This window comes from Lygodium microphyllum, chromosome 5, assembly GCF_053477565.2.
Source record: "Lygodium microphyllum isolate KBCC chromosome 5, Lygodium_microphyllum_v1.1.10, whole genome shotgun sequence".
Lineage (NCBI taxonomy): Eukaryota > Viridiplantae > Streptophyta > Polypodiopsida > Schizaeales > Lygodiaceae > Lygodium > Lygodium microphyllum.
In genome coordinates, this window is record NC_141139.1 from 2,234,868 (window position 1) to 2,523,225 (window position 288,358).

The 288,358-nt window shown below is 42.1% G+C and overlaps 2 protein-coding genes and 1 pseudogene across 2 annotated transcripts; all 3 read right to left on the reverse strand.

Moving 5' to 3' along the window:
• Positions 1–49,828: 49,828 nt before the first annotated feature.
• Positions 49,829–204,345, reverse strand: LOC148035443 (uncharacterized). Its single transcript, XM_087677401.1, has 12 exons — positions 203,957–204,345; positions 149,763–149,834; positions 108,676–108,739; positions 105,698–105,819; positions 105,453–105,501; positions 105,298–105,359; positions 76,319–76,442; positions 57,111–57,178; positions 51,336–51,379; positions 51,166–51,229; positions 51,029–51,091; positions 49,829–50,938 (listed from the first exon to the last, which is right to left on the reverse strand). The coding sequence occupies exons 1-12, from the start codon at positions 204,212–204,214 to the stop codon at positions 50,744–50,746; spliced, it is 1,185 nt and encodes a 394-aa protein (XP_087533527.1). The 5' UTR covers positions 204,215–204,345; the 3' UTR covers positions 49,829–50,743.
• On the reverse strand, positions 123,222–125,983 carry LOC148035444 (uncharacterized). The gene is made up of 2 exons (XM_087678960.1): positions 125,720–125,983; positions 123,222–123,701 (listed from the first exon to the last, which is right to left on the reverse strand). The coding sequence occupies exons 1-2, from the start codon at positions 125,981–125,983 to the stop codon at positions 123,246–123,248; spliced, it is 720 nt and encodes a 239-aa protein (XP_087535086.1). The 3' UTR covers positions 123,222–123,245.
• Positions 204,346–232,946: 28,601 nt separating the features above from the next.
• Positions 232,947–234,360, reverse strand: LOC148035445 (uncharacterized; annotated as a pseudogene).
• Between the last annotated feature and the right edge of the window lie 53,998 nt (positions 234,361–288,358).

Sequence of the window (288,358 nt, forward strand, 5' to 3'; positions counted from 1 at the left end):
GGTCTTCTGTAGACCATGTTTTGGCAGTGGGCTCTATCCCACATGTATCACTTTGGCATGCCCGTTTGGGGCATATGTCTTTGAAGGGAATGAAAATGTTATCTGGTTTGCAGTATCTTCCGCCTTTGGACTATGCACGTTTTGACTCGTGTGATCATTGTCTTATGGTAAGCAGAATAGGTCTACGCATAAGAAATCGGGTAGGCCATGCATGAGTGAGCCCTTGGATTTGGTGCATTCAGATGTTTGTGGGCCCATGCCGTGTATGTCTATGGGTGGCACGAAGTACTTTGTTATCTTCATTGATGATTTTTCTAGGAAAGTGTGGGCTTATCCCATAAAGCAAAAGTCCGATGTCTTGGCAGTCTTTCAGCGTTGGCTTGCTCTTGTTGAGAACCAGACTGGGTATAGGCTGAAATGCCTTAGGACTGACAATGGGGGAGAATATGTCTCACGTGCTTTTGAGCAGTTTTGTGATGACATGGGTATTAAGCGTCAGTTGACCGCCCCTTACACCCCCGCCCAGAATGGTTTGGCTGAGTGCATGAACAAGACTATTCAAGAGCGTGTCCGCTCTATGCTTAGCCATGCAGGCCTACCATAGAGCTTTTGGGCTGAGACAGTTAGTACGGTAGTGCATGTCATAAACCTATTGCCTTCTAGTGGATTGGATTTCCAGGTTGCAGAGGAAGTTTGGGCTGGTAAGCCACCCTCTTATATGCATCTCCGTGTCTTTGGATGTGAGGCATTATGCCATGTGCCCAAGGACAAGAGGAGTAAGTTGGATCCAAAGAGCATTAAATGCATCATTCTTGGTTATGGTGATTCAGGAGAGATGGGCTATCGCCTATGGGATCCACAGGCGCGGAAAATAGTATGCAGCCATGATGTAGTCTTCCATGAAGACAAGATGCAGAGGCAGCCTGAGAAGGTGGTTGAGATCCGTAGAGTGATCTTTCAAGAGGAGCCTAGAGCTCCTGCTCACCCAGTTGGACAGCCTACAGCTGCACAGCAGATGCTCATAGTCAGGGTGTTGGAAAGGCAGCTGGGCAGGCAATAGAGCCTACAGTGAGACGATATGCTAGAGACAGACATCCACCTGATAGATTTCAGCCCTCTATGCATTATGTTCTGGTTACAGATGCAGGAGAGCCTTTCACTTATGATGAGGCTATGCGCAGGAGTGACAGTCACTCCTGGGAGAGGGCTATGCAATCTGAGATTGACTCCTTGCATAAAAATGAGACTTGGGATTTGGTTGCCTTGCCTAAGGGTAAGAAGGCTTTGCCATGCAAGTGGGTGTACAAGCTGAAAAGTACCCCTGGACACCCCAAGCCGGCATACAAGGCTAGATTGGTAGCAAAGGGTTTTAAGCAGGAGCACGGTGTAGACTTTGATGAGGTCTTTTCTCCTGTGGTTAAGATGACCACCTTGTGCTTGGTCTTGGCTTTGGTTGCTCAGCTTGACTTAGATCTATATCAGATGGATGTCAAGACGGCTTTCTTACATGGGGACTTGCATGATGAGATCTATATGGAGCAGCCTAAGGGCTTTGCAGAACCTGGCAGGGAGCACCTAATGTGCAAGTTGAAGAAAAGTCTTTATGGCTTGAAGCAGGCACCTAGGGAATGGTATCATAAGTTTGATGCCTTTATGCAATCACAGGGCTACAACAGGCGTGCTATGGATCCGTGTCTTTACACGAAGAAAGCCTGTGATGGTTCATTGCTTATTTTGGTACTCTATGTGGATGATATGCTGATAGTAGGGAAAGCTCATGATGAGCTAGATGCTCTTAAATCTCAGCTGAAGAAGAGATTTGAGATGAAGGATTTGGGACATGCCTCTCACATACTTGGTATGCGCATTAGACGCGACAGGCATCAGGGACTCCTCTACTTGTCACAGAGGGAGTATATTCATAAAGTCCTTGAGCGCTTCCGCATGCAGGACGTAAAGCCTATTGGTTGTCCATTGCCTTCTTATGTGAAGGTATCACATGCCGATTGCCCGTAGACAGATGAGCAGAGGGCCGAGATGGCCCAGATCCCTTATGCTTCAGCCGTGGGCAGTTTGATGTATGCCATGATAGCCACTCCTCCAGATATTGCCTTTGCAGTTGGTGTTGTGGCACGCTATATGGCTACTCCTGGCAGGAAACATTGGGATGCCGTGAAGGGTATCATGAGGTACCTGAAGGGCACAACAGATACGTGTATTTGCTATGGTAGCCAGGATACAGTGGTCGTGGGGTACACTGACTCCGATTATGCAGGACATGCAGATAGTAGGAAGTCCACTTCTGGCTATGTATTCACCTATGCTGGAGATGCTGTCTCTTGGATGTCCCAGGTTCAGAAGTGTATGGCTTTGTCTACCACTGAGGCCGAGTATGTTGCAGCCACTAAGGCTTGCAAGGAGGCCATATGGCTAGGCCATCTAGTTGCTGACCTTGGGATTGATGCTATACCTACACTGCATTCGGATTCTATGAGTGCCATTCAGTTGGCTAAGAATCCGGTCTTCCATGCGAAGATGAAACACATTGAGGTGAGGTATCACTTCATACGTGGTGTCGTGGAGGACAAGTCTGTTGACCTTGTCAAGATCTCCACTGATGAGAATCCTGCAGATCTGCTCACGAAAAGCCTCACTACTGAGCACTTTGCCTTCCTCAAGAGATTGATGGGCGTTGGATGAGATGTTGCCTTTCCTCATCCCTTGTACCTATGTACAGTTGTAATGTATTTTTTCTTTTCTTTTCTCTCTCACTGGGGTAGATTCACCTTTAAGTGGGAGGTTGTTGGGGTAAAGGCGCCTCCACCGTGTTGCCCCGTGTATTACTACACTGACAGTACCCACCACTGCACACTACAGGTGGCGGGCGCCCGTCACGTCACTTTATTCTTTACATTTATTTTAGTGACTAGTAAATAAAGGAAGGCCCGGTCACACATTGTGACTGTTGGAGTTCCCATTTCTTGTCTCTCTCTTTCTTGCTCTTGCTCTCCCGCCATAGCTCGCGTGCAAGCTTCGATCCTTCTCACCTTTCACTCATGCACTTCTTTGCTTTTGATACGATCTAGTCTTCATTTGACAGAGGTGGTTTAATAGGGGGGTTTTGGTACCCAAATCCATCTTTTACCTTCCTAATACCCTTGAGTATGTAGCAATACTTTGAAAATCGCAGCATTGTGCTGGCTCTCCATCGATACCTTCGTCTATAAGGCTTGGGATTCTTTTGTGGTCTTCTACGATATTTGTAAGCCCAAGGCCTATCCTTGGCATTGTCTTCTAACCTTCTTGTTTCAGGCATGACCTCGCTTACTGGTTCTCTGTGTTCAACATACACTTGTATAAACTCTTTGAATAAGTCCTTGCTGTCATTATTAGGCTTGCCTAATATGTCAGAATATCCCTTGTCTTTCCCTTAAGATTTGATGAGGTCACCCTTGTTAAAGGTTGTGATTATCCTCACACCTAGTAGTGTCAAGTGTATCCTCTATGGTACGCAATCGGCCTCATACTTTGTCGCCCTTTTGGGTCTTCCTAGGAGGGTTTCCATTCCACAATTTACACTATTTCGAGGAACATGGAATATGAAAGGCAAGCTTTCAGTTTCAATAGTTACAAGGATCATGCACTTCCCTATAAGTGCTTGTGGGTGTCCCCCGTAAGGATTAAGAGTTGCGTTAGTTAGTGTCAGCTCTAGTTGGCCTAGTCGAATCCATACTTCATAGGCCAAGATATTAAAATCTGCTCCTTCATCGATGAGAGTATCGACACTGTGCTCTCTTTTTGCGATGAGTTTGACCCTGAAATAAGCAGGTGGTACTATGTCTTCGCCTTCCATGTCTTGGCTTATAAGTTCAAGCCTTTTGATACATGCCTTTGAGTCCCCAACTGCACGACCAAATGTGGATTCTCTAGTGATGTCTTGGGCCAACTATGCACTGTCATTCAAGGTGCATCTATTGTCAAGACTATCATGTCTAGTCGTCCTTGCAGTTGTAGCTTGATGTTGTTACATTCTACTTTGACTAGATGCAGTTCGAATGCAACATATATATGTTTTTGTTATGTGGCCTTTTTGCCCTTGTTGGCTAGATTAGCCCATTGAGGTTGTAGGGTCTCTGTTTGTTTGGGTATGGGCTTTTGGTTTTTGTTGTTTTGCAAGTGAGAATCTATGCTTGTGCTTGTAGAGCTATTAATACACTAGGATCTAATTTGGAGGACTTGTCATGACGCACATTTTCTCTCCAGCCTACTTGGGGGAGGTGTAGAGGGGACAAAGCCCCCTCCATAGGGGTCTAGGGGGTAGTCCTCCCCCCCCCTCCCCCTCGACCCATTGGGCCATTATGCTAAATACCATGTACAATTTGAACGACTGTTTGTAGCCAAGTTTTGAACTACTTACTCTAGATTTCAACCTAGTGATAGATCTATGATGTGCTTTTGGCTCTATACAATCTCTAGGTCAGTTTCAAGGGTTAGATGTGTCAAATTTGTATTCTATTCACTTGTCCGATTTTGATAGTTTTCTGTCTAATTCTCAGATGTCCAATTCTCAGGATTTTAATCATCAGAATCAGACGTTCGATTTTGGGTTAGTCTGATCAGACTGCGGTCCAAGTTCGAGTGGTCCGATTATGAGTTGGTCTGATTTTTGTGCATCCGATTTTCATGCATCCAAATCGAACGAGTCTTGTGTGTGTGATTAGATGGGGTTTTAGGGAAATTGAGCATGAAAATTAGACTGTTCAATTTTGAGGAATCATTCTGGGAATTGGACACTAGTAACAATGTCCAATTTCTGCGAACGAGTTTTCAGGGATGACGAAAATCAACTCAATTCTAATGATTTTGGTTATGAGGGGTCACATAAACTTCTAAAATGTAAGAATAGACCCTAATGAATGATTCTATATACTTGGAATAGAAAATAAACTCCAAAATACAAATCGGAAAAAACAAATCAAACCCTCTTGTCCTGTTATGACAATAGAAACCATAATGCATGCTTTCCTTTTCTTCTTTGTTTTTTCCTACTCTAATGCATCCAAATCACAAAGCAAGTACCTATACTACTCCAACCTACTTTTCCAAATCCAAAAAAACAAAAACGTACTTGCTAAGGAGATTGAATACCACTTCAAACTCCCTCACTTCCTACCTATCTAGCTCAAGCACCGGTTCAGGGCAAAACCCTACTTCAATGCTCGATTCAGAGCGCACAAGCACTCAAGGCTTGAATTCGTTGGTCTCGACAATGAAACCAAAATGTAGAGGTGAGCTCACACTCAACCACCAAGGCCCATGGACCGCTTATTCTTTCAAGCATTTTAAGTTGAGCACTAATGGCTATCTCTCACATAGCCGATGCACTATCTATCTCTATGAGTGTAGTGAGCTTACCTCCATGGCCAATCAAGTTGCCTCCTCTCCCGAGCACTTCCGTAGCTCCACAATCCAATTACAAGATTCAAGTGAGCTCGATCCTCAAGCTCCAAGATCCAAGCTCCATTTCCGCGAGCAAGAGAAGAGAAGAGAAGATGGAGAGATTCTCCACCACGGTCCCTCACCCTCACACACTCACTCCCTCACACTCTCACACTCCCTCTCTCAAGCACAAACTCAAGCAAGCAAGCAAGCAAGAAGAAGAAGAAGAAGAAGAAGAAGAAGAAGAAGAAGAAGAAGAAGAAGAAGAAGAAGAAGAGGAGAGCTACTTTTGGCCACACACAAGAATGAGCTTCTTATTCATTTTTCAACTTTATATACAAAACCCTAACGCTAATTCCCTTTGGGTGGTTATCCCCTTTTTGGTCCATTCCTCCAACCCTTCCCCTCCTCTTTCCCTATTGGCATGGCCTCAACCCGTGCCTCTAACCATTTACAATTTGCACAGATGAGAGCCTAGTGCTCTTTTACAAAATAAATCATGGTGTGCCTTGCACTCTTTTACAAAAGTATTAACTTGTGCTTTTTCTTGTGCGCATCTCTCCTTGATTTATGACTTTTTTGCACTTCTTGTGTTTCCACATTTTTCTTGCCGCGCCTTCATCTTCCTTTTCACTTTTGCATTGGCCTTGTCTTTTGCTTTAGATTTTTCGGATTTTCCACCTTGTCTGTCTGAGGGTTAACAAAGGCTAAGGCTTATATCACCTTTACCTCTCCCCCCTCATTCAACAGCACTTTGCTACTTTGCATACAAACTTTTCTCCTCACGTTTGTCAATCAAATTGGTGTCTTTCTTTGTGAAGGTGGCAACCGTGCTTCGTTGCATATGCATGCAAGCTTGCAATGAGATTCGATGATGATGGTGAAGATGTCAATAATGATGATGAATGAGATAGTGGTTGTGATGATGCTTGACAATTAGGGGTGGTAGTAGTTTTTCTTTTAACATTAGAAGGTTATCAACGTCTAGGTGACTAGCATCATGTGTTTCTTCTTTTGCAAGAATCTTGTCAATAAGAGGTTCGTTCATCAATTTTGAAATTTTGGAAATTTTATGTCATGCCAAGCACTCTTAGAGACATGGTTGCTACATACATAGGATCATGTTTGGTGTAGTCTTTAAAGCTATTTGTTTCTTAGCCTCTCATGTGACATTCTATGTGTTTTATGGAGACCCTAGTCGTGTATCACTTTTGTAAAATAATATAATATTAGGTTTATGATTTGATTTGAAGTGTTGAATCTCTTCTTCATGGGCTTTGAATATTCTATTTTGATAGGAGGTGATGAAGCACATCTTGCTAGTTGTGTGTTAAGTGATTCTCTTTGCGCATTCCTCAACTTTTGGCATGTTTCTATTGATGTGTTCTTGATATTGAAATATGAGATTAATTTGTTACCTTAGCTCCATGTTCTCATAAACTTCTCCTATTTCTATAAGCTCATAGGCATATTCAAGAAGTTTCATAATTGTATCTATTTCTTGAAAGTGCTTAACGATGAGTAGTCTTGTCTTTTAGTCTAGATATTTAGCCATGCTAAAAATATATATTTTCTCATAGCAATAGGTTCTAGTTTAGCTATGCTTACTAAGTGCTTATTTTTTTTTCCATTATAAACTTAGATAGGATGGTTTAGCTCTATTTTCATTCTTAGTTTCTTTGGCTTTTGTCATCAACACAAAGTTTATAATAATTAGGGGCTATTGTTGTTTTGGATCTATAGTTCGAGCATGGGTATCTTTCTTCTTTTCAAGTGGAAAAGAAATAATGGTCTATCTTTGTTGCTATTTATGGATCCTCAATCAACATGCTTTTTGTATTGTAGATGAGCAATGATTCAAGAGTCTTTGTCATTATGGAGCTGATGGTCAACTTACCAATTCAAACCATCACTTGTTGTTTTGATTTGGATGGAGGTTGGGCTTTGTATCTTTGGAGCTCCTGATGGACCTATAGGAGGCCATGAAGTCATTTTTATCTTATTTTCAGTAGCCGAAATGTGAGAGTATTGCAACATTGTTTTTGCACATGGAGTAGAACTTTTCGCACTCTCCTTGCAATGATGCTCCACCTTGTGTAGGCATTACGAGACCTTTTGCTTGCTCTCCTTATTAATATTTGACTTGTCTACTTCCTCTTTATGGGATTTTCCAATTTGGCTACCTTGGCCTCCATTTCTTCCTCTATTTGTGTTTGAGGTGCATTCAAGGCCTAATTAAAAAACCCATTATTATCTTATTTTAACATGAATTAGAAAATACAATTTAAAAAAGCCATGATCTATATTTTGGTTAGAGGAAAGGGCATTTAAATTTTACCTTGAATAACCCCACTAATGGATACCATTATGTATGTAGATTAGGTCTCTAAAAATGGATTTTTACAATCCCTTCAATTGAATCCACACAAAAGACTTACACAATGAGTCATTTAATAGAGATTGGGGTCTAATTGATTTGTTTTAAGCTCTTTACTTGAGTATCTTGCAAGTTTACCATTAGTGGTTTTCCTCTGTTGCTAAATGATATTCTTTATTGTGTTGGAGTATCTTCCTTCTTAGCTTCATTGCCTTCACTAAAATCCATGATTATTCTCACACCTAATAAAGATAGGTTGATTCTTTTTGGAGTGTAATCCACATTGTAGCTTGCCTACAACTTAAAATGCCTACCAAGAACAACTTATTTTCCAACATGTTTGTGGTGGTTAAGTAGCACATTAAAAATGTTCAAAAACGTTTTGGTTGACATTGTTTTGCATCTTCCTAATATTAAATATGGCTTTCTTCCACATTTTTTGATGGTTGCATTAGCTGAAAAATATCAAGTTCTTGAATTTTAATCCATGCATCGTATGTAAGGGTATTATTCATTTGCATTTGTGAATGTTACCTCTAGGTGGCTAGCATATGCACTTCTTTTCTGGGAAGGAGATGTACTCTAGGTCCCTAGTTTTCATGTTCCAACAACATCTTTGACATAGCATCAAGGCCTATAGGAGAGATTTCCAATTTTTTAATTTCTATGTGCACCGCCTTAGCCCTACTACCAGAGAATACTAGATCCTTGTCTGAGTCTTCTTTGAGGACTCCCTTCATTACTACAAAGATAATTGAAAACCATATCTCTCCAATCTTAATTGGCCAATTGTTGAGGACTCCTATAGGGTTAAATTTTGAACCATCAACTACAATCATATTAAAGTGTATATTATCTATAGGTAGATTGTGATGTGTCCCATGCTTGAAGTTCGACTTCAACTATTGCTTTGCATACATCACATGCTTAACAGTTAGAATGTTGGAGTTAGAGGCATATGAATAGCTTCAATACAATGCAAAATTCTATCAATAGCTTCTTCAAAACATTCATACAAGTATACATAAATCAACAACCCATTTTTGGCTATACATAAATAGTTTCTAAAATTTCAAAAGTTTATACACAAGTAGGTGTGCATTTAGCGTGATAAGGAGAAGAACCCAAATAAAATAGGTGGTAAGCTTGTTGAGATAGAGCTTGAAGATGCCTAAAGTAAATTGAATGAAAGGGCCTCTTGATTGCTCCATGACATGGCCATAGCTAGTAGAGATAAATATTCTCCTCACTTCTCTCAATCTTTCATTGACCTAATTGTTGTGACATTGCTTTAATGTGCAACTCTAGTAGGAGGGCATCAAGATCCATCAATGAACCTTGTGCACCCTTCAGCTTCAAGTATAAAGTACATTGACAATTCACCTCCTCCAATTTTGATTTATCCAAGAAGATTCACTCTACATCTGTTTAATCAACTCAAAGGTCTCCATCAATCCATTCATATTGAGCTTGTTTCTTCTTCAACAACAATATCATCCAATGTATCCAATCAAAAATCCTTGGCCCTCATGCTATTGAATGCACTAATTTGCATGTCACCAAGTACAAAAACAAAGTACATAGGCTTTATCACATTTAAGCTTCAAAGTCCATATAAACAAGGTTGAAAGCATGACTATATCACATGAAAAAACCAAGAGAAAAGAGAAAACAAAACAAAAAGAGAAAAAGAAATATCCACACATGTCCACTAGATCACATCTATAGGTTCTCTCATTAGAGGTGCCCAATGATTGTGAAACTAGTTCCATATCTAACCCCTTGGCCCCATAATTCAATCTCCTACATACTCAAGGCACATTAAGGGTAGAACATACCTAAGAAGATATTGTTTGCCTAGTATTACACTTAACTCGTTGCTCACTTGCACCCATATTTTCCCCTACACCTTCCTTCGATCACCCTAGTACAAAGAAACAAGCTTGTAAACAAGGAGACTAAAATGTAACGTGTTCCCTTGTCCACTTGTAGGACACGTCCTAGCAGCCCATCGGGAAGAGAGTCTAGAAAGCGTCCCCCGCCACTCACAAGGAATGTCACAGGGTTTGCGATCAAGGACTTGCCAAGTTTGCCACGAAGCGGAAGCATCTGGCGGTTCCCACTTAGGACTGACCTGAATCAGGGTTTCCCTAATAGTTAAGTTTCTAGGAAGTAGCTAGCGTCGAGCCCCAGAGAACCCCAGACGAAACGCTTTGCGGAGAAACATCAGGGTCGAAGCGGATTTATACTGCACTTGGTTCAAGGAGAATGGGAAAGGAGAGGGATGTGAAGCTCGACCTCTCTGCCCGTAAGGCATAGTCCCATTTCGTTCCCCTAAAATAGTATAAATCGGGACTTAACTCTATTGATTCTAGGTCATTGCTACTTTGCTGTCAATTCCTTCGAGAAAAGTTCCTGGCTAACTAGGACCACCCTTCCGTAGGACGAACCCAGAGTCACGTCCATCGCACTTTCCTCGGGTTGCTTAGTTATCTAGTTACCTACCACATTTAGTTTGACAAGCAAAAACAGCTTCCTTAATTAACCAATTAAACATTGATTCCTTCACGTAACTTAGGCATTGACACAGAAAAACAATGTCAAGCAAGTTCCTTTTTCAACATTTGATCTTTATTTATCATAGTCTTTGGAATACATCAAATATCATGCACGAAGGCTATCCCAACAATCCTCAGGGATCGCTATTCCCAATTCTGCCCGTTGACTAGTATACGGGTCTCGAGATCCCATCTCAAGTTACGTCGGCCTCTTGTGCAGGATTCGTGAGGCAATGAATTTATGGCCAGATCCTCCCCTGGCACCCAAGTGTCCTCCTGCTCCACGTAGCACCCACAGAGAGACCTCTCGCGGCGGGTTCGGTCCATATACCTGGCGTGGCTAATAACCCCCTTGGATAGGGTCAGGCAGACAGTCGAAGGTAACTGATACTCCCTCTCCCTCCAGGCTTTTAACTTGAAGCATTAGTTGTTTTTCCTGAACTAGTTCCTTGAGCAAAGAAGTACAAATAGTGCACCAAGTGTACAATCACGAGCATTCCAGTGGTCGTTTGTACGGCCAATTGCTAAGGCGTGATTTCTTCTCCCCGAATACTTCCAGTATTCGATCCTAGATCATTCACAACTTGGCAAGATCCCAAAGGTTTAGCAAACCGGGTTGCTTGTTTACCCTTTTTCCTTGGGTTAGGGTTTAAACCCTATTGACCCCAAATTGTCACTACCTTAGGTTTTCTTATATTATAGTTGAGGACAACCCCGTCGTCCTAACTTGGTTGGTCAAATTGCTTCTTGGCAATTCACCATTGCCCTAAGCTTGACAAATCAACTCCCAAGAGGAGTGTTGTAGTAGGGCAACTACTTAATTCTCAGAGAAAATAATTTGTAATTATAACTCGCCACCCTTGGTCTAAGGTGTAGCAGTACTAACTTGTGATTTAGTCGCAAGAGCATAGGACCTTGCAGGCATGTTGCACAAGATAGGTGTCAGTACCTAACTTGTGGGATTAGATCTCTCATCATATGGTATTTCTTGATCAAGAATACATTTGATCAAGATATAGGGTTTGGGAGTCCTATTGGCCGAATCCAAAACCCTAACCCTACTAGACTGATAAACGTTTTGGCCATGGGGTCCCTAAATTTCTTGCGAAAGTCCATCATTTGGTCATCTAATCCTTAGGGTGAGAACCCTAGATCATTCTTACATGAGGGTTTAAATAATCCTAACATTTCGTGAATGTGGGTAGGACCTTTAAGATCAGAAATATTAAATCGGCATCCTAAGTGCAATACTAAGCAGAATTTTATCATAACTTAACCCAACCTAGCACATTGAGGTGATCATCGTACGCTAACTATTCAAGCCTTTATGAATCTCATGTGAGTTACTCATTTACATGCGATTTACTTAATTGATCTAACTATCTTACGAATAAAGATGATCCTTCCTTTAGAGATGCAAATACTTCCCTCTAAAATTTGCAAGTACCTTCCTTAAAAGATGAAAGTAACTGCAAGATGTATGCGATGTATCATTCCATGTGAATATGCAATTTCAAGACCATAGACCTTTTTCCTTTATGCAAGTATAGGATCTACAATTATCTTTCTTTTCCTTGCCCTATACGGTATTGGTTGATATTCAGAACTATTTCTTATAAACCCTATGTTTATGCATCAAATTCAAAGATTTTGTATTTTAATGAAGGTGCATCCTTTTCCAATTGCGAATTTTGATCAAAGAACTCTATGCATGGATGTACCATTCTTTCATGACCAGATGCCAATGAATACATCATTGATTTAATCATTCCTTTATCACTTAACTCAACCTAAAATGTAACTATCATAGCATGCAAATTCCATACTATATGATTTTTTGTCAAAGTTCATAAATCTTTTCCTTTCATTGCAACTATTTAGTCATTATTTAATTACCGTCTGCAATTATCTTATACATGAGCCACAACCAGGAATTTATTACATAAGTGCATTATGTGTTATTTGTCCTATCCTTTGCATGATGCAACAAGGACGCCTTTGCACAATTTCATCTTTTAACTTATGCATCATACGTTCAAAAATGTGACTACCCTTGACCATGGAAGTGCAAGCAAATGCAAGCAAATGCAAGTACCTCCTCATGCAACTGAACTTGGTAAATCGAACAAGTATATAAATTTTCCAATGCATTTAAGTTTCCCTATGTGAATTAAAACATGCTTTATGCATCCTTTCCATGCGGGGATATTTTTCAGAACCTAGGCATTTAATATCAGGGCGTTGTCCACTCTCATACTTTGGGTGGAAGCTCCCGCCTGCACTCCTCTCGACTTTTTCTTAGGAGCCATTGAGGAAGTAAATTTTGACTCAGCAAACTCTCCCTTGGTCCTCTTTTTCGATTTCTGAAATTGCTTATTGCCCGAGATCTCCCTCACGGCACAGGAAATAGGCATTGGGGAACACGGTCTAAGAAATCCAACACCGCGGGTGAACTTGGTATAGAGGAGCTTCAATAGAAGCTTCTCAAGCTTGTGGATGATCAGAGATGACGTGTGAAGACGTGATGGTGATGATGAATGGAGTGATGATGGTGAGGATGGCAATGAGGATGATGATGATGGCGTTGGCGATGGCAGCAGCCTAACGGCGTGGCGCAGTTTGGCGGCGCGGGCAGTCTGACGGCGGCAGCAATTCGACGGCAGGCAACTCAGACAATGCCCCTTTCCCCTTGAAGTTTGGGAGGGGGGGTCATATAAGGTGGAGGGGGGGGGGGTGGGGATGGCCACACAGATGGCACTCGCATGCTCTCCTCCCCATGCCCCTCCATAACCTCCACACACTCTCTCTCTCCCCGCCATGCAACGGGTGAAGGAGAGGGAGTTGATATAAAAAATTTTGCAGTTATAGATTATCCCTTTTTCCCTTGAAGGGGAGTTCCTACGATGGTTTGTGGTTTTGAGCCACGGTTTCATATGCACAACGCGGGGGCTGGTATTGTTAGTACACGAGGGTGGAGCACTTAGGCCAGAGTTACTTGTCACGGGAGATTACTTCATATTGCTTTTGCATGGGATCTAGGGTCATAATATTTTGTTGTAGAAATATTACATTAAAAAACATTTTACAATACGAAGATCCTACGTACACTAGCTATCATCTCAATATGAAGACATGTGCTTCAACTATCATTTGGACCAAAATCATGGGTTTACTATTGATTTACCTATCCAATGTTCTATCTCCTTTACGATCTTCTTCATGATTTCCTTTTCATTAGTATCAATAATATTTCTATCCTTAAACCAAGGAGATTACCATTGTTACAATAGCAACCTTCAACAAGAAGCAACCAGAGAAGAAGTTTTCTGTACTTATGTATTAGCCTATATAAGCATGTGCACTTAATTTGCTCAGTAATCGTAGAAGAATTGGATCCTCAAGTCTAGGATATACCTAGGGGGTTTTAGCTCAAGTAATGTTAGATCCTTCTTCTCATTAAATAACATATGTCCTATGTGCAAAAAGACTAGTGCTTCCCTTAGGAAGAAGCAATTGCACACGAGGTTTCAATTGTAGGAACTAAAGCTCATGTGAAGAACTCTATCGCATTGTCTCCATTTTCAAAACAAGTTCTCCTCCTTTTGCACCTTGCTATTCCACTATTTTCAAAAACAAGTTCATTATGGAAGGACTCACCGGATAAGGGTGTTGATGTCATCAAGAGATTGTCTTTACCAAACCATTGTCAATTACTACACTTCCCCAATTTCCATCTAGCAAGTGAAAGACAAGCCGTAGTCCCCTCTTTGATATAAAATTCTACTTGATTGTCAACAATAGCCGTTGCTCCTCCATCAAAATCCACCACTCAAGTTCTACTATTCCACATCTATAATACATCCTATGGCACATATCTTTGACAATAAGTGCCAAGGGGGGAAATATGTTAATTGCCAAAAAGGCACTAAGAGTTATTGAAATCACCATTTTTTGAAGTTGTCAAAATAGCACTACAAAAAACAGTAGCTATTAAATATAGTAAGTGAAGGCAATCAATTGAAGAGATTAAGGTAAGTCAAGGCCCCGACCCGACTTATCTTCAAAAGTAGCAAATTAATGTTGGAAGATGTTCAAGGCTCCGTGACTTATCTTAAAAAGTAGCAAATTAATTTTGGATGATGTTAAAGGCCCCAACTTCTCTTAAAACTACATTTCTATTTAGATTTTAGTTTTGTAGTAGTAGCCAACATTTTACATCTAGTTTGTTTATATTAACAACATCATGAGAATGTTTATTCTAAAATTTGACAGGGTAAGCTCGCTTGCATGTAATTTGTAAAAAGTTACAAGGAGAATAAAATGTTTAGCAAGACTATGTCCCACAAACATCCAATGGGCAAGCCACGAAGGCCTATCCTTAATACTAGGCATTTTAAGTGGACAAAAGAGAAACAAAAGGATTGAGGGTGCCCATTCAAAATAACCTTATGTATATAATTTGTAAAATTGAATACATATCTCATTCTTAGGCATGAAAATTTGAGAGCCTGTACTTCTTTATCTTATTTTTCTCCTTCTTCTTGCTCTAGCATAGCTTCTGAGAGGGACTAAGAGAGTGAAAGTGAGTGATAATGAGAGAGAGAGAGAGAGAGAGAGAGAGAGAGAGAGAGAGAGAGAGAGAGAGAGACGTTATCCCTCCAATCCGTTGCTTTTCTTATTCTTGTGGTTACTTCAAAGCTAGAGTATAAGCCATATAGACTACACAAGAGAGGTTTATTGGTCCTACTAAGACTCATGTGGGTCGTTCTTTAGAATATCCCTTTGCTCGGATTCTTGTTTTGTTTATAGTTTCTGTGCATGAGTCCTTTGAAATCACTTTGCTGTCACCTCATTGTGTATCCATATGAGAGTTTTTCTCACTCCCCTGCTTATCTCACTCTCTCCATTCTCCTCGTCGAAGCAAACAATTGAATAGTAGTAGTAAGATAGAGCTACATTATAAGAGTAAATTTAGCGAGGCTTTGAAGCATGGCTCTGGAACAAGGAAGGATCTACACAATAAGGTGAAGAGTATGATGTGGCTAAGCCAAAGGTGCACTAGAATGGGCTTATATAGTAACATTGGGGACTAGGATAAAATAGTTAACAAAAGTTTGTCTCATTGCTAGGTCAAAGTTGTATGGTTTGTGCTTGCAAATGTAGATGGTCGCCTTAAGGTTAAGAGGGGAGCCTTATGACACGTGCCAAGGTCAGCATGGGGGCCTTAAGGGTCGTGAGGAGCGTCATGAATAGCACATTTGGTGACATATAATATTATTATTTTTTTAAAATGTGTCCCTTTTCCAACAATTAGAAAAAGCTGCAAAATTTAAAAAAATAAAGGATCTCGTTTCACGCGAGCAATAGAAACAAAGATGCTGGTGGATACGAACGATCTGGTAGACAAGCCGCATATTATTATTGTTATTATTAAAAATCGCAATAGATAAATATACTCATAACAACAAATTGTGAATAAAAGGGGTTTGCGTGTAAAAGGCACAAAACGGTGCGCCCCGCCCCTTCCCTTCCGAATAACTAAATTTTAAGAAAAATATAAACTTCGCCTTTTCAAAAATAAGAAAATCTATTTTTCAAAAAAACACTCACTCACTCTCTCTCAAAGTCCCTCATTCCACATATTGTTTGACTTCACACGTTATCCCAAGCACTAGAGCAAGAAATGCTCTCTCTCTCTCTCTCTCTCTCTCTCTCTCTCACACACACACACACACATCTCTCTCTCTCTCTCTCTCACATAGCCTTAGAGTTTTTAGAACCCATGTACCATTCAAACTTCCAAGCAATAATGAAAAGCATAAAACAATCCTAAAAAGCAATGATTAAGAGCATACACCAATCATGTGAGAATGGGGTCGTGGTGGCACAGCTGGTTTGAGTGTGGGTGTTATAGAACTCCACCTATGTGAGTTCAAGCCTTGCGCCTTTTAAAACCTAACATACTCGATTTCCTATGTTAACCCAGTCTTTGAAAAGCTCTGCCTGCTATCCCATAGACTCGTTTCTTCTTCCACACGAACGCTCCCTTTTGGAGGTTGTACATTTTCCTTACGGAGAAACACGCATAAAAACTCTGCAAGTCTCCTTCTGGACGAATGCTCCCTTTTGGAGGCTGTACATTTTTCTTATTCAACTTAATATATCCCATTAGTTGCATGCATTTAAAAAAATAACCAAGCACCTCCCTTCCCATGCAACATATTTATTCATATTTAAGCATAAAACAATATTATTAAAAAAATCATCAGGATAGCGCTTTTGCAAGGGACTTGTAAAACACTCTAAATGTCTCACAACTAGGGTAAAGGGGACAATAGGCAAATAGGGACCAATAATGATATATTTTCCGAACCCTACCTGAAGCAAATCGTAACACATGGGCTTCTTACTTTAGAACATGCTAAAGAAGAGGTGCTAGTTAACTCATCATGACATATTGCACCCTTACTTTGCCAAAATCAAGTTCAACCACTATTTTGCCATTGGCCCTCTTGTGATTTTTGAAATGGCACATGAATGTTATGCTATAGGTAGTTCATTTCAACAAAGAATTTGATACCGAGCTAATTTGATGATAGAAATTCGAACCACATCAGCTTATGTTAGTAGTCACACACCAAATTAGAAATGCCCAGCGCTTGCCCAAAGAGTGGGCATGCGACTCTTGAAACTAGGTGTGGATATGGGCATAAAGCCTTTACACACCAAGAGGACAGATTTTGCAAAAAAGTAAAAAATAACTTTTTTGTAAAAAAAAATTATTGGTTGCAAATATTCTAAGATGTTGAAGCATCATATATCCAGTGATAGTTAGCACATTGCCAAATCTAGAAAACCCAATTTCAATCCACATAGCTAAGTTTGATTTTGTAAGTGCAACATACATGAGTTTTACTGGACATTGATATTCTTATTGCATTTTAAATCCTAGTTTGTTGTGAGAGACTCTTTCACATGCCATAATGCTTGCTAAAATAACAAGAGTATCTTGGCATAGCTTCATCAAAGTAGGAAGATTTTATGTCATTCAAAAAAGAAAATTCCCTCCATGCTTCTTTCATTCAAGACCCATAACGATTCAAGTAAAGAGTCTTGCCATTCATAAATAGCTCTCATTCACAAGCCTTTCTATCAAGCAAGGGATTTGATGGTTCTTTCCTTCTCACATGGTTGAAGATGTTGTACCAACTCACTGAGCGATATTTTAGCATTCTTATTCCATCATTTTGAGCATAAAATCATGGGCTAAAATGTTTTGCAACATTAAAGAATGGAAGATTTGGAGACAAGCATTTAAACTATCTATAATGCATTGCTCAAAATCTATTGTTAGAGATCCATAGTACCATCAACATGTGGTCTTGTCATTGGGATACACTACTTTTCAATACCCTTTCCTCTCTAAGAGATGCATGATTCCTCTCTTTGGCTTTAGGAAGTAGCCTAGACATCAATACATGTTCATGGATATGACCATGTAAACCATTCCAAAACTTCTAATAAATCTATTGTATCTTCAACAAAATGCATGGACTAAAAAGGCAATGCTCTAACTTCAATATAACCACGTCAATAGCACTTTCAAATGTTACATTTACTATTTTCTCTTGAAACTTCTCAAGTTATTCAAAATTTTAGAGACATTGACCATCATATGAATGCAAAGCTACAAATACCTAAAAACATTCACTTCATGGCATGTTGTGTGAGAAGCCACTTTTATCTCACTTGACTTGCCATAAAGTAAAAGCAAATTATGTGCAATAGACCTGAAAAACATTTGAAGCTCTTGTTTTAGTAGTTGGACCATGGAAAATCTTTTAAAAGGTTATTGAGGTAGCTTTAAAAATTGATTAACTCCAAGGTCTTCTCATCCAATTTTCATGCTAGTACATTAAAGGAGATGTATACATGACACAAATAACCTAACTTGGAATTTTCTACTCATGCAAAAGTAAAATACCAATAGTTGTGATTTGCAATAAATTTTGAGTGAAAAATGAGGACACTTGCAAAATGATCTACTTAAAAAATTCCTAGTTGCTTGGACAGGCTATCATTGATTGATGCTATATGGGAACCAACTCTTCCATTTATATTAATTAATGAAATAAGCTATAATTTGGGACTATGATTTTAGGAAACAAATGAGAATATATTGTTAATCAATATCAAGTTAGTTTATTAAGACAAAAGGTTTAATGATTAGCCACCATCAAGACATTTGTAGGTTTGTTGTAGGTCTCAAGCACCTAGATAGGTAACATAAAGGCTGCCATTTGATATTGTACATTCTAGTAAGGAAATGATCCTTGACTTTATGAAAACTTGGGTGAGAAGACACTAACCATATGATGAAGTAAACTTGTTAGGTTGTTGAGGCATTTTTAAAATAAATTTTTAAAGACCACCTTTGTTTTTAAACAAGATTTCCAAAATTCCCCTCAATTTTCAAAACCGCCCAAATTTTCCCTCATGTTTGGTTGAAATGCCCAAGATACCCCTCCAATTAACACCAACTTGTTAAAGCACCCCTCAAATTTTCCAAAAATCTCAATATTCCCCTCATAATTTAACTAAAACGATTTAGTACATCATAGTTTACAAGTTTTTATGAGGATAGTTGCACTGGAAAAATACGCCAAGGATAGAATGATGATTATTTATGTATTATACACAAATGAGATAGGAAAGCTTACTACTTTTGAATAAAAATGTCATTATTGTTAGGTTCTACGGTGATTATTGTATAGGACACTCAAAGATAGGTCCTTGATATAAAAATGAAACTATGCAATATTTGTTGGGGTAAAAGGCCTCTGGGCCTACCTGTGTATACTGTGACCGCCCATTCTTTATTCATATATAATATGATAGTGCAATAAGGCTGTCAGTTCAGTTGGACAACACCTACATTCTGTGTGCTCTTCTCTCCCGCATCTTCCTCTTCTCCTTCTCCACTGCCATTGCATCCCCTTCAACTCGTATTAGAGCAGGTCTTCAAGAGCTCATCCCGGCCTTCCACACGAGGTATGAGATCTTCATTCTCACTCAGTTTTCAGCTCAACACGGTTTTCACAAGTTGTGGGCAGCCATAGCTCACACCTCTTGGAGCTTCCTTCACCTGGATCTTGCTTCCAGGTGAGGCTTGGTGGATCTTGCTTCCATCCTATCAAGGCTTACTGAGGCTTGGTGGATCTTGCTTCCATCCTATCAAGGCTTACTGAGGCTTGGTGTAGGCCTTCTTTGGCCCCCATTTGTACCCCCTTTGGGCTCCATTGTTGACACGTGAGATAGCAGACCCCCCCCCCCCCCAGCTAGCTCACGTTTTTTTTGCGATTGTTTCAAAATTTGGCCCAAAAATCACTCTTTTTGTCATATCTCGGGCATTCGGAACATGGTCCAGGCAAAATAAGAGTCTAAGTTGGGGTTTTGGTACACTTCGGACGCGATGGTGATGTTGGATTTGCCAAATTCTAATGACAGAATATTCTACAACAGATTTCAGATCTGAAATAGCATGTATTTGTATGCCTATAGCTTATGTGATGCTTCTATTGATGTCTATTGATACCGGATCACTTGTGGATGTTATGTCTCTTATGTGAGACGTATTTGGAGCTGATTTAGCTCAGCCATTGACTATTTTGAACAATCCCAAATCTGTCCAAAACAGGGCAACCACCTGTTACTTCAATTTTATGCTTACAGGTCTTGGCATTTGATGCCCGATTATGCCCGGTTGGTGCCTATACATACGGGAATGTATGCCTATGGTTTGCCTATGGAATTGAGCTTGGATTGAGCACTGATTTGTTCAATTTACAGAGGTTATATGTTGCTAGAAACTTCAGGGCTGAAGCTATTTATGCTACAGTTGGGTTATGCCTATTGGTTACGGGGTGCTCCCAGCTACTTAGTATGATGTCATGATGTATTTGGACTATATCACATGCCTTGTTTATGCTTCGGAATGCTTTTGAGCTGAGATTAGAGCTCGATTTGGGTTTGACTATCACTTCTTTGCAGCTGGCATTTCATCTATGACATGGTTTATACCTAGGCTACCTAGTACGGGTTATGATGTCTTGGTGAATGCTTTATGCTTTGGCTATGGATGGCAGTTGTTTGAGCTCGTCTCGACATTCATTTGAGTATTCTCTTGAGCAGTTGGACATTGAATTAGCTTTTTCCGTTACGATCTTGGATGTTATATGGAATTTGATGCTCCGATTATGGATCTTGGCTATTACTTGGATGCACTTACAAGTATTGAGCAGTGAACTGCTCCCTTGTTTTGGCAGTTGCCTATTGAGCTGTGATTGCTCGTTTGCATTTGATATGTGGGATACTTACTGATCAGTGGACTTGGATAGTGCTTGGGATTTACAGTTATGGCTTTCTTGCTCCTCTGTTGTCTAGCTTCTAGCTAGTTGGGCTCCTATTGCCCGTCCATGTTAGAGAGCAGATGCTATGTATGCTTACCCATCTATGCACATGGTCTACTGTTGTATACCTTACAAAGGCACTTATTTGGATGTTGTTGTATAGATGTTTGGGCTTCACCTAGAGCTTGACTCTTGCAGGATGCTTTGCCACTTGTCGGTCTTTACTTGACTTGGATGTTCCTTGGTGGCATGATGTACTGCAGAGCTATGCATATGCATATGGTTATGGGCTGATTTCATGGCTGAATATCATATGCTCTTATGATAAATGTCTTATGCTTTACTGTAATGTGGTTGGTTATGTCATGCAGTTGGCTACGACTCTTCTTCATGTGGGAGCTTTTGCATCCTTGATTGATGCCTTTATGTCCTCCCATCCATTGAGGTTTCATGAGCATTTGCAACATGCTTCTACCACTAATGTACTAGCAGATGATTGTCTTTATGAGCAGGTTCCCTATGTTGGGACAACCCTCGACTGCTTGAGCTTTGTGGATGCTATGGATAGCCCTATTCATGATGACTTGGATTCCTTGTCATCTTCTATAGGTTCTTCTACTTCAGATGTTGTTTGCTTTCACTGTGGGAAGCTTGGGCATGTTCAAAGAAAATGCTTTAGATAGAGTAGAGAGCAGTAGAGACAGAGACGAACTCGACATGAGCAAAGAGTCAGCGATGCGCATGTATTACCACTCTTTCTAGTGGTGAGGTACATGCAATTACCCAGGATGATGCAGTTGAGCATGTCCTCCTGTCATCTAGTTTCCCTATAGCTTACTTGCTCAATGATTAGGCCCATGCCTTTGATTGGATTTTTGACTCTATGGCATCTTGTCATGTTACCCCTCATAGAGCATGGTTCTCTTCTTATAGGGAGGTTGATGGATGTATCGATCTGGGCCTTGAGAAGACTTATGCTATTGTTGGTACATGAAACATACACCTAGCTTTGCCTAATGGGACTTCTCTTATGCTCAGGGATGTTTTACATGTTCCCATGCTCAGTAAGAGCCTGATTTTTGTCAGTCAGTTGCATGATGCAGGTTACTCTGTTTCTCTTCAAGATAGGTCATGGAAGATCTGTCATGGTTGCTTGGTTTTGGCCAGAGATTCTCGAGTTGGTTCTCATTACCTAGTGCATGTCTCTCATGTGGGAGATTCTATGGTTGCAGTTATCTGGATACCACATGCATTGTTATGGCATTATCGCCTAGGCCATATGCACCACAGAGAGATGGAGATCTTGTCTCATTCAGACTCATTGCTGCCTCCTATGTCATTTACAGATCTTGATGCTTGCCTTGATTGTACTCTTGGTCCTTGCAGAGCCCCCTTGGCTTATGGCGATCGTATGAGGCATGCTCCTCTAGATCTTGTCGATTGTGCAATATATGGACCTATGCCTTCCCAGTCACTTGGTGGAGCGTCGTACTTTGTGACCTTTGTTGATCATGCTACCCATCGTGTTTGGGCTTTTCCCTTGGTGCAGATTGAGGATGCTACAGTTATGCTTGACAGGTTTATGGATTCTGCTGGTAGCAGGCCTAGGTGCTTGCAGATGGATTATGAGAGTCATGCTCTCTCTCCCAGCTTTCGGACCTCTTGTCAGTAGTATGGCATTGATTTCTTGTGTCCACGGTATTATGGGATTGCTCATGGCATGTGTCTGACCTTACAGACAAAGGTTACTTCTATGCTTATCACAGTTGGGTTGTCTTATGGCTTTTGGGCTGAGGCCCTTATGACAAAAATCTATTTGGTTAACAAAACGTCGTGCTTGACCTTGGATGGTATTACACCCCATGAGGCATGGAGTGGAATGCAACTCTCCTATGATTACTTGAGGATGTTTGGTTTCCAAGCATCTATACATATGCCACATGAGCCTATGTCACGTAGATGTATCCTCCTTGGTTATGGAGATGGTGACTTTAAGGCCTACAGATTATGGGATTTGGATGCCCAGCAGGTCATATGCAGCCGTCATGTTGTCTTCTATGAGATGCAGACACCTCTTAGTCCTCTTGATGAGTGTTCAGTACGCTTTATGGTTGATTTTACAGCAGCTACAGTGCCATTACAACAAGTTGTTTATGCTGAAAATGAGGCACTTATTGGCCCAGATGATGTAGCTATGCATAGCAGTTAGGGTCAGGATGTTGGTGGTCAGTGGCTAGACCCCTTGCAGGCTCATGAGAGCCATTTTCTTGTAGTTTTGTAGGCTAGATAGCCAGCCATATGTCAGTCTTCCGCTTTGCTGAGGCCACATGTAGTCTTGAGACCCCGTTGGGATGTTGGCCCTCTTTCAGTGATTGACTCTGGAGAGTTTGACTGCTCTCCGCTATCTTATATGCGCCACATTGATGCTATGCGCGACTTTGATGCTTTACAACCATGCACTGATGAGTTGTGCTTGCTTCATGAGAAGCATTCTTGGATTGCTCCGTTGTATGGAGCTACGGGATCACTTATCTCCTGGATGTCATGGACTCGGGGATGCTTGACTCTTCTTCTGCAGAGGTTCCTGACACTTCTTGCACAGCTCACTTTCCAATTGGGCGTTGGGTGAGATGTTATGATTTCTCACCTTGTCTTTTTCTTTTCTTTTCCTTGTTTTCACTCCCTAGCCACATTGGCCTTTTAGTGGGAGGTTGTTGGGGTAAAAGGCCTCTGGGCCTACCCGTGTATACTGTGACCGCCCATTCTTTATTCATATATAATATGATAGTGCAATAAGGCTATCAGTTCAGTTGGGCAGCACCTACATTGTGTGTGCTCTTCTCTCCGGCATCTTCCTCTTCTCCTTCTCCACTGCCATTGCATCCCCTTCAATATTCAATGCTATTTTGGAAAAGTTCATGCAATGACATTTTAGTAATTTTTGAAACTTTAAACGCAATATTAGTGAGTTTGGGAATCTTCCAATTCCCATTTTTTGAATACTAAAAAGGTGGCACCCGGATAAGATGCCCATAAGTTTCTCAAAACTATATGATGTGACCTATCATTGGAAAGTGCTTGAAAAATGGAATCTATTGAGCTATAGAGCACTCGATTTGGAGTTATAGTGTTCAAGTTATGACAAATCCAAAGATTTGATCACGTGTCCTAAACTTATGGGAAATTCCCATTTTCCCAATATGGTGTTTTTAGCAGTATTTTGAGAATTTCCACAAATCATAGGGGCTTTGTGGTATTTTTCCCTTTTCAAATTATTTGACCATAGATGTGATTCTTGGTCCAAAACATGCGTGCATGGTGCAAAATGTGCTTGGTAGTTTTACTCCCATATGATTTTCATTGAATAGAGGTGCAAAAGCATGCTTATTTGCCTACCTTAAGTTTACTTATAGCATTCATCGAACAAGAGTTTCTTTCAAATGGGCTAGCTATCTTCACAATGAAGCTATTGATGTAGAGTTTGCAAATTGCATGTAGATTTACCTATTATGCACATCACCTCTTGCCAAACCATTGTGTTGTATTAATGGAACATCTCATTTGAAATTTCAACCATTAAGGAAAGATAGAAGGCTTACAAGTGAATAGCTTCTCTCATCATGCAATCGAAAGAGAAGGGATGTATACACATTGGGATCTATCTCAACAAAGTAGAAAGAAGTGAGATCCAAACTTTCTAGCATCATTCAAGATTACATGGAGTGAGGTATATTATCAATGACTTCATCTAGGATCTTCTTTGGTTGAGACTCTAGGGATGCCTTCTCTTGCCATGGCATCATTCAAGATTACATGGAGTGAAGTATATTATCAATGACTTCATCTAGGATCTTCTTTGGTTGAGACTCTAGGGATGCCTTCTCTTGCCATGGCATCATTCAAGATTACATGGAGTGAGATATAACATCATGAATGACTTCATCTAGGATCTTCTTTGGCAAAGACTCTAGGGATGTAGCCTCTTGCATGGAAACCTTCTTTCAAAGTAGGGATAAAGGAGCTTCTTCATGGCTAGATTAGTGACATTCGATCTATTGGATTAGACTACATCCTAATGAACATCTAATATTGTGTCATATGTTAAAAGGGATCTTATCATGGCTAATTACTACCACTCAAACACTTCAAACATTGGTTGCTTATCATTATACCTATAAAAGTAGGTGATCGAAGAGGAGGGAAAAGTTCACCAACAAGGAGTGGTACTCTCTCGCTAAGAGAAAAGCAAAGACTTGGTACATTTTCCCAAGGACTACATAGATGATTTTGTACATATTTTGGTGATAGATTCATTCAATTGTTATGAGTTTGCAAAGTAGTGCATGTAGGGCCAACCAACAATTTTGGAAGTTTGCTTCATTGTGTAGAACTTTCTACACGATACAAGTTTGTAAACTTTCAATGTTTAGAGGACTTGTGCCATGTCATTTAATGTGACATGGTTAGTAAATGTCAGCTAGGGTTGCGATCTTCCATGTATTATAAAATATCCATACATGTAGAGCGTAAGGTGCATGACTAGTTATAGAAACATGAGGCACATATGCAAATATACACATAAGGCTGAAAAAACTATGGGCTTTGGCCACTTAATGTTTGTGAATAAGCCAAGTAACTGGGTGATGTGGTAGGCATGCAATTAATTTATTAAAGATTAATGAATTACCGAGTAAAGTAGTTGTGCAAAGGTTGGGAGATGAACACAATGAATCTACCCACACACTAAACCCTAATAATCAAATGGAACTAATAAGCTTTGGTGATTGACCTATCATTGGTATTTGATCTTAAAACAATCTAGGATGGAGCTAAATCGTTAAATTGAAGCCATAATTACATAATTTTTTAAGCAACCACAACTCCATTAACAATAGGCACAACAATTAACTCTCTCTAAGTTGCAAAACAACTTGAAATGCAAACTTTATCACCTAATCTGAGGCAGTGCAATAACATGAAGTGGAGACAATAGTATCCTTGACTTTCTATAGTATGCCACATCAACATTTTGGTAGTCACATGACTTCAAGTAACGAGTTTTACTATAATCCAATCCTATATGAGATCTAATCATAATATCTTCAAATACTCAGCATAAGGAAAGAAAACTCAAGGTGCACCATGGATAGGGACACCTATGTTCATATGAATTGTTTGTGTGATTGGGACTCTTGTCCCTTTGAATACTTGAGTGATCCATTCTCCTTGGTGAGAGGCTTGAGGAGGAGGATTTGAATGGGGATCACGCTCCATTGTTTGCTTGGCTCACACATTAACCTTGGTGTCCATAGGAGATGCCTATGTTGTTTCATGGCTAGTATTCAAAGGGAACAATGCTGCCTGCCCCCCCAATGCTCCCCCCATTCGGATATACATCTAATAAAAAAGGGGTAAATGGGACAAAGAGACAATCCATTTCCTAAATATCTAGGAAATCACATTAGTTTAGTGAAGAGAAAGAGGATAGAAGAAAAGATACATTTCAAATCTTCTTACAAACATTGCAAAATATGAATACATTAAAGAACATGCCTTGAAAGTATTAGGTGCTTGAGGTTAGCCTAAATTTAGGGTCAAATACATGTAAGTTATGGAGACTCTTATGGAAAAAAGAAGATTCCAAACATTTAAGGTAAAGTTGAAGTTGTTTTTGAAAGAAAATACTTCCTAAAAGTAAACTTGAAAGTAATTAGAATAATTAGAACAAGCTCATGCAAAGAGGTAGATATTTGATGACATACATCACAAAGTGTTATGAAAGAATCCTTAAACTTCAAGGGACTAATGACTTTAAGAATAGCAAATGACTTATATAAGGGTTAGACAACACATGTACCTAAGACCCTTCAAGAACCCATCAAGTATGCACAAATTTACGAAAATGATACACATTTGTGTGCATTTATGAGACCCACTAATAAATGCCCAAAGAAAAGGAGTTTGGATCCATTAGACCAATGCAGATTTTTAGAAAGCATTCCCTTTCACTATAAAATCCTAGCCATGTTTGCCAAAAGGCAAAGAATGAATACTAATCCAAGATTAAGTTAAGAGGACCTTTGTAAGGCAAAAAATGGTAATTTTTATTTTCCTTGCTTGTCACCAAATCATTCTTCATGTTACATTCTTAAAAAATAAAAGGAAAGGATTTGTAGCTTCTCTCCCAACAAACTTATGAACATCAAATATGTCATCTTGATGTTGGAAGGAGAGAGTAGAAAAACATGGAATACATTTTGATGTTGATAGGAGAGAATATAAAAGTATGTGAAATGATTGTATCCAATTTGGAATTTTAGCTTCAAGGATATAGGATCAATTTCATTTTCAAAGCATGAACATGGATATGATTGACCTTTCTATAAGTAGATATGGCCATGGAGTTTGAAGACATCACTAAAAGGAGCTACCATCACAACTCACTCAAATTTGAGAAAGATAGAATAATTATTGTAATTTAGAGGTGAATACATTATATGTGAAAAGGATGAAGTGACTAAAATTACTAGACAAATTCTAAAAACTATTCTCCAATTCCCTAGATTGAGGTTCTTTTTATTAATTGCAAGGGGTTAAAATCTTTACAAAAATAGGGGTAAGATGTGACCATGATCAGGTTAGGATTAACGCTGAGGATATTTTCATAATCATCATTTAGGACTAGGTATGGGACTATCACCAAGCTCATTCATGAATCTCATGATAGTGTCTTATGACCTTATCTAGGTCATTTGTTGAAGTCTTTCTTGACAAACACTTATATATAGAATATCCAAAGGATGAAGCTTTGGAACATTTAAGAAATGCTTTCTAAATGTGAAGGAAATTTTTCCTTTTACTCTAAAATCCAAATGTTCCAAAATTTGTTGTAGATTAGGATATCATCACAAAAGACTAGAACAAAACACAATTCTATAGTATTATGTTTTCAACTATGCTCTTAAAATATAGAAAATGAAAATATGATGTTCCAATAGAGTACCCTTCATAGAACACCAAAAATAAATTAATTGATTTATCCAACTTGCTGGTCGTCTTCTTGAATGATTAAAATGAAGTTCTCAGGTTGATCCTTCATAATCCAATGCATGGAAGACCATTCAACACATAGTACCAATTGTTAGAAACGTCTAGTGAAGATAAAACATGAAGGGTTCTTAAAGATTTATTCAAGTGAATTTTTTTTCCATAGATGATGGTTATTTACTCCATAAATGTAGAGAGTTTGTCCCAGAAAATGTTAGAATTGCAATGCCAAATACTCTATGAGTCTCATGAGAGTTTTAGTGTGATATCAAGGGGTCAAACAAGATGCATAGCATTGTGTGGAGGTAGTTTTGATTGTAAAGCTAAAATATTAAAGAGTACTTCTCCACACATTAGAAGTTCCTTTGAGAGAATGGAAGAGTATTACTTGTTAAAAAAGAACGGGGAGGCTACATCAAGGGACATGATGGAAGGAGCCAACCATGAATATGTTAGCCAAGATATGACTAGGGTTACGTCAATACCATTTGACATTAAGACTCCAAAATTGGCTACATTGTTCATATAGAAATATATTAACTATGTGGCATTCTATTAAATATAGTTTGACATCCAGATAGAAAGTTTAGTAGCCTTGTTGGGAGATCTATGTATTTAAGAAATTGGATATTAAATGTAGCTTGAGTACAATGGATCAATTGCAAACAGATAGACAAACAACAAGGTTAATCAAATTGTAGAGGATATGCTATGAGCAAATATAAGTAAATGACAAACTAAATGAAAGAGTGCACATCTACAATATAGTTTGCATATGGCACTACCAATAAACACTCTTCTATTGCATATAGTCCCATCTATGCTAGTGGACATGTCTCATCCTAGAGATCCTTATGCAATAGGATTGCAAAAGGAAAAAGTTCAAGAAACTAAGGATTTCTTGGAGAATATGAATGACATGTCAAAAAAATGCACAAAGAAACACTAGCGAGGCAATGGATGGAGCCAAAACCTATGAAAACCCACATAAAATAGGTCTTATTTTTAAGGCATAGCAAGTTTACGTTAGGATGCTCAATGATCTTAAATTAGGGGGATGGGAGGATATCCAAAAATATCCCCTACACATTGTAGTCCTTTTATAATAATTAAGGAAACATGATAATTAACTTATAATGACCATCTGCTACCGCAAGTACGATGCACCTAGTACTTCATGAGGCTTAAAATAACTAAGCAAGATAGATGGACTTGACTTAAGGAATGAGATATTGGAACTCTTGGTAATATACAATTTCTTCCACATGAGCTTAAGAGGATTTTAGATGTTCCTAATAGAAAAACAAAGAATATATATTTTTATTAGTCCTTAAAGAAGTGGAAGGATTATTGAAAAGAGAGTCTAAGATGGAGCCTGCAACCATAGCTCAAAGCAAATTTCTAGTTTACAATTAGATATTTCCAATACCATTTTTGAGGACCAAAATAAGCATCATGCTAAGTAATATGACAAGAGATGGAAACATTGCTAAGGTATGTACGTATAGAGTTTGGGGGACAACTAAATTACACATGTTGATAGGAGCTACATTCAAGTAAGTGGATGATTTGACAAGCATGCATCTAATTAAGGACAACTTTATTTGCAAAAGTCATGAAGTGAATACAATTTGAAAAGTAACAATTCTACCCATGTTTTGAGTTGGAGTTCAAATCTTCGTGAGTGAATTACTAGAGGAAACTTATGGTCTCATCACCAATATCAACAATCTTTCGGAAAAGTATGGCTTTTTATGTGGTAGAACCATGAGAGACCCATAAACTCGAAAGAAAAACAAAATTTTGAGCTAAAGCTATGAGTTGCATATGAGCCTTCACCAAATGATTTTAAGGGGAAGCTGAAAGAGATCACCAAGATAAAGCTGACTTGGAAGGAAGGCGAGAGGGCAACATATCATATCTCATGATGTATCATGCAAGTAAGACTCTCATCTAGGAGGTTTATGGATGCCTTAACAAGAGGACCTCTTTTGTTGGGGTTTGATTTTCTTGATTGTAAAGAGCTTTTAGATTAGTTCCATGCTTTTTGTACCATGAAGTGGATTGTATCTCGAATATTTGATGATGCAATGTGCTAGTCCTATACACATACGAGGCATCTAGGTAAGCATATTTTCAAGAACTTGAATTGACATTACATGAGTAGGATTATACATAGTTCATATGCCAAATTGTGCTTTGTCCTTATACTACAATCTATAAACCATTTTGATCACATTTAATTCTTGCTTAAGAGCTAAGAATGTGATCGAACAAGTGGTAGGTGGATTTACATATGTTTCAAAGGAGGGTCTAGGGAAACATCTTGCACTTCAGTTAAAAAGCCTACCTCATTTTGAGTTGATCACATCATATTGCCATTTAAGCTTCAAATAATTTCAACTCAACTTCTTTTGAGTTGTAAATGTTGAACAACCTTCCCAAAGCTTATGACCTAATGGTAAATAATTTAGCTCATAAGCATGAGCTTGTGGATTGAAGTCCTGCTAGGCACATCACTTGCTTAGACACATGCTCACATGGTGTGTTTGTGTGAGTGATGCACGTCTGTGTCCTACACACCTTTAGAGGAATCTAAAAGGGCATTAATATGATTCTCTCTCTCTCTCTCTCTCTCTCTCTCTCTCTCTCTCTCTCTCTCTCTCTCTCTCTCTCTCTCTCTCTCTCTCTCTCTCTCTCTCTCTCTCTCTCTCTCTCTCTCTCTCTCTCTCTCTCTCTCTCTCTCTCTCAAAGAAACCAAGTCAAAATCCCAAATGTAACATTTCCATTCTAAAGGGTTGAAGATGCAATTTATGGGAGAGTAAAGAATAGAAACAAGTAGAAGGGTGTGAATTAGATTTAAGAGTCACAAGAGTCATCAAGATGGTGATTCTTAATACATCAACTAATTCTTATTACCAACTTTAAAAGACTAAAGTGACCACACTACTCTAGTAGCTTGAGTGTTGGACAAAATTTTGTGAAAGAATAAACTTTTCTTAAGAAATTTTCTCAAAAAGAGATGCTTCCATGAAAAAGGCTCAATGGGCTTTCAAGATCTAGAATGAGTAGAAAGAGATCCCCCAACACAAAGAATAAAAAGAAGGTAACATTAAAGATGCTGCTAGACCTCAAACAAGTCCTTTTTGCTTTCCTCTCTACTAAAGGATATAACTTATAAAAAAGAAAGGAAAAGCCTTGCATTATTCGATGTCATAATGCTAATGCTATATCACATGGAGGTAAAAATGACCAAGTGCCAAAGATGACCTCAATAAGAACTCTCTAGTGCTCAATTGTGTATACATATTGACTTTAACACATGCTACGCTATAATGCTATTGAAAATTTCAACCTTTGACTAATTTTGTTGACCATTTGAAACTTGTAGAAACCTTCAACCTTGTGACTACACTCCAGTATTCTAACTTAAAAAGCTAGGCAATATTCTAACTGAAACGAAAAAATACCACATCCTCTAAATATCTCAAGAGTGCGTAGATTTTATATATAATGTCCCCATTGCTTAGTTCATTTTAATGTGTGTATACATTCCAAAGAAAATTGATTTATGTTGTACATTCAAAAAAAAAAAACTAGCTCTAATTATGAAACTAACTCTCATTATGAAGATAATAGTTATTATTAATGAGGTATTATATGCCAGTTCATGGAAGAAAGACTTGGGAGACCCTCCCAAGACTAGCTTATTAAAAACCATGCTTGTAGTATAGAACAACAAAAAGAATTAGCCTAGTGGATAGTCACTTGGCAGTTAAGTGTACTTGGATGATGACACTACCAGGATGGGTGACCTCCTGAGAAGTTTTTCCTACAAGCTAGCGGGAGCTTCTCGCGTGCAACCAATGGTGCCAACAAAGCCTTTGTAGCCCATTGCAAAGTATGACAAGGCCAAGATGCCAAGGTCTATACCTTGGTCATGAGCCTGAGGGGATGCTTTTACCGTTGTGGAAGCATGGACTGGCTTTGGTGGCGAGAGGTCTTCCACAACAGGGATCGCATTAAGTAGGAGGTGGTTAGGGTGCCAGGGGGGCTCTCACTAGTAAATCCTTTACGTACCTAGGAACTACTTGGTCCCCTGTATGGCCCAAGTTCTACTTGGGATACCTAAAAACCTTAGCTATATGTGGATTTGATCTTAGTGACGTGCAAATGTGCCGGATAAGGCAACACGTGAAATTGTAATTTTTCTCCTATATGGGCGGGAGAACACACATTATGGAACATACTCAATGAATTTGTTTTATTTTGATTGTATGTCCGTGAGTAAATTACGCAAACGAACAACTGTGCATAAAAGGATTCTTTTTAATTAATGAAGCTATTTTTATATGTTTCACGTAATGTGGTAGGTAATTAGATAACTAAGAACTTCCATAGAGAGAAGCGGGTGGATGGATTCCCGACGAATCCAGTCCTATGGCAAGGTGGTCAGTTTTCCCAAAAACAAATGCTAGGAAGAAACTATAGGAAGGGCCGATTCGCTGGCTTACCTAGGGTTTGGTTTTAGAATTCAAACTGTAAATTATCTTAGGGGAAAGGTACGACGGTTGTGTTAGAGCACTGCGAGGGATTTCATAAATTCTTAGTCTGCTACTGGAAAAAAGCGTTGTACTCCATGAATCAAGGGTAATGACAGTCATTCCTTTTGGCCAAAAAGCCTCTCAAAGGACACCTTTGGATGTGAGCTAGTTGTTGATAGCTGACTGTTAGGTAAATTAGGAGCCTTTAGGTAGGTCCTCCATAGGTAACGGCATGACGCTTCCCTTACAGGGTAAACTCTGGGCGACTACTAAAATGTTACTCCTCACGTAATAAATGCGGGTACGTTACAAATGATATAAAAGCCAAAAGAAATCAAAAACTTGGTAATTATAGCCTAAGATATGAGTTGTTTTTTCCTTACCCTCGCTGATATGTGTTTTTTTTAAATCTTACCTAGAGAGACGAAGATTGGGAGAAATTCTTAGTCTTCTGAGCAATGTTTACATCGGCAATGCATTCTAAAATTATGGATGGAGAATGCAAGTAATGCGGATTCTAGATCGCATCTACAATTCTTCTCCACTATACGGGGAAAGACGTTGGATGATAAAGCGGTGGATATTGTTATATCGATGCAAACCGTCTTGCCTTCCTTCAGACTAATTTGAAGAGGATAAGATGGATGGAAAACCTCAAAGTCGTAAAGGTTTAAAGGTTTATTTATTACATGAAGCTAGAGTGAATTCAACTTTATTCACTAGAGGCCAGGAGGTTAAACTAAATCGATATATTTACAAGGAAGCGACAAAGGTCATCCTAGTGGACTGAATTATAGTTGTTGGTCGCTCTAAACGCCACAACTACATCAAAGATAGACTTCCTGATCTTCCTTTAAAGTACCAATTTTTAGATATCCATTCTTCATATCCCGATTATTACCCAATGGATGTATCCAAATGACATGCTTAGGTTGTATTAAGGAAAATTTTCTCTCCCAAATAACCAACCATCCCAAAATAAACCGTATATTTTTTTCCTACAGCAAAAGAAATTATTTTTTCTATCAATTGAATATGAAATTGGTTACCATTCTAGCAATTAAGAATTACGAGTCAGTGGATATATCTGAAATCCATGGTTAGATTCCTTAAGTTAATTTGAAAAACTTTATCATGATGTAACCTTCTTTGAAAATTTAATATAAATTATTTCTATCCTTCTGAAATGATTTCTCTTTTTGAAAATATACGAGCAAATTATATGATAACATTCGTCGAGATGACTAGAGAAAATCTTACAATACACAAGAAGTTGTTCTTACCCTTAATGTTGGTGAGATCCAAGAAAAGAAGTTCCTCCTTAAGTAAATCAAAACGCCTAAGTTTGATGGTGACCAAGGCAAAAACGTCGAGGTTGAAGTAGAAATATGGATTAAGTCCATGGAAGATTATTTCATTGCTATTGGAATTACCCCAACTAATCAAGCAATGATCAGCAAGTTAAAGCTATTTAGAGAAGCTCGAATTTGGTGGAAACAATGGTGTAAGAACCAAGGAATATCTGAAGCATCTGTTGGTTGGGACATATGAAAGGATGTAGTGCAAGGTCGATATCTTCCGCCAGCATACCGCATGCAAAAGATGAATGAACTCTTTGGTCTAAAGCAACTTTGAATGACACTAGAAGCCTATTACTCGAATGTTGTAACACTTCTCAAGTATGCACCGTCTATGGATATTGCACTGCAAGTATCCAATTTTTGCCTTGGATTGGATGATCCCCTGAACACACGTCTTGAAGCAATGTGTCCATCCGACCTCCAAGACGCATTGATAAGAGCGAGACCGGTTGTATAGAAACTCTAGTCCAAACTAAGAAACAATAAGCCTTGGAATAATAAGTTCCAAAACACAAATATAACTAGGGGCTATGCAAAAAGAGCCCAAGGTCAATTTCAATCTACTAATAGCAAGAAGGCTAAGACGTCGGCGATGGAGACCTTTGCTAGTGGTAATAAGGATACTTTCAGGTGCTATTATTGTAACGAACTTGGCCACATCCAAAGGCGATGCCCAAAACTCGAACAAAACGAATGCCAAAGCAAGTTCTGTAATGACTAGAGTCGACGAATAGCCATAGCTAGAGGAAGAGTTATCAGCATAATCCTCAAGGAAGTAGAAGATGATAAAGGTCTCACTTTGAAAATCGACATGGAGAGAGCAAGAATTCACGCCTCAACAAGAAGTGACCAAATCGACAACTCTTAGTGATTCAAACACCATTAACCTATAACGGTAAACCCTTTAAAAGTTTGATTGATTGTGGAAGCACACATTCATTCATATCACCAAGGTGTGCTAGAAAACTAGGCATAGACACAATGCGTGTACATGGGCTGATAGTTGAGTTAGCTTATGGAAAAGAAGTTTCCTCAATACAACAGATTAATCTGGGTGGCAATCAGACCAACATGCAATTCAGAGTGATGAACCTAGGAACCTATGAGTGCCTGTTAGGAATGAACTGGTTAATTTCCAATGACACTCATATTCATTGTGAAAAGGGCCAAGTCACATTCTTGAATCTTGTAGGACAAGTGACCACACAAGGAGAAGCAGGGAAATCAAAGATTCAATTAGCGAAAGCTTCTCCAATCGCTAAAGGTTTAAGAAAAGGCTCACTTGTATACCTAATCAAATTAAATAAGACTGAACAAGATAAAGAAGCCAAATATGAACCATTGTGACTTAGGGAATATGCTGACGTGTTTCCTAAAGAATTAACTAAACTTCCACCATAGAGAGAAATCGACCACGAAATCAAGCTAATACTAGAAGCTGCACCACTTGCAAAGCAACCATATCGAATGTCCATTCCGGAAGCCATAGAACTAAAGGAACAACTCAAACAGCTCTTAGATCAGGGATACATTAGACCCAGTAACTCACCCTAGGGAGCTTCGTGTTATTTCAAAAAAAGGATGGGACTCTCTGTCTCTACATTGATTATCAAGGGGTAAATTAGGTAATAATCAAGAATAAGTATCCAATTCCAAGGATCAACGAATTACTTAATTAACTACAAGGAGAGAAGATTTTCTCCAAGATTGATCTCAGATTAGGGTATTACCACATCAGAATCAAGCGAGAAGATATCCCAAAAAGCGCTTTTAGCACAAGGTACAGTCATTACGAGTTCATCGTAATGTCATTTGGATTAACAAATGTCCCTATTATCGTCAACGGATTAATGCAAGTTATATTCAGACCTTATCTTGATGATTTCATCCTTGTATGCTTTGATGACATCTTAACATATTCCAAGGATGAAGGAAGTCATGAGTCACAACTACGGACAATTCTTGAGACAATACAGACTCACAAGCTGTATGCTAAGAAAAAGAGGTGTGTGTTCTTCAAGAAGCAAATCGAGTATTTAGGCTTTATATTTTTAGCAGAGGGAATTTCAGTAGATCCAGCCAAGGTCAAGGATGTACAAGATTGGCTGCCCCCAACCACTATAAGTGAAGTTCTAGCTTTTTGGGATTAATAGGATGGTGTCGGGTCTTTATCAAGAATTATGCCTTGATTGTTGCACCCCTCACCGACCTACTCAAGAAGCAATTTGCCATTAAATGGACCCAAGTTGAACAGTTTAGCTTTGACCGGCTCAAGCTAAGTAGTCACAGCCCTGATCCTCAAACTACCCGATCTTAGCAAAGAATTAGAAGTGGTGACCAATACGAGCTCTCTTACTTTGGGATGCATACTCATGCAAGGACATCTAGTAACATATTCCTCCATAAAATTGAAGACTCACGAGAGAAATCATGCTACTCATGACCTGGAATTAATTGCAATTATCCATGCTTATAAGTTATGGAAACATTATCTACTCGGGAAGAAATTCTCACTGGTAACCGACCATAAGTCTTAAATGGATATTCACTCAACCAAATCTAAATATGAGGCAATGTCGCTGGATCGAAATCTTGCAAGAGTATGATTTTGAGATCAAATTTAGAAGAGACAAAGAGAATGTAATTGCAGATGCTTTAAGCCGCAAATTATTTCTCAATGCACTTATCTTAGAAGAACCTCTTAGAGCTAAAACACTAGCTACAATGATATCAATACCTAGTAATCCCATCATTGAGCTAGCCAAGGAGAAGGTGAATAATGATCCCAAATATTAGCAAATGCTAAAGGAAATTCAGAATAAAGAAAAAAATTCTAAGCTTAAGACAAAGTATCTCAACTTCTCTGTTGACGAAGGACTTGTATACTTTAGGACCAGATTATGTATTCATTCAAGTCAAGGACTTAAGAAGAAGATACTATGGAAAGCTCATGATTTTCCATTTCCAAGTCATCTTGGCTATATTAAAACTCTCAATGCAGTTAGAAAAAGCTATCATTTGGAGAAGCTCAAAAGTGACGTACTTAAATACGTAACCGAATACTTGAGTTGCCAACGAATAAAAGCCGAACAAGTTAAGCTGCTAGGAAAGCTACCACCACTTGATATTCCTCAGATGAAATGGAAATTCATTAGTATGGATTTTGTAGTTGGATTACCCTCAGTTCAAGGAGGATACAACTAGATCATGGTAATTGTGGACATCTTGATTAAGATTGCCCACCTTATTTCAGTCAAAACCAGCTACAAAGCCTTAGATATTGCTAGGTTATTTGTCAAAGAAATCTTTAGACTTCATGGACTTCCAAAGAGAATTATCAACAAACGTGATTCTCTATTCACTTCACGTTTTTGGAAGGGATTATTTGAAGCTCTCGATACATAGCTTTGTTTTAGTACACCTTATTATCCTCAAACAGATGAGTAGATAGGGCATGTAAATCAAGTCATTGAAGACATACTTAGAACATATTGTCGCAAAGAAACTGCACAGTGGATACAATATCTAACTTTGGTGAAATTTTCTTACAATGCGTCCTATCATCACAGCATTCAGATAACCCCATTTCAAGCTCTATATGGGTAAGAATGTCTAACTCTGCTGAAATTCTTCGACCCTACCTTGAAGGTTGAAGCTTCTAAGAAGATGCTTGAAGAGATGGATGAACAAGTCAACACCATTAAGCAATATATACAAGCTGCCAAGGATCGACAGAAAGCCTATGCTCACCTAGGGAGAAAAGAACGAATCTTCCAAGAAGGAGACAATGTTTTAATCAGTGTATGCCAAAAGAGTTCTTTATCCTTGGGAAAATTCAAGAAGCTAAGCCCAAGATACTGTGGACCTTACAAAGTCATAAAGGCTCTTTGACCTAATGCTTATAAGATGCAACTTCTTGAAACCCTAAAAGTTCATGATGTATTCCATGTCAGTCTCTTGAAGCCCTATGTACTGATGAAGGAAATTCGATATAGCAGCCTCTATACTATGCCAAACTCCCTTCTGCCACAAAGTGAATGAGGTAAGGGCACAACCTAGTCATGGAAGAGCTCTCCTATAAAAAAATATAGAGAATCTTCATAAAATAATATCATATCTAGCAATAATGGAGAGAGAGTAGTGAGAATTCATACATTACTACTACAATTAAGGATTATTTGAGGGTGATTTAGGAGGAGAATTCTAATGGTTTATTAGCTTGAGAAAGAGGAGAAGAGAGGGGAAAGGGTTGGGAGTCTAATGAATGATGTTTTACGGAAGTGTTAAGTGTGGAAAAGAAAGTGTGGGTGTGTATAAAATTGGGACGTGGTCTCCACCACAGTTGGAAAAAGTTGACGTCTACCATTTTGGCCATATCTCCCGACTCGTAGCTTCAAAAAATTATAAAGAAACACCAGCCGAAACTTCAGCTCACGTGCTACAACTTTTATGACGAAAAGTTTTTTTGGATTGGAGTGAAAGCATTTTTTAAAAATCTTACAAAATCATATGCTTGCTTTTTCTTCCACTAATGCTTCCAAGAAGGGTCCCATTTGTTTGAATTATCATAAGGCTCCAAAGCCATGACATTATGAGTCTCACATGTCCTTTGGATGGCTCCAAATCCATTTCATGTCTTTTCTTTTCACATTACACATTTTCCCTTCACCTTCCTCCATTGATCTTTACTCTTCACTCCCCCTTGGTAAACCGGTCCATGAAATATTTCCATCCAGTAATTTCTTGGATTTTCCAAGAGGTTGTTCCCACCCTTTTCTTTATTTCAAACCTCCAAATGTACAAAAAATCAACAAAGTGTTAGACAAATATTTTTTTGTGATTTTCTCGGATCATATAGCCCTCCCCAACCTGGCTAGATGTATTTATGCCTCTAGATACTCTTTGGTATCTTGAGCTGATCCCACCCTAATGTGATAGGATTTTAAGCACCATCCATTTACCCTGGTCTTGTGCACTTTTTCCTCAATGTCTTGAAGTTTATAGGAGCCATTGTTGAATTTTTTTGTGATCCAAAACGGTCCCTCCCACCGATAGAGAAACTTGCCATCCTTTCTTTTATCAAAGCGATTGTCATACGGAAGCACTAAAGATTTCTCCTTGATGTTTTTATCTGTTAGCTTCTTGTTGAACTTTTTTCTACGCTTCTCATCTTCCTGGGAGTAGTGGTTGATGGCTTCTTCACGATCCAATTCTAGCCTCTCTAGGTCCAATAATATTTGATGTAACTTCTCCTTTTGAGAGCCTACTGTGCCCACCTAATACCCGAAGGCTAGCTAATTTTACCTCAATAGGCAAAAGAGCCTCTTGTCCATAAACTAGATGAAAAGGTGTGAATCCTAACATGGTTTTGAAGGAGGTTCTGTAAGCCCATAGAGCTCCACTAAGGTGCTTGTCCCAATCCCGAGGCCTTGAATGTACCTGTTGTTGATGATTTTACAAATCATTCCATTTACCTTTTCCAACAATCCATTGCATCGAGGGTAGTAAGGGGTAGAGTGTCGTCGTCAAATATTTAGCTTTTGCATGAGTTCACCCACCACATTAGCTCTAAACCCTGGTCCTCTATCTGATAGTATTTCAAGAGGGGTACCAAACCTACAACAAATGTGGTCAAAGATGAATTTACTCACTTCCTTAGCAGTGATTCTTCTAGTTGGCATAGCCTCGGCCCATCTAGTCATGTAATCTACCCCCGTGATAATATAGTATTTTCCTGATGGAGTGCATGGTAGAGGCCCTATGGCATCAATTCCCACTTCTCAAAGGGTCCATAGACCTTGATTGGGATTTGGGGTTTTGCTATGAGCCGTCGTGGTCCTGATTTTTGACATTCTTTACATGTTTGATACCAATATTTGACATCTCGGTGTAGACTGGGCCAAGTAAAGCCGGCTTGTAGAACCTTTCTACTTGTGATTTCGTGTGCAAAGTGACCTCCACACATATCATCACGGCAAGCTTTTAAGATTTCTTCAATTTTTCATTTTGAAGGCACTTTCCTAAGTACACCATCCTTACCAAGACAATACAAACTATCATTTACCATGCGATATCTTGTAGCCTTCCGAGCTAGCCATTGTCTTTCTCCCTTAGTCAGGTGTTTGGGAGCTTCTCCTTGCTCTAAGAGGTGTAGAATATCTTCTAAGTCTTCCTTGCCTTGCCGAAGTGGGGGTTTGATAGCCACTACTCCCACCATTGACTCATTCAGCTTTGATGATGCTAGATGGTCGGCATCCTTGTTCTGGTCTCTTGGCACATGATGTACTTGTGCCTCCCTAAATCTTCTCATAAGAGATTTGGCCTCTCTCATTTTACTAGAGAGGTTTGTATTTTTACATGCCCATGTACCTTGCATCTACCTTACCAATAGCATGGAGTCTCCAAAAGCATTCAACCTCTCGATTAAATTACTAAGATACCAACAAAGACCATGAATTAAAGCTTGATATTTTGCCTCATTGTTAGAGTGGACACCTTCCAAGATGATTTCTTCACCATAGACTTTCTCTCCTAAATGAGAGAAAACAACAATGCATGCAGTTGCCTTATCCTTAGTTCTCTTGTATGCACTATCAAAGTAGAGACTATAAGCATCTACAAGAGTCTTTATGGATGGGGGTGGTGGAAAGTCTTTTCTTTTCACCCTGAGATTTTTCTCATAGCACTTGTTTGTCAAAATATCAGCCATATATGCTCAAGTTATTTTTTCAACCTGCAATGTATAATCAAACTCTTGAAGTCGGACCACCCACTTTGCTATTTTGTCGAAGATTTCCATATGTTGTAGTGCATAGGGAAACATATCCTCCACAGTGATGATCACAAATCTCTTTGGAAGCAAATATGGCTGAAATTTGGTTACTGCAAATATGAGGACCAACACTAGTTGTTCCATGGAGGTGTAAGCCTTCTCTAAGGCTTTTATGAGGTGACTAGCAAAATACACAAGCCTCATGAAGGATGTTTTTGGATTTTTTTGTAGGAGAGCAACACCAATGGCCTCTTCTCCCAAGCTAGGGTTTACAAAGAATGTTTCTTCCCAACAAGGCTGGAGGATTATAGGAAGTGACCCCAACATTTTCTTTATCTCCTTAAAATGTCATTCACTTTGTTCACTCCATACAAGTGTTTCTTGGCGTGTCAGTTGCTGCAGAGGATATATGGCGTGAGAGAGTAGGTGTATAAATCTACCCAAATATCTTAGCTTTTGTAAGAATGAGACTAATTGTTTGATGGAGGTTGGGGAAGGTAGAGCTAGCAATGTTTCTACCTTTTTTGGATCTACCTCAATTCCTTCAATTGACACTACATGCCCTAGTAGTGTAACCTTGCTTTCCCTAATGTGACATTTATCCTTATTTAGTTGTCCACCCAACCTAGCTAAGCGAGTAAATCCTTCATCAACCTTGCATAGATGTATGTTCCTTGAGCTGTAAATACAAAAATCATCTATGAAAACCCTTATGGACTTACCAAAGTAAGGTTGGAAGACCATATTCATGAATCGTTGAAAGGTTGTTGGGGCATTTGTGAAACCAAAGGGCATGACCCGAAAAGCAAAACAACCCCATGGGGTGATGAAAGTGGTCTTCTTTTGATCCTCCTCTGCAATGCGAATCTGGAAGTTGCCAAAGTAGTCATCACACACTGTATACTGCTCATGTCTCGCTACTTCATTCAAGATTTCATCATGAAATGGGAGAGGGAAGTGGTCCCTCTTTGTTGCAGCATTTTAGTGGCTTGTAATCTATGCATACTTGCCACTTACCATTTTTCTTTGGTCTCACTACTACTAGGGAGACCCATTCTGAATCTCCCACTGGGTATATGAATCCTGCATTCAAGAGTCTCTTCACCTCCATCAACAGTGTATCCTGTTACACAACTCCCAGTCTTCTCAATCTTTGTACTACAGGTTTGCTTCCTTCTTTGAGTTGGATGTAATGCTTCACTGCAGTGACACCTGTAATGTGAGTATAATCAGAAATAAACAATGATGCATGCTTCTTGAGAACATTCACATAACCCTCCCTTTCTTCATCCTTTATATCCTTGGATATTATCTTCTCTAGGGTAGCATCCCACATATCTTCTCCTTGGATTCTTGGGTTGTCTTTTGATGAGGTAGGTTCCTTTAAGGTGACGCCCATAACTTCGAGAGTGCTATCACTATCTCCACTTGAACTCTCTTTCTCTTCTACTGATGAGGAACATCCACTTGAGCTCCACTCATCGACATATGTTTCTAGTTCAAGGTTCTCTTGACGCCCACTCTTCAAGTTGTAAACCACCTTTTGATCGTAGCCACCCACCTTATGTAGCCTCAACTCCAGATCCCCTGTTGCCCAATCTTGCCTAGCTTCGATGCCCATAAGCCAAGGCCTCCCTAGGATGAGGGGATATCCTTCTCCCTTTACTAGCATCATATAAACATCCACTGTTGCAGTGATTCCAAAAATAGAAACTCTCAAAGCTTTCACTACATCCACACATGTGACCACATTATTGTTGGCCATCTTTGCCCTAAAGGTTGAGGATTCCATTACTTCTAAGCCTAATTGATGCATAAGCTATTCTGTCATAACACAAACCTCTGCTCCACTATTGATGTATGTTTTTCGAATCTGTTGAACTTTGATTTGAGTCTCCACTAAAGGCACTATATCTTTGGGGCCATATGCCTTGATTACACTAACCATTTTACCTTGCCTTGCCCTTGTGCTTACTATTTTTTACCATTGTCATCGTAGCTTTGAAGAGGCATGAAGTAGTTGTGGCCAAGTAATTTTTGGCCCTTGAGAGCTCACATCTGCTATCAGATCATAAGGTTGTGTCCGAGAACCCAAAGGGAAGTCAGAGATATCAATTTTAGACCTAGTTCGAGTCTTTCTCTTCTTCCCTTCATCTCTAGGTGCCCGTGATGTACTTGCCTCATTGATTACTTCCTTCCTTGCCTCAGTTTGGTCACGCATCCGCTTGATAAGCATGGTCTCTACTACATCTACCTTCATCTTATCTCTTGCTATTTCTTCTTGGAGCCTTCTATCCCTGACCACCTCCTCTATTTTTATGACATTAACATTTGGTTGAACAACAGGGGTTTCAGCTTGAACATAAGGTGGTTGTAAAATTGCAGGTCGTGAGACTGCTCTTGCTCTTGAGTCCTAGCACGAGGAGGGCTTACTTGTTGTCGAGGACCTCTGGCAGGTAATCATATCTTCTAGGGTGAGGACAATTGTACATGCCATGTCCATTTTCTTCACAGTTATAACACAACATCTCCCTTGCTTATCGCCGCATTTGTGGTCGATTCCCACCATTCCCCTCGATAGGTCTTCTTGCACCTTGCACAAGATTCATTCTCAAACCCTCTAGTTGATTAGTAAGATCGTTTATTTATTAAATCATGTCTTCTTGACCTCTAACAAGGCCTGGTACATTAGATACATTTGGGGGAACTTGAGAAACCTCTATAATTGTGATGTTATTTCCAAAAACTGCTTGGCTAGCTTAGACTTGTAGAGAATCTTTCGATTTTTTTCCCTAGTGATTCTCAAAGTATCTTCAAAAGTATTTGAAAATTTCACATTTACCTTCTCCCTATGCAAGGGGTACAAATCTGAAATAAATTGATCCTTTTGAAGGCAGTTTGGAGCTCTCTCACTAGGATTCAGTGAGTCTGACCACTAACCCCAAAGCTTCAAAAACCCTTCCTCATAAGTTGCATAACCATAAGGATCACTTTGATGGAGGGCCAAAAGTCGTTGCCATAACTCTTTAGGTGAGTTAGTTTGTTGAAATCTATACAATAAAGCTGCCTTCAATCCCTCCCATTCAGCTCTTTGGGCCGGATTTAGAGTTTGAAACCACATTCTAGCTTCTTCCTTGAGCACCGAAGGAAAAACCCTCAACTCTAATGCTTCATCATTCCTCCCAGAGACAAGGAAGGCCATCTCAAGGTTGTCCAAAAAATCCACTACATTTTTCCCATGGCGCCCAAAGAAGCTTGGAAATGACATATTGCCTTAATAGAGTACAAAGATGAACACATCTAGACTTAAGTTGTATTTTATGAGGGGAAGAATGAATGGGTTCATAGATGCATTGATTTCAGCAAGACGTCTAGGCCCTAGTATGCTTCTAATAATGCCTTGGAATCTAAACTTTGTGCTGGCTACAATATGCACAGTTCGCATAGCAAGAGGTTGGATTGGTCCATACAACTCGCGGTGATTCATGAGAAACCATTATAATAAAATAAAGACATATACATTAAAGAATGCATTGTAGTCTAGCATTGGGAAGATTATAAGTTCTGGTGATATAAGATCTCCCTTAATCTTTCAGTCCCAAAGTACATGACAAGAAGCTGTTGGAAGAAAATCTTCCTACTGATGCATACATTAGCTCAGATGTTTTATACAGAGTGAAAGGTGTAGAAATTCGGGCCATTTTTATTATTCATAAGTGGAGGCTACTTAAGAGAGTAGAGGGAATGCACTTTTTTGAATTATAAAGGATTTTTCCCAGAGTGTTTCTTTCTGGAACCCACCAACTTTGCTATACAGAGAATTTGCTCACTAGTGATTGTTCTAACCTTAGTGTGTCCATCCTCGGCGACATATATTTCATAAGGTGTTATGGCCACCTTTCCAACCACACCCAACCTTCGAGCTAGCAACAGTTAAAGGTAGTCTCCATACTTTGCACCTCTACAAAACTCCACACCGTTCATGCTTAGTTGTCTTCCTTTGATGTGGATTAGACCAGAGAAAGAGAGAGATTTGATGATTTGGAGACGAGGGCCTCCCGAAAGGACCTTCACTTTGTTTGCAAAACACTCACCACAATTATGAGAACCTAGCAATTGATGGCAACATGATTTTTTCGTTGTGAGAGAATGGAATTTCTAAGGTGAATACCTTTTTACCGCATACGTGCCGTCATCCAATCGACATACTTCCTTTCTTGGGCTTCCTTGCGAGACCATTGTGGGAGTCGTGGACTTCGACCAGCTTCAAAAAGAGTTAGTGAAGGCATTGGAGAAGAGCCACTTGGAGCACTCGTTATAGAAGATGCACCACTATATTGTATCATCCCGCATAAGAAGATAGAGAATTGTGGATAAGAATGTCCTTAGTGGGGGCACCAATTTATGACGAAGGAAATTCGATTTGACAGTCTCTATACTATGCCAAACTTCCTTCTGCCACAAAGTGAATGAGGTAAGGGCACCACCTAGTCATGGAAGAGCGGACTAGGACACTATGCAAGAGGGAGAGGAGCTTGTGAGAGAGAAAATAGGAAAACTAAGAGAGGGAGAGATTGTGTGTGTGTGTGTGAGTGAGAGAGAGAGAGAACTACAAAAAATAGATGAATCAATAAAACTTAAGAGAGCACAAGAGATGGAGAACCCTCAAGACATAATCAATATACACAATATGGACACCAATAGCATGGGCTTATTACACTGTAGAGCATGCATAAGCTATAGTAAGAGAATGAACTACATGAGCTGTCATGAGAGAGAATGGGGAAGGCTCAATGGAGCTGAAGAATGCCTCTTGGCTCTCTCTTGCAAATTACAAAGGAGAAGACCTATTCATATAGGCCTTGAGGGTGTTTAGGGAGGAGGTTAAGATAGAATAGAAATTAACACCACCAAAGCTGCATTAAGGCGGTTCCACCAATGTGGAAGCTCCATCTAGATGTTTTATTGACCAATTTTGTACTTAATCAAGTTCCATCATAGGTGAGTTGTCTCCATTCTCCCCCCCATAGCTTAAGTCCAAGAGCTCTTCTATAAAAAAATATAGAGAATCTTCATAAAATAATATCATATCTAGCAATAATGGAGAGAGTAGTGAGAATTCATAAATTACTACTATAATTAAGGATTATTTGAGGGTGATTTAAGAGGAGAATTCTAATGGTTTATTAGCTTGAGAAAGAGGAGAAGAGAGGGGAAAGGGTTGGGAGTCTAATGAATGACGTTTTATGGAAGTGTTAAGTGTGGGAAAGAAAGTGTGGGTGTGTATAAAATTGGGAGGTCGTCTCCATCGCAGTTGGGAAAAATTGGCGTCTACCATTTTGGCTATATATCCCGACTCGTAGCTCTAAAAAATTATAAAAAAATACCAGCCAAAACTTCAGCTCACGCGCTATAACTTTCATGTTGAAAAGTTTTTTTAGATCAGAGTGAGTATTTTTTAAAAATCTTACAAAATCATGTGCCTAATTTTTCTTCCACTAATGTTTCCAAGAAGGGTCCCATTTTTTTGAATTATCATAAGGCTCCAAAGCCATGACATTATGAGCCTCACATGCCCTTTGGATGGCTCCAAATCCATTTCATGTCTTTTCTTTTCACATTACATATTTTCTCTTCACCTTCCTCCATTGATCTTTACTCTTCACCTCCCCCTTGGTAAACCGGTCCATGAAATATTTTCATCCAATGATTTCTTGGATTTTTCAAGAGGTGGTTCCCTCCCTCTTCTTTATTTCAAATCTCCAAATGTACAAAAAATCAACAAAGTGTTAGACAAATATTTTTTTTGTGATTTTCTCGGATCAGTACCTAATCCTAATCGTATTCTTGATGATCAACAAGTTGTAATGCTGAGCCAAGGTTTACTTGAACTTCAACTTGATAGAATCTTGGATGTAAAAGAAAGAATCCTTAGGAATAGAACCCTTAGATAATATCTCATCCAGTGGAAGGATTATCCTGAAAAAGATACCACTTGGGTCGATAAGGTAACTCTTACGAAAGAATACCCCTAGTTTCTCTCGAGACGAGGACATCTCGATTTCTCTAAAGAGGAAAGAATGTAATGTCCCCATTACTTAGTTTATTTTAATGTGCGTATACATTCCAAAGAAAATTGATTTATATTGTAAATTTAAAAAAAAACTAGCTCTAATTATAAAATTGACTCTCATTATACAGATAATTATTATTATTAATGAGGTATTATATGCCAGTTCATGGAAGAAAGACTTGCGAGACCCTCCCAAGACTAATTTATTACAAACTATGTTTGTAGTATAGAACAATAAAAAAAACTAGCCTAATGGATAGTCACTTAGCAGTTAAGTGCACTTGGGTGACGACACTACCGAGATGGGTGACCTCCCAAAAAGCTTTTCCACAAGCTAGTGGGAGCTTCTTGTGCATAGCCAACGAAGCCTTTGTAGCCCGTTGCTAAGTATGCCAAGGCCAAGATGCCAATGTATGCATTGGTTGCCGCCTTGGTCGTAAGCCTTGGAGTGACAACTGCCCGACGACGTACCCCTTGGTGCTCGCCCAAAGATTCATAAATTTTTATCTTTATGCTACAAAAATGAAGCTCTCTGACGTCATCAATGGTGTCATCAGAAGCGCTAAAAGAAAAGTGTTATCTCTTTGTTATCAGTAATGTCATTTAAAAACACTAAAAAAGTAAGTATTCTCTCTTTTATCCCCTGTAAAACTATAAATTGAGAGCTTGGGAATGACCAGGGAAGAGGAACAAGAGTAATCTTGACGAAAACGAGACGTTGATCGAGAAGGAGGATACTCTATTCCGCGACACACAGTCATCATTCCATTCAACCCAAGGAAGGGGATACGTAGAAGGTCTCTCCTCTTCTACTCTAATCCTACAAGGAAAGACACTGAAGAACTTTATCATATTCTATCAATCCGGTTAGAAGTCATACCTCTATTCTCGTTTCTACTCCGTCTACTAGAGAGAGATATTGCTCTCCATGAGATAAGAAGAACCATCCATGAGACCTACATCATTGAATCTTGCAATATCCATCATTATCATCAAGAGTCTTATACCCTTGCTAACCGGTATTACTGTCGTGTTCTTCTTTTACAAATCATGTTTCTCTCATGGCTCCAAAGAAAAAGAAATCAAAAGCAGAAATCGCGAATAACCCTACTAACGTAGAAGCAACAGTTGGAGTTGCGAACACGGGAGTCACTAACGGAGTCACGGGTGCAGATAACGGCCCTTTATCAATCGCAGTGTCATAGGTTTTTCAAAGAAAAAAACCTATTCAAATTCAATAAAAATAAGATAAGTCTCTTAAAAAATACTGTGATCTTAGAGTATTTACTTAGTAACTTATTAAAACATCTTATAGGCTAAAAACTGTTAGGAAAACTACGAAATTCTAGAACTCAAGAGAAATCATGAGAAATTTTTCAAGACAGATTTATTAAGAACGAACCCTAAAGAGATTAGCCAAGGATATAGGTTTAATCTAGAAGCTCTAATAGAAGATTTTTTTAAAAAAAACCAAAAATAACTCTAAGTTAAAAAAATTGACTTAAGACCAAGAAACTTGGTTACAAGAATAAACCTCAAACTAGAAAGTTAGAGACACCCAAATCTAAATACCCTCATGTTAAAATTCCAAGGGGAAGAGTTTATTATGTGAAAATAAAGTATCGATTACTACTATCATCACTAAGTAGAAGGTGGTTAGGGTATAAGGAGCTCTGGCTAGTAAATCCTTTACGTATCTAAGAACTACTTGGTCCCTTGTATGGCCCAAGCTCGACTTGGGATACATAAAAATGCTAGCTATATGTGGATTTGATCTTGATGACATACAGATACGTTGGATGAAAGGACACATGAAATTGTAATTTCTCTTGTATGGACAAAAAAATACACATTATAGAATTTATTTTATTCTAATTATATGTCCGTGAGTAAATTACGCAAACGAAGAACTGTGCACAAAAGAATTCTTTTTAATTGATGAAGCTATTTTTATATATTTCACGTAATGTGGTATGTAATTAGATAACTAAGAACTTCCATAGAGGAAAGCAAGTGGATATATTCCCGACGAACCCAATCCTATGACACGGTGATCTCGATTAGCCGAGAGGTTTCCCAAAAAAAAAACGCTAAGAAAAAACTTTAGAAAGCCTAAGGTTTGGTCCCAAAACCCGAACTATAAATTATGTTAGGAAAAAGATACAACAGCTGTGCTGGAGCAGTGTGAGAGATTTTATAAATCCTTAGTCTACTACTAGAAAAAAATGTTGTACTCCATGAACCAAGGGTAATGACAATCACTCCTTCCGAACAAGAAGCCTCTCGAAGAACCCCTCTAGATATGAGCTACTTATTGATAGGTAATTGTTAGGTCAATTAGGAATCTTCAGGTCGATCCTCCGTGGGTAACAACAAGACGCTTCCCCTACGGAGCAGACTTAGAATTATAGAGCCGAACAAAATTCAATTATTCTAGTTACAGTACGGATGGCGATGACTGGAATATAAACTTTGGGCGACTACTAAAACGTAACTCGTCACGTAATAAAGGCGAGTACGTTACATTATACCAATAAATCAAATTAATCGTTCATTAAATTCATTGTTTGTATAAGGTCACAAACAATCAATAACCATCAAACTATTTAGCAAAACAACAATCATTGTCATCTTTGTAGCTTTGTTACTACAATATGATTTCCAAAAAAAATCAATTATCAATGTTACTCTCATAGAGTGCAAGTAATAAGCCTTTGTAGCTTGGACTACATTAATAATCAACAAAAACTTGATCCTAGCTTTTTGCTCCTCTAGAACTAAAAGTCACTACTGAAGTTTGTCAAACCAATTTTAATGATCCTAAGTGAGTACCCTAAGAACATACACAATCCTACCCATACTACCATACAATTACTAGTTGGGACAACCTTTGCTTTGGTATTGCTGTCCATTGTGATCCTACAAATATATTGAGCCTTTCAAAACTTGTTTCCACTTTAAAGCATGATGGTTTTTCTCCAATTGTGTGGGGCTTGGAAGGTATATAACCACCTAAAAAAATGGGACTTTATAGACGTTCAACTTGAAAATTCAATCAAAATTTATTACTATACGAACTTGGAAGTTTGAAAATGAAGAACGACCATCTAAGAGTTTCAGAGTCCCTTATTTTTTTAAAATTGTAAGAATGCAATCTAAGCTTAACTTGAACACTACTTGATGGCAAGCAAGCCACACAAGGGTACATAGAGCAATTTTGTGACAATCAAAGGGGCCTCATGTATATCTTCTAGAGAGCGAAATAAGAAATCTCTATTCCAAAATACACATCAATTCCATGTTACCATAACATGTTTATTTATCACGATGTAGAAGCTACAGTCCAATTGAAGGGACCAATTGTTTTGTATGCTTCATGTGGTCCCTAGAGAAGTAACTAGCCATAAAGTTAACATATATAATGCATTATTAAGTCAATGCACACATCTCACAAGCTAAGTGTATAAATGAGCTTGGTTGGCGTGAAATTGTGGTTAGACTGGGATACATTGTTTCATGCTAAATGGGGGACTTCCATTTTATTGGAGTCTTTCTGGATATCAAGAACTAATGTGACAAACCCAACCTAGAAAGGTCAAGGGGTGAGTTGAGCTCAGAACTCATAAAACCAATTGCAAGGTTTGCGACATATGCTTTATTGAACCATACATGAATGAGCTAGCTCAACCACTCCACCATCCAATAGCCATAAAAGTAATACTCCAATGGCTGTTGCTTTAGCCAATCTTAACAGCTTTTATGCCTATAAGCTCATAACTAATATGTGCCCAAAAAGTTGCATCGAAGAGCCCCTAGCTATGGAAGATTTCAATGCCAACAAACAGAGTAAGGTTAAGAACCTTTTGTACACACTCCAAGCTATGAAACTTTGATACAATCTTTTCTGCATGTTCTTGCAAAATCATAGCTAGAGCTATGTATTTGCAAGAAGGGACTTTCCCTTCTCACATCATTCTGAGAAGGCTTTTCTAAACCTTGAGCTGGCTGTAGGATGATGCAAATCCGTCTTTCCCTGAACACTGCCCAATTGTATATTTGATGCCATGATAACTGCAGTTATCTCTGAACTGCTGTATTGAGCACCTGCTCTCCTTCCTAAATGTTTATGGGATTGCTTGGTCGAACCCATTGAATCGACCATCTCATGCTCCATAAACAGATCCATCCATCTTTGCCTGCATTACTGATTCCAACCAGCTCCTTTTTTTGGTCGTAATATTTCCAGAACTGGAAATAACTACCCTGGAATTTCTCTTTTCTGGTCTCCCAATAACTTTCATTTTGGATTCTTTTGTAGTGTCTTCTTGCAAAGCATTCCCAGTTTCATCAACCACAATCTGTTCAATCTCAAATCGAAAAACTTTATCACAAAACAGTAACCCAAGTAGACTTCAACATGACACATTCTGGAAACGAGTAAGATCTACCTCAATGTTCTCTTCAGAAGTAACAAAAAGCATAACATCTCCAGAACCTGCATGCACAATGACCTGTACACCAAACACACTCATTAAAATGTGTTCAGCTTCATGAAACTTGAAACTATCAGTAAACCTTTACAAACCTCTTGTGCATTTGACAGTAACTGCAGCTCCACATTGCCTCCATCAGATGCAATTCTGATATTCCTGAATCAGCGAACGCCACGTCCTTAATTGATGAGCAGAAGGCACTGAAGTTATTGTTGAAATTGACAGGGTCAGAACGATCATTGATATGATGAACCATACTCACCCATCTAAACCAGAAATTTTGACAAGCCCTCCATTGCTTGAAATCTGATTCACAAATCAAAGCCTAATGAATGTCAAGTGCCTTATAAGCATACCTGTATTTTTAATTGACTACATGGCAATAACAGCAATCTACAATCTGTATCAGATACACTATATCTGCAACCTGGCAAACACCTCATATCTTACAGATCTGAAATTTGTAGCCACTACACCTGTAAACGGCAAACACAGCGGAATCTACTGGATACCCAGAAACTGCTTTCAACTAACTTCTAGGACCAGAACAGAGGCCAAAACGATCTCAGAGAGCAAAAATCGCTGCAGAAAAGCCCAAAAGGGTGTATTTGCAGAGTATATATACTGCTCTTCAGTGGTATCCGCATGGGGGAGGTTGGGCCCTGCTGTGTGTTTCTCTCTTGCTGTTAGTGAATTTGTTAGCCTTTGATGGCAACATAGGCGAATGGACAAGAGAAACCAAGGGAAGAGGGTGTAATATTGATGGGGATTACTATCCTTAAAAATCTGCCACCCTATGAGATTCCCAATAAACTCCCACACATCTAATTGCAATGCTGAGGGCTCCCATCTACCAGCTAGGCAAGGCATCTAACGCCACTGCACCTGAACCAACCTTGATGAATATCGTGTTTTGCATCTCCGCCTCTTAAGAGTGGATGGAGTTCCTAGCTAAACTGACTATGACCAGAAAGCTCCCCAACCTTATACAACAAAAGCTGGCCTCTACTCGGAGGAGGATCATGCAGGTCCTTCTCCACACCAGCTATGCTGCCTCACAAACCGCTTGCAATGTTTTGGGGCAATGCTGGAAGACCCTGCCCTACTGCATCTGAACCAACCAGCTGCATGGTGCTAGATCCCATGGGCCACCAAGATCGTCCTTGGCTCCCAAGTATCCCATAAGTGCCTTCAGAAATCGTGACTGAACGGCTCTGCTTTGCCTTCATGTTGGCTAAGGGCGGGAGCCCAATCCATATCATCTTGCATCAGTATATGTCTCCCAATCCGTGCCATGTAAGTGAAGAAACTCACTGAAGTCTGTGAAACTAAAGAAGCTGGTCAGCTCCACTCCCTCCTAGATTCCAATCAATCCCATTGGCCCTTCAGCATCCACAGTTTCCACTCATGGAATGTTAGCGAGGTACTGATAGGGCTAAAACATCTTGGACATACATCCAAATTACTCCAATGCAGAGAAATTATACACACCATTTTAAAGGTTATACTTAATGTTGAGACTTTAAACAATAAAATTCGATTAATTAGAGTCTTTACTTCAGCCATTTAGTGCTGGAGGAAGGAGGGAGTTTGTAAATACACAGCTTAAAAAATGAGGGAAGAAGGCTCGAAAGCTTGGAGAGAGAGAGAGAGAGAGAGAGAGAGAGCTAAACTCTTGAGGGCTTGAGGACTAACTACTGCAAAACGAGTATTAAAACATGTGAAAGAGAGAGACCTGGAACTTTGAAATATGAATGAGAAGGGAGGGGAAGAGAATATATTGTAAATGTGTGTGTGTGTGTCCCCTTCTCTTTTTTTCTTTTCTTTCTAGTGGGGGTGGTGGTGTGGTGGTTTGTGTGGCATGCACGCACGAGAGAGAGAGAGAGAGAGAGAGAGAGAGAGAGAGAGAGAGAGAGTGTGTGTGTGTGTGTGTGTGTGTGTGTAAATCCACCCTTCTCTCGTGTACAAAGAATGATCTGCAGGCCTTGGGCTGGAATGGAATTGTGATCCCAAGGGGCAATATAGCCAGACACTTGGGATATCCTATTGGTGTGGAGGTTGCTCCACGTGCCTTGCTGGATTGGATGTCCTCCCGAATTCATGACAGGTTCATGTACTGGAAATCTCAGAGTTGGCCTCTACATGTTAGACTAAAAGTGGCTCAATGCATTATGATCAATATGATTTCGTTCTTTCTGCCATTGCTTCCTTGGAGTAAGAAGTCCCTTTTGGATTTAGTCCAGCCTATCAGATTTATATTGTAGAAAAAGAAAAACAATCAATTGGGGCAAGTATGGATCTCTTGGCAGCATGTAACCACTCCGAAAAGGATGGGGAGTGCAGCTTTGTTGGATGTTAATTTGCATATGGCCTCTTTGAGACTATCCCTTTAGCAGAGTCTATGTATTCAATGTCATCCTTGGTCAGATATTGCCAAATTCTTCATAGAAAAGACTGGCATCTCTCATGGTAGCACGGTTATTTATGCTTCTTGGTGGCATGCGCTTAACTCTACAAGGCATATAAATGTCTCCTAGTCTTTTCTCCTTTCTCATTTGATTGCTTCCTGGCAAGAGATGCTTCATTTCACAGTTTGGTGTCCTCTAGATACTCGTAAGGAGGAAAATTTACTGCAAGGAGAAATACTGACTTCCTCAAGGTTGTTGGATTGGCCACAAAAAGATTTGCGACGAGACAAGTTTAATTCGATGGCTAGGTTGGGGTTGAAACAGTCCGTGATGGTTTTATTCCTTGGCAGCCCCGTCTTTATCCTTTTAGGCGTATTCGTTAGTACTTTAGGGTGCCTTGTGGATATAAGGACATTTGGTCGTCCATGCAGGACAATCTTCAGAGGTTCTCTCCTTTGCCTACGTTACAGCCATTGGATCCATGGAGTAACTGGATGTTTGTACTTTCTGATGATTTTGAGAAAAGATCAGCTAATTAGATATATCATCAGATGGTTAAAGTTAAGAGATGGGTCACAGGGAAAGTTAATAAGTTATGGCATCTTAGCGATAGCAAAAAGAAGTGGCCGGAAAGATTTATCTAGCTTTGGAATCTAAGGTTCCGTATCACGGCAAGTATTCATGTGGAGGTTGCTCATTGAGAGTCTTCCAATGGGAGAAGTGCTCTGTGTCCGAAAGATCTCTCCAGGTCATCGTGTTTTCTATACTACATGTGATGAGACATCGCTTCACCTCTTTGTCTCTTGCCCTGTTGCGCGACAGATTTGGAATTTCATTTCCCATGTGTGGTCCTTGGTAACTCAGCACCGCATATCAGTTCATTCATGGATTATGGGAAATATGTCCTTTATGCCCTCTTTGTGTTCAGATTGTTCCTACCTATTCCATTTCCTTAGATGGAAAGCTCTATGGCATATATGGCGTACTCGCAATACCTTTATTTTTTATTCAGCATTGGACATCCATGGGCATGTGGCCCGTGTGCGTGGATTAGTGTTATGGCAAATCTCTTCTATGATATCAGCTGACTTGGTTCTTCTGGATATTGCTGCTCCCTGGCTAGCAATTGTTCGCTCTACTCCAACTGTTCCTTCTGTGTGCTTTATTAGTATTGTTCATGTAATAGGTTGTTCTGGTTGTTCTGAGAACCTGCAGGACTCATGTAAATATTAGACAGAGAGAGAGTGAGAGAGACAGAATATGCTGACCTGATGGTCTGATGTAACAGAAAGTAAGAGATTCAAAGAGAATATTGACCTGATGGTCTGATGTAAATATTTACTACTTAATTCAATTATCTTCACGAAAAAGAGAGAGAGAGAGAGAGTGTGTGTGTGTGTGTGTGTGTGTGTGCGCGCACATGTGTGAATCTGCTGGTCGAGTGTGAGGAGGATGCTGTCACCAGCACTGGCCCCTGGTGCCACCAACCTGACCTGCACACAGCCTGCCTATAATCATGCTGCTCTGCAGAGCGGAAGCCCTGACCAGCGTACCACAAAATTGTCAGGAACAAAGGTCGCTTGCAGACTGTGACCCTGCACAGGCTACGAAAGGGCAGAGAGAGAGAGAGAGAGAGAGAGAGAGAGAGAGAGAGAGAGATGAACAAGGACAGACCTGTGCCCAGGACAGCAGATTACTGACGAGCAGAGACTGCAGACTGTAAATCCTCTTGCTGCGCGTGCAACCTGCCCTTGCGCACAGACAAAGAGAGCAGACCCGCCTCTGTGCGGAGAGAGAGAGAGAGAGAGAGAGAGAGAGAGAGCATTGCCTATCTGACCTGTGCACCTCCCTCCCTATGCTCGCATGGACTGGGGGCCTGCAGTGCTGCTAGCCTGCTGTCCAGCACACCTGCAGCCTGGTTCCTGCAGCATGCAGGGCAGGCACAGAGAGAGAGAGAGAGAGAGAGAGAGAGAGAGAGAGAGAGAGAGGTGTGCAGCAGCGCCATCTCTGTACTGCTAACCTGCAGCCTGCCTGCACTGAGGACCTGCATGTCTCTTCTGGGTGGGCTCATGTGACATGTGGTCTGTGCACTGCAGACTGGGAGGAGTAGAGACATTGCACAGGCAGTTGATGAGACTGTAATCATGAAGATGCTGGCACTACAGGCTGCAGTAAGATGCACGGATTAAGTGACCGTGCTGCCCCCAACCACTCCACCTGGTGCATTGTACAACCAAATTATAAGCTCAACAACTTTCTTGCACAATGTAGCAAGGGGCAAAGCAGCAAGCTAGGCAACACCTAGACACTGCGAGTGCAATGGCAATGACTGCACAGCTTACTAGCACATAGGTCAACATGTTGGCAGTGTTGTTGACCCCGGCATTGTCTGAGGGCCTAGACAGTGACCTAGTGATAACCACTAAAGCACTACAGAGGCACTGAACACAATTCACATGCCGTACAATCAAGACACATGATTCTCAACACTATGCAATGAGTGGCTGTCATGCAAGCAAGGTTTTCATCCAGAAAATGCTGTTTTGATCCAGAAAATGCAAGTTCATGAAACCGAAAACTCAAATGTTGGCAATCAATAACTTATGCACAACTGTGGTAAAAAATCCAAAAAGCAAAGCATGAGAAAGCATGAGACAATGAAAAAGAAAAACAGAGTCACCTCATCTCCAATCTCACCCAAGCAGGATCAAAAGCCAGGTGCTTTGGTATTGTGTTGAAAGTGTGGTTGGGTCAGCAAAGGTTGGGAGAGAGCGAGAGAGTATGTGTCTCCAACATCACAAGACCATGCACTTAGTAGAAAGACAAAGTGAAGCATAAACAAGAGCAATGATGACCAAGGGAAAGCAACTCAATAACAATGAAGATTCTACAAAAGGTACCCAAAGATAGCCACCAAAGTAAACCCACAAGAAGCTAGAGCTAAGAGTGAAGCACCAACCAAGAGAGAGAGAGCCATTCAGGTAGCATCACATATGTGGGATGCCAAATAGCATTGCCTTTACATGGACTATAAGTGGGATGAGACTCCATACAAACACATGAATGAAAGCCAAGAGGATTCGCTATAAGCACCTGACTAGAGGAACAACAAAAGCAGTCTGTGGAGTAACATATTTCTAACACTTTGGATGAGTCTTTAATCCTTTTCTGGAGGCTCGAATATAATGGATATTGAAATTGTACCAGTGCAATCAAAATATGTGAAATGCAATTGTAACCATGTTAGATTGTCGAGCAGTCAAACTGATAATGGAATGTCTCCATCAATGAATAGCTCCCATTTATCTTCCATGTGAAGAAATGGTCTTCCCCAACAGCATGCAACTTTGAAATTACTAAAAGAACTTGTATATATGCTTGTTACATGTAGTTGGTTGCATGGAAACTATCTAGCTAACTAACAAACTCCACATTCTGAGTTCATTTGATTTTAATCTCACTATTACGAAAGAATGCATGACTTCATATACACCAAAAAGACAATAAATATACACACGCATGTATATACAATATGCATGAACAAGTAACACCATTTCATTTATCTCTGAAGTACAAACTCGTTTGCCAGTAGAAAGACTTAAAATGGAAAGATAGACCGAGTAATTTACATAAGCCATGCCGTGAGCTTGAAGATGTTTCATTTCCACATCACCTCCTCTAGAAATAACTTGTATATCTACACAATACATAGTCAAATACAGCAAGTAACCGTTATGTTAGTTTTACTACTAATTCGAGGATGGTGAAAAATAACACAATTTAGACTAAACAATATTGAAAGTAAAACATGTGACTGTGTGTGCATACACAGAGCAGCAAGCTGCATTTTGTGCAATGCACATAACACCCTTGTCATTCACAGAATGTTCTATGATAGCAATGCAACAAAAACAAAATGAGTTAAAATACCATGTATGGAGTCATCAGTAAAACTACTTTTTCATGTTCTATTAATCTTGAAGAAATCAGAGGTACAATGAAGGAGAGTGAACAGCAAACGAGATAGATGAACACAGAGGCACAATGATGAAGCAAGTACCCCCCGGCTAGAGGTGAAAAATACTCAATGGAATGTGATTATGTAGAACTGTGAGGTTAGGCCCCTGTGTTCAAGCAAGCTTGCTTCGTGCTGGTTAGACTAAACTCATTACCTCTCAAGGAAATCAACTAGCATTCTATCCTGATGGTACCAATGAGTTTAGCTTAACATAGTGTACCTTGGTCCCCAAGTAAACAAGAAATCGCCGTTGCTCCCTCCGTTTGCAGCAACATTCCCCCCGGTATCACAGCAGCTAGCTCGGTAGGTCCTCAGCAGTGACACACATTGGAAACCTTTGGTCAGATGCCGGGGCATTCTGTGAGTGCCCCCCAGTCAAACACCTTGCACGTCGTCCTTTCTGAGGAACAAATCTTATCCGTTCATGCCACAGAGCTGGAACTGAAAGAAACATCAATCTTTGGACAAGTCGTAGGACACTCTCCATCTAGGGCCCAACTTCGGGATTGGCTTCACTCCACGCTACACATTGGCACAGCGCAAATTGCGGAGGTAGCTCTCATGGGTCAAGGGATCTTCATGGTCCGACTCACCTCCATGGATGCAGCCCATGAGCTAGTGGATAGCTCACCTTATGCCTCCACGAAGGGGGTCATCTATATGGTTCCCTAGTATAGTGGCTTCATAGTGGAGGACTTCGTGCTCCACAACAGGTTTCCTAAATACCCGATTACCCTTCTATTCCCCAGACTGGCAATAGAGTATTGCTAGCTAGTGGATAACTTTGAACGGCTTTTCAGCACAATTCTTTCTCCCTCCGCGGATGCAGTGGCAACCCCAGGTATCCCGAAGGTACAGGTGGCTATGGAAGATACAAAGAACATACCTAAGTTTCTTGAGATTGAAGCCCCGCTGCCCACCCCCACCCCATGGATTGCCCCCCCCCCTTCCAGGACCACTCGCCCCCCTCACACTTGCCACATACTTCTAATCACCCCACCATCCCTCACTCTTCCTCTTCCCCACCATCCTCCCCGCCGACCAACCCCCCCGATCCTCACCTAGTATATGTGTCCCCCCTTTCCAGAGGGGGTGACGAGCCTCACACACCCATATCTTCTCCTCACCAATAACCCAACCCCCCCCCCCCCCCCCCACACACACACACACACAGCCACTAGCAGTGGACTGAGGTCCTATTTGAGAGTTGCGGAGTGTGGAGAGTTTCCACTCCCTCTAGAGGTGGGGATCTTCGTGGTCTACAAGTCAAGGAGCAACAAGGTCCATTTACTAGCACCACCGGATGGACCAAACTATGCTTTCTTCTTTCAGACCTCTCATTTAGGAGATTGGACAATGACACAGATAGAGGAGGAAGTGAGGGTCCAGGTTGCAGACCACATCTCCTAGTGGATGGGTGAAGGAGGGTTAGCACTCCTTTCTAGCAGTGGCCAAGGTGCATGATTAACTGGTGGGGTGGAGCCTCTGTGATCAGTATAGGAGAATTCGCTCTAGCCCAAATGAGGCGATGGAGATTGCCATTGACTTCTACAGACAATTTTTTTAGCAGGAGGTAGTCTCAGCCAGAGTACAGCATTGTAGATAGCAGGTCTGGGATTGCATTATGTCCCTTGTCACAGAGGAGATGGGATGCTCCCTCCTAGACTCCTTCATAGAGAAGGAGCTCGTTGAGGCCTTCCATGCACAGGATTGGTAGAAATGCCCGAGAGAGGATGGTCTTTCTAAGGCCTTCTTCACTACCTACTGGGAGGTGGTGAAGGACCTCCGACTACTGGACATTTTCAGCTCAGGACAGATGGCAGGGAGTTTATCGGAAGGTCTTGTCAATCTTCTCCCCAAAGGGGGAGACTGGTTGGAGCTGTCCCAGTGGAGACTGATCACCTTGTTGTCAGTGACCTATAAGGCACTGGCCAAGATGATCAATAGTTGACTCCGCCCCGTGCTTCTAGACATCATTCATGACAACCAGACAAGTTTTGTGCATAATAGGAGCATCCTAGACAATGTCTCCACTTTCTTCGAGGTGACCGAGTCAGCTCAGCACAGTGGTCAGGGATTGGCAGTACTCCTGGATTTTGACAAGGTCTATGACAAGGTTGACTGGGACTTCTTAGAGGGCACCATGGTGATGTTGGGCTTCCCCCGAGCATGGATCAGTGGGGTTTCTACACTTTACAGATCGGCCACTAGTAGGGTTCTCATTGGTGGCAGGAGAGGGGAGGAGTTTCGGCTAGAGAGATCTGTTTGGCAAGGCTCCCTCTTGCTCCGTATCTTTTCTTTACTTTTGCCGAGGTGATGTCCTACTTCCTCCGCTCATGTGTGAGTGGGCTACGTGGCCTTCAACTTCCGATGAGGAAGGAGACTGAACTGCTAGACTCAGAGTATGCAGATGATACCGCTCTTTATGTAGAGGATGATGAGTTGATATTGAAGAGAGTGAGGCTAGCTCTAGAGGTATTTTGCATTGCAGCTGGAGCGAAAATCAACTCGCGAAAGTCAGCTGGTTTTCTTACAGATCCGGACTCTAGCACGAAGTGGGGTGTCCACTTGGGGTTTAGATGGGTGACTGTCCGATATCTAGGGTTCCAAGTGGGGTGTCCACTTGGGATTCAGATGGGTGAGGAAGGGATAGACCATCCGATATCTAGGGTTCCAAGTGGGACTCGACATCACTTCCGGCCAACAATTTCTTCCAATTCTTGACTCTATTAGGTACAATCTAATCTACTAGAGCACAGTCTGCCTTTCCTTAGCGGGTCGAGCCCTAGTGGTCAACCAAGTCCTCCTAGCGACGGCTTGGTAAACCGCCCTTTGTTGGTGCTTCTACTCGTCTTGTGTGGTTAAGCTTCACCGCCTAGTGCAGAATTTTCTCTAGGCTGGCTCAGGCGGTTCCAGGGATTCCTGGGCCAAGGTGGCGTGAGCAAATTTATCAAACATTGGTTTGAGGGAGGGCTTGGGATCACTGACCCAGAATTCTAGAGCCTGGCCCTTTTGGGCAAGCTAGTGGTTCGTAGTCTCACACCTGATGGATAGACCTGGAATGTCCTTTTGCAAAAGAGTCTCCAAGAGTGCAAACCGAGGCTTGGCAATGGATGGAAGCCATCCTTGAGATGGATCTTCTCGACTGCCCAGATCACGCCACCCAGATCTTCCTTCCTCCGCAACTTACTTTGAGTGTGGTAGGGCCTTTGCAAGGCCCTAGTTCAGAGGCCCCCAGGATGTCAGGAGGAGATAGACCACCAGCCAGTGGTCTAGAACCCCCACGTCAAAGATCGGGACGGGATGCAGATTGGTGAGCATCCCCACATCCAGTGGGCTAGCTGGGAGGCTGGCCTTGCTCGTACTATCAGAATGTGGCAGGAGGTGTACAAAATGGTGGATCAGAAGGTGTGGCACCGGGTGTCAGGTTGTCAGCAAGGAGCTAAGGTGAGGAGGAAGATTGACTCAGCAATCCCTCAGGAGTGGCTAGACCCCCTGATCCGAGAGCCAGTGGAGCTTGGTGAGGTGTGGGCTACTAGATTCTCACCGGCAGATATCCCCTTACAGGTGGCAGGTAGAGTGAGTGATGTCCCCTACGAAACTTTCTTCACCATGCAAGATGGGGGGCAGTTGGTTCTTGATAGAGGGTAGCAACATGAGGAGATTGTTTTCCTTCCTAGGAGGAGGATTCGTTCTGTTGGACTCCAAGGGAAGACTTGGCGACTGGACCCTTATGAGCCTTGGGAGGAGTTTCGAGAGTGGTGCCTTTGGATATCAAAGAGCAGGCCACTTAATGAGCTAGAATGGGAGCTTGGAGAGTGGCTATGGTTGGCCACTGCGGTTGCTAAGAAGTCACTGAAGTTCTTGGAGTACACAACCAGGATCGGCAGACATGTACTGATGCAAGAAGACATGGATTGGGTGCCTTCCCGTAGCAAATACTGGATGGAGCACAGCATTACAAATGCCTTCCGTCGAACTTTCTAGCGTTGTCTATGGAGCAGCTAGAGGCGAGGAGGGTGTCGTATTTCCTTTGGCTTTTGGCACATGGGGGTTTGGCTGTTGGGAGTTGGTTGGCTCAAATGCAGTAGGATGGAGGTTGCAAGCGCTGCCCACAACAGCACTTGGAAACTCCAAGGCATTGCCTTTGGTCTTGCGAGGCGGCACAGCTTGTGTGGAGAGGAGCCTGCCGTATGCTCCGCCGTGTGGCACTTAGCCTTGAATGTATCTCGTGGGGGCTTTCTACTGGCAAGCAGTCAACCAAGGCCGTCACCCTTTGTATGAGGCCGGGATGCAGGACACGATTTTTCTCATCGAGGTTGGGGTCTTGTGCAGTGGTCAAGGCTTGGAGGCTTTACCCAGTGGCCAAGTATTGGATCCCACAGCACAGCGCTCAGAAGTATAGGAGATCATAGGGAGTCTTACAGGATGGCACATTTGGAAGGCACGTTGTCAGGTGGTTTTTGGTAGGGAGTGCCTTTCAGTATATGCGACTTTGGCAAATCTTTGGACCTCCATCATCCACTCCCTCTGCGGCCATTGGGACCAAGTGCAGGGCGAGTCTCGATCTCGTTAGGACCTGTGTCTTCACTTTTTGCTCACTTGGGGCGGCCATGACCTGTTCTTCACGATGCAGGCAGGCAGCCCCAGATGGTGATACACCCCCCCTCCATGGCTTCTTGCCCCCATCCCCCCTAGACCACCATGAGAAGCTTGTATACATGATGGATTTGTGATTTGCAGGCTGCTGGACTGCACAGTACAACAATACTTTTCCTATTACAGAATTTTTTGTATAAAATCTGGGAGCACATGCTTATGCTCAGTTTGAAGAGGGCATCCTTGTCTCCGGTTTGAACAAAAAAGTAGGTCAATCGAAGCTTCCTAGCTCAAGTTACAGGCAAAACAGTGACAGGTGGTCTAACGGGACTGCACCTAACCATGGCAGGGAATAAGGGAAAAACTAAGGCAAATGATGACCTTCAGCAACAAATAAGAGATGCACGTGCCCCGGGGGCTGAAACTAACTCTGAGATGGAAGATGAAGATTATTCTCATGGCATGGATAGCCTCAGTGCACATGCTGAGAGGCATAGAGAATTGATGGAAGGCATTGGTCAAATGAAGACCATTATGGACACTCTTGTGCCCAGCTCACTAAGTGGATGGAATTCCAAATAAAAGGGAAGGAACATGAGGATAGATTGGGTATACATGTTGAACGAGTAACGGCCCCACTAGTGAATGCAGCAAATATGAGCTCTCAAGGCATTTTGGGGAGAATGGGCATCCCTAACAGCACTTTTAAACAGGGAGAGCCTTCACATAGACAGGAGGAGCCCATGAACAATGCAATGAGGGGCAAATTTCAGTCATCACAAGGGACCATGCCATCTATGCGAGCTCAACCATCTTTTGGCAGAAATTTCTCTAACAATGGTTCATTTTTGGGTAGCCACATGGATCAGCCTCAGTTTGGATATGTGGGACAGCCACCTAATCATGAAAGAGAGTTGAGAGACAAGATTTTCTTCTCAAAATTCAATGGTATCAACTCCAACTAGTCTGTTGAGCATGTGCACTTCGTTGTAATCAGCCTTCTGAGTAATATAATTAGCCACATTTTACTTGGGAAAAAAAAGTAGAACTGTGATGCCTATAAATAGGCAGCAAGAAAAGAGACTGGCCAATCTGGAACAGTAGAAATCTGGCTGACAAAGATGCCAAAAAAATGGTCAACCTAAAGTGGACCATCTAGGAGCCGGCAAACAACATAGGACAAGACCTAAGATGCCAAAAAAATGGTCAACCTAAAGTGGACCATCTAGGAGCCGGCAAACAACATAGGACAAGACCTAAATATTGTGCGCCCTAACATGGAGCTGGGCACATACTCTCAACAAATCTTGAAATCCCAATCTCATAATGAGAAAGCAAACTGATCTAAATTAACACAGTAGTATTACTCTACCAATGCCTGGGCTGGTCCTTGTCACAAGTGAGTGTTTTATTAATTGAAACCAAAGTTTACATGGCTTGGGTCCTTGCAGCCAAAGTTTGCTTCCTTAGAATCCTTAGCCTTGCACTAATGATTGTGCCAATGAAATCTGGCTTTATATTTCAAAGGAAAGAATCTATTAATATACATCTCACAAAAAAAAAAATCGGAAGGCAAACATAAAAGTAGAAGATAAGCCCTAAATAGGACTGCAAGATACATCAAAATGAAGTCTAATACAAGGCCTAACTAAACAGTCATGTGCATGCTATAATGCCAAAACACGTGTGACTTAAAAGTAGAAGTTGTCAGAATCCCAAGTACACATAAAAGCCTCTCTCCTCCTCTGGATGTGATCAAAGTTACCCTAGTGAGCTGAGCAATAATCCTAGCAATCAACTCCCACCATCCATGGCAATGCCCTACAGACACTTCTCCATGCAAGAAATCTAGTGTAGCAATCATGGTCTTCCAGATGCTAGACTTTGTTTGTATCCAAGCTCCATTGTCCCCAAGCCACTATCATAGTCTAAACACAAAAGCCTCTCCTCCTCTAGATGTGATCAAAGTTACCCTAGTCCAAATGAGCTGAACAATAATGCTAGCAATCAGCTCCCACCATCTATGGCAATGCCCTACAGACAGCTCTTCATGCAAGAAGTCTAGTGTAGCAATCATGGTCATCTACAAGCTTGGACTTTTTTTGTAATCCAAGCTCCATTGTCCCCAAGCCACTATCATAGTCTAAACACTACCATACAAGACCATCCACATGGCCATAGTACCATGGGAAGGGGGATGGGGACTGGGTCCCGGAGAGGGATGGCAGGTGGGGAGAGGGATGGGATGACATACATAAATAACATTTCAAATTTAAGGATGGGGTGGGGGATGGGATGGCAAATTCACAAGTGGGGTGGGGGATGGGACGGCATACATAAATAACATTCAAATCCACTATCACCAAATGTATGCATGTGATGTGGTGGGTGGAGCTCTCACCCGTGCAATTTGTAAATGTAGACAGGCGGTGGAAAGGAAGCTAGGAAGATAGAAGGACAATGGGAAAAAGGGCCTAGGCTATGGCCGGCCATGTGAAAAGGGGATGACCGCCCAAAAGGGATTTAGGGTTTTGTATATAAAGTTGAAAAGTGAATGAGAAGCTCATTCTTGTGTGTGGCCAAAAGTAGCTCTCCTCTTCTTCTTCTTCTTCTTCTTCTTGCTTGCTTGAGCTTGTGCTTGAGAGAGGGAGTGTGAGAGTGTGAGGGAGTGAGTGTGTGAGGGTGAGGGACCGAGGAGGAGAAGCTCTCCATCGTCTCCTCTCTTCTTCTCTTCTTTTCTCTTCTATTGTCTTGCTCGCGGCAATGGAGCTTGGAGCGTGGAGCTTGAGGATGGAGCTTGCTTGAAGCTTGCACTTGGATCATGGAGCTACCAGAGTGTGCGGGAGAGGAGGTAACTCGAACGGCACGGAGGTAAGCTCACTACACCCATAGATGTGGATGGCGCGTCAGCTATGTGAGAGGTAGCCATTAGTGCTCGGCTTGGAACGCTTGAAACAATAAGCGGTCCGTGGGTCTTGGCGGTTGAGTGAAAGCTCCCACATTTTGGTTCCATTGCCGGGACCAGCGGATTCAAGCCTTGAGCGCTTGCGCGCTTCGAATCGAGCGTCAAAGTAAGGGGTTTCCCCCGAACCGGTGCTTGAGGTAGATAGATAGGAAGCAAGGGGGTTGAAGATGGTATTCGATCTCCTTGGCAAGTAGGTTTTTTGCTTTCTTGAGATGTATGTTGTGGAATGAAGTAGTGTAGGTACTTACTTTCTGATTTGGATGCATTTAGGATAGGAAAAAACAAAGAAAAAGAAACAAACAGTAGGGTTCTCTGTTGCTGTATAACAGGCTAAAACAGGGAAATAGGGGCACAGATCCTTGGAGAGTCGTTCGATTCGAGCACCACAGTGGTTCCAGGCATGTCTGGCATTCCCTTGTAGTGTCTTGTACCTATCTGGAAGGTGCTGGACGATTTGGTGTAGTAGACGTCAGTCTAGAGGCATCGCGTGCAACTCGCGGGCCGTCGTCCGCGTAGTCGGACTAGGCCGTCCGATTCCCAGAATCGGACCACCCGAGTTCGGAATTTGGACTGTCCGATTCCCAGAATCGGACCAGCCCGATCGGACCTTCCACGTGGCACTCGGACCACTCGAACTCAGACGCTCGGACTCGGACACTCGGACGAGTCCATAATCGGACCACTCAAAATCGGACCAGCTCAGAATCGGACAGCCAAAATCGGACCACCCTGTCCGATCCAATTCCCAGAATCGGACCAGACAGAATCGGACCACCCTGTCCGATCCAATTCCCAGAATCGGACCACCTTTTTTATCCGATTCCCAGAATCGGACGTGACCAAAATCGGACCACTGGGCCGATTGGACCAAACCCAAAATCGGACGTCCGATTCTGATAATCGGACTCCTGAAAATCGGACATCTGAGAATCGGACAGAAAACGGGGAGGCAAGAGTTTTTTCCGTTTAGTACCATGGTAGTCCCACTTTACAATGGTACCACTAGAAATGCAGCTCTCAGAATTCTTTTACATTTGGTGGCAATGGATAATCCCTCAATGCATCTCGATTCCAAGTATGATTAATGCAAACAATCAAAAATTGTACATCTCTTTTACCGTCTTGACTCCTAATTTGTGCATAGGCCAATCCATCATCTAAAACTTTTCTCTCTATACGTACAGCACTGATGTACAGCTATCCAAGGATAATAGGATAGAAAGAGGAATCCTGCACAAAAAAGTAATATTCATCCTGGACATCTCCAATAGTAATCTTGACATTCGGGCAAGCACTCCCCTGGAGACTTGTTGGCAACTGTTGGGTTTGACTCACGCCTACACTTAAAGAGGAATGTCGTTGTTCCATGGTAGGATACTGGGGCACTTTTTACTCTCCTTATGAGCAGTTTTGCCCCCCAGTTACACTATCTTCTATTTTATGTACTTATGTTACATAGTTCGGGCACTGATTGTTTTACATCTTTCGGGTGTGAACGCATATTAACAACCCTAAGGTTTAAAGGTCGTACTTTGTACATTCATTATACTCTTTGGTAATCGTATTGGGAGTCATGTTGTGTCTTCACTCTCTTCACTGTCAACTGTGCACCCTCAATTGAGCTTCGATCCTCCATACCTCACATCTAGTATCAAAGCTACACGCTCACCTTATCCAGCTCAACCTTTCACCCTGTCCAGTTTTGCACCAGCCAGCAACTCCATCTCAACCTCTCTCCACACTTGTTTGCTCCAGCTTCCGCCACCTCCACTCTATGCCAGCAGCCAGTGCTGCTTCCTAGTCCACCACCGCTTGCTGTAGCTCCCACAGTCTGCAGTTCCCCCGCCTTGGTCTAGTGTGAGCACACCAGCCAGTAGCGCCATCAGCACCACCGCCTTGCAGACGCCAGCGCCTCCAGCACAGTCGCTGTCTGCACCAGCTCCCTGCCGACCAGCAGCTCCATCCACCACCTACAGCGCTTGCTCCACCTGCAGGTCCCTGCCCCTAGCCGCAAACTGCGCCCCATTCACCAGCACCACCTATGCCTGCGCCTGTCCGCCTGCACTCTGCCAGGTCCACCAACTGCCATGTAGCTCTGCCACCTTGGCCGTCAGCACCAGACCTGCCAACACAGAAGGTAAAAGGAGACATTTATCTATTTTCAATTCAAAATGTTGAATTTCAGCAAGGAAGACACGTATAGGAGACAAGGATGTCTCTTTCTAATGCACCTTCTACTACTACAAAGTTTGCGTCTTTTGTTGTAGAACGCGACTACTATTTTTACACTTGGTAGTTATGACTCTTCTTGGGCTGATAGAGCATTTAGCTCTACTAAGAATGCTAGCACTTGGCAGTGGTGCTTCTAAGCACATTACATCCCACAAGGATTTGTTTTCCTCAGTTATTGCAGCTCCTATTGGCAAGTCCGTGTAGTGTGCCAACAATGCATCTTACCCTATTAGAGGTGTTGGGGAGATTGTCTTGAAAGCCATTGATGGCTCTACTCTCTGTTTACAAGATGCATTATGTTTGCCAAGCATAAAGAAGAATTTGTTATTCATTTCTTCTTTAGCAAAGTGTGATATGCAAGTCACATTTGACGATGACAAATGTATAGTCAAGGATAAAGAATTTTTTACTTTGGTTTGGACAGGCATATTATGTCATGGACTCTGTGAGTTAGATGCCTATTCAATTGATCGGCCAATCTATTTAGCATCTACTCTTACTCCTGCTATTTCATAGGCATAGTTATGGCATGCTCGCATGGGGCATGCCAACTACGGCAGTCTGATGCTTATGCAACATACTCAAATGCTAGATGGTTTATCTCTCCTAGAGAGACCTCCTAAGCATATTTGTGAGGAATGCATTTTGGGAAAAATGCATCGACTCTCCTTTTCTCGTAATGTTACTTTTAAGGCAACCGGCAAATTATAGATTGTGCATTCAGATATATATGGACCTACATAGACAAAGTCATTGGGTGGATGTTATTATTTCATCACCTTGATTGATGACTTTACTCATTTTTGTTGGGTCTACTCGTTGGTGAAAAAGTCAGAGGTGTATGATGCATTTTTTGGCTTTTGTTGCATTCCATTCAGACCAAGGGAGGGAATATATGTCTTCCTTATTGAATAATTTTGTGAAGCAAAAAGACATTGTCCATCAATATACTACTGTATATACTCCACAGTAGAATGGGGTTGCAGAAAGGAAGAATCGATCACTCATGGAGATGGTTAGATGTATGCTGAAAGCTAAGAGTTTGCCACATGGCTTTTGGATGGAAATAGTTGTGTGCTTGTCATGTTTTGAACAAGTGCCCTACCAAGGCATTAAAAAATGTTACATCTTTTGATGCTTGGAATAGCCGGAAACCTTTAGTTGACCATTTTCGTACTTTTGGGTGTCTTGCATATGCTCATATTCCCAAAGTACTAAGAAAGAAGTTGGACAACAAGGCTATCAAATGCATTTTTGTAGGGTACAACAGTGAGAGCAAAGGATATAGACTATATGATCCGGTTTTCAAGAAAGTCTCTATCACTAGGGATATGATTTTTTATGAAAAATTAGAACTATCCCTTGCTGGTTTTGATACATATCAGGCTGCAAATTATGTGTTTGAAGGGCTGCTGCCCATTTCTTTTGGTGATACAATTGGAGTTCCAATAAATAAACACAATATTCAACTAGTTGCTCCATTGAGCACTGCCCTGCTGTGTTGAGCCCTCCCATCATCCATCCTCTCCAAACCTGCTATGTGGGACAATCCTCTTTGTCTATGTTGGGAATAAAGGGCCATCGTGCCTTTTATATGTGCACAGGTGTGAACACACCCTGAGCACATTTGTACTTTCATAAATATATCTATCTAAAAACCTAAAGAGGTACACTCGTCATTGTACCGAACATCAAGTCGTGCTCACTCTCTCCTTTTTACTCACTGCTCTCTCTACTCTGTGTGTGTGTGTGTTATCCATCATGTTCACTCTCAAATCCTCGTTAGGCTCCATCAAATTGGTATCAGAGCTCGCATGTCGTGCACACTTTCCAAAGTCAGTAATAGTCGTCAGGCTAAGTGACAGACGAGCAAGAGCTTCACGCACCAATCATCAGTATTTGGCAGGTGCAGGAGAGGCAGCCAGATAGGCGAGCAGGAGTTGTAGGTGTCACAGGGCAACAAGGCACGACAGGCGTGATGGCTGGCAATGGACCAGCGGGACAGCAATCGCACAAGGACACGCTGCACGCGTGGGCAACGTGACAGTTGACAGGCGACAGGACAGCCGATGGGTGCGGGCAGATCAACGGACTCCCCCCCTCCCGGTCACTTTTTTTTTCGAAAAGAAAAAGTTTTTTTTCAAAATCCCTTTTGCCCCCTTTCCTTTACAAACGTTCATGGGTGTAAGGACAGTTCAGAATTTTGGACAAATTTGTGCCAGAAATTTGGGGATTTGTCCAGATTTGATGTGAGCAAGACACAACAGTGATATTTGTCTCACAAATTGCAAGAATTTGTAACATTTTGCCTTCGACATTTGGGGTTTTTCATGTACATGCAAGAATTGGGCTGAAATTTACCCAATTTCTCAACATTGATGCACATTGGATCCCGTGCAATTTGGGGCTTTTGCTGTTTGGGCAAAATTTGTGCACCATTTAGTCATTTTATGTACATGTGGATTTAATTCCATGCAATTTGGACACCTAGCACTTGGAAAAATTTGGGGGTTTTGCTGAAATTGCTCTATTTTGGCAAAATTGGCCTATTCTATACATGTCAGAGATAGTGCAGATGTATGATTGATGCTTTGAGCACAAAAATTTTGGAGCTTTTGACCGTGTGTGTCAAACTTTGTGCACGTGGGTGCATGTACAACAAAAATTGCAGCTAAAATTTGGGACTTCTCATGTAATGTGATGTATTTTTCCTTGGAACAGCTGTAATCAATTGTGGAGTGCTGTAGCACAAGGCTTAGTACTTTTGAAAATTTATTTGCAGGTCTGAAATTTCTGCTTTTACGTGGTCATTTATTGCTGGTTGATACTTGCTTGTACCTTGGTCACTTGTGTGACAGTTTGAGCCTGCATTTGCTGAATTTTCTAGTCACATTAGGGCTGAAAATCATGGCTGGCAGCAGTGACAGCAGTCATCTCATGCACATTAAGAAGCTTGAAGAAGCACATAACTTTGTAGTCTGGCAAAAACAATGCTATAATATCTTGTTGCAGAAGAAGCAGGTAAAGCCGATTAAGACCAAAGGGGCAAAGCCCACAGATATGGAACAAGAAGATTAGGATGAGTTAAATGAGCTTACATGCTCAACCATCAAGCTATCGATTTCTGATGCCTTGCTGTTTAACATTGAAGGTTTGGATTCTGCCTATGCTATTTGGACTCAACTGGAAGAACTGTATGCACAAAAGAGTGCCGGAAGCAAAGTTTATTAGCTGAAAAGGCTTAAGGATTTCCATATGAAAGAGGGTACGGCAATGTCTACTCACTTGAGTGAGTTTAACTCCATTTTCAGCCAGCTCGTTGCCTTATGCAGTTGCAGTTTCAGCATGGTTCTATCTTCGCACTTCAACATGCACGACGTGTACCTCAGCTCAAGAAGAAAAGGATTAGCACAAGGCAGCTAGATGACGATGGATTTCATACCACCTACCTTTGCTGATGGAAAATGGACGATCTATAAGGGACCTAGAGTTATTGCCAGAGGTTGTAAAAGTGATGCCTTGTATCCTTTCCATGTATCTAGTGTGCATGACCATGTTGTTACCGTAACCGAGCAGCCAAGTGTTTCTTTGTGGCATGGCCGATTGGGACACATGAGGCAAACTAGAATAAAAGTGCTTTCTCGTTTGGGTTACTTGCCTTGTCTTCATTATGTTGATTTTGAGCATTGTGATCATTGTGTTTATGGTAAACATGCACAGACATCTCATAAGAAGTCTCTTTCGCTGAAAACTTCTCCTCTAGAAATAGTGCATTCCGATGTATGTCAAATGCCAGGGTTATCTTTAGGGGAAAAGAAATACTTTGTCACCTTTGTCAATGATGCTACACAGAATATATGGGTTTACCTATTCGTAGCAAGGATGAATTACTTGACAAGTTTAAAAAATTCTTAGCATTAGTTAAAAATCAGACTGATAAGACACTTAAGTGTCTTTGCTTTGACAATGATAGGGAATATGTGTCCAAGGCCTTTCAAGCATTTTGTGATAGCAAAGAGATAAACAGGGAGCTCACTGCCCCTCATAATCCAACCCAAAATGGACTTGCAGAGCATATGAATTGGACCATACAGGATAAGGTCCGTACGATGCTATCTCATACTGCATTACCCCATGGTTTTTGGGCAAAGGTTGTTATGACAATTGTACACTTGATTAATCGATCACCAAATAGGTCTTTGGAAAGCGGGGGGGGGGGAAGGGAAAGTTCCCCAAGAAGTGTGGTCAGGCAAGCCACCTTTATATGTATACTTGAAAGTATTTGGCTGCGAAGCATTTATGCACATACGTAAGGAAGAATGCAGCAAACTTGAGCCAAAGTCCTATAAATATATTTTCCTAAGATATGGTGATGAAGATGAAATAGGGTATAGATTATAGGATCCTGAGAAAAGAAAAGTAGTACATAGCAATGATGTTATCTTCCGAGAAGATCGCATGCACAAACAACCCGAAAGAACAAAGGAAGTCCGTAGAGTTGTATTCTGGGAAGCAATACATTTTAGACAACAAAAAGTGCCCGTCATACAGCAGCAAATACCTGCTGTAAATGAACCTGCAAATGCAGAAAATAATGCTAGAAATGATCAGCCAGCTATTTCCCATAATGATGAGCCTTTGGATATGCAGGAACAGCCAGGACAGCAAGCTGTTAATGCTGATTTGTAGGCTGAAATGCCAGGACAGCAAGCTGAAAATGGAAATTTGCAGGAATAGCCAGCAAACAATGATCATCGGGTTAGGAGATCGTCTAGGGCTACTAGACAACCTCATAGATTCGTCCCTAGTGCAAACAATGTGGCTGATTATGTCATGTTGATAGATTGTGGTGAACCGTCTTGCTTCAAGAAAGCAATGGACAGACACGACAGCAAGAAATGGTATAAAGCCATGTTGTTAGAGATGGAATCTCTTGAGGAAAATCGCACTTGAGACTTGGTGGAGTTGCCTAAAGGGCAGAAAATCCTTCCATGCAAATGGGTTTACAAGATGAAGGTCACTTCTGGTTCTTTGCCAAAGTACAAAGCACAATTGGTTGCAAAGGGGTACAAGCAGAAGCATGGAATTGACTTTGATGAGTTCTTCTCTCCTGTAGTCAAGATGACTACATTGAGAACCATTTTGGGCTTGGTTGCAGCAGCTGAGGATATGGAGCTCATACAGACACATATAAAGACTGCATTCTTACATGGTAATCTACATGAAGACATATATATGCAGCAGCTTGAAGGGTTTGTGGCACAAGGGAAAGAGAAGATGATATGTAAACTCAAAAGGAGTTTGTATGGGCTGAAACAAGCACCAAGAGAATGGTATCATAAGTTTGATATATTTATGCAATCTCAAGGTTTTCATAGAAGTCAAGTGGATCACTGCTCGTATATCAAAAAGGTAGCAAATGGCAGCCTAATTATCTTGGTTCTGTATGTTGATGACATACTGATTGCTGGCAGGGATACTCATTCCTTGGACTCACTGAAGCAAAGTCTTCATGGCAGCTTTGACATGAAGGATCTTGGTGATGCAAATCACATTCTTGGCATGCGAAAACTCAGAGATAGATCAAAAGGATTACTCTATCTATCTCAACAAGAGTATATCTCCAAGGTTTTGCAGCGTTTCATTATAGAGGGGGAAAAAAACAATTAGGGTTCCATTGCCTCCATATATGAGACTCAATGCAGACGACAGCCTACGTCTGATGATAAGAAGGCTGAAATGGCCAAGATACCATATACTTCAGCTGTTGGCAGTTTGATGTATGCTATGGTTGCTACACGTCCTGACATTGCCTTTGCAATGGGAGTGGTTAGCAAATACATGGCAAACCCTGGTAAAAAGCATTGGAAAGCAATGAAAGGTATTATGAGATACCTCAAAGGCACAAAGGATGTATGCATCTACTTTGGAAAGCAGAAGACATCTGTTGTTGGCTTTACGGATGTAAACTATGCTGGTCATGCGGATTGCAGAAAGTCCACTTCTGGGTATGCGCTTATCTTCACAGGAGGAGCAGTCTCTTGGATCTCCAGGCTATAAAAGTGTGTTGCATTGTCTACTAAAAAGGCAGAGTATATAGCTGCCACTAAGGCATGCAAGGAGGTTTTAAGGCTTTCATGTCTGGTGGGAGAGCTTGGCATTACAGAGTTACCTATTCTCCATTGTGATAGTCAGAGTGCTATCATGCTAGCATGGAATCCTGTCTTTCATGCAAAGACGAATGCAAAGACGAAGCACATACAGGTGAAGTACCACTTCATTAGAGATGTACTTGACAGCAACAGCATTGAGCTTGCCAAAGTGCATACAGATGATAATCCTGCAAATCTTCTCACGAAGGGCCCTCCAAAAGAGCGGTTTGCTCATTGCCGACAGATGATGGGAGTTGGATAGATATATGTTGATTTCAGCTTTGTACATACCTAGACGTAGCTGATTCTTTTCTCCCCTTAAGGCACATTGCCTTTAGGTGGGAGGTTGTTGGGAATAAAGGGCCATCATGCCTTTTATATGTGCACGGGTGTGAACACACCCTTAGCACATTTGTATTTGCATATATATATCTATCTAAAAAACCTAAAGAGGTACACTCGTCATTGTATTGAACATCAACTGTCGTCCTCACTCTCTCCTTTCTACTCACCGCTCTCTCTACTCTGTGTGTGTGTGTGTGTGTGTGTGTGTGTGTGTGTGTGTGTGTGTTATCTATCATGTTCACTCTCAGCTCCTCATCAGGCTCCATCAGTCTACACTGCTGCCAAAGTGGTCTATATCAGGTTTCGGTATCAACATTGGTGGCTTGCTGCTCTCAGGATGATCTGTTCTTAGAGAACAACACTCTCCCTAAACCTGCTGCTATGAGGGGCAAGAGCTGTTGAACAGCCTCCGTTCCTTGAGCCTACCACACATATGTCTTCCTCACTCTTTCACTTTGTGTATCCACACAGGTGGGTCCTAACGTCTGACACTTGCCACACCAAAATTGAACTCAGGTAAATCCATTGTCGTCCCTTGCAAGATGGGGTTTCCCCAATTAAATGGTCTCCTGTTGGGTGGGCTTATCATCAAACCACGTATACTCTCCAACATGGTGTCCCAACTTATGGCCTGGAGGCACTCATTGGGCTGCTTAGTGACCATGACCTGCTCTGAAATTGTGTCCCTCCCTCCAATGGTAGTAGGGATCCTCTGGGTGTTTGAGACTACCACCCCAACCTTTGGCACCCCTGCACCAATCATCTGATCTACAAATGAGGCAAAACTCCACCACAAGCTGTAGGAAAAGAAGTTCTGAGGAAATGAGTGGGAAAGCCAATGTGACACCATTGTGCCACCAAATCATGTACATAACTCCCCATAGGAAGATCACCCTAGAGCTATCGAGTAACACATATGTAGCCTCTGCAAAGGCCAAAACGAACCATGAAAACATGATGTCCCATTGAAGTGGCCTTAACAATATGTGAGGACCTGATGCACAAAACAGAGTGAAACCATCCTAAAGTTAAGGGTGGAAGAAGGTGTGCCTGAGATCTGTCTGAAGACTGTCATCTCCTCATACTTCTCCATTGCCCTAGTGAACCGAAGTCGCTCCTCAAATGAGACAACCCATAAGGTTGTTGACTTGGGTTCAACTACAAGTCATATCAGTGTGGAACAGGAGGCTTCCATTATGTGTGCTTAAGAGGCCAGCCATGCCAAGAGCCTACAGGCCAAAACAGGGGTGAACACCACTACAAGGCAAGCAGTCATGAGGTGGCGTGATCTGACACTAGAGAGGCAGTGGCAATGTACAAAAACAAGGAGATGGAGGTGGGTAAAACTATGGGAGCAGGTAGTGGTGGGCAGAAACAAGGAGGAGAGGTGGGAGCAAAGGAAGAGTTTGGGTGGTGGGACGGGCACAAACATGAGGCGCAACCAGCTGGGATAGGCAAGGCAATGCCCATGTATGGCACAACTAGGGGAATGGCAAAAGAAAGAGAAGCAGCATGAGGGAAATGAAGCAAGAGAAAAGAGAAGGTATTATGTGAGGGGGAAGGGACAGTGGCCCGCACAATGGCAGTTAGGCATTGAGACAGGGTCAACAATTAGAGAGAGAGCTTCAGCACAACATGCTTTGTTCGCTATTTGACTGTGCCCATCTCAGTGCTTATTCATGTAACCTAGCAATATGTTTGGATCTTTGGTATTGTCACAGCTGCTTTGACAGGATACACCCAACTCTTAGCTCAGATCAAGTTTGGGACAGTGTGGACCACTTGCAAACCTCAGAATCATGTGGTCATTGATCATACCATTAAATCTTTTACTTTCTTCAAGGGATCTCTGCAGCAGTCCCTTTGTGACTGCTATAGAGTCATAGACTCTAAGATATTGACCAGCACTGGTTCCTCTCCTTTTTCAATGTTTTTGACTTGGCTGTGTCTGCACTGGACATAGTCATCTCTGTACACTGATATAACTCAATACAATGGTTGCATCAAATAAAGTGTGCACGTGTACAACAAAAACAGAGTTTGCAGTGCCATAGCGGAACCTATCTGCCTACTGCCATGGGTGCACCTTTAGTCTGCTAATGTCATCTACTTCAAATAGGTTCGGGCATAATGAGAGCTATTCCATGTCTTAGTTGAGGAGTTGAAATGCAAGGCAGCTGGATCGTGTCACTAAAACAATCTCCTGCAACAAACTTTCCACTTGCACTGTGTAAATTAGCTAGAGTTTACCTTGCATTTTTAAATAGCAAACATGTGAATACTTCTAGACTTTTAAAAATGACAAGAAAAATACAAGGAAGACTAACCAAAACAGTGGAGATTTGCATTCTCGAGACTCAAAACAAGGATTTACAGGAAGAGCAATGCAACAAAGGCTCACATTCGACTTTTGCAATAAAAATGTATCAAGAGAAACTGGAGACTTATAAAACAATCGTTCCTTAGCAATGGAGCTTCCTATCAGTCATAACTTCAAGCCTCCATCAGGCATGCTGTCATCATTACCATCTCCATATGAAGAACCAATGGCCACATTACCACCACCACTATCGATATGCATTGTTGTTCCAATAGCCTTGTCTATTGACAACTTCCCACCGTCTGTTTTCACCTCGAGTACAGCAGAAACCTGCATCAATATCCTAAAATCACAAAGAGTTATTTGGTTCAAATACTAGAATCAGAAAAATTGCAACTTCCAATCAACTAAACCAGCATTTCCATCTATAAGTCTAGAGCAAAAATCGGAACACAAGAGTGACTTGATCACTATCCTTCTTTAAACTAGCGTGCAAAAGTGATAAGCAAATTGCTTCTAAAAGATGAAGTTTGTGAGTTTCATCAATAGACATGAGATCCACCTTGCCAAACTGCAATTGCACACCAAGTCCGAACTCCATCACTTTGGAGCTGAGCTTCTATGGCCAACTCTCTAGAGTCTCATACATTTGTTAGGCTTTATAAAGGCATCTCCCAAATACATCGATTCACCCAATGCCGTTTGCTCTTGGTTGGTGATACAAACTTGGCTCCTTTCTATCATTTTGAGTGTACACTTTGTGGCTCGCTTTACATTGTCCTCATTGCTTTTCTTTATGCTTTACATCATCTTTCTACTAAGTGCATGATCTTGTGATGTTTCACGCATGTACATACACACACGATTGGATGACACTTCCAATATGGTAACTAAGCACACTTACTGAACTTGCCTAGCAGCTTGCAGGATTAGAGTGAGGAGGTGACTGTGTTCACTTAATCATTTATTAATTAATGTGATCATGTGCTTTACTTTCCAGATTTGTGTTCTTCGTGGTCATGCAAGAGTTCTTGACGGCCGATCATTGTATTTTTGATCCGTAAACTTGTGTTTTCTAGGTTGAAACTCACCTTATAGCACCATTCATTTATATCAAGAATTGTGTCTCTTGGACATGTGGCATGCAAGCACTAATTCATGTCTATTATACTTGTGTTTGTTTCAATCTCTAGTGGCATATGCGAGTTGTGTTATGGTTGGTCATAGAGATCTAGAGAGCTGATTGACCAATGGCATATGGCTACCAACCTAAGATTGACCACTAAATAGCTAATGTTAACAATGTACTCTTGTGAGACAAACCTAACAAAGGAAGCCTAGCACACACCTATCTGGGCATCACGCCATCAACATTGCTGCCACACCATTGCCCACACACATCCAAGGGACAACTACCACCATCACATGTCATTACTTGTGCATACTATGAAGGAGAGTGTAGAGGCACTGCTAGGCATTGCACTAAGGAAACATAGTGTACGACCATGACAAAACCACAACGAGACAAACGCAGACACAAAAAGTAAAACTCAAACCCTAAACGTAAAACTCAAAACTCAAACACAAAGAGAAGAAGGGATAGAAAGAACACAACTCTAAAGTGAATGAATGCTGTAAATGAATGTAAGAGTATACAGTGTGCCCAAGGGGAGAGCAATGTGTCGGAGTGTGACATCCACTGGAGACGGATCCCAAGTGTTGTGACCACCGGTCAGAGTGACAGAGTGAGAGAAACACCAAACGTTGATCATGGGAGTGCAAGGAGACTGAGCCAACTGCAAAGGATGATGCCTAATGATGTGGATGAAGCAACAAAGCGTAGTAGTAGAACGCCGCAACAAAAAGTAGCAGTAGAACGCTGCAGTAAAACCCCACAGTAGAACAATGTGATACCAATAGTCATGAAGGTTAGACCGCCACGTGGTGGGAGACTGATGGCTGAGATTTGCACACAAGGGTGAGAAACCTGCATGAAAGGTTGGACCTCTCTATTCATAGATAAGGATGGATCCTCCCAAATTAGGGTTTCACTGAACTCTCTCGAACCACCCCCCATTTTAGCATTTTCATTAAATTAAGCTTGTTTTTGGGCTATTTAAGTGGCTAATCAATATGGAATGCATTTCTTAGCTCAACACCCCCTCTTAGGCCCAAAATAGGGTGAAAAGAGAAGGCCAACCTAGTTTGTCCAAGGCGTCCTATCCCAACGCAACCAAGGCATCGGACAAAGGGTGCACAATGGCTGCCCAATGGCCTACCAAGACAACACAAGCAATAGTTATCTTACAAAGGAAGTCCAAGTAGTCACCCCAGAGAGGGGACAGGACATCGGACAAAGGGTACTCATCAGCTACCCAATGGTCTACCAAACCCTACAAAGGCAGATGGAACTACAATGAACTTGATTTTTCTTTTTGAAGTAAGAGATGGTTTGTAGTCCATTGAGTGGAAGACGCGAAAATGAGAAAGGATGGTTAGGTCCAACCCATCACAAAACAAAGAAGCTACCCATCCACTCAAGGATATCAATGGTGAGGAAATGGTGAGGAAGTAATGGTGGTGTGGTATACAAACCACCAATCGAAACAACTTAGGATCCATCTAGTGGTGCTCTGCACAATGAGTATACTACATGTTGTGAAATGCCCATGTAGCAAATGCCACTTGGTCAATGTTCCTCGTAGGAAAATTGTTCACTTACCCAAGTGCCCTAGTACAAAGATGATGAAATCATGCAATGCAAAGGGTGAAGGTACAACCCGGGGGGGGGGGGGGGGGGGGGGATGCGCCGATGTCGAAGATATCAAAGACAAGTGCCGAAACTTGTAGATACCAAGAAGGATAGGAATTCCCTCTCAATCTAGAATGGCAATGCCGAAGGAGGAAGAGGAGCCAAATGTCGGTCTTCATGTGGTGCCAAGAACCATGATGAGAAGAGACCTCCTGAATGGAAGAGCGAGGTAGAAGTCACAGCCATGATAGCATCAAGAGAGATGTTGTACGAGCCTCGAGAGGGAAAGCCTCCATACTGATAGAAAAGCAAAACTCCTAGGAAGATGAAACCATGAATGGAATGGTGTGCATCCCATGTCTCCAGCCCAAGTAGGACTAGACAAACCTGTATGTTAGCCCTGCACTGAAAACAAAGTTTGCAAAAGAGAGTAAGATCTACAATCACAAAGGTCAATAGTGAGATGCTCTAAAAAGAAAAACAAACTAAAATGAAAAATGAACTGAATGAACAAATGCAATAATGTAAATGTGTATATGTGTGTAAATGCAGCGGAAGACTTGAAAATGAAAGGCTAAGTGTGTGGCCACCATTGTATATGGCGAGGTGGGGAAGAAGGCCTAGAAGGTATAGTGGAGTTCCTAAGAAGGGATGCATAAAGTACAATAGGATCAGCACTAGCAAACCAATCAATCAACCCCTCAAGAGTAGAGTAGAATGGCCGTTGAGGCTGTCCATGTGCCACATGTCCAACAGTCCTGGGGGTAGAAGGAGTAGATGGGGCAACAAGGGGAAGCATAGCTCCACTAGACTGTGTAGTCGTAGTAGTCTGTTGTGGTTTTCCAGGAGAAAGACCTTGGGCCTTGGTACGACACTCCCGTCCATATGGCCCAACCTCTGCCAATGAGTGCAACTTCTATTTTTCTTAGAAATTTGTTGCCAAAGGGATCAAGGTTATTTCTTTCCGTTGGAGGAAGTGGTATCACCCTTCTTTTAGCTTGCCTTCGCATCTTGCGAGTTCTTGCCATGTTGGTCTTCCCTCCCGAAGAGAGGCAACGAACCGATGCCTTTGTGAATAGATGTAAGTGGAGGAGTTCTTGTGGACTTGATCATGCAGCCTCATGTAACACAAGAACTGACACTCAAACTCATAGAAGGTTGGCAATCTAGGAAGTGAGATAATGTGCTAGATAATATCAAAGTATTTGTCAAGCAACTTGTTCAAGAAGAACATGACCTAACCGTCATCTGACTTCGGAGACCCAATAGTGGCAAACTCAGCTAGTAACCTCCAATATTCAACCAACTTGACATTCACATCATCTCCTTCCTTGATGGAAAATTCTTGAAACTCAAAGTCGATGTTTATATGCAGAGTACAATCTCTGGCCACATAGCAGTCGAGATGCCTCCAACGTTCTGATGCAAGAGGAAAGAGATGTAACTAAGAGTGAAACTCATGAAGCAAACCTTGCATCAGATCTCGACATTCATTGTGGCATTGCGAGCTCTCCATTGATGGATCTAATCATTGGTTGTGGCATTGCGAGCTTTCCATAGACCAATGTAATCAACGTAGACTAGGCATAGGTTCAAGACCAACAACAAGGTCCCAAAGACCCTAATACTCAAGCACTTGTTGCATATAGTTTGACCAAGTAGTAAAATTCGACCCGCTAAAATGAGTCTTATCCATAAATTCATTCTTGGCCAAGGCAACAGGAGTGGTAGCACTTGGATAAGGTGGATAGTGTGGATATTGTGGTGGAAAGGAGTACACTTGGCAATGGGTCCCATTGTGCCCACCAAGCATTCAAAAAGTGTACACGATGGATCCAAATGTATACATGGGATGACTAGACATGGGCATTTGTGCCACATGAGGACCCCATGGTGGAGGGATAGAGACATGTGTAGCAGAGGATGGAAATCCTTGTAGGAGTGACCCATGGAAAGTGAGACGACGCACCATAAGCAAAGGAAGGGAATCCTTGCATCTAAGAGGTCATGGGGTGTTTGTAGCCGGGGGTAGTGAGAGAAATGCCCATTACAGCCGTCCCAATAGAAAAAGATGTGCCTACATGAGGAAAGGTAGAGAAATCTATGTTAGAGGGTGGCATTCTCTATAGCGAAGGCCCATAGTACAGAATGGCTTGTGGAAAATGGTAGGTGACAGTGTTGAGAGGTGAAATGCCCCCTAACAAGGCACCATGATGATGTGAATATGGAATAGAGAATGAGAATGTGCTAGGAGTGGAGACAGAAGGTCCAACTTCCAATGTGGTAGAAGCGGATGCAAAATGTGAGCTGAGGTTTTGAAATGAGTGTGATATGGCTTCAAGAGAAGAGGATGGGATGGGAGAGAGAGAAGAAGAGTAATTGACTTGCTCAAATGAAACAAAAGATGTAGGTATACTTGATAATGAATGTTTGTTTCTTAGCCCCCCTCTGTTAAGATTTACATACATTTGGCCATTCGGATCCTGCACACCAAAAGGCAAAAGAGGAGAGGGTTTTGATTCAAACAACTCAAAAGGGTTGTACAAACCTAGCACAAGGCTTGGCAAAGATGATGATGGATCGCCAATCGTCCCAAATGTTGTATTGCCTCCATGATCAAAAAGGTGGCCAGTCTCACCAATCGGTCCAAAAGGAGTAGCAAATTTGAAAGAATGGACGTCTTTTGATCCATACTTGTTGTGTAGGTACTCCTCAAACTCCTCCACTATGAGGTTAATGAAATCTGGAATATCTGGCATGGGTGTAAACATGGAGGGTGATGGTGATGATGAACATGGAGTGTCATCTTCCTCACCGAGTCCATAATGCCTCCTCAAGTCCTCCAATGATGGAGAAGCCTGATAAGACATCAAGGGGTCACGAGAAAAAGGTGTTTGTGACATTATGATTTGTGCAAAGACTAGCACTCCACAATATCCGTAGGATACTCTTTATAAAAGCACTAGCTTTGATACCATGTGAAGAAAAGGGTGGAGGCAAACAGAAAGCAAAACTTAAACCCTAAAACGCAAAACTCAAAACTCAAACACAAACACAAAAAAGGATAGAAAGAACAAAACCTTGAAGTGAATGAATATTGTAAATGAATGTAAGAGTATATAGTGTGCGCAAGGGGAGAGCAATGTATCGGAGAGTGACGTCCACTGGAGACGGATCCCCAAGTGTTGCGACCACCAATTGGAGTGACAGAGTGAGAGAAACACCAAACGTTGATCACGAGTGTTAGGAGACTGAGGCAACTGTAGAGGATGATACCTAATGATGTGGATGAAGCAGCAAAATGTAGCAGTAGAATACTGCAATAGAATATTGCAGTACAATGCCGCAGTAAAATGCGACAATAAAACGCAGCAGTAGAAAGCCGCAGTAAAACGCAGTCGTAAAATGCCGCAGTAGAACGAGGTGACAGTAGCAGTCGCGAAGACTGGACTGCCACGTAGTGGGAGATTGATGGCTGAGATTTGTATACAAGGGTGAGAAACCTACACAGAAGAGATGAGACTGAATGGGGGTAGCCTGTCTATTTATGGATGAGAATGGACCCTCCCAAATCAGGGTTTCATTGAACTCTCTCAAACCGTTCCCTATTTTAGGGTTTTCGTTGAATTATGCTTGTTTTGGGATTGTTTAAGTAACTAATCAAAATGGAATACATTTCTTAGCTCATCAACATATACCCAACCTATGTTGATGCAAGTAACCACCTTTTCCTAGTGACCAAACCGTCAACAATCACTAGTAAATGCTATGGACGTGCCGCACCCATCTAGGATGTCGAAGGATGTAACACTTTTTCCCTTATGAATGAATTTTTTTCTCAATAATATCCTCGAAGATAAAGTAAAGCAAAAGTTAAGCAAGCATGATGACTCCTATATAACCTTTACCTTTGGCAATTCTTCCAGCTGAGCAACTATTCCGAATATGATAGGATAGTATCCTTTAGTATTATGGCTAAGAACCAATTTGGGTTCAAGATTAATGTTATACTACACATCCTACAAGTATGGGACTTTCTCAATCACAACAATCAAATCACCTTGCCTTGAGCATTCTTTCAAACATCTTGCATGAAAAGCACGATTAACACAAACATGCAAACATAAATTCAATCTAGAATACCTAACTAATCTTCTTAGGTATCCACCCTAATGATTAACACCTTAAAGTTCATTTAAAATGCATGCCAACGTGCATCAAGTCAAAGCCCATTGGTACTTTGAGTACATCCATGACAGGTCGAGTACCTCATAAGGATTATGGTGAAGTCTCACAATCATCAACATTTTCAATATATCATACAGAAACTTGAGTGCAAATTGCATTGTTACTATTAGTACAGATTACATATCATATTAGAAAGTCCAATCACTACAATATTAGTGGCCTTGGCCCATGCTTATGCATCAATGAGCGTTACCATTTTGGTACTGATGTGTATGGACACACTTAAGACCACCTAGGTGTTTTTTTCTTGCTTAAGGAGGGTTTATTTCCCCAGTCGTTTATATATGCCTATTCACTTTCAGGGCATACACAGTCTTCTAGCTTTTCTCTATTGATACTTCTCAATATACTTTGACTTGTGCTCCCTCGAGCCTCTTCTTCTCCGAGCTCTATACTTGCATTCTTACAAATCTAGATCCAACAATTGATATTGAAGCAGGCTTTGACCTCTTGGGCAAAGTCATCAACACCCTTTGCTAGATTTCCTCAGATTGGGACAAGATACAATGTGAGAACCTCTAAGGGCATGGCATCATTAGATTCTTGATCTAGGTTTATTTTGGTCTCCATTTGCACTCCTATCACTACTACACATGCTATCTCGTCCTTTCATGCAAAATTTTTCCTTCACTCAATTCTACAAGTAAGAACCCTTACAATCTTCTTTATATTGTACTAGATAGGACAAGTTTGTTTTGTGCAAATTTCCCTCTTTACAAACAATTTTGCATCAAGTATAGTCAATGGCTACGCCTGGAAACAATGATATATTCCATATGATAGCTATTAAGAAAAATTGGTTTTGAGCAAATTTTCCTCTTTACAAACAACTTTTGCATCGAGTATAGTCAATGGCTATGACAAGAAACCATGATGTATTCCATATGTTGGCTACGAAGAACAAGTTGAATGAAACCAACTATCTGCTATGGGCTTGTATGATGCGTTATGTCTTGGTTGCAAAGGGGCTTTGGAATGTTATGCATAGAATTGAAAGACACCTAGCAGTGTTTCGAAAGCTACAAGTGCAACAAAAGCGATAGAATTAGGTGTTGTCGAGGATGTTGGAGGTTCAAGTTCTGCTCCAATTAATGCTAGAGCACCACCACCACCTACTCCTAAGCAAATTCATTGGGGTAGAAAAGATCAAGAGGCTCATGCTTTGATTACATTGTCTGTTAAACATACCACGATCCTACATATTGGCTCATGTAAGATTGCTAAGAATGCTTAGGATACTCTTGCACATTTTTATCAAGAAAGAAATGAGGCCCGTGTTGCTTAGCTATATAAGTACTAATGGAGTGAATATATGGATAAAGGTGACTCCATGGATAGTTTTCTAACAAAGATCAAAGATCTTAAGAAATAATTCATTGTTATACATGAAATTTTGCAAGACAGTTTACTTGTGCAAATTATTCTCAATGGTCTTCTTGATTCTTGTCAGAATTTTAGATCAACTCTTTATTTCATGGTGAAAGGCAATCTAAATGCTTTGTCGTTTGATAAGTTGATTTCTATTTTGTTTCAAGAACAATCATTGGGATAGAACAAATGTAGAGGCTCATGCTTTCATTGCATTGTCTGTTAAACATACCATGATCCCACAAATTGGCTCATGTAAGATAGTTAAGGGTGGTTGGTTTACTCTTGCCCATTTGTATCAAGAAGGAAATAAAGCCCATGTTGCTTACTTATTTAAGCAGTTAGAGAGTGAACATATGATGAAGGTCAATTTACGAATAGTTTTTTGACAAAGATCAAAGATCTTAAGAAGCACTTGGTTGCTGCAAATGAGATTTTGCCAAACACAACACTTGTGCAAATTGTTCTTAATGGTCTCTTCATTCTTATCAGAGTTTTGCATGTACTTTTCTTTTAATGATGAAAGGAAATTCGAATCTTTTGTAATTTGATAAGTTGCTTTCTATTTTGCTACAAGAAGAACAATCTAGGCAAAACATGTCCACTATGCATATTGCATACCAAGCTCTTGTAGCTAGTCAAAGAGGTAAAGGTAAAGCTTCCTCTTCTACTGGTAAGCAAAAACCTACACATGCTCCTTGGAAAAAGAAAGCTCATAAGAATGAGAAGAAAAAACAGAATCTAATATTTTGCAGGTATTGTAAGTTAAAAGATCATGTCAACCGTCCTAAATTGGCTGCAAAAGAGACTAAAAATGAAGAGTTTACTATGGCTATTTACAAATGTCTCTCCTTCTAAGTCAGAATCTACCAATAATATATAGGATACATAATGATTTAGTGCACAATACAGTTATGACCCTTCTTTACATGACTCCTGTGGATTCACATGTATGGTACTTTGACAGTGCTGCCACAAAACATATTACTTCTCTACATTCCCAATTCACTTCTTTAAGCCTGACCTAAGGGCAGGTCCTAAGACGTATGCAAATGAAACCAGCCTTCCTTTTGTGCATGGGTGGTAATTTCCTAATTACAATTTAGTTACATCAGTAACGTTTATTATAAAATTGAAAAATGCAAAATAACTTACAATCTTGGCAATGGACACCATGTTGGCCCCAAAACTAGCGCCCCTTTTGATATTTCTTTAACTTAATTAATAAAGAAGTTGATGTACAATGGGATTCTCCCAATCCCTTTCGGTATTGCAGCTCCCCTTGCTGCCCAAAATGACCGACAAGTCTTCAATCTGATTTGTCCCTTGATTGGGCACTCAATTGGCTTTCACTCGCTTTGATGAAGATGGAAAATGCCCCAATTTCATTGATCTATTGGCCCCTCCACCTCAATTTAATTGAAAACAGCTTCAACCCTGTCGAATCCAAGCCTTGGAGCTTCCAATTTTTGGCACGCTTCCTGAGGCTGTTGCTAAACCCTAATTTCTACTGCAAATAAGGGTTTACAACAAAGAAATACGAAATTTCTCAGTCTTTGGTGATCTCAATACTACAATCTTCGAAGCAAAGTTGTAGAAAGGCTGGGAGATGAGAGAGACTGCTGAGGAGAGAGAAAATTTAGACTTTCTTCACGAAAAACTACAGAAAATCAGTCATTTACTGCTGTTGCCCTCTCTCAATAGCTTGTAGATGCAAACTGAAAAAAATCAATCATTTACTCCTATTGCCCTGTCTCAACAGCTTGTAGATGTTATCACTTGCTGTTGATTGGTCTTCTCCTACCCTCTAAAGACGTTTTTCAATATTGCATGGATATTTTTAACAAGTGATAGCCTTCCCAAATGGTTTTTTCACCATTACCAACAATGAAAGATTTGACATCAAGCATACATTGGACAATACTATGGGTTATGTGATTCAAGAACAAGGCAAAAGAATATTGAGAAATGTGTAATTTGTAGAGGAATCTAGAAAATGTGCAATTTTTCAAAGGTTTAATGATCATTTGAAAGTTTTATTTAATAAGCAACTCACTCAAGTTCTAAAGCTGACTCAATGCTCAGAAAAATAATTTGACTGGCCAATAATTAAATTGGCTAGGCAACTTCCATTCACAAGTGTCTTTGCGCCACCTTTGACCATCAAATTGGCATTTGGTACCATTAAATGCCACTTCTCTAGTGTCATTAACTGACACTTATGGCCAAATGAATCACCAAGGCCAACAACTGGCCGCAAATACTATCAAGTACCTTTGACCATCAGATTGGCATTAGGTACCATTAAATGCCACTTCTCTAGTGTCATTAACTGACACTTATGGCCAAATGAATAACCTAGGCCAACAACTGGCCCTAAATACCATCAAGTACCTATGCAGTATAACTTATAGCAACTTGATATCCCATGATTTTCTTGAGTCCCAGGCTCGTAAATTTACTCTAACCCCAGTTACACCTCACATGTGCAACATTTACTTGACCACGTGATTAGAAATTAATCCACATATTAAGTAAGGTTCCAAAAATATAATAGTGTGGAAACTAGTGCCACCACCAAAGTACCATTGCTGCCCCATCGTTGCATACATGCCTTGCTATCCAAAAAACATTAGATTGGCACTTCCAAGTGCTCCCATCTCTACTCTAATGATCTCATGTGGTACAGAGGACTTACTCTGAATCATCCATGAAATCATCAGTAATGGGGGTCTCTCCATCTATTCACATCCCTCATATATCTCCTCTCCCCTGGGTATTGATTCTATGTGGCTTTTCTCGTATGATAGAGGCTCAATCCCCATGTAGAGACTCCATATAGAAGTGTTGGTGTGACCAAAGTGTTGAAGAGCTAGAGCTTCATTCGAGGCTCTTTAAATTGTATGCAAGGGTATTGTCTCTCCATCAACCCTAGAACCGCATAGCCTATGCCAAGCTATCCTACGATGCCCCTCTCAAAGTGAATCTCAGCCCTAAAAATCCCCAAGTAAACATATCTCTAGATCACCCCCACTATCTCCTCTCCATATATGAAAGGGTACATTAATCGTTGAATCCACAAGGTGGAGGTATTAAACACTACCATAACCTTGGTTCTCCCAAGGTTCACTATGAGATCCATGTCCTAATAGAAAGCCTGCAGTGCATCTACATGGCACTGCAATCCATCCGTTGTGCTGGAAACGAGGACTGTATCATCTACATAGAATAATATGGATATCAATGCCCCTCTGAAGCTGAATCCCTCGCTTCCAAGTCTATCAATGTAATCTGATATCTCTTCAATATAAAGCTCAAACAGATAGATGAGAGTGAGCATCCCTGTTTCACTCCAACAATACTAGTAATCTCCTCCGACAACCCTCCCAGTGCTCATATCTATCTTGTGACAGTCTCATATATTGCTACTACTACCCATCTCATCTTAGTCATGACCTCTAGCTCCTATAGCTCTCAACATCAGCTTGGCACAGGGTACTATGTTGAAGCCCTCACGGAAATCCACAAAGCAACAATATACCCGCCTCCCTTGTGCCCTATTCTCCTCAATGATGGCTCAGAGTGTGAGGATATGATGAAAGTGGAGTATCCTCTCTAAAGTCCTACCTCTCCAACTGCCCAATATTGGTGCTTCTCTACCCATTTTCTTAGCTCATACTCTAGTACATATCCATCAAGCTTGGCTAGCGTGTGGCCAACCATGGCCATTCGGTAGTTCATGAGAACCATGGGGTCTCTAGCTTTTAGGATTGCTACTAGAGTATTAGCTGACCAATTGGCAACTAAGCCTTCACATAGGTCTTGTTGAACAAGTGGGCTAGAAGGGGCACAAGTATATATCTAGCATGTAACAAGTGCCCTACTACCAGTTCATCATGGTCCTGGGCTTGACCATTCTAGATTCTGTCACTGGCATCACAACCCTCGCTATAATGAAGAAGGTGGATGACATGGATCTTTTCCTCTATTGATCGAAACAAAGGGGTTGTCCTAGTACCTCATACAATAAGGTGGCATATGTATGCCACGTATCTACAGAAGTAATGGATGTATGGATTAGGTGCTCCTATTGTCCTACCCCAAAAATGGTTGGTAAAACTCGTGCTCTAATCTGGATAGATATGCCCTCTTCTCCCAATGCATTAGGTGATGAAAGATCAAGCATCCCTCACTGTGTGTATAGGTCCCTTGTGCTTCACCTTGCTAAAGATGAAGACAAGTTTCCTTGCACTCCTCGTCATACCAGCTATTCTGTGGCACATTCTTGCTTGGAGGGGTGGAATGAGGATGTGCATGAGAAAAATACATGCCAGCTAAGGAGTAAAATGCTTTGGCAAGTTATACTATGAACTCCTGCAGAGGCATACGGGGATCTATCTACTGCAGGCTCTAGTAGAGATGATCTACATAGGCACTCATTGTTAGTCTAGTGAAGTGCTATCTAGGGAATCTCTAGTGATTGCTCACTAGAGAGATCAGATCATGTCTACAAGTAATGGTAAATTGTAGGTAAGCATGGTCAGCTTCCACTACCAGTGAGGGGAGACTCTAAAAGACTATATGTCACGATTGAGAGATAAGGGCCCTAAAAGATAGTCCATCGTGCTCGCTCATAGTCTTTGTATAGATCCTTTAGAGGGGCCTCCTCCAACATGTCTCGATACATGCTTATGTGGAAAGCATATAGAGCATCCGATCCTCGCCATCTGGCCAAGCCGTTAAGGATGGCTAATCCATGTGCACCTCCCAAGGCTAGGAGGTGGTCACCATAGCTTGTGCACTTAGTTGTGTCCTATGACATTCAGCTAATCCCCATCTCCTCTGGTGCTTTCTCTCTATACATGTGCTCCTCGCTCTCGAAGAAGGGGACCTGTCTTTGTACTATGCAAGCATTGAAGTCCCTAGCCAATAAGACATCACCTATGCTAGAGTAATGCATGATATCCTCATATAGTGGTAGATATGGTAACTCTCCTTGGGGTGCATATGGTGAGTTTGTTGGAGTGAAGTAGCACACTGCAATGTATATGTCACGAGGATGATTTGTATATATCCGGATCCACATCAAGGGAGCCTCCTCATCACTCTACATGACTTGCATAATATCCTATAGCTCCTCTCTATATAGTACAGCCACTCCCCTAGACCCTCTGGTCCCCCCTCGTGATCGGGCTCTAGGACAACATATTGTCTCCTATTTGCAGCCTCTCACCCTTGATAAATGCATGGCCGTGCTCTGGTGTGTCTCTATATACAAGATGATGTTCCTGTCAGTGAAGGTCTCCTGGAATAGACTTGCATCAGTCCTCATAGCTCCATTACACTTCTACACTACAAATTGCAAGTGTGTCTCATAGGCCACACTCCATCATTAGCACCTATTTGTGAAAATGCTATGTTCATCTCGGTATATTGCCCATTTTCCCGCTTTGCAAGCCTTCATAATCTATGGCATGCATTCCCGATAGTGGGCTACCTAGGTTCGTGTGATATCATCCTAAAGATAGACTTTTTCCCCTTCAAGGGCCTTTCTTTTGGGAGGAAGGCTCGCCATGACTCCAAATCAGCAAATTTGAGGATAGGGGGCCTGCCCTTTTCTAGGTCCTTATGTACTCGCCATGCCTTTTCCATTGTGGAGGGGTGCTCTACTCCCATCTTTCCACATATGCTCTTCGCATCTTCTAAAGGGCTGTCTCCCTGTTACCATCCAACCACCCAAACACATAGGGCTTTAATTTTCCTTCTCTTCTCTTCAAGTGTTGCATTCACAAACTCTTCTTTGTTGGGGTCTTCCTTACCACTTTGATCCATTTGGAGTTTTCAACTGCTTGTTTCAATATGGCTGCCCATGTGTTGATCTCCTCCATCGTGTGTGCTTTCAGCTCACTAATTTCAATTTGTACCTATGTCAGGCTTGCATCTTCTCCCCTGCCCGTCACATCACGCCTACTACCCCACACCCGATTGCTCCCTCGCGCCTGCCCCATGTTCCTACCTGTCGCCATCACTTGCAACACTCCCCCCCCGGCCTGCAGCCCATCACCCCCACCGGCAACCCAGTGGCGCGTGCCCTACCCGCCGTCTCCCCCACCTGTAGCCCAATGGCATGCGTGGCATGCCAACCCCCCTCCCCCCCGCCCCATGGTCCCCTTGCACTGCCCCCACCTCCTCCGCCCTGCAACACTCGGCCCCATCTGGCAGACCCACCACCGGCACTCCCCCTCCTCTTCGCCCCATCACCACCCCCCCCAGTTGCTCCCTCCCTCTGCAGCAACTTCCCCCCCACTAGGGGGTAAAGCAACGTGATAGATAGGTTCTCAACAGGGACATGCAATGGAAACCTCTAGTCAAACGCCGGTGCATTCTGCAAGTGCCCCCCAGTCAAACACCTTGCGCATCGTCCTCTCTAAGGAACAGCTCTTAGCCACCTATGCCATAGAGCTGGAGTTGAAAGAAACAGCAATCTTTGGTCAGGTCGTAGGGCACTCCCCATCGAGGGCCCAACTTCAAGATTGGCTTCACTCCACGCTGCGCATTGGCACAGTGCAAATCGCGGAGGTAGTCCTCATGGGTCAAGGGATCTTCAAGGTTCGACTCACCTCTGCGGACACAGCTCGTGAGCTAGTGGATAGCTTACTCTATGCCTCCACGAATGGGGTCATTTACATGGTTCCTTGGTACAATGGCTTCACAGTGGAGACATTTGCGCTCCATACGAGGTTTCTTACACATCCGGTCACTTTACTTTTCCCCGAACTAGCGGTAGAGTACCGCTAGCTAGTGAAGGACTTTGGACAGCTCTTCGACACAGTTCTTCTTGCCTCCTTCGCGGATGTAGTGACAGCTCTGCAGGAGTCCCAAAGGTACATGTGGCCATGAAAGATACAAAGAGTATACCAAAGTTCCTAGAGATTGAGGCAAAAGGGCACTCCTTTAGGTACCAAGTCATTGTGACTGGGTAACCAGGGCAGTGCCTACTCTGCCATGACTTTGGGCATCAGGCAGCAAATTGCATGCGTTTCAAAGCCAAGGCGCCTTTGCCGATAGGCCCGCAAGTGGATGCTGAAAGTTTTACACGGGTCCAGAGACAACACAGAGGGAGACGGCAGGGGGGGCCACAGTCAGCCCCTCAGACACAGCCACAGCAACAAGGAGCAAGAGGGCAAGCGATAGCCCCTCGGCAAAGCACCCCGTAGCCTCCACACCCACCTGCCCCCCCCCCTCCCCATGGATCCCCCACCGACCCTAGCCCACACGCCCCCCTTCCAAGGCCACCGCCCCCCCCCCCCCAACACCCGCCACGTACCTCTGACCACCCCACCATCCCTCAATCTTCCTCCCCCCCCCCCCCCCCACCATCTCCCACACAGATCATCCCCCCTCATCCGCACCCGGTACAAGTGAACCCCCCCTACCCATCCCCGCTCTTCCCATAGAAGGTGATGAGCCACATACGCCTACATCCTCCACTCACCAGCAACCTTGCCCCCACCTCCCCACACAACCACCAACTCATCTATCCCTACCGCTCGTCATACTTTTTCAAGACAAGTGCAACTATTACCACAGGAATTTTTTCGCAATGGTCCGTGGTCCTACCTGAGAGTTGCGGAGCAAGGAGAGTTTCCACTACCTCTGCAGCTGGGCATCTTCGTGGTACGCAAGTCAAGGAGTAGCAAGGTCCATCTACTAGCACCACTGGATGGACCAAACTATGCCTTTTTCCTTCAGACCTCTCACTCAGGAGACTGGACGATGACACAGATAGAGGAGGTGAAGAGTCCCGTGGAAAACCACATATCCCAGTGGATGGGAGAAGGGGGACTAGCACTATTTTCACAGTAGTGGCTAGGTTGCATGATGGACATTAACTGGTGGACTGGTGCCAAGGTCCCACACTTGAGCATTATCTTTCGAGCCCCTCCACAATGGAGAGCACCGATGGATGTGATGGAGTGGCCCCTAGCACAGGCTGCTCATTTCTACCAGTGTACAGAGTCATGACTCTCAACCTGGCTGATATATGCCCTACCACCTGGAGCATCTATCACCCCCATGATCTGTGGAGTTCGCCCTCCAAGCCTGCAGCAAAGCATGTTCGCAAGCCCCATAGCTCTTCCTCTTCATTAGCAGCTTCCACACCGAGCAGATGCCTATTCAGTCAACCACAGGTTTCCCTATGAGCTTACATCTTGCATCCTGGAATGTGAATAGTCTCCACTACAATGGGGCATGTGGTTCCAGAAAGTTATTGTTCGGCAGGAGTTGCAACCGGCTAGACGGATCGACATCCTACTTCTGTAGAAGCACAAGCTCACCCTCGCCCAGGACCATCGGGTAGGGAAGGTACTCCTAGGTAGTTCACACACTTACTGGGAGTACCCCATCCGTGCCCACGGCAAGAGTGGAGGCGTATGCACCTCTATTGGCCCGAGCCTTACTGCCTGTGTACATGATCACAGGGCGATTGTGGCAAGGAGGGTTCTATGGATCAAATTGGATATTGGGGACTCATGCCTCGGAGTTCTCAATGTCTATGCCCCTACGAAGGTTAGGGCACACAACAGGTTCTAGGTGGAGATTGCAACAGGACTCCCGGAGGTGGACTCCTGGATTGTTAAAGGAGACTTCAACAACCTGGAGGCCCTAGAGGACCAACAGGGCAAAGGCAGAAACTACCAGGGTATGGTAGGGGAGGAGCAGGAGGCATGGGAGGTCTTCCTCCTCGTAGTAGGAGCACACGATGCCCGAAGGGACCCAGCTTTCCATAGGAGGGAGAGGTCGTTGGACTTCTCTTGGGGATACAAGCGGCTAGGTGGGCAGAGTTTTGCTAGAACGGCTAGACAAGTTCTATGTGGGAGAGTGGGGGTGCTCTCACGGAGGCCAGATAGGGCAGTTGGCGAACACCACTTTGTCTGATCACTGCCCGCTCCTCCTGACACTTGATTCCCTAGTTTCAGCCCTAGACACACAATCCTTGACTTGATCTACATGAGGGAGGAGGTGAAGAGGCAGATTGAGCAGCTCTGGACTAGGGAGTGGGACAAGAGGGAGAGAATCGCAGAGGAGGTTGCACAGGTCCTAGCCGAGTCGAGCAGGATCTGCCAGGACACAACCCTACAGGCCACGCAGCAAAGCTAGGAGGAGGAGAGAGCACTCCGACGAGACCTAGCAGCCATGTAGAGACTTCTCCAGGAGACACCAAGGGACCCCACTCTCCATGCACAGGAGGTGCACGCATGGGCAGCCCTTGCCGGCCTCGACGATAGGTGCTCACATGGGTAGCCCTCACCGGCCTCGAGGATAGGTGCACGCATGGGCAGCCCTCGCCGGCCTCGAGGATAGGTGCTCCAAGTTTTCCTTCCGTACCTCAGCAGCTTTTTGAGCATGGAAGGGAGACACGATGTGCATGGAGTTTTTCCAAGTTTATCAGCCTCGCACTTCAAGAGATCGGATTCACAACCTCCGGGATCAGTATGGGAGGATGTACTCTTTAGTGTGAGCAATTGCTCACTACAACTCCTTGTAGTAATCAAGTCATCGAGATATTAGATTAGGAATGCAATCAACCCATTCTTTTTTTTTTTTTGGGGGGGGGGGGGGGGAGGGATCAGGATATCCAACCTCCACTAGAGAAAAAGCTATTTGCTACATTTTGAAGAACATAATAAAGATGACCACATACGTCCAATAAATTGGCCACTTTTGGTCAAAAGCTAGGGCAATGACCATCCAAATTTTAGTGATCCAAGTAGTTTATAGAAATACTATTGCATATTTGAACTTAGAATCTTAATGAGCTGATGGCGATTGCCACAGAGTACTGCAGACACCTTTTCCAACAGGAGGCACTCTCAGCCAGAGGACAAGGCTATAGACAGCAGGTTTGGGACCACATCCCGTCCCTCGTCACAGAGGAGATGGGTCACTCCCTTCTAGACCCCTTCGAAGAGAAGGAATTAGAGAAGGCTTTCCATGCACAAGACGGGCATAAATGCCTAGGAGAGGATGGTCTTTATAAGGCCTTCTTCGCTACCTACTGGGAGGTGGTGAGGGACTCCCTACTACTGGCCTTTCAAGAGATTTTCAGCTCAGGACGGATACCAAGGAGTCTATTAGCAGGCCTTATCAGTCTCCTCCCCAAAGGGGGAGACCGGTTGGAACTATCCCAGTGGAGACCGATCACCCTGTTGTCAATAGCCTATAAGGCACTGGCTAAGATGATCGGTAGGCGACTCTGCCCCGTGCTTCTAGACATCATTCATGACACACAAACAGGTTTTGTCAAGGATAGAAGCATCTTAGACAATGTCTTCACCTTCTTCGAGGCAATTGAGTGGGCCCAGCACAGTGGTCACAAATTGGTTGTACTTGTCTTGGACTTCGAGAAAGCCTACGACAAGGTTTACTATAACTTCTTAGAGGGCACCATGGTGAGGTTGGGCTTCCCCCAGCAGGCATGGATCCGCGGGGTCTCTGTACTTTACAAATTAGCTACCAGCAGGATTCTCATAGGTGGCAGGAGGGGGGAGGAGATTCCGCCTTCCCGACAGGGCTGTACTCTAGCCCCGTATCTGTTCCTACTCTTTGCAGAGGTGATGTCCTACTTCCTCCGATCACGTGTGAGCGGGCTACGTGGCCTTCGACTTCCGATGAGGGAGGAGGCAAAGCTGTTAGATTCAAAGTATGCAAATGATATTGCACTATATATAGAGAACGATGAGTTCATGCTGAAGAGAGTGAGACTAGCTCTGTAGGTATTTTGCACTGCAGTGAAGTGTCAACTGGCAAAAGTCAGTTGACCTGGACTCTAGCACGAAGTAGGGCATCCACTTGGGATTCAAATGGGTGTGCAGAGGGCACTCCAATACCTGGGGTTTCAGGTGGAACTCAACATCACTCCTGCCAAGCAGTTTCTTCCCGTACTCAACTCTATCAAGCGGAAGCCAACCTAGAGTATTGCGTGCCTTTCCTTAGCAAGCTGAGCCCTGGCGGTCAACCAGGTCCTAGAGATAGCATGGTACATCGCCTCATCCTGGTGTTTTCCCTCATCTTGTGTAGCTTAGCTTCGCCGCCTAGTGCGGAATTTTCTCTGGGCCGGTTCAAACGGTTCCAAGGATTCTCGAGCCAAGGTGGCATGGATGACCATCATCCCGCATCGGTCTAAGAGGGAGCTTAGGCTCATAGACCTAGAGTTCCAGAGGTTGGCCCTTTTGGGCAAGCTAGTAGCCCGGGGGCTCACGCTAGGAGGGCAGACCTGGAAGGTTCTACTACAGGAGGGTCTCCACGAGGGCAAACCAAGGCTTAGTGGTGATTGGAGGCCATCCTTGAGATGGATCTTCATCACGGCCCACATCACGTCCCCCAAATCCTCCCTCATCTGCAACGTACTTCGTGTGTGGCAAGGCCTCCGTAAGGCCCTAATTCAAAGCCCCCTAGGATGCCAGGAAAAGATAGTCCGGAAGCCGGTGATCTGGAACCCCCGAGTCAGAGATAGGGATGAAATACAGATTGGCGAGCGCCCCCACATCCAATGGGCTAGCTGGGAGGCTGGCCCCACTCACACTATCAAGACATGGCAAGAGGTGTATACATTGGTGGATGAGGAGGTGTTGCAATAGGCATCACGGTGTCAAAGAGGAGCGAAGATAAGGAGAAGGGAGATTGACCCAGTGATACCTCAGGAGTGGCTTGACCCCCCAATCCGAGAGCCGGTAGAGCCTTGCGAGGTATGGGCTGCTAGATTTTCACTAGCAAGTATCCCCCTATAGGTGACAGGCAGAGTAGGTGGCGCCCCCTACGGGATTTTCTTCACCATGTAGGAGGGCGGGCATTTGGTTCTTGATAGAGGGGAGCAGGATGAGGAGATCATTGTCCTTCCTTGGAGGAGGATTCGTGTAGTCGGTCTTCAGGGAAAGACCTGGGGTCTGGACCCTTATGTATTCTGGGAGGAGTTCCAGGAGTGGCACCTCTAGATATGGGAGAGCAGGCCACTTGATGAGCTGGAGTGGGACCCTGGAGAGTGGCTATGGCTGGCCACTGCAATTGCCAAGAAGCCACTGAGGTTCTTAGAGTACACAGCCAGGATTGGCAAACATTTACTAATGCAAGAGGACATGGATTGGGCGCCTTCGCGTAGCAGATATTGGGCGGAGCACAGCATCACAGATACCTTCCATCAAACTTTCTCGCGCCGCCTATGGGACAGCTGGAGACCGAGGAGGGTATCGTATTTTCTATGGCTTTTCGCACATGGAGGACTGGAGGTGGGGAGTTGGCTAGCCCAGATGCAGCAGGATAGAGGGTGTAAATGATGTCCACATCAGCTTTTGGAAACTCCACAGCACTGCCTTTGGTCGTCGAGGCAGCACAGCTTGTGTGGAGAGGAGCATGCCGCATTTTCCGCCCTCTGGCACCCAACCTTGGATGTATCTCATGGGGAGCTTTTTACTAGCAAGCGATCAACCAGGATCATCACCTTCTATATGAGGTCGGGATGCAAGACACGATCTTCATCATTGAGGCTAGGTCTTGCGCAGTGGTTGGTTTGGAAGCTTTACCCAGCCACCAGGTACTAAAGCCCACAGTAGTCCACTCTAAGGTATGGGAGATTGTAGGGAGTCTTACTGGATGGCACATTTGGAAGGTATGATGTCAGGAGGTTTTTGGCAGAGAGAGCCTTTCACTAGAGGCGACTTTGGTTGAGCTCTGGACTTCCATCATCCACTCCCTCCACGACCGGTGGAAACAGGTGCACGACGAGTCTCGAGCTCTTGTTAGGAGCTCCGTTTTCACTTCTTGCGCACCTGGGATGGCCAGGACCTATTCTTCATGATGCAGATAAGCAGCCCCAAATGGCAATACACCCCCCCTCCATGGCTTCTTGCCCCCATCCCCCCTAGACCGCCTTGAGAGGCTTATATACTTGGTATATTTGTGACTCTGCATCAGCTCCAGCTAGTCTATTGAGCATGAGCACTTCTTTGTAGTTAGGTTTTTTATGAAGTAATATAATTAACCACACTTTATTTGCAAAAAAAGGCTTGCATCTTCTTGACCATCTCCTCCCTGATTTGCTGGATAGCCTCATCACACATTGTTGTCATCATTTCTTTAACATTTTGCACATCATGGTCCTGCATTATGCAGACATCTCAGAGCGCCTCCATGCCCTTTTGTGTATGGAAATCCTTCACTTTGTCAATGCTGCTCCAAATCACAAAATATTTCTCACTATCCCCTCTTGCACAGCTTTTGAATGGTGGAGATAACCTATCTTTCTTGGGAGACCCTCTCACATCTCTAAAATCTGGTTACTATCTATTTTTTGACTGTCCCATAGAGCAATCACCTAGTTGCCATGGTCGGGTAGTGGACAACGTATGCACTTGCAGCTGTGCCATAAATAGCAACAAGGTTACTAACACTTCGGAGCGGGGGCAGAAGCGAGATGGCAGAGAGCAGGGTGGAAGGCAAGGCAAGGAGTTCTGGGAGCAAGGGCAAGCAAGGGAGAGCTAAGGTGGAGGTGGAAGGGCAAAGGTCAGGGCGGGGAGTGTTGGGGGAGGAGCAAGGGCATAAGGTGGAACAAGGGGAGTGGTAGGGGCAGAGAGAGAGGGAGAGGGAAAGGGAGAGGGATAGGGCAGGGCAAGGGTAGAGAGAGAGAGAGAGAGAGAGAGAGAGAGAGAGAAAGAAAGAAAGAAAGAAAGTTATATTAACGTCTACGAAAAGCCAACTTGGCCTATGAGACCAAAACATTACATACAAAATGTCTGGGAAACTTTCTAGGTACCAGTAAAGAGAGAAAGAAAGAAAAGAAAGAAAGAAAGATATATTAACGTCTACATAAGGCCAATGTGGCCTATGAGACAAAATCCAAAGTACATCCATGTCTAATGCCATCTCATCATTAAGGTAAAGATAACATTACAAATAAGTGGGTGGCCTATGAAACAATACTGAAAATAACTATACGATGGGACTACACTAGGGTTGAACCATTGTAGTGTTGTTATATCGATAGAAAATAAAAAAGGAAAGGAAAGGAGAACCAGATCTGATAGAACCATGTACAAAGGTATGGTGGAGACTTGGGCTATAGCTGATCTCAAGATCTGCACGTGATCTTAGCTATGATGTGGTCCCTAGCTGCTTCACTGATATGCCTAGTGGTGAGTCTTCGGTATCGCATGATAATGGCTCTAATCTGACTGTGGTATGGCCTCCTCGGAAGTGGTCCTGGTAGACGGGGTCGTCATGCTTGATGGAGGGAAATGGCTCTATCCAGTGTAACTCCACGGTGTGGCCTGTAAGGTGTCTAGTGGGGTGGCTCTATCTCTCCTAGGCTAGTAGTGTCAGTAGGGTCAGCTCTGTAGAAGAAGTCTCGCACTGCTCTCTGTGTGTGTCCCTCTGGGTGAGCTGGCCTCTTGTCTCGCAGTAGTGCGATTCGACGCCTCTCAAGCTCCAGGGGGAAAAGATCTAGGCATCTCTAGTCCTTGTACTCCATGATGCGACGAAGGGGTCCAAATCCATCATGGAAGAGATAGTGGTACCATCCTCGTATGTCATAGTATACTGTGCATCTGCATGTAGTGCTCCTCCGTCTAAGGCTCTCGACCACAAAGCTCGCAAGTCCTATCCTCTGCTAGGGTATTTTTCCATCTGTCTATCTCCATGTGAAGCCTATGTGAGGAGGTGTGAATCTGTCCAATAGCAACCCGTACGCTATGGGAAAGATGGGTGTCCATATATGCTGGCCGAATAGTGAAACCATCATCAAAGAGACACAAGGAATGACTCCTATACAACTCCATCCTCGATCCTAGAGGGAGTGGTGGATGGATCCATGTCCTTGCTGTCCCAATCCTCAAGATATTAGCTCTGATCACCTGGTTCAACTATGATCGGCTGAGAGAAAGTATAGGGCAATCAAGGCTATAATCCAAAGGTGGAAGACAGCCGGTCAATATCCAAACCATGTAGGCTATAATCCAAAGGTGGAAGACAGCCGGACCATGTAGGCTCATCCAAATAGCCATCTATGAAAACCAATAGTTCTTCTCGCCTCCTACTGCTAGTTGTCTAGATGAGGTCAGTGCCAATCTAAAGTATCTATGGCGTGGAAGTTCCCATAGTCTATGCCAAAAGGTCACTACCCTGAAGAGTGCTTCTGTAACTATAGGTGTTGCCCCTACCTCTGCTCTGATAATGGGATGTGGGGTGGAAGGCTTACTCCTAATCATGCGTGCTATCATCATGATCAATGGCCTTTCCATGCTATCCCAACCATCATAATAATCCCTCTATACTCCAATCTGATCAGTGAGTGGGCTAAGACACCTATGGTACAAGCCGCAACCCCATACCTCTGCTCCATATAGTAATGTAGGTGTGACTAGGGTGTCAAACAACCAGAGTTTGGTGCAGGGCTCTTGGAAGTGTATGTGAGCACATTGACTCTGGAGTGTCCCTAGTGTTGCGCATCCAGGTGCCAGACATGCCTCTGATGCCCCTCTCAACGAAAAACGTGGGCCAGAGAAGATGACTCCCAAATAGATATATTCCCTCACATGCTCCAGTATGTCTCCCCCAAATGTGAACCGGTACATAGATCTAGTCACCCATGCTGTTGAAGTATTGAAAACCATGGTTTTAGTCTTCCCAAGGTTCACTGTGAGGTCTTTATCTCTACAGAACCATAGAGAGAGAGTGTGTGTGTGAGAGAGAGAGAGAGAGATAGGGTAGGTATGGATCTCCTGGGAGCATGTGACCACTCCGAAAAGGATGGGGGTGCAATTTTGTTGGATGTTAATTTGCATATGGCAGCTTTGAGGCTATCCCTTTTGCAGAGTCTTATGTATTCACTGTCATCCTTGGTCAGATATTGCAAAATTCTTCATAGAAAAGACTGGCATCTCTCATGGTAGCATGGTTATTCATGCTTCTTGGTGGCATGCGCTTAATTCTACGAGGCCTATAAAGGTCTCCCAATCTTTTCTCCTTTCTCAGATTGCTTCCTGGCAGGAGATGCTTTGTCTTGCAGTTTGGCATCCTCCGAATATTCGTAAGGAGGAAAATTCGTTGCAAGGAGAAATACTAGCTTCCTCAAGGTTTAATCGGATGGCTAGGTTGGGGTTGAAGACAATTCGTGATGGTGTTATTCTAGGGCAGCCCCGCCTTTATTCTTTCAGGTGTATTCGTCAGTACTTTAGGGTGCCTCATGGATACAGGGACATTTGGTTGTCCATACAGTCCAGTCTTTAGAGCTTCTTTCCTTTGCCTGCGTTGCAGCCATTGGATCCATGGCGTGGCTGGATGTTTGTGCCTCCTAATGATTTTGAGAAAAGGTCAACTAATCAGATATATCATCAGATGGTGGAATCTAAGAGATGGGTCACGGGGAAAGTTAATAAGTTATGGAATCTTAGGGATAGCAAAAAGAAGTAGCAGGAAATATTTATCTAGCTTTGGAAGTCTAAGGTTCCATATCAGGGTAAAGTATTCATGTGGAGGCTGCTCATTGGGAGTCTTCCAATGGGAGAAGTGCTCCATGCCTGAAAGATCTCTGCAGGTCGTGTTTTCTGTACCACATGTGATGAGACATTGCTTCACCTCTTTGTCTCTTGCCCTATTGCGTGACAGATCTGGAATTTCATTTCCCGTGTGTGATCCTCAGTGACTCAGCACTGCATACTAGTTCGTTCGTGGATTATGGAAAATATGTCCTCTATGCCCTCTTTGCGTTCAGATTGTCCCTGCCTATTCCATTTCCTTAGATGGACGGCCCTATGGCATATATGGCGTACTCGCAATGACTTTATTTTTTATTCAGCATCGGGCATCCATGGGCATGTGGCCCATGTGCATGGATTAGTGTTATGGAAAATCTCTTCTATGATGTCAACTGACCTAGTTCTTCCGAATATTGCTACTCCCTGGTTGGCAATTGTTCGCTCTACTCCAACTATTCCTTCTGTGTGATTTATTAGTAATGTTCATGTAATTGGTTGTTCTGGTTTTTTTGAGAGCCTGCAAGCCTCATGTAAATATTAGACATAGAGAGGGCGAGAGAGAAAGAGTATGTTGACCTGATGGTCTGATGTAATAGAAAGTAAGAGATATAGAGAGAATGTTGATCTGATGGTCTGATGTAAATATTTACTACTTAATTCAATTTGCTTCATGAAAAAACAAAAGAGAGAGAGAGAGATGGCATGCCATTGAATGCCTATCCGCTCTTGGGACCTCGGCAAGATGCCTTCCATTACCAAATAGCAAACTCATCATCCTTGCCTCTTTCACTTCATGCAATGGATTGGTCTTTGGCACATCATGCGGTTGGTCTTTGGTAGACCAGAAATGCTTTTATATTTGATTCGGCCTCAAGTATCCGCAACCATGTGGGATGAGTGCATGGCTTGCTTTTACAACATATTTCTTCTATGATTTCAGTTGGTCTCATAATTGGAGAGGTGGCTACTCCATCCATGGATAATATTTACTCCACCCCTGTTGTCCGGTCAAGATGATCCCCTTCCTTTGTTCCTGTGGATTGGTGTTGGATAGCTTTTTAGAGAGTTCATGTTCATGTGGTGTATTGTTCTGTTAGCCTTTTGGCTTCATGACTATTGTTGGTGAGGGATGGCTGGCCAGAAGGCCTGATGTACATATTTTTACTTATTTAATTTAAGCTTCTTTACAAAGAGAGAGAGAGTGTGTGTGTTTTTACGAAAAAAGAGAGAGAGAGAGAGAGAGAGAGAGTGTGTGTGTGTGTGTGTGTTGTCTCAAATTTTGGGGCTGTTGGCACAACTGTGTCACTCAGAACGCATTTGTTTTTGACTCAACCTCTAGTGTCCCAGGACATATTGCTAGGCTTAAGGGCCTTTTACATGGGTAGTTAGATCTCATTCAGCATACTGGTCTTCTTCATAGGGAGGATTTGGTTCTTTGGCATACACCAATTTCTTACGTTTCTTTGCCATAACTTTTATTTTCCTTAGGTGATTTGATATAGCATAACTACTCATTACAGGAAAGAGAGTGTGTGTATGTGTGTGAGTGAGTGAGTGTGTGTTTATTACACACAACTAATTACATACATTTAGTTATTTATGTATATTAAATCCTACACACAATTATATATTTCTATATCTGCACTAACCTTAGTGTAGGTACCCTATGAATGTGTCAATGCATATACATAAAGAGAAAATTAACAAGTGACTCATTCTAGGAAGTAACACTATTTCTCTTAGGTGTCACCCCATTTTATTCTTATAATCAATCCCATCATTATACACACATAAACCTAAACACTTGCCATCCTTAGACTCCTTTTCCTAAGCTTCAACACCACTATAATTTGAACAATCCCCTCGCTATAAAATCCTAGGGTTTCAGCGCTAGGAAAATTCTTAAATATCTTCCATATCAATTTCTTGGCATCCTGCAAAATTAGCCACCAAATCTACGATCCATGAGAAAATCTGCATTGTATTGGATTGAATGATTATTAATGTTCATACAAAGTTGATAAAACTGTCTGAAAAATGTTGAAATTCTTAGTCAGCTTCTAGGGGGTGGTTATGATATCCCTATCAGACCTTGGATCCACTCACGGTCAGTACTTCCCCTAGTAGCCAAGAGACAGTCCTACTCCATCACTTGCACCAATTGATACCATCCCTTTTGATATTCACCCTCCCCAATGGTCACCCATTGGTAATGTGATATATAGACAGCCCAGAAGGTATGGTCATTGTCTTGCATGCCACTACAATGGGCTTCACAATATTCGCTCATCTAGCCACCCTTATGGGGGCTCTTGATGTGGCCTCTGTCCATTCAGTTTCCCACTTGTCATGATTTCCCTTGGCTGAGATATGCTGAAGAACATGTGCAATGGTAGCCATACCCTTAAATTGGCACCTCATAGGTCCCTTAGGGTATGCTGGGCTAGTGCATCCTTAGGCTAGTCTGGCATTTACACTACTCTTAGCTCCTTGGGCTCATCAAGTTGGGTCAATAGGCTACTTTACCCTTAGGCTATGACCTCTAGGACTTCACTTTTCTTCCACTGCATTTAGTCACTTGCTCACTTTCTCTGCTACATTTCACTCTTACTTTATATTAGCTTTAGCAACAAAACAGTTCAATATGAGGCACTAGTATAAAATTTTTAGTCTCTTTTGGTACTTATACGCTCGGCTTTAATTTCAGTTAAGGACTAATATTGCAGGTATGTACCAGTCCTGACTAGGATGAAGACAAATTTCGTTGGCTGTGCCATGATGACTCCATATTCTCTCTTGGTGGAGCTCTGTTCCTTTAACCAGTATGGAGGCTTGCCCTCTTCAGGCAGCGTTTCAAGCATCACTTAATGCTACCACAGCAGTTGCTTCTCTGACACAACTCTTCCAACTGAGCTGTTTCTACATCAATTCCTTCATCAGGATCTCAACGATGTATGCAACTCCTCTTCAACATTAACATCCATGGTTTGAAAAGAGGTTTCTTTCCCCAATCGTACATACAAGTTTCGGCATTGTCTTCTTGTCTTCCACATCAGCATCCCTTTGTTGTCGTATCTTCCTTTTGCATTGCATGCATCAGTGAATTTCATTCACTTTCATCATTTCATTCATCATCATGAAGGTGCTTGGGCATGTGACCCAATGAGGACCCTATCCAAGTGGCGCCTTGTTGCAAGAGTATGCCCTTATTTCATTACCCCTTTGCATTAGCATTGTGTTAGTATATCGGGTCCTTGGACAAGATGAAGACATACAAGAGTAAGCACCTCTCCAAGGTGAAACCCATGCATTGTGTAGCATACTTCCCTTTTACCTCATTGAGTCGATCATAGTCATAAGCAAACCCTTCGCTCATCCAAGATCCTGAGCAGCTATTACACTCCATGGAGTAGTTGCATTCATCTGCCCTTTATTCCTTTATACCTCTATATCAACATCCTTGGTAGTGGTTGTGTATAATTGGGTCTCACTTTTAAACAAACTATGGAGCCCGCTAATAAAATTAAAAACTCCACCAAGTCCCATTCACTTGAGCAACTCAAACAAAGATATCTATTGCCTCTACAACTTGATAGGTCCTTAGTCCAAAGCAACAACCTTGGCCCAATGTCTATACCTTCTTCATTCATTCATTTCAGTTTATCATTTACATCTTCTCCTACTTTATGCTTTTTGCATTCTTGTTGGAGGTCATTGTGTTTTAGTCGTGTTCGTACACTGTGTTTTCTATGCAAGTGCCAGCATCTTCATGCCAACTGGGCTTCTTCCCTTAATCCAACCACAGTACCCTTAGAAGCCTTGTATCTATGTGAAGTAGCTACCTTTGCTCCAACCATGTTGTTGGGCTATTTCCATGTTTGACATTTAGTATAATCATCAGACATTGTCTCGCCAAAAACAAGTGATTTGGTGAGGAGATCATTAGGCAGAGGCTGATGGAACCTAAGATAGTAGTTTTGGCATGAGCCCTTCCACGTCCTTATACACTTAAGCATTCAACCAGGTTGGGACTAACAACCTAGCTGGCCATAACACTAAAGCTGCTAATGCTATTTTAGTGATTGTTAGCTCCTTTTGGTCAAGAGATGAGAATCATGCATGATTTCCAGCTGGCACTCTTTTTGGTGTAACTTCATGTGAGTTTTGTGATTGTTTCCACAGCCTGTCAGTCAGTATGGACTTTCTTCAACCTGTATCTGACCAAATTAGATCAAAAGCCTAAAGCAACACTTACTATGATTGGGAGGTTAAAAGTTCAATGCTTTACCAATCCAGCTGTGAAGAAGCCGCCCCTCGACTCAATTACAGCTTTGTTTCCAAACAGTTGCCCTTCAGACAAAAGCATGTTAAATATGATGTCATCCAATCAATAGATATTTCACTTGAAATCAGTTTATGTGAAATTGGGAAGATATAACTCACCTAGTTTAATGCCACCCCCAGTTGTATTGACAATTAGGTCAGCATCTTTCTGAATATATTTAAGTAACATGCTATTAGGAATAAGTGCAACCATTATTGAATATAAATTTAGACAGATCCAAAATGTCACAAATGCTATGGAAACAGATTTTGCAATCCCATGCTTAATCTGAACAACCGTAAAACAAAACAGTTAAAAATGTTCTGCTAAGTGAAACACATAGTAGGATTTAGAGAATGCAAACCAGGCTCTGAACTTGTACAAGACCCTTCCCAGCACTAAGTAAAAGATTGCACCATCTTCCAGGCATAATGGCTCGTAGCTTTAATAATTGATTCAATGATTCACTGTGATGCATTTCTAGACCTGAAACCAGAAGTATCAAATTCTCATGGGAAAATAAAGAATTCATGAGGTCAATAACAAAAACAATGTTAAGAGTTTCATTCATCAAACAGAGTTGTTTCAAGTAGCTAGTGTACAACTCTCTTTTCACCCCCAATCAGTTTTCATGAATCAGATGCCTTGCTGTCATCAAACTGAGCCTTTTAACACAACACCCACAGATCTGTGATAGAGCATAATTGATATACTTACAGTTTGGGGCAGTGCCTTTAGCATGGGCTGCATGTAATAATGTCAGTAAATTAGTTGTTCATTAATATTACTGTGTTTACATAAGTGGGACATATTATTTCCTGTTTTTGTAATCTGTAGCTTATCCACAAAAATCCCTCTCTAAAGCCTTTCTTCATCAACATAGTGTTGGGGAAATCCTTAACTTAGACAAACACGATTACTCTTAATAAATAGAAAGTTCAAAATACATCTAGATGCTTGTACATGACTGATATGGAAGTATAAATTGTTACGTGCTTCCCAAATTTGCTTTCTGCATGTTAAGTTTATTTTATAGCAGTCCATTGTAAGAGACCATAATTGGATGCAATGATGTGCATGTATTGTGCTTGCTACCTGATTGTGATGCAAGTTTGGCCATCTTATACCTCAAAGTCATAGTTCACTTTGAGTAATGCGATAACACTATAAAAGACCTCGAGAATTCATTTCTTTATAATGAAAACCAGTGTCTTCAACCACCACCACCCAAAATTTTCATTCTGTTTGATCTAGTTCCAATTAGAAATCATTTATGTTATTTACATCTTAATATTGGCCAAATGATTGAAAGTAGTGTGCTTCAACATAAGTCACTTATCTCAAGCATTAATACACTACTACATCACAATTTTACAGGCCAATTAACATAATGAGCGAAAATCACCAAAATGAGCCTACAGTATTGAAGGTTTTCCAAAATGACCCTCATAGACTCAAAATTCCCAAATTGGTCCTGTGGAATTGTTATCATGACTTTACTGTAGAAATCAAGAACCAGAATTCAATTTCAGTTAACTAATTATGAATGTACAAGGGATAATTTGAGAATTTGGAAGATATGACACTTATTTTGAAATGTTATGATACAATAGGGTCACTTTTGTAAGTTTCCCTATAACATGATAGCAAACTTGTGTAGATTTTTGACAAGAACCCAAATTTACCCTATAGCCCTTGCTGAGTAGTTGGTTTTGTTCCATAGTAATTATATGGATGTGAGCGTGTGTGCTCATCTCTGCATGGACTCTAAGAGTGAGCCACAGTTTTCCTTGTCTCTATCTAAATAAGCTCAGTCTGAAGGGGCTTGAGTTGAGCACATTCCTTTTGTGGAGCAAGAGGGAGAAGGGGTTTGCCCATCCAGCAGACCTGGGACTCAAGCACTTCTTTCTTTACTACCCCTCAGATGGTATGGCATTATAGCCCATCAGATTGGTTGTTCACACAACCATTATATGCATGCCATACTCAGCTACTTTTCTATAGATTTCCCTGTACTTTGTATTTACCTCAGGGGATTTTCTCCAAGATGCTACTAATAGAGTTTTCTTTTATTGGAACGAAAAAAGGGGTTTGCCAATCTTCAACCTAAGTTTGTCTCCTACCCTTTCATGTGTCTATGGTTGTAACCATTCTTCGTTAAGTGTATCTTAAGGCTCAAGAGCTTGTCCTTCCAATGTTTAAGTATTCAGTCATGGAATAATCCAACCTCTATTTTGCTGAGAATATTGCATAGTGCACAGCACTTTCACTATTCATGCAAATTGGCGATATTGTCATATTCTTCATATGCAGATCTTTTTCAACCACCTAGGCTCTTCCCTCGGCAATGAAGACTTCATCCTATTGAGTTACCAAGGGTGGAAAAAGGTGATTTGATCCTTACTGAACACGCATGGCTTGCAGTTGTTCTCTCTTTGAAGGTCTTTCTATATGCAGTCTTCTATCAAGATTACTACAAAGTACCAGTTATGATTTGCACTATTTTCTTTAGCTTCAGTCCTATTGAAGGCTTTCACATGTTGGCTTTTGTGTATAGCAACAGGCCAGCCACCACTCTTCTTCATCGACAGCATGACCCTAATGGAGCCTTCACATGTTCCTTATTGCCTAGATGGGGCATATGGGCAAGGGAGGCATCTTTTCCCTGATGGAGCCTTTACATGTTCCTTATTGCCTAGATGGGGCATATGGGTAAGGGAGGCATCTTTTCCCTCACGGGCTAGCTGGAAGTCTGTGGTGTCAATAATCTTGAGTTCACAATCCTCATTCAATACTGACTGATTTGAGATCTCATGTTTGAAGTTCACCCATCTCTTGGACAACATGGGGGGAGAGTAATGCAATGCTGATTTTTCTCAGTTGAGTGTTTCTTGGAATTTTGGGAGGTTCCTAGGTGTGTCTACTTGTGGGCCCACCAGAAACTGGGGGGCATTAAAGAGTCTTGGACTTAGGGTTTCTGTTTTGGGCACTTCAGGCTAGCTGTTCAACAGCCCATTTTTGAGGGCTGAGGCACCTGGCCACTTCTCTTGTTGCCTCGTACCATGCCCCACTTGCAACTATATACTCACTGTCATATCTTTCATATGTGTGCACTGCATTGCTCATACTTGTCTCATATTTTCTCTAACCATCTCATTGCATTTTTCATTCTTGGTTTACCATGTATTATTTTCCCACACTTGACATAAACAAAAACAGGCACAAATTTCAAAATTACAAAGACTACATAAATAGCATTTCCACAGTAATTCATTAACATTAAGAGGATAAAATAAACCACCATGGAATGGACAACATGCGTTTGAGTCTTAAAGCACTCACTCACAAGATTTCTCTTTCTGACTATGTCAAAAGCACCTCCAGCAGTTCCTTGCTCCCACAAACCCTATGAAGAAGAAAGCCAGTTAAAGCCTTTTAGAGAACAGGCATCTTCATCTATCACTGCCTGTATAGCAAATTGTCAAAGTCTCAAAAGTTGTTTTCAATTGTGCCTTTCAAGCAGGAGATAATGATAGTAGGCTTAGAATTACTTCATTAAGAACTTTCCTAAAGGAAACTTGAATGGCTTGTCAAAAACTGGAAAAATAAAAGAGTCCAGCTGCTCAAGGTTTGATATCAGGATGGTCAACATGTATGATGTCTCTGTTTGAGAGGGATAAGCAGCATGACTAGGATATGTGTGTGAAGGAGACATTGATGGTCCACCCTTATTTAAGCCGTGTGGTTATGGCAAACACCCAAGTCAGAAGATTCTACTCTTGGACTCTATTAAAGTCAGAGCACCACGATTTGTAAATAGAAGATGAACAAAAAAAAAAAGCCAAGGTAAATCCACCTATGAAACACACCCCGCGAAGAAGAAAACATCTGTTATCAATTATCACATACTGAATGAGATTCTGATATAACGTTTAGCATCTTCAACATGTGGTGTGACAAACTTACACCAATAGCTCACCCACTTCATAAAGGAAGACAAACGTAAATTTACACAACCATGCAATGACTTGTTTTCTAGATCACCTGCAGTACTAGTATAGTGTATTTTTAATGTTAGGCAATAACACAGATACACAGAATAAAAATCTGTATTTGGCATTCGAATAAGTGGTGAAACTGACAAGGTGGAGACAATGCCAAAGGCTATGCATAAATGCATAAGCAGCCCCAGGGAAAAAGTCTAAAGAATAAAGCATTTCGAGTACTGAGATTAGCTCGTGTATGGTTCTTAGCATTGCTCAAGTGATTTGGTTTCTCTGGAGGTTGGAAACAAGTGAGATTCTTTTGTTTTCCAAGAAAAGAGAACTCTATTAATAACACCTCACAGAAAGTCCCCCAAGGTAAATACAAAGTACAAGAAACTCTGTGAAGAGTAACTAAGTGCATCAAAGATACAATGATTGTGTAAACAACCAATCTAGTGGGCTAAAGTGCCAGACCATCTGAGGGGTAGTGTGAAAGAAGGTGCCTGAATCCCAAATCCTCAAGAAAGCCTCTCTTTTCTTCCTCGTCCTCTCAGAGCTGCCATGCAACCTCTCCCATCTCCCATGGAGAGTATGGACTATCTCTGTCCAAATCCTTGATAAAGACTCCCCAGTGGGTATATCCTGAAGATCAATGACCTGGCTACATCTCGCAGTCCATATGTACCAAGCTATAATGCTGGAAATCAGCTCCCATCTGTGACAATGTCCCTAAGTCCACTGTGTCTCTGAGTTCTAGGGTAGGGATCCTGCTCAGATGCTGTCCAATGATGAGAAAAGAAATGCTCCCCTGAGTATCCTCATAGCCACAAGCTAGACCTCTGTCTGTGACCCAAGCTGCACCCCCCCATGTCACCACCATGGACTCTGTTGTACCATGGAATACTATCCTAAGAGCTCTCCTCCAAATCTCTTGGGCTCTAGGACAGTCCCAGAGGCATTGTCTCTATGTCTCCTTTGGCTCGCCACATCGCGCGCAAGCCATTGGGTCCTTGCCATATCCAAGCCAAGTGTCAACTGCTAAACTCCTATGGACTAGAAGCCATAGAAAGAGAGATATCTTCCTGGGCCTGAAGCTGTCATGTAGCTGCCTCCAAAAGTCAAATAAGTGAGATTCTTATGCATCTGTATACTTTTAAATCACTTTTTCTGTAAAGCCTCCCATCTAAAGTATTATATATCCCTAAAAAGAAATATATAACAGAATTGGAACATTATAAAAATGAAGAAGAGCAGTTGAACCCTCCACCTAACCAGACAGTCTTTTTTAAAAGATACACAATACTGCTCTTCCGACCCCTTTGCTAGAGAACCATCTAGACAACCTACATTTGCAAGCATTGGCATTCCATTCACCAGCACCATCAGCCCAAATCATGAAGTTGTCCGATTTTCAGCAATGAACAAGCAAGCTCTGTGGCTAGGAGGCAAGTTTAATGTCTGTCACTCTATGTTTTGTATCAGCATAAGTATGGCTCACATTGTGTTGGAGGTTGGATCTATGTAGATTGAAGAGTGATACCCTACTCTTCAACCCATGATACAATGGCATGCATAAAACTATTGGAAGCTTGAAAGAATGTAATATAAACATGCCCAATGGATACACTCTATTCTAGAATAGGGAGGTCTAGAACATCATTAGCAAGAGAAGTGAGCATGGAAGACACATACAACCCATAGTCACATGGAATGGCCATTTTTGGGTCCCCCATTCCAGTTCCCCGTTCCCATTTCCCATTTCATGCCTAATGCATGTGACTAGTTGCTGCTTAAGTTTTCATTCTCTCCTGTCTAACCTTGAATTCCTTTGTTATAAATATTCTCTCACCTGATAAATTCAATCAGTCTTCTCCTTTCTCTATCCTTACTGAAAATCATGTCTTTTAATGTCCCGTCCCTAAATGAGATTGCCGCAATAAGCAGCCAACAGAAAATGGAGGATGTGTGTATGATGCCTCCCAAGTCCAAGCCCACAAATGGGCACCATACCAAAAAATCTACTCTTGCATCTTTGAACTTTGAGGGAATATAGTTCCTTGCAGTGACTCTTCAAGCTGAATTAAAAGAGGTGGCTCTTCTAAGCTCAATTCAAAGACATATTTTGAAACCAACCTTCCTTCTGAGATAGGATGGTAGGTAACATGGTTTAACACTTATTACAGCACGCATATAAATTTACAAATCTGAAATAAGATTTTACCACAAAAATCTTGGACAGTTGACACCCCATTGTCCCCAAAATTGGTGCCCCTTGAGTTATTTATTTAACTCGTACTGCTATGAATCTGTAGTATACTAAGGTGTAGATTGATCTGTCTACAAATTCCAATACTTTGGGCTATCACCAATGACCAAGTGGTACTTCACCTGTATATGCTTTGTCTTTGCATGAAAGACAAGATTCCGTGCTAGCATGATAGCACTCTGACTATCACAATGGAAAACAGGTAACTCTGAGATGCCAAGTTCTCCCACCAAACGTGAAAGCCATAAAGCCTCCTTGCATGCCTCAGTAGCAGCCACATACTCTACCTCTGTAGTAGACAATGCAACACACTTTTATAGCCTGGAGATCCAAGAGACTGCTCCTCTTGTGAAAGTAAACACATACCCAGAAGTGGACTTCCTGCAATCCGCATGACCAGCATAGTCTACATCCGTAAAGCCAACAACAGATGCCTTCTACTTTCCAAAGCAGATGCACAACTCCTTTGTACCTTTGAGGTATCTCATAATACCTTTCATTGCATCCCAATGCTTCTTGCCAAGGGTTGCCATGTATCTACTAACCACTCCCACTGCAAAGGCAATGTCAGGACGTGTAGCAACCATAGTATACATCAAACTGCCAACAGCTGAAGCATATGGTATCTTCGCCATTTCAGCCTTCTCATCATCAGATGTAGGGCTGTCCTCTGCACTTAGTTTCACATATGGAGGCAATGGAACCCCAATCGTTTTCCCCCCCTCCATATTGAAACACTGCAAAACTTTGGAGATATACTCTTGCTGAGATAGATAGAGTAAGCCTTTCGATCTATCTCTGAGTATTCGCATGCCAAGAATGTGATTTGCATCACCAAGATCCTTCATGTCATCCAAGGCATGAGTAGCCCTGCCAGCAATCAGTATGTCATCAACATACAAAACCAAGACAATCAGGCTGCCATCTGCTGCCTTCTTGGTGTACGAGCAGTGATCCACTTGACTTCTATGAAAGCCTTGGGACTGCATGAATATATCAAACTTATGATACCATTCCCTTGGTGCTTATTTCAGTCCATACAAACTCCTTTTCAGTTTACATACCATTTTTTCTTTCCCTTGTTCGACAAACCCTTCAGGCTGCTGCATATATATGTCTTCATGCAATTCACCATGTAAAAACGCAATCTTTACATCCATCTGTATGAGCATATCCTCAACTACAACCAAGCCCAAAATGGTTCTCAATGAGGTCATCTTAACTACAGGAGAGAAAATATCATCAAAGTCAATTCCATGCTCCTACTTGTAACCTTTGCAACCAATCTTGCTTTGTACTTTGGTGAGGAACCAGAAGTGACCTTCATCTTGTAAACCCATTTGCATGGAAGGGTTTTCTGCCCTTTAGGCAACTGCACCAAGTCCCAAGTGCCATTTCTTTCAAGAGATTCCATCTCTAATAGGATGGCTTTATACCATTTCTTGCTGTCCTATCTGTCCATTGCTTCTTTAAAGCAAGACAGTTCACCACAGTCTGTCAACATGACATAATCAACCACATTAATTGTTCCAAGAACAAATATGTCAGGTTGTCTAGTAGCCCTAGACGATCTCCTAACCCAATGGTCATTGTTTGCTGGCTGTTCCTGCAAATTTCCATTTTCAGCATGCTGTCCTGGCATTTCAACCTGGGAATCAACATTAACAACTTGTTGTCCTAGCTGTTCTTGCACATGTAATGGCTAATTTTCATGGGCAATAGCTGGCTGATCATTTCCAGCATCATTTCCTGCATTTACAGGTTCATTTACACCATGTATTTGCTACTATACTGCGAGCACATTTTGTTGTCGAAAATGTATTTCTTCCCGGAATACAACCCTACGGACCTCCTCATTCTTTTCGGGCTATTTGTGCATGCAATCTTCCCGGAACATAACGTCATAGCTGCGTACTACTTTCCTTTTCTAGGCATCCCATAATCTATACCCCATTTCACCCTCGTCACTATATCCTAGGAAAATGCATTTACAGGACTTTGGCTCAAGTTTGCTGCATTTTTCTTTATGAATGTGCACAAAAGCCTCACAACCAAACACTTTCATATGAGCATATCAAGGTGGCTTGTCCAACCACGCTTCTTGGGAAACTCCCCCCCCTCCTCCCCCCCAAAGACTTGTTTGGTGACTAATTAATTAAGTGAACAGCTGTCATAACAGCCTTTGCCCAAAAACCATGGGGTAATGTAGCATGAGACAGCATCCTACGGACCTTATCCTGTATGGTCCAATTCATACACTCTACAACTCCATTTTGGGGCGAATTATGAGGGGCAATGACCTCCCTCTTTATCCCTTTGATGTCACAAAATGCCTGAAAGGCCTTGGACACATACTCCCCACCATTATCAGAGCGAAGACACTTAAGTGTCTTATCTGTCTAATTTTCAGCCAATGCCAAGAATTTTTTAAACTTGTCAAGCACTTCATCCTTGCTAAGAACAGGATAAACCCATAACTTCCGTGTAGCATCATCGACAAAGGTGACAATATATTTCTTTCCCCCTAAAGATAATCCTCGCATTTGACATACATCCGAATGTACTAACTCTAGAGGAGAAGATTTCAAAGAAAGAAACTTTGCCATAAATACAATGATCACAATGCTCAAAATCAGCATAACGAAGACAAGGCAAGTAACCCAAACGAGAAAGCACTTTTATTCCAGTTTGACTCATGTGTCACAACCGGCCATGCCACAATGAAACACTTGGTTGCTCCGTCACGGCAACAACATGGTCACGCACACTAGATACATAAGTGGATACAAAGTATCACTCTTGCAATCTCTGGCAATAATCCTAGATCCCTTACAAATCTTCCATTTTCCATCACCAAAGGTAGTATGAAAACCATCTAGCTGCCCTGTGCTAATCAAGCTCTTCTTGAGCTGAGGCACATGCCATACATGCTGAAGTGTAAAGACAGAGCCATGCTGAAACTATAACTACATGCTGCCAATACCTGCAATCTCACATGCGTAGTTGTCCCCAAGATAGACAACACCATGTCGACCCCCTGTATAGGCAGAGAACCACTCATGATAAGGGGTGACATGAAAGGAAGCACTTGAATCGAGAATCCAGGTATGCATGTCATCATCTGTATCTGCAAGTAAAGCATATGCACCAAAGTGTGAAGAGACAAGGAGTACATCACTCCCATTGTCACTGTCATGCGTGACTACATTCACCTCTTCAATTTTTATACTACTCTTCTTAGGCTGACTATCTTTCTTCTCTTCCTTGCTATCATTTGTCTTCTTGCCTTTTCCTTTCTCTTTCTTCCATTTGTAGCAATCACGTTTAAAGTGACCCTTCTTGCCACAATGATAGCATTCAACATCTTTGCCACGTGATTTACTGCGTCCCTTGCTATCATATTTGCCCTTTTGTTGTGATCTGCCCCTACTATGCAAAGCACTAGAAGACTTACTGGATGCATTGTTCTGCCGGTTCATCTCTTCCATAAGTAGAGCACTCTCTATATCAGCATACAAAAGGATCACATTAGAATTGCTCATAGCAGTCCTAAATGTATCCCAACTCTCTGGTAGAGTGCAAAGCAAGAAAGTAGCCTTAAATTCCTCATTAATCATGAATTTCAAGGCAAGCAGCTAGCTGAAAATGGAGTTAAACTCACTCAAGTGAGTAGACATTGCTGTACCCTCTTTCATACGCAAATCCATAAGCTTTTTCAGCCAATACACTTTGCTTGCAGCACTCTTTTGTGCATACAGTTCTTCCAGTCTAGTCCATATAGCATATGCAGAATCCAAACCTTCAATGTTGAACAACAAGGCATCAGAAATCGATAGCTCTATGGTTGAGCATGCAAGCTCATTTAACTCATCCCAATCGTCCTATTTCACGTAAGCGGGCTTTGCCCCTTTGGTTTTGATCGGCTTTGCTTGCTTCTTTTGCAATAGGATATTGTAGTAGCACTGCTTTTGCCAAACTGCAAAGTTATGTGCACCTTCAAGCTTCTTTATGTGCATCAAATTACTGCTGTCATTGCTGCCAGCCATGATTTGCAGCCCAAATGTGACCAAAAACAGCAAATGCAGGCCCAAAACTATCACCCAAGTGACCAAGGTACAAACAAGTACCAATCAGCAATAAATGACCACGCAGAAGCACAGATTTTAGATTTGTACATAAATTTTCAGAAGCATCAAACCATGTGCTACAACATTCCACAACTCATTACAGCCATTCCAAGGGCATATGCATCACATTACATGAGAAATCCCAAAAATTCAGCTGCAATTGCTGTTGTACATGTACCCACGAGCATAAAATTTGACACGAACGGTCAAAAGCCCCAAAATGTTGTGCTCAAAACATCAAGCACACATCTGCATTTTCTCTGTCATGCATAGAACAGGGCAATTTTGACAAAATAGAGAAATTTCAGCAAAACCCCCAAATTTTACCAAGTGTTGATGTCCAAATTGCGTGGAATTCAACCTGCATATACATAAAATGACCAAATGCTGCACAAATTTTGCCCAAACTGCAAAAGCCCTAAATTGCATGGGATCCAATGTGCATCTATGTCGAGAAATTGGGTAAATTTCAGCTCAATTTGCGATGTACATGAAAAGCCCCAAATGTCGGGGACAAAATGTCACAAAATTCCTGCAATTTTGAGACAAATGACCTTGCTCTGCGTGAAATCCCCAAATACGGGAAAAGCCCCAAATTTTCGGGCCAAGTTTGCACAAATTTGGCCTTTTGTGCCTAAAGTGCGAAACCCCGTCAAGAAAGAAGTTGAATTATTTTCAGTTTTTCTTTTAAAGAAACGATTTTGAAAAAAAAACATGTGACGGAGTCCGTTGACACCCTGCAGATCGCCAACGGGACGTCACCTGCGCCTACCCGCCACGGACCACCATCGCGTGACTACTGCCCCATTATGCGTTGTCCACTACCCGCTGGTCCTTGTCAACTGCAGTCGCTTGCTCCAGTCGACTACTGCCGCCTATCGTCTCTCGACCTGTCGCACGCCGTGCGACACCTGCAACTCCTCCTGTCGAGCGTGCTTGCAACACTTCCTGCTCGCATACGACTACCCACAATGCCTACAACTCACGACTTGCTTGTCTATCTTGCTCGAACTCCGAGAGGCACGAACCCCTCAACTGCAGCTCTGATACCAGTTTGTAGTGACGGGTTAGGCACGGAGATTGGGATAGACAATCGTTATGCGCAGTGAGAGACAGAGAGAGTTAGAGAGAGCAGAGTCAAGAGTGAGCACGTTTTTAGGTACAACGAAGAGAGTGTACCTTTAGGTTTTTACATAGATATATATGTGTAAGTACAAGTGCTTAAGGGTGTGTTCACACCCAAGCACAGTTAAAAGGCATGAGCCTTTATTCCCAACAACGAGTCTTCCGAGTTCTTACATTTGCAGGGCATCTCTCGATAGCTCACCTCCACCAACTCCCCCCTCTCCGAATGGAGTCATAGAGCGTAGGAATCAAACTATGATGAACATACTACCTTTGGACTAAGGCTATTGACACATCTCTGTACATCCTCAACCAGTGCTCAACTATGGCGGTCCCTCAAAGACCCCCTTTCAGGCATTCTTTGTCACTCACCCTATCATCTCCCACTTCAAAGTCAGTAGGTGTCATGCCTAGATGCAAAAACCTAGATATTCCCCTTTACCTTCCCCTTCACATTCCCCTCATTCCTTGGCCATTCCCCTTGCTAGACGTTCCACCTTTAGGTTCCCCTGTTTCCTACCCTTTTTTAAGGGGTGGAATACATCTCGTGTCATGAGGACATGTATTTTTGAAACCTCGCTTAACATGTGGATTAATTTTTAATCACATGATTAAGTAAATGTTGCACATGTGAGGTGCAACTGAGGTTAGATTAAATTTACGAGCCTCGATTGTTGGCCTAGGTCATTCATTTGGCCATAAGTGTCAGTTAGTGACACTAGAGATATGGCATTTAATGGTACCTAACGCCAATCTGATGGTCAAAGATGGCACAAAGAGACTTCGGAGTGGAAGATGCCTAACCAATTTAATTATTGGCCGGTCTATTTATTTTTCCGGGCACCGAAATAATTATTCGATTAACTTTCAATAATTAAAGGCTAAAAGAGTTTTGAGGAGACAATTGCAGATTTGGACCCTCCACAGTTGGGCGATTGCATCCAAGTACAAGGTGACAGCTGATTTGAATGTCTCAGCTGTAGGCAATGGCATTTAATGCTATTGTGGCAGGGAAACATTTGCATTTGACTGATTTTCACTCATTCTTCGCGACAAAACTTTGAATTTTCTCTCTCTACAGCTTTCCCTCTCATCTCCCAGTCATTTCACAGCCTTGCTCCAAAGATCTCAACATTTGGACAGCCTTGCTCCAAAGATCTCAGCATTTGGATCCTTGGAGGCTGAGAAATTGCAAATTTCTCTGCTATAAATCCTAATTTACAGCAGCAATTAGGGTTTAGCAGTAGCCCCGAGAAACGTGCCAAAAATTGAAAGCTCCAAGACTCGGATTTTTCAAAACTAAAGGTAAATTTCAGCTAAATTCAGGTGGGGGACTAGCCAGCCAATGAATTTGGGGCATTTTCATCGTCTATGAAATAGGTGAAGGCCAATTAAGTACCCGAATCAAGGGGCAAAACAAATTGAAGACTTGCTGGTCACTTTGGACAGCAAGGGAAGTTTGGATTGCGAAGGGGATCGGAAGAATCCCATTGTAAATCAACTTCTTCTTCAATAAAGCTAAAGAAATACTGAAAGGGGTGCAAATTTGGGGCCAATCAAGTTTGCATTGTCCAAGATCAGTAGAGGTAAATTGGTATTTTCAGATTTGCATTTATTGTTTGCTGTTGTAATTAAGTTGTAATCAAGGATTTACTACCCATCCACGGAAGGAAGGCTGGTTACATGGTTCCATTGCCGGGATACCATCAAATCCTTGCTGAAAATGTGGGAAATGACCCAAATGTTGGCACTTCAATGAATGCCCCAAAGAAGGACGGTAAAGATAAAGAGAAGAAGACACCTTCTACAGCTTCGGGACAGCCACAAGAACCAAAGGAAATGCCTAAGCCTTCTTTAAAAGAGCCCAAAATGTCTGATGAGCACAAACAATTGGTATCCGTGGGGCAGCAAGTGCGAACGCATGGCTAACTTGGTAGTGACAATCCATGGAAACATGGGCAGTAAGGCAATTATGCACATGCAAGCATGAGACAACAAGGATACTTTGGTGGTGGTACCATTTTTCATACTATGGTTGGACAGGCACCGCATACGAGAATGTATGTCACAAATCCCTATGGTATGCAACAGCCAATGCATGGCTCACAACACCCAATGTATCCGGGTAATGCAAGTGGAATGCCTAATCCCATGTATGGCAGCATAGGCATGATGCTTGGGGCACAAAGCCGACCATATGGATATGTAAGGGCATCCCCAAGGACTATTGGAGCACAAGGATTTGGTGTTGGTCATGTAGGTGCTTCAGATAGTACTGGCTTTTATGCAAATACAGCCAATGCACCCTTTTTGCAGCAGCCCATTTTTGATAACTTGACTCCCATAGGTCCGCTGAAGGACTATGATGAAGGTGGCAAAAGCATGAAGTTTGAGCCTTTCAGAGGTACACAAGATAGGTTAAAAGCACTTGTTTTTATTCAACAGTTTGATGCGGCCTATTCTGGAGGCAACTCACAGAAGCATCTAAGATACGCAAGGCAGCCACATTTTTGAAGGGAAATGTATTGAAGTGGTGGACTACACTTCTTATTCAAGGGAAGTCACCCACCACTTGGGTCCAATTCAAGCAAATGTTTGCTTCAAATTGGTTAACAAGTACCTTTGAAGTAGACATTATGATAGCTTGGAATCAGTTGAATTCCAAAGACTGCAAGAACTTGGATCACTATAATAAGAAGTTTTGGGATGCATTGCTGCCAGTTACTTCTTATCGCATAGTACCCCTCCAGGAGCAGGTGCAGAAGTATATTTGTGGTTTGCCAAAGGGTATTCGGGATTTTTGCTCTAAGTCCACTGTTTCCAGCATGTCTCAGCTTATAGAAACTGCTACTACAACCAACACATTGCTGCATGAAAAGAATACAGGATTCCATGATGATGATGCCAAGTCACATATTAAAGAGGCAAAGGCTGAGAAAAAGGGAAAATCTGAAAATAAAGCAGAAAATCAGGGCAGATCTGAAAATAGCACTAGAAAGAGGAACAAATCATGGGTAAGGGTTCCAGAAGGTACTTGGTGAAGTTTCAGAATTATTCACCGATGGATGCCAAATGGATGGAGGATGACTTGGCAGACCATCCTCAGTTGTTGCAGCTTTACCTTGATGTTTTCCAATTAGAGCCGACTTTAGTTCATGCTCAATCAGGTTCAATAGAGCAAAGGTCCAAAGTATTACCTAATGCTTGTGGGAGCTAGCACCTCCACTCCTCAGTAATGGGCAGCTCTAGAAGTAGTGGATCTCGATGTATTTACCATACATTCAGGGTACTAAAGCTGAAAACTATGTTTGCCAGGAGATCACTATTCAATGTAATAGTCACTATGTTTGGTATGCAGATCGGTATGGTTTTCACTGCAGCTCCGTTATGCTCGGTGTGTAATCAATTATGCTTGGTATGGCATTGGTTATACTTGGTGTAGTATCAATTAATGATCATCAAGGGCTGATTATCGAATGTTGGTTTTCAGCGTATGATCATTAATATTCAGTGGTATTCAGCTGGTTTTGTGGACAACAACATGTCTTATGATACCATTGATGTTTCAGCCATGGTTTATACTTGGTTTTTCGCTATGTTATGTTGGCTGGTAATTTTCAGCATATGTTGGGCATATGGAATGGTTGAACAGCAGTGCGCAATGTTGTGTCGACTATGATGCCCTATGGAAATTTCAGTATAGTACTTTGCTTTTGATGCATTTGGCAGTGCAATCGAGAATGATTGCAAGGATTTCAAGGGGGAGGGCTGTCATGAGGACATGCATTTTTGAAACCTCACTTAACATGCACATTAATTTTTAATCACATGATTAAGTAAATGTTGCACAGTGAGGTGCAACTAGGGTAAAGTAAATTTACGAGCCCGGGACCCGAGAAAATCACGCAATGTCGAAGGCAAAAGTTGCTATAAGTTATGTTGCATAGGTACTTGGTGGTATCTGGTGTCACTTGTTGGCCTAGGTCATTCATTTGGCCATAAGTGTTACATGGTGACACGAGAGATGTGGCGTTTAATGGTACCTAACGCCGATCTTATGGTCAAAGATGGCACAAAGAGACTCAAAAGTGGAAGATCCCTAGCCAATTTAATTATTGGCCAGTCAGTTTTTTTTTGGCACCGAAATAATTATTAAATTAATTTTCAGTAATTAAAGGCTGAAATTTAGCATTTAATGATAAATAATGTTGGAAAAACAATTTGGAAAGGCTGCCACTTGGCAAACTTGCCCATACAGGCGGGTAAAAGACTGAAGAAAAGGAAAAACGAGATCATCCTTGCTGTAGCAAATGTGGGAGAGCTATGAGTAGCCATGGCCAGTCTATTTTCAGCCATTGCGGCCAACCACGAGTGAGTTCTCATTATTCACTCTGAACTACGAATTATGAGACAAGAATTGGAGAAAGAAATACAAGAGCACGTCAAAACCGAACTGATAATAAATCAGAGGCAAAAATGCAAGACATGCAGATAAAGATTAAGAATGACTTTCAGGCGCAAATGTTGTCCGAAATGCACACGCTGAAAACTGAAATGTTGAAAGTGGTAGAAGCCTACAAATCTGAAATCTTAGAACTGAGGGAAGAATTGAATACGTTTAAGAAAAAAGAAATAAATGTGCAAGAAAAACTACAAAAAGAGAAAGAGGCTTTGGAGGCATATGAAAGAGAGGTTTACTCATGGGCAGAAGTGGCAAAGACAACATAGAAGCAGATAGAAGAAGCCAACCCATGGATTGAGGTAGTGAAAAAGAATAAGGAAACATCAGTGAACAAGACTCTAAGTCCACTCTCCAAGCTTGGTGTCAGTGCTTGGAGAGTGGGGAAAGAGGACTCTAAGTCCAAGGCTCTAATTCTTCACTTTGGGGACATAGAGAAAAAAAAGGCCTTTCTCTCCAAGAGGAGAGCCCTCAAGGGTGAGAAGATTTATTTGGATAAGGACCTTACCCCAGCACAAACAGCGCATCGCAGAGAACACATGCCCGAGGTATTGGAGGCTCGCAAAGAGGTAAAGTGAGCTGTTTATAGGAATGGACAAGTCATCATCACTGGCAAAAGGACTTCATGACGATACGAGACCTATGAGACACTTCAGATGTCAATATGGAATTGTAATGGAGCCCTATGCTTGGGTGTTGGTTACTTTGAAGATAGCTTCCGAAACATAGATACAGCAATGTACACAGAAACACACCAATGTAAAGGTAGCCGACTATCAGACGTGCGGGGATACAGGTGGGAAAGTGCATTTCATCCAGTAGCTAGAAAACTAGGAAGCACTAGGGGTTCTGGAGGTGCGGCCATACTATACCGGGAAGACCTCAAAGGGATAGTGCAAGTAATGAAAAGAGATGATGATGCACGATATTTATGGATTAGGATACATGCAGGAAGACCACGGGATATATTCATCGCAATATGCTACTTCCCTCCTACAAATTCTACCTTGCCACACAAATGTAGATATCATGAGATGCTAGCATTGGGGACATATTATTAGTAGGAGATTTCAATGCACACACTGGAGATAGACAGAGTGACTTTTATATGCATGATAATGCCATGTTCAAAGAGATCGACATAGATGAAATAGGCCTACGCAGGAGAACCTAGGATAAAGAAGTGAGTACCTATGGAACACACCTATTGACTTTGGGAAGTGCACATAGACTAGCCATCTTTAATGGTCTGCCACAATGGCTAGGATCTGACAATTTGACATGTTGGAATCACAAAAGCAGGGCAAGTATTGTGGACTACTTGATAGGCTCACCAACATTGATACTAGACACCCAAAACTTTAAGATATCTAAGAGACCAATTAGCATAGCAACATGTCACAAGTTTGATATGTACGTACTGTACATAATGTACGGTATGTATTTGTACGTTGTTCCGTAAAGATAAAATTTTTGTGTACGTAAAAATACGTACCATTGTAAAAAATATCAATCTATATGGCATTTCATATCAAAATAAACATAAAAAGATTCAAATACATTTTAAATTGTGAGAGAGACCTACAAGACAATCTAATAAGGTCTTTGCTAATACGCATTTGACTAGTAATCACAAAACCCTTGCCGCATGTTGTAAAACTTGTTGCTTCAGAAATCAAACATCAAATACCAAAACCAGTTTTCAATCAGAGATCAATCTTCAATCACCAATCACCACTCTTAGCTCTATATAAACTGATGAATCAATGTTTACACAACAAAAGTCTCGACTCTCATCCATGTTAAAAGGCTGCATATGCATCAAAACAAACTGAATACAATGCACATACTACATGGCAAGCTGCAACACTACATCATAGAAATGTCCTCAAAAGGCCCATAAGGGCTAGTCCAGAGTCTAGACTCCACAATGAAACGTGATCTAAGAGTCAAAACTCCTCATCAGATGATGATGATGACAATGCACCAAAAGAGAGCAAGCCCCCATCTATCAAGACATTGCCCTCGTCGTCATACTCAGGCTCTACCATCACGGGCACATGTGATGATGTGAAAGATATATCATGAGATCTATGTGCTACATTATCATCTCCAGGCTCTCTCTGAGTATGAATGAGAGCGACAGCCTCATTCGCCTGAGTCCGCTGCGTACGAACAGGTAGCTTCCCCCGATGAATGCTCCTCCATCTAGCGCTCTCTGAATCTACAGCATCCTCACGCAAAGGTATCGCCAAAGCCCGTGCATGTGACCTCGTGACATGGCAATCGATACTCTCCAACTCTCTATGAAGGAGTCGTATAATATCTACCTGCTCGTCTCTGACACGCTGCTCCACGTCGTCCTCAGTAGAGGCTGGCACCATCTTCACACGGGTCGTATCTACCTATGGAAAGCAAAATCCGACAAGTTTGAACCACAAGAAATGACTTAATTATATTGAAATGTGTCAAAAGACATACGACATCGGACAGTTAAATATACCTGCTTGGGTGTCCCCAAAGCATGATGATCTCGCATGAGCTTCATGTTAGCTCGACAATACACTAATCAATCCAGCTGAGCGGTACTAAGTCAATTGCGGATCTTCGTTTGAACCAAGGAGTAGGCGCTCGAATTGCGCTCACAAGCACCAGCAGAACAATCCTACAATCACGAATCGCGATACGATTTTGGAGTCAAAACCCTTAATGAATTAAACTTTAAAGATGGATGCAATTGTGAAAGAGTCAAGAGTACCTGCGAGAGGATTCGGAGAGCAAGATGAGTCAGCTTTGGAAGACCTTGTCTTCCATAGCTCTGCCACCACGTGAGAAAATTTCGTCGCCTCCTCTCTCAAAGCCACCGCTCTAGCAAAGGATGGTCCTAGATTATTCATAAAACTCACCATCTCTGCATCAACCTCAAGTTGCTCATCCTCATCGTACATTATGTTGATGTACTAGTCTTTCTGCATGAGCAGAGTGCTCTCACTAAACAGCTCTAGCTTCTTGTAGAAGGGATGAAGCAATGCAGCCATCCCATGAATGGGACGGCTCATAAACGTCCATCGCCGCTCTACAATAGCCAGGATGTCACCCCGGCTACAAATTGACAAGCCAACATTCCAACAATCATTATATAATATAACTTTAAACATATTGTTGCAATGTGCATATTATTCAATATTAATATAATCAGCCAAGAACAATATCCAAGTGTACACTCACCGAGACTCCGTCAATGTCGTACAAGCGGCAATATGGCAATTCATCTCCATGAAGAGATGATAGACCAATCCAAGAGTAGAGCCCTCCATATCTGTGACTCAAAGGAGGACATGGATAGGCTGCAATGCCACTGTCAAGCTCTATATCTCTGTCCAAAAGGCCTCATCAAGCCTTTCTGTTGAATGTATCTAGTGGCCTCTGTCTACGCATGGTGCATAAACCTCCATTTCGGGTCCACCATAGCCTATAGTACTGGGTCCCACAATCTATAAAGTCTCTGCAAGACCAGGAACATATAAGAAAACCTGGTCTTCGAGGGTCGCACCATATCAAGTGCACTATGGCTCCTGAAGATGGCCAAAGCCTGATGTTTTTTTCGAAAAAATGTAGTAATCTTCGTAGCATCTGCAACATGAGGTTGCACCCATGGCAACTTTCCAATATCCTCCATCAGCAGGTCCAAGCAATGTGCAGCACAAGGAGTCCAAGCAATGCGAGGAAACTCTACCTCGACCAATTCACCCATACGCCTGCAATTTGAAGCATTGTCTGTCACCACTTGGACCACATTCTTTGGCCCAACATCCAAAATTGCCTGTCTGATGTGGCGATAAATAAACTCAGCACTGATGGATTCTCCTGCCTTTCTTACATCCACAGCCCACAAGAAGTATGTGCCAAGACATGAGGACACCAAAATATTGATAATGTGTTGTCTACGCATATCACTCCAGCCATCAGATATGATGGTGCACCCAAAAGACTACCATCCTACCTTGATAGGTACCAATGCCTTGTCTATCAAGGCTTTCTGCTCTTCAAGCATCGTGGTACACATTTTGTTATACTCCACCCTGGACCACAAGTTTGTGTGGCCAACCTCTACTATGGCCCTCACCATTCTCTTCCATTGATCAGTCCTCAGTACATTGAAGGAGATGTTGAACTCCACAAGAGTGCGAGCAATCTCCATCTCAGCCACTTTTTGTCTCTCTTTCACCCACGAAAGAGATGACACACGTGAAGGCAAAGTACTCTATCTCAGCACATGCGCATCATCATCCTCATCAACCTCCTATATGACACGGGCCCTCTTTCTACCCCCTATAGGCTGGCTATCCTGTGTGGAAGAATCACCCATCTCCCCCACAAGCACATCATGAAGTGCATCTTGAGTGTGTTGGCTGCCCCTTACCTTCTTTGAACTCTTTGCTGTTGATGAATTCTCAGCAATGAGTTTGTCCTTGATATCCAGCATCACCTGCTTGCACCCACCACAATTGCCGGTGGTGCCAATACCTATCAAGTGTATCACAACACGAGAAATTGTGCTCGTGAGCTCGAAGTTGCAATACTTGCACTGCCATCTACCTGTGCCAGAATCAGCTTGGGTCGGTGTATTAATAACACGGATGACATTGGTGTGCTCCTGCCAATAGGGGTTGCATGGCTTCCGCATATTGGATCCTGGAAGCTATGTGACACAAAGAAAGAGAGAGACAGAGCTTAGAGCATACTCCAAAGAAAGAGAGAGAGAGAGAGAGAGAGAGAGAGAGAAACCAGGAAGCCTTCTCTGCCTCTGCTCCAGACGATGTTCTGGAAGCTACCGTCGAGCCAAAAACTGTCCTACGCTCCTTTTCGGTATTTTATGATCGCACGGTGATACTCTTCTTCACTGGTCCCATCCCGCTGCTTTCCCGTATTCGCCAATGGCTGCAGAGTCTGCTACAAGGGGAATGTGTTGAAGAGATTTTTGTTGGATCCCGGGGTTTTTTTGAGGTCCTCTTGAAAACAGAGACGCACCGTGCTGCTCTTCTATCTAAACTGCCTTTGTTTTTTGATCGTCGGTTGGTTCATGTGGTTCCATGGCGCCCGATGGCAGATTTCCAGCACCTCCTGCAACGTGAATGCCCTGTGTGGGTAGAAGTGGAAAATTGTCCGGCTGTTTATTGGCCGCTATTAAAGGATGCTATGGCCGCTGTGGGCACGGTTCTGGTCCCTCCCAGTCTCAGGGCTGTGAATCGCAACCACTTGTGCATCTTATGGGATACTGCACGGAAACGGCCTGCATGGTTACGCCTCAATTGCTCTGGCATGCATCCGTTACACTTTCGTTTGAAATGGGGCAATTTTGCTGGCCATTGCTTTTCCTGTGGACAATTGGGGCACTTTATGGCTGAATGCCCCGAGCAACAACACGTTTCAGATGCAGCTCATGTTGCTCCGCCCATGGAAGATATGGTGTGTGATGCTCCGTCGCTGGATCCTACCCACCCGCCCCAAGTTCTGGCCAAGGTAAACAACAGGTTTCGGGTCTGGATTCCCGTGCTACTGATTGGGTTGAAGTCCGTGCCAAAAAAGGCAACAGGATTGGTGCTGGCATGGAAAGTACTGGGCCTACTACCTCACACGATTCCATGCGAACATATATGCGCAGGAAGGAAATGATGTCGTCCGAGCGCTCTGCTCCTGCTATGGTTTCTTCAGCTCCCCGTCATCAGCCCGCCACGAAAATGTATTCGGATCGTCTCAAGGGTCCACCTGCACAGCTGGCTTTTGATACCAGAGCAACGTCATTACTCCGTGGGACCATCGTTACCCACGTTCCAACCCCAAGCAAGCCGATATGCCGTCAACTTCCAAATCTGGTCCTCAAAACTCTTTTGCGGTGTTGGTAGATTTCTTGGATGAGGGAGTCCTGGACATTCTCGCCGACAAAGTCAAATCGAGGCAAGCTGTGCCTCGTACCTGATTGTGTTTTGTATACACATGAAAATAGCCACGTGGAATGTGCGAGGAATTTGTTCTCGTCACAAGCAACATGCCATTGTGGACTGCATTGTATGAGAATCAGTGGGATGTCCTGTGTGCTGTTGAGCACAAGAGTCACAGTGACGCCGGTAAAGTTGTGGATTGCCATGGCTTTCGTTTGTTCTATGCAGGAACACAGGCCATGCATTATTCGGGTGTGCTCATGATTGTACATGCCAAATATCAGCCTGTTCTTATTAAAAATGATGTTCATGGCCACTTTTTGGTGGTTGAAATCTTATTCGAAGGGGAAATCCTATGGTTACTTGGCCTCTATGCTCCGAATGATTCGTTATCTCGCCGGGAGCTTTGGCAGACTTTGCAGACTTCCTTGTCACTTGGCAGACGCGGCTTCTTCATGGGGGATTTCAATATGTGTGTTGATTCTTCCCAGTCTACATCGGAGCACTCGGTCATGGATGCGCCGGAAAGTCGTATGTGGCACGACTTCGCTCTTGCTGTTCTTAAGCAAGATCTTTGGTCCTGGCTACCACCCGTCTTCTCCAGGCTTTACTTTCCATTCGGCCCAGTATGCCACAACATGGTCGCGGTTGGACCGCATATATATCATGCACAATGATGATTTTCTGCCTGAGATGCTCGAAACAAAAGTGTTGCAGCAATATGTCTTGTCGGACCATTTCCCTCTGCAGTTCGAGTTGCTTGCACAACCCATTGCCCCCTTCAAGCAATTTCTGGAGAGACTCCCTTTGCGTTTCAACTCCTCTTACTTAAAGCATACAATTTTTCAGGGCTATATGCAGCAATTGCTTGACAGATTCTCCTTGGACTTTTCCTCGCAGGGCATTGCATCATTTGACCGATTGCTCTCTAATGTACAGCGGGTTGCTCGGCAATATGGGATCTATCATGCCTCTCTTTGTCGGCGCCGTCGACAGGCAGCGGAGGACCTGCTGCTTTTGGTTCGCTCCCTGCTGATGGACACTCTGGATGATGCATTTCTGCTTGCACTGGCCCTACGGGTGGCCGATCTTGTTAAAGAATTCCAGTTAAAATCGTATCAGCAGGCCAAATTGCAACATCTAACAGAGACTTTGCAAGATAGTGCATGTCAGACCCATAAGTTCTTTCGAGCTCTCCATGCCTCTCCTGCTCGAGAGAATTTGACCAGACTCGAGGATGCACAAGGCCACCTTATCCTGGATCCACAGACTATTGTGCATATGTGCAGGAATTATTTCCGTGACCTTCTCGGTTCCGCTTCTCCTCCTTCAGCCCAAATTACTCAAGCCCGTTCGGTCTTTTATGACCTGGTCCGCAATCAGCTACCGCAGGACATGCAAGCTACTCTGGAGTCAAATATTGGTGAAGCAGAGGTTATGGATGTCTTGTTACACTTGCCCAAAGATAAAAGTCCGGGTTGGGATGGTCTCACCAATGAGTTCTTTGAAAATTTCGCTACCCATTTGGCGAAACCATTGCAGGCTCTGTTTCAGCAGGTGTGGGAAACGGGGATCATGCCTCCCTCATGGAAACAAGGACTTATTAAACTGCTTCCAAAAGTTCCTTCGCCATCTAAGTTGACACACTGGCGCCCCATTTCTTTGATGGGTTCCATGTACAAAATCTTTTCCAAAGTAATGGTGAATCGGCTCCATAAGCATCTCCCTGCCCTTGTGCACCCTCTCCAGTACGGTTTCATTAAGGGCCGAAATATTCTACACAATGTTTTGAATGCCCAATTGGCCATTGATTATGCCCGGCATTCTAATCAGGAGGTGGTGTTGATTCAATTGGACCTGGAAAAGGCTTTTGACTATCTGGACTGGTCTTTTGTTGCTGACCTTATGTCCGCTATGGGCTTTGGTGCTCGGATGTCTCGTCTGATCTACACCATTAGTGCTGCGGCGTCTTTGCGAGTCATGCTGAACGGAGGTGTTACTGAGCCATTTGTCCTTGCCCGTTCTGTCAGACAGGGGTGTCCTTTGAGCCCTTTATTCTTTGCCCTTGCGACACATCCAGTTCTTTCCATGTTATCACATATGGCCGCCTCTTCCCAGTTGGCCGGACTGTCGCTTCCTACAGGACAACATTTCATTAGCCAATCCCTGGCGGATGATACTTTTATGATTTTGCATGCGGACAAGGATAACCTTCGAAAAGCATTGGATGTTTAGGGTCTCTTTGGCCAGGCGTCAGGCCTTCGTATCAATCCGCTCAAATCAGCCATTCTAAGCTGCACGGAGTCGGATTTGCAATCCTTGGACTGGCAGGGTCTGGTTGTTCCTCGAGGTTCCATTGTCAGGCATCTTGGATACCCATTGGGTGTTGATGTTCCCCCAAAGCAGCTTCTGCAGTGGATTTCTCAGAAGATGGTGGCAAGTTTATGTACTGGAAGTCTCAGGCCTGGCCTTTTCATGTTCGCCTCAAAGTAGCCCAGATAATTATGTTGCCAATGATCACATATTTCTTGCCATTGTTGCCCTGGACTCCTACGACTCTGAATGCTCTCACTCAGTCTATTCGCTTCATGCTCTGGAAGAAGGACTCATTGCATGCAGGTATTTCCTGGATCTCGTGGTCGCATGTGTGCACCCCCAAAAGCATGGGTGGCGGAGCTATTTTAGATGCCCAAACTCACATGCAGGCACTCCATTGGTCCCTTTTCCGCACCATGTGCTCGGATGATCATCATCCGTGGGTCGCTATCGCCCGTTCTTTCCTTGAGGATCATGGGCTTCGTCATGGCAATACCCGACTCCGGAGTTCTTGGTGGCACGTTCTTAATGCGGATTCACGGTTTTCCAGTTCTTCTTCATCACTGCTTACTCATTTGGTGTGTTCCTGGAAACACGTCCTTCGAAAGGCTCAGTGGCACCCAACGGAGGATCGCCTGGCTACTAACTCTTTTCAATTGGAATTACTGGCAGTCTCGCGTCTACTTTCGTGGAAAGGTAAACATGAGCTTAGACCACAATTCAACCGGATGGCACGTTTGGGCTTGTCTTCAGTTGCGGATGCCACCCTTGCCAGTCGCAATGTGCTTATCTCGTTTCGTACTGCTAGGAGGATTTTCCGAATCCCTCGTGGATACAGGCCTTTATGGGAACAGCTCGTGACGGTGCTCCAGAGCAGACAACCCTTTCCTGCTCTTGCTTTGGATCATCCCTGGCAGGATTGGGACCTACAAGGCCGGCTGCCTTTGAGCAAAGCTTCTGCTAATCAAGTGTATCATCTCCTGATTAAAGATAATCAATGGCTAGTTACTAAAGCGAATGCTTTATGGGGATTGCGTAAATCCCGCTCATGGTGGAGGGTCACTGTGATGGAGGGCTGGGTCAACAAGACACCCTTTAAATACAAAGTCTTTCTTTGGAGAGTGATAATTGGGGGTCTTCCGCTTGCTTCGGCTCTTTCCAAGCAACGAATCTCCAATGGCACCTGTTTCTTTTGCACCACTACTATGGAATCCGCCCGCCACCGATTTATTTCCTGCCCCGTCGCTAAGAAAGTCTGGTTATTTTTGTCGGCCGTTTGGCGAGGGGTGGTTGGTATCACACTGCGCCCCTTTGATTGGGTTTTGGGCCAACCCAAATACCCTACTCCCACACAGCCACATATGAAGCTCATGTATCACTTTCTTCAATATTGGGGCTGTTGGCATAACTGGACCATTCGGAATGCTTTTCTGTTTGACTCCGCCCATAATGTTCAGCGGCATATTGTGAGGCTTCAGGGCCTCTTGTATTGGCAGTTAGATCTTCTCCATCGTTCTGATTTGCTCTCTACGGAGGACTTCCGTCCTTGGCATATGGCAATTTCCTCCGTATCCTTGCCATGAAATTGTAACTTGTAGTACTTAGCACCTCTTCGCATGATGACTTGCATTGTCGTCATGTATCTTGTAATCAAGTAATCTTGTATTTTTTTCGTAATTAATACAATTACCTTTTACGAAAAAAAGAGAGAGAGAGAGAGAGAGGGGGGAGAGGGACTCGGGAGGGAGCGAGAGAGAGACAAAATTAATCATGCAGTACATTGGCCGCTCACGGTTGAGAGAGAGAGATAGAGAGACAATACAAGGCAGAGATGCATCATGAGGGAGCAAGGCCATGAGCGAGAGAGAGCGTGAGAATTACCTGGTTGCAATGTATACACTATGCAGAGACAAAGCGAAATAGAGCCAAAGGCGAAATTCCGAAATAAGTCCAAATTCGTACATTGAAGGCCAAAAAGGGGTTTTCAAAAAAAATAAACGTATGGATTGATCCATACGCATACGGGTCCGTACAATACAATCTGTATGTACGTACGGCTGCAACCTTGGCAGATCATGCTATTTTGACATTCATGCTCTCTGGTGTACATATGAAACATGAAACACCATGCCTCCCTAAACATCCCAAATACTACTTTATAGAAGACACATCACACATCTACAGTGGTTCTCTGCAGACTAGTTTACATACATTGGACTTGAATAGATCGTTGGAAGAATGTACAAGGGATTTAGCAAAGGCCATGCATGGATCAGCCATGTATGCATTCCCACACACCTTGCCCCGATGTAGACCCACACAATCTATTGCTCCCCAAAATTATGATGATAAGTGTAGTCACCCGAGCTTGCTTACAGAGAGAAGTGGAGCTAGGCACTTAGACACATCGCCAAGCAAAGGCGTTCTTCAAACGCCTTGTGCGGAAGAAGAAACGAGACTACTTAGCAAAAGCAAAAGCAAAGATATATCAACTATTTTTGGGGCGGGATAGTAAGAGCGCATGGAAGATGTTTCATGAAAGATAGTCCCCCCATATAGATTACATCACCAAATGCTTGGCTTGACTATGGGAGACAGTTGTATGACTTGCCAGGACAGCCACCTATGGAGTCCCCCACAAGCTTGTAGGCCAACACAGTGGTCTTTCTTCACATGGAAAATGGTTAGGGATACAATTTAAAGATTACAAAATGGGAGGGCACAGGATGAGGATGGACCAGTAGCAGAACATTTCTCACATGCTTATGGCATATTAGCACCCATATTAGCACATATGTTCAATAGTGCAGTATGTGAAGGTTTTCCTATAAGTTTGTCAGACAATACTATAATTCCGCTATTTAAAAGTGGTGATCCCCTGATTCCTAGCAACTACGGGACTATCATGATCGGTCATACTTTGGCCAAGGTATACGGATCTGTATTGGAGCATGAACTCAGTGAGTGGGCTGAAATGCAAGGCAACAGAGCACAAGGACAGGCAGGTTTCAAATGAGGATATACCATACTGGACCATATTCTCACACTTAGAGCCATTATTGAGGAGGGTCCAGCCCGAGACAAGAGGATCTATTGTTGCTTTGTAGACTTTCTCAAAGCTTTTGATACAGTGCCTCGTACACACATCGTGTAGTGATTGCAAGACATTGGAGTACCACAAGGTATACGATGGGGTGTCTATGCATTATATGAGGCAGTGATAGGCCATGTACGAGCACTTGGGGGGCTATCAAAGAGGATTGACAGTACCATAGGAGTAAAACAAGGATGTCCACTTTCACCCACATTGTTTGGTCTATACATGGATGAAGTGTCTGATTACATAGACCGAGGAGGAGCTAGAGCCAGCCTGGTAGGGGTGCTAATACCAATATTACTGAATGCAAATAATATTGTTCTCATTTCAGATTCACCAGAGGGATTGCAGTGCCATCTAGATGCTTTGCCCATCTTCTGTAGAGATAAAGACCTCACATTGAACCTTGGGAAGACCAAAACCATGGTTTTCAATACTTCAGCAACATGGGTGACTAGATCTATGTACCAGTTCACATTTTGGGGAGACATACTCGAACATGTGAGGAAATATGTCTATTTGGGAGTCACCTTCTCTGGCCCACGTTTTTTGTTGGGAGGGGCATCAGAGGCACGTTTGGCATGTGGATACGCAACACTAGGGCGCTTGAGAGTCAATGTGCTCACATACAGTTCCAGGAGCCCCGCACCAAACTCTGGTTGTTTGACACCCTAATCACACCTACATTACTATATGAAGCAAAGGTATGGGGTTGCAACTTATACCACAGGCGTCTTAGCCCACTCACTGATCAGATTGGAGTAGAGAGGGGTTATTATGATGGTTGGGATAGCATGGAAAGGCCATTGATCATGATGATAGCACGCGTGATTAGGAGTAAGCCCTCCACCCCACATCCCATTGTCAGAGCAGAGGTAGAGGCAACACCTATAGTTACGAAGGCACTCTTCAAGGTAGTGACCTTTTGGCACAGACTATGGGAACTTCCACGCCATATACTCTAGATTGGTACTAATCTCATCTAGACAACTAGCAGCAGGAGGCAAGAAGAACTATTGGTTTTCACAGATGGCGATTTAGATGAGCCTACATGGTTTGGATATTGACCCATCTTCCACCTTAGGATTATAGCCTTGACTGCTCTACACTTTCTCTCAGTCGATTAGAGCTGAGCCAGGTGATCGGAGCTGATGTCTTGAGGATTGAGACAGCAAGGACATAGATCCATCCACCACTCCCTCTAGGATCGAGGATGGAGTTCTACAGGAGTCATTTCTTGTGTCTCTTTGATGATGGTTTCACTATTCGGCCAGCATATATAGACACCCATCTCTCCCATAGCGTACAGATTGCTATCGGACAGATTTGCACCTCCTCACATAGGCTTTAGATGGAGACAGACAGATGGACAAATACCCTAGCAAAGGATAGAACTTGCTAGCTTTGTGGTCGAGAGCCTGAGACGAAGGAGCACTACACATGGAGATGCACACTATACTATGACATATGAGGACGGTACCACTGCCTCTTCTATGATGGATTTGAACCCCTTCGTTGCGTCATGGAGTACGAGGACCAGAGATGCCTAGGTCTTTTCCTCCTAGAGCTCGAGAGGTGCCGAACTACACTACTGCAAGACGGGAGGCCAGCTCATCCAAAGGAACACACATAGAGAGCAGTGAAAGACTTCTTCTACAGAGCCGACTCTACTAAGACTACCAGCCTAGCAGAGACAGAGCCACCTCGCCAGACACCTTACAGGCCACGCCGTGGAGTCACATTGGATAGAGCCATTTCGCTTCGTCGAGCAAAACAATCCCATCTACTAGGACCACGTCCGAGGAGGCCACACCACAGTCGGATTAGAGCCATTATCAGGCGACACCAAAGATTCACCACCAGGAATATCAGTGAAGCAGCTAGAAACCGCATCATAGCTGAGATCATGTGCAGATCTTGAGATCAACTGAGCCCATAGTCTCCACCACACTTTTGTACATGGTTCTATCAGATCTGGTTCTCCTTTCCTTTCCTTTTCTTTTCTATCAATGGAACTATAAAGAAATACCCTAACACAGAAACATAAACAAAAATCGTACAACAAAGCACAGACTGATAAAAGAACACAGTTAGTGTCATAAGGGCATATATTTTTGAAACCTCGCTTAACATGTGGATTAATTTTTAATCACATGATTAAGTAGATGTTGCACATGTGAGGTGCAACTAGGGTTAAAGTAAATTTACGAGCTCGAGACCCGAAGAAATCACGGGATATCAAAGACAAAAGTTGCTATAAGTTATGCCACATAGGTACTTGGTGGTATCTGGTGCCAGTTGTTGGCCTATGTCATCCATTTGGCAATAAGTGTCAATTGGGGACACTAGAGAAGTGGCATTTAATGGTACCTAATGCCAATCTGATGGTCAAAGATAATGTAAAGATACTCGAGAATGGAAGTTGCTTAGCCAATTTAATTATTGGCCAGTCAGATTATTTTTCACAACGCCGAAATAATTATTAGATTAATTTTCAATATTTTAAGGCTGAAAATTAATATTTAATTATGAAAAATGCTGAAAAAACTATTTGGAAAGGCTGCCACTTGTGAAAAATGCCCATGCAAGACTGAAAAACGTCTTTAGAGGCTGGAGAGAGTTATTTCTATAGATTCAACCTGCAAAAGAGAGGGAGGGGAGGCTACTGGTCTGATTTGCAGCTATTGGAGGACCTTCTGAGGCACCCAGGGCAAAAGAACACCAATCAACAGTACGAGACAGCATCTACAGGCTGTTGAGGCAGGGCAGCAGCAGTAAATGACTGATTTTCTTCAGTTCTTTGCATCTACATGCTCTTGTGGCAAGGCAGCAGCTACACTTGACTGATTTTCAGTCATTCTTCGAGACAAAAATTTGAATTTTCTCTCTCTACAGCTTTCCCTCTCATCTCCTAGCCATTTCACAGCCTTGCTCCGAAGATATCAACATTCGGACCCTTGGAGACTGAGAAATTGCAAATTTCTCTATTGTAAACCCTAATTTACAGCAGAAATTAGGGTTTAGCAGAGCAGCCTTGGGAAGTGTGCTAGAAATTGGAAGCTTCAAGACTTGGATTCAACAAGGCTGAAGGTGAATTTCAACTAAATTCAGGTGGAGGACTAGCCAACCATTGAATTTGGGGCATTTCCATCGTAAAGGAATATGCGGACGTATTCCCTGAAGAGTTGACAAAACTCCCGCCTCAAAGAGAAGTGGATCATGAGATTAAGTTAGTACCAGGAGCTGCGCCAATTGCAAAGAGACCTTATAGAATGTCCATACCAAAAGCAATTGAGCTGAAGGAACAACTCAAGCAACTGCTAAATCAAGGCTACATCCGGCCTATCAGTTCACCATGGGGAGCTCCAGTACTATTCCAGAAAAAGAAAGATGGGACACTTCGATTATGTATTGATTACCTAGGGTTGAATCAATCTACAGTCAAGAACAAGTACCCTATTCCTAGAATAGATGAGCTTCTTGATCGTCTTCAGGGTGCAAAGATCTTCTCCAAGATTGACCTCAGGTCAGGTTACTATCAAATAAGGATCAAGGAAGAATATATCCCCAAGTATGAGTTATTAACTACAATATATACTATCTGCAAAGGCTCTTAATGTCCCTTCACTCTTCATGAAAAATCGATGTATAAAGTAAAACGAATTGCAAAATTTTCGAATACACCTTCAAAATTTAAAGAACAGGTTTAAAAACATTTGAAAAAAAATTAATTATGAAAAGTGCACATGTAATTTGATTCAAGAATCCCTTCAAATTTTTGACTAAGAGGTTTTTGTTATTGCTACAAAAATGTTTTTCATGAACAGTGCGCCCCCCCCCCTCTCTCTCTCTGTGCTCCTTCCTTATGCCCTTCTTTCTCCTCCTTCAAATCAAGGGGCAAAATAGATTAAAGACTTGCTGGTCACTTTGGACAGCAAGGGGAGTTGAAATACCGAAAGGGATTGAGAGAATCCCGTTGTAAATTAACTTTTTCTTCAATAAATCTTAAAATATACCGAAAGGGGTGTCAATTTTGGAGCCAATCGAGTGTGCATTGTCCAAGATCAGAATGTAAATTTGTATTTTCAGATTTGCATTTATTGTTTGCTGCTGTAATTAAGTTATAATCGGGGATTTACCACCCTATCCAAGGAGGAAGGCTGCTTTCAGTTAGAATTAGGGTAACTCAAAGACAATGAATACAGTGAATAAATGAAGTGATATAACTATTGAATAATACAATATGCTCAAACAACAAACACACTATGCAGTGAATGAATACTAAACCTCAAACTCTTGTATCTCAAGGATTAGGGCAAGGGTAATGAGCTGAAGAGTGTGTCGTATCTCAAATCACAGCAAGGCAACCTCCGAATGTCGAACACCAGCAAACACAGCAATGAGAAGCTAGATCTGATGCAGACAACAGTGAGAAGAGAGAAAGACTAAAAACGCAGACAGCAAGTGAGAGAGACTAAAAACGCAGGCAGGACAGTCTGCAGGAGAGAGAAAGACTAAAAGCGTAGGCAACACGTGAGAGAAAGACTAAAAACGCATGCAGGACAGCCTACAAGAGAGAGAAAGACTAAACACGTAGGCAAGACGGCCTACACAAGAGAGAAAGACTAAAAACGCAGGTAGCAGGACTGTGATGACGTGGCAGACTCTATGGCAGCAGGTTTGCACAAGAACAGCAGTTGTCTAGCTGGAATAAACTCCAAACTGTGTGAAGAGGGCTCGAAATCAAACGCCAACTAATGGAGACAGCAATGGACAGCTTTGGCTAAGATGTCCTTCGTGAACGGGGTGTGGGCAACAATCTGAAACACTTGAAATCCGCAAAAACGAGATTGGACAAGAGTGGAGGGTTCGTTGCCTATTTATAGAAAATTAGGATTCTAGATCCTCTCCCACTTAACTCTCTCGATCCGCTCTCCATTTTAGGGTTTTGGCTAAAATAAGTCTAAAATAAGCATGTTTTGGAACTGTTTAAGTGACTAAGTACATTTCTTAGCACAACACCCCCTCTCAGGCCCAAAATAGGGCTAGAAAAGTAGGCTAGCCTAAATTTTGATTTACCCCAAGACGTCCCACCCCAAAGCAGCCAAGGCATCGAACAAAGGGTACACGTCGACTGCCCAATGGCCTCCCAAGACTACAGAGGCAATGGTTATCTTACCAAGGGAGCCCAAGTGATCACCCCAAAGAGGCCAGGGCATCGGGCCAAGGGTACTCGCGTCGACTGCCCAAGGGCCTACTAAGTCCTACAAAGGCGGAGACACTGGAATATGAATGTTTCTATAAGATGCTGGTATATGTGGAGGCACTAGGACATGGAAGCCTGATCCAAAGTGAAACTAGGACACAACAGTATGACTAGGTCCACTACGTGAAGCCATAGAGGTGGCCTAGCTTTTCTTCAATGTAATCAGAAGTGTCTTTCACCATGTCCGAACTTTGAGGAGCAAGCTGATCGGCCCACTCTCGCTCGGTTCTCGGCATAGTTGATTCTGGAGATTGAATCGGTGTTGTTGTGTTCGAAGTCATTTGAACCTACTGTTATTCTTGCTTTTTGTATAGAGCTTTCAGATCAAAGGCCTAGGTTTCTCGGAGAGTACCAAGCTCTAATACCATGTAAAGAAATGCCCTAACACAGAAACATAAACAGAAACCGTACGACAAAGCACAGACTGATAAAAAAACACAGTTAGGGTTAGAATAACTCAGAGACAATGAACACAATGAAAAAATGAAGTAATATAACTACTGAATAATACGATGTTGAAACACCAAACACACTATGCAGTGAATATATACTGAACCTCGAACTCCTATATCTCAAGGATCAGGGCAAGGGTAATGAGCTGGAGAGTGTGTCGTACTCCGAACGGATCTCGAATCGTAGCAAGGCAACCTCGGAATGTCGAACACCAGCAAACGCAACACTGAGAAACTAGATCTGATGCAGACAACAATGAAGAGAGAGAAAGACTAAAACCGCAAGCAGCATGACTGTGATGACGTGGCAAACTGTACGGCATCAGGTCTGCATAGGAATAGAAGTCGCCTGGCTAAAATCAGCTCCAAACTGCATCAAGAGGGCTGGAAATCAAGCGCCAACTGATGAAGACAGCAATGGACAGCTTTGGCTGAGATGTCCTCTACGAACAAGGTGTGGGCAGTAAGCTGAAACACCTGAAATCTGCAAAAACGAGATTAAACAAGAGTGGAGGGCTGGCTGCCTATTTATAGAAAATTAGGGTTCTAGATCCTCTCCCACTTAACTCTCTCGATCCCCTCCCCATTTTAGGGTTTTGGCTAAAATAAGCCTAAAATAAGCATGTTTTGGGCCTGTTTAAGTGGCTAAGTGCATTTCTTAGCATAACACGAACAACACTACACATGGTTCAACCCTGGTATAGTCCCATCGTATAGTTATTTGCAGTATTGTTTCATAGGCCACCCACTTATTTATAATGTTATCTTTACCTTACTGATGACATTAGACATGGATGTACTCTGGATTTTGTCTCATAGGCCACATTGGCCTTATGTAGGCATTAATATATCTTTATTTCTTTCTTCTTTCTCTTTTTTTTTTCGTAAAAGGTAATTATATTAATTACGAAAAAAAGGTACAAGATTACATGATTACATGATTACAAGAGACACGAGGGCCCTAGGCCAACGTGTGGGAAATCCCCGTACTAATGCACGAAAAAGGTTACACCAATCATGGCAACGACCCAGAGGCAATTGCCATATGCCAGGGAAGCAAATCCTCCCGAGGAAGCAAGTCAGAGTGCCGGATGAGATCTATCTGCCAATGCAAGAGCCCTTTAAGCCTGGCAATATGTCTCGGTACATTAGAGGCCGAATCAAAGAGAAAAGCATTGCGCATGGTCCAAATGTGCCAGCATCCCCAGTATCTGAAAAAGTGAAATAAGATCTTCATATGTAACTGTGGCGGTGTGGGGTACTTTGGGCGCACAAAAAACCCAATCGAAAGGAGTTAGTGAGGACCCCACCACCGCGCGCCAGATTTGCGACAAGAGTGACCAGATATTCTTGGCAAGCGGGCAAGAAAGAAATCGATGTCGGGCCGATTCCGCAGTAGTGGTACAGAAGAAACAATTGCCATTCGAGATTCTACGCTTGGAAAGGGCCGAGGCAAGAGGAAGACCACCAATCATTACCCGCCAAAGAAAGACCTTACATTTGAAAGGTGCCCTATTCAGCCAGCCCTCCATCACCGTTGCCTACCACCATGACTGCGATTTCCGCAGTCCCCAAACAGTATTAGCTTTCACACCCAGCCATTGGTGATCTTGAATGAGAAGATGATACACCTGATTAGTAGAGGCCTTTTCCAGACTCAACCGGCCTGCAAGGTCCCAGTCCTGCCAAGGATGATCCACAGCCAGGGCAGGAAAGGGTTGCCTACCCTGAAGCTCCGACAAAAGCTGTTCCCATAAACCACGGTATCCGCGCGGGATCCTGAAAAGTCTCCTAGCAGTCCGAAACGATACGAGGACATTGCGAGTGACAAGGGTAGCATCCGCAATCAAAGTCACACCTAAACAGGCCATGCGGTTAAATCTCGGTCTAAGCTGATGTTTGTCTTCCCATGAAAGTAATCTCGATACTGCCAACAATTCCAGCTGAAAGGAGTCAGTCTGCAAGCGGTCCCCCATTGGATGCCAACGGGCCTTTTGGAGCACCACTTTCCAAGAGCCGACCAAGTGCAGTAACAGAGAGGAAGAGGGACTGGAAAATCGAGAGTCAGCATTAAGGACATGCCACCAGGAGGCCCGAAGTCGTGTATTACCATGGCGTAGCCCGCTGTCCTCAAGAAAATAACGGGCTATAATGGTCCACGGGTGATGATCCACACACATGGCACGAAAAAGAGACCAACGAAGAGCCAGCATATGAGTTTTTGCATCCAAAATAGCTCCACTACCCATGCGTTTAGGGGTACATGTATGTGACCATGAAATCCACGAAATACCTGCCTGCAGTGAATCCTTCTTCCATAGCATGAAACGAATGGGATGAGTGAGAGCCTTCAAAGTAGTAGGCGTCCACGGCAGCAATGGCAGGAAATACGTTAGCATTGGTAGCATAATTGTCTGAGCCACTTTGAGGCGGACATGGAATGGCCACGCTTGCGACTTCCAATACATAAACTTCGCCGCCAATTTTTGTGAAATCCACTCCAGTAGTTCCTTTGGCCGTACATCCAATGGGTATCCAAGATGCCTGACAATGGAGCCACGGGAAACCACCTGGCCTTGCCAGCCTAACGACTGTAAATCAGGCTCCGTGCAACTGAGTATGGCTGATTTAAAGGCATTGATGCGAAGACCAGAGGCCTGACCAAAGAGCGTCCAAACATCTAATGCCTTTCGAATGTTGTCCCTGTACGCCCGCAAAATCATAAAGGTGTCATCAACCAAAGATTGGCTAATGAAGTGCTTCCCCAAAGGAAGAGACAATCCTGCCAACTGAGCAGAAGCCGCCATTGAGGATAACATTGAAAGGACCGGGTGAGTCGCCAGGGCAAAGAAGAGAGGACTCAAAGGGCAATCTGACCGAGCGCGCAAGGACAAATGGCTCTGTAACCCCACCATTGAGCATAACTCTTGAAGAAGCCGCAGCACTAATGGTGTAGATCAATCGGGACATCCGAGTACCAAAACCCATAGCAGACATGAGATCTGCAATGAAAGACCAGTCGACATAGTCAAAAGCCTTTTCCAAGTCCAATTGAATCAATACCACTTCCTGACTGGAGTGCCGCGCATAGTCAATAGCCATTTGCACATTTAAGATATTATGCAGAATGTTGTGGCCCTTAATGAAACCATATTGGAGAGGATGCACAATAACTGGAAGGTGCATGTGAAGCCGATTCGCCAGCACTTTGGAGAAGATTTTATACATCGAGCCCATCAAAGAAATTGGTCTCCAATGTTGCAGCATTGACGGCGAAGGGACCTTTGGAATCAGTTTGATAAGGCCTTCTTTCCATGAGGAAGGCATGACCCCTATTTCCCAAACCTGCTGAAACATAACCGCCAATGGCTTCACCAGCTGCGTGGCCGAGTTCTCAAAGAATTCATTAGTGAGACCATCCCAACCAGGACTTTTATCCTTAGGCAGGTGTAACAAAACATCCATAACCTCCTCCTCGCAAATATCCGCCTCCAAAGTGACTTGCATATCAAGTGGAACCTGCTGGCGGACCAGATGATAGAAGACCGAGCGGGCATGCGTAACCTGGCTAGAAGGCGAGGGAGAAGAATCAAGAAGTTCCATAAAATAATTTCTGCACATATTGACAATGGTCTACGGATCAGTGACCATGCGACCTTCCGAATCCTGGAGTCTAGTCATATTTTCGCGAGCAGGAGAAGCATGCAAGGCGCGAAAGAACTTATGAGACTGGCAGGCACTATCTTGCAATGTGTCAGTCAAGTTATGCAGCTTGGCCTGCTGATAAGATTTCAACTGAAACACTTGAATAAGATGGGCCAAACGCATCTCCAGTGACAGCAGAAAATCATCATCTGGGGTATCCACGAGCAACGAACGGACCAAAGCCAGTAAGTCCTCTGCTGCATGTCGATGTCGCCGACAAAGAGAGGCATGATGGATCCCATACTGCCGAGCAACCCGCTGCACATTAGAGAGCAGCCGTGCAAATGAAGCCAAGCCCTCAGAGGCAAAGTCCAATAAGAACCTCTCAATCAATTGTTGCATATAGCCCTGAAAAATTGGATGCTTCAAATAAGAGGAATTGAAACATAAAGGGAGCCTATCCAGAAACTGCATAAAAGGTGCAATAGGTTGTGCCCGCATCTCAAGCTGGAGGGGGAAATGGTCCGACAATGCATATTGCTGCAAGACCTTCATTTCCAGCATCTCGGGAAGAAAATCATCCCCCTGCATGATATACATTCGGTCCAACCGCGACCAAGTAGTTGCATATTGTGCGGAATGAAAAGTGAACCCTGAAAAAGAAGGGTGAAGCCACGACCAAAGATCTTGCTTAAGTACGCGCAAAGCAAAGGAATTCCACACCCGGCTTTCCGTCGCATCCATTACCGAATGCCCTGAAGTGGACTGAGAAGAGTCAACACACATATTGAAATCTCCCATCAAAAACCCCCTTCGGCCAAGTGACATCGAGCCCTGCAAAGTCAACCAAAGATCCCGTCGGGATGCGGGATCATTCGGAGCATAGAGGCCCAGCAACCATAAAATCTCTCCTTCAAATAAGACTTCGATTACCAGAAAGCGGCCCCGCACATCATTTTTAACAAGAACAGGCTGGTATTTCTCATGGACAATCATCAGCACGCCCGAATAGTGCGTAGCATGTGTCCCTGCATAAAACAGACGGAATCCATGACAATCCACAACTTTTCCTGCTTCACCGTGACTTTTGTGCTCAACTACACACAATACATCCCACTGGTTCTCATGCAAGACAGTCCACATGGCATGTTGCTTATGGCGAGAGCAAATGCCTCGCACATTCCACGTGGCTATCTTCATATATCTTCAAAAAAAGGAAGTCAGGAACGAGGCGCCTGTTGCCTCGATTTCACCTTTTCCGTGAGAGCATCCAGGACACCCTCATCCAGAAAATCAGCCAATACTGCAAACGAATTCTGGCGACCTGCTTTAGAGGTAGAAGGAAAATCCACTGCCTTGGGAGTGGGGCCGGGATAACGCCGATCCCAGGGTGTAATCACATTACCTTTTGTATCAAACGCCAGCTTAGCAGGTGGGCCCTTGGGACCGTCTGTATAGACTTTCCTTGTAGACTGATTACGAGGGGCAGACGGGGCCATAGTACGCGCAGCATGCTGTGAAGTGAACATTTCTTTCCTGCGCATATACGTGCGCACGGAATCCTGTGAAGTGCCTCAATCCAATCAGTGCTACGGGAATCTAAACCCAAGACCTATTGTTTGCCTTTATCCACGACATTAGGTGGCTGAAGGGCCTCTTGTGCCGGGGCATCAAGCACCATGTCATCCTTAGGCAGCACAACATGCGCATCCTTGGAAGACGGTTGTCTTTCGGGGCATTCGGCCATAAAATGCTCCAATTTACCACATGAAAAGCAGTGTCCTGCAAAGTTGCCCCATTTCAAGCGAAAATGCAAAGGATGCATGCCAGAACAATTGAGGCGAAGCCACGCAGGCCTTTTCCTGGCCGTGTCCCATAACATGCATAAACGGTTTCGATTCATAGCCCTGAGGCTTGGGCGAACCAGCACTCTTCCCACAACTGCCATCGCATCCTTCAACAATGGCCAATAGACCGCCGAACAATTTTCCACTTCCACCCACACCGGGCATTCTCGTTGAAGCAGACGCTGGAAGTCTCCCATAGGGCGCCATGGTACAACATGGACCAAGCGGCGATCAAAGAATAATGGCAACTTGGACAGGAGCTCAGCTCGATGTGTTTCCGATTTCAACAGCACCTCATAAAAGCCGCGAGGTCCAAGGAAGATCTCCTCAACACACTCCCCTTGCAATAAATGGTGCATCCACTGGCGAATATGTGAAAGCACTGGGATCCTGCCAGTGAAGAAAAGTATAACGGCACGGTCATAAAACACCGAAAAAGACCGCAAGACTGATTTCGGGTCCACCATGGCTTCCAGCACGTCATCAGTTCCCGCATCAAAAAAAGTTTCATTATTATGCTGAACATAATCGCCAAGCAGAGTATTGGCAAAGTCCAACAAATGCTCCCAGTCAATCTCCTGCGAATCCACAGGATCAGAGGCAACCTGAGCATAGGAACGTTCCTGAGGACCCATTGGCTCGTCAAAAGTATGCTTGGAGCGTTTGCCCGCAGGCGGCAATTCAGAACCCGGAGGCATCTCCTCCGTGCACGGCACCATATCCTCCGGCTCCTCTGTATCAGAATCAGGGCCAAGGGCTGCCACCGTCCGGTCTAGAAAATCCATATCTAGGCCAGCCATACTACTGTCTTCTCTCTCTGTCACGCTCTCTCTCTCTCTCTCTCTCTCTCTCTCTCTCTCTCTCTCTCTCTCTAGTGGGCTCTCTCTCTCTCTCTCTCTCTCTCTCTCTCTCTCTCTCTCTCTCTGAAGCGGCAGAAGACTGGTTACAACCAGGCATGCAGGTATGGCGAGCAAGACGTCAGACCAGAAACAGCTGCGCGTAGGTGGAACAGGCGAGGGTTTCTCTCTCTCTCTCTTTCTGAAGCGGCAGAAGACGGGTTACAACCAGGCGGGCAGGTATGGCAGGCAGGTATGGCGAGGGTTTCTCTCTCGCTCTCTCTCTCTCTCTCTTTCTGAAGCAGCAGAAGACTGGTTACAACCAGGCGTGCAGGTATGGCGAGCAAGACGTCAGGCCAGAAACAGCTGCGCGTAGGTGGAACAGGCGAGGGTTTCTCTCTCTCTCTCTCTTTCTGAAGCGGCAGAAGACGGGTTACAACCAGGCGGGCAGATATGGCGAGCTGTAACCAGTCGGGCAGGTATGGCGAGCGAGACGTGAGGCCAGAAACAGCGGCGCGTAGGTGGAACAGGCGAGGTTCTGTGTTACGACTTCCAGTGGACATGGCGACAGGTCGCCATCGAACCTGCAGATCGCTCGCCCTGCTCTCTCTCGGCACGTTGACACAGCGCAGGACACCGCAGGCTGCAGGCGTCGACGGGTGCCACCGAAGGTCAGGTCACCATCGCTCCGTCCCGACAGCAACTCTCTCTCTCCCTCTCTCCCTCTCTCCCTCTCTCTCTCTCTCTCTCTCTAATGCAACACTTTTTCGCCCTTCCCATGACAAACAACTTGCCCAATATTCTGTTGCCACGTGCCTGCCCCACCTTTTGCCCCTGGACCCACTTGGCCTGACCCACCTTCTGCACCCAGCTGGACCCTCCAGCCTGCCCTGGGCATGGCTGCCTCCCCCCACCCGCTCGGCATCCCTGGTTCCAGTTTGAAAACCATGGCATTCCAATGACTGCCCTGGAGCTGAACAGATAGCAAGTCTCCAAGATACAATGGGGTCCCCCAAGCGAAGTCAGGTATCACCAACATCCAGCAGCCACACAAGAGGGGAGAAGAGTGAGAAATACTCGACCATTTGGACCAGCAACAAAAGGTGACAAAACTCCCACATGAAGAAGGGGCCAGGGCCTAGAGGTGCTTCAGGACGTGCAAAATGCAAGATCAAGGTATGGGAAATATCAAAGAGATGATGGCAGTAATGTGTGATGAAGCCATACAACAAATCAGGGAGGAGATGGCTAAGAAAGTGCAAGAGTAGAAGAGCGAAATATCAGAGGAATTTGCAGCACATTTCACCTCTTGTATGTCCGACAAGAGAAGCATCTCTCCAAGAGAGAAATAGAGCGATTGAAGAACTCCGAAATGAGATCTGCCAATTATGCCACTACAAGGTTTAGTTTGAGGAGCACTTTACTCATAGAATAATTGTATATTATGAGATCAGAGGGAGATTTCATTGCCTTTTTTCAAGACGGGTTTGGGAGTCTCCAAAAAATGGAGTACAAGGACCAAAGATCCCAAGGACTATTCTTATTGGAGATCTCAACATATAAAGAGAAGCTTCTGAGGAGCAAGACAAAAACATAGGCAGAGTCAATGAGCCATTGGGTTCTTACAAAGTTTTTCAATACTACTCTACAGCTAGCTCATATTCACCCCATCGGCATGCCTGACATCCTTACGTTCAGTAGATTAAAGCCATCATCTCTCGTGATTAGAGGCAAGTGCCTCCCCTTAGTGGACTCCATGTCTTGGACCACCTCGTGATAGATATTCTTGCCTCAAGGAGGGTACATTGTCTATAGAGAGTCATATTGATCAGGATGGGATCCTATAGGCTAGCTGAAGGATCATCAAGAGATCATTTCGTACATATGGTAGCCTATACTTGTTCTTTAGTCGAGATGACATGGTTAGATGTGCTCATTTCTTTGTCTCATAGGCCATTTTGGTTTTTTGGAAACATAAATACATCTTTCTTTCTTAGGCTCCCCCGCCATGAAGCTGCATCTACCATAGTCGGTTGTTCTTCTTACATGCACCACACCTAGCAATGGTATCAAAGCAATAGATCCAATCTATTCTTATGCAGTAAAGAAGTAGCCCATCTCAAGATCTGCTATTCATAGCACAACAGTAACAGCAACTGTAGTACAAGAAACAGCTGAAGCAGCAACAACAGCTACTGAAGAAGAAGCATGAGGAGGAGGAGATGTCTACTTGCCAGCTCAGGACTGCTGCATGCTTCAGCAGCAACAGAAGAAGAAGTTTACCACTCCACCAGTCGTGTGCATAGTGGCCACTTGCAGTCCTGAGCAACTGCCTCAACCTGGATGTGCCACTCTCTCTTTGTTGGTAACCCTCTATTTGCACCACCTGAGCCGCCAGTCGGCTGCCTGATGATTGCACCCTGCCTTGGTCTCTAGCCTCCACGTCACTCACATGCTGCCTATCTCTACTCAACATCATTACAACTGTCCTGCCCATTATGCCTGCCGTCACACATCTTGAGGGTCGCCTTCTTGCCACACCTATGCCTCCACATGCCCATTAACCCCTTCTCAGTCACAATGCCATGTCAACATCACAAGCTCCTCCATCAACCTAGCCTAACACATCAAAGATAAGGCTTTTATTCTTAAATTTATTAAGCCTTCATTTCTCAAGGTGTAATCTTCCCTTCTTGGGTTCATACATCTTAGTTCACTTTCTTCGGAAGGAAGGGTCATTCACATAGGATTAGAAACTGAAGCCATGTATATGTATTACTCAAGCATGTATTTCAAAGCTATTCACACACAGATTGGGGCATCTTAAATTTCTCAAGTTCTATCATAAAAATTGGAACTTTTCCAATCTAAGCCCGAATCTTCAAAGTTTCATTAGGGAAACATTGGGCTTTTCACAATGACCATCAATTCTCGCCTCCAACTCCTCAATTTCACCAAATTTCACTACAAGAATTTGGGGCTTTTGTAAACAATATCCAAATTCGTTCGCATTGAGGCTTAATTCTTTCTTCTCAATCTGAGTCTTCTCCATTGCATCGGCCATCAGGATGTCAATTGAACCTCCCACACCACTGATTGTGAAGAATGCAGCAGTTGGACAACATGAAAGGAAACCAAGTGAGAATCAAGCTAGTGAACTACTAGAGAAATGACTAGGGTAAAGGGGCCAATGATGTTATGCCCCCCCAAGAGCAAAATCCACCCCACCCAATTTAGTGACAATTGTGCAAGAAACATGTACTATTTTAAACTATCTAATAGTATGACTGAATGTCAAGAAACTGAATATCAGTTCTCTATGTGCAAATTAATTGAATCATATAAGTTTTCAATTATTCTATATTTTCTAAAATTTTCAAGCACTACATTCCTGAGTGTCATTATTGTGACCTCTTACTGTCACTCATTTAAGAACTCTTATTTATAGGTACAACTACATGATTAAATATCAAAATGCTCCAACTTTCTTTATTTGAGAGTGTAAGATATATAGATTTTCACTACAAGAAAGAAACAAATGGTTCACCAAGATTAAACGCATTTAGCAGGGGCTTTTCAGATGACATAGTATAGGATCCTTGAACCTAAAGCGGCCCTGAACGAGGCATTGACTGACAAAGAGGATGCATTGTATCTTCCTCTGAATCAGAGCCCACTGGGTGCATATGGCAGATGTGTGCATGACAAGGGCCAGAACAGTCTGAATCCACTGTTGTAGAAGAGGAAAATGCAGGTGATAACACCTGGTGGGGGCAAAGGAAATGGAGAGAACTAGGTCCTAGGCTGAAAACCCTACAGGACAGCCCTATCCTAGAGCTTAAAACAACCTGATCTAGCTCAAGCAGTATGTAGCACAGAGTACCAGAGCTGCACAGAACTGCAGCCTCCATGATGGAAAATGCAGCATGTAATTGCTGTGTCCAGGGCTAGATGCACAAAAAACTGGACTGATCTGATGTTGGGAACTGCTCTGATACCTATGGCAACATGCTGCCCATCTGGCATGGCCTATGGGTCACGATCCTGCAACGTACTCTAAGTAGCTGCTAAAATCTGAGCTTAAGTATGTATCAAAAGACTGAAGACTAAAGACAGGATGTACTGACTAACATGATTGAGACTGTACATAGCTGGAAAAAAACTCTCAGGTCAGCCACTGGATATATAAAAAGCGGTCAACCAGTATGGTAAAAGCTGGCTGGACCTGCCCAGGACAATAGATGTAGTAAATCTGGACAAGCGAAAAATAGTTCCCTGTCATTGGCATGTTATAAAAGCCCACAATCAGTCCCATATTTTGTTCCAAGTGAGCGAGCTACTGTCCAAGGTGAGAAGTAACTTCCAACTGGCCCATTTTCAAGACCTTGTCTAATTGCCAATCCAAGTGATAGAAAATACTCAGCATACAAATCATGGTGATGGTGCGCTGAATGACTGAGGGTCTGGTTAGAAGCCCAAGCAATTCAAGCAACTCAAGGCTGAAATTTTTGATGATCTGAATTTTGAAGGGTGTACAGTCAAAAGGCTGCTCACCACATTGACACTGATAGTCAACAAATGTAGCTTGCCCAACTGCTCACCTATAATCACTATGCACCTAGCTGAATTGATAGCTGTTAAAAATTATGATCAGATTACAACTTCTGGTCTCCAAAAGAAGCCTCATGTCGATTACATTGCCTAGGAAATGCATGACTCTGCATGGATTACCTGCTTTCTAGTCTCCACTTGTTTCTGAGTTCAACCCATCGTAAGCATATCAATATGATTCTCATTAATTGGGCAACACTTCAACCTAGTGATGTTTGAAATCGATGCCCTGAATTAGCAGCAATCAATCCATCACGCCCTATTAATATGGTTGAAATGAAATCAAGAACAAAATTAACTGATAGCTTTAAACAAGCTTATTTCCAAAACTTTGAGATTTGTATAAAAGAATGCAAATGTACCTATCATCTGTACACTACGTTGCAACTTTAAACTCATACAATAAATATGCACTGTCAATACTTGGGTTAAGTATTGTTATCACACAAAGCACCTGTAGCTCTATCTCTTCAAAATTTGCTCCAGTGGAAATGTCCACTTCAGCATCAACTGCAGAGAAATTTACCTGCATAGGCAATGGCAATGTCAACAATGTGGGCAAAAACACGTCAATCAAACTCATCAAATTTTTTATGTGTGGCTACGTACAGTAATCAAACAGGAAGCTGACAACATGAATCTTCTAGACAGCAGCAGATATGTTTGAGACTCCAAAACCTTGAAATGAATGCTGGCTGAAAACTGTGCATTCACCACTAAGTGCCAAAAATGTGACCTAACGTTGTGAAATCCATTAGCTCTCAGGTGGTATTACCTTCAACTTATTAATAAACCAGTGCAAGAACACTCCTAGGGAGACACCACTCATCTTGATTTGATTCATACTCAGTGCTTAAGTTAAGGTTTTTTACATGTTGTACAATCACACCAAACATCAATGTGCCAGTTAACCTCTCATCTATGAATTTACCGTAATATCTACAATCCTTTTCCAAAGGTGATTGATACATATATGTAAGATCCCCCTCATATAACCATCTATGTAGAATGTTCAGCACCCAATATATGTTGACCACTTATTTTGTATAAGTGATAGTTTGGACTAGGTATGGTCACCATGTTAGGCTATTTCTTCAAATGGTATCAAAGCAAGGTTTTCTTCCACAAAACCTCAACCTTTGATCTGGAAGCCCTTTGGAAGAAGCAAGAATAATAGGAGGGCAAGATGACTTCGAACACATCTTCACCACATCATTATGATGCTCCCGAGCCTAGCACATCGAGACAAGTGACGGAGTGGGCTTCACAGCTTGCTCCTCCATACGACATAGCTCTGACTACCATGGAATCCACAAACCATACAGAGCGGGCTCTTGTTGCTTCTTCTTAGAAGGGACAATAAGGGAAGGGTAAACAAAATCAAAATTCCAATCAAAATCAAAATTAAAACCAAACTAGTGAGACCCAAGGAAACTCCTAGTCATCTCTAAAACCTAGGTGGCAGAATGTACCGAAGAAAAATCGATATTATCAACATTGTCAAAAGGCTAGCCATTTTGATAATGACTGTGGATCAAAGGCAAGAGGTACAACATCAAAAGCTAAGACTCAAACCCTCACCCCTTAGTCTAGTAATCCCCCAAATAGGGAAGGCAAAATGGTGACAACCCTCATCTAGTGTTCAACATGACAAGATACAATAGCCATCCCTCTAGTAAAAAAGCAATTATAGTAACACCCCGTCCACACTAAGGACAACTCCTCTCACATTCAAAATATATCAGACCCACCAAGAAGCAACACTGCATTAATCATTTCCACTGATTCACAAGAGACTAGTTTATCAAAATAATAGCCTACGTGATGTGTATATGTCCCAAGGCCAAATTACAACATCATCCCATACCCTTGACATAGAGGCCAGCAAGGCTAAAATGCAGCTAGGGAGTATTGAGACACCAAAATTTAAGGCATGCATTATTTTAATTAGTATGACACATGCCCCAAAATTCCCTATAAAAGGACATGTTGTGGACACCCATTCATACCTCTCTTTTCACTCTCACTCTGTCACTCCTGAGTCCTCTCCAAGAGTTCCCTTTTCATTGTCTTCCTCAACCAGCTGCCCATACCTCTTGGGCAGTGAGAGGCAAGTAGTCATTCAAGCAAGCAAGGCACACACACATACAATGAATAATATTTGTACATTCCAACAATGTATCCATTAGGTCAAATAGTGTCATCTTAGTCACCACCTTAAAGCAACATCCCATCCTAAAGTTACCGTCATCTACAATTGCGAAAGGCTAGGTAGTTATACACTAGCTAGGGGGGAATTGCCACCTTGCCTCACCCATTTTCATTGTTGTATATAGAAGTGTAGCACTACAACAACCATTTTTTATTATTCTCACACCAAATAGGAGGTTGACACTCTGATACCAATGAAACATCCCCCTAGGATCCAACCTATGCACAAGACACAAACACAAGCCATGCCCACAATATAGGACTAGAAAAGGAATGGACATCATGTTTAGGCCCTAGCCATACAACCAAATGGGCTCACCCCTATGTTGGGATACCAAAGTCATTAAGTGCATTATATCACATTAATTCCTATTTTGGTCTCCATTTACATCCCCAAAAAAAGGCTTTATTTGTGTTATTTATTAGTGTCCAAGCCACCCAAGACAAGCGGAGAGCCACCCTAGATAGTTCTATGATTCATGTGCCTATAAACAGGGCATGGGCATTGGTGATTGTACATCCATCCTCACTCTACTTATTCATTCTTTATCACTTCATTCACTCAATCACACTTTCAACCTCAACCCTCTACCACTACTATCCACACCCCTATCCAAGTGGAAACCTTAGTTCATGGTGCTGTCCAGCTGATTGTGACACCATTCAACTTCATTCTAGAGGTCTTCTTCACATCGCCATCAGCTCCAAACACTACAATTTGCAGCATTTTGAGTCCACACAGCCTGGCAACCTGTTCTTCATCATTTTCCACTGCTGCAATTGCTAGTTTCAATCCTCCTTCAACTAGTACTGTAGATAGTCTTCATTTCATTCTGTGTTTCCAAATCCTGCTACCACCCCAGCATCCAAGGGACAACTCCCACCTATCAGCCACCTTCAAAAGGCTACGTTTGCAACAAATTCGAGCTCCGCTCCATTGTATCAGATCCGACTCGGTTCCATGTATCAACATGATTCAGTGTTCATCATTCTTCATTCTTCCTATTTGTTCTTAAGTTTTCTTTGTCACAATGTTTATCATATACTTTGTGTTTCTCACTACAAATCCTACCATTTCTCAACACCCTGAGCCTGCAACCAATAGCATACCAAACCACACTCGCATCCAAAGAGCTAGCACCCCATACCACTAGCCCACACCATCCTAGTGTATGAACGACAACCATTGGCCCTAAAGTCTAAATTCGTAGAAATTTAAAAAATATATATTTATAGAGAGAGAAAAACCATCTTAATTTCATTCCAAAGGTGGAGGTGCTCTTTCAGGCCTATGAAATCCATGGTTCCCTAATAGTTCATCACCAACACATAATGATGTAATAGCATTTACAAGAATATATCTTGGAACATCTCTGCTGATGTATCCTACTTCATGGCCATTTTTGCATTCCACAAATATCTCTGCTGATGTATCCTACTTCATGGCCATTTTTGCATTCCACAAATATACAATTGGTTCTTGCACTCCTTCCTAAAACTACTTATTAGACCTGCTATGTTTCCTTGTATATATGACCTGCCATCTACATACAATTTCCGGTCCTCTGTGTGAGTAATGGCTCTATCTAAAAGAGAGGCTACATTGCGACACAAACGATAAATCTGCAATGAATTGTCTTGGATATCATTGCATTCTGAGTTGAAGAGGTAGCAAGCTGTTGTAGTTTGCTATCATGACCTTATTTCTTTTTCAAGCATTAGAAGTGAATGTAGATAATCTTAATTTTTCTCTAGAATAATATAAAGACAGCCCTAATGAATCCTTAATTGTCACAGCCCTGGCTATTCAATAAAGACACCAAGGGTTTGTTTTAATGACAGGGTGTCTATTGCCTAGATCTCTTCCTCTAGACCCACCTCTATTTACATTCACATATTGGTTTGGATCAATGACATCAGGAATGCTTGAACCCATAGTCTACACACTAAAGGAGTTAACAAAGAAGGGATAGCAGAATGTAAAGCATGTTAATCCACAAAAAGATGCCTTTACATTACCTTATTCTTCTAGCATTTTCAAGCTCATTGAAAGTGCCCCAAGAAGGCATTTATGCCATTTTGTATGACATTCTAGACAATTGTACAACATTCTAGACAGATGTACAACATAGAAGACATCTTCTGGCTCCAATTAGTCCTATAAAAGGGATCCGCATGCACACAGCTTCATCCCTATGCCCACACTTTGCCTCCATTGTTAGTCCATCCTCATTACCGTCTATTTTTTACCAGTCTACTGCTGACCGGAGGCCTCTTCACCCTGATTCAGCTGCCATGACCTGGTTACCAACATCCTCAGTGCTCATCTTCAACAAGTGGCCTGTCCAACTGCATTCAAACTCTTCCACAGCCAACTGACCTAATTTGCTGCTGTTTCCACCAAGCAACATTAGAGACAGCTGCATTTTAAGCCAACCTGCCCAGCTGCGACCTGTTCTCCACCTCACGATTGTATACAGCTTGTGTTTTGACTTGGCACAACTGCGTTTTTTATGTGTCACCTCAGGCTGATCTGCATTTTGTATATATAGCAGGTCGTTTTTCAGATTTATGTTATTTTGCATCAGATTTTCAGTCTCTCTGTACCTTGAATGGCCCTTGGTTGCTGCATTTCATCACCCTCAGCTCTAGTTGGCTGCATCTTTATCAGATTTGATAGTATCGCTGCACTCCAACCCGTACATTGAGGATGACACTCTCTGGTACTCTCCCTTGGCCTACTCCCACAAGAGCCAATGGTAGCTGGACATCTCCACTCCTTGAGCATCATACTACTATCATCTTCTTTAGTCAATCATTCTTCGGCTGAGACACCTTTACTCCAAGGAACCCATCATGCCTTCTCAAGCTTCTCCTTCACTAGAGGCCCTAAGGAGGCACCATGCTCTCAATGAGGACAACACACCCTCCACCTCATCTTCATCCACCTTACCAGTTGCTAAGCAAATGTTGGAAAAAGACTTCACAAAGTACGTGCATGGAGATGGCCCTACTACACTCCTATCTTCACTCTATACTCCATTAGTAATTGCATATTAATCAAAGTCAGTTGGCTGAGGCTGGCCACCTCTCCACTGAGGGAGAACATACCACATTCGGGTCAATTGGCAAACCCTCATCTTCATCTTAGCCATGCCCGACGTCAAGTTTGTATAATCTTTTGCCAAGAAAGTAATGACACCATAGCTTCATGGTGTGGATGTTTGCCAAGAGTTCCAAGTCATGTGTAGCATAATCTCTCATAAGGTTTGAGATTATAAGAGGGATATGCTATGGGGTGTCATTCTTGACTCAAAATGCATCCACTTGCAAGGAGACTAGACTCTAGTTTTTTTAATGACATCAAACTATTGAGCTAAAACACCCTTTACAGCTGATTAGCATTTTTTAATAGCCCCAAAACACACTTAATTAATGAAAAACGAAAATTTTATGCATGGTGAGTTTCAATGGTCCCCCAAACCCTAATTTTTTGGGGCACCCTTCAAATTCTATAAATTGACAGGTTACCCACCATTGAGCCTCATCCTTTTGTGCAAGTTTCTCTCTCTACCGTGCAAATTTCAACAATCAGCCACCTCCCATCTGCTGTCCAACCATCACCGAATGCAGCCCATCACTATCTAACCCTAAGCAGGCTGTTTTCAGCCATCGTCTTGCTGTTTGGAGGTCTCCATCTGCCGCATCATCATAGCACCTAATCAGCCTGCGTTTTCAACATCTAGTGCCAAGCGATAGACTATTGCCATCTCTCCCACTGAGCGATTGCTGCAGTACCTGCATTTTTGCTGTCCAATAGGCCATCTACACCAACAAACACCTCTCCTATTGTCACCTCAGTTTCCTAACACTCTAGTGATCAGCCTTTGGTGTTTCCCACACTCCGACTGGCGGTCACAGCACTTGGGATCTATCTCCAGTGGACGTCACTCTCTGACACTACATTCCTCTACCCTTGGGCATTCTGTACACTCTTATATTCATTTACAACATTCATTCACTTAAGGGTTTCTTCTATCTATGTTTGTCTCTGTGTCTAAGTTTTGCATTTTGCATTTTGCATTCAGGGTTTGAGTTTTGCTTGTCTCTGTCTGAGTCTTTATGTTTTAGTCTTGGTCGTACATGTTGTGTTTCCTCAATGCAAACCCTAGCATATCTTCACATGGTATCAAAGTTGGTGTTCTTTTAAAGAGCATCCAACCTTGACTGTGGAGGCTAGTTTTGGTGTGAGACTCACATGCGACTCAATTCTAAGTCATAATGTCTCAAACACCTTCTTCTAAGGATCCTATGACGCCCTACCAAGTTTCTCCATCATTGGAGGCTCTAAGAAAGCATTATGATCTCGAGGAGGTAGACGCGCCTTCACAATTACCATCTTCTTCTTCTCATTTTGGTCACCTTATAGATGAAGAGTTTGAGAAGAACTTGTGCATCATGTACAGTTCAGTTTACACTCCTCCAACGAATGCTACTGTTCCGTTTAGACTGATTGGTGAGACTGGCCATCTCCCTGATCTTGGAGGGACCACAACATTCGGTGCATCTAGTGATCCATCTTCTTCATCATAGCCAGGCCTTCTGTTGGGTTCGTATAACCATTTTGGGTCATATGAGCCAAAACCCTCTTTTGTTTCTCCCTTTGGTGTGCAGGATCCACATGATTTTCAGAATGTTAACTTTAATAGAGGAGGCTCTTGAAGCAAATACCCTCATCTATTTCATTTGGACAAGTAAACCACACTTCTCAACTCCCCCCCATTCCACCACTATCTTCTCCACATTTTGATCTACTCACATCTTCATTCCAAGATCTTGGACTGCATTCACTTTCTCTTTCTCCATCCCACCATCTCCCTACCCTCCATTCAGTCGACCTCTTAGTGCATTGTTAGGGGCAATGCCACCCTTTAACACTTTACCTTCCACCTACCCCCACTTTACCACATCCTTCCACTCAAGGACAGCTGTGATGGGCATCCACCTCACTACCCTTGGACACTCACAAACCCCCCCACACGACCTTTCAGATGCAAGGATATCCATTCTCTGCTAATGGACTATCATCACACATCCCTTGGGTCACTCCTACATAGACATTTCGATCCACTACTCCCCATATCCCTATCCTTCCACACTAAGCTCCACACGTAGTTACCAAGCCCATACCCAATCTACCCTTGCCCACATTTGAATCCGCTATGCACACTTCTCGTATGCATGGTGGACACTTTGGGATTACTTCCCAAGTGTACTCCACTCTATCTCCCTATCCACCATACCCCCATTACACACCTTCTCCATCTCCTAGCACTATCACTCATGTTGCAACGGCCAAGAATGCCTTCACAAATAAGACTCATTTTAGCAGGTTGAATTTCACCACTTGGTCGAACTTAATGCAACAAGTACTTGAATCCCAAGGACTTTGGGACCTCCTCGTTGGTATTGAAACCCTCGATTAGCTCACCCTGATCACATTTATCAATGGAGAGCCCGCAATGCCACAACCAATGTTGAGATAATGTAGGGGTTGCTCCCTGAGTTCCACTCTCAATTGCAACATTTTCCCCTCGCATTTGAGCGTTGGAGTAATCTCATTGACCACTATGTAGCTTGAGATCACACTCAATGTTCATATCACGATTTTGAGCTTCAAGAGTTTCCATTAAGGAAGGGGATAATTTGAAAGTCAAGTTGGCCAAATATCGACAATTACTAAGTTTGCTGCAACTGGCTCCCCAAAGTCTGACGACAATCAGGTCATGTTCTTCTTGAATAAGTTGCCCAACAAATACTTCCATTTTATCCAACATATTATCTCACTACCTAGATTGATGACCATCTATCAGTTCGAGTGTCGATTCTTGCATTATGCAAGGCTGCATGATCAAGTACACAAGAAGCCCTCCACACACATCCTTTCAAAGGCGCAAGGATTAGTCGCCTCTTCTTCAGGAGGGAAAATCAACAAAGGCAAGAACTCGCAAGATGCGAAGGTAAGCCAAAACAAGGGTGACACTACTTTCTCCAATAGAAACAAAGAAACACGACCCCTTTGGCAACAAATTTCTAAGAAAAATAGGTTTTCCATACATTGCCAGAGGTTTTTACAAGTAAAATGTGGCTGATTATATTACTCAAAAAGACTGATTACAATGGAATGCTCATGCTCGACACACTAGCTAGAGCTAGTGCAAGGTCATAAATAAGTCATGTGTACAAGCCTCTCAAGGCGGTTTGGGAAGGGTGGGGGCAAGAAGCCATGGGGGAGGGGGGGTGTATCACCATTTGGGGCTGCATGCTTGCATCATCAAGAACAGGTTCTGGCCGCCCCCAAGTGCGCATGAAGTGAAAACGGAGCTCCTGACGACTCGAGACTTGCCCTGCACCTGGTCCCATCGGTCGCAAAGGGAGTGGATGATGGAGATTCAAAGCTTTGCCAAAGTTGCCTCTTCTGAAAGTCTCTCCCTGCCAAACACCTCCTAATACCGCGCCTTCCAGATGTGCCATCCAGTAAGACTCCCCACGATCTTCCATACCTCAAAGCGGTCTGCTGTGAGCTCCAACACCTGCTGGATGAGTAGAGCCTCCAAGCCAACCACTACACACAACCCAGCCTCAATGGTGAAGATCGTGTCCTGCATCCCAACCTCATTCAATAGGTGACAGCCCTAGCTGACTCTTGTAAAGAAATACCCTAACACAAAAATATAAACAAAAACCGTATGACAAAGCACAGACTGATAAAAGAACACAGTTAGGGTTAGGGTAACTCAGAGACAATGAACACAGTGAATAAATGAAGTGATATGACTATTGAATATACGATGCTCATGCAGCAAACCTATGAGTTTGAGCATTAGTTCTTACGTTATGCAAGGTGGCATGATCAAGTCCACAAGAAGTTCTCCACACGCATACATTCAAAGGGGCGAGATTTGGTTGGCTCTTCTTTGGGAGGGAAAACCACCAATGGAAAGAACTCGGAAGATATGAAGGCAAGCCGAAACAAAGGTGACACCACTTCCTCCGATGAAACCAAAGAAACACAATCCCTTTGGTAGGAAATTCCTAAGAAAAATAGGTTTCACACACACTGCCAGAGATCGGGCCATGCGGATGAGGAGTGTCATACCAAGGCCCAAGGTCTTCCTCCCAGAAAACCCTAGCAAATCGCAACAATTGCCTCCACCCTGATTAGCCAATTCACTGGGGCTATGCCTCCTGTTGCTGTACCATCTGCTCCATTTGCTCCAATGGCTACTAGACATGTGGCATGTGGACAGCCTTAGCAGCCTATATCCTTCACGACTCCTAAAGCATTGGTTGATTGGTTTACTAGTGGCTCATCTATTGCACTTTATGCATCTATTCCTAGGACATCCATTGCATCTTATAGGATCACTTTCCCACCTCATCGTACGTGATGGTCTTTCTCCTAGAAGACCACAACAGATTGTTGCAGTTGCCTAGAAAACCACAATAGATTGTTGCAACTGCCTCCACTCCAGTTGGCCAGTTTAGTGGGGCTATGTCTCCCGTTGCTACATTTGCTCCATTTGTCCCAGTGGCTACTAGACATGTGGCATGTGGACAGCCTTAGTAGCCTATATCCTTCACGACTCCTCAAGGATTGGTTGATTGATTTGCTAGTGGCTCATCTATTGCACTTTACATATCCATTCCTAGGACATCCATTGCACATTCTAGGACAACTTTCCCACCTCGTCATAAGTGATAGTAGCCACACACTTAGCCTTACCCTTTTTAGACTTTCATTGCATACTTACATACCCATTGCATTGCACTTAGCTTTGCTTTTTTTTTTTTTTAGTTTTGTTATTTGAAGCATCTCACTTCTGTGCTTGCAGATTTTCTCTTTTGTAGGGTTTTGTATTTCAGTGTAGAGCTAATATGCAAGCTTTCACCAACTCTTCCTGAGCTGAAGAGTGCCACTCCTTTCTTAATTCCATCTACTTGGAGTTTTGCTCTTCTACCAGTATGGAGGCTTCTCGCCCTACGGATCGTGCAACATCTCTCTTGATGCTATCATGGCAGTGACTTCTATTCTTGCTTTTCCAATAGGGATACTTCATCATCTTCCTCCACATGGTTCTTGGCACCACATGAAGACCAACATCCTTAGGCTCCTCTTTCTTCTTCAACATCGACATCTAAGTTGAGAGGGGGTTCCTACCCTTCTTGGTATTCAACAAGTTTCAGCACTTGTCTTCGACATTAGTATTCTCCCCTCTCCCCCCCCCCCCCCCCCCCCGTTGTACCTTCCCCTATGCATTGCATGATTTCATCATCTTTGTACTAGGGCGCATGGACAAGTGAATAATTTTTTCACGAGGGACACTGTCCAAGTAGCATCTGCTGCATGAGCATTCTGACATGTAGCATACTATGCATTCCATTGTGCAAAGCACCATTTGATGGATCGTAAGCTATTTCCACCGGTGGATTACACCATCATTCTTCATCACCTTTTCCCTTATCATTGACATCCTCAAGTGGTTAGGTATACTTGTATTGTTTTGTGATGTGTTGGGTATATCATCCCTACTCCCATTTTTTACATCACTGTTACTTAATCGGCTACCACCCCTCAAATTACCTTACCACCAAAAAAAAAAAAGATTCAATGTGTTTCCATTCACTTCTGTAGGGATTGGTAGGCCACTGGGCAGCCGACACAAGCACTCTTTATCTAATGCCCTGTCCTCTCTGGGGTGACTACTTGGACTCCTTTGATAAGATAACCATTGCCTTGATAGACTTGGTAAGCTACTATGCAACCAACGTGCACCCTTTGTCCGATTCCATGGTTGCTTTGGGGTGGCATGCCTTGGGTTACAGATTGTCAGCCTTCCCTTTTAGGCTCAGTTTTGAGCCTAGGAGGGGTTGTTGAGCTAAAACACACTTTACAGCTGATTAGCATTTTTAAATAGCCTCAAAACACACTTAATTAATGAGAAACGCAAATTTGGTGCATGATTTAGTTTCAATGGTCCTCCAAAACCCTAATTTTTTGGGCACCATTCAGCATCTATAAATAGATAGGCTGCCCATCATTTAGCCTTATCCTTTTGTGCAGGTTTCTCACTCTACCGTGCAAATTTCAGCCATCAACCACCTACCATCTATTGTCCAGCCATCATCGACTGCAACCTATCACTATCTAGTCCTAGGCGGCCTGTTTTCAGCCATCACCTTGCTATTTGCAGGTCTTCATCTATTGCATCATCATAGCACTTGATCAACCTACGTTTTCAGTATGGTGCCAGGTAACAAGTTGCTGCCATCTCTCTCACTGGGCAACTGCTTCTACAATAACTGTGTTTTTGTTGTCTAATAGGCCGCCTAAATCAGCACACATCTCTCCTGTTGTTGCGTGACAACTCTACCTTGGCACTCTCTCATCTCGGACTGCAGCTAGTCTTTCTCCTCGGATAGGGTGGAAAATAACTTGATTAAGGACTAATTACAGCAAGCATAAAATTCAGATAAACTAAAAATGCACACTTTTACCATATAATCTTGGAGATTGGATAGCGTGTTGGTCCTAAAACTGGCGCCCCTTGCGGTATTTCTTTAACTTTTATTGCAAATGGATAAAGTACAACAGAGATCCTTTGACCTCCTCCGCTAATCCAAGTGCCTCATGTTATCAAAACTGACTAGCAAGCCTCCAAATCAATTTGTCCCTTGATTTGCTTAGGAATTGGCCTTCACCATGTTGCTTGAAAGACAAATTCAGCCCCGATTCTGAGATTACTTGGCTAGCTTGTTGAATCTCTTTGAAAATCCTCAAATTCAGTTGTTGGAATTCAAGTCTAAGGCCCTTAATTTTGAGCATGTATCTCGAGGTGGCTATCAAAACCCTAATTTGTGCTGTAAATTGGGGTTTACAATAGAGATTGACTGAAATCTCTTTCCTTGATAGGTCTAACTATTGGAAAATGCTAAGATAATTTGAGAGATGGCTGGGGGATGAGAAAGAATGTTGTAGAGAGAAATTTCAGAGTTTCATTGCGAGAAATACTGAAAAACTGCTGCTGCCTTGCTCAAACAACCATGAAAGTTGTCATCTACAGCTTAGGACTAGTAGAAAGATTGTTGTCTCCTCCTGTATGCTGTCACTTGTACTAGAAGGACCTTGGATTGTTGTCACTTGCTCTTGGAGGCCTCCACATTGCCGTCACTTGCTGTAGAATTGGTCCACGATGGCTGCAAATCACATCAGTAGCATTTCCTTACTCTCTAAAAGTTTCCTTCTCTCTCACAATGGCTAGAATAGACTCCACCAATCCCTAAAAACGTTTTTTCCACTTGTATGGACAAGTTTTGCCAAATGGTAGCCTTCTAATCCCATTTTTCAGCCTTATCCGGCTTATTAAATGAATTTTAAGAATATTAATTTTGAAAATTAATTTAATAATTATTCTAGTGCTCAAAATTTTAATTTCACCAATCAATTATTAAATTGGCTAGACCAATTTGCCTTCCAAGTATCCTTGAGTAGTTATTGACCCTTAGACTGGCATTACCTAGTCTCTAATGTCACCATTGACATTAGTGGCCAATAAATTTGTCTAGGCCTAAATCTAACACTGAGTACCACCTAGTATCTATTAGGCATAATTTATTATAATTTTTGTCTTTGACACCCACTGCATTCTTAGGGTCCTTGGTACGTTATCATGAAATGATTGCCATGTGCATCACATGTGCTAAGTAACCTTGCATATTTAATTGATACCTTAATCAAATGTTATCAGTAAGATTAGAGCATCTCAAAATTTTATGTCCTTGTGATATATGGTGAAGGCCAAGCAAACCGAGGAAAAAATTCGTTTTGGGGCTAGTAGGTTGTCCAACGTCCAAGATTATATAGTAAAGTGTGCATTATCAGTTTATGTGAATTTTGGGCTTGCCGTGATTAGTGCTTAATCAAGTTATTTTTCACCCTATCCGAGAAGGAAGGCCGGTTGCATAGTTCCATTGTCGTCTAGTTCGGTTAGGATACTTAGCTTTTACCCAGGTGACCTGGGTTCAATCATGCACACTTTACCATACAATCTTGGATATTGAATAGCATGTTGGCTCCAAAACTGGCATCCCTTGTGTTTTCTTTTTTCACTTTTATTGCAAATTGATGGAGTACAACAAAGATTCTCTGACCTCCTCCGCTAATCCAAGTACCTCTTATTGTCAAAATTGACCAACAAGCCTCCAAACAAATTTGCCCCTTGGTTTGCTTGGGAATCGGCCTTCACGTTGCTCCTTGAAAGAAAAATTTATTGAGAAATAGACAAATGATGTATGCTCCAGGAAGAGCTATCCTGAATCCCATATGCATAGTGAGGAGAGTGAAGAAGCTGAAAAGCTATAAAGACATGTACTTGGTTTACTTTTCATATAATGCTATTTTGTCCTTTGTACTTCACTGTGAGTCTCTATCATATCCTACTCGGGATTGTGTTTATGAGTCCAAGTATTCTATCTTGGAACCTAATTCAACCGAGTAACAGTTAGTGTCAATTACCTACATTGTCATGGTTCTAGTCAATACATTCAAACCTCCATAGCTATAGCCATGCTCGAGATCCATGTTTTCTCACATGGTATCGGAGCCATGGTGTGACCTTAATATTTAATGTGACATTAAGGTCACACATGGTGAGCATGGTCTAGCTTTTCTCACTGCTCTCTCAATCCATTACAATCTCTAGCCAACTCAGTTCAAGCATTTGAGTCATCTCCTACTTCATCTTCACACTCTCTACTTCTATCTACCATAGCCAGCCAGACCCTGTCACCTTTGAGCTTCTGGATCTCACACTACATGCCATATCTTCACAAGCTTTCTTCTGTGGCTAACTTTCCTAACTCCTGGCGCTTCTCCTTGGCATGTTGAACCTCGATATTAGTCCTCCCAGAAGGCGGCATTGCATAATCTTCAAAAACGGCGCAGTCTGCAACAGCGTGACAATTCATACAGCTGTGCTCACGTTACACAGTGCAATTCTTGCAGCCACCATAGGGCTTTTTTAGAGCTTGAAGAAAGCTACATTTCCATTAAAAATCTTTTGGAAATGATCCACAGTAACTCATGAAATCAATAAAAAACCAAATCTGGGTTTAAACCCTAATCCAAGAAGCCATAGCCAAAGCTTCAAAATTTGACATTTTTTCACAATTTCTTCTCACTGAAGTCATCAACAGTGAATTTAATCATTAAGTAATACTCTCCGAAGTTCATTACAGTTCTCGAAGTGCCCGAGGAAGCTCAGAAGTCATCCACGAAGTTCGTGAGAGAAAGCAGATCAAGTACCGACTAGTATCCATTAATACTCAACAGTGTCAATTTGACATGATTCTCTTATGTCTCTTGACACATTAAAATACAATCTTTTGCTGGTTAACTGAAGTTTAGCAACATGGCAGAGCTTGAGCAAATAACTAAATTCAATGGTGAAGGATTTCATGCCTGGAAGGAGAAGACCATGTATCACCTAATGCGAAAGGACTTGTGGGACCTGTTTGAAGATGATGCAGATGGCAAGGGGAAAGATGATGAAAACGGGTTCGTTAAAGAAGACCAGCTCAAAACCACTCAAAACCAAAGAATGGAAGAAAATGAATAACAAGGCACTAGGCATCGTTACTTTGGGATCAAGTGATGATGTGCTACATCGTATATCTGGCATTAGAAATGCTAGAACCGCTTGGAAGGAACTTGACAGAATGTTTGCCCAAGCAAAGAACTCAAAGGCAAAATTACTCATGCAGTTTTATAAACTAGATATCAAAGACAGTGCTTCTATGACTACACACATTAACAAGTTCAAGAGCCTAAAAACCCAGCTTGCAACTCTTAAGAAGACTACTGATGAAGATGAAGCAATAGCCATATTGCTTGTAAGTGTAAACAAGGATCTATATGAGAACCTTGTGTCCACTCTAAGTAATGTTCCCACACTCTCACTCAAAGATATTGAGCACTCACTGCTTGATGAAGAAAGCAAATTTAAAAGCAAAGATGTAAAAGAGACCAGCTCAAGGGAAAATCTCCTATACACCAAAGGAGCTACTAGACCTAAAGGAAGAGGTCGAGGATTCAACATAGACAACAGAAGTCGGATGCAATGTCATTATTATGGTAAGACTGGCCATATTGCCAGTGAGTGTTTTCACAAGAAAATAGCACAGCATATGCAGAATGACCACCACCAAGGTCAATTCATGAATGAAAAAGATACTTCCGCTACCATCAACAACTCTGATAGATTGTTCTAAGGAATTTGATTTCCATAGTGGATGTAAAAACCCTACCAAGATGTAAAGTTTCAAGCCTTAACTTGACTAGGCTACCAAAGAGCTAGTCTCCTGATCCATGTACACATGCAGGGGGGGCAAAATCCAACAAGGATAGAGACTCATCATTTAAGGGGGGGTGTTGAGAAAAAGACAAATGATGTATGCTCCAGGAAGAGCTGTCCTGAATCCCATATGCACAATGAGGAGAGTGGAGAAGCTGAAAAGCTACAAAGACATGTACTTGGTTCACTTTTCATATAATGCTATTTTGTACTTTGTACTTCACTGTGAGTCTTTGTCATGTCCTACTCGGGATTGTGTTTATGAGTCTAAGTATGCTATCTTGGAACCTAATTCAACCGAGTAACAGTTAGTGCCAGTTACCTACATTGTCATGGTTCTAGTCAATACATTCAAACCTCCATAGCTATAGCCATGCTCAAGATCCATGTTTTCTCACAAAATTCAATCTTAAATTTGATATTGGTTGACTGGCCTCTTGAATCTCTTTGAAATTTCTTAATTTCAAGAGTTAGAATTCATTAATTGAAATCCTTTCCTCTGATGGCTTAAACTGCTGGAATATGCTGAGATAACTTGAGAGATGGCCAAAGGATGAGAGAGAATGTTGTAGAGAGAGAAATTTTAGAGTTTCATCGTAAGAAATTTTGAAAAACTATTGCTGCCCTGCTCAAATAGCCATGGAAACTATCACCTATAGCTTAGGATCACTAGAAAGATTGTTGTCCCCTCTTGTATGCTATCGTCTACACCAGAAGAACCTTGGGCTATTATAAATTGCTCTTGGAGGGCTCCAAATTGTTGTCACTTGCTATAGGACTGGTCCATGGCGCCTGCAAATCACATTAGTAGCATCTCCTTACTCTCTAACAGCCTCATTCTCTCTCACAATGGCTTGAATAGACTCCAATCCCTAAAACGTTTTTCCCACTTGTACGGGAAAGTTTTGCTAAGTGCTAGCCTTCTAATTCCATTTTTTAGCATTATCCAAGTTACTAAATAAATTTTCAAAATATTAATTTAAAAAACTAACTTAATAATTATTCTAATACTCAAAAAATTTAATTTCACTAGCAAATTACTAAATTAGCTAGGCTAATTTTTCTTCCAAGTATCCCTGAGCAGTTATTGACCCTTAGATTGGCATTAATTAATTAATTAATGCCTAGTATCTAATATCACCATTGACATTAGTAGCCAATAAATTGGTCTAGGCCCAAATCTAACACCGAATACCACCTAGTACCTATCAGGCATAACTTATTACAACTTTCGTCTTTGACACCCAACTGTATCCTTGGGATCCTTGGCATATTACCAGGAAATAATTGCCATGTGTATCACATGTGCTAAACAACCTTGCACATTTGAATAATATCTTAATGAAATTTTATCGGCAAGATTAGAGCATCTTAAAATTTCACATCCCCGTGGCATCGACTCATTTAAAACCTAACTTAACATGTGGATTAATTTTTAATCGCATGGTTAAGTAAATGTTACACATGTGAGGTGTAACTGGGGTTAGAGTAAGTTTACGAGCTTAGGACCCAAAGAAATCACGAGATGTCAAAGGTAAAAGTTGCTATGAGTTATGTTACCCAAGTACTGCTGGTATCTCGTGCCAATTATTGGTTTAGGTCATTCATGTGGCCATAAATGTCAATTTGGTGACACTAGAGAAGTCGTATCTAACGTCAATCTAGTGGTCAAAGATAGCGCAAACACACTCCAAAATGCAAGTTGCCTAGCCAATTCAATTACTGGCCAATCTGATTATTTTTTTGGGTACCGAAATAATTATTAGATTAAATTTCAGTACAAAAATACTAAAATTTTATATTTAATTATAGATAATGCTTTAAAAACCATTTGGGAGGGCTGCCATTTGGCAAACTTGCCCATAAAGGCTGATGGGAGGCTGAAGAAGAGAAAAAACGTTACCATTCTGCTGTTGTGAATCGTAGGGAGCTGTTGGAGCTTATTGGGACTATTTTTCCTCCATTTTCTAGCAAAAAATAGCAGATTGGTTATAGCCAATAGCTCCTTGGGACCCCCAAATTGCAGCAAGAACGTCAACATGATTGATCTTCTTCAATTCTTCGCGAAGAAAGTCTGAATTTTCTCTCTTCTGAGCATTCTCTCTCATCTCCCAACCTTGCTCCGAGGATTACAACATTGAGATCACCAAAGGTTGAGAAATTTCAGATATCTTTGTTGTAAATCCTAATCTGCAGCAAAAATTAGAGTTTAGCAATAGCCTCTAGAAGCGTGCTAGAAATTGAAAGTTCCAAAACTTGGATTCAATAGGGTAAAGTTGTTTTCAATCAAATTCAAGTAGAGGGACCAGCAAATCAATGAATTTGGGGCATTTTTCATCTCCATCAAAGCAGATTAAGGCTAATTGACTACCTGAATCAAGGGGCAAATTAGGTTGAAGACTTGCTAGTTCCCCTCCATGGAAGAAAGACTGGTTTTAGGATCCGACTCTAATGGATGTCACTCTCTGACACTGCATTGCTTTGACCTTGGGCCTTCTATACACTCTTACATTCATTTATAGCATTCATTCACTTCAAAGTTTCTTCTCTTTGTATTTGAGTTTTGAGTTTTACATTTTGCATTTAGAATTTGAGTTTTTCTTGTATCTATGTTTCAGTCTTGGTCGTACATCTTGTGTTTCCTTAGTGCAAACCCTAGCATATCTTTACAAGGGGGCTTTCTAGAACTGTGAGTTGCTTTAGGGGTTCTAGTCTACTTTGGGCCTTTCTTTTATGCGGCTAAACCTTGTCTTGGTCATTAAGCCATCATTTCCTATTGCTTGGCTGGAATTTCTATGCAGCTTATGACACCTTCGATAGTTCCTTACTATTGTCGCAGAGTTAGGTTAGAGGCTTGGCTCACCTATCCTTGACTCGAGTTCTCTAGAGCGATCCATTCGAGGCCTCTCCATTTCCATTACTCTTTGGTGGCCTCCTCTTTGATCGGTTGTTTATATAGAGAGGGGGTCTTGCTCCTTGGTTGGCTTTCTTCATTGACGGACTACATCAACTTTGACACTCTTCTTGCCACCCTTGGATCTTGTTGCTACCCTATCTATGCAGAATACATAATAGGACAGAGAATGCTTCATGGGGTAAATCCCAAATCTCATAACCAAAACTCATAGAAACTCAGAACTAACCACATAGACACATAGAAACACTAACTTCCGCACTACAAATCAGAGAATAAGAAGTGAATCGCATAGAACATGCTGCAAATAAGATAAAGACACAATAGATGATGGCGCCAACTACCAAATCCGCAATATATCCAAATAAATCCATCATGCATCAAGTATAGACATCACAGATGATCAGATCCACAAGAATGACACACAGAAATGCCTCATCAAGTCACGTTTTCTAACTGCCTCAAAACTCTCCTTCATGAGGCACTTAACTTCATAAGACAAATAAAGGCCGCCTCACACATAAGACTAACATAACTAAGGTCCAACCATGCTAAAGGTATAATACATGATCCATAAAGTGTGAGACCATGACCATGGCTAACACCTGGTACAGCCCCGTGGATGGCTAGCACAGCCATGGCACGAACCCTTGCATGATCCCTAAAGTCAAAATGCCTTATCCAAAACCTGACATATCTAATGATAAAAATTATGCCTTATCCATAGCCTTGCACCATAAAGTAAGCCACAAAGAAAAAACCATAAGTAGAGCCTCTCTAGTAGGATACTTATAGCCTTTTGAATGGTTGCATAATCCCCTCAAGAGACAATCAAAACAAAACATAAGGGCATCACATAGAGCCATACATATCAAGTATGAAATAAGTATGATGGACAAACAAATAAGTAGATCTGATAGTGGTACATCAAAGTAACTCATGAGCTAGGAGGCTCATGAGAATCATGGCAGTTCGTAATAGACTGCACCTGATCATGCTGCTCATGTGATCCAAGAGGTGAAACAGCCATATCATGAATCCTGTCAACTGTGAGATCCCTAATCTTAACCTGCTGGTTAAGATCATGCAAAACATCACTAATATCAGCCCTAACCACATCATCAACATGTGCAGGCCGATTTTCAGCACTATGAAGTTGCTTAGCATGTTGCAATCCATCAAGCATATCTGCAAGTCTATGGTACTCAGCCTGTAGACCATCCCACTTCTCTTGCAACATGTCTTTCTCATGTATCAATGCTCTCATATTCTTGGATATAAATGTCTGCTGTAAAACTGCATATGCCTGAGATATAATCTTGTGACATCCTAGTGGCAATACCCACCCACTGATCATGCTTCAAAGTAGTCAATGTAGCCCTCATTGAAGCCAAATCTTGCTGCATAAAAACAAACCCATCTAGATCAACCTCAATGTCATTCAAGAGTTGCTTTTCAACCTTTAGAAGAGGTTACAAACGAGCATCCAAGCAAAATTAAGCAAACCAATCTGCTTCAACCAACCCCTCATATTGGGATCATTTGTATCCATAAGAATAGAACAATCAATCATTGGTGTGGACAGCTCACCATCGTCATTACTAGACATGGTAGACAATGCCTTCGGTATTGAATCTTTGGCTTTAGAAGGAGTAACATCTAGAGGACTATCGCTCCAACCCTCATCATGATCACGAACAGCTCTCGATTGATGTCTTCCTCTCTTCACAAGGAATTTAGAAATCTTTCTTTGCCTCATTTTTACCATGGTAGGTGCGGCCACAACCTCCTGAGAATCACAGAGACAAAGAGATGAAGAATACAAATAAAGAAGATGGCGTGGAGTTGCAAGATGGCGCCGTTGGATGAGCGTAGGCATCGACACTCGTGTCTTCTTTCCCATGCTTTGCCCTTTTTCTTCTCGCCCTACTTCACAATGAGTTACACTCCTAGAAAAGAGAGAGTATATCACACCGTGATAACAAGATGTACTTACTAGGAGTTTGACATGTGTCTAAAGTCTCTTCAAATAAGCCTCATGCAACTGAAACTCAATGTCTTCACACAGTTCCATTCCCACAAGAATTGGAGTTGAAATCAGTTACTCTACTAAACCATCATGCACAAGTCAAAAATTAAAAGGTAAAAGACCTTTCAATGCACATTTTCTTAATGCCATGATAAACCTTTACCTTAATGCCATGATAAAACTTTGCCAAGTCATAATATCTTGTGAGAAGGCTTTGAAAATATAACCACCATAAACCAAATTCCCATAATCCACTTTTAATGTAATGAAGTGTCACTACTTCATGAAGCTCCTTTGCTCTTGTAACAGGACAAAAAACAACTCTAAAGTATCCTGCACTTCATAAAGCAACATTGAAATTTGCATAGCTTCCTTATGAAAACCATAAATAATAGAAAAGATAACATCATCTGCCAACATCTAACAATAAAATAATGGTTCTGTTTGTAAAGAATCAATCAAAGCAACCCTTAAAACAATCATAAGGTGTAAGGAATCAGAAACTGCTCTACGGGGTAAAATCCCATTGCTTGCTCCATGAGGCAACATTGCAAATGGTTGAATCAAATTAACAACAATTGTTGGTTTCTCTTGAACTTCATGAGGTACATCATCATAATCCGGTTGTACTGGTCTTCTTAATCTGAACCAATTTACTACGAGCTGGAGAATGTCACCCTACAAATTAGCCAACACAAAAGTACCTTGACCCACATCTTTTACAACCTCTCATAAAGACCAGTATACCTCAACTTTAGCTTTTCCAATTGCTTTCCAAGCCTTGAATTATACACCATAACAAGATCTCCCTCTTTAATTATCTTTTTCTTGATGTGTCTGTTTACCCATGCATGTCTTCTTGATTGCACCATTGCTAAAAGGTAAAGCTAATGAGTTATAATCCAATCTTCTTCCAGCTACATTAACTTCTGCAACCTATCATGAATTGATTCTTCAGGACACAACCTATAAGTAACTGCCACTCTCAAACTAGGAACCAAGAACTCCATGGGGACAACTACCTCAAGGCCATAAACCAACCTGAATGGAGTTAAACCAAGACCACAATGCTAAGTCCAATTTAGTATCCCAATCCTTATGGTTATCAGCAACTATTTTCTTAAGAATCCGAAGCAAAATCTTATTAGAACTTTCAGCTTGCCCATTTGCCTGAGGGTGGTAAGAGGTAGATTTCTTATGCAAAATCATATATTTAGAAGTCAGTTCCTTAATCACTTCATTCAGAAAATGCTTACCCCGATCACTTACCAACTCTATGGGACATCCAAACCAAGTCATTATGTTAGAGTAGAGAAACTGTGCCCCGCTTGCTGCCTTATTGTCCCGCAAAGTTTTAGCTTCAACCCACATAGTACAATAGTCAGTACAAACCAAAATATACTAATTTTTACTTTGACGAGCAGCTGGCTTGATGGGACCCATCAAATCAACACTCCACTTTTGAAAAGGTTCTAAAGGTAAAACTGGATGATCTTGCATTCGATCCCTAGATTGTGGTTGACCTTCCTTCATACAGATAATGCACTCCTTTGCATACTGATAAGCATCCTTAAGTACAGTAGGCCACCACAAACCAGCTTGAAGAATCTTCTTACCTGTAATATCACCTGAAAAATGATCTCCAGTGAGTCCTACATGTGCCTCATGCAGAACAGCAGGCTGTTCTTGCACAGTTACACATCTCCTTAACACATTATCAATGTCTCTCCTATAGAGCACTCCCATAATAACCCAAAAGTTTCTACTTTGTAATGCCAACCTTCTATGGTGGTCTCTTGATAAGTTTGCAAGCATCACTCCATGAAGTAAAAAATTCAACATTTGATCATAGAAAGAATTGAATTGACTTACTTGCACACTGAACAGCTCTCCATCAGGCAACTGACCATTTACCCCCAATGCAGGGCCTACTAACTCAAGTCTACTCAGAAAATCAACTACCGTATGCTCTTTACCTGGTGTATGTACTATTTTGTAGTCAAACTCTTGCAAAAGTAACATCCACCTTGCCAATCTTCCCGTAAGCTGCAGTTTGTTAATGATATACAATAAAGCTTGATGATCAACATGAAAAATGACTTGATTTCCCAATAGGTAATGCCGAAATTTTTGCAATGCAAATATCATCCCAAGAGCCTCTCTTTCAGTACTGTATAATTCTTTTCAGCTGATGTAAGCCTTCTACTTGCATAGTAAACAAGCCTAAACCAACCAGCCACTCTTTCCTACATTAAAACTGCACCCATTGCAATGTCAGATGCATCTACAAACACATGAAATGGTATATCCCATTGGGAAGGTTGCAAGATTGGAGCCACTACCAACATCTTCTTCAATATTCCAGGGACACTCCATTATAAAGGTTGTTTTGTCCATATCATCTAGATGCATGTGGATCTGATTATATCCAGAGAAACCATCCAAAAAACTATATATCTCATGGCCCCCTACATCATCCAATAAAGAATCTGTGAACAGAAGAGGAAATGGATCAGTGATTGTTGCTGCATTCAATTTCCTATAGTCCACACAAACGCATATCTTGCCATTCTTTTTAGGAACCACAACAATAGGTGACAACCAAGTCACTTCATTGACGGGTTTAATAAAACCAACTCAAAGAAGTTTGTCAATCTCTTCCTTCACCTACTTAGCATAATTGGGATTCATATGGTACCGTTTCTGCATAATGGGCTTTGCATCTGCCTTTAAATTAATAATATGCTCGCATACCCTTGGATCAAATCCCTTCATGTCAAAGTACTCCCAAGCAAAGATATCCTGAAAGTCTTTACACAAATTGATCAATTGTTGCTTGAATTCTTCCTCAACAAAAATACTCACCTTTATTGGTTTAGAACTTGTTTCAGCTTCCAAATATACTTCCTGAACATCATCCCCAAACACCCTAGCTAACTTATTCATAGTGTGCTCATATTTCAGCTCTGCAGCAATAATAGCTTGCTGACTTGCTCTGTCTAGATCCTCCTCTGTCTCTAATGAAGGCTTCTTTTGCTCTTTAAGGGTTTCCAGATCAGGCTCTTTACTCTCCTCAGAAGTAGCATTGCTTTCCACAACCAAAGTATTGTTCTGTTGTATGAAATCACTGCTCTGCTCTATAGAGTCACTATTTTGCTCTATGGAGTCACTATTTTGCTCCATGGGGTAACTGTGTTGCTGCATGGAGTTACTGTGTTCCAAAGGTGATATTGCTGGAAAAACATTATATTGAGACAAAATCTTTTCAACATCCACTTCAAACACTGGTATAACAATACGATTAGCGTGCAGAAAAAGTTCCTCCTCGTCATCTTCAATCTCAAGGGATACATTAATTGTCTGAGCAACTAATGGACGGTATTTAGACTTCAATACCACTTGATTCTCAGTAGATAACTTGACCTCCCTCCCCCCATGAGGGATAATTGTTATATTAGAACCCCAATCTTGTTTCAACTTGGCTAATCTGAACGAAGGTCTTCCCAACAACATATTATAGGAATCTCCTAAGCCTTCCATACGGAGAACTACAAAACTGACCTTGAACTTCAATCCTGCTACTCGAATGAGTTGATTTCTTAGTGTGCCCAAAGGTTGAAGTCTCCATTGATCAACCATTTTAACCTGAAATGGTACTGCAACAAGTCCTTGCAATTTGTGTGCCACATATAGTTCTCCAGGCATAATCTTAACCCCTAAACCTCCATCTAGTAACATCATCAAACTTACTGCCCAAGTATTCAACTTGAATAGTTGGAACCTTATAATCTACCACCTCTGACTGTGTGGGGATTATTGCTTGACACTTTGAGATCAGTCCACTATCACCATCATGATGGTTCCATACCCTATCCTAATTAGACATAATCTTTGCAATGAGTTTTTCCTTAAATCTTGGAATCAGATCAAGAATCTGTTCCAAAGTTAGCTGTAAAGAAGATGTAACTATTGCAGCAAATAACTCATGGGAACCATGAAAGGACTCATATGGGTCAAAACTTTGATGCTGGTCACTAATTTGCTCTGCTGTCAAAAACGTATCCTGTTGTTTGTCCTCATGGGGCACTTGACTCTACTGAACCCCATGGGGCAATTCTGCATCTTTACATTGTTTTGAGTGCTGCTTCTTCTGCAACTTCATAACCTCCTTAGAGACCACTTCTCTAGCCTTTTCCTGATTCTCCCAATTAATCTTTTGCTTAGCCAACTGCAGTTCTAACCCATGATTGGGTACATCTAAAACATCCTTATTCTGCACCTCTTTGTGACTTACTGGTTTAGTTTTCTGCTCTACTGATTGACTTAGTGCTTCGCCATCCGTGACTTCATAGGGTATCTAAACCAAGACCGCTGCTGCAGGTGCTGGTGGTTGCTATCCACGGGGTAGTCCTGCCGGCGGCATTCCTTGTTGCTCTCCGGTCTGCATTCCCATTTTAGCCCTATGGTGTACCCATAACTCACAGTTAGGCCCTGACATATGTCCTTGCCTGCCCCACAGTAATAGCAAAGCCCTTGTTGCCTTTGCTGAGCATTATTCCACCGCATTGGCTAGTCATTGCCCCATTGCTTAGGTGGCTGACCCTTCCTGCCAAAACCTCTAAATCCTCTCTCTTGTACCATTTTTGGTACAATTTGATTTACCAGTGCCATTGTGGGTGCTGTATGTTGTCTTGTATTCCGCACTACTGGGTTGTACCAGCATTCTCTAGCTTCATGGCCAACTTTCTAACATATACTACATGACTTCCCCTTTCTTGAAGAAGTCATAACTCCCATGTCCAAGAGCTGTTTCTTTATATTCTTTTCCAACCTCTTTTCCAAAGTTGTATTTTCTCCTTTCTCTTTCCCCTTCTACTTCTCCTTAGAAGAACTCTTATCCTTCTTCAATTTTTTTTTATGCCATCTCTGCTTCCTTTTACTTCTTTCATCATCTTAATCACTTGATTCATAATCTGTCTTAGAACCTGATGAGGTATCTTCATCATCAACACTATCATCTGAATTAAAATCATCAAAATTAGAATCTAAAGAATCCCGATTACTCTTCTTCTTAGACTTGCTCATACCAAGCCTTTTTTCCACTCTTTGTGTCACTTCAACCAATGCATCAATGGTATTATTATTTTCCACCTCTGCATTAGCAATGGCTCCTGCAATATCCTTATCCAACCCCTTAACAAAGTATGAGTATTGTAAATCCAATGAGGGCCTATCCTGTTGATTCAACCTATTCACTAGATTCTTGAATTTTTTGGCATAATCCTGCACTAACATATTCTTTTGCTTGATTTGCTTTAACTTTTTTAAAACATCTTGAGCAGTCTTATATTTTATAAATCTGCTTAGAAAAGTATTCTTAAGATTATCATATGCTGCAAAATGTCCAACATCATAAGTGTTGTGTACCAATCCATGGCTTAACCCTTGAAGGTTGTTGCAAACTGCTGTAATTTGACCTGATCCCCAAACATATTATTAAAACCACTAGCCACCCATCTTGTTTGAAACTGTGCAACATGGCACTCAAGATCTTGTTTCTTTTTGCCAAAGAACTTAGATGCCCTAACCTAGGGTTGAGTGGTGGATTAGGATTCATGGCTCTTGGCTTCTGCTTCTTTATTGGAGGCAAGGGATCAAAAGTAAGAGACTTCTTTGCGGTAATTACTCTACTCCTCAATAAGACGGTACTCCCTAACACCAAATGCTGAAATCTTTCTATTGCTCTATCAAGAGGAGTTGAAAATAATCCAATTTAGCTATTCCATTTTCATCTTCAATGGAACTTGGAGGAAATTCATTGGATGTGGCAGGAGAATGATATGTTGTAATGGTACAAACAGAGGTACCAATATCCTAGACCTCCTCTCTAAACAAGGAAAGCACTTCTTCATCCAGGATGGGATTTCTTCCTCCTTCCCCAGCATCATTTTGCAATAACCCCTGTTGTTGTCCTACCAATAACTCTCTAAATTCTCAGGATTTGCTACGGGTTAAAATTACGTTTGATGGGTACGGGTAATTCTCTGACATATATGCAGAAATGCAAAGTTAAACCTCATGCTGCTTCAAGTAGTCTACCACTGCTTCAAGAATCAACCAGATTCTCAGATTTATATCATCAAAGAAGATTATTTTGATTATGCTTTAACATCCAAAATAGAGAACAATAGAATAAGGCTGATCCCCCTTGCTATGATACTGCATAGTTGCTTCCTGCAACGATTCTGCTTCATATAGAAAACTGCTTCAAGCAAGAAACTGTTGCACGCAAGAATCTGCTTCATGCAAGAACCCCACTCCATACAGCAAATTCAAATTGCTAGCCTTAACCTTTGCCATTTTAAATGGTGTTTTAACTCAGAGAAACAGGAAAGCAATGGCAAGATCGCCAAAGTATTGCTGCCCTATCTATGCAGAATACATAATAGGACAGAGAATGCTTCATGGGGTAAATCCCAAATCGAATATCAAAACTCATAGAAACTCAAAACTATCACATAGAGACGTACAAACACTAACTTCAACACTACAAATCAAAGAATAAGAAGTGAATCACAGAGAGCATGCTGCAAATAAGATAAAGACAATATAAATGATGGTGTCAACTACCAGATCCTCAATATATCCAAATAAATCCATCATATATCAAGTATAGACATCACAGATGATCAGATCCATGAGAATGACACACAGAAATGCCTCATCAAGTCACGTTTTCTAACTGCCTCAAAACTGCCCTTCATGAGGCACTAAACTTCATAAGACAAATAAAGACTACCTCACACATAAGACTAACATAACTAAGGTCAACCATGCTAAGGGTATAATACATGATCCATAAAGTGTGAGACCATGACCATGGCTAACATGCAAGCTGCTCAGGATCTATGATGACGCAACAAATGGAGACCTCCAAACAATAGGGCAATGGCTAAAAACACACCACCTAGGGCTTGATAGTAGTGGGCTACACTCAGTGACAACTGGACAGCAGATGGTAGGTAGCTGATGGTTGAAACCTACACGGTATAGTGAGAAATCTGCACAAAAGTATAAGGTTGAATGATGGGCAGCTTGTCTATTTATAGATGTTGAAGGGTGCTTCAAAAATTAGGGGTTTAGGAAACCACTAAAACTCTCTCAAACTGCGCACCAAATTTGAGTTTTTCATTAATTAACATGTTTTGGGGCTATTTAAAAATGCTAATCAGCTGCACCCCTTTGAAACACAAAGAGCTAAGAAATCCAACAGCATCACCAATATTGTCCCTGTGACATTAATGTGACATTAAAAGTGACATTTAATGTCACGTTAAGGTCACAAATATTGAATGTGACATTAAAAGTGACATTAAGGTAAATCTAGGGGAACATGCACGAGAATGACCGTCCGGGCTCTTGGGCGCCCGAACGGGGTTAAGGGGAGCCTAGAGAGTAAGAGAGTCCAAGAATAGTAGGACTCAAGAAAAGTCGACGGCTAGCAAAGGAAACGGGGAGAGAGGTGCCAGCACTTATCTAGGCGTGGTTGGGAGGAGAAGAATCACTCGTGCTCAGGGTTTTCATCGTTTTTTCTCTGTCTTTCCCGAAGCCATCTTTCATTGGTATCAGAGCCGTGTGGATTCCTGGAGATGTTCAACGAAAGGGCAGCGATGGACCTGTAAAGCCAGAAGTGCCCGTGATCTATTCAGTCGACAGTCGACGGGCAGCGACGGACCCGTAAAGCTGTTGGTCAAACGTCGAGTGCCCCGCCATTTATTTAATCGACAGTCGATGGACCGTGAGCTACTAGTCAAACGCTACGTGACACATCACAAAAAACTTAACGTGACGTGTAAATTTGGTCACGTAACGTATCAAAGGGCAGCCACTTTTTCACGCCTGTTTGAAAAACGCGTAAGCTAATCGTGAGCCATCGAATCTTGGCCACGCTTGTCTGTGAATGCCCCTCCATGAACACACCAACAAGACACGCATTCTTCTCCTTTTCACGGGCTGAAGTTGAAGTTCTTTTCTGATACGTCTTTGATCAGTCGACCGCGTGTTCGGACTTCTTCTTTTCAGCCTCGACTGTATTTATATTACAAGTACAGGTTCAGCAGAAAGTAAATTCAGGAAAAGGACATTGATGGTCTGCGTGATTATTAAAGAAGGGAGCTGAATACTAGTCGTTCTGCAAAGAATCTCCATTTTCTGTGTGACCGACTTTGTCCGGGAAGATAAAATATGTTCCTTACTCTTCGGGTTTCTTTCCAAATCAGCAGCCACTGCCTGCCATTAAAATCAGGGAAGTACTTTACTTTGTATGCAAATTTCTTATCTTTGCTTTCCAATTCCAGTGTATTAATGGCAGAAAAAGGGAACGAGAAAGTAATGGAAAGCTCTAGTTCTGGGGACCAACCTATGGTAGATCCCCATGAACCAGAAATACAAGAAGAACAATGGGAAGAATTTTTTGCTGCACGAGAGCAATTCGATGATCTTACGGCTCGTGTGCAAGCTCAGGGGGTTCAAATGGAATTTTTAACCCAAACACTCACTGAAATAAAATCTCAATTAACTTTATTGTTGGAAAGAGATAAAAATAAGATAGAAACCTCGGATGTCCCATCTTCATCGAAAGATTTAGATGTGACTATGCGAGATCCTAAGGAACCCCAACCTTACCATAAATTGAGGGATAATCCAGTTCTAAAGGATATGAAACCACCTCAATTTTACGGGGAGGAAAAAGATAGGAATAAAGACACAATCTTTAATTTCCTCCAAAAATGGGAAGATTTACATAAACTAAAAAATACCCCACCACATCTCCAAGCACTGGAGGCTAGTTTAACTTTGGGGCCCAAAGCATATAAGTGGTGGCGAACTTTAAAGGAGGCAAATAAAATACCTGAAACTTGGGCTCAATTTGAATCCATCTTTTTGAAAGAATTTCTTCCTGAAAATGAAATGGAAAGAAATTGGGAAGATTGGGATTATGTCAGACAAAAGGGAAGACCCCTACTGACATATCTGGAGGAATATCGTGAGATAATCCTCAAACTGGAAGGAATGGATGAATTTCAAAAAACAAGAGGATTCATTAGGGGACTAGATAAAACCTGTAAAAAGGAAGTAAAACGGAGTTTACCTAAGACGCTGGAAGAGGCAATTAAATTTGCATTAATTCATGAAGATAGTATGCGTCCAGGTACACTCACTAGTCTCACTGATCCGGAGCCCAAGTCTAAGGAATTGGAAACCTCAAAATTTGTGGGCAAATTTAAAAGGAAAATGCCATTCTTTAAGGGTAAAAAACAACCTTTTGAAAAGAAACCATATATGAGGCCAAAGTTAAGTCCTGATGACTTTGATAAGGCCAAAAAAGAAAAGTTGTGTTTCAATTGCCTATCCCCTAACCATGCTGCTTGGAATTGCCCTCAAAAGAAAAAGGGGGAAGACAAAGGAAAGGATAAGGACAAGGGCAAGGGAAAAGAAAAACAAATCCATGTAGTGCAGACCTTAGAATTAAAGGGCCATGAAAAGTACAAATCTTTAGAGGTCTTACACATGGATGTACAACATAAGTGTTGTATGTCAACTTCTATGTGGCAGCCTACTTTTGGGCCACATGATTTACTTAGAGTACATGGATTGATAGCTGGAAAAAGGGTTAGAGTCATGATTGATGACTCTGCCACACATAATTTTATAAATTATGCACTTGTCAAAAAAATTGAAACTTCCCCAACAAAAGAGTGGGCATCAATATGTTGTTCGTATGATGCAAGGCCAAGACAATAAAATATGGGATACAATGGTATCCAATTTGGAAATTGAGATTCAAGAATATAAAGATAAACTCGATTTCCAAATAATGAACATGGAAAGAGCTGATATTGCTCTAGGGAGGGAGTGGCTATGGGGATTGGAACCATCCTTAAAACGTAGTTACCATCATAATACACTGGAATTTGAAAGGGATGGTAAGACTTTTGTCATTCAAGGTGAACATGAAGTATCTGATAATCCTTTGCTGTGTTCTACTGAAGTTCAGAAGCTGATAAAGAAGCAAGTTTGTGAGGTATATATGTTATGGTCTCTTCCTGTACAGAACACTTTTACTTTCTGTAATATAAAGCAATAATTTTCTTATGTTTGTGAGTTGAATGTTAATAATGAATTAAGTAGTTTGTTAGATGATTTTAAAGATGTGTTTCCTTCTGATTTACCAAGTGGCCTTCCACCAGATAGGGGTGATATAAATCACCCAATTGATATAAATAAGGATATACATCCTATTTCTAAACCACCGTATAGGTTAAGCGAAACACAGCATCAAGAAGTTGAAAGACAAATTAAGGATTACCTGGATAAAGGGTTTATTCAACCCAGTAATTCACCTTGGGCTTCACCAATTTTATTGGTAAAGAAAAAAGACGGTTCTATGCGACTTTGTGTTGACTATAGAGCACTTAATAAAATAACGGTGAAGAATAAATTTCCTATGCCCAGAATGGAAGATCTTTTTAATCAATTACAAGGGGCAAAATTCTTCACAAAGATAGATTTAAGATCAGGTTATCACCAAGTAAGAATTAAGGCACAAGATGTTCCCAAGACAGCATTTCGTACTAGATACGGGCATTATGATTTTTTGGTGATGCCTTTTGGCCTCACTAATGCACCAGCTACCTTTATGAAGCTGATGAATAGTGTTTTACGGCCCTATCTAGGACATTTTGTAGTAGTCTTCTTGGATGATATCTTGATCTTTAGTAAATCAAGAGAAGAACATTTGGAACACTTACAATTAGTATTCCAACTGTTAAGAACACATTCCCTTTATGCAAAGAAAACTAAATGTGAATTCTTTGCACAAGAGGTCAAATATTTGGGGCATATTATCTCGAAAGAGGGAATCAACATGGATCCAGAAAAAGTAAGGGCAATTATTGAATGGCCACCTCCAAGGAACCTGGAAGAGCTGCAGATCTTCCTAGGTTTATCTGGATTTTATCGTAGATTCATTCGAGATTATGCCAAAATAGTTGTTCCAATGACAGACCAACTTAAAGAGAAAGGAAAAAGTTTTAATTGGGGAACAGACCAAAATGAAAGTTTTCAAAAACTTAAGGTAGCTATTGCTACAGCTCCAGTATTATTAATAGTGGATCCCAATAAACCATTTGTGGTTGAAGCTGATGCCAGTGATAAGGCGATAGGCGCGGTCTTATTACAAGAAGGTCAACCAATTGCTTTTGAAAGCAAGAAATTAGATCGTGCAAAACAAAATTATTCTGTTTATGAGAGGGAGCTGTATGCAATAGTACATGCAATGAAGAAATGGAGGCACTATTTGTATGGTGCCAAACTTTTGATTTTATCGGATCATGAAAGCATTAAGTGGCTTAATGATCAACCGGATTTACACGGGCGTAAAGCCAGATGAGCCGAACTCCTCCAAGAGATCGACTATGAGATAAGATATAGAAAATGAAAATATAATATAGGAGCTGATGCACTCAGCAGAATGCCCATCATTAATGAATTGAGTTTTACTCAGTTCACTTCCAACTTGCTTGAATCTTCAAAAGGGAAATGCCAGGTTGATCCGGCATATTCCAACATATAGGAAGCAATAAAAAATAGGGATCCAAATGAAAGTGCTTCTACTGAGGAAGGAATATCTGAGGATGTTCAACAAGGAAATGGAGCATCAGGGGTTGCTCAAACTGGATTCAAGTGGAAGAATTTTACCATTGATAATGGTTATTTACTCTACAAGGGTAGGGTATGTGTCCCGAAAGATACAGAAATAAGGCGCCAGATACTCTTTGAGTGTCATGATACCCCTAGTGTGGGACATCCAGGAGTTAATAAGACTTATAGTCTTATTAAAAGGCAATTCTATTGGCCTGGAATGAATAAGGACGTCCTTGACTATGTGGTCAAATGTAATAAATGCCAGGTTAATAAAGCTGAAAGATTAAAAATGGGAGGACTTCTCCATCCACTAGAGATTCCTTCGGGAAAATGGGAGAGTATCTCCATGGACTTTATTGTTGCTTTACCTAGAACACAGAGGGGGCACGACTCTGTGTGGGTAATTGTGGATAGGTTAACCAAAATGGCTAGGTTTATTCCAACTTCAACTGATGTTAAAACACCAGAATTGGCTAGATTGTTCGTAGAGAATATATACCGATTGTATGGCCTTCCGGCAAATATAGTTTCTGATCGGGATAGAAAATTTGACAGCCATTTTTGGCGTGCGGTATTTAGGAAATTGGATACTAAACTTAGCATGAGTATGGCGGATCATCCGCAAACAGATGGGCAAACTGAAAGGGTTAACCAAATTCTTGAAGATATGCTTAGGGCATATGTAAGTAAAAGGCAAACTAATTGGGAAGAGTATTTACCGATAGCAGAGTTTGCATATAACAGTGCCAAGCACTCTTCCACTGGATATAGTCCATTTATGTTAATGTATGGGTTTCAGCCCAGAGCTCCTTTTGCAGTAGGACTGCATAAGGAAAAGGTTCAGGCAGCTAAAGACTTTTTGGAGGATATGAATAGTATGTTAAAATTTGCTCAAGAAAATATTAAAAAAGCTCAAAATCGAGCTAGAGCATATGCAGATCCTCACCGAAGAGACATCTCCTTTGAAGAGGGAGAATTGGTCTATCTTAAGGTGCCTGAACAAACTAAAATTATGAAAAAGTGACAATCTCCAAAGCTTTCACCAAGGTATTGTGGTCCTTTCATAATACTTAAAAGGGTGGGAGAATTGGCTTACAAGCTCCAACTACCTGCTGGTAGTAAAATACATCCAGTTTTTCATGTAAGTAAATTAAGGAAGAAGCTGGGTGATTTGGATAATCTAATCTTAAATGATGATATTGAGGAGCTATTCAATGACCAATCTAATCCACATGAACCAGAAATAATATTAAATGTTCGTAATAGACGAACAAGGAATACTATTTATCAAGAATGTTTGGTTAAGTGGGAAGATTGTTCAGAAGAAAGCTCAACATGGGAGCGAGTAAGTACTTTAAAGAAAAGGTTTCCCGATTTACAGTTAGACTTTCCAAGTATCGTTTTCGAGGACGAAACCGATTCTTAAGGGGAAGGAAATGTGACATTAATGTGACATTAAAAGTGACATTTAATGTCACGTTAAGGTCACAAATATTGAATGTGACATTAAAAGTGACATTTAATGTGACATTAAGGTAAATCTAGGGGAACATGCACGAGAATGACCGTCCGGGCTCTTGGGCGCCCGAACGGGTTTAAGGGGAGCCTAGAGAGTAAGAGAGTCCAAGAATAGTAGGACTCAAGAAAAGTCGACGGCTGGCAGAGGAAACGGGGAGAGAGGTGCCAGCACTTATCTAGGCGTGGTTGGGAGGAGAAGAATCACTCGTGCTCAGGGTTTTCATCGTTTTTTCTATGTCTTTCCCGAAGCCATCTTTCAGTCCCCCTTTGAAAGGGATGGGAGGTATGACGGGACCACCAGAGGAGATGATGGGGGATGGAATGGAACCTATGGAATAGATGGTGCACAGTCAGGAACAAATGCGGCTACAAAAAAATCCCTCGGAGGGCACCGCACAAAGGAAGGGGAATGGAGCATAGATAGTCCCCCTCCCTGGCCAACCTATCACAAAAGTGGCTCTGGTAGAAGAATCACCAACAAAATGGCCAACTGGGTGAAGAAAATGTGGGTCTCGAGTCTAGAAAGCCCATAAACTAAGAGGAGAGGGAAGCCCAAGTCAAGAACATATAGGTCCTCAAAAACGAAGCTCAATGGACAGTCAAACAATAGAGGCAAGGTGCCAACACCACTAATAAGCACCAAAGAAATGTCACCGGCAATGACGATACCCTTGGACGGATGGAGAACCTGTAGCAAATGACCTCACGGAGTCCTAGGACTCGAGGCACCACTAACAATGAGCCAAGGCTGCATAGAGGAAGAGATGGTCAAAGAAGGCTCCTCCACCTAATAAATGTGTAGAAACACTGACTCAATGGAAATAGTGGGTGACAAAGTAGAGGTAGATGAAGGCTCTAATGTAGATCCACCCTTCGCTCCCGGACCAAACTAAGGGTATATACTCCAATACTTCTCCTTGGGGTGCGAGGTCTTCCCACAATGAGGACACGTGCGATATCCTCTACGCTTCCCCACAAAAAATTAGAGTAGAAAGATAACTCCAACTTCTTTCTCTTCCCTTTCTTCTCCTTGGCTTGTCATGTACCTGTAGATAAAACTGCATAAGCACGGCCATATGCATGAGCTCAGTAAGAATCCAGCTCACTCTGGCACACATCTTGCTCAACCACCAATGGAACTAGCTCCTCTCAAGTGAGTCTCTCGACTACAAAAAGAGAGAAAACTGGTGTAACACATCATATATCGGTGACAGAAGATGTGAGAGGTGTCACAACTAGGTCTAAAGAAGAAAAGTCTGTACCAAGGAATGAAAGCTCATTCCAAATCTCCTCCATCCTATGGATGTGATCCCTCATCGTAGGGGAATCTGCAACAAACAGCTATCATAGCTTCAACTCAAAAGATGAGCAATGCCCAAATGTTTGGATCTCGAAGAGAGATAGCAATCTCCTCCAAATCTCTGCAGCAATGTGAATATATCTAACATGCATAAGCACAAAATTTGTACAACTCAAAAGAAGAGAAGGGCAGGCTCTAATATTCAACTGATCCCATAAAGCTGTCCAATCCACGATCACACCATCATGAGGATCCATGGTAAGTCAGGGTATAGGGACTATAACAAAATCCCAAAGGTCATAGTCGTCGAGGAGAATATCCATGCGGCACAAGTAAAGAGAGTAGTTCATCCCATCCAGCTTGTGGAATGTGGAGAGAGAGAGTAGAATTGGCACCTACTCAAGAGATGCTATCAATGCTAATCTAGGACTAGAAGCCCCAAAAGAATATAAGGGAAAGAGTGATAAGATGGTAGTCAGTCTGAAAGATCCCGAACCACACAATCCCCCATAGCATACACGTCAACCATACATGTCCTTCAATAAAGTACCTGTAAGAAAACAAAAGAATATGCTGCCATTGAATAAAGGCAAACGCTAAGATCTTTGGAGCAAAGCTGTGAAATGGCTGAAAAATGAGAGGGAAAGCTGTAGAGAGAGAAAATTCGGAGTTTTGTCACGAAGAATGACTAAAAATCAGTCAAATGCAGCTACTACCCTACCACAAACAGCTTGTAGATGCAAAGAACTGAAGAAAATCGGTCATTTACTGCTACTGCCCTGCCTCAACAGCTTGTAGATGATGTCTCCTGCTATTGATTGGTCTTCTCCTGCCCTTGGCCGTCTCAGAAGGTCCTCCAATGGCTGCAAATCAGACTAGTAGCCTCTCCTCCCTCTCTCTTGCAGGCTGAATTTATAAAAATGCCTCTCCAACCTCTAAAGACGTTTTTCAGTCTTGCATGGGCATTATTAAGAAGTGGCAGCCTTCCCAAATGGTTTTTCCAACATTTTTTATCATTAAATATTAATTTTCAGCCTTTAAATACTGAAATTAATCTAATAATTATTTCGATGCCCTGAAAAATAATCTAACTAGCCAATAATTAAATTGGCTAGGCAACTTCCATTCCCAAGTATCTCTGCACCATCTTTGATCATCAGATTGACATTAGTACTATTAAACACCACTTCTCTAATGTCACCAACACACACTTATGGCCAAATGGATGACCTAGGCCAACAACTGGCACCAGATACCACCAAGTACCTATGCAGCATAACTTATAGCAACTTTTGCCTTTGACATCACATAATCTGGTCATGAAAATATGTTGCCCAAGCACTGAAAAAGAAATGCAGATGGCTGGTGCCAATGTGAACACACTCAAACCATGCTGAAAAAGAAATGCACACACCTAGCTTAAACGATGAAAGCGTCAGTGAGGGCACCAGATCAGGCTGATGATGATGGCAGCACCGAAGACGGAGGAAGATGACGGAGTCGAAGTGTGCACCTGCCAAAGAAGGAGGGAAGATGATAATACAACTGACTGCCAAGTGGGAAATGGCTATAAATAGCCAAAAAACCCAAAAACTGGCCGACCTGAAATTTGAGGCCATAAATATGTCAGACCAGCATTTAATGCTGATCTGACCAGCATTTAATGCTGGTAAAAATGCCAAGAATGCTCAGAAAAATCCCGGAAAGGGTGGACAATGTCCGGCAGGTGAGGCAAGCTGATGAATGCAGAAACTGCCACGGAAAATGCACATCTGAGTGCTCTAGAATGAGCTACCTCCTCCGTCAAAACAAGTGATAGACAAGTCAGAGCTCCTAATGTCCTCGTCTGACTCAGACTGAGGCTCACAGGTAGGAGATGACAAGGCATGACAATCATGACTGCTAACACCCCCTCTCAGATCCTGGATGTGGCTGAACGCCAAGGGAGAAACGGATCCTGGGGTGGCAAGAGGAATGCCAAGGTTGATGAAGTCCGTCGATGTAGACTGCTGCTGAAGGAGCTCCTCACGATCCTGGGAATCCCCCTCTAAAACACTAGGGGCCAGGGAATCCACAGCCTCATCACCGAGATCGTCCCCCTCTGAAAGGGATGGGGGATACGAGGGAACCACCGGAGGAGAAGGTGGGGGATGGGAAGGAACCTGTGGAATAGAAGGGGCACAAGCGGGAACGGGTGTAGCAATAGAGTGTCTCGGAGGACCCTGCATCAAAGAAGGGGAATGGAGCCTGTAAAGCCCGCTCTCCTGCCAACCTGTAGATAAGACAGCTCCTGTAAAAGAATCCTCAATAACAACGGCATGCTCGGTGAAGATCACTCGTGTGCCAAGCCTTGTAAGGCCATAAACTGAGAGGAGGGGAAGGCCTAAATCCGGAACATGTAGGGCATGTGAAAAGGAGCTCGAAGGTCGGTCGATAAACAAAGGCAATGTGCCAACACCACTAATAGGCACCGATAAAATGTCACCAACAGTGACTGAACCCTCTGATGGACGGAGATCCTGTAACAAATCACCTCGGGGAGTCATATGACTCGAAGCACCACTGTCCACTAACCAAGGCTGCGCAGAAGACACTACAGCCACGGAAGAAGGATCCTCCTCCAAAGCATGGATATGAAGGAACACTGACTCATGGGTAACAGCGGGTGTAGAGGTAGAAGAAGGCTCCGATGTAGATCCACCCTTCGCTCCCGGACGAAGGTGAGGATACTTCTTCCAACATTTCTCCTCTGGATGTGTCCCTTTCCCACAGTGTGGACACTTCGGTCTCTCTGAATCTGAGTCAGAGCCTGAAGAACTGTCCTTCTTCTTAGCCTTTGACTTCTTCTTCTTCGTCTTCTATCCTTCCGAACTTGCAACAAAGGCTCTAGTGGAGTCGGATCCACTAGCCCTGACCTCTCTCAGTCGCTCGTCATGCTCCAAGACAAGCGGGGATAGCTCCTCCCATAGAAGCTTCTCACGGATCCTCGATGTAAGAAGGCTGGTGTAGAAGACATCAAACCGAGGCGATGGCAGCTGAGTCAAAAGAATCATAGCCATGTCTTCAGAAGATATCGTTCGACCGAGGGATGCAAGCTCATCCCTCATATCCTGTAATCTGTTGATGTGGTCCTTCATGGAAGAACTATCATCAATAGCGAGCATCTGCAACTTCTTTTCGAGAGAGATCCGGTGGGCAAACGTCTTCTGTTGATAGAGAGACGCGAGCTTTCTCCACACGTCTGCTGCAGTCTTCAACCTGTGAACATGAACAAGGACAGAATCCTGCAAACTCAGAAAGAGAAAAGATCTGGCTCTAGAATTAAGCCGATCCCATAAGGCTGCACGATCCATAGATGTCCCATCTGCGGGATAAACCTTAGGCTGGGGAATAGGAACAGAAACAAGCTCCCAAAGATCGAAGGAGTCCAAGATACACTCCACCTTGCAGGACCATAGAGAAAAGTTGGAGCCATCCAACCGGTCCTCTTTGGGCAGCTGAGGAAGTAAGGGTACCTGTACAGGGGGTACCAAAGGCTGCATCTTCGGCCCACTAGAAGGGGATTGCCGAGATACATGAATAGAAGGGGGACGGGAAAGAGGAATAGACTCCGGACGACGGTCCTCGTGATAGAAATCACGCCTCCGTTCAGATGAGTGTTGAGACAAAAGCTCGTCATTTGAGTCATCAAAGCCCGTAAACTGATGAGAAGACATCTTCCAATCTGCAAAATACCAAAGAAAGTTGTGCCGATGTCGAAATATGACCAGCAGTTTGGTCACCATCCACCAAGACGCAGGCTGAGAATGCCTACAAACACCTGGATCTGCAAAACGCAAAGATGACTGATGACGATCACCAGAAAAGAGACCACCAGCACCAGGAAACAGCCAGAAAACGAGTCGCCAGCAGGAAATGTGCCGCCTGGAGTGGTAGCGACCAGCAGAACTGCAAAACGCAGGCTGAAGATGAGTCGCCCAGCAGAAGGAGGGACAACTTGATGGAAAACGCAGGGATGATGTGTCGCTGGATGACGTGGCAGCCTCTGAAGACAGCGTTTACAGCAAACGCAGGAAGAAGAGCCTCCGACAGGGGCCGCCTGGGCAGTTGCAGATTAGATGACAGCAGCAGAGAGGTATCTCTCTCCAGTGGGTATGTCCTCCGTGCTCTCAATCAGGCGATGATACCATGTGAGAGTGCGCAACGGAAGAACACGAACACAGAGGAGAGGAGAGAGACAGCAGAGAATGAAGGAAGAAAGTCTGCACTGACTGAGATGAATGCTGAATACACTGAAATGGACAGAACAGTCCCTGCACGCAGCCCAAAGCATCAGTGAGGGCACCAGATCAGGCTGATGATGACGGCAACACCGAAGACGGAGGAAGATGACGGAGTCGGAGTATGCACCTGCCAAAGAAGGAGGGAAGATGATAATACAACTGACTGCCAAGTGGGAAATGGCTATAAATAGCCAAAAAACCCAAAAACTGGCCGACCTGAAATTTGAGGCCATAAATATGTCCGACCAGCATTTAATGCTGATCTGACCAGCATTTAATGCTGGTAAAAATGCCAGGAATGCTCAGAAAAATCCCGGAAAAGGTGGACAATGTCCGGCAGATGAGGCAAGCTGATGAATGCAGAAACTGCCCCGGAAAATGCACATCTGAGTGCTCTAGAATGAGCTACCTCCTCCGTCAAAACAAGTGATAGACAAGTCAGAGCTCCTAATGTCCTCGTCTGACTCAAACTGAGGCTCACAGGCAGGAGATAACAAGGCATGACAATCATGACTGCTAACAGCTTCAAGACAGGCAAAGGAGCCCTTGGACCTTGTTTCTAGAAATTTGTGTGAACCTACATGGACAAAGTCCCTTAAAGGGGATCTTTACTTTATGTTGATTGTGGATCATTATAGCAAGAATGACATGGGCATATTTTCTAGCATTGGAATCTAAAGCTTTCTCTCATTTAAGGATTGGCTCATCTTCGAGGAGAACTATTCAAGGCAAAAGCTTAAGATAGTGAGATTTGACAAGGGTGGAGAGTTTGTCTCCAATGAATATGCTTAGTTTTATGCACATTAAGGAATTCATCAAGAGTTTGCCAAGACCAACACTCCTCATCAAGAAAATGGTGTATTGGAGCAAAAGAATAGGAGTGTGATCAAGATGGCTTGAGCGATGATGGAGCATCGGCAAACACCTCAATGTATTTGGGCCAAAGCAGTGGTGGCCAATATGGTTTTCGTACTAAATTGGTCACCCACATCCATCATTGCTAATATGACTCCTTTTGAAGCATATTTTGGTCTAAAACTGAATGTTTCTTATTTCAAGGTATTCACGTGTGATGCATATGTTCACATCTCAAAGAATCGAAGGATAAGTTTAAGTTGGCTTCCAAAAGCTTCATTGGCTACAACTCTTAATCACAAGGGTACAGGATTTATAATCCTATCTCACGAGATGTCTATACAAGCCAAGATAGGCAATTCTTTGAGTTTCCAACTACAGAGGAGGGTGAGGAACACCCTATTCTTGGAGCTTCAAGTGATAGTTTGGCTCCTAAGCCAATGCCTCTTGAGGCTCCATCAACAAATGAGGAGATTGCTTCTTCACAAAATTCCCAACCAATGGATGTTCCAAAGTCTTCAGCATAGGCAGAGCAACTAGGGGAGTATCTGTTAACCTATCACTTTTAGTGTTGTCAATCTATCATCTCACAGTTGTGACCTCCTGTCAAAGTCTGATAAAGACATGGGAGCTCTGGCATTTCAGTGTGCATTTCTCGAGTTTCATGCGCATTTTTTGCATTTCCCAACCTGTGCCACCCTATCGGACATTGTCCTACCTATCCCCCTTGATATTACTACCACATCAACCAATTTTTCTCAGCATTTATATGCTTGCTGACTGCATTAAATGCAATCGGCTAGCTGGTAGCTAGTCGGTTGGCCAATTTGACCCATTTCTTGCTCTATATAGTAGGCTAGCTTGCTGGGCCAAACCATCAAGTACACTCCTCTATCTCCGGTACTGCTGCTGCCATCATCATTTCCAACCAAATCTGGTGTCCTCGCTAACACCTTGGGTTGTGTGTAGGGACTAGTCAGTCCTTTTTGTATTCAGCATGTATTTCAATCGATGCAGATTTCTTCCTTCCTTAAAGAGGACACTTCACTACTTGGTCAAACTTGATGTTCTCTCTCTCTTTTTTTTTTCGTGAAGATAATTGAATTAGATAGTGAAAATGATGTTCTCTCTTTTTTCTTTTTCCATAATGGATGTTATATTTATAAAGTACTAAACGACAAAAGAGTTACAAAAGTCATGGCAAAGAAGCAGAGGAAATTGCCATATGCCAGGGAAGTAAGTCCTCCCGAGGGAGTAAGTCAGAGTGCCAAATGAGATCTATCTGCCAATGCAAGAGACCTTTAAGCCTAGCAATATGTCCTTGAACATTAGAGGCTGAATCAAAAAGAAAAGCATTCTGAATGGTCCAATTGTGCCAATAGCCCCAGTATCTAAGAAAGTGAAACAAGATCTTTATATGCGACTGTGCAGGTGTGGGGTATTTCGGCCGCACAAAAACCCAATCAAAAGGGCTTAGCGAAAAACCAACCACTGCTCGCCAAACCGCTGACAAGAGTGACCAGATTTTCTTAGCAAGAGGGCAAGAAATAAATCGATGACAGGCCGATTCCACACTGGTGGTGCAAAAGAAACAATTGCCGTTGGAGATTCAACGCTTGGAAAGGGCTGAAGCAAGAGGAAGACCACCAATCATCACCCTCCAAAGAAAGACCTTGCATTTGAAAGGTGTCTTGTTCAACCAGCCCTCCATCACAGTTACCTTCCACCATGACTGAGATTTACCCAATCCCCATACAGTATTAGCTTTAGTAACCAGCCATTGATGATCTTTAATCAGAAGATGATACACCTGGTTAGCTCAGGCCTTTTCCAAATTCAGCCGACCTGCAAGGTCCCAGTCCTGCCAAGGACGATCGAAGCAAGGGCAAGAAAGGGTTGTCTGCTCTGGAGCACCATCAAAAGTTGTCCCCATAAATCACGGTATCCAGAAGGGATCCTAAAAAGCCTCCTGGTTGTACAAAACGATATCAACGCATTGCGACTGGCAAGGGTGGCATCTGCAACAACTGAAGTCAAGCCCAAACGTGCCATGCGGTTAAATTTTGGTCTGAGCTCATGTTTGCCTTCCCAAGAAAGTAATCTCGAGGCTGCCAACAATTCTAGTTGAAAAGAGTTAGTAGCTAAGCGGTCCTCCGCTGGATGCCACTGAGCCTTCTGGAGAACCAATTTCCAGGAACATACCAAATGAGCAAGCAAGGATGATGAAGGACTAGAAAACCGAGAGTCTGCATTAAGAATATGCCACCAGGAGCTCCGAATTTGGGTATTACCATGCACAAGCCCGTGATCCTCAAGAAAATAACGGGCTATAAAGACCCACGGGTGATGATCCAAGCACATGGCACGAAAAAGAGACCAACGGAGTGCTAGCATATGAGTTTCGGCATCCAAAATAGCCCCACCACCCATGCGTTTGGGGGTATATGCGTGCGACCAAGAAATCCATGAAATGCCTGCATGCAAGGAGTCCTTTCATCACATGAAACGAATGTATTGAGTAAGAGCATTCAATGTAGTAGTAGTCCAAGGCAGCAATGGCAAGAAATATGTGAGCATTGCCAACATAATTGCCTGAGCCACTTTGAGGCGAACATGGAAGGGCCAAGCCTGTGACTTCCAATACAGAAACTTAGCTGCCAGTTTCTGTGAAATCCACTATAATGGTTGCTTTGGCCGAACATCAACACCCAAAGGGTACCCAAGATGCCTGACAATGAAACCACGGGAAACAACCATGCCCTGCCAGTCTAATGACTGCAAATCTGACTCCGTGCAACTGAGAATGGCTGATTTCAAAGCATTGATATGAAGACCAGAAGCATGACCAAAGAGAGTCCAAACATCTAATGCTTTGCGAAGATTATCCTTGTCCGCACGCAAAATCATAAAGCTGTCATCAGCCAAGGATTGACTAATGAAGTGCTGTCGAAAAGGAAGAGACAATCCAGCCAACTGAGTAGAAGCTGCCATATGAGATAACATCGAAAAAACCGGATGAGTCGCAAGGGCAAAAAAGAGAGAACTCAAAGGGCAACCCTATCTCACAAAGCGTGCAATGACAAATGGCTGGGTAACACCACCATTCAGCATAACTCGCGAAGAAGCCCCAGCACTAATGGTGTAGATCAAACAAGACATCCGAGTACCAAAGCCCATAGTAGACATAAGTTCTACAATGAAAGACCAGTCTAAATAATCAAAAGCCTTTTCCAAGTCCAATTGAATCAATACAACCTCCTGATTAGAGTGCCTTGCATAGTCAATAGCCATTTGCACATTTAAGACATTATGCAGAATGTTTCGGCCCTTAATGAAACCATATTGAAGAGGATGCACAATGGCAGGAAGATGCTTATGGAGCCGATTCGCCATCACTTTGGAAAAGATTTTATACATAGAACCCATCAAAGAAATTGGTCGCCAATGTTTCAACATAGACGGCGAAGGAACTTTTGGAAGCAATTTGATAAGTCCTTCTTTCCATGAAGAAGGCATGAACCCCGTTTCCCAAAACTACTGAAACATAGCCGTCAATGGTTTCACCAGTCCGGTAGCAAAAACCTCAAAGAATTCATTGGTGAGACCATCCCAACCGGGACTTTTATCCTTGGGCAAGTGTAACAAAACATCCATAACCTCTGCCTCACGAATATCTGTCTCCAAAGTAGTTTGCATGTCATGTGGAACCTGATTGCGGACCAAATCATAGAAAACTGAGCGGGCATGAGTAATTTGGTCAGAAGGTGAAGGAGTAGAACCAAGAAGGTCTAGAAAATAATTCCTACACATATTCACAATAGTCTGAGGATCAGTGACCATTTGACCTGCATCCTGGAGTCTAGTCATATTCTCTCGAGCAGCAGATGCATGGAGAGCTCGAAAGAAATTATGAGTCTGACAGGCACTATCTTGCAAATTCTCAATCAAATTTTGCAATTGGGCCTGCTGATAAGATTTCAACTGAAACTCTTTAATAAGATCAGTCAAACGCATAGCCAATGGCAGCATAAATACATCATCTGGAGTCTCCACCAGTAGAGAACGAACCAAAGCCAGTAATTCCTCCGCTGCTTGTTGACGCCACCGACAAAGAGAGGCATGATGGATCCCATACTGCCGAACAATCCGCTGCACATTAGAGAGCAATTGTTCAAAAGAAGCATTGCCCTCAGAGGAGAAGTCCAATAAAAATCTATCAATCAATTGCTGCATATAACCCTGAAAGATTAAATGCTTAAAATAAGACGAGTTGAAACGCAAAGGGAGTCTATCTAGAAATTACTTAAAAGGTGCAATGGGTTGTACAAGCATCTCAAGCTATAGAGGAAAATGGTCCAACAAGGCATATTGCTACAACACTTTCATTTCCAGCATCTCAGGAAGAAAAGCATCATCCTGTATGCGTTAGAGATCAGATCAGGGCAGCAGGGCAGGAGGCCTGGTGCAGTCGGACTGCACAGTCGGACTGCCACGTGGCAGTCCGACCTGCAGCAGGCAGTCGGCATTTCTGGCGCCCTCTTTTGCCCGGTTTTTCGGCTATTTATACCCGACATTCTCAGCAGTCTGGTACACTTCTCTGCTCGTAGATTACAGACCGATGACACGCGCAGATTCCGTCTCTGTTCGCAGATTTCAGACAGCAGACAGTGCAGACTGCAGCGGACTTCGAGGTGAACAGCAGGTTGCATCGTCGAGGTGGAGACACGCAGTCCAGCGCACTGCGCCCGTGTATATATCTGCATATCTTTGTATTCAGCATTCTTTATACAGCAGATCTTCATCGTCCACTGTCTCTTTCTCTCTCTTCTCTCTCTGCATTCTCTCTCTCTCAATCCTACGCTTCCGCACCGCTGCACTCTGACATGGCATCAGAGCAGTGTTTGAGGGCTGACTGAGTGCAGAATCAACCTGAAGAGGAGTTTCCATCGCGACACAAATTTGCGTTTTTTGCGTTTAAGGGCAAACAGGAGGGCTGCGCCTTGGAACAAGGCTGAAACGAGTGTGGGCGCACAGGAAAGGAGTACAGGTGGTGGATTTGCTGCTGTTTACTGCTATTTGACGCGGAGGAAGTTTGAGTTTTCAGCCTACAAGTGCAGGTTTTGCTTTTTCATCGCCTCCGGCGAGTGAAGAAGGTTCAGGACGCGGAAGAGCCTTAGCAGGCTGAGTTTTCCCAGTCAGAGGGGGCTGCTTTTGCGTTTGTGAAGGCATTGCAGGTGAAGATGTCTACAGAGATTGACTTGGAGTTCCAGGCGATTATGGACTGGAAGGTGCCTGTCTTACCGACTCTTCCTGCAGATCAGAAGCTCGACGGCGACAACTACCGCATTTGGCGCGTCATGATGTTGGCCATTCTTGAGTCCTATGATTTGGCGGAGCTAGTACAGGAGGAGATTGACCGGCCCACGGTAAGAGATGAGTCCAAACTCTCTTCCGATGCTCGTGCGGAGTTGGCCAAGGCCCAGTCTCATTGGGACAAACTGAATGCCAGGATTTGATCCTTTCTCTTTCTATCATGCACTACAGCCGTGATCGCTCACATCGAGCACTTGACGGTGGCTCGGGAGATATGGCTGGAGCTTGATCAGATGTACAATCGGATGACCCTAATGAAGCGGGTTTCTTTGGAGGTACAGATGCGGACCTTGTCCGTAAATAAGTCTTCTTCGCTACGGGAGCACATTAACAAGCTAAGGCAGCTTCAGATCCAGGTTCAGAATGCGGGGAAGCCGATTTCCTCTAAAGACATGGCGATCACACTATTGTCCCAGTTGCCGCCACGATTCGGTACATTTTACTCTGCCCTTATTGCTTCGGGGCGAGAGTCTACTCTTCGGTGGGAAGAGTTGGTTCCTATGGTCTTGGACCAAGAGGAACAGTTAAAGGGACAGAATGCTTCCAAGTCGGAGGCGCTGACAGGTCAAGCCTCTCAGAAGAAGGGGAAGGACCAAAAGAAGAAGGGGGATAACAAGTCCAAGAAGGACAAGGAGAAGGACAAGGGCAAAGACTCCACATGCCATATTTGTGGAAAGACTGGCCATTGGAAGAAGGATTGCCCTGACAAAGACACGAAGGACACCAAGAAGAAGGACACCTCAAGGATTCTGGCGCGGTGGCTGCACCCTCATCAGTTGCATTTCTTCATCTAGCTGTCATTGAGGACGCTTCACCGAATGCTTCTGATGGTGCGATGACAGCTCCCCAGGCTCGAGAGTGGATTGTTGATAGTGGTGCCTCACGGCACATGACTCCTTCATCAGATGGTGTTGCCTAGTTGCGACCCTCGTGTGGGCAGATTCTCATTGGAGACGGCTCTTCAGTATCTATTGCAGGTCGGGGTAAGATGCAGCTTATTCCCAATGGACGAGGTGGTACCCATACCTCAGAGGTTTTGCATGTACCAAGATTAGGGTACCATCTCCTTTCAGTTCATAAGATTTCCTCCCTTGGCCTTTTGGTGGAGTTTGACAGTACTACGGTGCAAGTCCTTGATCGTGGATCGAGGAAGGTTCTCTCATCCGGATATGAGGAGAACGGCATTTACAAACTGAAGTCTTCCACCGCCCTCTCTACTCTTCTTCTTACCTCTCAGTCACAGTCAGAGTTATGGCATGCTCGGTTTGGTCACCTGAACTATGACTATCTTCGGAGGGCGTCACGTGGACAGCTTGTTCGAGGGTTGCCGGATATAGTGGTGAGCCAGCAGCCATGTGTCTCCTGCATTCGGAGGAAGCAGCATAGGGATGCCATTCCCCACACAGCTTCGCGGCGGTCTACTTCACCGATGGAGTTAGTATCTACGGATCTATGTGGCCCTATGAGGAATGAGTCCTTGCATGGGAGCTCGTACTTCATGCTGATCGTGGATGACTACAGCAGGATGACATGGGCCTACTTTTTGGCATTAAAGTCAGAAGCTTTCTCGCACTTCAAGGATTGGCTTCTCTTTGAGGAGAACTGATCGGGCCAGAAGTTGAAGACCTTGCGATCCGACAAGGGAGGTGAATTTGTTTCTAATGTGTTTGCTCGGTTTTGTGCAGATAGAGGAATTCACCAGGAGTTTGCCAATACCAACACTCCTCAAGAAAATTGTATTCTTGAACGGAAGAACCGCAGTGTGATCGAGATGGCGCGCACCATGATGGAGCACCGACAGACCCCTCAGATTCTGTGGGCCGAGGTTGTGGCTACTGCAGTCCACATCCTTAATCGATCCCCTACTTCGGCCGTGGAAGGGATGACCCCATTTGAGGCTTATTTTGGGACGAAGCCAAATGTTTCTTGCTTTCGGGTCTTTGGGTGTGATGCTTATGTTCACATTCCCAAGGCTCACCGTGATAAATTTGAAGCAGCTTCCCGAAAACAGGTATTTGTTGGCTACAGCTCCCAGTCCCAAGGCTACCGACTGTATGATCCCGTCAAGCGGGATGTGTACACTAGCCGTGATGTGCAGTTTGTGGAGGTTCCGGCTACTTCAACGGGTGAGGAGCATCCCGTTCTTGGAGATCCAGGGGAGAGTTGGGCTCCTTCTACAATTCCATTGGAGCCCGTACCTTTTGATTATGATTCTGTTTCTGACACAGAGTCTACTGTTCCACCGGACACCTTAGCGGAGTTACCACCGGTGGATATTCCAGAGTCTTCTGCTGATGGAGAAAGACGAGGGGAGGTTCGGCCTCCTCCTCGCTGGGCCTGTGACACACTCCGTGATTCAGGGATCCAGGGGGTTCCTGAGGAGTGGGGACCGCAGGATGGTCCCCGGCGGTCATGGCGGCACCAGGCACATTCTACAAAGCTTGTTTGCTCCAACTATGGAAGAAAGCTATGGAAGCCAAGTTGGAGGCTATTGAGAGGAATGGCACTTGGTCACTCGTGCCCCGCCCCCCGAAGAAGAAGGTGATTGGAGTCAAGTGGGTCTTCAAGACCAAATACCTTAGCGATGGTTCTTTGGATAAGCACAAGGCTCGCCTTGTTGCTAAAGGTTTTGCACAACGCCCAGGTATTGACTGTCATGATACTTTTGCCCCCACAGCTCGTATGGCGACCATTAGAGCTGTTCTTGCTTTGGCTGGCCATAGGAGATGGCCTGTTTATCAGTTGGATGTGAAGTCGGCCTTCCTCAATGGTGATTTGAAGGAGGAGATCTATGTTGAGCAGCCTCCCGGCTTTGGATCTTCAGATGGGAAAGTCTACAGGTTGAAGAAGGCCTTGTATGGCCTCAAGCAGGCTCCGCGTGCATGGAACGAGAAGATTGATTCATTCCTCCAGTCTCAGTTGGGATATCGGCGGTCCGTAGCTACATGTTCACACTTCCAAGGATGGTTGTGTGCTGTTTGTCTTATATGTTGATGATTTGATTGTCACAGGTGATGATGCACAGCAGGTCCAAGAGACGAAGTCAGCTTTACATCGGACGTTCGAGATGACGGACTTGGGTCTCCTCCATTTCTTTTTGGGCCATGAGATTTATCAGTCTCAGAGGGGAATCTTTATCTCTCAACAGAGATATGTACAGGAGCTCTTGGTGTCTTTTGAGATGGAGGATTGTCGGGCCCTATCTACTCCTATGGATCCGAATTGGAAGGCCACTTTCCATTCAGCTTCTCCTTTGGCGGATGCGTCCCACTATCGTCAGTTGATTGGGTCCTTGATTTGGCTTCTCAACACCGGGGTTGATCTATGTTTTGCTGTTGGGCTCTTGGCAGGGTTCATGAGTGAACCTAAGACGGTGCATTGGCAGCCTGCTCAGAGGATACTTCGGTATTTGAGGGGGACGTCTGATTTAGGGATTCATTACCCCGCAGGGACAGATGGGTCAGATCTTGTACTTGCAGGTTGGAGCAACTCGGATTGGGCCGGTGATATGGACCACAGGCGGTCTACTACAGGTTATTGTTTTACCTTGGGTGCAGGTGTTATTTCATGGAGTAGCAAGAAGCAGCCCACGGTAGCCCTTTCGTCTACTGAGGCGGAGTATCGGGCCGCGTCTTCCACCACATGTGAGGCTGTGTGGCTTCGGAGATTATTGGAGGAGCTTGGGTGCCCCCAGACTCGTCCTACATTGCTGCGATGTGACAATGAGAGTTGCATTGCCTTGGCAAGGAACCCTGTTTTTCATGCCCGGACGAAGCACATAGAGATCTAGTACCACTTCATCCGAGAGAAGCTTCTGGATGAGACCATCACTGTGGAGTACTGCAAGACAGAGGACAATCTTGTGGATTTGTTTACGAAGGCACTTCCTCAGGCTTTACTTCGGAGACATTCCAGATCCCTCAGGCTTCTGCCCTGCCCAAGCTCTGAGAGGGGGTGTTAGAGATCAGATCAGGGCAGCAGGGCAGGTGGCCTGGTGCAATCGGACTGCCACGTGGCAGTCTGACCTGCAGCAGGCAATGCAGCCGACTGGGCATTTCTGGCGCCCTCTTTTGCCCGGTTTTTCGGCTATTTATACCCGACATTCTCAGCAGTCTGGTACACTTCTCTGCTCGCAAATTACAGACCGGTGACACGCGCAGATTCTGTCTCTGTTCGCAAATTTCAGACAGCAGACAGTGCAGACTGCAGCGGACTTCGAGGTGAACAGCAGGTTGCATCGTCGAGGTGGAGACACGCAGTCCAGCGCACTGCGCCCGTGTATATATCTGCATATCTTTGTATTCAGCATTCTTTATACAGCAGATCTTCATCGTCCACTGTCTCTTTCTCTCTCTTCTCTCTCTGCGTTCTCTCTCTCTGTCCTACGCTTCCGTACCGCTGCACTCTGACAGTATGATGTACATGCGGTCCAACCGCAACCATGTAGTTGTATACTGCGCAGAATGAAAAGTAAACCCTATAGAAGAAGGGTGTAGCCATGACCAGAGATCTTGCTTAAGTACGGCAAGAGCAAACGCATTCCACACCTGGCTTTTCGGAGCGTCCATCACCGAATGCTCTAATGTGGACTGTGAAGGATCAACACACATTAAAATCCCCCATCAAAAAACCCCGTCTGCCAAGTAACAAGGAGGTCTGCAAAGTATTCCAAAGATCCCGGTGGGATAAAGGGTCATTTGGAGCATAGAGCCCAATTAACCATAAGATCTCTTCTTCAAATAAAACTTCAATCACCACAAAACGACCATGTACATCATTTTTAATAAAAACGGGCTGATATTTCTCATGTACAATCATAAGCACACCAGAATAATGCATGGCATGTGTCCCTCCATAAAACAAGCGAAACCCATGGCAATCCACAACTTTTCCTGCTTCACCGTGACTCCTGTGCTCAACAGCACACAAGACATCCCACTGATTCTCATGCATGTTGCTTATTGCGAGAACAAATGCCTCGCACATTCCACGTGGCTATCTTCATGTGCATTCGAAAAAGAAAATCAAGAACGAGGCAAAGCTTGCCTCGATTTAACCTTTTCTACTAGAATATCAAGGACTCCCTCATCCAAAAAATCAGCTAACACGGCAAAAGAGTTCTAACGGCCAGATTTAGAGGTAGACGGTGTATTCACTGTCTTCGGGATGGAACGGGGATAACAACGATCCCATGGGGTAATCACGTTACCTCTAGCATCAAAAGCCAACTTAGCAGGTGGGCCCTTTGGACCATCCGTATATACTTTCCTAGTGGGCTGATTGCGAGGAGCAAAAGAAACCATAGCATGAGTAGTGTGCTCTGAAGACAACATGTCTTTCCTACGCATATAAGTACGCAAGGAATCTTGTGAAGCATTAGGCACAGTATCCGCCATGCCAGCATCAAATCTTTTACCTTTTTTGGCACGTACATCTACCCAGTCATTGTCACGGAAATCCAAACCCGAAACATGTTGTTTGCCTTTATCCAAAACTTTAGGTGGCTAGGTCGCATCCTGCGACGAAGCATCAAGCACCATATCTTCCATGGGAGGCAAAACATACTCAGCAACTGAAGTCGATTGCTTCGCTGGACATTCGGCCATAAAATGCCCCAATTTTCCACACGAAAAACAATGCCCTGCAAAGTTACCCCATTTCAAACGAAAGCACAAAGAATGCATGCCAGAGCAATTAAGATGTAACCAAGCAGGCCTTTTCCGAGCACTGTCCCATAACATGCACAAACGGTTACAATTCGTAGCCCTTAGACTCGGGGGAACCAAAACAGTACTCACAACGGCCATGGCATCCTTTAACAGTGGCCAATAGATAGTCAGACAGTTTTCCACCTCAACCCACACCGGGCATTTGCGTTGAAGCAAGCGCTAAAAATCTGCCATTGGGCGCCATGGCACAATATGAACCAAATGGCAATCAAAGAACAATGGCAGTTTAGTCAGCAGATCTCGGATTTCAACAACACCTCATAAAAGCCTCGGGGCCCAACAAAAATCTCTTCAACACACTCCCCTTGTAGCAAACTTTGCAACCATTGGCGAATATAAGAAAGCACTGGGATCCTACCAGTGAAGAAGAGTATAACAGCACGTTCATAAAACACTAAGAATGAGCGCAAAACATTTTTAGGATCCACAATGGCTTCCAGCACATCTTCAGTTGCAGAGTCAGAAAACGCTTCATGATTATGTTGAACATAATCACCAAGCAGAGTGTTGGCAAACTCCAACAAATGATCCCAGTCAACATCCTGAGAATCCACAGAATTAGAAGCAACCTGAGCATAAGAACGTTCCTGAAGATCCATTGTATCTTCCGAAGTATGCTTGGTGCGTTTGCCCGCAGGCTGGAGGTCAGGACCAGGTGGCATCTTCTCTAGCAAGGAACCATATCCTCTGGTTCCTCTGTTTCAAAATCTGGACCAAGGACTGCCACCGTTTGGTCAATAAAGGCCATGTCCAAACCAGCCATATTGTATCACCACTTTAACAAGAGATCGGAAGCTATTTACAGGGCGCTCTCTCTCTCTCTCTGCTGCCACAGTCTGCATGAAAGCAAAGCAGGATGCCACGAACCAGACCTTGTGCAGGTCAGATGCAAAGCCACGATCCGCAGGTAAGACGACCTTCAAGCTTGTCAACAGTCGCAGGAACACAAGCAAGCTCCCAGGGCAGATGGGCACATGAAGATTGGCGCAGCGATGACCAGTGAAGAGCAAAGTGTCAGGGCAAGATAGCACAGCAAGGTGTCAAGGCGGGAAGATTGGCAGGGCGAAATGTTGTCGTCAGGGCAGAACAAACCCCACGCTGGCTGAGGGGAGATCTCCCGCAACACATAGGGTACGACACATGTCACCAAGTCAGGGGGGAGCCAGTTCCACCATCGCTAACCTCTCTCTCTCTCTCTCTCTCTCTCTCTCTCTCTCTCTCTCTCTCTCTCTCTCTCTCTCTCTATGTTCACTTCTTTCTTTCAGTCAGGTCATACGCTTCCACATTCATTGCACTCTCAAATTGGACAGCTCTACCGAGGATTGTCTACATACATTCATTTTTTTCATCATTTATTCAATTTCATCATATTTTCTTCTCTATTTTGCATTTGACTCATATCCTCACCTTTCATTACTTCTTCTTGAAGATTAAGTATAGTTAGAACCTAGAACTTAGAAGTGCCCTAGACTTGACTAGTAATATTAGGAGTATTTCAAAAGTCTTAAGACTTAACTACTCCTTGTTAATAGATTATCATTGTTTATGAATTGTCACAACTCATTTCGAAGTTTGAACACATTTAATTGTAGAATGTACTATGTTTTAAATATGGAAATTCAAGCATCATTTGTGCAATGTAGCTTGTAGGCTATACTATCCCATTTTGGGCATGGATGCATGCACACACATCACTTTGTACATTGATAGTTAATAGCATGAAACTCTGCTTCCTGTTCCAAACCCCATTTCTACTTTGAAAATGTCATACAACTATGGAGTGGACAATACAACTAATGCTCAACGTCCTACCCAATAATCCATGTTGCATAGAAGGATCTAAGAGATCATTGTCTTACATTTGTAAAAATCTCCCAAATATGAGGAGATTGATCACATGTTGAAGACACATATTCATCAAACTATTGAATATATTGTATACCCTTAGTTTGCAATCCCCTTACTTGTGCGTGTCCATGTTGTTAACACTCATAAATAGTCATATTTCCTCAAATATGTCATCTAAATTTTGGTCCATAGGTTTTTTGGTGTCTTTTAGACATTAATTAGCAACACCTCTTCCACTTCATCCTCCAAAATATCAGCCTCCATTAAATCAACCCATTCTAGCTAAACCTCGTAACTAACCAAATCACAAATATATATGCGGGTAGAGTGAACAGCATCAAAAAGAATCTCTTGTGGACCCAACAATGATTTATAAAAATCAACACACATCTAAATGATGGATGTAGGATCTATCACCATAACACCTTGCTCATTCTTCAAACGCATAATATTTTCCCGAGCATATTTTTGATGCAATCAAGCAAAGAATTGATGAGATTGACAGTTATTGTCGTGTAAAGCTTCTGCTATGGACAGCAATTTGTATTTAGCATATTCCTCTTCTTGTAGAAATTGAACTCTGCCTTTCAACCATTCAATGCATGTAAGCAAGTCATCAATGGTATCCCCCAACTGACACAGAGACAACAAATGGCTCAATTAATTGCTGAATACATTCCAAAAATTGATTTTGCAGCAGAAAGGATTGACTGAAACGAAGAGGCAAACGAGCCAAGAGAACCTTATAGGCAGAGCTCTCTCTCTCTCTCTCTCTCTCTCTCTCTCTCTCTCTCTCTCTCTCTCTCTCTCTCTCTCTCTCTCTCTCTCTCTCTCTCTCTCTCTCTCACACACACACACACACACACACACACACATTGGATAGAGCCATTTCACTTCATCGACCACAATGACCCCATCTACCAAGACCACATCCAAGGAGGCCGCACCACAATCAGATCAGAGCCATTATCTGGAGACACCGAAGAAGACTTACCACTAGGTATATCACTGGAGCAGTTACCAAACCTTAAGATTAGCTACAGCCTACAATCTCCACCGCATTTTTCTGTACACATAGTTCTGTCAAATTTGGGTTTCCCTTTCTTTCTACCAAATTTGGGCTTCCTTTTCTTTCTACCAATGGGACAACACTAGACATGGTTCTACTCTAGCACAGTCACATTGTAACGTTATTCTTAGCATTGTTTCATAGGCTACTCACTTATTTCATAGCATCGTTTCATAGGCCACTTACTCATTTAATGTTATCTTCACCTTACTGATGAGATGACATTAGACATGGATGTATTTTGGATTGTCTTATAGGCCACATTGGCCTTATGTAGACGTTAATATTTCTTTCTTTCTTTCTCTCTGTGCATTGTTATAATTAATACACTGGTTTTCCACCAACCAAGGAAGAAAAACCCAAAAAACAAAACAAAACAAAAGGCACATTTGTGCAGCCACCTGGAAGGTTCCTCCCACTTCGATGGGGGTTTTGTCAAAGCTTGTATGGGTGCTGGATGCAGCTACGGTTGTGCAGACACGTGCCGAAACAGCGAATGAGGGGATTCCTTTCAGATAATCAGAGCTGCTGGATTGAGGGGACACAATGCCCGGCGACAGAAGCGGTGGATGAGGTATTCTGCTCCTGCTAGTATTGCAGCTGCTGCTGCATACCAAGAGGGGGCGAGACCTCGATGATCTCAACCAGCGGGTCAGCATCTGTTCAAAACCTGAGACTCGCTCAGAGAGTACGACCCACAACTGGATTTCCTGATCACAGAGTCTGGAATACTCGTCGTGTCATGCACACTGGAACAGCGAAAATTAATAGAAAGACGTTCAACAGCCATTGTACATTGGTTGTTAAGGTCACAATATAATTGTTTTTTAACCTATTAATATTTATACTATTTCTCAAGTAAAGTTGTATGCATTTGAATTTTCAATTTTAGCCTATTTTTCTCTCTCTCTACTTCTAGAAGACCGAAGATAATTGTTGAGTATCGAAAGATCAATACTTGGTTCCAATGGAAGGCCAGTAAATCAAGTTTTGGTGCAAGGCTATGGCCATTGAAAGCTCAGCTTTTTCTTCTTTTGTGCAAAATTTTCATGTCACATGTTGACAGACGACCTTTGGCATCTTTAGGTTGGGTTCACTACAAAGGTCGATAACAAGGCAATGGCATCACCTTGTATTAGGTGATATGATCACCATCTTATAATAATGGTTTCTAATAATCACAATGTGTCAAAAATCTAAATCCTTTAATAGGTCTCGAAGGGATCATTGACCTCCTACGAAAGCCCTTTCTAAAATTTCCAAGTCAAAAGAATGCTCATCATAAGGTTTTGACAACTTTACTTAGATTTACGTTTTAATATAAAGGCCTCTTTCAAAACATATGTCACTTTTAAAGAATGCCCACAAGCCTATAAGGCAATCCAAGTAGAGGAGTGGTTAGTAAAAGAACATATTGCCCACAAGCCTAAAATGCCAACCATTACTACCATAAATGGCGTCGCCCTTTGAAAATCCAAAAAATGGCCCACAAAAATCATGAAATGCCTGATTCTAATGCCCTCTCTCACAATGACAGGGAACAAAAGCCCCTAAGAACCATCACCACGTCCCATACACTATTAACAATGATCTTCTAGAAACCCATAACAATATATAAGACATGCAATAATGACAACATCTAGATAGGACCATGGTTACCCAAGTAGTGGATGATCAAGCTACTACCAAAGTGCCTCAAAAATACATTGATGTTGATGTCAATCATTGCTAATCCTTGACTATACCAAGGGTCAACTTACGTGGTTGTTGGAGCCTCTCCATAAGAGGTGAGCACTAGTTGTACTTCTTTTGTGACGCATGGAAAGAGTGCCAAATAAGCTTTGACATCATATGCATCCCAATGAGGACTACTTCCTCAAATTCATATTTGTCTTGATTGGATTATACCAAGGAAGGTAGTTGAAACAAGGAGCCAAACTCAAAAACAAGGTACCATAATTACCTCTAAAAACCAAGCTTTCATGGCATTACTCCAAGTCAAATAGTCAAACCCTTTGAGCTTGTCATCCGTGTTACTACATATAAGAGCCATTAAATGATGAATAAAGATAGAATTGAAGTAAGGGTGTAAGAGAGTATCTAGGGCACTTATGGTCAATACACCCTACCTACAATCAAAGGCTCAATAATTTAAGCATGAAGTTCATATATAGAAAGCATACAATAGAGTGAATGAAATACTAAAGAGAATGCAGTGAACTAAGCATGAAGATCAATACACATGAACCTCGTTTAATGTTGAAATATGCTTATGGTCAATACATCCTACCTATAATCAAATGCTCAATAATTTAAGCATGGAGTTCATACACAAAATGCATACAATAGAATGAATGAAATACTAAAGAGAATGTAGTGAACTAAACATGAAGATCAATACACGTGAACCTCATTTAATGTTGAAATATGCTTGTGATTACTTTTACCACAAGCATGATCAAGCCAACCACTAAACACAAGGTAACAAAGGTGTGAAACAAGTAGGCAATTATAGTATGATGCTAAACATGGTAGGAGCAATAGAAATGAAGATGGATGAGTTGAAAATATAGGATTGCCAACATGAAAAAGGTGAAAAGTTAGGTCATCCATTTGAGGTCTCCCATGTGAGGAGAAGCTCACCTAGACTAATGCCCCTAGAGTGAAAATAACAAAGACATAGCATGACCACAATACTTGATACCATGTGAGAACAAGATAGGTAGTGGAAGCAATAAGAACATATATTTAGCACCAAATGAAATGAACAAGAGAAGCAATGACAAGAACTCAATGAATGAAGAAATAGGCCATGGAATCCATGTACCAAAGCATGAGAATAATGAGAATAGACCACATAGATAGGGTTACTCGCCACCAATGCAAGCAATCTCCCACTCTATACTTGATAAATCTAAGCAATAGGTCATTAAAACATTCCAACACTCAGTAGTATCTCTTGACCATGCGAGCTTCTGAGGGTTTTCCCCTAACTAACAAGAGTGTGTCAATGTTAGCGTGTTAATAGTTGGCATACATGCTTAATAGTACATATGTTAGCTAGTTAAAAGCTAGCATATATGCTAGATATGATATTTAGCACACATAGTAGCAATCTCATATGTTAGTCATTTTCTTTTACTTTATGTTAAATATGTTGTTGATGTTGTATTTGGTCTTCGAAGATCCTCGACTATTAATAAGAGCATTTATAGTTCATACTATTAATAATAACTCATAAATATTTAGTTCATAAATGCTCTTATTAATAGTACTAAAGACAACAATTGTATTACTTTATCAATCCTTAGAGTCATCGATCTATGCCAATCATCGACCTATGCCAACTACATGATAGTAGGTCTAGGAAGAGGAATAGACATGTTATAACATTCACAAGCAATTGGAGCTATGGCCAACTTGGTGAGAGTCTTGTCAAGATGTCCAAGGAGGCAAAAAACATGATGAGAGAACAAGACAAATTAGTGTCAGAGCTTTCACAAGCTCAATCACGGACTTGACAAAATGCTTATTGTTTCAACCACTTCATTTGATTCAACAATGCTACCTCTCACATAGTTGATACATCTCTCACACTCATCAATCTATCCATTCTTCTCCCAAACCATACGAAAGCAAGAATAAACAAATCGACAAGGGTATAGTGAACTCATTGCATTGCCTTCTTCCTAATGCCACCAAGAGAAAGCTCGTTGGTTGCTCCATAGTCCATGCAATGATACTCAATCTGCCTCCTCTACTCCATAGCTTCTGATCCAATTTGCAAGCACTTGATCTACAGGAGGAAACATGAAGAAGAAGAGGAGAAACTCAATCTATGCTCTAATATGCCTCTCACCCAAGAAGGGGAAGAAGAGAAGAGCACATGCAAGGAAGAAGCTTCACCTATTAAGTCCCATACTCTCTCCTTCACTCTCATACTCACTCTCAAGGTGGAGCACAAGTAGATAGATTAGAAGCAAGAAGAAGAAGCATGCTCTCAAGTTTGCATACCACAAAATAGTTGATCCATCCACTTTCCAACTTTTATACATTGGGTTTTGAGTTTGGGCTTTCACTTAAGTTGGGCACCCGTCTCTCCTATTTCACTCTTGGCTAGTGTTTCCTGATTTATTCATATGTATTTAGATTACAAGGACTATCGTGAAAGTGAATGAAAGCTAGTGTTTAATAGGCTCTTGCCAAGTTGCAAGTTTTTCTTCTTAACATAAAATATTACAACTTGCACATGTGCTATGCTTGGCTCTCAAAATAATATTATAAATGATTGTATGATTGTGGATATTGACAAAAAATTATTGCATATCTCTTGATTTGTGCTTCTCTTTCCTCTTTTTCCCATCGTCTGCTTTTGCCTGTTGGCTCTACTATTCTGTAACGTTTCCATTTTATGGTTAACATTAACCCCCTCCTACCTGAATGCTAGTCCAAAGGCACTCTTCATCAAAGGTAGCATGCTTTAGCTTACACCAAAGATAAGAAATATTGGAGAGAGTTGTAGGGTCACTATGAGGAGAGTAGTGACTGTTGTTGGAGCTATATTTGGACATTGAAGTTACTAAAAGCTAAATGTGGGAATTTGAGTTGTTTTGCACATTAGATGCCAAGTAAGAAGTGGTGTGGACAAGATGTAACTCACGGGATTAGGATCTTCTAGTGGGAGATTGTTTGGAATAAAATGGAATGGTTGAAGCTAGTCACCATGGATGTTGTTAGCTCGAGGTAGAAATTTCAAGCTGCCAAATTCACTTGTATCTACAAGAGAAAACCTCGCATGCTCTTTTCTTAGAGAGTGCTAGTTTATTTTGTATGCTCATCAGGACATCTTATTGGATTGGGAGATGGGTTGAACTCGAGACAACAACCAAAGTGTTGTCCCACCCTATAGGACACAATTCATGTATAGGTTATGGTGCAAGTACTATATGAGTGCATGTGCTTATATAGGCTATTACATAGCTAGAAGAAAACATGATGGATTCCATTTGTCGATTGTCAATGACGTAGGGCACCATTGAATGGGTAGCTCATGGGAAGTATTGTCATTGTTGATAAGGGATGCAAGAGGCAAGGGGAAAATACGATGAGCAAAATTTAGAGGTGATGTGAGGTCCATGGGGCTCACAATCATGGATGTGATGATGACAAAGATTCTTTAACAATGATTAGAGACCATAGTGAGGAGAACTATAGCATTGAATGATTCCCAATTGACTTCCTAATCATCATGCTTCATGTATTGTGAGGTCCATGGGGCTCACAATCGTGGATGTGATGATGACAAATATTCTTTAACAATGACTAGAGACCATAGTGAGGAGAACTATAGCATTGAATGATTCCCAATTGACTTGTTAATTATCGTGCTTCGTGTATTGTTGTCGTAGTACTAAGAGATTGGAAAAGGTTAGAAAAACTTGTGTGAGTGACTCGAGAAGACATGTTTAACCACCGTAGGCAAGATGAGACTCCCTAGATGCATCCTACCCTTGACGTGCCCTTAGTTTGCATGGGGGAATAGGAAGTGGGTTAGGGGTTAGGGATGAAGCTAGTTGACCAAGGCCATTGGACATACCTAACATAAGGACCCCTAGGTTCATGGGACTCGAGGCAAGGTATCCTTGAGTTTGATGGTTGGGTGATGACATAACTTTTGCCATTGATTAAAGCTTGTCTTCTTATTGTATTGTGCCTTGTTTGTGGAAAGAGAGAATAGTTGAGAGTGCCTATGGAGGCACACTTGAATGTGGAGAATGATCTTCACATATGTGGTCATTGATTCTCATCCATTGAAGTGTTGTGCATAGGCCTTTGTTGCTTGGTACTGCTTTTGGTAGTTTTTCAAGGGAATGATACTTCTTGATGGGTTGGAACCAACATTGATCTGCTAGCTTAGTCACATGTGTTGTTTTGCATTCACTTGATAAAAATGTGAGAGTACATGTAGTTGACGTGCTTTAAACTCCATTGATAGGGCTGTGTCAGAAGAAGTACCACTTACTTGAGTTCAATTGTGTTGGTTTTGATTCTATTTATCTCACCTTAATAGTCGTTGCTTGTAGGGTGTGTAGGATTTTTTCACGTCCAGATTGATCTATATACAATTATTGAAAACATGTTTGATTTATACACATTTATAGTCTATGATTCAGTCTCACTCCAAGATGTTAAGAGCCAATTGTAGGACTTAGGATTATACTCTAATGCATTACAAGCATTGAGGAGCTGTAGGAAATTTACTAACAAGGATAAGTATTATGCAACATCAAGTAGTATTGTTCCTTGTCCTAGCTTGTGAACGGCATGTAGCTCCTCTTCCATTAGAATTTTGTCAAGCAAGGGATATTCTAGGATGGGTCATGCTAAATCCATGTCTCAAACAATAGCCAACATGTGAAGGGAGGTAGGAGCTACATACGTTGGGTCTCTTCGAGACCACCATATGGCTCCTTTCTCCTCCAAGATAGTCATTAATTGCCCTTCAATTTCAACCCATCAAATCTTGATTATTAAACCAGCATTTCTTGAATTGGCTTTGTCCTTCATCTTGTTGTTTGAACTCCTTTACCTTGAACGAGCCATGCTAACAAAATGCTTCGTTTAAAAGTAATTGTTAAGCAATGCTCTTCAACTTCCTATTCTTAGATGTGCTATAAAAAATTGTCTAACAACTCATTATAGTGCTTGCAAAGATGTTCTTGATCCTTCCATGTTAACTGATATGCTAGTTATTCCTCGTATTTTTTAGGCAACATGTCCTTGTTGGCATAGATATACATGCATGCAAATAATTTAAACCTAGCATCCAATTCTGTGAGAATTCGATGGCATTTCTATTTTATAAGTGAGCTTGCTCTACTACCATTACTTCTACTTTGGGATTTAATATGGTGGGAGGTTCAAGGTGGCGAGTCAAGCAAGATTGAACAAACTCTAAATTTCTTGTGCTTTTAGGATTCTCATGGTAATCCTAAGGTTCTATGCCTACCACGTCTTATTGCTTATCAGATGTGTAGTCACATCTAATGGTTGTGATAGTTCTATTTCCACTTAATTGGACATCATGCTCTTCCTTATTGATGGATCAATTTTTAGTCATAATAGTTGGAAGCACCTCTTTCTTGGAATCCTTAAAACTTTTAGAAGCATTCATAGGCTTAGTGCCTTCAAGAGAAGCATGAATGGAGATATCTATGGATTGGTTGTTTTTCAAGGCTATTGGCTTCTCACTCTTCTCCTTAGGCTCCATTTTTATAGCTTTAGTAGTTATTTGCTGCTGCTATTGTTTCCTATACTTCATTGCCTTTCTCTTGGATAATGAAGGTGTAGACTTAAGAGATTCTTTGTCTTCAATTAGTTCGATAATTGTGACATTGGGTTGCTCAACCTTGATCTTTTCAGGGTCAGTTGTGATTCCTACTGAGCTGACCACATGGCCTAGCAATAGCCCATAAGGCACTCCAAAGACACACTTCCGTGGGTTGAGAGCGATGCAAAATTGTCTGCAGCGCTCAAAGCACTTTCTTAAAATAATCAACATCCTTTCCCTTACAGTGGCTGCCCCCAGGTCATCAATAAATACTTTCAACTCATCTAGGGAGATATCACCGAAGGTGTTGTCTGCTGTTCGTTGCCATGATCCTTGTGCATTGCACAAACCAAAGGCCATTACATGGTACACAAAAGTACCAAAGACAATAATAAAAGTTGTTTTCAACTTATCCTCTTCTGCAATTGCCATCTGGTTGTAACCCGCAAAGCAATCCATAAATGAATATATTTTCCTACCCGCTGATTGATCCAAAATCTAGTCAATAAATGGCAACGAGTAGTAATCCTTAACCGTCTGCTTATTCAGCTCTCTAAAATCTACGCATAGTTGGATTTGGTTGTTTTTCTTTATCCTGATAACCACTGGTGAACACCATTCCGTGTGTTGTATAGGGAAGATTAACCCGGCTTTCCTTAACTTTTGTAGCTCCTCAAACAGCCCGTCCCTCAATTCAAAAGGCATACGCCTTACTTTCTGACGCACAGGATGACTGCCTTCTTTTACAGGAATAGTATGAACAGCCAGGCTAGGAGGAATGCCTCTCAGCTCGTCATAACTCCAAGCAAAGATGTCGTGGAATTCTTGAATCAAGGACACATAGTCCTCCCTTTCTGCTGAATTGAGCATGGAACCTAATTTAATTGGCTGCAAATCATTCGGCGTGCCAAGGTCTAACTCAATCACATCCGCGTCTCTTATCCTATCTTGCGGCTCTATCGGCTCATTTAGAGTTATCTGATAAATATCCTATGTAGTGGACCCCTCTTTAGATTTGTCTCTGGATGATGTCTCACTACTAGATGGATCATCAGCTGTCTCTAATTTCGTAGAGGATAAAGGAGCTCTCTCACTTTGAGGAGACTCAGGGTAAGCATCGACTATTACTCGATTAGCACCTCTACTTAGAACCACGCGACCGGTGGGTATATTGACTTGACAGTCTGTTCGTAAGATCCAAGGCTTACCTAGCAAAACTCGATAGCTAGGACGTCCTGCAAATCGGATCACCCTAAAGTCCAAGAAGCATTCTACACTTGCAACTGTAACATGGACTTTAGTAACGCAACCTTTTGGTTGTCTTAGACTATCATCAACCATTCTAAGAAGGGTGGAGCTATCTTTTTGAATGCCTAGACCTAGCCTCTCCATCAACTCTGAACTCATGATATTGATGGAGGACCCAGTGTTTATGATAGCATGTTCCACTAATATTCCATCCACATAAGCTGGAACCCTAGGGCAATTCTTTTCAGCATGATCAAACCAATCTTCCCCTACTCGTGCTATGCCCAAAGGTTCTACAATATACCCAATACGCAGGATCTTCTTAAATTCCTTGCGTACTCCTGGAGATAATTTAATCAACTATAAGAGGTTTACATTTGGTTTGACTTTGCAAAGAGAACTTGCTAAATCAAAATCATGATAGGTAGCCAAAGCTCTCTTTTCTCGCCAAACCATTCTTTCTTTTGGTCTCGGGATCGGCTTTGGTGCTTCTTTTTTAGCTCTTGCCTTCTTTCTTGGCACTTCCTCATCCTTCTTAGGATCGACTTTCTTGTCAACAGGCCTTAGAGGTCCCCCTTCCATGCCAGGATTTTGGACTTGTGTCCCCTTATCCCCTTGCTTAGGGTTTCCCTCAACCGGTTTTGCATTATCTTTATCAACCTCTTTAGCCTTTTGGCCTCTTGTTACGGCTCTTAGGTTAGAGGTCTCAGCGTCATTGACTCGTACAGCCTCGATAAGGCCGACTCCATTGCCTGGTGGCAACTCTTCTATAGTGGTCTTTCCCCTTTGCAGTATTTGTCTTGGTCCATCATTTTACTGCAGGTTATTACCTTGTGCTCTATGATTAACTGGACCTGGCTGTTTACTCCCTTGTTGGAGAGAACTAATCTTACTCCAACATGTAGTAGCTAAGTGGCCCGACTTCCCACAAATATCACATTTAACATTTGGACAATTTCTAGGGAAATGTTGTCCACCACACCACTTACACAGCTGAATCTTGAGGGTCCACCCTCTTCAGGGCATCGACTCCCTATGATATTCTACTGCTTCTTTAAGAAATTGACATCAACAGCTATTTGCTGATATTGTTCAGAAATCATATCAGTGTAGTGCTTCATCATATCCTTAACTTTGCCAAGGAAATTAGATGCACTCGACTCATAGCCTCGATCGTTGACCTGTCGTTCCATTGGCCTAACAATTTGATTGGGCATTGGTTGTTGACTCACAGGAACAACATTAGAATTCGAAACTTGGCCTCTAACATTTGGTGGAGCCAACTGACTAGTCATAGGCATAGTCACACTGGGAGGAGATGGCAGTAAAGGTACATTTTGAACCATGCTTCCTCTCCCATTAGGGTTAGATATAGGCATTCCTTGACTTCCATTCGTCAATGGTAAATTGCCTCCAAGCACTAAACCCGAATTAATATTTATTCGAGAGGAGTAGGCCGTTTGTAATCGTGCTTCTACTCCTTCTGCCTGTGCGATGGCGGTGTCTATATCAGCCAAAGCCACACTACTCAATTGTACTTGAATATTGAAATCCAATCCATGCAAGAAGTATTGCAATTGGGCAACTGGCGGAATAGGAATGTAAGTTTGTAACTTACGAAACACTTCCTTAAGCTTCTTGGCATAGGCTTTCACATTCTCATGGGGGTCTTGGCGTGTTACATTCAACACACGCAACCAGTAATGGCCACCTCTTTCAGGGGCATGCTCTCCTCGGAAAGCTGCATAGAATTGATCGATTGTAGTTATGGTTCTAGACTCTATGCTGCGATACCATACTGTAGCCCTTCCTTTTAACGTCATATTAAAGAACATCATAAGATGTCCCTCATCTTGGATGCGATAATTGAACATAAGCCTTTGGAATTCACAAATGTGAAACTCCGCATCTTCTTCAGCTAACCCATTAAAAATGGGCAAAGGAGACATGTGTGTGTTTGTGTGTGTGTGTGTGTGTGTGTGTGTGTGTGTGTGTGTGTGTGTGTGTGTGTGTGTGTGTGTGTGTGTGTGTGTGTGTGTGTGTGTGTGTGTGTGTGTGTGTGTGTGTGTGTGTGTGTGTGTGTGTGTGTGTGTGTGTGTGTGTGTGTGTGTGTGTGTGTGTGTGTGTGTGTGTGTGTGTGTGTGTGTGTGTGTGTGTGTGTGTGTGTGTGTGTGTGTGTGTGTGTGTGTGTGTGTGTGTGTGTGTGTGTATATATATATATGTGTGTGTGTGTGTTTTGTATTTTGGCTTGACGGTCCTTATCAGAGGACATAAACCAACTTTCTTTTGGTCCCTAGAAACCCTAGATTCGAGAACCACCACTTATTGGTAGCTCCCGGTAGACGCACCACTGATGGGACCTGAAATGGGCCGACACTGGCTATAGCACTAGCCGGACCTCATGCTCATGACACACAAACACCCTCACGGCCTCGTAGACCAGGAGCGTCAATCTAATGCTAAAGGACAAACTGCCCTAAAGCTTAATCTATGCGTTTATAATTTATAGTCCAACATTTTCCTTTTTATAAAACTCCTCGGCGGGAGAACCTATACATATTGGCAATGCCACGATCACACACATATGGAGGCAACCCCTCGGTAGAAACACCGCGGCCCCATTGCAGCTCTCCTACATCGCAGGGATTGGCCCCTTGATGCGCTGCTAAACATATAACACGATCGAACACAAACTTCTCTCTTTATTTCAAATCCAGGAGATATACCATGTGTCCTCACTTAACAGCCCCTTAGGAAACCGACCTTCTATCCTACGGCAAGGGATAATCTCACACTCTCAATCGTGGGTCAAAGTCCTAAGAAAACAATTGCTATGCAGTCCAGGAGCTTTTCCTTTGATACCATGAACCATGCATAGTGCATAATGTGAATGGTTTAGTACACAAACAGAAGAAAATCAGCGTTGTGCATCGTGCGAAACCAATATTTTCATGATTTCCATGTTAATGTTAATGTATTGCAAAGAGAAAAGACACCGAGCCTTACGCTCATGCTGCCTTTCTCTTTATTTTAAAACAATGTCCTATAGGCATGATGCAACACATAAACCAGATTTAAGATTATACTTTGACGCTCAACCTCCCCTCTCACCCTACCTTTTAATGTTTTGCATTCGTTAATAGGTGAAAAGGTCATTTTATGTGTATTTCTTCATGAAGAAAGCGATAAACACGAATGGAAACATAGAAACGAGGGTAAACCGAGGCCAACCTTGTGCTCTACCTTCATTATACATTGCACAAACACACATGTAATTTTTTGAAATTTTCCTTTTATCGTTTCCTAATTTTCTCCTATTTAAAACCCATTTTTCACCATTTTTTTGTATTTTTCTCTATTTTTTTCAATAAAAAATGACTATAAATTAAGATTGATTGTGGGTTGTGGCCCTTAGGTTCCTTGATAGCAAAATTTCAGGTTTTTGTAGATATTATGTCTCATATTTCCCATTTATTTTGCAAAAAATCCCAATTTACCCCTTAAACGTGTGTTTTACGGGTTTTATACCATTAATTTCAGCCATATCACTTATGATTTTTCAGTTTTCAGAGCATAAACTGATCAAACTCATAGGAAACAACACTATAATGCTTAATTAGCCCATGGAAACAATGTTTCATCAACCAAATAGCATAAAAACTCATTTTTTCTTCATAAAATTTGAATTACTGCTTAGGCTTCATGTCTCGGGATCTCAGTTTTGCTACGGGACTGCGGATCAGCCTCATTCAATGTCGAGCATCTTCACAGTCAGCAATCTTCATGTCTTCATCCACCCGGAAGCAATCCGGTCTCAACCGGACAAGCTTTCCTTCACCATTCTTCATTTTCCTCTTGCACACAAGAACAACCCCTTAAGGGAGAGAGAGGGAGGAGAGAGAAAGACTAGAATCAGAATTCTCCATCCAAGCCACCATTGGACGGGCGAAGGACGGCGATATGCTCAGCCCACAGGGGGGAATCAAGGCCCAATGTCTGCTCCATGGGTTGTATTCAACCTACTATCTCCCATCCCCAACAATGGGGCGCAAAAATCGGGTGCATTCTGACATCTCCTTCCCACATTTTTTGCTTCTTCTCTCATCCCACGTTTTGATGCATAAAATGTTCCCCAAGGCCCCAAAGGTCATGCCCACTTTGGCCAACATAAGTCCACCTCTTCGTATCTTGACCGGTTTCTTGGCCACTTCCCTGTCTGGGATCCGATTCAAGTGCTGTAAATTTCTGGGCGTCCGGCTTGACATCCCGCATTGGTTGGCAACTCCTGACAACCTGCACGACAGTCTGAAAAATTATAAAAAATCAACAAGTGTCGCTCGAGCGCCTTTTAAGAGTTGTATTTCACTTGATGCTTAAAATCGTCCTAGCTAGAGCCGCCACCTTTGATGTTAAATATTTTTTCCCTAAATTCTAGATTTTTTGGCAAATTTTAGGCACATCCCAGGCTCAAAACTCTGCTCTCATCACATTAGAAGGAGCTAGCAGCATGGGCACATTCTACATTATGCTCCCTCTCCCATTCAAATTGGTCATGGGTATTTCTTGACTTCCACTGGTCAATGCCAAATTATTTTCAAATCCTAAACTTGAATTTAAGTTTTCCCTAGAGGCTTAGGCCACTTGTAATCGCGACTCTACCTTCTCTGCTCGTGTAATAGCGGTATCAATGTCAGCAAGAGCAACACTACTCAATTGCACCTCGATATTAAAGTCTAGCCCATGTAGAAAGTACTACAATTGAGTAGCAACATGGATGGAAATATAAGTTTGCAATTTATGAAACACTTCTTTCAATTTCTTAGCATAGACTTGAACATTCCCATGAGGTTCTTGACGTATTACATTAAGAATACATAGCCAATATTGACCTCCTCTTTCAGGGGCAAACTCTCTTGGGAAGGCCGCGAAAAATATATCAATTGTAGTTATGGTTCCAGCTTCTAGGTTATGATACCATATTGTAGCTCTTCCTTTCAGAGTCATATTAAAGAGCATCATCATATGTCCCTCATCTTGGATTCGACAGTTGAACATTAACTTTTGGAACTCACTAATGTGGAGCTCCGCATCTTCCTCTTCTAGTCCATTAAAAATGAGTAGAGGGAATCCTAATCTTGGTAGATCCGATGTCCCTGCAGGGATTGCAATAGGTTGCGCCATGATGACAACCAAATTTGTTGAGGGTCTTTGAACTAGTAGAACTACTGCCCCACCCAAAGTGGAGTAACCGACTAGGAGAGGGGAAGTACTAGCACTTCCTCCTCCTCCTAAAGAATTTCTCTAGAACTAGGATTGCTAAGATCCCTCCCCTGTAGGGATATCAGGCTACTTCATTGAGAGGAGAATACCTTCTAATGATTTCAGCCCGCCATCTATCCCTATTAGCTCTTTATTGATTTTGAATCTTGGCTTGATAGTCTTTTGGATCTATTTCACTACCTTTGAGCATACACTAATCAATTGATCCCTATCGACCAAGATTTGGAAGCCACCACTTATTAGCGGCTCCCAAAAAATGCACCACCTATTGGGACCAAAAATGGGCCTGGCATTGGCTCTAAGGCTCTAGCCAAACCTCTATGCTCAATCAAAAGACCCCACGGCCTCGCGGCCAAGAGCGTCTGGAGGCTACACACACTAGTTTAACTTAAACATGTGTTCATACTGTTTATAGTCCAACGGATCCCTTCCCAACTCCTCATTGGGAGTACTCAAACATAATGGTACCTAGCACCTTGTAGCACATGCACAAAGAGCACCCCTTGGCTGACTACTACGATGCCCCACTATGGCTCTGCTACACCTCGGGGATTAGCCCCAAGATACACCAACCAAATATATAACACATACAACACATAGTCCTCTCTTTATAAAAATCATTCCATGAGATGAAGTATAATCCTCACTGAATCAATCCCCCAAAGAAACAAACGTACTAGACCTACATCTTGTGACTTCTCACTCCCTCAACATGGGTCAACATTTAGGAAACCAAGTGCTATGCAATCCGAGTTGATATTCTAATACAATATACATATGAAATGCGATGCAAAGGTGAATGTCCACAAGTGTATAAATAATTTACTTAATCAAATTAGCGATGTGGATGTGCACAACCGATTCTTTTCATGATTTTCATACTACTAGCATACTTGTAACATTGCATAAGGACAACACCGAGCATACTCGCACTACTTAACCCTTTTAACTTTTAAGATAAATGTATCCTATATGTAAAGTGTATCACAAAAATCATATTTCAACCTTTATTTAGTACTCTTGACCCCTCCCCTCCCTACCATTTAATGTTACGCTTGTGGTAGCAGGTGTAGAGATTATTTCCATGTCATTTTTTTTGTTCGAAAAGCAATAAATCATGCACTATAACATGGAAATTGTTAGGGGTAAAGGCGCCTCCGCCCTAGCTGCCCGTGTATTACTACACTGACAGTCACCGCCACTGCACACTGCAAGTGGCGGGCGACCGTCATCACCGTCACTTTATTCTTTATTCTTTTAGTGACAGTTTGAATAAAGGAAGGCCCGGTCACACACTGTGATTGTTGGATTTCCCATTTCTTGTCTCTCTCTTTCTTGCTCTTGCTCTCCTACCATAGCTCTCGAGTGCAAGCTTCGATCCTTCTCACCTTTCAACTGGTATGAGAGCACGGTTTCCCGACTCTTGAGCTTGGCTTGTGGCATTCTTAGCTTCCCATTGAATCCCCACTTGCCTTGGGTCTCCTTCCCGGCAGCCATAGCTCATTCTCTTGAGCTCCTGTCACTCCCCGGCTTCCTGAGCTTCTTCCCGGCCTATTGAGGCACCATCAGGGCATTGACATTGAGGTATTGCTTCATTATTTTGGAGATTTATTTCAGTCCATAGGTCTAGGTAAACAGGGCAGCCACCATTGAAGCTTTCAACCTTCATATCTCTTTGCCCCCGATTATGGGCTGCTAGAGACTTGTTTCCAGGCCCCTTTGGCTCATGTTTGAGCCCTCCAACCACTCCAGATTTGCCATGTGGACCAGTAGGACCAGCAGGACCAGTAGCAATCCCACGCAAATTTGTGTCTGTTTTCTGGACAGCCACACAGTTAGCCACTTTAGCTCCAGCTCCAGCTTGGCATTAAGCACTTGTTCGGGCTCCATTTCGGGCTTTTTTGCACATGTATTGATGCTTGGCATTGATCCTTTGAGATCAGGCATTAGTTTGTGGTTGAAAACAGTGTTTTAGGACTATTATAAATAGTCCACAGACATTTGATGCTAGTGCTACATTCACAGTTTATGCATATGCTTGTTTGGGCATGACTACATAACCGGTTTGATGCCTATTGCATCCCGATTGATTGGGGGATTGAAGCTACATGTAATGCTGTGATTTTGGCCTGATTGTGGGGCTGGAAATACACAGTTTATAATAGTAAATGCATGCTGAACACTCTTGGGCTGAAGCTATCTTTCATGCTTTGACATATGCCTATTGGTTGTTTCAGGTATATGTCTTGGGTTATGCTATGATGTATTGATCATCGAGGGATGACTTCGAGCTTGTCATTGGATCCGGATGCTTTTGGAAGCTTGAGCTTATTTCAGCCTGCACTTATTGACATTGGTCTATGCTTCATAGTGGTCAGTGCTTTGACATTTATATGCTCTTTAGGTACATGCTTACCCGACGCCTACGGCTTGATGCATTTGTCTTGGCACAGTGTACCATGTACTTGTTGAGCTTTAGTGCTCTCTGAAGACTTGGCTTGGATTCTCATTTGCTATTCCAGACTTTTGTATTGGATGTCATTTTGGTTGTCAGAGATATTTATTGGGATGTATCTCTTGCTCATGTATGCTACCTACGGTTGCTTTGTAGCCATCATGCTCTTGGGATGCTATTGAGGCATTGTCTTGGTTACATGTCTTTGGTACTTTGACTTGGTTTGATTGAGCTGTTGAGCTCGTTTATCTGCCTTTTGTGCCAATGGGAGCATCTTGTATGCTTGACCGACATTGAGCAGGAGGTTTATGCTATTTGAGCATTTTGCAGATACTTGAGACTTTGGGATCTCTTACACTTAAATGTTGCATGGTTCGTGCACTGATATCTTGGAGTTGCTTTTGACCTGAGCTTGGGCTTTGCACTCTTGTGAGCATACACCTACTGGTGTCAGGTCTTGCCAGTGTTATGTATACTTTGCCCTATTGTCTAGGGGGTATGCCTACTCATTGACGGATGCTTTGGTGACATATTTGGGTGTTTTCTCAGGGTCTTGATGACTGTTTGGTGTTGATTTATGCCCATTTATGACTGGTCATGTCTTGGCTATCATTTATTGACTTGGTGCAGTAATTTGGTCAGCCATTGACTCTCATAGTACCCTGTTGTCATTTATTACAGCAAGCATGTAACTCTGGATTGACATGGATTTTTCATGCTGAAATATTATGAAATGATGTATTTTCACTAGTACTTGGTGGGCAACAGCTTTGGATACCCTTTTCTCGCCATTTTCTCTCGATTTTGGTGATTTTTTTGGTCATTTTCTGCAGTAAACAGCAAGCAGTTTTGAACTGTCTACAGTCTTCTAGCTTGCATTATGGCGAGTTCGTCCCACCAATCGTGCTATTTTCAACATCACTAAGCTTGATGGTACGAATTACTCTTATTGGAAGAGCCAGATTTGGCAGGTGTTGGTGCAGAAATCACAGATCAAATCATTGAGGTTGAGTGGGCATCCGCCTACAATTATGCCAGATGAGGAATGGATTGAGCTTGATGAGTTATGCAAGTCCACTATTGTATTATCTCTCAAAGAACAGGTTCATTACAATGTATTTGAGGAAGAACAGAGTGCATGGCATTTGTGGGATAAAATCAAGAATCTCTATGACAAGAAAAGTCCAGCGAGCTAGATGTATTGGCTGAAGCAGCATATGGATCTATGCATGAAGGAGAATGTGACCATGTCTACTCACTTGAGCCAGTTCCATGCTATACTCAAGAACTTGACTTCGCATGACATCACTTTTGCAGAGGATGTCACTCCTCTTTTCTTGCTTGGTACTCTTAATGAGTCATGGGATGTATTCCGCACTGCATTATGTGCCTCTACTGCTACCTTGAAATTATCTGATGTTGAGAGTGCTCTTCTGCAAGCAGGAAGAGGTTAACCATAAGAATTTGGATGCCTCTCGTGTGTCGCATGCTATGATAGTTAGAGGCAGGAATGATGGATATGGAAAGCATGGCGATGGCAATGGCCGTAGACGGGATTCTTAGAAATCTCAGTCCAAGTCTCATGGGAAGTCACCTAGCAAATCTCATGGCAGGAATGTAGTTGTTACTTGTTACCATTGTGGGAAAAAGGGCCTTATTAGGCCATAATGCCATGAACTGCGCAATGAAAGGTGCAAAGATAAGGGGAAAGATAGAGTGCAGGATAAGTCTTTTGATCGCAGCATAGTGCCTATAAAGTCCAGTGTTAAAATTGAAGAGATCAATGTTATGCAACCTGAGGATGTAGATGATGATTATATCCTTGCAGCTTCTTCTAGTGCTTCACAGATGACAGAGATACCCTCTATGTATGCACAGTGTTGGCTCTTGGACTTAGGTGCGTCCTTTCATGTGACACCTTGTCAAGAGTGGTTTCATTCATACCCTACTGTTTCGGGTTCTGTGCGCTTGGGTGATGACAGCTCTCTTGATATTGTGGGCATTGGTGATGTCAAGATGCAGTTTCCTTCTAGCAACAGTTTTGTTATGCAGGATGTACGTCATATACCTACATTGACACGTAGTCTCATGTCATCTGGATAGCTTGATGACGCCGGTTATCATATATCTTTTGGAGACTCTGCATGGAAGATCACTCATGGCAGACTTGTGATTGCGAGAGGTGCCAAGGCTAGCAGCCTCTATCCCTTGATTGTATCCGCTTCTTCCCTTGATCATGTTTTGTCTGTGGGTTCTATCCCACATGTATCTCTTTGGCATGCCCATTTGGGCCATATGTCTTTTAAGGGAATGAAGATGCTTTCTGGTTTGCAGTACTTACCGCCCCTTGAGATTATGCATGTTTTGATTCATGTGAGCATTGTCTTTATGGCAGGCAGACTAGGTCTATGCATAAGAAGTCTTGTAGGCCACGCATGAGTGAGCCCTTGGCATTGGTACATTCGGATGTCTGTGGGCCCATGCCTTCTCAGCCTATGGGTGGTGCAAAGTATTTTGTTACTTTCGTAGATGATTTTTCACGGAAAGTTTGGGCTTATCCCATTAAGCTGAAATCCGATGTCTTGACTGTGTTTCAAAGATGGCTTACATGGGTTGAGAACCAGTCTGGGTATAGGCTAAAATGCCTAAGGACAGATAACGGGGGTGAGTATGTCTCATGTACTTTTGAGCAGTTATGTGATGAAAGGAGTATTAAGCGTCAATTGACTACCCCCTACACCCCCCCAGAATGGTTTGGTTGAGCGGACGAATAGAACCATCTAGGAGCGTGTACACAGTATGCTTAGCCATGCAGGCCTACCACAGAGCTTTTGGACTGAGGCAGTTAGTACAACTGTGCATATCATAAACAGATCACCTTCTAGTGGTTTGGATTTCCAGGTTGCAGAGGAGGTATGGACTAGAAAACCTCCCTCTTATGCGCATCTTCATGTCTTTGGATGTGAGGCATTTTGCCATGTGCCCAGGGACAAGAGAAGTAAGCTGGATCCTAAGAGTGTCAAATGCATTTTCCCTGGTTATGGGGATGCAAGCGAGATGGGTTAAAGTCTCTGGGATCTGCAGGCGTGGAAAGTCATCCGCAGTCATGATGTAGTCTTCCATGAAGACAATATGCATCGGCAGCCTGAGAGAGTTGTTGAGATTCATAGGGTCATATTTTAGGAGGAGCCGAGAGCTCCCGCACAGCCAATTGGACAGCCTACATCTGCCAACAGATGCTCATGGTCAGGGTGTTAGATAGGCAGCTGGGTAGGCAGCAGAGCTTGCCGTGAGATGGTCTACTAGAGACAGACGTCCACCTGATAGATTTTAGCCCTCGATGCATTATGTCTTGGTTATAGATGCATGAGAGCCTTTCACTTATGATGAGGCTATGCACAGGGGTGACAGCCACTCCTGGGAAAGGGCTATGCAGCCTGAGATAGACTCCTTGCATAAGAATAATAGTTGGGATTTGGTTTCCTTGCCTATGGGCAAGAAGGCTTTGCCATGCAAGTGGGTGTACAAGCTGAAAAGTACCCTTGGACACCCCAAGCCAGCATACAAGGCTAGACTGGTAGCAAAGGGTTTTAAGCAAGAGCACGGTGTGGACTTTGATGAGGTCTTCTCTCCTGTGGTTAAGATGACCACCCTATGCTTAGTCTTGGCTTTGGTTGCTCAGCTTGACTTGGATTTATACCAGCTCGATGTCAAGACGGCTTTCTTACATGGGGACTTGCATGATGAGATTTATATGGAGCAATCTAAGGGCTTTGCAGAACCTGGTAGGGAGCACCTAGTGTGCAAATTGAAGAAAAGTCTTTATGGCTTGAAACAAGCACCTAGGGAGTGGTATCATAAGTTTGATGCCTTTATGCAGTCACAGGGCTACAACAGGAGTGCTATGGATCCATGTCTTTACACGAAGAAAGCCCATGATGGTTCTTTATTGATTTTGGCACTCTATGTGGATGATATGCTGATAGAGGGAAAGCTCATGATGAGCTAGATGCTCTTAAGGCTCAGCTCAAGAAGAGCTTTGAGATGAAAGATTTGGGACAGGCCTCTCACATACTTGGTATGCACATTCGACACAATAGGCATCAGGGACTCCTCTGCTTGTCACAGAGGGAGTACATTCATAAAGTCCTTGAGTGCTTTTGCATGCAGGACATAAAGCCTATTGGCTGTCCATTGCCTTCTTATGTGAAGGTATCACAGGCTGATTGTTCACAGACAGATGAGCACAGGGCCGAGATGGCCAAGATCCCCTATGCATTTGCAGGCAGTCTTATGTATGCCGCCATGATAGCCACTTGTCTAGATATTGTCTTTGCAGTTGGTGTTGTGGCATGCTATATGGCTACACCTGGCAAGAAGCATTGGGATGTTGTGAAGGGTATCATGAGGTACTTGAAGGGCACTGCAGATATGTGCATATGCTATGGCAGCCAGGATACAGGAGTCGTGGAGTACACTGACTCTGATTCATTAGAGCTATTTGGATGTCAAAAGGAGGGCCTTTTAAAGGAGAGAGAAAAAAGGGTGCGTCCAATAGGGTGGAGGCCAATGTAACGTTGGGTATTTTCCATAAACATAGGAAAATAGGGAAAATTGTCAAAAAATACCATTTCTGCCACCAAAAAGTGATTCACGTGGGGCCAAAATGGATATATGCGTAAATGTAGGAGGCAGGAATTTTGAAAGGAGATTGTGCGAGAGCATTCGAGCATAAACTGTGCCCAGAATCCTATGTACCCTATGTATTTATTGCCTTGTGAATTTGACATTAGCACAACATGAACCGTGTAGTTTATCACTTGATGATTCACTATTTTGAGATTCTCTCTTCTGTGCACTTTCTGCATTCCTCCTCAGCTTCTCCTTCCATGCCCCTGCTCACCTGATAGATTCCTCACCTCTGTGTTCTAGCTCCATGGCATTTGCTTCACGTTGTATCACTTCTAGATGTTGTGCAAGTTCCATGGCCTATACTTGTAGGCCTCGCAGACCCGTAACCTCAGTGCTCTCCATTACCGTGCCTATTTCACTTGAAGAGCATAGATGGACAGAAGTTTTTATCTCCAAAGGGTCGTGGGTGCTTATGCAGCCATGCCGACAGAAGCGTAAGCATGTTAAAAGTGTCTTCAGGTGGTCATGGAAGGGTAGAGTTATTGCCTTCAGAATCCAACAAGGCAAGACAATGGTTAAAGAAGTCCTGGTGCAGCATGTCTACATGCACAATGAACTTGTCATGGCCCCCGGCCATGAAACAGGGCTACCATCTCACAGGCCAAACTGTAAGCTTATTTATTTTAGGTGATTGTTTAGTTTAGTTAACATTTCAAGTGTTTTTGATATTGGGGTGTTTGATGTTTGATGTTTCATGTGTCTAGGATGTGTTTTTGGGATGTGTTTATGTCCTGCAGATGTATATCCCTTATCATATGAGGAGTGGTAGCCTGTGGAGTGTGTTATTGGGATCATGAGTGTAATCCATGGCCATCTGGGTAGTGTACAATACGAAGGGAGAGCTGGGGGTAGCCTTGCGGAGGAAGGTGTGTTCTTTTATGATCATTTTTATCAGCTTGGGACCAAGCTCACACAAAGGGATACCTCCGCAAGCTCCATCTAGAAGAAGAGTGGAATATAGTGGTGTGGCCAGTGCGAGACATCACTGTATTGGAGGCGACTCAAAGCAAGTTATACAGAGATGTGCAAAGATCACTGCAAGCCACCATCCCCATGAAGCACGTAAAGATTATTAATTTTATGCCCGTCTCTATTTTGGTGGAGCTATTCAGGGCATTTGATGTGAAGGTGACAAGGACAATGCTAGTTTGCCGGAACATGAACAACACTCTCTCAGCCAAGCTACTTTATAAGCATTGGTATATGAAGTAGGTTGAACAGTTGCACTGCCAAATTGCTTTGGATACGCTCCAGGTGAAGTACGTGATTGCAACACAGACGTTTATTATGTCATTTTGGTATGGTCGCCAAAGTTACATTGGCGGAGTCCTTGTGCCTATGGACCAGGAGTTTGCTAGCTTGGAGAACAACCAAGTAGTGGACATTGAGGTATTGGATGAGAAAGGCACTCTCGTTACAATCATCAGTCTACGACAAGAAAACACGCTACATCAATTACGTATGGATATACATGAGGAGTCACCACATACGTTACCGATGGACTTCTTCTTCGTGCACAATGGAAGGTGTGTGATGAAGAGATGAGAGATGCAAATGAAGTGCAAGGACCTGGAAGACAGTAAAGTGTATATTTCCTGATAGGTTTATACCCATATGTTTATTGCCTTACGGCTGTGCCCACACTTTTGGTCTTGCCATTGGCAAGCTACCTTTGTAATCAATCTATGTATTGTAATCAACACGACCCTCGTAATTACAAACAATTTCATTTCTCGATGAGAATAACTGAACTGATTTATTTTGGAAGTACATTTTTTCGTTTTATGTTCGGTAATCACTAACATTGGCATAGACAGCACATATAAGGTACTAGTTATTGATTCTGAAAACAAGACTGTTATTGCTTATGCCATTGGCAAGCTGCAAGCGATCGACCTTTGTATTCGATCTATATCTTGTAATGGTGACAACTTTGGTAATTACAAGCAATTATGTTTGTTGATGAGAATCTCCGTATTATTTTTGGAAGTGACCAACAGCATAGGCACACACAACGCATATAAGATACTAGTTATTAAGTGTGAAAACCAAGTCCAGAAATAGTCACGAAAACAATACCGGTAATTCATTATACCATACAAAGTCTACCGCATTCCCTTCAAAGTTATACAACCTCCAGAGATATGGAATGAGAATTTCCTAGAGGTACTCCAACCCCCGGGACTTTGTCCACAGGATCGTCCTCAACAGTATTGTCCCCACCACCCTCTAGATCTACCTTGTCTTCATCAACATGCTTTTCTTGGTCCCCACCTCCCTGTGCTTTTGTGCTCTGGTGATCTCCATGTACGTCTCCGTCCCGCCCTTTGCTTCCATTGTCCCCGCTACCGTTCCTTGTTGTTTCTCACCCACCCTCTTCCTCCTCCGTGGATCCACCACCCTCTCCCGAATCCGGGTTACGATCACCTTGGTCACCTTCATCAGGATCCTTTTCTTCCTTGTTACCGTCTCCTTTTGTTTTAGCATCCTCCTCTTGCTCCTCACTCTTTGTGTCTTCACCGCCGTCTTCATCTTCAGATATGTCCATCTTTGACTCTTGCTCTGCTTTTCTCGGAGAGCCTTGGCTCTATGCGGTCCCCTCTTGGGCGGTACCTCCTCAACATCTTCATCGGACAAGGGTGAACCTTGCTCCTCCGGTATCTTTTGGGAGGTAGCAATGAGGGTGTGTATCATGCTTGCCCTATATCTCTCAACGTATGCACTGCCATACTCCTCCACAGTTTTCTACATAGTAGACAACATGTTAAATTTTTCTGTGTGCCTTGATGCGATAATGAGTGTCTGATGATCTTGATTGACAATATGCGCTTCAAAGCACACTAAATAAATGCAAGGATGAACTGGCAGTTTATTACCTTGTTTATTAGAGGCGTATCTGTGAAGAGCGACTGCAACAAGTATTCGGCGTTGATCATCACTCTCCACCCTCACGAATAGCTGTCCTTCTAAGGAGAGACTTTTACCTCTTTGATATCCGCACGGTGAAGTTCAGCACTGTCGAACATGCTCTTGAGGGCCATAAGTAGTCTCTTAATACATCTGGAAAACCGATTTTTGTACATTGTCAACATACTGAACGGGCTAAGAATTTAAAAAAGGGAGCGTTCACGATAGCAATCAAGTCACCAATAGACTGTATCCGGTATACTTATGTTTGAAACTCTACGTGCGTTCCCAGAACAGAATTGAGCATCCATACGACTAGCTTGTCGAGCTCGATCAACGCCAAACTCCAGTGACCTCTGTTGTCATATGGCAGGATGAGGACTATCACCTCTGCAGGGTTACAAAATTGAAACCAGGTGTGATAAACAGAGAACGGTGTGTTTGGTGTTCTCATAAGCTACGATAGTTGTGGATTCCCGATGAATACTTCTTGGTGGCAATCACCCGGAAGCATCTGTTGTATCAACCTGCACAAGCAAGTACAAAGAGCACGTGAAAAGGAATGGAGATAAGCATTGGCTTTGAAACTAAGTAAAAGACTAAGTTCCTTACATTAAGCAAGCATACATAATGCTATCTGACACATGTGCCTCCTTGTCCATAAGTATCTTAACATCCCTGATGTCAAGACTCAGTTGTACTTTCCCTCTCTCAAAATCCACAAGTATGTACGGCCCTCCTTTGAGTCCAGCCAGATACTCCGAGTTTTCCTTGCCCATTTGGAGGGTCCTGTCTTCTTGCTATTTCTGGGAAGTTTCTCTTCTAGCTTCCAGCCCTTTTCTCTCTTCTTGTGCCCTCTGCCTTCTTGCGAAGGTCTCCGCTCTGGCTCTTGTGTTGACATCATGTGTAACATCAACCGGTCCCCGTTCCTTAGGCTGCCTCGCAGGAGGGATAAGCAATATGTCCCTCATTTTGGCGTTCACGAAGTTGCCTAGGTGCAAGAGGTGGTCGTATCTCCACCGCAGCCTCTTCAACATATCGAGGTCCTTCAACATGATTGTCCACCTCCTAGAGTGTGCAATGAGAAGAGCTAGGTCATTGAAAATCTCAATAATGAAGTCCTTTGCAGCTTCCTGAAGACAAATCAAGGCAGCCCTCTTCCAATGAACCTGCATTCCCTAGTTCTCACAAACATCTCATACAACCCTTTGGAAAGGGAGCTTTAGTATGCACAACTCAGTAGATTTTTGGGCCGCTCTACACTCCCTGAGGATGTTAGATTTTTGGCTGACCCTTTTTGTACCTATTTTGTTTCAGTATATGCACGGGTTTTCCTTTCTTGTTGTGCTTGATGCCTTCTCTGCTCCAGCTTTCGCTGCGATGCCTGGGCCAGATCTCTCTTTCCTTGCCGTTGACTTCGTTCTTGCAATTTAGACCTGCATAATGGCGTGGATGTATACGTAAAAAAAGGGAGCTTATTTACTGATAACAAATTAAAGTGCACTTTGATACGCATAGCATCATCCAAGAGCCCAATGAGACCGTCTGCGCATCAAAGGGCGAAACATTTTTTATGCTAAGTAACTGGGTGCTTTTGCACCTGCCTAATGCCTTATGAGCCTTTGCTTGTGAAAGGGCAATCCTTACTCTAACCTAACCAAATGAGAGTCCTTTGACGCGCATAGTACCTTATGAAGGCCTTTTACAAGCACCTATGCGTCAAAGGGCTACACGTATTCTAAGCTCAGTAAACAAGTGCCCTTTGATGCACATAGTGCCTTATGCAGGCCATGGAGATGCGATTGCGCGTCAAAGGGCAAAACTTTTTAAATGCTTGGAAAATGATTCTTTTTACTGCGCATAATAGTGGCTTCTGAAGGTCCATGACATGCTGCTACGCGTCAAAGCGAATTGAAACAGAAGAAAATGGTTTGTTTCAAGAATATCTACCTGGTTGCGTACCCGGTTGCGTACCCGTCCAAGCTAAGGTCATCTCTGTCGCTCCTTCTCGCTCCCTTGCAGTGAGTTTATCTGTTGGGCTCTCTCTTTCTCTTTGTCTCTGTGTGTTTGTGTGTGGTGCTCTCTCTCTCTCTCTCTCTCTCTATCTATCTCTGTTTGTGATTTTGTTGCACACTCTCTCTCTCACCCTAGGCACTGTCGATTTCGAAGTGATTCCTGGGAATGCAAACGGCACACTATATCTCTCTGTGTGTTGCACTATTAGACTATCTCCTGTGTTTATTCCACAACGTTGTCAAAACTTAAAAATGGTTCTTTAATGCATGTATGCGGGCTCTTTAACCCACGTGGGAGAATGGTACAGATCCGTTAGAAGATGATTTCCTGCAGTTAATGCAGGAAAGTGGGCACGTGGCTCGAGGAAATCGGAGGGATCCGTAGTAAGGTACAATAAAGGTAGTGAGAGAATGCACCGCTTTGCAAGGATGAGAGAGAGAGAGAGAGAGAGAGAGAGAGAGAGAGAGAGAGAGAGAGAGAGAGAGAGAGAGAGAGAGAGCAAGCGTTTGAGAGAGAAAGAGAGTGCATGCCTTTGACAGAGAGATAGAGAGAGAAAGGGAGAGAGGGAGACCTCCTGTGTGTGTGTGTCTTTGTGTGTGTGAGCGCGCAAGCATTTGTGTGTGTGTGTGCAAGCATTTGAGAGAGAGAGAGAGAGAGAGAGAGAGAGAGAGAGAGAGAGAGAGAGAGAGAGAGAGAGAGAGAGAGAGAGAGAGAGAGAGAGACTCCATTAGAGCTACATTGGAGGGAGTTTGCTGCAATCATTAGCTTGGTGGACTGGATCATCAGTGAGAAAGATGTCTCAAGAAGGAGGTGGTCATTCTCTGGTTCTGATACCAATTTATTTGTTAAATAGTATATGTGCACTTTGACACGTAACGGTTGTTGCGACAATGTTAAACAAATGTATACGTGTCAAAGCGCACAACTTTTTGACCTCTTTTTCAAACTTGGCGTGCCACACACAAATCAACAGGAGTCATAATCTCCTGCTCTTTGACGCGCATATGGCCGTATCAAGACTACAAATGTGCTTATGCATGTCAAGGAGCTGAGAATTTTGATCGTAGTTTATGTTTGGTTAAACGAGCCGTGCACTTTCGAGTCCATAAGGGTCTTGGAATATTTTCTGTTTATGTATACGTTTCAAACGGGAAATTCTGTTGTCGCAGGTTTAGGAGGACGTTGGAAGAGGCCATATTTTCTTGACCTTGAGCTTAGCCAAGAGGGGAGGGTTCAGGTGTCTGCAAAAAGGGAAGACAAGCGGTCGCTGCACGTTTATCAAAAAAGCGTCTAGTGGATTTCTCAGCACCATCACCAGCAGGTTCATTTGAGGAGGAGGGAGACTCTGCCCATGTCATAGAGTGCGCTCAACCTTTACAAGCACTGATGCCTGCTGTGGAGGTATCACCTCTCATTGGAAGCTCACATTACTGGCAAACTCAGGCTGTGATAGGTTTTCATGAATATTCAACCTCCACTCTGTGTGAAGCTTGTGCTGCTTCAAGTCTTGTCTATCTTTCAGAAAAGAAGACCAAGGGACTGTCCCTCAAACGAAAGGTGGACTTCTCAATGTCCCAACCAAAGCAAGAGCTCGCTCCGAAAAAAACAGCAAGCAAGAAAAAGTCTGTAGCCCCCACGCCAGCAGATTGTGCAGCGGCTTTAATAGACTTCGTCAATGAAGCGGGAGCATCAGAGTATTATCTCGATTTAGTAAATATATTCAACACAGCCATGCCGTATCAGGAAATCATCAGAGAGAACATGGAATATTACACTACTGAATTCAATGATTTTGAAGCCCAGGTAGAGAAAGGACGGGTGATATCAGATCAGAGGGACTCTATTTATCTCCTTGATTGCACAAAGGACAAGAAGTAGAACAACATCCTGTATAAACGTTATCTCCTTCTGACGGGCCCTTATAGGCCATTTTGGTGTCCAATGCACAAGAAGGACTGCAAGCTTGTGTCAGTGGAGATGGGGTTCATCCTATACCTGCATTGTCTATACAAGAATCTGCCCAATACAAATGTTGAGTTATTGTATGAGCCAGAAGAGGAGACAGAGGATAAGGGCCCGGATGTGGAAGGAGACATTGAAGGAGTCAGAGTGGAGGAAGAGTTCTCGCCTACTGAGGAAGAGAATAAGACTAAGGCAATAAGTCTCAAAGATATCAAGAATAAAGTTTCAAAGGTTCCACAGTACATAGGGGAAGTTGGTGTTGTTGACACTTCGCTCTAGCTGCCTGCTCTTCCTGAGTTTCAAATTGAGGGAAAGCAGTATCTGTTGCTCAGCAACATCCATAAGGTGTTCTCTATCAGAGAAGACTTCGCGCTTGCAGCAATTGCAAGGAGCGCAGAGGAGGAGGGTGGGTTTGTTTCCGACGATGATATGGAAGACCTGTCACTAGAGGAGAATTTTGATGTAGGTCAGTGCCTCCTTTTGTGGTTCAATAGGGTGAAAGAAGATAGGGAAAGAGGCAGAGTGCCAAGTGAGCGGGAGTTCATGCAATTTCAGGAAGTTATGGGCTATGACAAGTTGCAGGAAAGCACTGCTCATTTCCTGGAGGAACGTCAAGGGGAGAGCATGGGTAGTGTGAACCTTCAGAACGAGAAAACCTTCCTCTGTGACGAGAAACTGGAGGTGATGCTTACTTTGCTTTCATCGTTTGCTTTGATTAGATTATGGTGGAGGTTCTTATTCTTCTCATTGTAATTCGGATTTGGTCTATTTGGTTTATTGTAGAGGTTGTTCGGAGAAGTAGATGAGTATCTAATCAGGCACAGAAGAGAGTTCCATGGACACGATGTAGCTCTAAGGCACTACCTGAGGGGGCTTGCAAAATCGAAGGTTTTAGTGCACCACAACAACTTCAGTGATGAAGGTGTTGTGGCCACATATTTCTTCAAAACTCTCTCCCGGTTTCTCAGTGGACAGCCTATCCCTAGCACCTACGAGAAGGCAATTTTGGTAGACAAGTTCACAGTCCTGGATGTCTTTGGCTACCAGCCTGCATCCCGATGCTCAAGAATGGGCTATTTTAGTGCCTATGTAGGGCTTGCGTTAGCATTAGGAATAGAAGACAGTGAGTAGCTGGAACCCTATGGAAAGAACCAGTTAATACGACTCAAGAGAAAACAAGACCAACTTTTACTAGAATATAGACCAACTGAGAGGCAAAAAGATGTATGATGTATTCCGCAACATTTCATTACACATTGTTAATACAGTCCATTGCTTTGTAAGTGGCTTTTTGGTTACAATGTGTTCACTGCATCTAACTACAGTTTCTTCACCCATCGATGGTTAATAAAGTGGCGTTCCTATCTCCATCTTTGTTGTGATTGAAGAGCATTTGAGTTTCTGAATGCTTGAATCTTCTTCTCCCTTTTTGATTGAACTTCCCTCAAAGCCTACACAATCTTTGATGAACGTAGAGTCTCTTCTTTGTGAAGCTGTTGCATTATTCGTCTGTAGAACCACTGGAAGAGTTCACAAGGCTATTTCCTTTATGACTGCCACCACCATGTTGAGTATGTCTGAAGTATGCATTGCGTGCCATATAATGCGACTTCTCCATTCCCTGAGTGCTCCATATGCTTGGATCACCATACTTTTGAATGAAGAATGGTAGATGATTATAGATGATGTGCTGACATACAACAATATCATATGTTTTAGAATTATATCCTGAGATGCAAAATGATGTAGGCCAGATTTTGAAGCTTACCATGTAATGTGTTATGTTGTTTTCTATCCAGGAAGTGGTAAATTGTTTTTTGAATTGTTGAAGGTGTGTTTGAAAAACCTTGATATCCAAAGTCGACCAGGACTTCTTGTCGCACATCTTGAAGATGTTGTCCACTGCATGCCATACCTCTGCCTTTGCATTTCTGGATGCAGCCTCATGGTCCTTAACTGCAATGTGTAGTTTCCTCCATTGCTCGTACTCTATCCTGCTGATGTGGTTGGATGCACGCTTTTTAATTGTGTTGTTGATTGGTTTCGATAGGAATCGCCTTGCCTTCACTCCACCTATAGAAACCTTTCTAGGAAGATCTTTTTCATTGGTGGAGAGCTTCTGGTCTTGCTCAATTTGAACATTTCCTCCATGAAGCTACATACTGGATAATACCTTTTCAATAGCAGCAATGCCATCACGGCATTCAGACTGATTTCTAATTTTCCATACAAACCCAATGTAGAGGTTGATTAGTTTCTCTATGACACAACATAGAGCTTGCATAGTACAAATGTGCACATTTGTCAATGGTATATCAAAAATAGGTCGGAAGCTCTTATCCAGCAATTGCCGGTCGGGTGGCTTTGTCCACCACCTGTGATCAAGGGTTTTTGCAGGCTCCATGCAGTACATGCATGGTAAGGTCAAGGCTCCTCGATTGCAATTATATAAGCATTTTAATGTCTTTAAATCAGAGGCCAGGTGCCAAACAACTTGAAAGGTGCCTCTTCGCATCTGCCCACTAATAAGATCAGGAATGGGAGTTTGTTGGAAGACCCATTCCAAGACATCATGGTCCTCGGTTAAAACCTACACCAAATCAAAATAATACATCTATTAGATTGATTGTATAAACCACACTGTATTCACAAGAAAATGACCTAGCAGTACATACAAGAAAGCAACCGAGACACCATAGATTCATTTCTGATTGTACTGAGAAGTACAGTGGATCATCCTTGGGAAATTTTCCCATTGCTCTATCCATCAATGTTATGGCTACTCTTTCCATCTTCTTATCATTTAGTATCTCACACTCGTCCATCTTCAGAACAAAGTTGAAAACACAGTTTGTTTCAGCATGTGTGATATTGTAAAACTCAACCATCCTTCTCTGCAACAGCTCCAACTCCATGAAGATGTTGTTGTGTTCATCATATTTGATAGTGCCTCGTTTCCCTTTGTATTCATTTGTAATGTGGTACGGGGATCCAACATAGTCGTTTTGCTCTCGTTAAGTCTCTTCCGAAGCTTCCAAACATCTGTAGTGGTTGGTAGAAGTTTTGGAGTGATTCCTTTAGCTTTGAATGCAGACTTAATAGTCTTATGTAAGAAGGCATATCTTTTTCGACTAATACCACTCTCATCCATAGTGCTTTGTACATTCTCAGTGGATATGGTGTTGTTGGTAATAAACTGATCCACCACCTCCCTCTGCACAACCTTAAATTTCTTCTCTTGCAGTAGTTCCTTTGCAACCTTCGAGCTAATTAGAGGTTTCAACTGCATTGCTGGGTTGCTATTTGGGTTGATATTCTCCTTGTCGGGCTGTAATACAACCCTGCATGCAAAACCCCAATGTTAATGTATGGAGGAGCCAGAGGGAAGAAGGCACATAGAAATCAGAGGGCACATAGGAGCAAGAGAGTACATAGAATGAGAATGCTTACCTGATTGCTTTGATCCTTTTCTTGAGTCCTCCTGAATTAACCTTAAGATCCTCTACATTTCGCAATTTTCTTTTCCTTTGCCGAGGTCCAATAGATGTTTTCTTCATTCTGTATTGTTCAACTTGCTTTTGTAGCTTGTTGATCTCCTGTTCTTGGTGCTTGAGCTTTTCTTCTTGCAACTTGCAAAGGTCTTTAAGGTGACAAAGATGGGTATTTTGAACCTGGAACATCTCTTTCTCAACTGTAGGGGTTACTGAAATTGATTTGCAATAGCCCAACAAACCTTTCTGTCCATCTCCAACAAACCTGAGAAGTAAGGTTGGGCTTGAGAAAGGTGGTGGACTGCAGGTTTGAGGATCATGTGGGTAAATAGATCCATCACACCATATATCCACATTCTTGGCTCCAGAACATCTTAGAGCATTCCTTTCATTTGCTGATACAAAGTTGCCACCACGACGTTTTGCACTGGAGCGTAACTAGGTTCAAGGTCAATATGAAGATGGTACTTGGCATTGTCAACATGGACATGGGAGTCCACCATTGCTAATAGAGGTAACAACAGCCCAATAGACTGCTATTACCAATAGAGGGAAAAGCTTAGTAGACCACCATTGCCAGGAGGGCGGGAGGGATTAGAGGGGTTTAGTGGAGGGCAAGGTGAAGAGGTCAAGTGGGACTTTCCCAACTACAAATGGCATTGAATGTAGACGGGTGGCATAATATATGGCATTGAAGGTTTACAGTGCTCTTACTCCCTAAAGATTCCTGACTTTAAATTTTCCAGTCATCAGTGTGGGCCGTCATTATCCACAAAAGGTGTTACTAACTTTTTTAGGTGGCTAGTTGTTAAACACACCTATTTTATTCTAGAAAATGAAGATTTCGGTATTTTTCTAGAGAAATAATGATGCAAATACCCATTTTCTTACAAGGCCCTCCTTTTGACCTCCAAATAGCTCTAATGATGTAGGACATGCAAATAGTAGGAAGTCCACTTCCGGCTATGTATTCACCTATGCTGGAGGTGCTGTTTCTTGGATGTCCAGGGTGCAGAAATGCACATCCCCTTTGTTGAGAGTGGAAAAAGACTGAATTTTTGATTGATTTTTGTTGTTTTTGAGGTCTGAATGATTGATTTTTGATGGATTTAGAGTAATGTATGGTTGATAATGGAAGTTTTTGAGAGTATTTTGGATGATATTGATTATGTTTTGGAAGCTCGTGATGATTTTTAGTGAAGATATGAAGCTTTGTGATGTTTTGATAGATTCTGTTGAGGTTCTGATTGGTTCTGTATACCTTCTGTATAGCTTCTGTTTTGTTCTGATTTTCTTCTCTATGAAGCATGGATTGATGATTGATGAAGATTGAGATCTTTTGGAAGTTTATTGAATAGTTTTTGATAGTTTGAAATGGTTTTAGTAAGATTTATAAGGTTCTGATGACCTTTTGTAACCCTCTGTAAACCTTCTGTAGAGCCTCTGTCTCTGCTCTATCTTTGCTCTGTCTCTACTCTGTAACTGTTCTGCTCTGGTACTGTACTGTACTGTTCTGTAGACCTTCTTAAGTGCTATGTAGAAAGTATGTGTGACTTTGGGAAAGTTTTCTAACTTTTGGAAAGGATGAATCTAAGTTCAAAAGAGCTAAAACAAATGGAAGAAGCAGTTGTTGAAGACTAAAGAGAAGACTGAGTGACAGTGACAGTAGTGACTCTTCATATCAAACATACCTCTTGGGAGGTGCATCCACGACCTAATAAGGATTATTGAGAGTTATTATGAGAGTATTGTAGTGAGGAGATGATGTGTTATTGATGGATAGAGAGAGAGAGAGCCAGAGATAGTCAATTCTATCAAAATAGTGTAACTGGATATGAGAGATTGAGAGAGAAAACTATGAAGACATTGAAGATGAATACTTTGTGATTGATTTCCATTCAAAGATGGTGTATTCTTCTATGTTCTTTTTTATATTGGTGGATTCTATGAAGAAGTTGAAGATTATGGTTGATTCTATCAAATCCGTGGGAGATATCTACTATGATGCTGCGTGAAGATTTGCTGTTTTCTTTGTTTTGATGATCAAAAGAATGAAATAAAAGCTTGTTGATGTTACAAGATAGATTTTCTTGTAGTAGAATCCCCTTTTCCTTGGTTTTCCTCTTGGGGCTCCATGTTTTTGGTGCGCAGCTGGGGAATCTTACCATCAACAAGCCTCAAAAGAGGCTGAAAATGAAGGAAATGGCATTGCCAAGAAGAGAAAAATTCAATGGATGTTTGGAAAGTTCCTTCTTCCATTGAAGAGTTGGATATTCTCATTATCAAAGCCACTTTTCACAAGAAGTTCATCCCACAATGGCGGAAACATATCACCATCATGATGCATGCTCTATATGGTGGACTATTTCCTCTTCCTGTTGAAGCAGTAGAAACTTGCATCTTGGTGGCAAATTGTTTGGGAACAAACTGAAGAGTAGAAATAGAGAGAATGACCATCCATGGAAGATTTGGCATTCATTGAGAAGTTTCCAGACATCATCAAGTGGGAGATCGTGAAGAAGCTCCAGGAGTTGTGGTCTGTGGAGGTTCACGAAAACAAGAAGGAAAAGAGTTGGAATTTGTTCGTGGATGCTCAACAGCAAGATACATGGGATGCTTGGTGCACTAATAATCTTCTGTTTGTCCAATTATCAACCCACTGGAAGTTGGTAGACAGAGTGTTTTTCACAACATACACTATTGAAACCCTCAAAAGCTGGCATTATTATAATGACACAACAACGATCCTAAGAAGAATGAGTTTTGATACTTTCAGAATGGAATATCTTCCCCTCTGTAGTGGTTTGAAAGCTGAATTCAGAGATGTTGAAAAGAAGGAAGTAGAAGAGATGTTGGCTAGAGAATCCCCACGAGACTGAAGCCCTCTCTGATACTATCTTGTTGAGTACAGACCAACTGGTTGGAGCCAACCCCCTAATGAATGATGCAATTAAGAGGCAAGCGCTAGACCTTGATCTTCATGTAGCAGAGTTCATGGTAGCATGTGTGGCTAACAATGCAAGAACCCTTGAGCATTGGTTAGCAATATTTCCTGCCACTTTCAAGGGCTCGGCGTTTCAGTGGTATGAGAGACAAGCAGTAGGAACTTTGGCACATGGGACGACCTGAAGTTGGCCTTCCTCACTAAATTCAGGCATGAATGTTTTGAAGAGCGGATGCGAGAGGAGTTCATGAACCTAAGTCAGTCCTTTGGCGAAAGAATAGAAGCTTATGTCTCACGAATGGAATCCATCCTGAAGAGATGGACTAACCATCATCTAGACGAAGGCATTCAGAAATGAGTGTTTCTCAGAGGCCTACAACCAGAAGTTCGCAAGTTCGTGGAATTGAGAAGACCAGTCAATCTGCAAGCTGCAATGGAATGTGCAAGATTGTATAATGAGGTTGAAGCAAGGCTGTCAATGACTCCAGGAAGAGGAGTCTTACCTCCTTCCATGCTAGGAATGGTATACCCACCAAATGCAGTCCCAGGGACAGTTCCCTACACCTATCCCCAGATGCAAACAGTGCCGCAGTATAATGCACCTAATCCATTGTGGTCACCACAGACGACAGTGCCTCAAATGATGGTTCAACCACAACAACAGTGGCCTCAAACAGTTCCTTCAATGGCGACTCAACAACAGTGGAATCCTACCAATTGGAATCAACAACCCCAAGTCAGCAGGAGCTCTGAATCAAAACCAGAATAGAGGACCCTCTAGATCGACCCAACCAGTGTATGCAGTAATTACAGAAGCTTCCCAAAACCCTACTACAAGCACTTCATAGGTGAAAATCTGAAGGACTACTTATCCAACTCAGTTTTGCAAGTATCAAGAAAGAGCTTATGGATGTGATTATAGAGCACCTACAGATGCTAAAGGTGAATACCGTCAATATATCCACTCCTGCGAGAGTTGGAAGAGATGTGATGCGCTCTAATACATGGTGCGGAAAGCGTCATCAAGTGGGACATTTAGCCACTGAATGTACCCAAAAACCAACCATTCCTGGAGCCTTCTGTTCCTACTATTTGCAGAAGAACCATACAGAGGATATTTGCTCTCTAAAAGAGATGTATGAACGAAGACAAAAGGATGAAAATGCAAGATTCAACTTGCTGGAATCCAAAATGACAACACAGGATATTGGACCAAAGACTAGGGAATTTGGTCCTAATTTCAGTCCAAGGAGGTTTCCCTCTCAAAGTTACAGAGGACAATAGTCTGGCAGTGGTCAAAGATCAGAGGTGGAATGTTACAGGTGTGGAGAAAAGGGACATATCTCCCCGAATTGTCCAAACCCTAGACGATTTGTGGATTACAAGCCCTTATGCAGGCGATGTAAAGGAGAAGGCCACACTGCAAAGGACTGTCCAAGCCCAGCCCCTGTAAAGGCCAATGGCACTGATAGCCAATAGAAGGTACAAGAGCCTGCCTCCAATTTGGTAGAGTTGGAAGTTGTTGTTGTCACGCGCACCAAGAAGAAGGAACTGGTTGTTTAGAACGAAAATAATTCTCCTGCCAAGATTGTGAAGTTCAACCTACCAATAGAGGAACAAAGTAGTACAGAACAGAACAGTGCAGTACAGAGCACTGTAGTGTCACAGAGAGTTACAGAGACAGTCCCAAAAACAGGACCAGAGGTCCAGGAGATAGATGATACAGAAGCACATCCAGAAATAGAGGAAGTGTCGATGCTACAATTATTAGATGAAAAAGGAAAGATCAAAGATTATGACTTGGTCAAAGATCTAGACACTTTTAAACCAAACTTAACATTCCAACAGTTTGCTGATGCTATCTCCTAGCTACCGAAAGAAATTCAAAAGCATCTTGACAAGAAGACGTGGACTGAGGTTCACTCCTTCAACAGCGACCAAGACCAATAAGGCCCTGGAGCCTGTAAAGGAAGTTGATGTGGCTAATGCCTTCCTAGATCCTAGAACCCCGGAGATTAGTGTATGGATAGAAGGATGCTTTATTTCAGATGCATTGATTGATGGAGGCTCATCAGTAAACATAATGATGGACGTGACAATGAAGGACTTAAGGTTGCAAGGAATTCAACCTACATAGTGGCTTATCAGATTGGCAGACCAAAGCAGAATCAAACCGTTGGGCATCCTCCCATACGTAAAAACAACCCTTGCAGGAAGAGACTATTGACTGACATATTTGGTGGTCAAACCAAATTCTTATGGGACCCCATACCCTCTGCTGTTGGGAAGACCTTGGCTTTTTGAAGCAAGAGCTAGAATGGACTGGTTTAAAGGAACCCTAACCCTAGGTAGAGGACCCAACAAAGCGGTGTTGAAGTTGTATGGATGGCAAAAAGGTAATGGATCCACATCCATTGAAGTCATAACTGACTCCTCCAATGAGGTAATAGATGGTACATCAAGAGATGAAGAGGTTGTTAAGTAGATCTTTTCTAAGAAAACAGAGGCATAGTCCCTAACAGTGGGCACTGTAAGCCAACTACCAAGGAAAGCAAAATCCTTGTCAATGAGAGAATACCTCATGCCTTAACTAGAATTAACTTCTGAAATCACCTCTGACAGTGAAATAGAAGCATGGATGTACTGTTCTCCCCGTTACATGACAGCCGTAGAGACAGAACAGAGGCAGAACAGATATATAGCAGAGATAGATACAGAGACAGTACAGATATAGAGTAGAGGCAGAACAGAGACAGCGGATACAGAGGCAGTCACAGAGACAGACATACATAGAGCCAGAGCTAGAGCCAGAGGCAGAAGTAGAGTTAGAAGCTGTGATAGAAGTAGAAGCAGATGCAGAGGCAAATGATATGTTCTTCTCTTACAGAGCCTCTACAAAAGCAGAGACAGAGCCTTTAGAGGAAGAGGATGAAAATGATGAGGAAGAAAACGAAGCAGGTTATGAAAGTGCAGATGAAGAATTTCCTTTGATAGGGATGATCTTGTTGATATCCCTACAGAGACCTCAGAGGTCGAAGATCTCAGGGTGCTGTATGGAATGATTATGGTTCCATTTGGATTGGCCAATGGACCATAAAGTATGCAGAATCTGTATAAGCAATGGATTTAAAACATAAAAAGTAAGTTCACCAGTGGCTCCTGTCGCCCTAACTATTCATTTCAGAGAAAAGATGATGATGATGCCCCTTGTCAACAGAAGCCAAAGACCTTAGAGCCACGGCCCCTAGAAGATCCATGCTATGTGATATTCCTAGACGCATCCTTTGAAGATAAATCCCTAAGTCCAGAAGAAATTACCACTCACACAGAAGCAAACAAAGATCTGATACCCTTCCAACAACCTCAACAGATAAAAGAGTCATCTGTTCAGAAGGAGGACACTGGCTTTAGTGGAACATCGACGAGGACACTACTATGGGAGCTTTCACTCAACCGCCAATACCCACGGACCGCTTATTGCTTCAAGCGTTCCAAGCCAAGCACTAATGGCTACCTCTCACATAGCCGACGCACCATGCGTATCTACGGGTGTAGTGAGCTTACCTCATGCCGATCGAATTACCTCCTCTCCCGCGCACTCCGGTAGCTCCACGATCCAAGTGCAAGCCTCAAGCAAGCTCCATCCTCAAGCTCCACGCTCCAAGCTCCATCACCGCGAGCAAGAGAAGAGAAGAGAAGAGAAGAGAAGAGAAGAAGAGAGGAGAAGATGGAGAGCTTCTTCTCCTCGGTCCCTCACCCTCACACACTCACTCCCTCACACTCTCACACTCCCTCTCTCAAGCACAAGCTCAAGCAAGCAAGAACAAGAAGAGGAGGAAGAAGAAGAGAGCCACTTTTTGCCACACACAAGAATGAGCTTCTCATTCACTTTTCAACTTTATATACAAAACCCTAAATCCCTTTTGGGCGGTCATCCCCTTTTCCCCTTTTTTACATGGCCGACCATAGCCTACCTAGGCCATTTTCCCCATTGTCCTTCTATCTTCCTAGCTTCCTTTCCACCGCCCGTCTACATTTACAAATTGCACGGGTGAGAGCCTGGCGCTCCTTGAATTAAACCATGATGCGCTTGCGCTCTTTTACAAAAGTTTTGACTTGCGCTTTTCCTTGTGTGCCTTTCTCCTTTATTTAGGACTCTTCTCCTTATGCGTCTTTGTCTTCCGTTCCTCTTTGCCTTGGTCTTTGTCTTTGTCTTCTGCTTTAGCTTTTTCGGATTTTCTACCTTCGTTCGTTTGAGGGTTAATAACTACTCTCTTGAACGAGTAGCTGACCTTTATCTAGAAGCAATCCGTGGGACATTTATCCACGAAGTGGAAGGTGAAAGGCAAGCAACGTTCTTGGATACTGACGGTACTGAACATCACCTGAAAGTGGGTCTCAATCTTCCAGAAGGAGAACTAGTAATCTTGCGAGACCTACTCAAAGAGAACTTAGATGTGTTTGCTTGGTCATATAAAGACCTAAAGGGGATTGATCCCACAGTATGTCAACATCACATTGACCTAGAGCCTGATGCCAAACCTGTAAGGCAAAGACAAAGACGTATGAATCCTAATTATTTAGCTCTGGTGAAGGCTGAATTATTAAAACTTCTTGAAGCAGAGTTCATTTATCCCGTGGCTAATAGTGAATGGGTTTCGCCCATTGTGGTAGTACCCAAGAAGAACGGGAAACTTCAAATATGTGTCGACTTTCGAAAGCTCAATTTAAAGACGAAGAAGGATCGTTTCCCTATCCCTTTTACGGACCAATTGTTGGACACAGTGGCAAGCCATGAAGTGTATTCCCTCTTGGATGGATTCAGTGGATATAACCAAGTACAAATCATAGAAGAGGACCAATCTAAAACAACCTTCACCACAGAATGGGGGACCTATGCCTATAGAGTGATGCCATTCGGGCTCTTGTAATGCTCCTGCCACCTTCCAACGAGTAATGATGGCTGCTTTCCAGAATCATCTGCATGATTTCATTGAGGTGTATCACGATGACTTCTGTGTCTATAGCTTAATCCGCGAGCACTGGGGACACCTAGAGCAATGTTTTGACAGATGCCACGAGTATGGGATTTCTCTCAACCCCGACAAATGTGTCTTTGGCATCTCATCAGGAGTTTTTCTAGGCCATATTGTCTCTGCACAAGGGATTGCAACAGACCCGGCGAAGATTGCCGCTTTAACAGTACCAACAAATCTCAAGCAATTGAGAGGATTTCTTGGTCATGTGGGCTACTATAGAAGATTTATTGCACATTTTGCAACCAAGGCAGCCCCTCTGCACAAGCTCCTAAGGAAAGATGCGGATTTTCTTTGGACTGATGACTATGAAGGAGCCTTTAATACCCCTAAAATAGTGCCGTATCCAAGCACCTATTTTGCAGCCTCCTGACTGGACGAAGGAGTTTCATGTGCACACATATACATTAGTTGAAGGGCTAGGTGTTGTCCTATGTCAAAAGGGCCCCTCTAAATTAGATCAATCCATTTATTATGCAAGCCGAAAGATTACGGATAGGGAACAGAACTACACAGTGATAGACTTGAGTGTTTGGCAATGGTGTTTTCACTGGAGAAGTTTCGACACTATCTATTGTCAATGCATTTCAAGTTCTATGTGGATCATGAAGCCATGTCCTTCCTGATGAACAAAGTAGATGTTAAAGGATGAATGATGAGATGGTTGCTCCTCTTCCAAGTGTTTGATTTTGAAGTAGTCACTAAGTGTGGCCGTTCCCATGTCCCAGCCGATCATCTATCTCACGGATCCCTCAAATAGAAGAAGAGGAATAGGATGATCCAGACCTTCCTGATGCTTCCTTGTTTCTAGTTGAAATAATTACTCCATGGTATGTAGATATAGCCAATCTCCTCTCAACAGTATTCTCCTGGCATCTCAAGCTGTGAGAAGAAGAAGCTTCTGTTAGAATTAGCCTCCTACACTTTGCTAGGTGGTGCACTGTACAAAAGAGGCAAAGATGTGTTGAGGGGATGAAATCGGTATAGTATTGAAAGCATGCCATGATGAACCATGTGGTAGACACTTCGCAGGAGAAGCGACAGCCAAGAAGGCTCTGTTAGCAGGATACTGGTGGCCGATGTTGAGATATCGAGCTCCACTCGTGATACGCCAGGGTGACCGTTGTGTATTTATGTCACCGACTTGTCAGTTGCAGATGCGGTTGGTACACCGCCCATGAATAATAGCTACATGATAGCTATCCTTATCTACTCTAGTTCGTGGCTCAGTTAGTATGCCACCTTAGTTAGTTGAGTTTGGTTTTGAGACCCATATCTAGGGTTCTTCTATTTCTTTGTACTTGAGTTCTTTTGGCTTCCACAACTAAGAAGAGGAAAACTGTTTTCAGCCTCCACCCTTGTGTGTATTCCCCCATTGTGCAAGCAAGAAAGCTACAAGTGAGACTCCTTCCTTCTCTCCCACAATCTTGACATGGTATCAGAGCCTTGTTCGTGGTAAGGAGCTCAAGAAAGCAAGCCAAGCTCGCGGTGTTCTGGTAAGAGGAGCAGTGTTGCTTTCATTTTCTGTTTTGGGAGCAGATCTCTGCAGGTAGCACAGCCGGAAATTGCAAGAGTGCATTGTCTCAGGTTTTCTCAGGTGGAAGTTTTCTGCACGCACTCAGGAAGTTTTCTCAGGCGGAAGTTTTCTGCACGCACTCAGGAAAAAGCCATGTTTTATGCTGTGCGACCACTGTTCTACAAGTCGGTGAAAAGTTACCACAGATATTGCATCGTATGCTCGTGTGCAGAGACATTGGGAGTTACAGAATCATCCTTAGTTCCTGTATATGCAAAATCGTCACTAGGAAGTGATTGTGTGGTTAAATACCACTTTCGTCAGTTTTGCAGATTTGCCCTTGTGAGGCTGAAGCTGTGTTCTTTGCAGTGACAGAATTTTTTGCAGGATTCTGTAATGGCGTTTGATTCTCTTTCACAGATTGTAACTGAAAAGCTTGACAAGAACAACTTCCAAGCATTGAAGTTTAGAATGACGAATTTCTTTATGGGAAAAGGATATTGGGAATTTGTTGCAGGAAATGAAGAAGAACCAGTTCTTCTTGATGTTCCCAATCAACAGCAAATGCAGGCATTCAAAGCATGGCATGAGAGAGCCAGGAAAGTTATGTACTGGCTGTCTATCAGTATTTCAGACTCTATGATTGTGCATATTCAAGATGCAAGTACGCCAAAGGAGGCATGGGATACTTTGTTAAAAATGTACAGCACAAATACTCAAGCCAGGAAAATGCAGCTCAAGCAAGAGTTGCATAATGTGCAAAGAGAAAATATGAGCATCAACGACTACCACATGAAGGTGAAGAAGATTGCAGATGCACTTGCTTCCATTGGGTCGCCAGTGGAAGATGATGATTTAGTTTCTGTGACCTTGAATGGTCTAGGAAAGGATTATGCACAGTTTCGGACATCCATTTCAGTTCGTGAAAGATTTCCTAATTTTGAGGAGTTGATTGCTCTTCTAATTTCTGAGGAACGGAGAAATGGTGGTGCATCTTCTTCAGGAGGAACTTCAAAAGAAGCTGTCTTCTACTCAAATGCTGGAAGAGGTAGAGGAGGCCATGGTAGAAATCAGAATATGCAGCAAACTCAAGAAAACCAGTCCTATGGAGGAGGACGTGGTAACTCTAGAGGCAGGGGGAGCCAAAGAGGTTGTGGTGGATGGCAAAGAGGTCAAAATGCAAATAGTAATGTTGAATGCTACTACTGTGGTAAAATGGGTCATATGGCTAAAGACTGCTATAAAAAGCAGAATGACATCATGAATGGAAAACTGCAACAAGGGAATTATGCATCTTCTAGCAGACAGGGTGATGACAGAAATGAGCATTTGTTCATGGTGCAGCACATGAACAATTCTGTGACAAGTGCAGAAGAAAGCAATGATGTATGGTATGTTGACTCAGGTGCATCAAACCACATGACAGGTCATGTAGAATGGATGGAGGATGCAAGGAAAATGGAAAAACCAAGATTTGTGGAGACTGGTGATGATACTGTACATCCTATTGTGCAGATTGGAAAAATTCCCTTGTCTATGCAGGATGGGAAAAATAAATACCTGTCCAATGTATTTCATGTCTCGAATATCACCAAGAATCTGGTTTCTGTCGGTCAAATGGTTGAGTAGGGCTTGCAGGTCAGATTTAATCCTCATGGATGCTTTGTTGAGGATATGAAAAATAAAGGTCGCTTGATAGCAAAAGAAAAGAAGAAGGGCAGAATGTTTATGTTGGATGCAGACATGTCTGAATTGAGTGCAGCAATGTTTGCACATGGGACCGGTGTAGTTGCAGATATTGATATCTGGCATAAATGCATTGGTCATGTTAATTACATCAACTTAAATCAATGTAGGCCCAAAATATTGTTGCAGGATTGCCAAAATTCAAGGTTGCAGAAATGCATAAGGTATGTGAAGCCTGTCAGTTTGGAAAACAGGCAAGGAAACCATTTCCTAGACATGTTCAAGAGAGTGAGAAGCCATTGGAATTAATCCACTCTGATGTGTGGACTACTAAAGCTGCATCTCTTGGAGGCTGTCATTATTTTGTCACTTTTATTGATGACTATAGCAGAAAAGTTTGTGTGTATTTTATGAAAAAGAAAAGTGAAGTTTTTGGACATTTCAAAACCCTTAAAGCTATGGCTGAAAAAGAACCAGGTCTGCAAATTAAATGCCTAAGGTCAGATGGAGGGGGAGAGTACCTCTCAAATGAGTTTGCAAAGTTCTTGCAGGAGCATGGCATAAAGCAGCAATATTCATGCAGTTATACCCCACAACAAAATGGAATTGCAGAAAGGAAAAACATGCATATTGGAGAGGTATCTCGTGCCATGCTCAATGAAAAAGACTTGCCAGATTTTTATTGGGCTGAAGCAGTTGCTACAGCAGTCTACATAATGAACAGGACTCCCACTGCAGCAATACATGGGATGACTCCAGAGGAGAGGTATACTGGTAGGAAACCAGATATTTCTCATTTGAAAATTTTTGGTTGCATTGCCTATGTACATGTGCCAGATGAGTTGAGATCCAAATTGGATCCAAAAGCTGAGAAGTGCATCTTTATTGGTTACTCTCTGCAGCAAAAAGGGTATAGATGCTATAACCCTTCTACTCGTAAGTTTACAGTGAGCAGAGATGTTGTTTTTGATGAGATGAGTAGCTGGTATAAACCAGTAAATGTGATTGATGATGTAGATGCACAAAATGGTAATGCTGCACAGAATTCACAGCAGCAATCACAAAATATTAGTGGACCTGGAGCGTCCTCTAGCAGTGGTTCACATTCTTCGCCATGGACAGGCAGATTGAGATCAGGAGAATCTTCTCAAAGCAATGCAGATAGTGGTATGCAGGTATCACGAAAAGGAAAAGAGAAGGTTGATCAGCCCATGTTTGATGTGAATGCAGGTCACTCTTATGTGGATGATGAATCCAGTGGCTCAGAACAGAGCATTGATGATGAGTTGGGTATCCCCTCTATTGTTACACATGGAGTAAGGAAGACCAAGGATGTTTTGAGGGCACCTGGAAGTGAGCCTACTTTGCGTAGGTCTACTAGAGCTAGGTATCCTGTGGATAGGCTGAAATATGATGGATTTACAGCCATTCACTATGCATATATGGTCAAAGTGATACATGAACCAGAACCCACTTCTTTTGAGCAAGCCATGGGAAAAGAAAAATGGGAGAAAGCCATGGATGAAGAAATGGATGCCTTGGAAGCAAATGCTACATGGGAATTGGTACCTTTGCCTAAAGGTAAGAATGCAATTGGTTGTAAGTGGGTTTATAAGGTGAAGCACAATGCAGATGGTTCTGTGAATAGATACAAGGCAAGATTAGTAGTCAAGGGCTATGCACAAACATATGGCATTGACTATGAAGAAACATTCAGTCCAGTTGCAAGGATGGCAACTATAAGAGCAGTCATTTCTATGGCTGCATCAAAGGGATGGTCTTTACATCAGATGGATGTAAAGAATGCCTTCTTGTATGGTGATTTGCAAGAAGAGGTCTATATGGAGCAGCCACCAGGTTATGTGCATGTTGTTCATCCTGAGTTTGTTTGCAGGTTGAAGAAAGCCTTGTATGGCTTGAAGCAAGCACCTAGAGCATGGTCTGACAAGATAGGACAGTATCTTGTCACTATTGGCTTTCAGATTTCCAAGGCAGATTTCTCACTTTATGTGAGAAAAACAGAGAAAGGTATTATGCTACTTGTCATTTATGTTGATGATTTGATTATGACAGGTGACAGTGATGAAGATATCCTTCATGTGAAAATGCTATTGAAGCAGAAGTTTGAGATGAAGGATTTGGGAGAGCTGCGTTATTTCTTGGGCATTGAGGTGATTAGATCACCAAGTGGGATACAGCTCTTGCAGAGGCAGTATGGATTGGACATGCTATCCAAATATGGGATGAGAGGCTGTAAGCCTATTTCAGTTCCTTTGGAGCAGAATGTGAAGCTGAGCACAGATGCAGGTGAGCTTCTAGAAGACCCTACTATGTACAGACGCATAGTAGGAAGTTTGATTTATATGACTATTACCAGGCCAGATTTGAGCTATGTTGTTGGATTGGTAAGTCAGTTTATGCAGGCTCCAAGGAAACCACATTTGGATGCGGCTAGACGCATACTCAGGTATGTGAAGTCCACATTGCAGTATGGACTATTTTATGAGACTGGGGTTCAGATACAGTTACATGGATACACTGATGCTGATTGGGCTGGTAGTATTTCTGATAGACGATCTACCGGTGGATATGTGTTCTCTTTTGGGAGTGCTGCAGTCACTTGGAGCACCAAGAAACAGCCTAGAGTTGCCTTGTCGAGCACAGAGGCTGAGTACAGGGGTGCAGCAATGGCTGCATGTGAGGTAGCTTGGTTGCATAAGCTACTTTATGATATGCATCAGTCTACAGATGGGCCAGTTGTCATTTATTGTGACAACATGAGTAGTATACACTTGGCAAATAACCCAGTCTATCATGCTAGAACAAAGCACATTGAGGTGCATTATCACTATGTGCGAGAGAGGGTTTTACTAGGTCTTATTGATCTAGTTTATGTCAGCACAGAGGATCAGGTAGCTGACATATTCACGAAGGCATTGGGTGCAGAGAAGCTGCGCAAATTCAGAGACCTGCTTGGTGTGCAGGAATTGGGATTGAGCTTGAGGGGGAGTGTTGAGATATCGAGCTCCACTCGTGATACGCCAGGGTGACCGTTGTGTATTTATGTCACCGACTTGCCAGTTGCAGATGCGGTTGGTACACCGCCCATGAATAATAGCTACATGATAGCTATCCTTATCTACTCTAGTTCATGGCTCAGTTAGTATGCCACCTTAGTTAGTTGAGTTTGGTTTTGAGACCCATATCTAGGGTTCTTCTATTTCTTTGTACTTGAGTTCTTTTGGCTTCCACAACTAAGAAGAGGAAAATTGTTTTCAGCCTCCACCCTTGTGTGTATTCCCCCATTGTGCAAGCAAGAAAGCTACAAGTGAGACTCCTTCCTTCTCTCCCACAATCTTGACACCCTCCACAAGGATGCATATGACTACTGCAAAAGATGTGATGCTTGTCAGGGAATGGAAAAACCCACCAAAACAAGTGCCATGCCATTGCAACCCATTTTTCCCCTAAAGCTGTTCGAGAAGTGGAGGATTGATTTTGTGGGTCCCATTGATCCACCTACCAGATGGAAGCAGAACAGATACATCTTAGTATGTACGGATTATGTCACAAAGTGGTGTGAAGCTAAAGCCCTGAAGCGAGACGATGGTAACAACGTAGCCATGTTCATATACGAGAATATTATCACCCATTTTGGTAGTCCCCTCGAGTTGGTAAGTGACAGAAGTACTCATTTCCTTAACAAAATCATAGAGGAGTTGACAAAGCTGTATAAAATCCGGCATCGTAAGTCCACTCTTTATTACCCCAGAGCCAAAGACCCAGTTGAAGTCACCAATCACATCTTTTGCTCAATTCTGACAAGAACGATTGCTGCACATCGTCGCGACTGGGATGATTGACTTACAGAGGTCCTCTAGGCATATAGAACCTCCCATAAGGTAGCTACAGGACAGACTCCTTTCCAGCTAGTGTATGATATAGAGGCCGTCTTCCCTGTTGAGCTTGAATTTTCCTCTTTGCGAGTGGCAGTTCAAGAACACTTGGGAGATAATGAGTCACTGCAACGCTGTCTCCTGCACTTGGAATGCTTGGATGAGATACGACGGATGGCCCTACAGTGCATGGAAACCACTCAAGCGCGACGCAAAGCTTATCATGACAGTTTCATCAAGTACAAGGAGTTCAAAGAAGGTGATCTTGTCCTAGCCTATGATTCGCGATTTGGCAAGTTTCCTGGCAAGCTTCAACAACGGTGGATAGGTCCATACAAGGTACTTGCTGTCAATCCTAACGGCTCTATTCAGATGCAGACCGTTGATATCTCTGATGATCCCTTCCTGATCAATGGCTATCGCCTGAAGATGTATTTCCCTCCCTGGGGATCTTGACTATCACAGTCGACCTACCCTTTCCCTTTTGGGCGTCGCATTGTCCTTCTCTTCATGCTTTTGATAGCCCTTATGATTCTCCTCATGAGGCGGTCTCGTTCTGCTAACCCCTTGCAGAAACATCTCAACTCGATCTTGTTTTCTTCTCGTTTGATCCAACAACGGTGGCGAGGTTGGTCCTGACATATGGTATTTCTACCATTCTCTTTCTTAATGAAAAAAAAGAAAAAAAGAGAAAAAGAAAAAGAAAAAACAAAAACAAAACTGTTATGGGAGAAAATGAATAAATTCCCTGTCATAACAGGCCTCGTTCCAAGAAAAGGTGGCAATACCCTTGGGCGAGAAGTTGACTGTGGAAAAGGTGGTAACATCTCGCAGTTCAGGAGAGCTGATTCACCAACAGAACCTTTTCAGCAAGTAATTCGAAGCCACCTCCCTTGGTGCGCTTTTTCTTTAATATCAGTCTGTGTGCCCTTCTTAACAGACGACTTTTCTTGCACATCATTGAAGTACAAGATTTGTAGGCTGCCTCCTTGGGTACGCCTCATCTTCAAGATCCTGATGACAACAACAGCCGACATGATCTTCATCACCAACCCCTTGAGTGATGTGAGCTTTCATCTTAACAGGACGGGGATGTGTATATGGGCTGCCCTCTGTATCTATCAGAGAGTGAGACAGAGGGTGAGCTGAGTGACCAGTCTTTCCCTTCAAATCAAATGAGAGGTGAGATGTGTGAACGGAGTGTTGCACACACGGGATGGGCCTTTCAATGCACAATGCACGATCTGTTCCTGTGCACTACACCATAAGGCTCCCTGGCCTTTCTTCTTGCACTGTATGCTGGCACAGGGTGGAATGCACAGTTGCACCATTAAATGCGCACAAGGTATACAACCTCTGCACAAGTGACAGTGAGGATTACATCAATGGGTTTTAGGAATGGGCTGCCCTCTGTATCGATCAACGGAGGGTGAGACAGAGAGTGGGCTGAGTGCGACTGGCGTTTCTTCAATCAATTATTGAGAGGTGAGGATTGAGGGACATTGCGACAATTGGAGTCAGGTATATTTCTATTCCCCTATACACCCACGGGCTGGATCTCTATCATCAGCACAGGACACGTCACTTGGTTCTGTACACTGCACTACAGGGCTCCCTGGCCTTCCTCCTTGTACCTATGCCAAATGGGCGGGACGCATTGATGCACCATCAATTGTGCACCCTAGCATACTTTTTCTGCACCATTCCCTTATCGATTCCTAAACCTCAATATTTCATCGAGTGATGTTAGTCGTGGGGCGAGTGACTGTTCTTTCATTCCATTTGAGTGATCGTGAGTTGAGTGCAATATTCCTCGTCATCGACAAATTTCCTATGATTCCTTCAACCAGCTATCTCCCTGGGTACTGCCGCTTGGTCCCTGCCACGAAGGATGTTGGACGTGTGCTGTGAAGACACCTTGTTACCTCCAGCTAACAACGATACAAGAGACAATCTCGATAGTGGACATTCCTCCTCGGCAATATGGGCCAAGTTTTTCTAATCCTACACCTTCTGTTTCTCAGTACCGGTCATGTCTTAAGTGTGGAGACATTTGTGGTTAGTCTGATGTGTGGTACTAGGTGTTTGATGTTTGGTTTACCCTTCCTGCTAAGGTTCTAAGTGTGGGGATGCGTCCCTGCGCATCTATGTTGCATACCCCCATGTATATACTCTGCGATGATCATGTATCTATGCCATGACTTCATTTTACCTTGATGGGTTCCCTTCCCCACTCCTTCGTTCTATTTAACCCTGTCCCTGGGGTTGTTCCTTGATCGTTTGCCCTTATCCCTTGTTTTGTGATTTTTCTGTGCGAACGTATCCTACATTCACCAAAATCTCAATCCAACCTTACAGTCATGTTCATCCCTTTGAAGTGCCTAGTTTTCCTTTTTACCAACCCATGTTTCGACAGGCACTTCTTGAGTTATTAAATTTTGAAGCAATTCTCGTAACTTGGACGGTTTTCCATGTGAACGCATCTTTGTTACTTCGGAACTCTGATATGATGTGCTAGCCTTGTGAATCCCTTCCCCCGACATTTTTCCTTTTTAGTCTGTATCGTTTTGATGCACGGTTCATCCGTTATTAATTTTTGCAAGTTTTTGGGTCATTTTTGTGCTTATTTTTCACATTTTTCCATGTGAACCTGCCCTCTTTTCACCGAAACTCCAGTTTAATTTGACAGCCGTGTCCTGCCAGCCTTTCCCCCACTTTTTCCTTTTTCCTCCACTCTCTTCTGACTATCAAATTTTTAGTTATTAATTTTTCAGAGTGTTTTTGGGTGTGATTTTCGTGTTTCCATCATTTTTCCCTTGTCTCCCAGCACATTTTTCCTTTTTACAGATTTTTGAATCAACGTATGGTTTGAATTTTATTAATTTGTATTCCTTTTTACCATGTGACCACGTTTCTCATGTTGCGTGTGAACGCGCCTCGGGACGCCCCCGTGACATCTGTGGCTCGCGCATCGCTGTCCTTACCCCGGTTGATCCCATCATTGCAGATTTTTTTACTCCCGCCCCGCGCATGCGCGCGGGACGAGGGTGCATTCTTTTGCACACCCACATTTAATTTCTTTTTATTTAAAAACATTTTAAAAAAACACATAAACAAATAAACCACACAACACACCAACTACATAAAATTTAATTAATAACAAAATAATATTTAAAAAAAAGAGACGAAGAAGAAAAAAAAAACAATAAACACAATTAACAAACAACTCCACGAAAAAAACAAACAGCAAACGAAACAAACACATCCAAGCAAAAAAACAAAACAAACAAAACATTGAAAAAAAAGAAATAAAAAATAATATAATAACAAAAACAAAAACCCCATTACAAACCCTTAAATGATTAAAAAATAATAATTATAAAAAAGAGCACTTACATTTAAAAATTAAAAATTAAAAATTACACATTTAAAAAAAAAACTGTTTATACCTGCTCTCGCGCGCCTCTTCTTCTTCCTTCTCCTCCATTCTTTCCCTCTTCTTCCCTTCGCCTGTGCACGCCGCCTCCAGGTCCTCCCCCTCTTCTCCTCTTCCTTCTCCCCCGTCTTCTTCTCCCTCACCACCTCCTCCTCTCTCCTCCCTTCGATCTTGTCGTTGCTGTGGACGCTGCCTATCGCCGTTGAGGACGCTGCCGCTCGCCGTGGCCGCCATCGCCCACCCTTGGCCCGCCTCTCCCTCCTCCATCTCGCTGACATGGCCGCCAACTCCTCCGTAGGCGCCTGCCACTTTTGCTTCCTCCTCCTCTTCTTCTTTCTTCTCCTCCTCCTCCCTCTCCCCCCCTCCCCCGGTGATAAACCTGCAAACCTGCACTCGTTACGCACTCAACACGGCACAGAAAGGTAACACGATATGAGCTCAAGGTATACTCTTGTATTATTCAATCCAAAAGCGGGACAACATAGACACATCCCAGGACTACACCCTCGTGACGCCGCACATAAGAGGGTTCACCACTGGGTATAGGGAGTCACACGTAGAGTGGAAACAAGGCAGGGCTTTGAGTCACTACTACTCCCTATATAGGTGCAATCGGTAGCAACGGCATGGTATAGCTACAAAGCCCCTTACACTCACCCCCGCTTACTGGATTGCTGACCTCAGCAATCTAAGGGTAGCGTTTGTTATTTGACTCATCCGAGGTCTTAACGCAGCTTTTTCTATCAAGCTGGTCAGTGTCTGCCGGTCTAGAGGACCGGGGGTCTTAACACAGTCTATGCTATCAGGCTGGCCAGTGTCTGCCGCACTAGGACATTGGAGCTTTTTATTTACTGGGGTTGTTTTTTGGATGGTTGCTACCATGCGGGTCCACCCTCGACTCGATTACATTTGAGGAGTGGGGCACGTTTGGGTCTATGCTTGAGAACCGCATTATTGTTGAAGTACTGGGAAGGCTCAAGGGTCGTTGGAAGGAGCTGGGGGGTTCTCCTCGAGCCAAAGGGTGAAGGCATCCTTTCCGCGTTCGCGGGCCTCCGCTTCTGAGATCCAAGTGGCCTCCTTGAGTGGATGCCCGCGCCACTTGGTGAGGTATTCGGGGAAGCCTCTTTGTTCCCGGCGTCGGAGGAAGGCTTGTACTTCGAAGGGACCGTTGGAATGGAGCATTGGTACGCGCCGTCCCCATTGGTTGTCGGGATAGAACCTGCGCAGAAGATGAGCATGAAATGCGTTATGAACACAAACACTATCTGGCAGGTCCAGCTTGTAGGTGACTTCGTTCAGCACTTGAGTGATTCGGTAGGGTCCATAGTAATGGTGATTGAATTTGGGGGTCATGTTTTTGGGAAGTGACATATTCTTAGAGCTCACTAGGACCATGTCTCCTTTGGCAAATAGTACAGCATTTCTCTTTTTGTTTGCTTGCTCTGTCATGGTGATCTTGCTCTGCTCGAGGCTTTGTTTTGCTGCTGCATTGCGGTCTCTCCACTTCTTCAAAAATTCTTCTGCATCTTGATCTTCTGCTTTGGCCGCTCCGGATGCTAAGGCCAATGGTATTATGACTTCTTTTCCTGTTGCTAACTCGAAGGGAGTATACCCGGTTGCCGAGTGTATGGAGCTATTATAGTGGAATTCCAAAACATCAAGGTACAATGCCCAATCTTTCTGGTCTACTCGGGCATAGCTTCGGAGATAATCTTCGATGCCTTGGTTGACTCATTCTGTCTGTCCATCTGTCTCTGGGTGGAAGGATGACGAGAATCTCAATTGTGTTTCCAGAGTCTTGAAGAGTTCCTTCCACATGTTGCTCATGAATCTGCCATCTCTATCTAATATAATAGCCAGCGGTAAGCCATGAAGCTTGAATACATGTGTGACGAAGAGGCGTGCTACCTCCTTGGTGTTTAGTGGTGGTTTGGCTGGGATGAAGTGGGCTTGTTTGGAAAAATAGTCCACCACTACAAAGATGATTGTGTACCCATGGGACTTAGGTAGTTCCACAATGAAGTCCATGCTGATGACGTCCCACGGGCGGCTGGGTACTAGTAATGGCTATAGTAGACCTGTTGGTCTTGATCGTGGTGCTTTGACCATTTGGCAAGTGGGGCAAGTTTTGATGTAGTCTATTACTTCTTCCTTCATGTTTGGCCAGAAGAACTGCTTCCTGAGGGCCTCCAAGGTTTTGCTTTGCCCTTTGTGGCCTCCAATCTTGCCATCATGTATTTCATGCAGTATGAGTTTCTTCAATTCCACATTGTTGGGGATATACAATCTCTTGCCTAGAAAGAGGATACCTTCCTCTAAGGTATACATTCCGTGTGGGGTCTTCTCTGCTTCCACATCTTGGATTATTTTGTGCATTTCTTGGTCTTGCTCTAGGGCCTCTTTGACGAGTTCTATGAAGTTGCTGCTGACAACACTGACAGCTTTTAGGTCTGCTTTCCGGCTCAATGCATCTGCTATCTTGTTCGTGGAGCCGGGTTTGTGTTTAATCTCCAGGTCGAATTCGGCTAGGAAGTCTAGCCAGCGGGCTTGCTTTGCCGATAACTTGGGCTGAGATTGGAAGTATTTGAGGGAGATGTTGTCGGTGAAGACGACTGTATGCTTGTCTTGAACATAATGCTTCCATTTTCTAAGGCAGTGTATGACTGCCAACATTTCCTTCTCATGCGTGCTCCACCTTGTTTCAGCACCAGTAAACTTCTTTGACTCATAAGAAATGGGGTGGCCCTCCTGTACCAGGACACCTCCTATGCCGTAGTCGGATGCATTTGTGGAAATTTCAAAGGGTTTGGTAAAGTTGGGCATCTTTAGGACAGGGGTTTGGCTCATGCACTTCTTCATCTGCTCAAAATCTTCCTGTTGCACATTCCCCCAAGTAAAAGGGTGATCTTCCTTGGTGAGGTGGGAGAGGGGGGCAGTGATGAGGCTGTAATCTTTTATAAATCTTCTGCAAAACACTGTGAAGCCGAGGAACTCCCGCACTTCTCTTACATTCTTGAGTACATGCCATCTTTGGACGGCTTCGACCTTCTTAGGATCCACTTTGATTCCATCTGCTCCTACCATAAAGCCTAAGAACTCCAACTCTTTTACTGCAAACTCACATTTTTCGGGCTTGGCATATAGCTGGTGCTGCCGCAGTTTCTCAAAAACTCGGTGTAGGTGTTGCTTATGTTCTTCTAATGTTTTGTTGTATACTAGGAGGTCATCTATGTAGATAATGACAAAGATATCTATCTCCGGTCTAAAGACTCCATCCATAAGGCCACAAAATGTGCCTAGCCCATTGCTTAGGCCGAATCCTAGTACTAGGGTACGGAATGCTGTTTTGGGGATATCTTCTTCTGCTATGCGGATTTGGTGGTATCCGGATCTAAGGTCAATTCGGCTAAAGTACTTGGCCCCGTGTAACCTATCTAAGAGATCCTCCACTAGGGGCATGGGGTATTTGTTTTTGATGGTGATTTTGTTAAGGGCCCTATAATCTACATAGAGTTTGAGTCCCCCATCCTTCTTCTTTACAAATAACACTGGGGCACCAAAGGGGGATTTGCTAGGGCGGATGAATCCTTGTTCTTCTAACTCATGCAGTTGCTTCTTCAGTTCCATTAGTTTGGTGTAATTCATGTGATAGGGAGCTCGGGCTAGTGGGGCCGACCCGGGGATTAGCTCAATTTTGTGATCTACATCTCGCCTGGGTGATAGACCCTTGGGCAACTCTGCTGGCATCACATCTTTGAACTCTTCCAGTATTTCTGCCACTTCTGTTTTCTTGTTCTGTTGTCTGGGTTTCTTGCCACTTTCTTCTTCTTCAATCGGTCGGATCATGCATAGATAGACCATATCTCCTTGTTTGACTGATTTTTCGACTTGTTTTGCATTGCAAGTCATGATGCGTGGCCTGATAACGGTCCCCTGGACCGGTACACTTTGGGTCTAGCCCTTTGGTTGGATTGTAGTTTGCTTCATTGTTTGGCAAGCTACTCCTGGTTTATTTTCCTTCATCTGCACTTTCATTGGGGTCCTGCCAGGTAGTTGCATTCTTTCACATGGTACTCTGACACCTTCTCCTTGCATATCTAACATCATTTCATTTACACCTTTACCAAACATTGCAATGACATACTTGTCATAGAATTCCAATCCCAGTATCACTTCAAAATCATCCATGGGGATTACTAAGAAGTTGGGTTTCGCCTTCCACTTGTCGGCTGCTACTTGGACTGCAAAGACCTGTTTCACCTCCTTGGCTTCTCCTTGTGCGAATGTCACTGTTAGTCCTTCTGGGGCTTTGGATAGTTTCAATCCATGCTTTGCTGCACATTGTGGTGTCATGAAGTTGTGGGTTGCTCCTGTGTCCACCATGATAGGTTGGTTTCCTTCGCCCACTCGACCTTTGATGTATAGATGGTGGACTGCTGCTACTCTGGCTGCCATGCATTGGGGTCGGGCACTAACTGACCCTACCCTTGGGTGGTCCATGCTCTCTTCACTCCCATTTGGAATTTCCTGGATACACGGTGGTTGTGGTTCTTCTCCTCCATATGCACAAGCTGCATTCACCCTTGATCCACTCGATGAAGCTGTGTCTTCTATTGGGCATCTGTTTTGGTAGTGTGGACCCCCGCATTTGAAGCATCTGATGTCGGTGGAAGGGCCTGGGGGTCTCCACCATGATGTGTTTGATCCTGCGGGCCCATATGATGTGCTAGGGGTTGGCCTGTAGTGATTGTTTCCCCATCTCCCTGCTGCTCCTCTTGGTACTAATGCGGTTTGGGATACGGCCGTGGTGTTAGTGGTGTTTTGACTCCTTGTATCTGTGAATGCCCCTCTATGAGCATTGGGCCTTTGGTTCCAAGAGTTGCTGTTATTGAAGGTGTTGTTGAAGTTGTTGTTGAACCTGTTTTGATTCCCTTGTGCTGTTCTTCTGCCTTCCAGGTCCACCAGTCGTTCGGCCATTCTCACGGCTTCTGCTAAGCTTGTTGGCTCCTGTCTCTCCACATCTCTTCTAGCCCATTCTTGCATTCCAAACAAAAATCCATGTAGCTTAGTGTCGGTATCCATGTTTGGTAGTTGTTGCATGATTTGCCTATATTTGCTGACATATTCTTTCATCTTTCCCTGTGCTTGCTTGAGGTTCCTCCATTCATCTCTCACTTTGAATTTCTCCAGCTTTGGAATAAAGTAGTCCTTCAGTTCTTCCTGGAGTTCTTCCCACGAACAGATTGTGTGGCCCTGCTCCTGTTCTAACAGGTACCAAGTGGCAGCATCCTCCTCCAAGTAAATGGCTGCCACTTCTGCCTTCCTGTCTTCGGTGATTCTTGAATATTTTAAGTACCTATCCACCTCTGCGATCCATTTCTTCAGAACCAACCCATCTCTCTCTCCCTTGTACTTGGCGGGTTGGGGCATCTTGAATTTTCCATAATCATCTTCTGAACTATTGCTATCTTCCTCTTCTTTGCGATGGTGTTTCTTCTCCTTCTTCTTGTCTTTCTTTTTGCTTCCTAATTCTACTACTTTCTCCTTCTCCTTCCTTGTATCTTGCGCCCTCCTAGATGACTCCTCTCTACCCGTTCTATCCATCTCCTCTTGCATTCGGTGTCTCCTCTCCTCTTCTTGTTGTTAACTCACCCATTCTCTATAGCCCTGCTCTACTTCTAGTTTTTTCATCCTTTCTTCCTCTTCCTCTTTCATCTGCATGTTCCTCCATATTGATTCTAGCATGCCGGACATACCATCTAATTGTCTTTCTAGTCCGGCCACCTTCTCCTCTTGGGCCACTCTCCATTCTTGTCCCCTACTCTTCTTCCTCTCCTCCAATGTCGGGAGGGTGATGGTCTCCCTTTCTTCCTCCATGTGATTGGTGGTGGTGTCGACGTGGGGAAGCCGCGTTTCGCCTGTGGTGGTGTGGGTCGTGCCGCGGGGAAGCCGCGTCACGTCTTCAGACGGTGGGATGTCGAGGTTGGGGCGTCACGCCGGGGCGACGCATCGGGGGGCAACGCGACGTGGGGCGACACGACGTGGGGGCGTCGCGCTGTGGGTCGTTACGACTTCGATCTCTTCGGGGCACTGGATCTTTCCTCCTGCTTCCGTGAGCACTCCTTCACTCCGAGCAAGAGTTGCTCTAATACCAAGTGTGATAAACCTGCACTCGTTATGCACTCAACATGGCACAGAAAGGTAACACGATATGAGCTCAAGGTATACTCTTGTATTATTCAATCCAAAAGCGGGACAACATAGACACATCCCAGGACTATACCCTCGTGACGCCGCACATAAGAGGGTTCACCACCACTGGGCATAGAGAATCACACGTAGAGTGGAAACAAGGCAGGGCTTTGAGTCACTACTACTCCCTATATAGGTGCAATCGGTAGCAACGGCATGGTATAGCTACAAAGCCCCTTACACCCCCCCCTCCCCCCCCCCCCCCCACCTTCTTCTTCTTCTTCTTCTTCCTCCTCCTCCTCCTCCTCCTCCCCCACCCCTGGTTAGTGACTCTAACTTTACCTTAGTTAGTTCACCTAACCTTAGTAAATTAACCTTACCTTAGAAATTTTACCTAACCACAGTTAGTTTACCTAACCATTGTTAGTTTACCTAACCACAGTTAATATAATCTAACCCTAGTTAGATTAACTTTAGTCTAGTTAGACAACTAACCCCTAGTTAGATCTACCTAACCCATAGTTAACCTAACTCACCTCTAGTTAGATTACACTAACCATAGTTAGCCTAATCTACCCATAGTTAGACTAACTTCCCCATAGTTACTTAAACTAACCTTAGTTAGATTAAACTAACCCTAGTTAGACTAACCTAACATACTAACCACAGCTTAGCTTACCTAACATTACTTAACAGACTACCCTCACTAACATGACTTAACCAAATTAAACAGACTAACATTACTTACACTAACCTAACTTACCACACTAAACTCACCTAACTAACCTAATTAATTTACCATACTAAACTAACTTACTTGACTTTCTCAGACTAAGCTAACTTCATTAACTTAACCTAATTGATTTACCATACTAAACTAACTTACTTGACTTTCTCAGACTAAGCTAACTTCATTAACTTAACCTACTCAGTCAGCCCTTGTTCTTGCCCTTTCTCCTCCGTTGTTTTCCCGCTGTGTACGGATGTGCTAGCGAACGTTCACGCACGAGGACGCAATTCTGACTTGTCCGTGCGGTGGAGTATTGTAGTCAGCCATTCACACACAGTCATCCTCCGCTGTTCACACGTGGCTCGGGTACCGCCTTTTATTTTCCAACCCGCAAAATACATAAAAATACATAAAAAAACATAAAATCCATAAAAAATTTAAAAATTTATTTAAAATTTAAAAAATTTACAATTTTTTTTAAAAAAAGTTTACCAATATTTTTGAAATTATCTCGAATATTTTTAAAGTGTAAATTTAAGAAAATAAATTGCAAAAAATTTAAAATCTAAAAATTACTTCAAAAATTACATGCAAAATGAGTAAATTTTAATTATTAGTAAAAATTTAGAAATAAATCTAGAAAAATTCCAAAAAATTTCACAAATCTTCTTGTCCCTTTTGCCACTAATTTCTCAATTAAAAATATTTTCATAAATGGCAAAATATTATTTGAAGCCAAAAACCCTAATTTTGATACTTCACTTTATAAAAAATTATTTTAAATGCTAAAAATTAGTTGAAAAATCATGGATAAATTAACACACATTGTTGACACTTGCTGGGCTGCTGAAATCCCACTCTTATAGTTCATAACATGTTCATGCGTCCTATATCTCGATTTAATTATTATTATTAAAAAAAAGAAAAAAAAAACCAAACCAAACTCTATACAAAATACAAACACACATAAAATTCAAAGAAAGAAAAACCACAAAAAAACAAAAATCAACAAAAATACTAAGGTACTTTATTTTTTCTAGTTAGTGGTGTTTGTTTTTTTTTAGTGGATTCCTTGCATTTGGGACTACTCCGTGCACCTTCAGTCCATTGCATATACACCCCTACCAAGTATTTATTTTTGAGTTTCATGTATTTTCATTATCCCTTAACCACAATTAATTGCTAAAATGAACTATATTCACCTACATTTTCACGCGCATTCGCGCTAAATACCCAAATTTCTATTAATAAAAATCAACCAAATGTTGACTTTGCACGCGCTATGTACGCTTCAAAGGCATTTTAATTTTTAATAAAAATGCAGAGTTGTCACAAAAAGCACATGCTAGCAAAAAAGCGCTCCACATTACCATTAATTTCTAATTAATGAATTTGCATTTAGAGACCCTAGACTGGGAATCGTAGTCTGGGTTTCGATAAAGCACTGTTTCACCCTAATAATTTGTAATTAAAATTTTAAGAAGGAATCACCATTTTCTTATTAAGGTTTATAACCTAATAAAATGTCACCCATTGTTAATAATTTCTTAAAATAAATCCTTCATTAAAATAATTTTCTCTCACTGCACTTTTTTCCCCTTTTTTAATAAACACGCTTCGTGGGATGGGCGCGTAAAGTCCTCTTAGTTGACATTGTTGGTCAAGGTTATGGTCAGGTCCTGATTAGGTTTTTTTAAAATGGTATTATGGTTTATCTATGTGCTACGATTATGGGTACGGTTTGTAGTTTTTTCTCTTTTTGCTTGATACAGGGTTTTGGGTGTCTATTTGTTGCATCATATGAAGTTTTCGGTGGCATATGTGTAGAGATCATGTCGAATTTTTTCTAGGATATGGGTTGTTTGGGATGGTAAATGGGTTAGCTACGTCTATGTATGTATCCTTCTTTGGATTGATTTCTTTTTGATAGCCCTTTGGTTGTTTTGCAAGCATTCTTTGTGATTGTCTGTGTTGTGGTGTGTGTGTTTTTCATCTGAATGGTGCCTCATGCTCCTCCTCCTATCTAGTATGTCCCATTAATCAGTAGGGATTATTCTTCCTACTGGCTTTTGAGCCTATAGCAAAAGCAGGACTTGCAACTTTCATGGCTGCTTCATTCCCATTGATTCCAGATGATCCATCCCTGTGTGATGAGTTCCTTGCATCATACAGTAAGAAGTTGGGCCTGGTTCATGGTGCTTCGATGGTGTTGACACCTAGAGGGTTAGGGAAGGCTTTGTCTCTTCCCTACAAAGAAGAGCCCTTTGTTATAGCTAGACAATTATTCTCCAACGATGAGATTTTCAAGCTGTTATAGAAGCAGACCAAAGAGATTCTGGATGTCAAGAAAGTGATAAATACTTCAGGAGTATCTTTTTCCATGATCATTGATCCTCTTTGGAAGTTAGTCTGTCAGTTCCTCCAAGATAGGTTTATGCCTGCCAAAACACCATCCCATTATGTTTCTAAGGAACTCTTCACAGCTTTTAGGATGGTGTTAAAAGGGTGGCTATTGATTGGAGTACTTACTTGCTTACAAAGATGGACCAACATTTTGTCAACGTAACCAGAGGAAATGTCACAAATGTCACCTATGGTTCCTACTTGTATGCTTTCTTGACATACTCAGGTCTAAAGAAGGGTGTGCTACCACCTCCTCCATTTGATCCAGTACCTCCCCCTCCACCTCCAGAAGAGTCAGAACCTATTGACATAGAGGATCTTGATTCCCCTCCTTCACTGGTCATTCATCGGAAGCGCTTGAAGCATGTGGCAGATAAAACTCCCTTAGTTCTTCCTTCAGTCACAATTCCTGCTACATCTGGCAGTGACCTCCCTGCCTACCTCACATGTAACAATTTGTTCAGGGCACATAGAGAGGGTTCCTTGGACACATCAGTCCCTTCACTGAATAGTTTAGTGTCGGGAGATGCCATTCCATTCCTTTGTAAAGACATCCAGAGTTCGATTGAACTTTCAATGACAGCTTGTGCTCAACAACTGTATGCTTCTTTCTATGAAGAACTGATGCAGTCCAAAGACCAGTTGCATAAGGCAACCTCAGAGTTAGCCTTTGCTAAAGACACTCTTGCAGATCTGTTTAAGCAGATGGAGCAACAGACACAAATGATTGAGACTCAGAGAGAAGAGATATCTTCTTTGAAGATTTAGTTTTAACAGAAAGCTCAATCAGAGGTTACTAGAGTCTCAGAGGAGAAAGAGAGGATGTCCAAAGAAGCTCAAGAGTTTCAGACTCTTTTAGATGCAAAACTATCAGCCTTACAGACTGCTCATAACACAGTGGAATCACAAGCTTCCCAAATTAAGCAGTTACAAGACCAACTGATGCAGTCACGGTCTGTTCCTCCAAGCCCCAATGTTCCTATGATTCCTTCTCCCTCTCAGCAGGACTTGGCAGTTCTCCAGAGACAGGCCACATTGTGTCCATTATTTCAAGATAAAGTGGAAAGATTGCAGTCCATGATGGATTTGTTATGGTCTACATTTGAGCACTTTCAGGAGCATGTTCCTCCGGACCATTCTTTCTTTGTCCACTATCAATTGCAAAAGTTGGCCTTTTATATGAAGCTTTCAACGATGGATCTTCCTCTTCCAGAGGAGGATGGTTGGAGTGGGGCTTGGTCTCCTGAGTTGTTGACAGAAGTGGTACGTATGGTGTTTGAAGATTCTGTGACGACGGATACCATGTTGCTGTCTTACATGTATTTATGAGGAGATATGTTGATTTCAGATGAAGTAGATCTGGCCTGGTATGTGGGGGACGTGGTTTTGCAAGCTATCTTGTATGTCAACTATTTGGAGTTGCAAATACATGACATGTTCCAGTGTCATGCTTCAAAAGTGGCTACTTGCCCTGACAATTCATGGCACTCAATGATTGATTCTATGGTATTGAATCAACATCAGAATACAGCTTCTACCTATGTGCAGAGCACTAACCAACTGAGGGTGGATCTCTTAGCTTACCTTTCCAAAAACCATCCATTTGATTTAACCTTTTTTTATACCTATCAGAGAAGATCTATCTTATGTCCCTCTGTTCCTAGCCTATTGTACTATCAAAAAATGGCTCATTGCTATGATACCTATCTTTCCCTTTATCAAACCAATTCAGCAACTATCTTACCTCTTCTTTTTCAACCCCTATGTTTTCCTCAAATTCCCATATTTACCTATTGTTCTTTTATCGAAGATAGAGTACTTTCCCCTTCTCCACCACGCCATTCTCCATCTATCCATATACCTTCTACTTTTCTTGTTTATCAATTAACACATTTCCTAAGTGATTCACTTAAATTTTCAGCCACTCCTTTATCTTATTTCTCCTTTTATGTCTTTGCCTACCCATCTCTTCATCCTCTTTTACTTATTCCACTTCCATCTCCTGCCACTTCTATTTCTCATCCCCCTCAATTGGTTAGTGAATACGAAGGGTTTGATCAGCAGATTTCTAGAAGAAGAGGATGGAGCTCGACTGATTCTCTTACAGGACCACAGATAAACTGGCCAATAATTCCAGGGGATTGGACAACTGCCAGTCAAGCATACCAGAATTACCTTCATTTTGCTCACCAATATTCACAATCTCTAGATCCTTCAGTGAGATTGACAGCTCATTTTGCTTGGTATCTAGCATACATGCGTAGGCATTCCCATAATGATCAAAAGGCCATTCCAAAGCTTTGTATGAATGTCAATGTGAACATTGACTCCCACCAGTTGGATGCCCTGTATTTTCATGCCCTATGTCTACCTAGCAAATACCTTGTTTTGTTAGAAAGTATGTGCTGCCTGCAGTTCTTTCAAAATCCTCCAAAGACATTTGTAGATGAGTCCTTCTCCATGGATCGTTTTCGAAACCACCAAGCCTTCAAAAGAGATCATCTTCATTGATGCCTTTGCAATGTATTTTGGATGATTCTTGATGATATATATATCTCTCTTTTTGGAGGTGTAATTCAGATGGTTGTGTTAGTGTTTGTGTGTGTGTTGTGGGTTAATTGTATGTGATGAGTTCGTGTTGGTTGAATAATTTGTTCGAGAGCTCTTTTCAAACTATTGATGGTGGATGGAAAGCCTATGGTGGAAAGCTAAAGAAGAACCTCTTATATCCTTTACAAATTTGTTATGATTTTTAATTGATTATCAGATGAGTTAATGAATAACGAAAGTTTTCCTTTAGTATTTTTTCTAAAGATACAGGTGATAAGTTGGGGTCGTGTTTTGGCAAGATTATTGAAGATACTACGGAAGATAAAATTGAGCTCTTTAGTAAACTTATATTCTTATTTTCCTTAGGTCGCAAGGATGCTTCCTTTCTAAGTGTGGGGATATGTTGAGAGTGGAAAAAGACTAAATTTTTGACTGATTTTTATTGTTTTTGAGGTCTAAATGATTGATTTTTGATGGATTTAGAGTAATGTATGGTTCATAATGGAAGTGTTTGAGAGTGTTTTGGATGATATTGATTATGTTTTAGAATTTCATGATGATTTTTAGTGGAGATATGAAGCTCTGTGATGTTCTGATAGGTTCTGTTGAGGTTCTGTAAACCTTCTGTATAGCTTTTGATTTGTTTTGATTTTTTTATGTATGAAACATGGATTGATGATTGATGAAGATTGAGATCTTTTGGAAGTTTATTGAATAGTTTTTGATAGTTTGGAATGGTTTTAGTATGAGTTATGAGGTTTTGATGACCTTCTATAACCCTCTGTAAACCTTCTGTAGAGCCTCTGTCTCTGCTCTGTAACTATTCTGTAGCTGCTCTGGTACTGTACTGTACTGTACTGTTCTATAGACCTTCTGTAAGTGTTCTGTAGAAAGTATGTGTGACTTTGGGAAAGTTTTCTAACTTTTGGAAAGGATGAATCTAAGTTCAAAAGATCTAAAACAAATGGAAGAAGCAGCTGCTGAAGACTAAAGAGAAGACTGAGTGACAGTGACAGTAGTGAACTGTGAAAAGACATTGTAGTGGCTCTTGTGACGCTTCATATCAGACATACCTCTTGGGAGGTGCATCCACGACCTAAGAAGGATTATTGAGGGTTATTATGAGAGTATTGTAGTGAGGAGATGATGTACTATTGATGGATAGAGAGAGAGAGAGAGAGAGCCAGAGATAGTCAATTCTATCAAAATATTGTAACTGTATATGAGAGATTGAGAGAGAAAACTATGAAGACATTGAAGATGAATACTATGTGATTGATTTCCATTCAAAGATGGTGTATTCTTCTATGTTCTTTATTATATTGGTGGATTCTATGAAGAAGATGAAGATTATGGTTGATTCTATCAAATCCGTGGGAGATATCTACTATGATGCTGCGTGAAGATTTGCTGTTTTCTTTGTTTTGATGATCAAAAGAATGAAATAAAAGCTTGTCGATGTTACAAGATAGATTTTCTTGTAGTAGAATCCCCTTTTCCTTGGTGTTCCTCTTGGGGCTCCACCTCTCTACTACAGAGGCCGAGCATGTTGCAGCCATTGAGGCTTGCAAGGAGGCCATTTGGTTGGGTCGTTTGGTTGCTGACCTTGGTATTGATGCTATCCCTACACTGCATTTGGATTCTATGAGTGCTATTCAGTTAGCCAAGAATTCGGTTTTCCATGCGAAGACGAAACACATTGAGGTGAGGTATCACTTCATATGTGGAGTCGTTGAGGACAAGTCTGTTGACCTTGTCAAGATCTTGACAGACCAGAATCTTGTAGATTTGCTCACGAAAAGCCTCTCTACAAGAAAGACGTAGCTCTTGCTCTCCCGCCATAGCTCTCCAGTGCAAGCTTCGATCCTTCTCACCTTTCAGAAAAGTGGCAAATCTAAGACTAAACCTCATGCCTTAGGCCCATCATACATTCACAAACATATTTATAAATTTTATCATTTTTTGGCAAATAAAATCTATTTTTTCATATAAAAATTATTTTCTTTATTTTTTCTATTTATTTATTAATAATTACTTTTATTTTCTAATTTTATGGTTCAACCTGATTAGGATTACTGAGATTCACTATTATCTTTCATTTCATCTCACAAGAACATGATTTTCCCACCCAAACGGAAAAAACCCTTATTTTTTTGCTTAAATGCCGCATTTCAGGCTTTAAATTATTAATAACGATCACATTTAGCTACGGGTTCTATGTACTATCACTTGAAGCCCTCAAAGTCATGTCAAATAAAGTTCATACAAATTTTTATACCATATGCACTTCAATTGGACCATAAACTGTCAAAAGTAAGCAAATTTTCTTCATAAAATGGACATACAGCTAAATTGTGTGTTTCAGGTCATGGAGATTGAATGTATGGATAGCCATCAGACCCACCATCAATCTCCACACACTGCTTGACATCACTCCTTAGCATCCTCTCAATCTTGCATCAATTAGGTGCATGTTGGACAAGCATTCTTCATCCCGTTTTTCTCTTTCTATTTCCCACATGAGGAGAGAGAAAGATAGAAGCCATTCCTTGTGCAAAGAGTGGTGATGGAGAATAAAAAATTGCAGAAGTCAGCCTATATAATTGAATCTATGGGTTGTTTTTGACCTCCAAATCCCCCTCCTCAAATCGGCATGGAGTGAGGATGGTGCCCTCTTCTTTGCCTCATGCCACGAGAAAAATGGGCCCCCCTCCCCCCCTTAATTGAAAGTTTTGAGACCTAAGGGCCCCCAAGGGCCACGCCTTTCAAATCTTGCCTACTATTTGACTGCATCCAAGTGTCTGTCCTCTAGTTCCTCCCGCGTTTGGTACCTGATTCCACATTCAAAAAATTATGTGCATTTGTCTTGAAGTCCCAATTGTCGAGAACTTGTCTTGCTTCAATCCGACACCCAGAAAAATCATGAAAAATTTGCAACCACTTTGAATATCCTTTTTTTGAAATAATTTGAATACCCATCTTCCACGGCCAGTTAAAATTGTCAGATTCGCATATTCCGCTTCCAATGAGCTTTCATTTCCACTTTTAAATAACATATTTTGACACGTTTTTGGCTATTTTCTTGCTTAAAATCTCGCTCTCACTTGTATCTATTAGTCTACTAAAATCTTGGTTGCTAATTTAGTTCACTTTTGATGGATGTCGAATGATCAGCAAATGTGAAGTAAAAAGAATAACACGCACACACAATCTCAAAACCAAGAAACAAAATTTCAAGATCATTTCCTTCTTAAATTTATTTTATTGGCCCTGATCAAGCTATTTAGGATAGTCTAAGTTATTGTAGTAGGGATTACATGCATGTGGATGCTATGTGTGGGGGCATGCAAGTGCACAAATACTTTAGTGATCTCTCTCTCTCTATGTCTTGTATTGTTGCTAGGTAAGGTAGCTCACTAGAGGGCTTTAATATTCTTTCCTCCTCCTCCTCCTCCTCCTCCTCTCTCTCTCTCTCTATATATATATATATATAGAGTGTCTCGCATGCATGCTTGCACAACATCATTAGTGGGTAGAGGACCAAGAGCATTAGTGGGAAGTCTAATGGAGGTGGGTGGTGGAAGAGCTGAAGTGTTTGCTAGAAGTCTAATGGAGGTGAATTGTGGAAGAGATAAGAGCCTTGAGGAGGCTAGCTATAAAAGACTTGAAGCATAGGTTGAAATTTCAAAGGAGGTGGTATCTCAAATTTGAGGTGAGGGAGGATGTAAAGTTATAATTTTTTGGGATAATTATGTGGGCAACACGATTGCGATGGAAGTACAATGCAATGACAAGTTGAGATAGGGAGCAATGGAAGAACTAGAGGACCTATCCTTTGATATAATAAGTTGAGCTAGGGCAACTAGGTAGAGCTTGTGTGTTGGGTCTCTATGGCAACACCCTGAATGGCAACATCCCGAGCAACAATGTCCTAACCTGTGGCATTCCTTTTTCTTTTCGGAGCCTCGAAGAAGCTGTGTCTACTTTGTATTGATGTGAACAACTTTATAGGGGAATTCCAATGTAGCTCAGGGGCTACAAAAGCTTGCAAGTGTTGGGTTGACTCAAAACATATTGGAGGGGCCAATCCGTGTGCATATTGGGTACTTGATCAACTTGACTAGCTTAGCTCTATGGAAAACTCAACTCTTGGGGGACATCCTAGAAACACTCGAGAACCTTAGTCACTTTGGCCCTTCACAATCTCTGCTTGTTTTCACATCCTACCCAAGCTCGACAATCTATGAAACATAGCTAGTCGCAATCTAATAAAAATTAACATGATTTTTGATAGAGATACTATATATATATAAGATGGAGACAAAGGAGAAACAATCAATAGCACAATCAGAACATACACTTCGATGTGGAGCTCGAACCTCCTGACCACCCCTAAGCTAATATCATCTACATGAAAATGATCACAATCTCACTCTCATTTACAATCACAATTAGGATCACAATCCCAATCTTAGATTTTGGAAGAAGATGAAGACCAGTGTTCGATCACCTTTTTGCCAAAATAGCCTCATGTGTTCCAAAAGGAGCTCTTCCAAGAAAAATGCATTTTTTGAGAAAGCACGAACCAAAATTGATACGATCTTCCAAAATTTGCAATCCCATGAGAATCTACCAAAAATGGAAAAGCACAAATAGCACGATACATGATTTTTTTGAACTGTTGATTTTTTTTTTCATTTTCAGAGTCTCATATCTCTAAATCGGCGAGGAATTGGACCAAGATTGTGAGACGACAAAATATTCTCCTCGATCTCCTCTTCAAACTTTGTGACATGAACTTTGCTCTCCTCTTCAAATTTTGGTCATGTCACAAAGTTCATGTCACAAATTTTGCTTTGTCTTTGATCTCCTCTTCAAATTTTGCTATGTTTGAAGAGGAGATCGAGGAGAATATTTGGCCAAAGTTCATGTCACAAATTTTTCTAGCACATAGGCATAGGACATGTCCTCGATCTCCTCAATGCCCTATGCCTATGTGCTAGAAAAAATTCGACTAAAAATTTACCATCACCAAAATTTGTTAAACTTAAAATGACCTAAAGACCATTTCCAAACACTATTTATACACTTGTTAGAAGAAGGTCCAAAATCACTTTATTAGGGCATATCACATTCTCCGTTCTTCTAAATGCTCTATCTTTAGAGTTGGAAAGAAGGATATTTTTTTTGAAAACTATCTAGATGAGCCCAAGTTGCAGCATCTATAGGATATGTATCCGACTTTACCAACACCTCTACAATATCTCTACCTCTAACATGTCTAGCTTTGCGATCTAATACTAACTTTGGTTCTACCTTTTGTGTTGTATTTTCTTGTAATCTAGACTTGTCTTGAAAAACATGATCAAAGTTAGCAATATACTCTTTCAATAAACATACACAAAAAATAGGATGAACCCTAGCATGAGATGGCAATTCAAGTTCATACACAAGTGAGCCAATCTTCCTTAGAATTTTGAATGGTCCTACAAAATGTGGAGATAATCTTCTATCCTTACCAAGAAGCAAGTTAGTCTAATGATGTAGGGTGCCCGCCCATCGGCTTTCCAGGCACTCTTTTAGCAGTCTATCGAGAAACGAATCTAAGCATTGCTTCTCGGCACTCCCAAGGAATGTTCCGAGTCTTGTCGCCTAGGGTTTTCTGAATCCGCCTCGCAAAACGGAATGTTCACGGTCGAACCCACTAGGATCAACCCGAAATTTGGACTTTTAGTGGCCAAGGTCTTCTAACACCACTCTAGCGTCGGATCTTGGACATCCTACTTTACGCAGAGATACCCAAGCCAAAGCAGACCCATGCCACACTTGGTTCAAAGAGAATGGGAAACGAGAGGGATGTACCGCTTAACCTCTCTGCTCATAGGGCATAGTCCCATTCCGGTCCCCTAAAACGGCATGAATTGGGGTTCTATCCTAACAATTTCTAAAGGTCGAATGATAGTAAAATCTTGTGAGAAGCCTCCCAGTTCTCCGGGACCACCCTGTTGTAGGACATACCTATCGGGGGTTCTGCCCACCCGGTTCCCTTAATAGCTTTAGTTTTCTAATTAGGTCATACCATATTTATGTGTGATATTTAAAGTCAGCTTCATTAATTAAGCCTTTTAGGGAACATGGGTTAGTTCTCACAACTTATAGCACGTACACGAAAACACAGCAAGCAATCCGTTGACAAACAAGTTCAAACAAGTTCCTTAACTTATCTTCAAGTTAATCTTTGTCTCCTGTCCATACAGGAGAAATTATGTATCCCTTCTATCCAATAGAAGTATCTCTTCTGCCCTGCAGAAGTAACTGGTCTAATTCACATGGTACCATAAATCCAATCCTTTATCTAGAATAGGATCTCCCAACATGCCCAGAAGCTGGGGGCCACGGAGGTCTTCAACTCAATTTAGACCTAGCAAGGGGTGTCTAGAGCTCCAACTAACCCCCAAGCTATCTAGGAGCGAAACATCATTCTCATGGTTGGCCTTTTTACCACTCGACCTTCAGCCCATGAATCGAGCAGTGCCCTCTTTGGGTTAATCCGTGGTTCGATCATGGAGGTGATCCACCCGTGCAAAATATCTTTCCTTAATTAAATCCTTTAAGAATCAAGCACAAACAAGGCATTCAGCCCTAATATCATTTTCTAGGAAAACATTCCTTTATCCCCATGACAAGTTGTCATCACAGACCCTTGCCATGCATTTACCATAAATCACAAGCACTTATAACAATCATCCAAACAACAACTAACAACCAGTTGAATGTAAAAGCATTTAGGATGTTATTCGATCAACTAACAAAACCAATTGCATTCTTTCCAAACAATGCAAGGATAGACGATATAACATTTTCATCGCATATTTGCTCTTCCCCTTGGGATCTAAGAGCAATACTATGCAAAATGTTTCTGAACACTTCCTTCCTTTAGTTAGGGAATATGTTAAAGATTCAAACACTATTCATGATGTAAGTTCTATAGGTCACTTACCTTGATCAATAACCCAACCCTGAATTTGGATTGGCAAAAGTCGTCGTTATCCAACGAATCTCAAGACATCTTAGTTTTAATGCTTATGATTAATTTCTTGTACTAGCTCTTAGTCAAGTCATGAGGCAAATATGAAATTATCCTCATATATCAACATGTTATAGGCATAACGTGTAAATACTCGATAAGATAAGGGCGAGATGATATCAAGTAACTAGACTCCAACAGGCCTTGCCTTGAGCTAGAATCTAGTTCTTCTTAATATTTGGGCTCTTAGGCTAAGTACTTTTGAAGTATCTAAACTTTAAATTAGTACTCTCTATTCATGATTCTTAATGTCATATTCTCTTAGCAATTATGCTATTTATAACCCATGACTATGCTTTAACCTAGCACTTGTATGCACAATCTTTTAATGTCGTTCTTTTGACGACTATATCATTCATAACCCTTGACTAATTCTTCCTTGTAATTGCTCTACCAGTAAATAAGCCATATGCAACTAGGTGCAATTAGCTTCCCTTGATATATGCACTTCACAAACTCCATCTTTCGAGTATGTGAGATGAAATTTATCGTTTTCGATGGCAAATACTCGTGCATCATAGTATGGGGCCTAATGTATCTCATACGAGAATCAAAACAAGCATCTATCAATTTAAAAATACATTACTTATGATCGGTACCGCATTTGGATTGATGGTGATGCCTTCGTCTGAAGCTTCGTTGTTGGTTATGGGATTGCCATCCACACATGACATTCTTCGCTTGGGGGCCATCGTCCGCAAGTAGACTCAAGAGATTAAGAAGGTGGAATAGATTCGAGATGGGAGAGTGTAGGAGAAGATGGCTAAGTTGAGGATCAAGATAGAGGGAATTGTGCAGCCTCTCAGGGTAACTCTTCTCTCTCTCTATCTCTCTCTCAAGCTCTCTCTCACAATCTCTTGGAGGGGTATCCTTCTCTCTACCTCTCTCTCACAACCTCTCGGGGTCTCTTGATGCTCCCTTGTGCCTCCCCATGCCTCATATTTATAGTGAATTAGAGAAGAGGCTTGTGGTTGAGAAGAGGAGCTCTTTGTGGAGGGAAATCTTGGAAAAATCAGTGATTTGATGCTCAGATCATAAATCTGATGGTTCCATTGGCTCCGAAAGGGGGGTAAAACTCCAAGACAATTGCTAAGCAAGCTCTTAGTTAACTTCTTCTTCTTTTCTTTGTTCGAAGTGTTGTTTTCTGTCTGTAGACTGCGATCGCAGCCGGCACACGTGATTTCGCCAGTCACTTTTCTTTATTTTTCTTTTTATAAAATCTCCAAAACTAACTAAAACATCACTTGTCTTTTCTTTTAAATGACATCCAATTCCAAAAATCTCCATATCTTTTTAGGATCATATCTAAAATATACTAGTTTTGCCCAAAATCTAATATTTTTGGACCATCCAAACTATACACATTAATACTAGTGATTAATATAACTCATAATTCTGGTTCACGTTGTAACTTACATGAAGGGTGGCTATGGTCCTTGTTAATCTGAGAAAAATATCAGATTTACGACTCTCAATTTTTCTAAATAAAATATTTTTAATTAAATAAAAATTATTAGTTATTAATGTTAGTTAGTTTTACCTTAGTTAGTCTTTAGTTAGTAATCTTACTAACTTATTATTTGACTAACTAACTTTCGAACTAACCAACTAACTTTTATTGCGTGGAAATATTACAAATGAGGCTTAACTCTCCAGAAAACCATACCACTTTCATTAAAGTCTAATGTCCTCTTGTTCTTGTCATTATATTTTTGTTGCCTTTGTCGTATCTCTTTAATATATTTCTTCATTCTTTTTAATCCATCATCCATTTTTTCAAGCATTTATTTGAAAATCTCCACTCTATTTGAAGCATTAAAAAAAAAAACAAGAATCACATAAGTAAAACCATGCATTGCTTCAAACGGAGTCATTGTAATTGATACATGTCATCAACTGTTATACGCAAATTCAATTAATGCCAAATATTTTGTCCAATTGTTTTCTTTTCAATTCACATACATCCTAGGAATGTCCTCTAAAACCTAGTTCACTCTCTGTCTCTCCATCAATTATAGTAGATGAAATGCAGCACGCATCCTTAGTTTGGTTCCAATGGCCTTAATTGTGGCTTGCCAAAAGTTAGATGTAAATTTAGAATCTCTATGAGAAATAATACTCTTGGGCATACCATGCAAACAATAAAATTTCTTCCACAAAAAAATTGGCTACTTTTAAAGTAGTCTCAATCTTTTTCATTAGAAAGAAATGGGCCATTTTTGGGCCACTACCACAAAGATAGTATCATATCCTCCCCTAGCAACAGGAAACTTAGTGATAAAATCCATAGATATGGATTCTCAATTTTAGTTAGGTATATCCAATGGTTACATTTCACTAAGCATACATTTATGTTTAATTTTTACTTATTGACACTCTAAACATTTTCTCATATATATTCTAATGTCCTTCTTCATTCCTGGCAAAAAGAATGAGTTCTTGACTTTATTTTAAGTAATTGAAAATTGAAAATGAGCAGAGAAAGAAAAATTATGGCATTTCTTAAGAATTTATTTCTTGAATTTTGAAGTAGTAGGAATACAAATGATTCAAATAATAAAGATTTTCCTTAAGCATATGAACTTTTCCACCATATATTTCTCCCAAGCTTTTATTTAAGAACAATAAGTTTTTAGAATACATGGAATCATCTTGCACTTCAAGTCGCACATCATCAATCAAGTTATTTTGCATAATATATATATTACACATAGATCTATGGCTTAAAGCATCATCAACTTTATTTTCCTTTTCAAATACATGTTTGATATAAAAGTTATATTAACATAGCAATTGCAAACATCTCTTTTGTTGACTATTTAATAAAGGCTAAGTGAGAATGTATTTTAGACTTAGATGATGAGTTCTTAACTCAAATTTCACACCAAATAATAAATGTTTGCAATGTTTTAGAGCATGAACTAAGACAACTAATTCTAAGTCATGTACAGGACAGTTCAACTCATGCCTTCTTAACTTTTGAGATTCATAAGCGACTACACTCCTCCCGTCTTGTTTCAACACATATGCCGATTTCTCTCCACTAGCATCATAATATAATACAAAAAGTTTCCCCATCTTAGGAAAATTTTAAGTACAACTTTTAGCCACTTTTTGTTTTTATGTTTCAAATGCTACCTAACATGCATGTGTCCAAACAAAAGCTTTAGTCTTCTTAGTCAATTCAGTCTCAAAGGACTCGCTATCTTAGAAAAGTCTCAAATATGGGTTCTCTCATATTGAGCTAATCCTGGAAAATTTCTCACATCTTTCATACACATTGTTATAGGCTAATCAACAATAGCTTTTACCTCCTTAGGCTCTATACGAATTTCCTCTTTAGAAATAGCTCTTCCTAGTAGAGAAACAATCTTATCTTTTGCAAAGACACATCTACTCCATTTAGCATAGAGTTTATGTTCTCCCAAAATTTGAATAGTTTTTCTAAGATGTATCTCATGTTCATGACGATTTTTAGAATATACAAAGATATCATCCAAGAATGCAAGAATGAACTCATCAAGATGAAAATGAAGAATGTTGTTTATCAAATACATGAATGTGGTTGGGATATTGGTTAATCAAGAGGCTAGAACTATAAATTTGTAATGACCATATCTAGACTTCTAAAAAGTAGTCTTTGGACTATTCTTAAACTTCATGTGAATTTTGTGGTAACTTGATCGTAAGTATATTGTTGAAAACACATTTGCACCACTCAGTTGGCTTGATAAATCATCAATGTGTGGAAGAAGATATTTGTTCCTTATGGTTTGCTTATTTAGACCTCTCTAATCAATGGAGAGTCTATATGTCTCATCCTTCTTCTTCAGGAACAATACAGGAGCACCCCAAGGAGAAATACTAGATTTAATAAATCCCTTTTTCAAGAGATCAAGTTGTAGTTTTAGCTCCTTTAGCTCTTCTATATTGAACCGATAGGGTACTCTAGAGTAGGGTTCTATTCTTGGATCCAACCCTAGAACATGGCCAATTGATCTAAGAGGAGGCATACCTAGTAGATCATCAAGAAAAACATCATTGTATTCATCTAGTAATTTCTTTATATATTCAAGATTCCTCTCTTCCTTCTTTGACTTAACTCTCTAGCAAAGATTAAGAAGGTCTCACATCCTTGTCTGGTTCCCCTCAGAAGTTTTGTGGTTGAAATGAATAAGGATTTGAAACCTCTCTCCCTTCCCTCAATTTTATGAAAATTTTTGTCTTTCTCTTTAAAAATTAAAGATATCTCTTCACAATCAATTAAGGCATGATTTTCTATTAATAAATCCATTCCAATTATCACATCTCTTTCTCCCATGTCAAGTATATAAAGATCTCTCTTATGTGTTTCATTATTTAACATGAAGAATAAGTTTTGTATCAAGTCCTTTGTAAAATGTATTCCCCCATTAGCCAATTTCACAGGTCAATTTATTATTTCATCAAACTTTAGCTTTTAATTTTTAAGAAGTTTGAGGGACACAAAGCAATGCATACTTCTAGAATTAATAATAAAGTTTGCCAATCTTACTAGAAATTTTGATAGCATAAGCTCACAGGTCAATTTATTATTTCATCAAACTTTAGCTTTTAATTTTTAAGAAGTTTGAGGGACACAAAGCAATGCATACTTCTAGAATTAATAATAAACTTTGCCAATCTTACTAGAAATTTTGATAGCATAAGCTCTAAGATGTTGAACAAAAGAAATATTGCATTTGATGGGATAATTTGGACACTTACCTTGTTCATCCACTTTCTCGATTTTATGTCCATCTCAATCTTATTGACTTGCAATAGGGTATTCAACACCTTATTCGAAAATTTGAAAGTACAATGGCCTTGGTCCTCACAATGGTAGCACAATCCAAATCTTCTTGCTCATTCAAGGAATTCTGGATCTTGCTTCCATTGAAAAGGCTGTATTTTCTTCTAATTGTTGTTGCTGTTGGAGATATTCTAATTCTAGATTGGTGCTTTTTGAGAACCTTGTATAGGCCCTCTCTATGTAATATTCTAGCCTCTATTGTCATTGGGATTTTGGCTTGCCTTATTCTTTGGGGTAGTAGAATAGGAGCTTTGTGGATGATGGCTTGTGGAGATAATCCATAGACCAGAGAAATTCACAACCTTCATCTCGTTGTATTTTTGTATATTTTCATGGTTCTTTACCTTTGATATAGCATCAAGAAAATCAGTACATCCTGATCCCTTGACTTGATACCTCATGCCATCCATCAGTCCTTCAATGAACTTGCTTTCTAGGGCATCTTTGATCGCTTTAGGAGTATACTTATAGAGCAGTAAGATTTTTTTAAATAATCATTGACAAAAGTATCATACTTATCCTCTTAAAATGGTTTGAAATTATGAAATTCCATATTTTTTCCATAATATAGGGTTATGTACAAAACTCCTCCCATGTGATAGGGCCAACTCGAGTCCTAGTTCCACCATAGCTTTGCCACATTGCACAGTTGTAGAATTGCAATCTTGGCTTTTGATTCTTCAGGAAATTCCCACATTGCAAAGAAATCTTCAAGCTCTTCAAGCTATGCTTTCAAATATTCTCATATCTTCTTTGTGCCATCAAACTCATTTAGTTTCACCTTTTTGAATATCTACTTAATAGTTGATTCACTAGCATAATCTTCAAAAGATCTTTCTCTTCTCTTTGCTTGTCGTTGTGATTAAGGTTGTTGAGGCAGCTCTCCAGTTCATGTACCCATGCTAGTCATATTCACTTCACCTCTCGTAGATCCACAATGATCTCTAGTGTCTTTGTAGCTTCCTTCTTGGCTATTCTCTTCTCAAATCAGTAAGAAAATGTTGAATAAGTACTTCTTTCTTCTTGATTCTTTGCTCCAAGCTTTCTATATTCATAAATCATGACTGCTTTGATACCACTTGAAACATAGCTAGTCACAATTTGATAAAAATCAACATGATTTTTGATAGAGACACAAAACAGAGAGAGAAAGAGAAATTTGTATTACAATTTGATGGAGGCAAAGGAGTAGGATCCAATAGCACAATTAGAACATGCACTCCGATGTGGAGCTCAAACCTCCCAATCACCCTCGAGCTAATATCATGTATATGAAAAGGATCGCAATTTCACTCTCATTCACAATCTCAATCACAATCACAATCACAATTATAATCTTGAATTTTGGAAGAAGATGATGGTGAAAATTGTTCAATCAATTTTCTACTAAAATGGCCTCATGCATTCCAAAAGAGGCTCTTCCAAGAAAACGATACATTTTTTGAGAAAGCATGCACCAAAATTGACTCCATCTTTCCAAATTGCCACTAACATGAAAACCTACCAAAATCATTTTTCATTTTTGGAGGCTCATATCTCCAAAATAGTGATGAATTGGACCGAGCCTATGAGATTAAAAAATATTCTCCTTAATCTCCTCTTCAAACTCTATGAAAGAAACTTTGGCCATTGCTTTGTTTGATTATAAATCAAGCTCAAAGACAACCTAGGTCTTATGCCTGTGTAAGGAAAAATTCAAACAAAAATTTGCTATCACCAAAATTTTTCAAAACACTTAAAATGATCCAAAAACTATTTTTGTAAGAAGCTGGGAAGAATAAGGATTTAGTGTGTAAATAATATTGATGTTATGCCATGTCACACTAACATTGGTATAAAAAGAGAGGACATGTAATTTTTCTCATCTTTTGACACATTAATACAATTACTGTCCTTCTCCTCTCTCCTTGCTTACAGCTTCTATGGCTTCTTTCTCTTTCCTGTCTTTCTCTCTCCTCGTCACTCTCTTTCTCTCTCTTCTTGCAATCTTTCTCTCTCTTTTTCACTCTCTTTGTCTCCTCTTTCTCTCTCTCCAGTTCTCTTCTTGATAAGTGGTATCAGAGCATTGGTCTTTGATCCATTTTTCCTTCTATTTTCAGTCATATTTTCTCTGTCAAAAATCAATTTTAGACAAGTACTTGACAAAGACAATGACTAGTGGAGGGTTGCATACCATCTACAATTAGCAGGAGACTAGATCTGGAGATCTTCAAGGTTAGATATGGCAGAGGATGGCTAAAGTAGCAGGTCGTCATCAAAATTTCATGCAATTTGGAGGTAACAAGGCTAAATGAGAGTTAATTGGGCTTAGTTTGAGGTTAAATTGTGGTTACTTTGCAAAGAGGTCTTACTTTCCTCTTCCTTGAAGCTTTAGTCAAGCTTTCATGGAGTTTGCGGCATAGATCTTCTCCTTGCCTTTAACCCTTGAGGTTTCACATGCATTTTATGTTGGAATCTTTCTCTAATCTTCATCCTCAACAAGTGGATTACCAATTTGTGCCTGCATTGAGCTATGGACTGCAGAGAACAGCCCCAAAAATTGCGCTGCAAATTTCGGGCTGATTCCATGCCTTGATTCTCCTCCTACTGATCATACTGTAGTTGGTGGCTTTGTCATTGATCATTTGCATGCTGAAGCTTCCACAAATTCATGAAAAAAGTGGCATTCCCCTCTTCTCCTATTTCTGAGAAACCCAAGCTTTCATTTCTCCACAATTTCTTGAAGAATCTTCATCTTTTCAGCCCGTGGGATCATTTCAGTAAGGATTCTTCAATAAATTGCAAGGATTAAGCATAATTGGTCAAAGATTGAAGCTCAAAAGCTTCCATGGACCCAAAATTTGGGGGAAATGGGTTTAATGCTTCAATCTTAAGCATTTGAAGCTGCAAGATTTTTCTCAAGCACACAAGTCTTGAAGATTATTTTGGCAACATTGGACCACCGGAGGTTTTATCAAGCATATGAGGATTGATCAAGTCATCATCAACCATGTCAACTATGTCAAAGGTACTGTTCTTCAATTCTTAATCTCTCTCATTAATCCATTTTCTGAGCTTAATCCATTTGATTGAGAGATTAAAGAATTGAATAATCTCCATTAAATTTCAGCCAACCCTTGCTTGAATCAATCCATTCATGTAATGCAATGTTTGCTCTATTCATATTAGTTCTAATCAATGAATTAGAGGCTCCAATTTGAAATTTTTAGCATAACATTTGAATCCAATTGATTAAGTTTATTGATTGATGAGTTTGCTCACTCTAATCCACTGATTGGATGAAATCTTTTAGCCAAGCTGAAATATTGTAAAAGGGTACGTACTAGCAATCACCGAGTCACTGAATTGCATTGGTAAGACCCTTATCCTATCTAATTTTTCAAGATTCTACCCAATTGCATCTCATGAAAGCTACCCTCTTCCACAAAGATTCATAATGTTTTCAATGTTAGTCAGCTCAAACCTTTCTATGGTGATCTAGTTGATACAATTGATGAGCTGCTACCTATTGATGAAGAATGTCTTATTCAGTACATCCCTGAGGCTGTCATAGGTCAGCGTGAGAAGAAGCTTCGATATCGTTCTATCATGGAATATTTGATCAAATGAAGAGGTTTACCATGTAAGGAAGCTTCTTGGAGGCCTGATTCTATATTGGATGAGTTTTCTTTCTTAAGGGATACATTAGTGGCTGAAGCCTATTGATTATGGAACTAGTTTTGGTGCAGACCAAGTCAGGACAGCACGCGGTTTTAGAACAGTTTTTATTGTGTCTAATTTTCAAAATTCAGCCACCTACATACCGTCAAAGTACTCTTCAAGAGCTACGTTTTGACATATGGTACGCCTCGTTTGGACACTTCTACTAAAAGTTATGGCAGATTTGGTCCAGCAGGGTCTGTTTACATAACAAGCAGTCTACTTCATTTTGAGTTTATTAGTTGAAGATCTTATGGTTCCATATACTTTTGAAGCATTCCTGATCATGTATATAGCTGAAGCCTACTCTTGTTTTTCCATTTTAGTCCTATGTCAGTCATTTTTCATTCATTTTTCCATTTGTAAAGCTGTAAAAATAGAGTAGTACTCTGTTCTATCCATCCTTTTCTAGTCTTTTAAGTTTGTTTTTTAGGGCAAAAACCTTTGGGACAGGATGGATTGTAAGAAGTTGGGAAGAATTAGAATTTAGTGTGTAAATAATATTGATGTTATGCCATGTCACACTGACATTGGTATAAAAGGAGAGGACATGTAATTTTTCTCATCTTTTGACACATTAATACAATTATTGTCCTTCTCCTCTCTCCTCTCTCCTTGCTTACAGCTTCTATGGCTTCTTTCTCTTTCCTGTCTTTCTCTCTCCAATTCTAGTCTTTCTCTCTTCTCGTCACTCTCTTTCTCTCTCTTTTGCACACACTCACACACACTCTCCTCTTTCTCTCTCTCCAGTTCTCTTCATGAAAGTTTCCAAATACTATTTACACACTTGTAAAAAAAAAAGTTCAACATGGCTTTATCAGGGCATATCACAACTTGCGCAAGCTCTCGATCCTCTATATATATAAGAACTCTCTCATTGTAAAAATTAAATAGTAATTAAAAAATAATAAAATAAAATAATGAGAAAAAAGAGTTTCAAAAGTTTCATTTGTAAACATATTTTCTTCTCAAAATAATGAGAAAAAGATAATGAAAAAACCCTCACCAGTTGCATGTGTAAAAATAGAAAAGAATGAGAAAAGAAAAAATGTGAAAAAATATAAGGCAATTAAAGCTCCTTGCAATTGACCTTTTAATTAACTCCCTCTTATGGAGCATCTCTATGAAGATAGGACACCTCACATCTCTCACCCTCTTGCACCTATTCGAGGATCAACTCTCTGGGCCCATCCCCTATTAGCTTGGTAGCCTCACCAACATTCAAAACATGGACTTGTCCATCAATGGGTTTTCATTCTTGGGAAGCTTTACTACAAAGTATGCAATTACTATCAATAGAAGTTCTTTTAATTTTCATTTATTTGACTAATGAATAATGTCTTTAACATCCTAGAAATCTCTTAAACTCATTGCTAATTTTTTCTAGTTTGCATATAGGAATATTTGTTGAAGCATGATAAAGCTTGCAAAAGAAAGCTCTTCCAAGATTCGATGTAATTTTGTTCATTCTTTTTTTTTTTGCATATTTAACAAATCAGATATGGTTTTTTCTATTTCATTCATGGTATTCCTATTCTTCACCAATTATGCCTAACATAGAGCTTTTTTGTTATTTTACAAATATCAATATCCTTACTATTAACATACTTTGTTAGAGAGAGTGGGAAGGGATTTCACATCCATGCTACAAGATGCATTTTCATATCCACAACATATAATAACGATCTTGTTTTTAGGGGACTTACTTGCATATCAAAATATCTTGCTCTATAGGAAAATGTGCTAGTGCCAAAAAGTTATGTGTACTCTCATTTTAATCGACAAAGAAATGTAGAACTTCCTAGGGAATGAACTTTTGCATTAAAAATTTGTCTCATGTTCACTTCTATTGATTGTAGTGTTTTCACATTTACATTTCTTTAGTATTAACTTTATTGAAAACTCTTGAAAGGTGATATATTTCTTTAAAAATTATAATAGTTATTAATAATCATTGTTACTATTGAAAAATGAGGATCATCACATCTTCCTCTCTTTTTTTGAACATTGTTGCATGTATGTCATATTATGCATATTGCTCCCTCTATGTTTCATTATATGAATCCTTAGAATGTGAGATCCTTCAAAAAATACATATTTTGATAGTACATATTCCATAATTTTGAGACAAACAAGATAAATGGGCACACTAGCTTTATGATTACACTTTTCCATACAAATCATGGTTGATAATAGCATCCCCTATTATGACACTAAACAATAATTACATCACTATGTGTGATGCATACTATTTGTAGTTCATTAAGTACATTGTTTAGAGTGTGTCAAGTGCATCGTTTTGTTGAGTCTTATGGGAAAAGGGAATCAACCATGCAACAACAAGGTTGCTTCCCTCCTTTGCTCACAAAAATGCAAACCAAGTGAGATGTAGCCTCATGAGCTTCATAATTACATCAATGGCCTGGTTTAGTAGGAGTATGAGTTTTTTATATTGAAAGGGAAATACCATGTGAATATTCTCATTAGGAAAAAAATGAACTCACAAATGGGCCCTTAAAAATAATATGGTTTAAGATGTGGGCCTTTTGGATTGTCCAATAGGAAGGCTAGATGTTGACATCCATGGAGGGTGAATCTTCTCTCTCCAAATCTTGGGTTTTCTATTAAAAAAAGGGGTAGTGGGGGATTAAAAAAAGGGAGAATGAATAGTACACAAAATTTGAGTTTCTCTCACCTCGTATTTCTCCCCTTTTTTTGGAGAATTTTCAATTTCGGTTTTTTTCCCTCTCACGAAATTAGTTTGACCCAAAAGTTGAGCAACCGACCACTTTCCCTCTCTTCTCTATATTTGTGAATTTTCGTCTTCATTGAAGCTCCCTGCTGAGAGCAATTAGGGTTTTTAGCGTTCTGCTTACCTCTGCACTTTCTTCTCCACGCAGTTCCAGATTTTGGGCAAAACACATATGCCCATCTCTCTTTGCATTTTCTCTTGTTTGCTATTTTTTCAATAGGGTTTGATGTTGTTTCTTACTGTTGTTGTTGTTTTATTGCAGTGGTTGTTTGGGGCAGGAGACAGAGGTGCTCATCTCTCTCTCCTTTCTTTCCCCCCTCTCTCTATGTGTTGTTTCTCTTTTATGTTGTGTTTTCAATAGAATTTGATGTTGGTTCTAATTGTTGTTTTCTTGCAGAGTTTATTTGGAGCAAGAGGCAAAGGTGTTAATCTCTCTCTATGTTTGGTTTTTTTTTTTGATGATATCTTTTCAATACAACACAATGTTAGTTCTAACCCTTGTTGTTGTTTTGTTGCAGAGATCATTTTGGGTGACATTGCATAAGTGTTTATCTCTCTCTCCTTCTCTCTTTCTCTGTCTATGTTTCCTCTTTTCTATTGTTTTTTCAGTATACCTTCATGTAAATACTAACTCTTGCAAAATTGTCTTTTGCAGAGATCAATTTGGGCAAGATTGGATATGTACTCATTTCTTTCTCTCTCCCGCGTACTCACACAAACTCTCTCTTTCTTCCTCTTTGCATTATCCCTTTTCTACTATCTTTACAATAGGGTTTTGCTAGTTCTAACTTACAGATCAATTATTGTTGCAGCACTTAACACAAGGCAGAGCAGAGATTTTGTAGCTCAATTTATAGGTAAATCTACCATATTTTGTGGTGCCAAAATTTATTCATTTAATTATTGACTTTTATATTTGATGGGATTGATGTTTTCTTATGTCCATCATTTGCAATAGGTTTTGATTAGCAATGATTCAATCTTATCTTCAGCAAATCAGCTTATAAGTAAATTGGCCCTGTTTTGTATTGCTTCTATTCATCCAGTTATCTAGATATTTTTTGCTAAAAGGGATTCATGCAAGTATTTTTGTTAAAAGGGATTCATGCAGGTGTTTTTTTGTACATGCAGGTATTGTACAAGGTTTAGGTGAAGCATATAATTCTCCATCAACTATTTTGATGTGGTGAGTGATTCCTTTGTGTTGGATGATATGGATTTGCTGGAAGTCGATGGGTTCAAAAATCCTCTGCTTTATTCGTCCTATGTGTCCATTTGGATCTCCATGCCAATTGGCAATGATCCATGAAACTATTGTATCATATCATCGATATAACACACAATGTGTTGAGTCTTAGAATATCTCAAGTGTCAATCCAATGTGCCTATTAAGATTTGCATGCCATGTGGCTGCTATCCTTGTAACAACTACTCTATAATACCCACATTTCATATAATGTATTGAGTCAAATCAGACTCCTCTTCATTATAATAAAATTTATTTTGGTGAAATTCTCTGAGTATTCTTGTGCTATTCTTTTCATTATATTTCATGTAAATGGTATGATTAAAGTGATGTCTTGAAATTAAATCTATACTTTGTGTTGATGTATATATCCTCATGCATTTTGATATCGATGTTTATGTCTGTTTACAAAAGTGTAAACATCTCTTAATGCCATGTTGATTTGTATAGCATATTGGTGATTACTAGATAGACTTAAAATGCTTATTATTTAGGGGTTAATACATACTTCTTTATATCTAATGCATAGGTTATAATGCCTGAGAGAAGAACAAGCATTCTCTCGATAGAAGTACGTAACAGAAAATATGAAGAAGGGAATTGGATCACTGATACTTATCATTGCTCGTCTTGGGTACATATGCGTCCAAGTATAAAGGGAGCTTTCAGGGTGAAAGCATCTGCAATTGCAGATGTATCAAAGCACTGGAAGGGTAAAATTTTAGCTCTCAGACAAAGGAATGCTGATTCTCACCTTGTAACAGAGGCGTTTGTACAACATGTATTCATGCAAAAACAAATACACATTGCGTCCACTATGTCCTTTCAACGAAACATTGCAAACAGTAAGTATTTGATACTCATTGAGAATGAGAACTTTCATGATACCTATGTAACAACTTGTCTTGTATTTATAGAAGTATACCCTTCGGATTGTTGTGAGTGGCAAAATATTGAGAGTTTCACTGGTTCTTTTAAGTGTTACCACCTCAAAATTGGTAGATTGCTCTTTGAGAGACGTACAACTAAGCATCTCGTAGAGGACCTTGTTTTTTTGTATGACTCCAAGTACATATTACACAAGGGGAGTCAAGAATATGGAACCCTTGAGTCTATGCACATATCGAATCTCAATAGCATAGAATGGCCATTGTGTAGTAGCGACATTTTGCACATGTGTAGCACAAAAATTTCAACAAACATATTGAATTCTATGAAGCCAAGCACCGGCTCAAAGAATGTACATCTAAGCTGGTTCATACCGATTGCAATTTTTGCACACATGTTCAAGGAATGTAAGGGTTTTAGACGTACCAAAAGCATGTACGTCATAAAAAATACATAAGAGGATTATGTAACAAGTATTTTAGGCAAAACTTGGACATAAAAAATAACTCACAGTCCTGACACAGTGGAGTGTCGAGTCACAACAAGGGACATGGCTTTCAGGTAAAAATTTTCTCACTTAGTTGACTATTATCTTACTTTGGGATGAGTCGACTAACTTTCCTTTCCAATTACAGGCACTTTGTCGCACGACAAACTTTATGCCTAGTATTCAAGTATCATAGATGGAGGATGCTCAAGGGTAAATGGTTGTGCCTTGATCAAGACATGCATGAAAGTGCAGTTGTGGATGTTATTGTCATTTGTGAGGGCCGCGAGCCCCAAGTATTGCAAATGGAGGATGGTTGGCCCTTGAGTATAATGCGCCAGGAAATTACAATGTTAATACAGAATCCACATGTTAGCTTCTATTTTAAACTAGATGGTAGGAAAATTCGAAGCCGAGCTGAGGATACTATTACCAGCAGAAAGTGTGTGGCTCCACATATTTTAGAAATTGTAGAGTCTCTCTAAAAATCCCAACACCACAAGTTGTAATATCCAACACTTGTAAAATTTTGGATTTTTTTGGCCAATAGAATATTGTCACTTACAAACTTGCAATATTTAAAAATTATGGTATTTATGCAAAATCATACACTTTTTATACACTTTTCACATCAACACATTTACGTAGGTATGTAGACTTTACAAAGAGTAAAGCCATAACTAAATATCGTATGCGAACAACCCTTAATGGTTTAAAACTTAAGGTTTTTAAGGTAGAACTAGTTTAGTTCTTGTTTCATTGTTTCATTTCACACTTTCTCTCTTCATCTCTTTATATCCACCACATCCCTCCTACTTGCTACGATGGATGCTTGCGCACACTTTGATGAGTGGATCCACGAGACTATCTTTGCCAACCAGGGTGATGAGATGTTCGAGGTTTTCTCTAGGAACTTCAACCTTGAAAGTGTGCTCTCATCGCTAGATCCCCCCTTCAGGTTTTGGAAGACTTTGTGAGCACCATTGCTACATGCACATACTCCATCGAGGGATCCGACATGACTTGGGTACCTCTGGAATAGCTCATGGTATTTCAGGTAAGGAAGAATCACCAAAAAGTGGTGAATAGGTGTCTGGCCCATTTGGATCCTTCGCATAGAGTATGCACAGTTTCCATGGAAAGTGCACTAGGTACATCACCTTTGGATCTCCTAGAGTGTGATTGCGCAGTGGCAATTTACCTCCTTGCATTGGATGCACCCCTAGAGGAGGAAAGCGATGAAGATACAACTCCACAGGTTGTTTCTATCACATATATGGGAGAAGAGCCGATTGAAGAGCTCATAAATGTTGAAGAGGATCATTGAGTGGTGACAGAGCCATCTTCTTCAGAACAGTCACAAGTCGACAAACCCGACCTTGCCTCCTTGACACCCATTGAAGTAGATGGTGTACAATACTTACTTCTATCAAATGTACTGCAATACTTGGAAATGAAGGAAGAAGAGTTGTTTTCTATCCTAGTCATGGATTCAATGGAAGACCTGATCGATTATGATTACATGGATGTGCATCCAACAATGGCAGAGATTGGAAGATATGATGGCACAAGCTTAGATATTGTGAGTGCGATCATAGTAGCATAGGATCATATTACCTCAGTTGAAGAAGATTACCTTGTGCCGATGAGAAAATTGAAGCACTACAGTATGATTTGTTCGGACGAAGGCCCCAGCTTCCTACCAAGGAGTTTGTAGATCCCTCTGCCCAAAGAGGTGCCTCCCTGACACACGAGGAAATGAAGATACAAGATGATCTGGAAAAGGTGAGATTTCTAACTACCATATATTTTTATGCAATGAAACTTGATGGTAGGGTGCGTCGGGTCCCTCGCAGTCCACCGATGAAATCTTGGCCAAAAATGATGCCTGTAGAAGCTGCCCTGTTTGGGGCCACTTTCTGGCCGGACTTCGGATAGGGCAGCTGCAAGCATCATTTTTTGCCAAGATTTCACCGGTGGACTCTAGGGGGCCTACAAAGTGGCTCCAGATGCCGGACTTCGAACAGGGTAGCTGCAGGCATC

What these genes read in the sequence shown, in the direction of transcription:
- LOC148035443 (XM_087677401.1), bottom strand. Translation starts at nt 204,214, where the DNA reads ATGCTGACCCGCTGGTTGAGATCATCGAGGTCTCGCCCCCTCTTGGTA. An exon ending in TTGTACAAGTTCAGAGCCTG is followed by an intron (nt 105,502 to 105,697) that starts GTTTGCATTCTC and finishes AAATATATTCAG; the next exon opens with AAAGATGCTGACCTAATTGT. An exon ending in CTTCTGAAGAGAACATTGAG is followed by an intron (nt 50,939 to 51,028) that starts GTAGATCTTACT and finishes GAGATTGAACAG; the next exon opens with ATTGTGGTTGATGAAACTGG.
- LOC148035444 (XM_087678960.1), bottom strand. Translation starts at nt 125,983, where the DNA reads ATGCGGAAGCCATGCAACCCCTATTGGCAGGAGCACACCAATGTCATC. An exon ending in CAGCAAAGAGTTCAAAGAAG is followed by an intron (nt 123,702 to 125,719) that starts GTAAGGGGCAGC and finishes TGCTTTCCATAG; the next exon opens with GTAGATACGACCCGTGTGAA.